Raw genomic sequence first — 288,358 nt, 5'->3', positions numbered from 1 at the left:
TCGTCTCTTGCCGGACTGCTCCGGTGGGTGGAGATGGGGGGGGGGGGGGGTAATAACGAAACACAAGGGGTTAATAATTATATCACATGGGTTAATAATTATGTCACATGGGTTAATTAACTAATCTAGGCAGAAGGCCGCCAGGGGGACACTCACGTATCGACACATTTACACACGTGAGTGCCCGGGCTCTCCTACGTCAAACTTTCGTTAAGCGAACGTTTAATTTATACGTAATATTGTTTATATTCTGTGTGTGTTTTATCAACGTGGTCAGCTGTAATGTCGGTCTGTTTATAATGGGGCCGGGTTCTACCTTGGCTGCTGGTGGCTAGCCTGACTCGGGTGGGCCATGACTAGGGGCGCGTTCCGTTAGCGGGGTTGAATACTGGCGGTTGCAAGTCGGGCTTTAGGGTGGCCTTTGGTCGGACGACGTCAAACGCCCCCCCATCGAGAAGCCCGACCTTGCGCTGCCAGTGACCCCACCACGTGGGGGCGCCCCTAGCTTCGGCAGCAGCTCCATCCAGGTGGTGCTCGCGGTGACCGCAGCTGGTAGGTCCTGCGTACTGGGCACAGGTCGTCCCACGTCGAGCAGCCGGGTGTCGGTTCGTCGGGGTGGTCCGGCAGCTGGTAGGGCCTGCATTTTGGATCTGGATCGTCCCGCATCGAATGTCCGGGGTAGTCCGGCAGCTGGTAGGGCCTGCGCTCTGGACCTGGTTCGTCCCGCGTCGAATGTCCGGAGTGGTCGGGCAGCTGGTAGGGCCTGCACTCTAGACCTGGATTGTCCCGCGTCGAATGTCCGGGGTGGTCCGGCAGCTGGTAGGGCCTGCGCTCTGGACCTGGATCGTCCCGCGTTGGATGTCCGGGTGGTGGGACGTTGGTGGGGGCCTGTGGCACCTTCTCCCGTACATAGTCGTCCAGGTACCTGGGCGGTCAGCGGGTCCTCTGGGGAAGATTCCCTGGGGCGTCTCCTGGGCCCGGGGGCCCGTGGGGAGACATGGTGACGTTTGGCCGTAGATCGTCCGGGCCCGGGCGCGGCGTAGATTGGTATGGGCGCCTCTCCCACTCTGGGATGCCAGGCGGCATCGGGTCGGTGGCCTCGTCATCTGGTTCTGTCACTACGGGGGTATCTCGGGGGGCGTGTCCCCCTCAGGTGCTCCCTCGGTGTCAGGTGTGAGTGTTGCTTCCTCGTCGGGGGAGTTCTCCCCGGGTAGGTGGGCCAGCCGAAGATCGTCGCGGTGCACCTTTCTGTCCTGTCTTCCACTGGTTCGTACTAGGAAAGTGGTCCTCCCGAGTCGTCGGCGTACAGGGTGGGGACCGCTCCACCTTGGGGCGAGTCCAGTGCAGTAGTTGCGGGGCGTGTTGGAGAGGGGGTGCACGTGGAAAAACACCTGGTCGCCTACCCGCACCACGGGCAAGGGGTGCTCAGTCGTGGGTGTCATCTCCTGGGCGTATTGTCTCTGACGTTGCCGAGCCTCGCCGTGTTCGACGGTGCGTCGCTGGTCGCGGTGGGCTGCGTCTTCAGCCGGGTGGGGTGGTCCGTGTGTGGTCCATTCCCCCGGCAGTGGCAGGTTGTGCCCCTGCACCATCTCTGCCGGTGTGCGGCCTGTGGCGGCGTTGGTGTAATTTGCAATGTCGTCAATTTCGTAAGAGCCAACAGGTAACTGTATTTCATGAGCGGTCCCATCGCTTTTCAGGAAGCAGATCTTGCAATTGGGTCGTCGATATTCGGTATGGCATTATACGTTTGAAAATCTACGAGTCCGATACACCATTCTCCGTATAAATCCAGAGGCGGAAAATGAACTGCCCGTAGCTCAGATGCGTGACCTGTCAAGGTAACTGTTATTGACATGACTAATAATATATCATCACTGCACAACCTTTAAGTAGCAATGTTTTTTGTCAGCTAAATTTTTTAGTTAAAAAGCAAAGACACAAGTGTCCGCAGTTTGTTTGATTAGGCTTCTGTTCCATTTCGTAATTGTAAAAAAATGTAGTGGTTCGACCCAGGTACCGCCTAAGTTCTGGCGGAGGCCGTAAATTTCCAAAACTGTCGTAATACTCGGTCATTTTTCCAGACTTTAAGTACGCCACCTAGTGTGTGCCACAACCTGTCGATGTATCTAAATTAATGATGGCGCACTCATGTGTCTTTGGTTTGCTGGACAAAGTGTCTCGCATAAACGTGCCTCGGAAATTTGGTATTTTCAGTTTGCGTGCGTACTTTATTAAATCTACGTTAGTAAGCGGACGTTTCGGTAGAGAACTTAGGAATTTTTCATTCGTTTCTTTTTCATGCCTCGGCCTGATTTGTGAGGTTGCAAGTAGAGTCCTGCGCCGTTTTTTTTAAACCCATGGCAATGGCTTCCATGCTGGCATTATGTCGTTGTGCTTCTTTTAACTGCTTGCGCTTATTCTTCGAAGTGTTGACTGCCCGCACTATACCGCTCGTTGCACCGATGAGACCGCCGAGAGCACCCAATGCAGGCAAAAGCAAAGGAAGAAATCCTCCTATAATCTTCTTGTCGAGTGTCTGTAATTTTTGCTTGGCTTTTTGTATGCCTGCTCCAGTCTTGCGTTTGGTCTTGCGTGAGTTAGTCTTTGACTTGATGGAGCTGGTTCGACGAGCACCCAATCCTAATTTGGTCTTTGCCTTCATGATTTTAGATACGCCCCAGGCCACGATTTTCTCTCCTAGTCCTGCGTTCGACGATTCGCTTATTTCTTCAGCTTCCTGTGCCAATATCTCGTCGGCCCGGTGTCTGGATACCAGATCCTTGCTAAATGATTATGCAATATCGTGCTGCATGCACTTTTCGTCGAGAGAATTAATGCCCATGTCACCACGCGCTAACCTTTCCGCTAGTTTAGTGCCGGGGCCGCAGAATCAGTATCCGGGAATGTGTAGCTCGAATGGCAGATTGTTTATCAGCGAGTTTACGAGTCCTGCACCGCTGTGTTTTTTATTCTTACCTCTTCGAGTCATTGCATGCAACTGACCTAAAATCAATAAATACAATTGTTCTTATAGGATGTTCGTCAGTACAATGCAAGTCGTCAAGCAAGAAGTGTGTTTGCCCGTGCGCATTACGCAGGACGATGAAACTAGCGGTCGTGAATTACGACATGGATTACTGTTGCCTTCCACCGTACGATGTATAATGGCGGGTCCGTCCAACTGCGGAAAAACGTGCGTTCTATTGAGTTTACTGGAGGAACCAAATGGTCTTCGGTTCGAGAACTGTTACCTCTATGCCAAGTCGTTGCAACAGCCAAAGTACCAGTGACTAGCTACGGTTCTATGCTCGGTGGATGGTCTGGAGTATTTTACATTTAGCGATAATACTGATGTGGTGACTACCGACGAAGCAAAGCCTAATTCCGTGTTTGTTTTTGACGATGTCATGTGCGAGAAGCAAGGCATTATACAAGAGTACTTTTCCATGGGCAGACACAACAAGGTAGACTGCGTTTACCTGTTTCAGATGTACAGTCGTATTCCAAAACATCTCCTTAGATAATGCGAATGTTATAGTGCTTTTTCGCATGGACGAACTTAATTTACGACACGCCTACGACGACCACGTAAACACCGACATGACGTTTCAGAAATTCAAAGACATGTGCTCCTTGTGTTGGAAAGACGAGCACGGATTCCTAGTTATAGTCAAAGACTGGCCTCTATATAATGGCAGGTACAAACGAGGTTTCGACCAGTTTATCATCAAACATGAATCATAGCATTTCGAAATTTGGTCGTAGCAGTCGAGCCACGATGTTGAAATACGTAAATACATTTCGCTACTCGGCCAAGAAATAAAACGTGCAAAAGACGAAATAATAGAGTATCTCGTTGCCATCGATCAGCGTGTGGAAGCCTCGGATTCACGAATTCTCGACATGATCGAAGTATCGAATGCACAAAGACATGACAAATTGAGGACTTTACAAAGTAGTCTGAAAGCATCACTATCGCACTTGTCATCAAATTCAGATTTTGCCACACACAAGAAAGAAGTTTCTGCGAACGAATAAAAAAGTATAAAGGAGGTCTTGCAATAAGTTTTCATCCAGTACAATGTCGGACCTGGCCAGTGACCTTCATCGAGCTATACCGTCTGTTCGTTAAAAATATCTACTTGCTAGACGAACCAGACTTGCACGTGAGATGGAAAATGAAGAGATATTTAAGCCGATCACTAGTCGCCTCGACGAACTTAAAAATAAGGAAGAACCAGCCATCATTGTGAAGACAGAAGTTGAAGATGAAATAGCAACTGTAAAGAAGAGAAAGTATGAACCAGATCGAGAAGAAGAGTACTTAACGAGTACAGAGTCCATGCACAAGAAAAAAATACCGAAAAAGGGACATCAAGTTAATGCAATGGTCCGGCCATACCTAATATCGTTTACGAGCCGGAATAATGGCACGACCTACAGAGTGTACAGAAAACATAATAAGTGGTTCCTCGGTGCTAAAGAAATAGACTTTCTACCAGGAAATATCGTACACGTAGAAGAGTTCAAAATGTGCGGAACTCTGGGTCTGTACGAATTGCTGTTTCGCAGGGAGCCTAAAGGATATTCTCACAAAGACTTACAAGAGTACAAAAAACTGCTAGAGCTAACCAATGCACATTTTCGCGATAACAATTCAGATAGTGGTGTATATAAAGACGAAGATAATGAAAAAATCGACATTCTCGCAAAACTCTTCAGTGAACTAACAATACACGGTAAAAGTTTAAAAAAGCTAGAAAGTAGTCAGATATTTGACTATGTATATTGGGACGACCCCAATGAATTAGTTGATTGTCTTAGAATTTTACATGCTTCGCTTAGTGTAGGAAACTATTCGCACATCAACGAAATAGTCTCCATACTTGAAGAACTGAGGGAAGCCGGCTACATACAATGAGTCGAACCGGAATCGCTCGCGAACTTCATGCTCCTGCTAGACGAAAATACCTTCGTCGCAAAGTCGTAGTTCGTGGAATTGATGATTTATTCCAGGCGGACCTTGTTGAGATGATACCGTATTCCCGATTGAATAAAGGTTTCAAGTACATGTTGACAGTCATCGATGTTTATAGCAAGTTCGCTTGGGCGAGACCTGTCAAATCAAAGACTGCAACTGACGTAGCCAAGGCCATGAACAATATTTTGCGGGATGGACGTGTACTGTCGCACCTGCAAACGGACCTCGGGAAAGAATTCTACAATGCAACCTTCAAGGCTTTGTTGAAGAAGTATGGCATCAAACACTACTCTACATTTAGTAACGTCAAAGCCTCCGTTGTCGAAATGTTTAACAGAACTTTGCGTTCCAAGATGTGGCGGCAGTTCACGGCTAACGGAAATTACAAGTAGCTTGACATCTTGCCTAGACTAATAAGCGAGTATAATTCCACAGTGCATTCTACCACGAAAATGAAGCCAAAGGACGTAACGGACAATCGCCTGCTTCAAACAGTGTTTTCCAACATAAAGAAGAAAGATCCATAAAGGCGTAAAGCTAACATCGGTGACATTGTGCGAATCTCCAAGCAGAAAGGTATCTTCGAGAAAGGTTTCACTACGAACTGGAGTCCTGAACTTTTCCGTGTGACACATGTTCGTGAATCAGAGCCGAGGACCTACTACCTCGAAGATTTGGACCACAAAGCTATCCATGGCGGCTTCTATGCCGAAGAGATTCAGCCTACGTTGTATCCCGATACATACTTGGTGGAGAAGATTATAAAACGAAGAAACGGACGGTCCTATGTCAAGTGGTGGGGCTTTCACCTCGCTTTAATTCGTGGGTGGCTGATGCAGAAATCGAGGAATCCACAAAACTTTAGTAATTTGTCTGTTTTTTTGTACTTGTAGTAGTGTAGAATTTATGTAATTAAAGTTTTAAAAAGAACTTGCGGTGTTTTTTATTTTCTTAAACCTGTCACTTTTGTGGTATTTTTAAATTAAAGTTGTTTTGTATCGGTCAGGGATCGAACCAAGTTTTGAATCAATAATTTCCATAATGAGCGAATTTTTTGATGAATTTTGGAATTTTTCCCGAATTTCTAGCATTGAAATTACGGATTTTCAAGATGGCTGCCATAACGACAAGTGCAATGGTGGTTTTAAAGATTTTTATTATTTAATTCGATTATTTAATTTTTTTAATGATTTTTAAATTTTTTCCCGATTTTCTAAAATGAAAATTACGGATTTTCAAGATGGCGTACATGACGTCATACTACCTGATGATATATGTGCTATGAAAAAAAGTGGTGGGGGGACGTCAGTCGGCCTGCAGCCACTATTGAGGAAGGAGCCTGTCGCCATTTTTAATTTTTTTTATGTTCACCAGGTTCGTACCGAGGACTCCGAGCTCCGTGTCGTAAATGTATGTTTTTTTTTTTAAATTTTTATCAAAATTTTATTAATTGAACTTTATTATAAATGTTAAAATTTTTTTCATTAAAATCGGATAATAAAGTTAAAGATGGTGGGTGTAACGGAAATTGCAACGGTGATGACATAATTCAAAATGGTGGAAAACAAAATGGCGGAAAGTTCGAGAAAACAAAATGACGTCATCCAATATGGCGGATCCAAAATTGCCGCCAGGGTCAAGGTCAAAGTCAAAGGTCATGGTCATCCAAGATGGCCGCCATGACGTCACAATCCAAGATGGCTGACACCGACACCACAACCACATCCTGAATCCTGTGCCAGAAAATACATTTGTATACTACTTAAATTAAAAAAAAATTTTTTTATCAAATTTCTGTGCAATATGTCATTGTCAGCCATGACTGCCGCTTCATCTTTCCACTGATGGTTCTGTGGAACTTGCTGTACGAGATCAGGGTCGTCTGGTGGCTGCTCTTCTGCGGCATCCAATGCAATGTTGTGCAGAATAGCTACAGCCACAAGAGCAGCTTGTGCAACTGGCAAAGACAACCTCATCCCCAAACATAAAATGGGAAACCTTCGCTTCAAAACACTATATTGTCTTTCAAGAACATTATGTGTATGAATGTGTGCTTCATTGGACCTGTTTTCTGGAGGAGTTTCTGGATGAAGAAGAGGTGTCAACAAATAAACCCTATTTTCATAACCACTGTCTCCAAGCAGAATTCCACTGCGAAAATTTCCATTCTCAAACTGATGGCAGAGGTTTGAATTATGGAAAACTGTCTGATCATGTGTTGCACCTGGCCAACGAGCAACAATGTAGCAGATTTTCAGGTGGGCATCTGACACAGTCTGAACATTTAAGGAAACATACCCTTTCCTATTCCTGAAGTACTGAACATTTTAACCACCTGTAAAAAAATTAAATAGTAGTGCAATGAATATAAATCACATCCATTTATAAATATATTTTACTATATGCAAAATGTATTACAAAGTTTCATTATTCAAAAGTAGGACTACAGTCACACCAATACCTAATAAGCACCGAGAAGTATGATACTTTAATTTTCATGTGAAGGTATATGCAAAGAATGAAGAAGCAATATAGGTAATTTGATCACATAAATTAATACCAATTTATTAACTGCAGAATGTTACAAGAGAAAATCAAATCAAATAACATAACATATATCCTTGGCTCTGTATAATCTACTTTTAACCTGTACGCCAGCTGCATTTTAGTGACATTAAGAACTTATGCACTGAACAGATGAGCTATAATTCTACCAATTGCTGCCCCAAACATTGCTTTTTTAAAGCTGCGATTTTTGTTAAAAATGGCATTGTCCATATACATGATCATCAAACATTTTTTAACATGCAGTTATTGCCATACATATTTATTATTTACATAACATGCAAGTTTAATTAGAATTTCCTTTCTCTTTAAAACAATTCTAGTCAAATAAGGCTACAGCTGTAATTCACACTGTGACCATAGTTTCTGTTTACCAAGTGCAACAAAGGGGGGCAACAAAATGTGCAAAAACTAAAGCTCATGTATACGCAAACATCTGCCCTATTATAGTGGAACATGATTTTTAAAAAATACCCACCTGGGAACTGAAGTCTTACATGCGTGCAATCAATATCACCAATTACTTTTGGAAACTCGGCCATTTCGTAGAAATTTGTCTGAGCATTTCTTATTTCTTGCTCAGTCGATGGCATCCTAATATATGCAGGTCTCAATGAAGCAATTCCAAATGTCACTTGTTTAATTTATTATTCTACAAGCTGTTGCTTTACTGACACTTACAAAATCTCAAACACTGGAAAGCTTTGTTCCCAGGGCATAAAACCGCAGTGTCAGCAACAGTTTGTTCAGTGGCGAGACTGCATGATTTCTGGGGGAAATAAAAGCAACAAGATGACAAACTGTTGTTTACATGCAGGTTAGGACACTGGGGTAGGAATTTAAAAAAAAGCACTTTGAAAATCCAGACCAGCCAAAATAAAGCACATTCTGAATGTAATTTACAAAATAAAAGCAGGAATATTTTATTGAAGCTATGTTGACAGTGTTAACATTATGCACATGTATGGTCCGATATAACCTATAATCCTATCAGTTTCATTCAATTTTACAGAGTATATAGCATAAGCATACATTTGTAATGTAAAAATAAATGCATTTTTTTTGGTAAAAGCAATCACCTGTCTGTTCGCGATCTAATCAGTGGTTCAAGCTCTTCCAACAAGTGCAGAACTGTATTTTTATTTAGCCTGAATCTCGCTGAAAACTCTTTATTGTTCCTTTGGTTCAAATTGTCTGGTCTTTCTCTAACAATACGTGGACATCTTGCTAAAGCATTGATTACTTCAATGATCTCTTCATCTTCGTCATCGTCTCCAAAAATCTCACCAACATTACATATTGACGACATCTCCTGCTTCGGCCATTTCGATAAACGAGGGAAGAAAATTGCAGTCCGTGCACCACGTTTTGGCAAATTAACACAATTCAACACATTGCAATAAACGCGCCACGATGTGGTGCATAGATAACATAGTTATCTGCTGGGTAGCGATTTACCCAGAGCTTCAACCTCCCGGTAAAATCGACAATTATTTATCTTCCGGGTACGCCTACTCATAGGAGCTAAGATGCATTTTGTCATTTGCCAAGGAGATAAATTTTACCCGGACCTTGCCAAGGGATGGTAAGACCGGCCCTTAGTAATGTTTCAGATACATAAATGTTACTAACAGTTCTGTGTGAGAAGTTGCAATTTTGAAAACTATTTAGGTTTGATAAACTATCGGGATAAATCACCATCGCTATAAATCAAATTAAATTCAATTTTAAATCTTTATCATCATACTTATTAATAATTATTCTCATGAATTGTGAACACACATTGGAAAAACCTCTTCTTGATGTAGCGTTTGCCAGTTACACAAACAAAAAATCCTTGTTCATTATTTATTTAATAGGGGAGACCCTTGTACCTTGGGCAGGATATTTTTGAACAATAATAAGAAGTGTATTTTTTATTTTAAAATCATATTTTCGTCACTATACAAAGTACATTGGGTACCCCACACGAAATATTTATTTGACAATGATAGCTGTATATTTGAACAAAAAATTGGTTGTTTTAAAATGTTTTTGCATGTTACCCAAGATACAACATGAATGTGTACTTTAGATCAATATCACATGTACCTTGGGCCACATCTTAGCTTCATAACAAAAACAATATTTTATGTTAAATATACTTTTGTACCAATTAAAACATGCATAAATAAGATTATTAATAAATAAAAGAAATTGATTTAAGTCTTGACACATTTCTGCATCTTGCGATCATATTAAAAAAAAACATTTAAACACTTTGTTTTTGCCCAAACTGAACACAACAATTTCTAAAACTATGAATGTTTTGTAAGAGTTTATATACACTGAATCCAGTTAACGAAATCGGAAATGTAAGTCCTTCTCGTCTGTTAATCACTGGATGTGGAAGTACAACAACAATATCACTGGTTGCTACTTCACACACATCTAGTTCTTGAGGCCAAACAAACGTGGAAGTGTTTTTTACCCTTCTAGTGAATTTGACGGTATGGCGGTCATCTTCGACACCTATAATTATATCAACATAATGCTTCAGGGTCTTTTTTGTTGAAAATTTAACAAGCACCCATTTGTCCTTGTGGATTGGTGCGTTATCCTCTAGAAATGTATTTTCCTTCAAGGATTCTTCCTAATTTGGTACTGCTGGATGAAGTTGCCAATGCTTGTGTCACTTTCTTCACTGGATAAAAGAGAAGCATAGTCGTCATCAGAACTTGACACAGGAAGTGGTTTGGTTTTTCTTTTCATTGTAGTAGAGTTGCAATGATGTCGCAAAGTTGGTGCAGATGATGTTACGGGTCCTCGTTTCAACCCTATCTTAGGTCTATTAACCTTTTTCATACTCGCAACTTCAATTTTTTTTTTCTCTGGGGAATCAGTCAAAACTCTGGCTCTTCCTGGCTTACGACCAACGGTACTAGACTTCCTTGGCTCAGCTTTAGGATATGGACATAATTTTTGTAGGAGAGATTCAGATAATTTTATTGAGTGCAGACTTAAGTTTTCATCTGATCTTAATTTGTTGTATGCATGATCGTTCAATAGTGCTACTGAGGGCGTAATTGCAGGAACACATTTTGTCTTTTCGGATAACAACTTTTGATCACTTGAATATGGCCGAATCTCATCGTTCATTGTTGAAGTCGTTGGATGCTGTGTTTGTACTGTAGGGCTACTTAAATCAGACTGCTGCTCACATATATTTAGTTGTAGTTGTGTATCTGATGTGTTTGTATGTGCTTTCATCTTCATATTTTTGTTTTGTACCACAAGCTTTTCATTTTGAGATGAGACCGACAAATTTAGAGTAGGACTATCTGATGACTGCGCCAGTTTGCTTACGGTAGGCCCTCTGAAAGAATGCTCCTGTGGATTTGTCAAATTATTTTCAAAAGTAGCCGAGTCTAATTCAGAAGTAGAAGGCAAGACAGGAACTGATGTTGAGGGTGGTGTCTTGTCAACATGTGTCTCACTCTGTGTCTTTGATGGATCTGGTCTGTCTGTTGCATATGAACTCAGATATTCATCATCTCGGAAAATGTCTGAATTTACAGGCCACAATTCAGAAACTCTAAATCCAGACTTAATTTTGGATGGTGTAAATGCTTTGGGATATGCTTCTCCTAACATCTGGGCAATTTCAGATATCGATATTGGTTTCCCTGGATTATTCAACATCCAGTTGTTGCAAGACTGATTGTAATATTTCTTCAGAGGCCCAAAAACACAACTATCGAGAGGCTGTAGCTTGTGGCTGGTGTGTGGAAGAAATGTCAACATTATTATACCATTTTCATTGGCTTTATTAATAGCCTGGATAGTTACGTGACTTTCTTGATTATCTAAGATCAGAAGAACTGGTTTTTCTTTGCTTGGCTTGCTGTGCTGTATAAAATGCTCCAGAAATTCTAAGAATATTTGTCTATTTGACCAACCACTAGGATGAGCTGTACCACAAGTAGGGTAAGGTTGCCTTATTCCGTGATAAATTTTACTACAGTTCAGTGAACTTACTGAGAGACTTTTTAAATGTACCAATTTTTAAAGTGAAACTTACTATATTATCAATAAGTTCAGTGTACTTTCACTCGTTTCTGAGTACACATTGCAACAGAATAAATTTTCAAATCAATAATAGCATAGGCTCCTTATTCCGTGACAAGTGCCTTTATTCCGTGATAGTGGTATCCTAATGCAGTGATACTCTCTAATAGACAAAAATAACCAAACATTTATGTTGCTTTTGCAATTATATCATTAGTAATGTATTAACAACCAAAAATGGAAATTTTTTACAAAGGAAATGATAGTTATAAACATTTTATGTCTTCAGTAGACCTTTTCACAACTTTTCCCTGGAGGCTAATTATTCTTAACACTGAGAACACATGTAAACATCGTCATCAAATTCATCATCAATACCATCGCACTCATAGTGGTACCATTGCAGACAAAAACAGCACTGAATCCACTTAGAACCTGTGTTGTTTTTTTACATCGTATTCATAACTATGTCCACAGATAAAACACTATGAATTATCGTCACTGTCAACAGATAGCATTGTGGATTTATTTTTGGGGCACTAATTCTTCTTGCGAAGGCTTCTTCTGGCAACTTTACTACATGATGGACTGGTGGCATGGCTGTGTGATGGACCAGCATCAGATTTCAATGTTGGTGAAACTGTGTGAACTTTGGCAGACTGCGATTTCCTGGAAGGTGTGCGCAAACTTGGTGTCTCGTAGGTTGGGAAGGTCAATAGAGACTCATCTGAAACAAGCTGTCCTACTTCTTCACCACAATTTCTGTTGGAAACAATAGCAGGAGCTGTTGCCTCAGGAGCAATGGTGTCTCTGTTAAATGGGAATACCCCGGTTTTACGGAAACCAGGTTGGATAATTTGTGGCGTAAAACTCTTTTCGTATGATGGATTCAATAGAGAATGGAAGTCATACAGACTGGGAGATTTACCTGGATTTCTTCGCATACATTTATCGAGTTCATCCCTCCATGCTGCTTTTAAGGAACCAAAGACAGCGACATCCAATGGTTGCAGTAAATGTGTAGTGTGGGACGGAAATGTGAGTATGATTATCTGATTCTCTTCAGCCACTAGGATAACCTCTGGTGATATGTGTGATGCATGAGAGTCCATGAGTAAAAGGACCGGTCTAGGTGGAGGCACAGATAAGATGAAGACTTTCAACCATTGCAGGAAGAGCTCGCTGGTGATCCAGCCTTTGGGAGAAACTGCAATTGTAGCATCAATATGAGCACCATCTTTTAATGCAGGAATGTTCTGGACACCTTTGAATATGACCATAAATGGACCACTTTTACCTGCTGCACTAGCACAACACAAAATTGTGGTAGTTGTGCCTCTCTCAGCATAGACACGTCTGTAAATATATTTCTTTCCAACACTAGTTACGCATTTGAGCCAGAAATTACAAACATGAGTCCAGTTTCATCACAGTTCCAAATTCTGTGAGGGGAATCTAAAAGGTCATGTTCAAGCAGCAATTTTTCTAAACAGCTATAAAACTCCTGTAGTAAAACAGGATTGGCACATGATACACGATACCGGGACAAGTTTTCAGGTCGCCTGAGAGTTAAATTGAATCTTTCACGAAACCCTCGGTACCATTTTTTCCCTGCAGCTCCTTTCTCTACATTAAATCTATCTGCTGACCTATATTTTTTGTCTAGGTCGTATGCTAGTTTCCTGACTTGTAGAACAGTCAATCCAAATCCTAGTTCCTGCATCTGTATCACATATTTGACAAGTTTGCATTCTATGTCAAGTCCAAGTGCAATGGGTCTACCAACTTTCGCAACTTCGAAATTAATATCACCAACTTCATTAAAATGTTCACTAGCTCTCAACACATTTTCTTTCAACGTTGACCAGGCACTTTAAAATGTTTGGCCACCTTGTAGACTGTCCACTCTTCATGAAGAACAGTTACTTTCCTTACAGCTTGTTCCATGGCTTGTTTGTCGTAGTGCTTATTAGGGCTTCTTCCACCGGAACAAGTTTTATTTTTCTCTTTGCCCATTTTCAATGGAACCACTGAAATAAACAAATCAACCAACAAACAAACGTTATCTACTAATTTAAATAAGTAAAAAAATCAAACACTCATTTTGATGTCCCTAAACATACCTTCAACTTACAGTTCCAAGCCTATTTAATTTGTGAATATCCTATGAAAATATTTTTTATCTTAATAGGGATCAGCTACACATGGTCAAGAATAAAATACAGCCTTTATTAAGAAGTTTTCAACAAAAATATTAATACACGAACCCTTGATGTTGGTTGCTGCCATCAAGTGAAGTGCACACAAAACGAAAAAAAAAAACGTGAAACGGGAAAGCACATACACTATTTTAGACCAGCTCATTTGTAAAAACTGACTGACATAAAATACACTCTAACATTGCAGAAAAAAGCAGTGTAAGAATAATGTAAATACCAATGGACTTACCTTATTAAATAAACCGATAACTCAGCTGGTGTGCGAAAGATGAAAAAAACAACTGTAAAACACTCACTCTCAAAACAACTGTGCACTGTCTGAGCAAAAAACCGCGCGAACGCAGTGCCATCGCATATCTTCCATCGCTATCTGTTGCTTGTTCACGGAACTATGTGCTACTACCCACTCGACCCAGAGTAGGAAAACAAAAATTATCACGGAGTTAGGGATATCACGGAATAAGGCAACTTTGCCCTATTTGGTGGTGAACAATTCAACATGTGATTTTTATAATGAACTCGTGAGAAGACTAAAACCGGAGGTACAGAGTTACCAAGAGCATTGATACAGTCTATCAATGTGACATTAGTGCCTCTCTCACATGATGTGATGCCACCAACCTGTTTACTACCTTTTGAAGAGACTACTTTTGGAGGAGCATGGTAAGTTGATATCCCACTTTCATCTACATTGTAAATTAACTCAGGTGTAAACTCATATATTTTTTTAAAACAGTGTTGTATTTTTCAAAAAATTATGCAACCAAAGGTGCACTAAAAGCTGTTGATCCAGCAATGGTTGTAGCTTGGGGCCGCCTCAAAGATAATACATAACTTTTTCTTTTCATGAAGTCTATGTACCACTGTTCACCAGCTCGTCCATTTATATTCCATATTTGCAAACTGAAAGGCTAGTTCCGTCACTTCTTTCCTAGACAGACCATAGTGAAGCTGGCTTGCTGTTATCATATAATTAGTGAGTGCCTTCTCTTCTAAATTAAAAACAGTCCATACTGCACAATTATTTATATACTTAAATTCTACGTTACCACTATCATGATGACCTTTGAAGTGTCTTTGTAGTGTGGTGCGTGATTCACCAGCTCTTACAGGCATCCCATTTTCTTGTACAGCTTTAACTGCAGCAGCAAGATTTTCCTCCGAAATTCTTGGTCGCTTACGCCCTTCCTTTCTTCTTGGCATCTGTATTAAAATCAATTACAAACTATTTAGTTTTTTTTTATTTTAAAGCAAATTTCGCTACAAAATTGTAACCTTTTTGTAAACAATATTATAGGCCAATTTGTATGAATATATATAGTTTTACCTTGGGACATAGTACTTGTACCTAGGACCATGGCCCACGGTACAAGAGTTCGCCATGTTTACTATTACCGAACGACTCTCCTAATGTGTTTTACAAAGACACCAGAGGATATAGATAAAAAAATCAGAAATATTTATATTACATTCTACAAATATTAAGTAGTAATAATTCTTCTTACTTTTGAAGCTGCCTTCGTCCAGGTTCTCGTGTTCGAGACCGGGCGTGGTTCCTAGCGGGAAAACTGGCTCTTAATAAAAATGTGTCCGGGAGGGCGCCAGGCCAGCTCTGTGTCTAACCAAAAGTTGGGTCGTTGGGTGCGAACGCCCCTGCATGGCCCGTTAGGACCGTCGGTGGTGGTTGCGGTTGGAGGTATCCCTGGCTATTAACACGTTACAGGCCCTGTGCAGCATAACACGCTGATTCCTGGCTGGGTTAGGGAGACTCACACAATAACACACACGGATTCGGTTTTGTACTGTCGGTAACACGTCGCGCACGGAGTGTGCGGAGTGGACGTTTAATTGGTTCGAATAGTTACACTTGCAGTTTACATTTACACGATGCACATTGAATTACCCTACGAAATTACATTAAATTGACACTGGGCGCTCTGACGCGCCGTCACTAATCATAAACCCTCACGCCAGTCGAGGTTAATGGGGAGGTCGATTGGAGGCGGCCAATCCCGAAAATTGCATAAGCAGCGGTACCCGGGTCCACCTGTGTGGACCGCGTCTCGCAGTTAAATTAGTTACACGTCCTATGCGTCGTTGTTTCCGGTGCCTGTGCACTCGACGATTATCAAAAGTCATTGGTGGCGGGAGTCGGCCCGTGCTGTATGCTTAAACTGCCCCACGTAATACTTCATGCGGGGAGTTTATATTTAAGCGGCTGAGTTAGGCCCTACACCGTAAACAGGACTGGGTACGCACTGGGTCGTTGGGTGCGAACGAAAAGGATTTGAATTAATGATTATAGTTACCAGTAGTGAATTTCAGTGGAGACAAAGGATGATGACTCCCCGTGGGACGCACGTCCGCCCCGGTCCGCGAGTCGCTCGGTACTGGTGTTTGCCCTTGGCGCGAAGGGAGGCCTTAGCGTTCTCTCGCACCAAAGTTTAAAAAGTTCCGTTATTCGGAAATTATTTAATAACAACAGATTGAAAGTGGCTCTAAATTCGTACATTAAATAATAAAGATTAACCTAATTTGCAGATACTCTCTAAGAATTAGATTTAACAAGTTTACATAAATTAAGTTTAAATAATATGAGTCACACCAGAGACTGTTCGTTACTTGTTGACTGCTACAGTGGCAAGTTATACACAAAAAATGGGGAGGCCATAATTACATTACACAATACTCTAACTTATTTAGTCTGAAGGCCGCAAAGGGGAACACTCACAAATGTATTAAAGTAAATTCACACGTGAGTGACCCGGGCACTCCTGCGTCGCACTTTCCTTAGGCGGGTTTTTAAATAAAAAGTGGCATTATTATTAAATTGCGTCTGATTTCTAATGAATTGGGGTCTAGGTGGCTGATTAATTAAGACATGGCCCTTCATTCTACCTGGTCCTCAGGGGCTCGCCTGACTCGGGTGGGCCATTGCTAGGGGTGTGTTCCATTAGCGGGGTCGGATACTGGCAGTTGCAGGTCGGGCTTTGGGGTGGCCTTCGGCCGGACGACGTCAAAGCAATACATAAAATACTGCAAAAGACAAAATTTACTTTTAGCAACAAAAATCTAGAAGTGTGCCCACAAAACAAATGCATGTATGTATTTGGCCTTACAATGCTCAGAACATCATACCAACCTAAATGGAATACAAATATTTCTCCATATGAAATTTACCTGCTTTGTGAGGGCACTTATATATGATGGCCCGAGGTACAAAGTGGCCCTAGGTTCAAGGGTCTGCCCTACTTTTTCTAGATATAAATATTATTTAAATAAAGGATTATAAAATTCTTTTTCATTACATATAACATGTCTATTTCTTCTAGATGTAACTATTATCAACTACACCAACTAAAAAAAAGCTTGTACATTATTACGTACTTGTCTACTTAAGTAGCAAATTTACAGCAATATTATGTTGTTCACTAGAACTTGGCTTTGTTATTGTTGATGATGTTTTCTTGCGAGATTTTTTGATAGAAAATATCTTCCTTTGATGTTCAAATCTTGCGGTTTTTGATGCTGGAGCTGACTGGTGTCGTAATGTTGACTTCATTTTACGAGCCTGAATTGTTGGTAGTATCGGATTAAGCTGATTGTCTATTATTTCAAAATCTTCATCAGATTCTGCTTTTTCTAGAGTGTGCATAATTTTTTTTAGCATTATACCTCTTTTCTCCTCTTTATTTAGATGCTTCTCGGTTGATTTTTTTCAATTCTTTGATGATAACATCCTGATTATCCATTCGTTGAGGTTCTACAATTACAAGGTCATTGAGATGGTTATCAGTTGCATCATTAAGCATTTGTTTTACTGCTGTCATCATATTGAATTTTACTTTAATAGCCAGGTGGATGTTCTTGCACATATTGAATTTTATACTAGAATCAGGACAAGAACAACAAAATGAATGAATGCATGCGTTACATTCAATGCATTTGAGGTCACAATGACAGTTTAGTTCCACCTTCATCACATCATAGATGTCGCTGCTGTTTTGGGATGGTTCCTTCCATACTCCCTGTTCGCATATAACATTATCCGAGGGAAGTGTTAGTAAAGTGCAGTGTCTTTGCCGAATTACTGAGAGTTTTGACGTAACTTTTCCTTTGCATATAGTAATTAATATTTTAAAAAGTTTGTCTCTTACGAAGCGCATTATGGTGTGGATTGCAATGTCAAGCCTTTCCGGTTTCTTTCCCTTCAAATACATGTGCTTGATAATCCCATGCATTCTTTCTATGTGCATGTTCGTGTTTAAACCAGCGTGAAGGCGATAGTAGTAGGCCCAGCTTTCAACACCTGACTTATACTCATGTTCAAAGTAGCTACACTCCAAAATTTTCCATACCTGGGTCTTCCTTTAGCTGTTTTATTGCTTCTTTCAGCATTTTTTAAAATGCTCTTTCATCCCTCTCTTCCATTAGCATTATCAGAATTTTGTAGGCTTCGGTCTGCTTTTCGTATCCTTTAATCTTTGACAGATTTTTCCTCCACGCTCTGTCCACGTGCCAAGTACAAAATAAGTGAAAATTTGGGGTGGGCATTATTTTTATCCATGCATTGTAAAATGTTGGTGCCATCTCTGACATGATCACTTTGCAATTAATTGATTGTCCTAAACACTCTCGAATTGTAGTAACAAATATTTCCATCACTTGAACATCTACCCTACTCTAAAACATCGAAGCACAGGGAAAGCCCTCACAAAGATTGTCCAACACAAGCAAAGTAGACAGTTCAAATCCATAAGGATTTAGGTCATGTGTCCCATCCATACATATGCAGTTGGTGCCAAACTTTTTCAGGATGTCTTTCTGTGCATCATTCATAATGATGAGTATAAAATCTTCAGATTGAAATTGAGGATATGTTTTCAGTGTTACAGATTGAGGTTTGTAGAACTGCATAACACCACCTGTTTCTTACATTTCACTGATCCAAGATTCCACACTTACGCAATCATTACTGTGTCTTATAGCTTCCGCTTTTGGATTATAATCATGTGCTATATTGTGCAGGTCTTTCCGCGTAAGAAGTTCAGCGCGTTGCACCTCATCATTACAGACTGAAACACGAATAGAATCCAGAATGTCATCAAATGGGATTTTCAGTGCGACTTTAGCAGCAATATCACCCCTCTCCCCTCTAGACAGTCTTAAACGACCCAGTTCTCCCTGATGATCTGCATGAGCTTTGCAGAATGAAACTTTCACTCTTCCTGATGTGTTATATGTTACATCCATTTTCGCAGGACAGTGCCCATTTAATTTATTTGTTCCTAATATTTTACAGAGCCGCATTGCTTTGCTTCGTGATTTGAAAAAGCCATCGCGGTGACACCTGTATTACACTCTGGTTTCTTCACTTATTTTTCTATTATATTTGTTCTTACAAACATATTCACACAATTGTTCGTTTTCAATTCCTTTTTTCCACTTGCGAAATTCATTTTCATTAGGAAACTCGATTTCTTCATTTCTAAGTGCAATGTATGTTCGGCTATGTAATGTTGTAAAATATCTGTAGTTCCGTGAAATGGGGTGAATAGAAACACTTTTAGGCATTAACACTCTCATACCAATAACTGGATGTGTTACTTATATTTTAAATGCTCTAAAACCTGGGTCTTGGTCTACGCTATACTTTCTATGTAAATTAAGTAAATTAAAACACATTTTTACTGATTTTATTTCCAAAAAATATAAAATTTTCTATTCACCTGCCATTGGGGTGAATTGAAACGAATGGATTTTTCTTGTTTTCCTGTTAAGAGGTGAATGGAAACAGTCTTAAACACACTTTTACATAATTTCACATATTGTTACTTTTAAAAAAATACATAGGTGTTACAATATATCAACATAGAAATGCTATATGAACAGTTTTAAATGCTCTTATTTACTCGTTTGGATAAAATTTCCAACTTCGTTACAGTAATCAAATATTTATGAGCTTAATAATCAAACATCAACGTCAAACTTTTTTAAACCTCTCCTATAATCTTCAGGTGGATTAAGTTTTCCTATCACTTGACAGTAGTCGAATTCTGTGATGTCAGGAACATCTGGCTGTCCATAAATAAACCCTTGGAATTCCCTTGAATTTCGGTGACGATAAAACTCGCCAACGAATTTCATGTTTCTTGAAGACCTAATTCTTTTTACTTCTCCTATAAAAGGTTTGGTATTTCCAGTTGATGTTCCAGCCTTACTTGTATGCACAGAAAAATTTACAATAAGCCAGTCCCCTTTCTTTTATGTCTTCTTCTTTAACCTGAAAAGGGTATGATGATGCAGTAACGTTTGACACTTCTCTGTCAAATAGATCTGATGTACGGGTAGACAATGGCCTTGTGTGGGTTCTGCCGACTGTCACCTCATTACTCAAGTCGCCTGATAACTCTGCGTCAGACGGGATGGCTGAGCTTGCATTGGCCAGACTTTCATCATCTGAAGATTTGGAGGAACTGGACTCTTGCGCAAGAACACTTTTCCCAGGAATAACATGAACTTTTGTTCTTTTTTTCATTGAAGGTGCACTAGCCTCATCATACCTCATGCTTTTTAGAAGTTCAACAAAAGTTTGGTCCATCACTGAACAATTATTTCGCTCCCTGGGAGTATCAAGAGGTGCCGGAAGCATCTCTAGCACTGGATGCCTATCCAAAGGCACAATCCCGCATTTTCTGAAGCCTGCTCTGACATTATTTGCCCCATTTTCAGATATGCTCTCCATCACTTGTTTCAGAAGCCGAGGGAATCTGTCTTTTGGTAAAGAGGTCTCATTTATGCCTGGCCCACTATTCCATTGATGGAGGATTTGACGCCATTTTATCTTCAACGGGCGAAAAAAAGCAACTTCCAGTGGCTGTGTGAGGTGGGTTGAGTTGGCAGGAAGAAAGATCAAATGGATGTCATTTTCGGAACACAGTTTTATAACCTCTGCTGTCAAGTGTGAGGCTAGATTATCCCCTATCAAAATCCTCTTCCCGGTTTGCTTCTTTAAGTAAGGGATTGCCACTGTAACAACCCAATCCTCAAAACAGAAACTGTCGAACCATCCAGATTTTGTGTGGTTATACCTGTTATTCTTGGGCCCATTTTCAGTTCATGAGTTGTACATGTGCAGTGCCTTGTAAACCACGTAAGGAGGCAATATTGCGCCATCTGCTGCCGCACTAAACATCACAGATATTGAAGCTTTTGGTGTGTGTATATTATAGGATATTTCGTGCCCCGTCTGGCAATGATCTTCTTCCTGCCAGGGTCATCACACAAATTAGTTTCGTCAAAGTTGACAATGTTTTCAGGAGGCACACCCTGCAACTCTACCTCCAATCTGTCGAAATAATCGATTGTTTCCACAGAGACAGTAGCTCGATTCCTTTTGATGTTTTGGCACATCCTGTTAGATAAATGTTGTTTGTGGCGATTCAAAAACGAATAAACAAGTTCTTTACCTGGTAGGTTGTTCTTGAATCTCGCCAGTTGTTTCCCCTTTCGGTCTGAAAACTTTCACTATTATTCTTAGTGTAAACGTGTCGACAGGATAACCCCAGTCAGCACATATTATCAGTCTGTCTAGAAGCACATGTTCTTCGCTTGCAGATAAACATGTCTGTCCTTGAGTTTTTAAGCTGTCTCCTTTCTTCAAGTGACTATATATCACAGAATAACTTATGTCGTACTTTGCTGCAACTTGTCTTAATGAAATTATTCCATTTTTAACATCCGCGACTGCTCTCTTTAATGTTTTTGTACTATGTTTTATAAGACTTTTTGCCATTTGGTTTGTAGACTCTTGGCATCTTGATCACCTGATACAATCAAACACCATACCATCGTTAAATCTGTATGTATGGTTGGCTTTTTGATGAAAAAGTTTTTTTTTTTTTTTTTTTTTTTTAACCAAGTAACACATATTTGAAATATTGTAAGATGATAACCAAAGTAAAAATGAAAAAAATTAACAGTTGGGGTGAATAGAAACAATTTTTATTTTTGTTTCTATTCACCCCACGACCACAACATATCTAACCTCAAAATGAAAAGCTGTAATTATGTGAAAAGTATTTCTTAGGATGAAAATTCCAACTGGACATAATAAAAACAATAAGTAGTCAAAGAACTTACTTGTAGAAAGAGCACAATCCAGTATGTAATGCAACTCACACATACAAAGTTCATAACTGCACAATTAATAAAGGAAAATGGCTTCTCTCAAAAATCGATTAGCTGATCAAAAAAACAATTGTACCACCCTAAAAAAATGTAAATTCCCTTATGATGGATATCAGTAACCTCTAGAATTAAAAAATTGCAGGTAAGGTACACCAGGGCAAGTGGAACCTAAAATTTCATAAGTGTGTATTCAATCTACCTTTGTGCAAATAATTAGTAACAGAATTACTTTCAAATTTTTATACAACATACTTATGGTATTTTTAAGAAGGGGTTCAATTTCCAAATAAATTACTTTGACAGTTTTTTCTCAGGATTTTTTTTTTCTTTTTATATACCATTGGGTTCCACTTGCCCCGAGCATCGGGGCAAGTGGAACCCATTGCTTTAGTTTGCATTAAAATCACATTAGAATGAAATGGGGTAAGTGTACACAAAAATAAATTCTTGTGTCGAATAACCAAATAGAACAGGTATTTTTATTTCAACTTTTTTTCATAATAAAACATGATAAATGAGAACAGTTTTAAATAGGCAATGAACAGAAAAAACAACTAAAATAAACAGCATCATTAAAAAGTCAAACTTAACCAATTCTGTATGAATCAAAGGAAATTGCAAATGTAAATTTTCCACGTTTGTTGAATGAAGGTGGTGGTAAATACTGGAAAATTTGGTCTCTTCGAATTATGCTTCTATCCTCTACATTAGGCCAATGGAAGGTTGAGGATGATGCAATTCTTTTCGCAAATTTTGCTTCTATACATGTTGCAACTTCTGTCAGCTGGCCTACATACATTTTCATTGACTTGTCATTTATGTTTAACAATAATCCAATCACCAGTTTTTGCTTCTGATTTATCTTTGGTCAACACCTCTACAAAATTCTGTTCTTCTTCCATCTCCTGACATTCTTCATCTAAATCTGACTCGTCTGAATCTGGGTTATTTCTCACATATTCAATATGCTCCTCTTCACTGCTGTCTTCAACTGCAGCAGTTTTCTTCTTTACAGTTGCAGATTTTCTTTTATTTTTTTGTTCTGAAGATTCTTTAAGTTTTGCCACAGCTTCATCTGAGGTTATAACTACAGCACCTTCGCAAACCTTTTTACGTTTATTGTTTAACTTCTGTGTTTGCTTCACATGTTCTAGCAGCAGTTCTTCAAATGAAACTTCTCTCGCTGGAGTTAATGTCTGGGAGGCATTAGCTTCGCCTGGCACTGAATATCCAGGAATGGATGATACTGTTTGTGGAGTAGCCACATTGTTTATACAGGATGTGGTAGATCTAGGAACTGTTGTGATTGATAGAGGAGCAGAATCAATGATGTTGGATCTCGAAGATCCAGGAACTGCATCTAACAGAGTAACTGAACCAGCGATGGTGGCCCTAGAAGATCCAGGATCTGCAGCATCTGACAGAGGAGCTGAACCAACAATGTTGGCCCTTGAAGATCCAGGAACTGCAGCAACTAACAGAGGAGCTGAACCAACAATGGTGGCCCTCGAATATCCAGGAACTACTGGGAGTGGTGGCTGACCATTTTCTCTTCCTTCAGCTTCACACCATCTTCTGTGCTGTTGAGGCTCAAACCTTTCCTTGGAAATTACACTGTCATTGAATGGAAATATTCCAGCTTTCTCAAAACCTTTTGCAATAATTGTTGGATCCAAATTCTTCCAAATTTTAGATAGGGTAGACGAAAAAACCGACTTTGGTAATTTATAGCCGTAATTTTTTCTTTGCCATTTTGTTATTTCTTCATCTCAGCGTACTTTCAGCGATATAAAATCGCTGAGGTCCATAGGCTGGAGAACATGTGTTGTATGTGCTGGCAATTTCAAAATGATGATTCCCTCCTCTCTTGCTTTCTCTACGAGTGAGACACTAACATGTGAATTGTGTCCATCATAGATCAAAACAATTGGCCTTGATGGGGGAACATTTCTGAGAAAACAATTTGTAAAATAATTTAGGAATGTGACACTGTCCATTCACCCATTCTTTGAGGCAGCATAAGTCATGTTAGGGAACTCATCTTTTTCTGGGATCCAAGAGTCCCAAACATATTTGCCTTTGAACACGACAAGTGGCGGCAATTTCTCCCCGACAGCGTTTGCTCCTAACAATACAGGGATGTTATCTCTGCCAGATCCACTTGTGGCTCCATGAGCTGCACATCCCTTTTCCCCAACAACCTTTGTTTTACTCGGGTCTAAGCTAAAACTAGTTTCGTCAAGGTTGTATATTTGACAAGGGGGAACATTGTCAGTAACTTCTCTCAAAAGCTGGAAATAAGCAGCTATTATAAACGGGTCTATGCTTCTCTTACGAGCCACTTCAACACTTTGTGGCTTTTTGATGCTAAAGTTAAATGTCTTCTTAAACCTAGCAAAATAGTCATCTCCAGGAATGCCATTTTTGAATGGTGTTGAAATGTTATTTTCCTTGACATATTTTCCAATAGTCTGCAAGACTTCCTTCCTAGAGAGACCAAAGCCCCATTTTCCCATGGTTTTTAAACCATCTGCTATCGCCTTCTCTTTTTCAAATGGAAGTGATGTTGGCCTACCAAGTGATTTACTTTTAATCCCTCTCTGGCATTTTACATGCTTATATAAGGTTTCTTTGGGGATGTGGTATAGTTTGGAAGCTCTATATAGAGTCAATTCACCTTTCCTTACCAAGCTCACTGCTTTTCTGAGTTGCTCCTTAGAATAGGCTGGAGGGCCCGTCTTTCGTATATAAACACGAACCATACCTGTAAGAAACATAAATTTTCGTACAAGTTGTAGTTAAATTTTGTAGGGTCTCATGCATGATAAAATATGTTAAGAAATACATTTTATAATGTGACTAATTAAGATGAGAATGTTATGTTCTAAGTTAATATTACTAATTATTTCATTAATGTGGAATCTACAGGGTAAGTGGAACCTACATAGGTTCCACTTACCCCAGAAGAGAAAAAAAATTAGGATAATGCGACTACACTCATTTCCAATAAAATTATTAAAATACAGTTTCCACAATTTAACTACAGATACTACTATTATTTTAGATTAACTTACCTCAAATATTGGTGTCAACATTCATTACTGCTTGTTATTACCATTTATATCCATAGATAAATGTAGGTCGCTACACAAGTGTAAACAACACATAAGCAATAAAAATCATCTTGCCATTTTACAACCGATGCTAGTGCTCCAATTTATATTAAACTATTACAATGATGTCCCTCGGCCTATGGTCCCTAATTTCCTGCCTGCGAAATTGTCCTGTTTTGCCCATGTAGCTCTCGTCGGTGAGGAAGTGAGTTCAGGCCAACGTGGTCGGGACCGGAAAATACGGGACCTGGAGGGAATTTCACGTGAGTAGGAGGAACAGTAGGTAGTTCAAAGATAATGCGATGATGTCCGTTTTCACGAGCCCCGTTTTATTTCCGTATAGCAATCCTACCGCAGCCTGGCCGGCACGTTGCGGAACGGGTGTCCTCCCTGCCGTGACCCGGACTCCCGCAAATAAGTCTCGTCCTTAAGATGCGACCCGAAACGAACAGAGAAAGTAGCCGCGTGGCTAAACATACCGGTCACGAAAGTTCCGTATATATACACAGCGCGTACGTGGCCCGTCACGTGAGCGGACAGGGTCCAGTAATTACTCGTTTCAGCTGGTCGAAAGGCAATTACACGGCCTATGACGTATGCAGCTACAGTCCCGAAAAGATCCGTAAAACTGAGAAAAATCCAGCGGTGTAACGAATGCGGATAATAGCAGCTCGGCTGCCGAGACAGTCGCGTGACGTTATCACTGACTGCGAACTCCGAATGCAGAAACGCGTCTCCTGAGCGGAGCGGAGCGGAGCGCACGTCTGCTTGCTCTCGCGTCTGGTTCGCCACTGCCCTCCCCCGCCCGCTAGCGGGCCGAGGCCTGCGGGCCGTGATGGAGGGGAGGGGAAATCGGCCGGCGTGGGATCAGCCCGCCTCGCGGTGCACCAGGCTGCAGTTACATGGCTGACATAACACTAGCATAAACACGTAATTATTAAGAAAAGACATGACCAGTAATTAATTAATAAATTAAAACACCAATTGATAAATGAATAACAGATTAATGATAGGCGAAGTATTTGTACAATATTTACACACTCGTGGAGGCTCGTGGTCACTTAAAGAAAAAAGGCATAAAACATAATTATATACAACATCCTGACGTCCGCTGATGTGCCAGGGCGCACGCGGGTGCGTCCCTACTCATAGCACTTCACAATCGGTGCACAGGGGGGGAAACATATCTCCCTTAGGCCCACGTCGGCGGACAGGTACGGACTCTGCATCTAGGATGGTACGACGACTGTCGTCAACATATTGATAGTTACAAACATAAAATGCTAGGTAGTGCTTTAATGTAAACATATTAAGTTATTTTATTGCGTATGGGTTACACATACCCCAAATTTACACTTACCCCAAATTTACACTTACCCCAAATTTACACTTTCCCCGGTGTACCTTATGTTTAATAGTAGAATTTGTAATGATTTGTTTTGTTACATTTAAAGATTTATTTCTATTCCCCTCGCTGTTTCTATTCACCACATTTTACGGTTTTAAATTTATTTTCCCCACAGAGAGAACACTGAACCACGAATGCCACGTCGGCGGTCGTCTCTCGGGGCGTGCGCATATTTCTCGCGGGCTGTTGGCTGGGAGTTCCCTGCGCCCTATTGGGTAACCGAAGGCTGGCAGTGCGTGCGGGATTTGTGTGCGTACGGGAGGCGGCCTAGCAGCGCCATCTGCTACCGACCGCGTCCCGCGGGTGGCGGATACGGGAGCCCAGCTCGAGAGTTGCAATCTCGCTGGGGTGGCTGTGAATAACCAATAACAGTCCGCGGACCAATGGCCGGCCTGTGGAGTCGTTATTACGGCTGTCAGGGAGAAAAGTAGCCTAAATGTAGCTCGGCACGCGGCAGAAAGCAGCTTCGTCGGCGAAGGCACCTCAGGGGAGCTCGATGTGCCTTAGTAGCGAAGTGTAGACGAACTGCGGGCTGGAACTTGCGGAGCTGTGGCCTGCCGCGCGCGCAACGGAACTGACCAGCATCGGAATTCTGAAGGAAGAGATGGCGGCACCTTCAAGTTGGGGCCCTGTTGGAGCCAGTGGTAGCCTGGGCGGCGCGACCTTCAACCGACCCGGGAATTTGGGGGGCAAGAGAGTCCGACTCGCAAGATACTTCATTCGCCTGAACGACTTACCCCCACAATGGCTTGAAAGGTCGTTGACTGTTGACTGGAAGAAGGAAAATGAAGATGGCGCAATGTCAGGCTGCCTTTCGCTCCGAGAGCCCGCAGTTCGAGTCGGTTTACTGGCTCGTCTGCCCACTTCTGTTTTAACTGTGGCTGCCTGGGCAGCTGTGGCTGGGCTGACGCGTGAAGTCGCCCGCCCCTGGGGGCGCATGCACCCCTGGTTAATAATAACCCAGGAGCTCCCAACTTTAAATGCGGGCCGCAAGGCCCAAGCACCCAACTCCAGCATGGTTGATTTTTTCAGCCCCTCCAACTCTTCTTACCTGGACCCTTCTTCCCTCTTGTCCAGTAGTTACCTGCTTGCTTAATGCATGTTATTTGATCCCCGCATGAACCGGCCCAGGGTTTTCCCTGTGTCTATGCAGGTTTTACCTGGGTCACATTAGCTAGCTTTTAAGCTAGGCGACCAATGGGGCGTCAGTCATGGCGCCAATCGCAGCAATGGCTGGCCAGTAAACCCCAATTAGCACACGATGCACGCGCCCTTGTCCCGCATGGTTTAAAACCCGCATGGTAGAGTGTATATGCTTCGGCCTGAGACACACTTAGGTCCTCCCCTAACCTGAACCCTCCCCTACAACTTAGAATTAACTTAGGCTAGGAAAAAAAATCACGAATGCCACATTGTTTTGTGTCGATCGGTGTTGAGTGTTAATGTGTCTCACTAGCGCAGACTTTGTTGTAGTTTCTGCACTGCAAACATCACAAGTTACTTTAAAATTGTCGTGTTTTGTTTGTGTGTGGCGTTTTAGGCTTCGATAAAACTTAAAAGTCTTGCTACACAAATTACAGCTGTACTCGTCCATGTTTATAGTGGTAGGTATATTTATATTAGAACTCGCTCCTAACTTTATTATATTGTTTCGTACCACTGCCTAATTAAAACAGAAACATTCTCTGAAATTGCGATTGTCATCGTTTCAGAGATAGATCAACTAACTATGTAACATATTTTTTTACATGCTTTTGATTCCTTAATTAAAAATGATGTATAACTCTAGAAAATTAACATCCTTGTTGTGAATAAGTTTTTCTTAATTACACGAAAATAAACAGGTAGGCTATAAAAGTGTAAAATAAAGATTAAAATCTCTTAAATTTTTTTAGTATGATCTAACTGAACAGAAGTTAGATAAAACTGGAAAAAAAAAAAAAAAAGACATTTAAAAACGCATTTATTTCCGAGTTAGCTTTTTTTTGCAGGGCAAGATCGTAATAAGCACAAACATGGGAGTACAAAAGAATAACATACTTCTTAAAACGTATTTTTTACCACTCTAACTTTCTGTCGCGCGCGGTAGCAACAGGCGAAAACACGAGACTGAAATGTATGAGAGGCATATTTGCCACACAATATTCTTTTGCCAGTGCGGCACCACAATCGTAGTGGAGTATCTGCCACATTAATACTCTTTTGTACCCCTTTTGTGCTCCCGAGACACAAGTCCTACATATATGCGCGGATTTAGGCCGATATTATGACCTCCGGCTAAATCCTCAAGTTAGCTAGCCTCCAGGTAAGGCTAGCCTCCGGTTAACGAACGAGGGATGTATTATGACCCATATTTAGCCTGTGGTTGGCTAACCGGAACCTGACGAAGCGTGTGGTGTAATAATGGTTGTGTTGGTAATGAAATTAAACAGAATTTGGTAACTTTTGTTGCAAGACAGTTATTTTTTCTGGTAGAATGTTAGTCATCTGTTTGTTTGTATTGTGATTCGCAATGTTTACAGCTGCAGTAAAGAAATATGCCGCGAACTTTATCTTGCAACAGATATAATTAAATTAACCAAAAACTACTATGACGTCAAACCTGCTTTGTATTAAACCATAAAATTACAATTTACGATTCAAAACCGTGTGTTTTCAACTCTACTCTTGTATTGAAACACATGATTTTGTTAGGTTATATATTAAGCCAAAACTAACGAAGTAATTCTATACCAACAAATAAATAGGGATGACATTTTTGCTAGAGAACACATTTCTTTCATAAATTTATTTCATAATCAAATAATATAGACCCCGTTTCGGGAAAATACTTGTCGATTTTCATTTCACTGGTGTAGGTTTCATTCACTGGTGTAGGTTTCATTTTTGTACTAATAGTTTCGTATCACGTATCCAAATTAATCCGATCCTGATGGAATTAGTTTGTGGTATAGGATGCTTGCTGTTTTAATTTAGTAGGTCGAGAGATCCTAGATATATTCACTGGGGAAATAATTATGATTGTAAAATGTATACGAAAGAAATATATTTTTACAAGACCTGACATAATTTGTTTGCATCGTGATATGTTAGGTATTCTGTGTTATGTACAGGATTTTTCAACATTCTAAATTAAAACAGCAAGTATAATGTAAAACAAGACCAACATATAAAGGGTCATGCCGATAGGATCAAGGGATAAACTTGGATACGGTAAACAGAATAATTCCAGTGCTGTTTTCGTTTTGCACTTGCGTGGCAGGTAGATAATAAGTACCTAATGGTTTGTAAGATAGGGAAGGGATAATTGGGTAACATTTATTTTCACATTCAATTGTATTCATTGAATTAGAACCACGTCTGAAGTCGTATGAAGTGCATTTCATTCCCGGCAAATGTCCACTGTATTACGAATAAAAATTCACAGATACAACTTCCACGAAAACACGCATTTTATAGGTAATAATAACCCTCGTTTTGCAATTTTAAAATTCACTTATTTACACATATTCTAAAGCAGGAACATTTAAGTTTATGTACATAGCATACGTTTATGTACTTCGTGATCAATTAATGTTAAATAATAATACACGACTCGACGAGAATAGAAAAGCGTGACTACACTTTCATGCCATGTAATTTTTAATAAAACATTGACGAATACGGCGAAGCATTTTACATTTAGTAATAAATTATTCCATCGCATCCTGCAAAAATTCAATAGAATTCCTCAAATAGTCATCATCACTATCAACAACTAACCTCGCCTGATACATCGCCATTTTATTTTCTGTTGCTTAGCCTCCGGTTAAGCAGCTAGCGGTTGGTTCATCCACCCGCTAGGTTAGCCGGAATCATAGATAAAGGATAGTTTAGATGGATATCTCTTTCACATTAATCATTGACAGTATACAGCGCTCCTGGTGGCTGGACCTCGTACTAAATTCAAAATGGCGGCGATGGCGGGAGATTTGAACTAAGACAAGGCGGGAAATTCAAATGTGACCTATACCACTTCGGAATGGACTATTTTTACAACTTTTGTTGGAGTTAATTATTGAAACTATAAACAGTAGGCAATATTACTGAACTGTTCTGGCAGTTACTGACTAGTGGAACAATTGTATAGGACAATTTTTAAATTTTATAAAATTCAAAATGGTAATTATTCATAACCTACTGCATATATGTCAAAACATAATTCTTTTAAAAAAGCTATAAAATAGAATTGCATATTAAATAGTTAAATTTTAATTATCAATTCACTTATTTTGACCACTGATAGGTTAGCCATAAATTGAAAATAATATATGTTACACTATCCTTAAAAAGGCTGTAAAGTACTCTAAAATCAAGCTCTGCCGAATACTTATCTTCAGCTCGGCTGGAAATATTCTAATCTTTAAGCCCGAAACTTCGAGCTACTCATCACCATTTCTTCAATTTGACCGGCATGCAGTGCAATGTTGTGTTATTAATCACCAAGTAAACAATGAAACAAATTAGAGTAAAAATAGAAATATATTCAGATTAAATAATCCTACCAAAAAAGAGGAAAATGAATGCTGATGATGTAAATATGTACATCAAGCTGGCTGCGAAACTTTTTTCCCATTATTGTTATTCTGGGACAATTGCTGTTCCTTGTATTTATTAATGATCTTCGTTATAGTCTTGGACCTGGAACTAGCCCTATCCTTTTTTGCTGATGATACTAGTATCTTATTTAAAATGAATTCTTATAATCAGTTATTGTAAAATAGAGAAAGAACATTCTTACAACTTAAAAGAGTACATGGTTCGTACCCTCTTGTAAAATCAAAAATTAAGGACTTTTTAAGGACCCCATTACCACTATCAAGAGCTAGAAAACCACTTTTATATTAAAAAAATATATATTTAAGAGAAGACAAATTGATAGTTAGCAAACAATTTTTGTTGGTTAGTTCAATTTTTAAAGATAAGCCCATAGTACCCAAAATTATCTTTGGAACACATATCTAACCCAAGGATAGTGTCTATCTAAAGCCCTCTAACATTTTCTTATTTATAATTAATATGACACCAAAACACAAATTTCTGTTTAAACGTGAAATGCCAATTATGAAAAAACAATATAAAAATAATTTTACATAACAACCTAATCACATGGGCCGAAATTTGCAAATTGTAAATGTATTGTACGTTGCCAAAAAGGAAACAAAAGAATATTAAAATACGTTTTTGGATTATTTGTAAAAAAGTATTTATTAAGTAGTTTTTAAGGATTATTAGTGACATTTAAGGATTTTTAAGGGCCCTTATGCAATTAAGGACAAAATTAAGGACTTTTTAAGGATATTAAGGAGGCGTACGAACCCTGGAGTAGTTTGCTATAAATAAATTGACTTTGAATTATGGTAAAACAAATTATTTAGAGTTTTTATTAGGAAATAATAATAAGCAGATAAATGAACACATTGCAGTAAATGATGGTAATTATGCGAATGTTAAGAATATAAGACTAACTAAATTTCTTGGCTTATCTTTAGATACAACGTTAAATAAATAAAAAAAATAGTATGCCAGCTTATTGGTGTTTGTTGCATGCCCATGATGATTTTTTTCACCTCCAATGCATGAATACAACCAAGCTGAAATGGAAAAATTAGAGTTGATTTTTTAGTGTGGTTTGGCTGAAAAGTCTCTCTGAATTGGTACCCTTATTCCTTATTCATAAATCAATATAGATTAGCACATGAGATAAATCGCTGTAATGAAACAACATTAACGTAACTTGATTCAAACATTTTAATTACGAACCATACACACCAAGTCACAGTCAAAATTGTGAATGAAATAAAAAAAATCATATTTATAATTAATAGAAACAGGTGCACACATTTGAAAAATATAACCAGTTTTCCCAGGTGTTATCAGTGTCTACAAATCAATTTACTTTTCTTCTTACAACATTTGTACAATTTTTCCCTGAACCAGCTAGAAATTCCCTGAATTTTCCTTGTTTTACATGTTGGTGTACACCCTGTGAAAAAGGTACTGTCATTCTGGGTCATGTTTTATATGACACCATTTACAATCACAGAGATAATTTAAATCCTTTACTTACAGAAATTTTCTGCATAATACATTACAGATTACCTACAACTTAAGACTACCATGACAATATTTCTCAAAACTTTTGTGTTACAAAAATATAAATGTTGAAACATTGTAAACATGTGTTTCAAACAACTTTTACATGTGAGATTGAGGTATCGTTAGAAACACACACACACGTATATATAAATTAGTGTAATATAACATATACATGAGCACACAGAAAAATTTTTTCTGAATGCAGCAGTCTTCTTGTGACAATCAGAACTTTGCTAAAACAACTCTTCCTACACATTCTACAATATACAGCTAAAAATACTGAACATATTTAGACAAAATCATATCAATATAAAAAATGAAAATTAATGTACAAAATCTTGTTATCGGAAGGCAAGTTGGGGAACTTCTAGTACTAGTTCACCAACTAATCAGAAGTGTCTCTTGACACTTGACACTTGTGTCACTTGACACAAGCAGACAAAGTAGCATTTTGTAAGAAGTGACATACTAAGTTAGCTAAGTAGCGTAACATCCCTACTCAAATTACTTCATTTGTGATCAGATTTCTAAATGCTTGCACACAAAAAGTGAACAGAAATAATTGCTGGCAAGTGTACCATAACAACCAGGCTAAGAAGCTATGATACAGTATTCTGATAATGTGACATAACTTACACGAATCTAACTTGTTGCTTAATACAGCCACCTGTAATAGTCTGGATTCCATGAAATGTTCATGAAATGCAATATGATAAGAGCTATCCAGGTTGTCCCAGCCACGTGCGTGACCAGAATACCCAATCAGACTGTCATCAAACACATGCAAAGAATTTGTTCTCTGAATGCAAAAAAAATCAATATTTAACAACTTTAGTTGAACTTATATTGTAAAACATGCTAACCTTGTAACTTTTCTTCCATGTTCAATAGTATTGCATTGTGACCTCATATGTTTGTTTTTAGTTGTAATTTGTGTAGTATATAATTTATGTATAAGAACCCACTGTTAAAAAAACGAATTTTGTAAAGATCATTGACAATGTACAAGGCAAAACACAAACAATCGTCTAATTCTTCTCGAAAAGCTTGAATATACCTAGGTTACTGTTGTTTCAACATAACAAATTTGAAGTCTAAACAAAAAAATTACTTCAATTTGCTTCATTGCTAGCAAATGAATAATTCAAATATTAATACCACAGCAAACTCACAAGAACTATAAAACTTAATTTAGAATAGTACAAGAAATTCCCTAAAATTAAATCTGATAGGTTGAAGCACTGCACACATGTAACACATTCAGGGTCTCATTTCATTATTTTACTGCATTTAAAGGCTGCATTAATATAAATTCCTCATTCACTTAAATATTTTACATCAGTCCCATGAGAAACAACATTAATGTAAGAATACAGCTACCGATGTCAGAAATTCTACAACCTAATAGTACATGATCAGCACCTTCAGTTAACGGACATGTATGTACATTATATACATTTCAGTAACAAGAATTATGTAACCAATCAATGTAGAAAATATATGTGTATGTTATTTAAATACTAGCTGATCTAGCCACCCATTGCTGTGACTCAGTACTTATAATAGATTAAATTAATTTTGTAATTATCTTTCTGATACAATAATAATAATGTTTACTAATAAAGATGAAAACAGTTTCACAGTTACCAGGGCAACCTAACTGAACAACTGTTACCATGTAAGGTTATGTCTTGATATGCGAAAAATAAAAATCCCAGAACTCGATCACATCGCCACCTACGGGATACAACTGCGAATATAAATCATTCTCAATACAGTAAAACCTCTATCTATCATTTTTCAGGGGACCAGCAAAAAAATTCAGTAGATGCGGACATTCAATAGATGTGGACTTCACTCTTAGATTTTGAAAAAATTGCTTAACCTCAAAATTAGTACCCAAAATATCTCAGTTACTTGTCATTAAGGTCAGCTTCCGGCCTTGTCCGTGCAAAGACTACGTAAGGCGGCAGCACCATGTAACGGACTATGTTTTCAACAATAAAAGCCTTCTGCAATAAACCCTGAACTCTATTCTTCGTAATCAGCAACCTTTACGTGGTAATTCCACCCAGTCTATCCCTAGCCACTTGGCCGCGAACCCCCTGAGATGCATCACATGCAACATTGGAGTAGCTTATGCAAGGAGGGATAGGTCTAGGGACCACAATAGGATATAAATAATATATACATAGGATCTAAATAATAACAGAGCCTGAGTCATGCAGCTGATTACATTCCCATCTACCCACTGCTCAGCTCATTCAGGTTATCTCTACCTCATCCCGACTTAAAAATTCACTACCGGTATTTCATACCAAAGCGCAGCAGCAAACGTCCAGGGCAGGTGGTGAAGCCCAACAGCAAACGTCCAGGGCCAGGTGGTAATGCCCAGTGGCAAATGTCCAGGGCCAGGTGGTGAAGCCCAGCAGCAAACATCCAGGGCCAGGTGGTAAAGCCCAGCAGCAAACGTCCAGGGCCAGGTGGTAAAGCCCAGCAGCAAACGTCCAGGGCTTGGTGGTAAAGGCCAGCGGCAAACGTCCAGGGGCAGGTGGTAATGCCCAGTGGCAAATGTCCAGGGCCAGGTGGTGAAGCCCAGCAGCAAACATCCAGGGCCAGGTGGTAAAGCCCAGCAGCAAACGTCCAGGGCCAGGTGGTAAAGCCCAGCAGCAAACGTCCAGGGCTTGGTGGTAAAGGCCAGCGGCAAACGTCCAGGGGCAGGTGGTAATGCCCAGTGGCAAATGTCCAGGGCCAGGTGGTGAAGCCCAGCAGCAAACATCCAGGGCCAGGTGGTAAAGCCCAGCAGCAAACGTCCAGGGCCAGGTGGTAAAGCCCAGCAGCAAACGTCCAGGGCTTGGTGGTAAAGCCCAGCGGCAAACGTCCAGGGGCAGGTGTGGCAAAATCTCCAGCAGGGTGGTGAAGCAGAATAATGGTAGTACCATGGTAGAAATATCCAATGTCAACATTTGCGTAAGATCATTTCTTGTAATACAATTTGTACTCCGAATGACAGAAGCGGTAATAATTTCCTGAATATGTTGAGTTCAATCTTTTACTTTTTCTTGAATTTCAGAAATCTCCTGTGCGCCTTTTCCTGGATAATGTCACCTTTCAGGGGTTTTTGTATACCAGACAGTATATGATTCACTCTCTTGCACCAAAAATTTATTGTTATTCTGCAAATTATATTTACAAATGCTTCCTTGAATTCTGCATTATGCTTTTCACATGATGATATTTCTTCTGGAATGTCTTTAAGTAAGATATTTTTGATGAATTTTCCAAATCCTCTATAGTGACAAATTTCTGGAAGTATTGAAAATACCTTCATGACAGACTTCTCAAAAAATTCTGAAATGATTGATGAAGGATATTGCAGTGATTGTTTCTCAGTTGAATATTCACGTGAAATTATTAATGCATGTTCTGGCATGATTTCTACAGCACAAAGACTTTTGCGGCATTTGTGACATTGGAATTTACTCTTCATTTTCTTCACAACAAATCCGGCAACATACATCACTACCGTTTTGTCATAAGGCTGTAAACCTTCCTGCAAAGCCTCTTCTTGAATTGGAATGAAATCACTCTGCATACTTGTTTCCACATCCTGCATCACAAAGCTTTTCAGTGTGTCAAGTGCACCAACACAATCATCCTCTTCACAATTAGAAGAAACTGAATGTGCAGAGTTAAAGTTGTTGATCAACAGTGACTTGAATGAATTAGCAAATGCAGTACAACTTGGGTTTACATTCCTAATTCCATGAGCTCTGATTGAACCAAAAAAGTTTTCAATTGGATCTTGGTTAAAACATTTAGTTGGTAAATGTTTCAGATTTTTGCTAGTGCATAATTTTTTCCACAATTCTATCAAACCCTCTAAGGTAGCGATGAAGTTCTTGATGGAATGAACGTTACATGGTTTGTTCTCTTTATCGTAGAACTTCATGGTCCTTAACACTCGCAAACATTTCCTCCACAGACGAAGATGATGAGACTTTTTTGTCATAGCTGTTCTATAGATCTTGCCACTTTTATTCGTCAATGAAACGCCATTCAGACTGTCAAACAGTTCGTCAAAAAAAAGCAGTAGATCTGCTGTCTGTGTTGCTTCGGGATCAACACCAGGCATTCCTGGAACAGCTGTAAATGTACAATCTGTGTAAGATTCGTGGTAACAAAAAAATGCACACACACATATAAGTACTATAACAACAATTTTTTATTTGACATCAATTCCTAAAGTTCAAATGCATACCTTAAATGTTCATCCCTCTTAATAAAATATGGATTTTGAAATGTAGTTGACAAATAACTAACCAAACTAAAGCTGTGTATAATTATTGAAAATATGTTCATTAAAAATGTAAGCACAAACAAATATTGTAAACATAAATGAATGTATTGAGCTATGTTTACAGCATAAAGTTGCTAAACTGCCCTAATTTGTGTATAAACTGACATAACTGCTTCCCCATGAATGTTTCTGTTTATTTTCATGATTTAACAACACCCTAAAATTTTCAACCCATTTAATATTAGAATAGGCAATGCTAGTGAATTCACAGCATCCATTGTACATTTACCTGCATATCAAGTCTGCATGTAAGAAATGTCCATATGTCTTAAATTTTTTCCCAGTCACTTGAAAACTGACAGATAGATGTTCCAAGGTACATATTTATTTTAAAGAAATGAAATGGAACCAAAAATAATTCCATAAGTTAAAGAATTCTATTCTAATATTATTTCCATTTTTGGCCTTGGCAAGGACCATTCATGCATATTTCCCTTTTCCCCCATGTTTACAAGGCTGACAGCCACCCCATATTGTAAATATGGAGAATATTGACCATACTCACGTCTTTCTGCAATGTATCTCATGGCAGTTGAAACTGAGTGACTGAAAACTTGAGCACATGTGCTCACTTTCATTTTTCTCAGTTTGTCCTTGTTGACATGTTGCTCTGTTAGCTTCGGGCACGCACGGAGTCGGCTGGGTCGACTTGAATCAACATTATATAGCTGCTCAACATGTTTCCAACTAGCTACTTTTTTTATTCCGTCTTCAATGAACATCAGGCAGTATTTGAGAAGATTGTTTCGGATTCCTTTGAGCAAGTGTGGGGGGTCAAACAAAGGAATGATTTCTTCTCCATCAACAAAGAAACCTACAGAACGACATTCTTCCCCTTTTTTAATGAAGGATTCTCTTGTAGAATTCTTCAAGGAATTAATAGCAGCCATGTTAGTTGCCCCCTGATCGCAAACTTTTGCAACAACTTCTAGACCTGCTTTATGCAGTTGCCTTATCACCTCTTTTATGTTAAATACAAGTTCAGGAGTACTAACAGTCCCTTTGGAGTACATGTAAGACACTGGTTGCTTCCACTTCTTTGTGATCCCTCGGACCATGAAGACTAGCGCATGGTCTGCAAATTGGGGTTCCCTTCTGCGACCATAGTCTTCAAATCCTACAATAGTGTCAGAGGCCTCATTCCAGCGAATGCCAGGTTCTATTGCCATTTCGTCGAACATGAGAACACACATTCTCTCTGAAGGTTTCAGCTTATGGACTGAACTTTTCAACTGAGAAAAGACTGAATCATTTATGCCAGGCTGAAAAGGCAATCTTTTCAGAATGTTTAGTAATACTCTTCTTGATGGTAAATGAAACAACTTCCGCCACAATCTATAACCTCGTCTACTGTTCTTGTACAATGCAAGTGCCAAGATTTTATCCTCTAGTGTAAATCTTCTTCCTTTGGGTTTAGAACCACTGTTCTGCAACTGAGAGATTATGAATTGCCTGGCAATAGGGTTAATATTCACTTCATCAAACAGATTGGTACTTGTTAAATCTTGCATTCTCTGTAAGGACTTCTTGAAATCTAACTTTTTCTTCGAATGATACCGGGCCAATCTTTTTAGTTTCTGTGCAGTGAAATATAATGTCTTTGCCTTGGGTGTCAACTCAGCAGAAGTACGAGAACCCACTGCTTTTAATAAAGGAAAAAGGCATTTTCTTTTCTTTCTGCTGATGTCCACTGAAGGTGTGCTTCTGAAACCTATTAGGTAAAAGAATTGCGGAATTACATTTCAAACTGACATTCAGAAAATCATCCTTTATATATGTATTAAGAATAAGGGCTTGGCAACATGCCTTTTCAAATCACACACATTACATGAAAAAAATTAGTTACACTAAATAAAGGATAATGAAGGATCTGTGGCCAGTAAGTAAGGAATAGCCTAATGTTGAATAATAAAAAGGTACTTTGAGATTAACGCCACCGCAGCCGCTAAACCAGACGTTTACAATGTAAACAAGCATGCTGTGACTGACCTAACCTAACATAACCCTTCAATTTTTTTTTTAATTTTAATTTTTTACTGTTAACGGGGTTTTGATTTAACATTAAATATTAAACATTTCAAACAGATCTATTTTCCGAGACAAAGGGTTAGGTTTGTTTTGGTCAGTCACTATATTGCTGATTTATGATGCCATTTCTGAATACTAAGAAAATGTGAATTTGGGATTTGCCAAAAACAGAACAAAACACAATTTTATATTTGCAGGACAGAAATATTTTACCGAAAAATCAGAAATGTGAACGTAAACAATAACCAACATGGCCGCCGCCGCAACTACTGTAACCAACGGCTACGGTGGCGTTAATCACAAAGTACCAATAAAAATTATAGTTCTTCAGGCTATTTGAAGCTAAAACCAATCTACAGAGAATATAACACCTAAGTCTACAATATCAACTTCAATCATACCTGTAGCAGGTTGTGTGCCGACAGTATTTTCCTCAGCTTGCTCAGGAAGCAATGAACAATCCATGCTTGAAGATGCTTGTCTTTCACAAATCTCTTCGTTGGTAACTGTAAATTTACATTGTTTTATTATGAGTGGTGAAAATACAGACACATAGGAAAATATAAACATAAAATAAAACATTCCCAATGATTTGCTCATCACTGCCCTGCTTCAACACATTGAACTATAATTAAAGGACAAAATTTGGAATGTAGCTTACTTTGAGTATGTATTTCAGTTCTAGTCAGAAATAAATACAGAAGTAGTAAAATATGTAGTTTGATGTATCAATGCTGCAAGGTTACTTCTATTCCACTATAACGTGCCATGCTTAAGGACAGTTTTCGTTGTAGCACAATGTTAAGTGCAGTTACCATAGCTACTGTTACTTTGTTCTTAACTGTTTTTGCATACTCTACAGCCTTGTAGCATGCACTGTATGATACATTTATTTGATAGTTAAGAACATTATCTGGGGTCAAAAACAAAATTAATTCACTCACCACTGTTTCAGTACATATCCTTAACTATGTACAATATGCTATAACTGGTTATATGAATGGCAAAAACTCAGTCAAATGTTGAAAGTGAATAATTTCATCATGGTAACAATCTTGGGTAAGGTTCCCAGATTTTGGCATTTCTCTTTTGAGAAAATTGTGTGTAAAAGATTTGTAGAGGTCTTGTTTTTCCAGGAAAGTGTGAGGTATTAAAGGCCAAAGCAATGGAACTGTCAGGCATCTTTCTCAGAAGAGAAATGTCAAAACCTGGAAACTTTTCATGAGATAGACTAAAACTACCCCCCCCCCCCCCCCAACCCCTGTGTCTTTAACACAAAATGAGTAGGGAGAGACAAAAGAGAGGGAGAACCTTGCCACCGGGTGAAAGCCCAATTGCAAGTGAATCAATTATTATTATTATTATTATTATCTTAAATCATACCTGTAGCAGGTTGTGTGCCCACAGTATTTTCCTCAGCTTGCTCAGGAAGCGATGAACAATCCATGCTTGAAGATGCTTGTCTTTCACAAATCTCTTCGTTGGTAACTGTAAATTTACATGGCTTTATTATCAGTGATGAAAATACATAAAAATAAAACATAAATTGAAACCCCGTTAACAGTTAAAAATTTAAATTAAAAAAATTGAAGGGTTATGTTAGGTTAGGTCAGTCACAACATACTTGTTTAAATTGGAAACTTATGGTTTAGCGGCTCAGGTGGCGTTAATCCCAAAGTACCGATTAGCCTAACCCACCTCTTCTCAATCCCTCAACCCTACTAACCATTGTCAAAATATCCTTAACCATGTCCTTCCCCAACTTATTTCACTCCTTTATTGCTCTTGATATATAAGTACAAATAGTGAAAAGTGAAGTCCTCTTAAGATATGGTCTTAGAAATAACCTAAGCCTAGCTACTGTTTTTGACTACCTGACATTCTTAATACTATTTTAAATTCTTACCTGGCAAAAGCAGTGTTGGAATTGAATTGGCGTTAAGCCTCTTTGTTCCTGGACTGAAGCAATCATCACGAAAATGGCAATTACAAATTCGGTATACTTTGTATATATGCTCGTTGGTTATTTGGGCAAATCTTGGTGCTGCAATAACACGTTTCCAAACTTCAAACCTTTCTACATCGGAAACACGTGGAAATCTGTGGCGACTTTCAGTCCTATTTTCGCATCCCGGCACACAGCAATTCTTGGTATACATACTTGTACACGTCAAGGGAAAAGTCACTCGATAAGAAATAATTACATGATCACCAAACCAAGCAACAACCACTGTTAAAATCCATACAAATGACCACTACGTTGAAGCTGAACACAATTCATAACGTCTGCCAAACACTAGTAAGGTTATTTTTTTCAAAAGTGTAAACAACGACACTACCGCTCAAGGTCGTGTGGCTGTACCTCGAACTATTTCTACCGTGAGCAGCTTAGCCATAAGAGATAACCAGCCGTGGCCGGAACTTTAACTGGAGGGTTGACGTTAACAGGGAGTCATAAAACCGAAATAAGAGCTAGCCTGCGGTTAAATTTTAGCCGGAACTTTAGCCCGAGGTCATAAAACCGGCCCTTAGGCATGTAGATATCGGGAAAAAATATCGATATATATTATATCGATATTTTTAGTATTATCGAAGTAATATTTTGATATATCGCAAAAATATATAGATATTTAGATATATCGAGTATTTCGAAAATAATTTAATATTTATTTTTAAGCTTACAACCGCAAAAAAGAAATTAGACGACATTGATTTATTGCATTTTGCTATATAAGGTTGAAGAATATAACTTTGTATACATTTTTAAATGTAATATGTGATGGAAATCTTTTGTCTTGTGCAATCTCAGACACATTGTGAAAAAATAGTTTCTAATTGTGTTCACAGATGTAATAACAATGCTACAAGACGAAAGTATCAATAACTTTAAACCAACCAAAATAAATTCAATCTCGTATTAGATATAAAAAAAATTAACAAACCCAATAATGTTTGGTACAAATTATCGATATAAATGTGGATTTAGATGGAATGTTGAACTTAAAAATTTATTCATATGAAAATTAGTTGACGTTCCTCGGCTTCTGGTCCCTATTTCCCTGTTTGCTTGTAATGTCCGTTATGCCCGTGCTGCTCTCGTCGGAGAGGTGTGGCTCCAGGCCGACGTGGCCGGGACCTGGAAATGCGGGACCTGGAGGGATGGTGAGGTAGAGTGACAGGTAGATCGAAAGGACCACTCGCTGTTAATCGGTTCACGAGCTCCTTTATTGCGTTCAGAGAGCTTGCCGCGGCCTGGCGGATCCGTCGCGGGTTGCGCGCCTCTTCCACGATGACCCGGACTCCCGGTGACCGTCTCGTACGGCCCACTCGTCCCGACGCGTACTGGCTTTTATCCACGTAACAAAGTTCCTGATAGACAACTGTGTTGTAATGGCACGTGACGCGTGCGCGGTCCCTACGTACTGACTCGTAACGTCGGCGATGGTTCGGCAAAGGGTAACTACGCCCCACACTAAGACACGTGATGCGTGCGCGGTTCTTACGTACTGACTCGTAACGTCTGCGGAAGTCCTGCGACGCGTAACGAAGCTTACGCGTCCCGTAATGCGTGTTGCGCGTCGTAACTTACGTACTCGCAACTCAGGCACCCACTCGCGTGGGCGGCTCGTCGCGGGCAAAACGGCTGCTGCGAAAGATGCTCGTCCTATGGCTGAGTCGCCGGACCGTGAGCTCGACACCCGTCTCGCGATCAGCGCGGAGCGGAGCGCACGTCCGCCGCTGCTCGAGTCCTGAGTTCAACTACTGCTCTCCCCCGCCCGTCCGCGGGGCGTCGCGCGCGGGCGGCGGGGGAGTGGAGGGGAAATCGGCCGGCGTGGGAGAGCGCCACCCCTCGCGACGCGGATGAGCGCCAGGCCGCGCTTACATACAGACACTGCGATACGTTTACAAGAATTACACAATAGTTGCCGATAGTTAATACATACATAACAGTTACACTATTTACACACTTAAACGAAGTCACTGTCATTGAGAAAGAAATATATACACATAGAAATATTTACATAATAACACTGGCGTGCTAGGGCGCACGCGGGTGCGTCCCTAGCCGATGCACACACTGGGGTTCACTGGGGGGGAAAAAGGGAGGACGTTGACGAGGCATAACGGCCTGAAGCAGCCGAGGAGACACTTGGGTCGACGTCAAATGCCCCCCCTCCGACGAGGCCATTATGTCCATCAACGCCTCAAATTTATTCAAATGGACATGAAGCACCGGGCCGTGGCACTGGAGAACTGACCTGCTGAGTCCGGGACCCTCGTGACAGATGGAAGGGGCGTGGCACCTTTCGCGGCGCCCGCAGCAACAGGCGGCGGCGTCGCGTCAAAGGTGGCCCACGTGACAGTCCGAAGGGCCGTGGCACCTTTCGCGTCGCCCGCAGCAACAGGCGGCGGCGTCGCGTCAAAGGTTGCCCACGTGACAGTCCGAGGGGGCGTGGCACCTTTCGCGTCGCGCACGGCAGCAAACGGCGGCGTCGCGTCCAAGGTGGCCCGCATGACAGTCCGAGGGGGCGTGGCACCTTTCGCGTCGCGCGCGGCAGTAGGCGGCGGCGTCGCGCGCGGCAGTAGGCGGAGGCGTCGCGTCCAAGGTGTCCCACGTGACATTCCGAGGGGGCGTGGCACATTTCGCGTCGCGCACTGCAGCAGTCGGCGGCGTCGCGTCCAAGGTGGCCCACGTGACAGTGGTCGCGGCACGCCCTCGTGCCTGCTGACGGGTTGTGACACGCCCTCTTGCTTGCAGGGCGGTTGTGTCAGCACAGCCGGTTCGCACCGCGTAGGTCCCTCGGGAGCCCCTACGGCAGTTGGGGGCGGCGGCGTCAGGGGCGGCGTGTCTGAGTCGGCCTGCCGTATCCACCCGGACGTCGCGTGCCAGTCGTACCACAGGGGCTGGACGGGCGCGGCTTCCTCCGTCTTCAGCGATGTCCTGCTCGGCGTCTCCACCCCATAGGGCGGGGGCTGTGTTGGAGGCGGCGTCGGCGGCGGTGTCGTGGGCAGCGTCGGCGGCGGCGTCGTGGGCAGCGTCGGCGGCGGCGTCGGTTGCAGTGGCACTGGAAGTATCGCCGACTCCTGCAGCGTGATGGCGCCCGCCCAGTGTGACCACTCGACCTTCGCGGTCTAGACACTTGCGGCACCAGCCACACCCAGTTTCGCTCGGCACTGGTCACACGTAAAGCAGGACATCCATTCCTCTTCTCGCGCGACCAGTTGTGAACACTCCATGTGCCACAGATTCCCGCACGTCCCGCAGATCCGCCCATCCGATGTCCCGCCGAGGCACGAGTCCGCACCGCACATTGTCCTACCATACGCCCGGTACTCAAAACAAAAGCCGCACTCGTAATCTGCGAAGTGCTCCCAGCTCTCGTCGGGCTCTGGGAAGTCGGCTTCCGCCCATGTCTCGTACGCTTCCTGGAAGTCGTCCATGCTTATCGTAAGTCTCGCTGCTCGGTAATTCAGTCTGTGTCTTCCCGCGGCGTTATCTTGCACCGAAGATCCCTGCTGCGTCGCGATCTCAGGTACGTGCCGCTCCCACGACACGTTATCTGTCGCGCCACCGATCCTTGTCGCGTCGCCCGCCGTCTCCGGTTCACACCGCTCCCACGTCGCGTTATCTTACGCCGAACGTCTCGAGTTCGCGTCGCATTCACGCCGCGGTATCTCTCGTCGAGACGTCTCGTGTTCGCGCCGTTCCCGCGCTGCGTTATCTCCCGCCGGCGCGCCGTCTCGAGTTCGCGCCGCTCCCACGCCGCGCGGTCGCACCTGCTTCCGTCCTGTCCTGCATCTGCGCACTTGCGTGCGCTTGCGTGCTTACGGCCACACTAGTTGGGCGCTAAATGACGTCCCTCGGCTTCTGGTCCCTATTTCCCTGTTTGCTTGTAATGTTCGTTATGCCCGTGCTGCTCTCGTCGGAGAGGTGTGGGTCCAGGCCGACGTGGCCGGGACCTGGAAATGCGGGACCCGGAGGGATGGTGAGGTAGAGTGACAGGTAGATCGAAAGGACCACTCGCTGTTAATCGGTTCACGAGCTCCTTTATTGCGTTCAGAGAGCTTGCCGCGGCCTGGCGGATCCGTCGCGGGTTGCGCGCCTCTTCCACGATGACCCGGACTCCCCTGAACCGTCTCGTACGGCCCACTCGTCCCGACGCGTACTGGCTTTTATCCACGTAACAAAGTTCCTGATAGACAACTGTGTTGTAATGGCACGTGACGTGTGCGCGGTCCCTACGTACTGACTCGTAACGTCGGCGATGGTTCGGCAAAGGGTAACTACGCCCCACACTAAGACACGTGATGCGTGCGCGGTTCTTACGTACTGACTCGTAACGTCTGCGGAAGTCCTGCGACGCGTAACGAAGCCTACGCGTCCCGTAATGCGTGATGCGCGTCGTAACTTACGTACTCGCAACTCAGGCACCCACTCGCGTGGGCGGCTCGTCGCGGGCAGCACGGCTGCTGCGAAAGATGCTCGTCCTACGGCTGAGTCGCCGGACCGTGAGCTCGACACCCGTCTCGCGATCAGCGCGGAGCGGAGCGCACGTCCGCCGCTGCTCGAGTCCTGAGTTCAACTACTGCTCTCCCCCGCCCGTCCGCGGGCCGTCGCGCGCGGGCGGCGGGGGAGTGGAGAGGAAATCGGCCGGCGTGGGAGAGCGCCACCCCTCGCGACGCGGATGAGCGCCAGGCCGCGCTTACATACAGACACTGCGATACGTTTACAAGAATTACACAATAGTTGCCGATAGTTAATACATACATAACAGTTACACTATTTACACACTTAAACGAAGTCACTGTCATTGAGAAAGAAATATATACACATAGAAATATTTACATAATAACACTGGCGTGCTAGGGCGCACGCGGGTGCGTCCCTAGCCGATGCACACACTGGGGTTCACTGGGGGGGAAAAAGGGAGGACGTTGACGAGGCATAACGGCCTGAAGCAGCCGAGGAGACACTTGGGTCGACGTCAAATGCCCCCCCTCCGACGAGGCCATTATGTCCATCAACGCCTCAAATTTATTCAAATGGACATGAAGCACCGGGCCGTGGCACTGGAGAACTGACCTGCTGAGTCCGGGACCCTCGTGACAGATGGAAGGGGCGTGGCACCTTTCGCGGCGCCCGCAGCAACAGGCGGCGGCGTCGCGTCAAAGGTGGCCCACGTGACAGTCCGAAGGGCCGTGGCACCTTTCGCGTCGCCCGCAGCAACAGGCGGCGGCGTCGCGTCAAAGGTTGCCCACGTGACAGTCCGAGGGGGCGTGGCACCTTTCGCGTCGCGCACGGCAGCAAACGGCGGCGTCGCGTCCAAGGTGGCCCGCATGACAGTCCGAGGGGGCGTGGCACCTTTCGCGTCGCGCGCGGCAGTAGGCGGCGGCGTCGCGTCCAAGGTGTCCCACGTGACATTCCGAGGGGGCGTGGCACATTTCGCGTCGCGCACTGCAGCAGTCGGCGGCGTCGCGTCCAAGGTGGCCCACGTGACAGTGGTCGCGGCACGCCCTCGTGCCTGCTGACGGGTTGTGACACGCCCTCTTGCTTGCAGGGCGGTTGTGTCAGCACAGCCGGTTCGCACCGCGTAGGTCCCTCGGGAGCCCCTACGGCAGTTGGGGGCGGCGGCGTCAGGGGCGGCGTGTCTGAGTCGGCCTGCCGTATCCACCCGGACGTCGCGTGCCAGTCGTACCACAGGGGCTGGACGGGCGCGGCTTCCTCCGTCTTCAGCGATGTCCTGCTCGGCGTCTCCACCCCATAGGGCGGGGGCTGTGTTGGAGGCGGCGTCGGCGGCGGTGTCGTGGGCAGCGTCGGCGGCGGCGTCGTGGGCAGCGTCGGCGGCGGCGTCGGTTGCAGTGGCACTGGAAGTATCGCCGACTCCTGCAGCGTGATGGCGCCCGCCCAGTGTGACCACTCGACCTTCGCGGTCTAGACACTTGCGGCACCAGCCACACCCAGTTTCGCTCGGCACTGGTCACACGTAAAGCAGGACATCCATTCCTCTTCTCGCGCGACCAGTTGTGAACACTCCATGTGCCACAGATTCCCGCACGTCCCGCAGATCCGCCCATCCGATGTCCCGCCGAGGCACGAGTCCGCACCGCACATTGTCCTACCATACGCCCGGTACTCAAAACAAAAGCCGCACTCGTAATCTGCGAAGTGCTCCCAGCTCTCGTCGGGCTCTGGGAAGTCGGCTTCCGCCCATGTCTCGTACGCTTCCTGGAAGTCGTCCATGCTTATCGTAAGTCTCGCTGCTCGGTAATTCAGTCCGTGTCTTCCCGCGGCGTTATCTTGCACCGAAGATCCCTGCTGCGTCGCGATCTCAGGTACGTGCCGCTCCCACGACACGTTATCTGTCGCGCCACCGATCCTTGTCGCGTCGCCCGCCGTCTCCGGTTCACACCGCTCCCACGTCGCGTTATCTTACGCCGAACGTCTCGAGTTCGCGTCGCATTCACGCCGCGGTATCTCTCGCCGAGACGTCTCGTGTTCGCGCCGTTCCCGCGCTGCGTTATCTCCCGCCGGCGCGCCGTCTCGAGTTCGCGCCGCTCCCACGCCGCGCGGTCGCACCTGCTTCCGTCCTGTCCTGCATCTGCGCACTTGCGTGCGCTTGCGTGCTTACGGCCACACTAGTTGGGCGCTAAATGACGTCCCTCGGCTTCTGGTCCCTATTTCCCTGTTTGCTTGTAATGTTCGTTATGCCCGTGCTGCTCTCGTCGGAGAGGTGTGGGTCCAGGCCGACGTGGCCGGGACCTGGAAATGCGGGACCCGGAGGGATGGTGAGGTAGAGTGACAGGTAGATCGAAAGGACCACTCGCTGTTAATCGGTTCACGAGCTCCTTTATTGCGTTCAGAGAGCTTGCCGCGGCCTGGCGGATCCGTCGCGGGTTGCGCGCCTCTTCCACGATGACCCGGACTCCCCTGAACCGTCTCGTACGGCCCACTCGTCCCGACGCGTACTGGCTTTTATCCACGTAACAAAGTTCCTGATAGACAACTGTGTTGTAATGGCACGTGACGTGTGCGCGGTCCCTACGTACTGACTCGTAACGTCGGCGATGGTTCGGCAAAGGGTAACTACGCCCCACACTAAGACACGTGATGCGTGCGCGGTTCTTACGTACTGACTCGTAACGTCTGCGGAAGTCCTGCGACGCGTAACGAAGCCTACGCGTCCCGTAATGCGTGATGCGCGTCGTAACTTACGTACTCGCAACTCAGGCACCCACTCGCGTGGGCGGCTCGTCGCGGGCAGCACGGCTGCTGCGAAAGATGCTCGTCCTACGGCTGAGTCGCCGGACCGTGAGCTCGACACCCGTCTCGCGATCAGCGCGGAGCGGAGCGCACGTCCGCCGCTGCTCGAGTCCTGAGTTCAACTACTGCTCTCCCCCGCCCGTCCGCGGGCCGTCGCGCGCGGGCGGCGGGGGAGTGGAGAGGAAATCGGCCGGCATGGGAGAGCGCCACCCCTCGCGACGCGGATGAGCGCCAGGCCGCGCTTACATACAGACACTGCGATACGTTTACAAGAATTACACAATAGTTGCCGATAGTTAATACATACATAACAGTTACACTATTTACACACTTAAACGAAGTCACTGTCATTGAGAAAGAAATATATACACATAGAAATATTTACATAATAACACTGGCGTGCTAGGGCGCACGCGGGTGCGTCCCTAGCCGATGCACACACTGGGGTTCACTGGGGGGGAAAAAGGGAGGACGTTGACGAGGCATAACGGCCTGAAGCAGCCGAGGAGACACTTGGGTCGACGTCAAATGCCCCCCCTCCGACGAGGCCATTATGTCCATCAACGCCTCAAATTTATTCAAATGGACATGAAGCACCGGGCCGTGGCACTGGAGAACTGACCTGCTGAGTCCGGGACCCTCGTGACAGATGGAAGGGGCGTGGCACCTTTCGCGGCGCCCGCAGCAACAGGCGGCGGCGTCGCGTCAAAGGTGGCCCACGTGACAGTCCGAAGGGCCGTGGCACCTTTCGCGTCGCCCGCAGCAACAGGCGGCGGCGTCGCGTCAAAGGTTGCCCACGTGACAGTCCGAGGGGGCGTGGCACCTTTCGCGTCGCGCACGGCAGCAAACGGCGGCGTCGCGTCCAAGGTGGCCCGCATGACAGTCCGAGGGGGCGTGGCACCTTTCGCGTCGCGCGCGGCAGTAGGCGGCGGCGTCGCGTCCAAGGTGTCCCACGTGACATTCCGAGGGGGCGTGGCACATTTCGCGTCGCGCACTGCAGCAGTCGGCGGCGTCGCGTCCAAGGTGGCCCACGTGACAGTGGTCGCGGCACGCCCTCGTGCCTGCTGACGGGTTGTGACACGCCCTCTTGCTTGCAGGGCGGTTGTGTCAGCACAGCCGGTTCGCACCGCGTAGGTCCCTCGGGAGCCCCTACGGCAGTTGGGGGCGGCGGCGTCAGGGGCGGCGTGTCTGAGTCGGCCTGCCGTATCCACCCGGACGTCGCGTGCCAGTCGTACCACAGGGGCTGGACGGGCGCGGCTTCCTCCGTCTTCAGCGATGTCCTGCTCGGCGTCTCCACCCCATAGGGCGGGGGCTGTGTTGGAGGCGGCGTCGGCGGCGGTGTCGTGGGCAGCGTCGGCGGCGGCGTCGTGGGCAGCGTCGGCGGCGGCGTCGGTTGCAGTGGCACTGGAAGTATCGCCGACTCCTGCAGCGTGATGGCGCCCGCCCAGTGTGACCACTCGACCTTCGCGGTCTAGACACTTGCGGCACCAGCCACACCCAGTTTCGCTCGGCACTGGTCACACGTAAAGCAGGACATCCATTCCTCTTCTCGCGCGACCAGTTGTGAACACTCCATGTGCCACAGATTCCCGCACGTCCCGCAGATCCGCCCATCCGATGTCCCGCCGAGGCACGAGTCCGCACCGCACATTGTCCTACCATACGCCCGGTACTCAAAACAAAAGCCGCACTCGTAATCTGCGAAGTGCTCCCAGCTCTCGTCGGGCTCTGGGAAGTCGGCTTCCGCCCATGTCTCGTACGCTTCCTGGAAGTCGTCCATGCTTATCGTAAGTCTCGCTGCTCGGTAATTCAGTCCGTGTCTTCCCGCGGCGTTATCTTGCACCGAAGATCCCTGCTGCGTCGCGATCTCAGGTACGTGCCGCTCCCACGACACGTTATCTGTCGCGCCACCGATCCTTGTCGCGTCGCCCGCCGTCTCCGGTTCACACCGCTCCCACGTCGCGTTATCTTACGCCGAACGTCTCGAGTTCGCGTCGCATTCACGCCGCGGTATCTCTCGCCGAGACGTCTCGTGTTCGCGCCGTTCCCGCGCTGCGTTATCTCCCGCCGGCGCGCCGTCTCGAGTTCGCGCCGCTCCCACGCCGCGCGGTCGCACCTGCTTCCGTCCTGTCCTGCATCTGCGCACTTGCGTGCGCTTGCGTGCTTACGGCCACACTAGTTGGGCGCTAAATGACGTCCCTCGGCTTCTGGTCCCTATTTCCCTGTTTGCTTGTAATGTCCGTTATGCCCGTGCTGCTCTCGTCGGAGAGGTGTGGGTCCAGGCCGACGTGGCCGGGACCTGGAAATGCGGGACCCGGAGGGATGGTGAGGTAGAGTGACAGGTAGATCGAAAGGACCACTCGCTGTTAATCGGTTCACGAGCTCCTTTATTGCGTTCAGAGAGCTTGCCGCGGCCTGGCGGATCCGTCGCGGGTTGCGCGCCTCTTCCACGATGACCCGGACTCCCCTGAACCGTCTCGTACGGCCCACTCGTCCCGACGCGTACTGGCTTTTATCCACGTAACAAAGTTCCTGATAGACAACTGTGTTGTAATGGCACGTGACGTGTGCGCGGTCCCTACGTACTGACTCGTAACGTCGGCGATGGTTCGGCAAAGGGTAACTACGCCCCACACTAAGACACGTGATGCGTGCGCGGTTCTTACGTACTGACTCGTAACGTCTGCGGAAGTCCTGCGACGCGTAACGAAGCCTACGCGTCCCGTAATGCGTGATGCGCGTCGTAACTTACGTACTCGCAACTCAGGCACCCACTCGCGTGGGCGGCTCGTCGCGGGCAGCACGGCTGCTGCGAAAGATGCTCGTCCTACGGCTGAGTCGCCGGACCGTGAGCTCGACACCCGTCTCGCGATCAGCGCGGAGCGGAGCGCACGTCCGCCGCTGCTCGAGTCCTGAGTTCAACTACTGCTCTCCCCCGCCCGTCCGCGGGCCGTCGCGCGCGGGCGGCGGGGGAGTGGAGAGGAAATCGGCCGGCGTGGGAGAGCGCCACCCCTCGCGACGCGGATGAGCGCCAGGCCGCGCTTACATACAGACACTGCGATACGTTTACAAGAATTACACAATAGTTGCCGATAGTTAATACATACATAACAGTTACACTATTTACACACTTAAACGAAGTCACTGTCATTGAGAAAGAAATATATACACATAGAAATATTTACATAATAACACTGGCGTGCTAGGTCGCACGCGGGTGCGTCCCTAGCCGATGCACACACTGGGGTTCACTGGGGGGGAAAAAGGGAGGACGTTGACGAGGCATAACGGCCTGAAGGAGCCGAGGAGACACTTGGGTCGACGTCATAGTTAATCGAGAATTTTTGTGTGTCTAAATTTTTGACGTGACATCTAATAAATCAATGAACGCCTGCTGCACGCATAAAAAAGTGTCCCGTTTCCCGTTTCGCTGTGTCCCGTTACGCTCATTTTATATAGCTCTTTGCTAACCTGAACCTCCTAGCACTGCGAACGAGTCCGTGGCGTAATTCTGTTTTCATGCATTTAATATAACATTTTCATTGCTCTTTGTTAACCCGTTCCTCCTAGCATTGCTGCAGAGTCCATGGCGCAAATATATTATTTTTGACTGCATCTTGGTGTTGGGAAAGCCATTTTCCTTCACATAATTCTTGAAACACTCCCATTCGTTTCCTACTTTTCCTATCATCGTCCTATCGTTAACAGAATAACACAGATTGGAAGAAGTTAAATAGCAAACATGTATAAAAGCTATAGTTAAAATAATCTCTTCTTTAAAGTAATAAACATATTTGAATTAATAAGTGCAAAAAAAAGTAAATTTATCAATTAAATTGTAGATTTCATTTCACTCCTTCTTTGTATCCATACAAAATTGTGATAATTAAATAAAAATTATTCAATTTTATTCATAACAGTATGTAATCATTTCATCAATGTTTTGTTATGATGTTGTCACGTTAAAATATCGTCCATAAACCGACTTTACAGACAACCAATTTTTTTTTGTTTTGGCATCGTTACTTTTCTTGTGCAGTGGAACGAATGCGTGCTGGTGCTTATTTTTTAAATGTGTTGCTAGGTGTGTTGTGTTTCCACTCGTTCTGTAGGTTTTCCCACACAAATTACACTATACACTTTTAGAGTCTATCTTCTTGAAAAACTTCCAAACGGTAGATGCAGTTAACGACATTTTATTGGCTGTATTCATTATTTATGAAAATATCGAATGAAAATATCACAGAAAAATATCGATATTGATATATATCTTTGATTATATATATCGACGATATATATTAATATATCGTATGAAAAAATCTGTATTTCGATATATCGATATTTTTCCAACAACCCTACGCGGATTGGCATCATTGTTCTGTGATTGGCATCATGTCGGTTGTGAAGGGCGTTGCTGATTCTTTCTTTGCTTTCCCGAAGGACTTCCTATTTGGCGCGTCCACAGCCTCGTATCAGATTGAAGGCGCCTGGAATGTGAATGGTAAGGAACAGGGTTGCCAACCGTCCTGTATTGTACGGGATTTCCCGTATTCTGTGACTAAAAGAATTATCCCGTACGTAGGCTGGACGGGATGTAATATTTCCCGTATCTTGTTTAAAGTTCAATTCACACACCTGCATAAAATTGAAAAAGTATTAACCCGCCTGCGCCGCACCACCTGTTATATGTATTGCGACATTGCGCGGCTCGTTTACTTCGCAGATCACTGGCAACCAAATAGTTCATGTTGACGCCGACAGGTGGCATCACTCGTCCGCGCGTAGTCTGTTTGTTTATGTTGATACTGAGTTGATTTTAAAACGAATAAAGTTGAATAAATCGGGTAAAGTTGAGTTAAAGAAATGTGCGAATCGCCACCGCGAAAAAAGAAACTGCTGTGCGTTTATTTAGTTAGATGGGAACATAACTATAAGTGGCTAACATGTAGTTACAAAGCCAAATGTGTACTTTGCAAAAGAGAGTTTTCAATAGCATACGACGGCGAAAACGATGTAACACAGCATTATTTAACATTGTTACATAGAAACACGGTTCAACAAGCAAATGCGAGTGAAAAAACTAAGATAAATAGTTATTTCGTAAAACAGGGCACTAGTGATGAAAATTCTGTTGTAGCATCTGAACTAGCTCTATGTTATCACAATACGAAGCATGGTTTAAGTTATAACAGTTTTGATTGTAATACAAATTGATACGGCATGTTTTTGGCAGTGATTCAGAAATAGCGCGGAAATTATCGTGTGGAAGAACAAAAGCCGAAGCATTTGTCATGAATGTTATGGCTCCTAAAAGTGTTTAATGATTTCGTAAAAATTCTGAAATCTCCGGAAAAGTGTGAACAGTTATTTTCGATTGCTACAGTGCATCGAACAAGGAAATAGAAAAATGTTTCCGGTTTGTGTACGTTATTTTGATGCCTGCGAGGGAATTCAGTGGAAGGTAAGCAATTTACCGTTAATATTAATTTTATCAATCTACTTTTTATGTAGGCCTAGTCCTAGCCTTCATTAACTCATTTAAGGGGTCGCGGCGTCGGGATCTCCGGATTTTTGCAAGTGAGAATCGTGCCTGTAAGATGCCGTTGGGTGTGTTTTCTCTGGGTACTCCCGTTTCCTCCACCCATTATTCCAGCTCCATATCCACATCGGCTCTTAAGATATCTTAAGATTCTTGTTAAAAAGCCTTAAAACACTCTTCACTCAACTCATTTTCCTTTTTGTAGGTTTTGGATTTCATAGAAGATTCTGACGAGTCAAAATACACAAAAATCTGAATGATTGTATTCAGTGATTTGAGCTCTCGTCCAACAAAATGGTATCATACTCTGCATATAATGCTAATGTGAACTTTGGAAAAAATAAAAGTGTATAAGGTAAGTGCACCGGTAGTCGTCATGCTAAGAAAAATTTTACAAAAAAAATTTGCCTACCTAACCTTGTTGGTGTAATACAGCTAGTTATGTGTTTGACTTTAACCTCAAACTTTCTTAAACAATAATATTAAACACTTTTAGATAAAAACCAATTATTATAGAAGATCTCTAATTTTAAAAAAAGTGTTATTTTGTGCCAGTAGTCGGCATGCCAATTTTCGTCTTTCCCAGTGCTCGTCATATCTTTGTGGCAGTAGTCGTCATTCGTGGTATCAGCACTTATGGATAGCAATAATGGATTTGTAATTATATTACAAACCATTTTAGTTCTAAATTTTATTTCAAATGATTATTCAAACTATTAAAGTTATTTTTACGAATTTTTTTATATTATACTAATATAAAATATGTAAACAATTAATTAAAATTATAAAACAATCAACTTACCCATATATTAATACCGTCACAATAAATAAAGCTGCAACAAAGATACATTGTGCCAACTCTTGCATAGGTCATTGTCAAATATAAACATGCCAATATTAATAAAACTAATACATAACACATGTGAAACACTAGAAAAATGACGAGAAAAACATTAAACACACCAAACATTTTTACGATAAATAAACATTTATGATAACTGATAATTTGCTGGTGCGCGGGGATAAGTCAGATGTTGGAAAAAAATGTTTTTTTTTATGGTATGGAATAAAGGAGAACAAGCTCTACAACATGGTTCAAATGGGTTAAGTCTAGCACCCTTGTGTGTTATTCTATGGCACTGAACTTTTGGAGTTACATCACAAACTGACAGTTTTCGTGCGTGAAAAAGGGGACAAGTAATTTACAATGACATTTTGACATATCCCCTTCTTCCAGCGCACCCGCGAATTTATGCTTATATTTATTAAAAAATTCACAATGAGTAGTAAATAACATTTAAACAATTATCTATTCTGCTTAAAAAAAATACAATTATGCATGGAAATTAATTCAACATAGTTACTCTTCTACAATAAGTAACTATAAGTTTTCTGAACTTTAATTTTCATTAACATCAACATGTCCATTAAAATTGTAGTTGACCCTGGAACCTTGCTGGCTCATAAATGGAGGTGGTAGAATACCATTTATTTGTGACCTATTTACATAAGAAACATCGTTTTCTTTCGCCACAAACACCTTTTTACCATCATCCTGAGCTCGCATGCCCATTACTTTAACTTCTTCCCCTTCAGTGTCTTGGACAATGCAGATGAATCTGTATTTCGTAGCACCCCTTTTTCCACCCATAAATGTCACAAGTACAAACGATCCAGGTCGCAAATTTTCATCAGTCGCCTCTTCCAACTCCACACTATCTTCTTCATACTGCTCAACCCATTCATCTGAATATTCCACGACTCTTGCTCTGAACTTTAATATGTTCGACTCGCGAGATTTTACATTCTTGCACTTGTTATGAATTTCTATTTTATAAGTGATGACTACTGGTGCGATGACGACTTCCGGTACACTTACCTTACCTATAAAGTTTCAAACTGAAAATAGTACGATAGTTAAAGCGAAATGCAATGCCCATGTGATTCATAATTGTTGTAAACATGTTCTTGCTATTGATGTAGAAAATGTTATCATAAAAACTTATGGTCATTTCTCATGTTCTGCTAAGAAAAGGGCAGAGCTTATGGGTCATTCTCAAAATAATGTATACTTTTCACCAAGTGAATATTATAAATATAATAGGTATTGTGAAACCACTATAAAACCCTATATTAAAAATGTTCAAGAGACTTACCTGATTAACTCCAGAGCAGTGTTAGAGATAAGTTTCTTTGTGTTTAATGATATATTGGGAGTATAAATATTTCCTTGTCCACGGAGGTGACAGGTTTGGACCATGGAGGTGATTATGATCTGGTTTAGAGTACTTTTATTAATATAAATGAATAAAAAACAGAAATGTTTTAACAATATTATACTTTTTAATCTATGTAATTGCACATTAATAACAAAATTGTAGAAAAAAAAGAAGAAAGGAAAAGTTACTGCAAATTGAAATTGTGCAGATCATCAAAAATGTATTGCAACCTATTATTGAGAACAGGTGGATTAAGTTTACACACAATGTCTTCTACGTTAACATCATAGTTTCTTTCTGATGAGAATACAAATATATTGTTTGATGAACTGCATTTCCTCATGAACTTTATGTTAAATTCATCACAACTAATATTTTTTTTTCAATAAAGCCAATAAAATGCTTAGTGGATTTTTTTCCTGAAAATTTTATAATCACATGGGCCATTCTCCCATAAGTGTAAATTTTAGCTGTATAAAATTTTGATTTATAAAAGTCGTTTTTTATGCTGGTTTTGATTATATATTAACTCGTTATATATTACAAAATAGGAACCAGCACTTGTACGCAAACTTTAAAGTTAAATTAATTTTTAACAGCAGTTTGAATACAATAAAAAAATTATAAGATGTCACTACTGTCCCTTCAAGTAGGCCTCATAAATATAACTGTAAATAGTTATTTGCTGCTACATATATAGTATTGTGTCTTAATATATTAATATATAATTTAATTAGAAATAGATAAGTTATACAGGATAGGTGCAGAGATTAATATTTAAAAAAATAGCCATTCGAAAGTAATAACAAAAACTTGATAAATTTATGTTTATTATTATTATTATTATTACTTATTAACCTGCAATTGGGCTTTCACCCGGTGGCAAGAACTCCCACTCATTCCCCTCTCCCCCCCCCCCTCCATCAGCTTTCTCCTCAGCTCCCTCCCATCCCTGACCTCCACCATTTCCTCCCCCAGCCCATTCCACTCCCTCCCCGTCCTCACCAGGAAGGTGTTCCGCCCTCTCTCTGTCCGCCTCCACACCCTCTGGAGCTTACATCTGTGGTCTCTTCGTCCTCTGTACTCCCCTCTATGTACTTTGCTTCCCAATTGCCCCCATCCCCCTTCCCCCTTCAGCACCTTGAACATCCTGACCAACCTTTCCACTCTTCTTCTCCTCTGTAACGTTTCCCACCCCAACTCCTTAATCATTTCCGTTGGGCTATGCAGTTTCCCATCCTGCCCCTCCCTCCTTCTCCACATTCCCATCACCCACCTAGCCGCTCTGCGCTGCACCCCTTCCAGCTCCTTCACCTCAGTCACCAGGTAGGGGTCCCAGACCGCCGCCGCATACTCCAACATTGGCCTGACCAATGTGGAGTATGCCTTTTCCTTTTTCCTCCTCCCAGCTCCCTGCAGGGTCCTACCAAGCAACCCCAGCGCCTGCCTTCCCCTCCTGACCACCCCCTCTATGTGCTCCGCCCATCCTAGGTCATTTTTCAGTGTCACCCCCAGGTACTTATATCCTGCTGCCTCTCTTATCTCCTGCCCCTTCCAGTAATATACATTTCGTGTGACTTTCCTCCTCTTTGTAAATCTGACAACTTTTGTCTTACCAACATTCAAGGACATTCCATTTTTCTCCGTCCATTGCTCCAACCTTATCAAGTCCTCTGCTAAACATCCCCCTTCCCCCACAACCTCATACACTACACAGTCATCTGCAAATAGCCTCCATCTGGCTTTCATGTCCTCCCCCAGATCGTTTATCATAATTGTGAACAACAGAGGCCCCAGCACACTCCCCTGTGGCACCCCCGACGTCACTTCCCCCTCCTCGGAGCTTTCCTCACCCACTCTCACTCTTTGTCTTCTATTCCTCAGGAAATCACCCACCCAGTTTACCACCCTTCCATCCCTCACCAGCAACTCAACCTTTTCCATTAACCTCCTATGGGGGACCTTATCAAACGCCTTTTCAAAATCTATAAAGATTGCATCTATCTGCTTCCCCCCGTCCACCGCTTCCACCAGGTCTTCCAACAGCCCAGCCATCTGGGTCTCGCATGAGAACCCCATCCTGAATCCATGCTGCCTGTTATCCACCCACCCCAGATCTTCCATTTCCCCCTTTACGTACCTTCCTACCAACCTCTGCATCACTTTTCCTACACAGGACGTCAAACTGACCGGCCTGTAACTTCCTGGCTCCGCCTTATCATTTCCCCCCTTGTAGATGGGAACTACCACTGCCTCCTTCCATTCCATTGGTAGTTTCCCCTCCTCCAGAGACTGCTTGAAAACCTCCAACAGGTACTTCCCAATCTCCCTATCACCCAACTTCAAATGACTATTCCCTATACCATCTGGCCCAGCTGCCTTTCTCCCTTTCAACCTCCTGATCACCTTAATTACATCTGTCAGTCGCAGCTCTAAGGCCTTCCTGCCCATTAAACTGTCATCCTCTTTACCCTCCCATGCCTCCCCCTTTGTAAATACTGCCAGATATTGCTCCTGCAGTAAGTCTGCCTTTTCCCTGTCCTCTGTATATTCCTGCCCCCCTCCTCCTCTGAGAACCCCTATTCCCTCCTCACCCTTCACTCTTCTTATGTATCTGTAGAGCTCCGTCCCATTTACCGTCCCCCCTTCCCCCATCAGCTGTTCCATGTAAGCATCCCTTGCTTCCCGCGATTTCCTCCCTAGTTCCTTCCCAAGCGCCTTCATTTCCGCCTCTATCTCCTCTCCCCCAAGCTTCCTTGCCCTCGCATGCAGCCTCCTACATTTCCTTTTCAACACTTTCAACTCCCTTCCATAGTAGGGAGGGTCACCTCCTTGGCCTACCCTCCTCTGAGGTACAAAACGTGTAGCCATCTGCAGCAGAATATTTCTTAAGGCAGCCCATCTACCTTCGAGGTCCTCTATATCTACCCATCTACTGTATTCCCCCTTCAGGAATGCCTCTGCCCCCACTCTATCAGCCTTACCCCAACAGTTTACCACGTTTCCCCTCCTTACCCTTTTCTCCCTCCAGCCCACGTCTAACTCCACTACTGGGATCCTGTGGTCACTGATGCCCTCCATTACCACACTTCCCCTGACCGCCTCCATTGGTCTCAGAAGTACCACATCCAACAGGTTCCCGTCATCCTGCTCTCCTCTCCTGGCACCTTTTCTGGTGCTTTCAGTCACCACCTGCTCCAGTCCTCTGTTTGCCAGTTGAGATGCCCATCTCTGTTCCCTTGACCCCATCCCCTCCGGCCCCTTTTCCCATGCCACCCCTGGCATGTTCAGATCCCCCGCCACTATCACCCACTTGCCTTCCCCTAGCATGTCCAACCTGTCCTGCACCTCCCGTATGGCTTCATCCCCTTGCCCTGGTGGCCGGTACACCGCAATCAGCCGTACATTTTTCTCTCCTACCTGGAACTGCATCTCCAATAACTCCGCTCTCCCCCCAACCCATACAACCCTACCACAGAGTCCCTCTCGCATGCACACCATTACCCCTCCTCCATTCCTGTTTCTGTCCCTTCTAAATATTTCAAAGTGTGCTCTCTTCAGTTCCCCATCTCTAATTTCCTCGTCCAACCATGTCTCCACCGCTACAATGATATCTGCCCCATAGGCTTCCACCCTGCCCCAGAACTCCTCCACCTTCTTATATATACTTCTACAGTTTATAACTGCGACTTTTACATATTGGCATTTTCCCCCTTGCGCCTCTGTCCCTTCCGCCCTGATACGAGTGCCCCTTCCCCTTAGAACCCCGATTTCCAGCACTCTTGCAGCCCTATCCAACTCCACCCCCCTCTTTCCTCCTTCCTCGCTCCCCGTCCAACCAATCTGAGTTTTGTTGACTTTAGCTGTCACCTCCTCCCTAGCATTGCTATCAGCACTATATTCACAATCACCCCCCTTCTCTCCACCTTCCTCACTATCTAGTTGCTATCTTCTTCCCTGCTGCTCAAACCTTGCCCTTTCCAAATGGCCAGAAGTCTCCCTTCCTAGCAGGTCTCCTAGCATCCATTTTCCCCTCTCTGTTAGGTGAACCTGATCCCTGCCCACACAGTCCTGCCCCACCCATTTCCTGCTATCTACCAACATGGCTCCCAAGTCCCTACACACCCTCTCATACACCTCGCTGACCGCCGCAGCCTTGACATAGTTTATACCCCTCCTTACTAGTACCCCACTGACCACAACTCTGGCTACAGGGAACTTCTCCTTCACCTTGCCCACTAGCCCCCTCATATCCTCCTCTACTTCCCTCCCCACCACTCTACCAGCCACATCATTTCCCCCTACATGAACAACCACCACCTTAACTTTACTGCTTCCTTTCATGCAGCCTACCCTCTCCCCCAAGTTCCTAATCTTTGCACCCCCAAACGCAGCTTTATATATACTTCCTTTCCCCACCCCCTGCAATTCTACCCCCTTCACAATAGAGCTGCCCAGGAAAATCACTTCGGGCTCCTGTCTAACTATTGTACCCCTTTTCGTATCCCTGCCCTCTTCATGCCTGTTCACATCTACGTTGCTTGTACCCACAGCCTTACTGCCGGCCTCCTCCCGCACCCTCCTTGCTACCCCTTCATTCTGCAACCTGACACCTGTTTCCTGAACTTCCCCAGTACATGCCTCTGCATATGTGGCCTTAACAGCTTGAGTCCTTACTTTCTCCCTCCCTTCCAGCTCCTCCACCCTCCTGCGCAGCGTATCTACCTCCACATCTGCCTCCTTTCTCATCTGCCTTTCCTTCTCAACTTCCTCCTTTGTCCTCTTCAGCTCGCACTCCAGCCTTTCGACCCTTACTAACACACTTCTCAACCCCTCCTCCCTTTTTACTTCTTCCTCTACCCTCTCTAATCTATGTTTTATTTCCATCTCCTTCCTGTACAACACCTCACCTAATCCTTCTTCCAAATCGACTTCCCTCCTTGTCCCACTCAGACCCTCAACAATCTTTCCTCCCAGAATATCACCAATGAAATTGAGTGCCCAGTCCTTACCCACATCTACATTCCCTCCTTCCCTCTGAGTTCCTGACACCCCACCTACCAGCTCCTGGCTACCACTGCTCCTTGCCATTGCCACTACACTTCCTGAACCCTTGTTATCCTTGTCACAATCCTTACACATCCACTCCTGCCCCAGACTACCCAGCTCCCCCTCCTCTAGTCCTGCACACTCCGTATGGACCCAGCCTTCGCATTTGTCACACCGTACACCACTCTCTCCATCTTTCCACACCTTTTTACAACCCACACATTTAAGCTTCGACTTACATTTCACCCTACCCATTTTGTCACAATTCACTATTCTACACTAACCTATTACCCAAATAACTTAAATAATATATAATCCTACTGTAATAACCAACAGATAATCCTACACCTTAGATCTTATTTCTACTCTAATTAAACGGCCACGTGGCGACCGCAAATCAACACAACACTACTACCTCCTTATGCAAAAGATTAAACACTAAAACCCTTAATTCTTATCTACATTGATACAAAATATATAATGTTACGCTGCTATCTTAGTATACTCCCTTCTCAACTCCTTTGTACTCCTATAATTCCACCATTTCCGCAGAGCTCAATTCCACATCACATTACTTGCCCGCAATCTTGCTTAATTTATCAAGGTCCAAAAACAAAGCAAAGTAGCACTTATGCTGTTCAATAAAACACAATAAGCTACTGGTTATCCCAGTATTAAAAAAATTGTGTGCAGTTAAAATGTACAATATTACGCTCCTGTACAATAAGAATCAACTTATGAATGAGCTAAAACATGTTGCAATTTTCTGTCTATTTCATCACTTGCGATTGTAAAATGTCTTGAAGACACAGGGCACGGTGCAGCTTCAATCAAACACAAGATTTCATCTTCAGGCACTACATGACTGTCTGGTTTGGTAGGCCAATAAAACCGCTTTCCAGCTCGGGACATGAAAGTGATCGTCACCATGTTGCCATCAACATCTTCAACTAAGCCTGTAAAACCCAATCAACTTTTGTAGAATTATTTATGTTTGACTAATAAAACTTATTATTTCTTACGTAGCTGAACTTACCTGGATACCACTGTTCATCATAAATAACTGCAACCCATTTTCCAACAAGTGATGTTTTACTGTCATTTCTTTTAGATTTATTTACAAGTGTTGATCCATTGCAGTCATTGTCTAAATGCAGAAAATTGAGGAAAATAACTCAATACAGATACATAGATTATGTGATGCAAATCAAGTAAATTGTGTACTGTGTCTCTCATTTAAACTACAGAACAACAAACTCAATAAGAGAACTGTTTAATAGTAACCAGGAAGTTGTCAAAAACAAATGTAATATGAACAGAACATAACTACTTACATGGAGAATAACATTACATATAATGCTTTGTAAAAGGATACTTGCAACCAAAGAGTGATGAAGTAAATCTACAGATGAGGGATTTAAGCTAAAATGTTTGCATTCTTTGTTGGTAGCGCACATGAAACAACTCAAGTATCGTATCTGTAGCTTTGAAGGATCATTTTTATTCCATGTAACTTGGTGTAGTTTCATTGTATTAGGTACTGGAATACAAGAACTACTCATTTTTATTTCATCAACATTTGTTATATCTGTTTCTTCTACTTCAAAAAGTTTGGTATTAAGATTTGCAATTTGATAATGTTTGTAACAATCTTTTAGTATCTTCCATATGCTACGGCCTGATCTGCTGTGTTCTTTAAAACTCCCCCTATTCCATCTGTTGGACCCTTTCCTTGTCCACTTTCAGTAAAGTTCCATGTAACATTTTCTAGTTGGAATTTGCGTGCAAAATAAGTCAGAAGAAAAAAATTAGTTCTGTTCCTATATTGAGTTGTTGGCCCATCACTTTGAAAGTGTACTGTGTTGACATCTGGAAACTCATCTTGAACAACCTGTAGTATCCTATGCACATGGGCCCATACGGCACAGGCATCATGCCTCAAACACTCGGATATTGTACAAAAAGACATCACAGAATAACCATCTTGGTTTTGTGTAACTACATTACTGGTTTCTTTAACTTCCTTGTGAAAGTAAATTACACCTGTGTGTAGTGTAACCTGATCTTTAGAGGCTCCAAAATGTGCACTCTGAAATTCTTCATTACACTTGCAAACGTAATTTTCCGAAAAATCAATGACAACAAGAATTTCATTTGCATTAAGTGATGTTTTAAGCTTCTTAAGTGTAGAAAATTGATGCCACCAATTGAATGTGTGCTTTAGAAAACTTGCTAAGTTTTCTTAAGCTTTTGCAATGAGCTGTTGGATGTCACAAACAATTTTTTCTTTCTTTCTTAATTTAACGTTGATAGTTTTCCCATTTTTGTCAATTCGTTCTTCGGTTTTTGGAGTCCATTGTCAGTAGAATGTCTGTTCCGACAGTTTGCTTTCTACTGTTTCTATGGGCTAAGCCTTATTTTCACAACGACTGCATTCTCGGTACATACATTCTTTGGAAAGTTTACTACAACAAACAAAGTTACTCACGTCACTGACATTTTTGACTTTCAGCAGTTTATGATAGTGTAGCTTATCTATCAAAAATTGGTAGTTTGCATGTTTTGTGCATAAACAAGTATCCCTGTCGGACACTTGAGGATGAGCAACCCAAAACGGTTTCAGTTTACAGAAGGTTGCATATGATATGCTAATGTTGTTTGGTTTAGTTTCATTAAATTTCCTATGTAAATTCTTCAATGAATCTAGAAGAACTCTTTTTTCTTTTTGGTTTTGTTCTTTGTGACAAACTCTTTTTTACCAGGTGTTGACATCTTCCTCATAAAATCTACAAACCATATCTTTTGTTTGTAGCGACATTGCATTTTGTTTTTCTTTTCTTTTGACAGGTTGTCTTCCTATATGAAGTCTCTGTCGAACACTGAGAAATCCTGTTTCGTGTAAATGTCTTTTTTTTTTTTTTTATAATTTTACCAGAAACAATATTTGTGAGGTGTCGCTTATCTTTCTCTGTAGAATGGTTTGCAGTGTTGGATAGCTCAGACATAAGTACTTCACCAAAAGCAGTTTTTTTTTTAATGTCTTTCTGGGTGCCTGATTTTAGCATTTTCTTCTCTTTAGAATTTGGTGATGGAGAACCCATTGGGTCATTCCATTGTTACGGGTGTGACAAAATTGGTAGATTCTGCAATTCAAAACAGTATGTCCAGAAAAATTTTAAGTAAGCATAATTTTTTAAAGTGGATGTACTCTTCTCTAAATGATTAGTTCACAAACCAAAAGCTTAAAATATATCTAAACTCTTTATTAAGGTACCGTGGTGCTAAAATTAAAATTTTTACGGGTGTGACAAAAAAATACCTCTCTTTATGAACAACGGTGTTCTAACTAAACCGTGGTGCTCCTAGTTGTGGTAGCCACTGTAATAAATCTCCTTGCTCTGTATTATATGGTATTCAACTCTCTCTAATTATTGGTATGTGTTCTAATGGGGTTCTTGGCGCCTACCCTCATCGCAGTAAATACCAGGAACACTGCTACTGGATGTTCTGCCCAGACTGATAGTCCAGCTAGCATGTCACTGCCCTGTGTTACTGTACAGAGAGTAATTATAAAAAGGAAATTTAGTAGTGTTGTGTGAATAGTGGAAAATTTGCATAGAAATGAAATAATAATAATAATTGAAAAACATGATTTTAATGGTTTCTGGAATATGGGTGTGAAGTTACGTTTAACATGTGATTAAGCGAGAACAACCAAGGTGTCAAACCTAGGTGTCGGTAATTAGATGCGAATGACGTCACTGGAACACATTGAATATCATGCCGGGTCTAGCTATACGTTGTCGGAGGCTTGAGGCTCTCTTCACAGGACCTCCAGGTGGTCTGCTGCTACACTGGAACACTGGATGCTGTAAGCTGTAATTGACGAACTACAGAAGGTCTGAGGTAGCCGGGTATCTGGCTGAAGACTCGACTTCCCTCTCGTCCTAGAAAGTCTGGTTTAATCTGGATCGGTCTCACCAATCGTCGTGGCCGATCACAGCTGGCGCTGCCCTCAGTTGTCTGGAACCACTACGGGACGAAAACGGGACCGACGCGGAAGTTGGCACTCGAAGTCGCCGATACTCCCTTTCTAGGACTTACCTAGTCCAGATACAATTCTCTCAACTCGTAGAGCAGAGAATTATAAGTAGGACACGATCGCGGATGACGCGAATCTTCTATTTCTCGGGCGGCAACCAAGGCTTTGGTTCGCCCCAGCCCGAGAAAGTCTTCCCGCTGCAAGATGGCGATGGTGTCTCCTCTCTTCCTTCTTATAACTATTTACTTTCAGTCCCTAGCAACCAAGGAGCTACCAATATCAGCAAACAGAATAAGCTGCATAGTGAAATAAAAACTTGGATGTTAGCGTGTAAGAGTATCGAACTAAGACCAAATGAATAAAGTTTCCAAAGAATAATTCTTAGAAGACCCTGAAGTTGAAAGTGTGTTGTCTATGGCAATAAGATGTGTTATATCTGTTATACCTTGGTTGTCCTCTTTACAATAAAACAATTAAATACATAATATTCGCTCATGAAATATACAATTAATGTTACAATAATAATAAAATAACTGTAAAAAGTTGTACTGGTTACAGTGTTTTTGACTGGAAATGTCTGTTAATAAAATTTTGGAAAAAATAATTTAAATTCTTAAAAAATAACTTAAGTGTATTCTGATGATTAAAATTATGTGAAAATGAATTTTAAACAAGCACAACTATTTTTTATAATTTTTAAAAAATTTTCTACATGTTGCGGGTGTGACGTTACGGGTGTGACAAAATATTTTAATGATGATAGATTTGTAAAATCAATTCTTAAAAATTATTTATTTATTTAAAATCAAAAAAAAAACCTACTTTAACCATCCTTTAAACTTCATTTTGACTAAAAAGAAATTATTTAAATGTAAACTGTCCACGGTTATTGACAAGTTTGGGAGGTTCACATTTATTCACAATAACAGAAATGTCCTCGGTTGAAATGTCATTTTCTTTTGGCCAGATCCACATCTTCCCACTTGGATGCATGTATTTTAAAACTACTTGGTTAGTTTCAATGTCAATACTAAGCACTTCAGCAAAATAGTCTTTCTGGCTAGTGGTTTTTGTCCCAAGATCCATTACATTAAGTTGCACAAATACAAAGTCGCCAACTTCAATACTGTCTGTGCCCTCTATGCTGACTGATGCAGATGGGCCTGGTTGTGGAGCATCACTAACTTCACACTCATTATATGCATTTTTCAAGTTTACAACCAAACTGTTTTCACCATAAGATGTTATAGCAACTCTAACAACGCCTTCAGTCACAGGCTGAAAGCTGTGAAGTTTTTGGAGCCTTGGAACCGGATCAACATTAACCCATCTTGAGGACACAGTTTCATACATTGAAATAATCTCAATGGCAGATGTGAAGAGGATTGTTATCCCCTTTAAGGCATTCCTAGCACAGTCAAAAAAGTCTTCTGCACACTGTACAACACACTGACGTGACTTGACTAAACGCCAAACTGTACGTTTCACTGTCCCTCCTACACCGTCTACAGACCCTTTGCCTTGAGATGTAGCAAAGAAGTTCCAAGTGCAATCAATACCAAAATCTTGCTGAAAATATGTCAAAGACAGAATTATGTAACGGTTCTTAAATTGAGCTGCACTTCCATCCGAAAATATATGAACCCGTGCAAGGCTGGGAAATTCTTCTTTCAAGACAGTGATCAATTTATTTAAGAAAACCCAGACACTGTATTTGTTGTGGTTCAAGTCATCACTGACTATTACAAAACAACGTCTGCAGACACCAACCCAAGCAACTGCAGTGAAAAGTGATACTTGTTGTTTGTGCCAATGTGCACTTCGAATTTCATCTTGAAACCCTGCTGTATAGTTTTCTGCGAAGTCTATTTGAAGAACAGCAGTATTTGTTGTAACTTTTAATTTTGTAGCTTCGAAATGCTGTGCTTGCTTTCTTTTAATGTAACAGTGCAGTTTAAATTGTGGAAATTGATTCTGAATTTCTTGTATGCAGTTGTGTATTTTTCCTGTATACTCTATGAGGTTGACATCTTTCCATTGTTGCCACTTGACATCTATGTCCATGTTGTCTTTATCAATGAGCCCAATTATAGGAAAGTGTCTACACTGGTCACAAAAATTAGCCATGCAAGGGTAATTGTCTTCATTACATACTGCAGTAACTAGAAGATCATCCATTTGACAAGGGAACGTAACAGCTTTGCTCACAGCATCAATTAATAACTGCATATTGGAATGGTATTTGCAGCCACACACATTATGTGGTGTTTCTGCTACTGGCAGAACATATGGGGGTCGCAAGGAGTAAAATTTGGACTTCTTGATTTCTAGATTTGGATATTCAGAAATAAACAGCTCGTACGTCTCTCTTATTGTTGTAATCATAATTCTCTTTTGAAAATATTCTTTTTACCTGTTTGAAGATTTTTAATGATTACAACATCCTTTCGACCCGGTTTTTGACAACTAACATCATCTCTTACATAAAACTCCAGTACTTTTTCTTCTGTTTCTTTGTGTAAATGTTTTCCTGTTTTAGAAATATTAGCAACTTTTTTAGCTACCTCAGGTAGTACCTCTAACAAAAGTTTCTTAACCACTGCACTTTTCTTCCTTGGACTAGACGGAAGGTGCTTTCTTACTTTATTAACAGCTCTTCCAAAAGAACGGATACAAGAATATGACTCTTTATCAGGTGTCAGTCCTGTTGAAATTGTTGCTGCTCCTCTCTTCTTTATTTTCTCTGTGTGTTTTCTTTGTCTGTCTGCATCGTTCAGCCTTTTACATTTTAATGCTTTTTTGCTTATCTGACACATTTCTCTTGCTTTGTCGCGTCTTTTTCTGTCTCTTTCCCTTTCCTTCTCCAAATGTTTTTCATGTTCTTCTTTATTCTGGTGTAACTTTTGCCGATACTTTTTTACCCTCTCAGTAGAAGACATCTAGTCGTACTGTATAGGCTATAACAAAGGAGAAAATAAGCTGTCTTAGTAACATTTTCCAGTATTGACAATCAGTCATTATCTTATAGTATATTACTGTACATGATCACTGCCATAAGCACTTTAAACTTACCAGATCATTATTAAATAGTAATAAATAATTTAAATGTAATAACATATTAATTTAATGGAAAAAATTAGCAAGGTTATGTTAATTATAGGTTAAGTTAGCACTACCAATGTATAGATGAGTATACATGTATCAAGAAAATTATGAACTTATGGGTAGGTACTCTAAGAGTATTAAGAAACACCCAAAAAAATTCTAAGAAATGTGCAAAGTGTATCTAAACCAAACATGTCTGATATGCTATGTACACATTGATTATTAATGTATTGTCACACCCGTAACAGTATTTTCAGCTCTTATTAGCAGTATTACTAAAAAAAATTGTGATTGAAATTTGTAGGTTATATGACTGAGCTAGTGCATATAAATTTTCAGTTCCCTATTACTTTTAGTTTCATTTGTTTCAAACTTTAAGTACTAAACAGTGTTACGGGTGTGACGTGGTACAAGTAACTTTTTAAATGTGAATAAAATGTATATATTTACCTGCAATCAACTTTTATATACTGTGGAAATATTCTTCTAGGCCTGGAGAAACCATTCCAATTGCCACCTATCAGCTGTTTGTTAAGAGTGAAATTTTCAGTGTAACCAACTGCTGGGTTATTGTCAGAGTAACACATTCAGTTAACTGTCAAAACTTTGTAAATAGACCATTGCCATCAGTTTACAAATTTAGCATTACATTTTACTTTTCACATAATCTTTGGAATACTGTTATTGAATTTATATAGAATTTAAATTTAAAAAAAAAGAAAAAAAAAATATTCTATTTAGGGTCATTTCACATGGAATGACCCCATTGTATTATTTTGTACCTTGATTCTTTGAAGTCGTTTCTGTAGTTTCTCTGCCTTCCTCTTGTATTTATCAACATTTCTCACTTCTTTTAAGAGCTCGATACACTGCACTTCTATTCTTCCTTACTTTTTTCCTACCCAATTGCCTTCTCTTGTTGGGAATTGTTCTGTCTTGAATTGGTGGTGGTGTTGGTGACATAGTCTCTAGAAAAGCTACCACTTCATGATGAGCTTTCTTAGTTTGTCTGCTTTTTCTTTGCCTTTCTCTCCAGTCTTTCCTCCTTTGTCTCTTCTCTCTAGGCGATAAATCTGTGATTAACTTTATTTTGCCTTTCTGCTTTCTTGTCTGGTAAATTTCTCTCTCTCTTTGTCTAAATCTTTCTCTTGCCTCAGGATCCTGTTTCATTCTTTCCCTTTGCTTTTTTTTTCTCCCGTTCTTTCAAACATTTTTCTTCTGTTGTTATCTTCTTACTTTTTTTTGCAGATGATATCTTGTTGCATAACACTTTTGTACTATGGCACAATGGCACATCAGAAGTAGGCCTAATATCATTGTTTATGGTATCTGATTGCACTTTTGCTTTCCCTTTTTTTACTTGCTGATTAGATGTGATCCCCTAACTTGTTGAAGGTGCATTATAGTCAAAAAGATCCATGTCACCTTTGAAAACCAGTTTCACATGTATTTAGATGTCAAATTTCCATTTGCAATTAAACCATTTTATTTATTTCCTAAAAAAAAATAATAATTCTAACATACATAGTTACATAAAAATACTAATTAACATATATGCAGAAGTCACTACTGTCCTGTTGTTGCTTTAAAGGGACAGTAGTGACTGGGACAGTAGTGACAATATTATTAAAATGGCCACTTTTAAATAGGTTAGAATTTACTAGGAAAGACACTAAGACCTTTGGTAAACAGAAAACAAATCTGTTTCATGCAACTAAAATATTTGTTTACCAATTAACACTAATACATAAATAAACATTAGGGACAGTAGTGACAATACTAAACATACTCTTACCTTTTAATACATTTTAAAGATAATAAAATTGCTGTGAAACATAACAACCATGAATTGTGTTTCTTGCAACAAACAATATGGCTTTCTGCACTTGAAACTGCTGTGGTCTAGGCTAATGAAGCATCCCTGGTGAGTATTTGAGGAACTATTTACATAGGGACAGTAGTGACTATACAAACAAGGGACAGCAGTTCAATAAACCCAAATAAATTACAAAAAATTTTTTCTAGTAAGTGGACATTATTGTATTATCTTTTACAATTTATTAATTTTAGAAAAAAAATAGTTTTCTGTATTATTTTATAAATTACACTTGTAACAGGACTTAACATTCATTATTTTGGGTTGGAGACAAGGGATAGTAGTGACTTTTGGGCTCTTAAAATTTTCCTATAGCCAAGGTTATTTACTCTGACTTTAAAATGTCATAAAAATAAGAAAAACACACACAACAAAATAATTTAAGAACATAACCATTCATGCTTAACTAATATGAACAATATAAAATTCCAGGGACTGAAAATTTACACTTATGGGAGAATGGCCCACATACTCATCTTCTTGAAATGGTTCATTAAGGTTAGCACTTCCTAAACTATCTTCAGAATAAACCTCCGAATATCTAAGTCTTGGCTTTTTCTAAACTTCACTGCTGACTGTAGAAACTGTACCCAAGTTAAGAAAATCATTAATTTTTAAGTAAGTTATAATTAATATATGTATCAATCATGATTAGGTAGGTAGGGGAGACTGGGGAGGGTTGATACAGTTTTTAGAAATTAATTTTTATATTTTTAATAACTCAATTTTAATGCTTTATATATATGTAAACTGGGTTATAAACTTTAAGCAACTGAGACTCTGTAACTTAGAGACCTAAAAAAATATTTTTAATGTTATTTTATTGATTATTATGGAGGGTGTAATTTGTATCAAACCTCCCCATGCTAGGGAGACTTGAGACAGCCTTGGGGAGCATTGATACACATGTTGGTCTGAGGGTTAATACAGGCCTAAGTTATTGTTAACATTTTATTCATAATACTTATATATATATAATTAAACAAGCTATAACAATTTTACAGTAAAATTACTCAAATTTTTAATTTTAAAATTGTGTTTGACATATTTGTTCAACCACCACTTGAGAGAAGGTATCAATAAGAATATATCAACCTGAAAAAAATTCTTTTTAATCTACACAGTGCTACTCAACAATAATTCCATGAATCCCTTCATTAAACTCAAAGCACGTTACCCTGTCATTTTTCATATGAAACTGTGGTGCCATTAATCGTTTTTCCACCTGATCTTCATCAATCACGCTTACATCTTTCCTTTCTGGCCACTTAAACTTACTGTCCTGAATGTGCCGTGCAAATCTCACTTTCTAACTCACCATTAGACACTTTTTCTTCAACACAACCTACAAACCTGCGAACAGACTTTTTCTGGTGATAAGTAACTAAAATCCAATCTCCTTTATCAATAGGGTGCACAAAATCATCCCCATTAGATGACTCAATTTCAACATCCTAAAATGAACTGTTCAATTGAAGTATTTCTTCATCATACGCATCATCAATACAACAAACTTTCTCCTTTGTAGAATGCTGAACTGGCTTTATTTGTCTACTAAACAAGTTAGATCTCGGTTTTTTAATTTGGGCTGTGACTTTGCTTGTGCGTCTTATGAATTCCTTTTCCAATTTGTTTTTGATTGGTGTGTAAGTTAGTATAAAAGATCTTTTTGGTTTTCTGCCTCCTTTCCTTCCACATTTTCTTGGTCCAGCTTTTGGATAGGGGGCAATTTGTTCTGGGGATACAATAGTTTGTGATTTTTCAGCTGTAACTTCAACTAGCATGTCAGTAGTGAAATTAGGCCTACTTATGTTTAAAGATCCGTTATTCGAAGTTCCTGGTTGAAACTCTACATATCCAGAACTACCTCCTTGAAAGATTGACTGTTTGGGTGCAGGTTCTTTAACAGGCAAGGTAGGATTAGGTCTGTCAGTTACTGAAGCTCTTAGAAAATCATCATCAGTGAATATGTTTTTATCAAATGGATGTATTCCAGTCACTCTGAAACTTGAAACAATATTTTGAGGAGTGAAAGCCTGAGGAAATGCTTTTCCGATAACTTTACCTACATTATAAACAGTCATAGGTGTACCTGGATGATGGATCATCCACTGCTGTGCCGCTTTATTGTAAGCATTTTGGAAAGGAAAATAAACAGAGACATCTAGAGGTTGCAGTTTATGGCTACAGTGGGGAGGAAACGTTAGTAGAATAATTCCATTGTGTTTAGCAAGCTCTAGCGATTCTAAAGAAATGTGGAACTCGTGGTTATCCATGAACAATAAAACTTTATGCTTTAAGGAAAATTTAGCATGCTTGATGAAATGGTTTAAAAACTGCACAAAGTTTTCTTTAGTCATCCACCCAGAATGTTTTTAATGCCCAACGCCCACCGTACCTGGAGGTGCACCGACGTACATGAATTCTTTTATGTTTACTCTCGGAAAAACCAAGAATGGTGGTATAAAGTTGCCTATTGCATTTATTGAATTACATACTGTAACCAAAGTGCCTCGTTCTTGGGATGTTGCTTGACCCACCTGTTTGACTCCACGTTCAGCAATTACCTTAGTAGGTTTGTGGGTAGTAGTAACACCAGTTTCATCTATGTTCCATATGTCTTGAGGACCAACATTTTCTCTTAGAAGAATCTTTTCCAAATTTTTGTTGAATTCTTCCACTGTTCTATTAAAGGCAGAGGATCTTGCAATGCTTGTAGCTTCTGGTAACCGTACAGATAATTCTCGATTTCGTTTCATGAAACCACGAAACCAGTCATAACCTGCTATTTTGTTCTGATCCCATTTCTTAGGGTAAGTTTTCTTGTTCCTAACTGCATATTCAAATGCAAGTATGCGACAATTAACTGTACCAAGCCCATGATGAAGTTGCGATGCCTTTTTCAAATAACTGGCTAGCAGTGTTTCCTCTTCTTTTGTGAACACTTGAGAGACACTGTAGTTAGGTTCATAAACTGTTGAAGTATTACAATTTCATCTTATACTTTCTCACATATCTATGAAGTGTCATTTTATCAATGTCAAACTTAAGTGCAGTTTTTCTTAAGCATATGCCATCTTCAACTACTTCCTTAACAGCAGCTTTCATGACATCATGGGGTACTTTTTTTCGTTGTTTTGCTTGCGGTTTTGGTTTATAAAACATCAGCATCTGGAACAAAAAGTTACAGGAGTATAAGCAAAACAGAGCTGTTTGTTAAGTACTAGCTACCCATTATTTTTAAAAGGCCTACTATAGTTGATTATGTGATTAACTATGAAAGCATGCATTACATATTTTTAAACAAATATGTCAGTGAGGTGGCTATCATAATCTGAACTATATACCTGTTATTTACCGATGGGTTAACACAAAACCTTTAAAAGTAAGATTGAAATCACTGAAATCCCTCAACAATTAAGATTTGCATCTAGAAAATTGTCATAATAGCCTAGGCCTACTATATGCATAATAATAAACGTCATGCACGTATCATGTCTCCCCAACCATAGTGTATCAAGTGTCCCCATACTACATTCAATTAAAAAAGTTAACATTTATATTATAAATTTTAATTTAAGAGCACTTTACATTTTAGGTTAGCTTTGTTAAGAGGAATGGAAAGGTACAATATTTTGGGAATCCTGGAATCGAAGATCAAGGATAAAATCTGAACTACTCATCATATTTCTTTGCGGTTTTTTTTGCCAACTAGATAATTTAATTACAGAGGGTTGTGTGTACAGTAGTGGCCACAAAAAAATTAAATAACTTTAAAAAATTAAAATAAAAAAATTAAAAAAAAAATTAAATAACTTTATGCAGAAATAAAGGGTATTAGCCACAAAATTAAAAATTATACCAAAATGTAATTTTTATATTGTGTAATATAATATTATCCAGAACTCTATTATAACCAAAGTGAAAAAACACTTTATCGCTGAATTTTAAAGGAATTTTAACCAATTAAAACTGCCATGCAACATTTAGGTAAGGAAGGACACGCTTCTTGAGCAATTACGTAAAATTCTGTATTATAGAGCTCTAGATAATATTGTATTACACCATTCAAAAATTATATTTTGGTATAATTTATAATTTTGTGGCTAATACCCCTTATTTCTGCATAAAGTTATTTAATTTTTTTTCTAAAAAACTATGCATTATTGTGGCCACTGCTGTACACACAACCCTCTGTAATTAAATTATCTAGTTGGCAAAACAAACCGCAAAGAAATATGATGAGTAGTTCAGATTTTATCCTTGATATTCGATTCCAGCATTCCCAAGATATTTTACCTTTCCATTCCCCTTAATAACTGAAACTTGTGAAGTACAAAAAATATTTATGCTACATAAATTGTTGAAAAAGTAATAATAGTTTATAGAAATAATGTTTTACTTACACTGAATGCTGAAAAACAGTTATTTTTTGATTCTTCCTAGAATATTTGCTGCTTGGCCTGTATCACAAACAATATGGAGGAACCTGTAACAAAGAACTAAAAAAAAGACTAAAATGCAGGAAAACCAACACAGTAAAAATTAAACCACTTGTATCAAGTCTCCCTACGTATCAACCCTCCCCGGTCTCCCCTACTTCATTTATTATTTCAGTACCACTAAGTTAAATTTTATTAAATAATTTAGAGTGTGTATGACAAAATAATAATGTATATACCTATTATCTTTTAGAGTGAAGTTTTAAATTGACTGAGCATGGTAGTCTCATGGTTAGCGAGTTTCCCTTGCATCCGGGAAAGTTGGGGTTATATCCCTGACTGATACATTTATAGGGGTGGTGTTTCCTAAATGATTTTCCCTCCATCCACCCAAGCAAAAAGCTGGTGCAGTTCCTCTTATGCTACCTATCTACTTCTTCTTTCTATTTCTAGTTCTTCAACTTGTAAACCTTCATCGTCCACTTCCATTTCTTCTATGTCAGTAGGCCTATTCCGTGTGAACATACTATTACTTATATTTCCCAATGAAGAGGTGTTTCGATTTTCATCATTGTTCATCACCACACACTTGAAGCTTTAATTTTTTCCAGTAGGAGCCTCCATTTCACCATATTCCTTTTCGGTTTGTTTCACTTGTGACATGACATCTTTTGCTAATGCCACAATTACATCAGCTCTCCGTTGATATACCTGAAAGCATGGAGGTAGGAATAATATGGAGATGCCATGCCATGACATCATTGAAGGAATTTTTTGCTACTTTTTTGGGTAAATATGTAGTTTAGCGGTATTTGCGAAAAAAAAATTTTAAAAATCCGAAAATACTTTTATTATATGCTCTTTAACTTCCTCTTTTCATTAAGAAGAAAGATAAGAAATTCCAAATACTTTAGGAGATATCGCCGTTCTTATTTTGCATTACAAGACTGCAATCATTTGACTGCCGCAATTTTTTTATTTTGCTGTGTGTTCGTGAATGCATAATTAATTAAAATGGTCGATTATGTCAGGTCAGTTACGTTATAAATACTTTCAAACTAAGCGGACATTAAAAATAATTTGAATTAATTTTAATGGTTGTTTAGTTTTAAAGTATTTATAATGTAACTGACCTGACCAAACAAACCTGAACAAAGGTTGAACAGTAGGAACTCACGTAATTTTTTTTTTACTTATTACTTGCGCAACAATTTCCAAATAACAAATAAAACATTGAAATTTAAAACGTTAAAAACTCACCTAAGTTAGATACGGGTACAATTCCTTTGCCATTAGTAGAAAATGATGTAGTCGTTCACCTACGTCGCAAAAAAAAAAATTCATACTCGTAAACAAGAAACAATGGTGAATGCCGCATGAATGTGTAATGAGCTTAACTCCCCTTCCATTTTGCACAATATCTTTTATTTCACATCATCTTACATTTCCTATTCACTCGCCATTTTCCCGCCATGCCACACACCACTACCAACACTCCCACTCTCAACTTCCCTACCTACAATCTCTCTAACAACCTTCCATTCCTACATGCAACACATTTTCCCTTCTTTAATGAATGATGTTCTAACTATAATTGGTTACAAGAAAGTATTACAGCACCTCCTGCTATAAACTATATTTGAGTTCCTTCACAAATTAAGTCTCTCTTTCCTTTTCACTTCCCTACCACATTTGGTCCTCACTGTCGTCTTACTTGGTTTACATGCTTGCATCTCTGTGTTTGGCCAACCCTTCCACTCTTCTTCCTCGTCTTCTTCTTGCCCTGCTATACTACCTTCTTCATCCCCATCTGTGCTGTGTTCTTCCTGTTCTGCACACCGTTTTTTGTCCTGGTTTGGCATCTTTTCCTGTTCCTGCTCTGCACACCATTCCTCTTCTTGTCTCTGGATACTCTGCCGTGCCCGCTGATGGTTATTCTCCTGCCCAAATATCTGAACATCTTCTGTGGAGTTGGATAGGTATAAACTTGACCCATTTTTTTGTCCTGACTCATTTTCTGCCATGTTATTTCTCTTTTTCTCCTCTTGGCCTGCCTTCCCAACGACTTTTAAATAATGTTTATTTCTTCGGATTACCCTCTCACTTGAAGAGATAAGGTAGGATCTTGGGGTATCTGCTTCTGATACTATCACTCCATAACGTCGCAAATCTGCTATCCAAACTTTATCGTGTATTTTCATCGGAGGACGCATACATACTCGATGGTGTCTGTCAAAATTGGTCTTTTGACAGCCTTTCACTTCTTGATGCATGGTAGCAAACTCCTGCCTATCCACTGTAAATGGTTGCAAGTACTTTTGTGACACTGGTAAGGTGTGTCTAAGCGATCTACCCATCAGGAGTTGAGCCGGGCTGTATTTGAACCCTGACAGTGGTGCATTTCGATAAGACAGCAATCCTAAGTATGGGTCTTCTGATCGATTGATTATGTTTTTAACAATCTTGACTGCAGACTCCACTTGTCCATTGCTCTGTGCATGTTTAGGGCTACTTGTTATATGTGTAAAGCCATACAACTTAGCAAAATCCCTGAATTCTTGAGAGCTATACTGTGTTCCATTATCCCATCTCAGTTCTTTGGGGATTGCTTGTTGAGAGAAAGCAGCTTTACATCTTGATATTACTGTGGAAGATGAAATGTTAGGCATTTCATATATTTCTGGATATCTTTTATAATAATCTATCATAATAAGGTACGTTTTCCCCTTTCATTCTGCTAAATCTGTACCAACAACTTCCCATGGTCCTTGGGGTAACGGAGAAGGCATAAGAGGGTCCGGTCTATTTGGTTTTTCCTTTATGCATGTTTCACAGCTGGAAGTAAATTGTTTAATGTCGTTTGTAATGCCCGGCCACCAAACCGTCGCTCTAGCTCTTTCAATGCATTTCTTGGTGCCTAGTTGTCCTAAGTGAATTCTCGTCAAAATCCCCTTCCTTAGCGATGTAGGTATCACTAGAGTAGTTCCCTTCATTAGTAAACCTCTGATGATAGATAGCTCTTCTCGTACTGTCCAAAATGCTCGGCATGAAACTGGTACTTGTGTAGGTTTCTGAGGCCATCCGTCTTGCACAAGTTGTTTTAGCTCCTTGCATGTTGTATCTGAACCTTGTGCCAGCAACACCTCTTGAATCCTTGTGTCCGAAGCTGGGAAGCACACCATGAACTGAGATTCAAATTCTTCTATTTCCCCGATACTTAGGTCGTCCTTGTCTTCGGAACTGCCAACAGGGGACCGCGATAGAGAATCGGGAGTGTAAAAATGCTTCCCCGCCACATGTTGTATAGAAAAAGAATATCTCATTAGCCTCATTCTGTATCTCTGGAGCCTAGGTGGTTATTCGTCAACATTCTTCTTGCCGAAGATGGACACCAGTGGTTGATGGTCAGTCATAAGAAGTATGTTCTTGCCGAGTATGTACATCTGGAATCTCTCACAAGCCCATGTAAGCGCTAGTGCCTCCTTTTCAATTTGTGCGTGTTTCTTTTCTATAGAGGATAGAGACCGTGATGCATAGACTACTGGTTTCCAGTTACAGTTGTCACCATGTTGTTCCAGAACTGCCCCCAGGCCAAATGAAGATGCATCTGCAGCTACACGAACCTGCTTATTAGGATTGTAATGCAAAAGCACTGGGGGACTGCACAAGAGTTTTTTTATATCCTGAAAAGACATTTCTTGTTGTTGTCCCCAGGAGAAAACATTATCATCTTTTAATAGTTGACGCAGGGGCTCTGTGATGGAAGCCAGGTTAGGTGCAAACTTACCGACATAATTTGTCATGCCCAACAATCTTCTCACCTCCTTAGTGGATTGAGGACGTTACATCCCTTGAATTGCTTCAATTTTAGTTGAATTGGCCTTCATTCCCTTGTCAGACACAATGTGGCCCAGGAACTTAACCCTGCTTGTTACAAACACACATTTGTCATTCAATGTAATCCCAGCTGCTTCTATTTTCTTTAAGACTCTGTCCAGGTTTTCATAATGTTCCTGCTCATTTGATCCATAGACCAAGACATCATCCATGTGACATACTTGTCAAGCAGATTCTCAAAATCTGACACCATTTTCCTTTTAGTACTGATAACCTCTTTTTTTACAGTTTTCTGGCACTGGCAAATTTTAACTTTTGTGACAACTTCTACTTTTTTGGTGACCCACTGATAATATGTTACTTCTTCATCATCAAATGCATTCCACTATACATTATAGTCTTTGCAGGTAGAACATGTTTTCTCCAAACATTTTTCCTCCAGTTTTTCTTCACATGTAATCCTTGCAAGAATTTCATTGGATGATTTTTCTGTAATCATCCGAAGAGTATTTAACTTTTTTACCATGAGTTCAAAGTTTACATGAAGTTTACACCTAGGCAAGTTTGTCTGCTCGTGCAATCTGGCGCTATAATCCAGAATGGACGTGAGCGACAAAACGTAGTGTAACTTACATGTTTCCGTTCTGGGTTGCTTGCTTGATACTTTTTATGAAGATTTTTTTAATGAATCGCAGAGCAGCCGCTTTTGCTTCTTCTATTTGTGTCTTGTAATTGTCTCTTTCTTGCAACTGCACATCCTGCTGTTTTCATCTCTTTCCAAGAAACTGGCAACATCATTTTCTGCTTGCTTCATTTTCTTTGCCTTATCATGCACTGCTAGTGTATTTTTCACTATCCTTTGAGAGGTCAGTGAACCAATACAGTGAAGGAATCTGTATTTCTTGATTATTTTTCCTGTAATCATTCTTACTAACATGTTTTTCTTGGCTACCGAGTGTATTTGTTTAAAAAATTTTTCGTAGTAGTTTACTTAACACAGAGCAAAACTCAACGGTTCTTCTAACTTTCGGACTCACTCTATGTCCTTTAAGTAATTTCCGTACTTCTTTCTTCGGTGTATCTTCCTTTGTAGTGTCTGCAAGTCTGTAATACTTTTTTCTATACTTACTTGCTTTTTTCTTCAATGCTTCATTTTCTTTTTTAAGTTTTGTCATTTGTTCTTTGAGTATTTTCATATTGTTTCTCATCCTTATTTTGCCAGCTTGTACCCTTGAAGAGGAAGGTACAAGCTCTAGTGTATGTGGTTTTTGTGGGATGTGATGTTTACATTCTGTAATCAAATCTGGTTCCATTATTTTTCTCTCTACATTTTTTGGCCCTTTCACGCCATTCCTTCCGCATCTTTCTTTTCTCCCTATCATTCATATCTGTAATTTTCTTTCTTGTAGCTCTTTTCCTTTCAGCATCTTTTTTCTTTAACTTACAATGTTTTCAGGGTCATTCTTTAACTTTTCTCTAGCACGTCGCATGCTTAGTTTCTTTGTCTCTCTTCGTTTATCTAGTTGCTTGTTTGATAGTTTCTTTTTTACAATTTTTCCCATTTTCAAAATTCACTGAAAATAAGAAAACAGTGTTTTTAAAGTTGCAGCAATAGGTAATGAATAATGCCTTATCAAACAAGGGGGAAATAATGCACTGAGTGACTTAGGCTTCTATTGTTTTTGTTAGTAAAATACAGTAAACTCCGCCAGCCTGTGGTCCGAGAATCTGAAATACTCAAAAATCAGGGTATTTCTGAAGTTGCTTGATTGATGTCTGGATTTTCTGATGAGAACAATGTGTATGCTTCATTAATTGTCATAAGCATGTGATGCTTCTGAAATGATTTGCGGATACCATACACAGGATTTTTAACAGATTTAACATCGCGTTTATCAGGAGCCTGTCACTTATGTAATTTCTCATGTAAAATTCATGTACTTTTTTTTTTGTGTCCGTACATATTTTGTTCCACGATTGTCTGGAAATGTTGGAACTTTGAAATAATTTTTTAGACAGGCTGGGAGCTTCATCTGATAATAATTTCTTTATCACTACACTCTTCTTTTGAGGACTGTTAGGAAATTTTCTCTTTACGCACGACACTGCTTTGCCAAATGACTGAGGGCACATATAAGACCCCAAATTTGAAGTAGAAGTAAGTAACAACTAATTTTTAATTTTTTTCTTTCTTTCCCGACATTTACGCTGTCTTTCAGCATCTTTGGCGCGCTTTTCTTTCAGCAATCTTTTGTTGACATTTACTGACTTTTTTTTCTCTGCGGTTTTTGTCACGAATTCTTTCTTTGTGCAAGTATTCTTCTTTCTTGTTCTTATCATGAGATAATCTTGCCCTCGAACTTCGCATCCAATCTTTTGATGTTTTACCCATCTGTAACAAATCAAATATAAATAGACCTATACAATGTGCTTTACTTTCATTTTAAAACATTTAATTAGTTAACGCTATTCCAAATGACAAATTCTTTATTTTGTAATTTGTACATTATTGACAGTCAAAGCACTTATAGCAATAAACTTCAGTGAATCTATAAAGTACAAAATTTTAAGCTTAATTTACAGTAAGCAAATGCTTCAAACTGAATGTATTAAATATATGCATTTTTTTTTAATGTTAAAGACCACATAGCACATATTTTTTTATTGTTACTTTGTCAATTCCTTGATATCTGCTACATGTGAAAAATTATATACAAAATAACAAAATACATTGTATACAGAATCAGGCAATTGGAAAAGGCCCAAACAGTATAACATCTATTGCCAAAAATTAATATACTTCGTGTTCTTTTTTTTTTAACTTTATATATATTTTTTTCTATATATACTTGACATGTATCATACCCCAGAAATGGGGTCAAAGAATATGAAATAAATAAATAAATAAAATAATATAGTTTGATATATATTACATACAAGGGAATAAACTGCTTGAATGGTAATATTTGTGTATTCGTCTCTGGAAGAAATTATCTCAATATATGCAGTAATCTCTGCGAAACAATTTCTACAAATGTCAGTTTAGTTTCTGTGTAAACTAAATTGCAAATGTGTTAAGAAGATAATTATCACAATGAAATGAAAATTTATTCTACATAAGAGAAATTTATTCACTGTCACATTTCTTCATCTGCTTTATAGCATCAGTCACCTAAAACAATTCTGTAACTTCAGCCTACGTATATTTGACAAGGTTCTTTCACTGAGAGCATCAGAGTTATTTTGACATTCATGCTACTGAAAAATAACATGTTGGGAGATCACACATTAAAATATTTCGAGAAACAATTGTTATTTTAAGGAGGTATCTTTTTACATTATAATGTACATCAATTGTTCTTAAACAACACTCAATGCAATCAGTTACAAATAAGATTGATAAAATACTTGCCAATATACGTGTGCCATCCACTGGAGTTGATGGAAAGCTAATGTTCATTTCTTCATATGCCTGCAACAAGAAAACTGGATTACAGTATATTGACCAAGGTTGATTTTTTCACGTGAAATTAGAGAGCGAAGTGATTGACAACTTAATGAAATAAGAATGACAATATTTACAAACACTACATATTGGTATGTTTATAATTTAATCCTTTCACATACATAACAATTTCTGCGAAATAATTCTTTAAAATTCATTTACGACAAAAAATATAACATTCATTTTGTGGTGAATATAGTTCTCACACTAACAACTGAAAACCTATTTAATCTTAAAAGCAGTAACAACATTATTCCAGCATTAACACTTTTCAGCAATTATCTTCAGCCAATCTCAGGTGTGATGCAAGCAAAATTGTATCCTGCGCAAAGCACGAACTTCAGGCATTGTGTTTATCAAACATTGCAAGTAGGTATCAAATAGGCAGTTTTACTTCTTGCCAAAAACAAAGACTTACAATGATATGTTTTCACACGAAAATAGATGGCAGCATGTTGTTTATTGCGAGCTGATGGTGACAAGCCATCGGCATCTAATGTATAATTCTAAAACAAGCTAATTGAAGAGTTTATAATTATTGTAATTTGGTTTTTTATCCTGTAAAGGTGGGCTTATTACACGTAATTTCTTTTTAATTAAAAATTCTGATTCACTCTGCTTTACACAGCATTAATAGTCCGGTCGATATACAAAGGTCCGCACGTTTTTTAGGGGACCTTTTTTTTATGATTGGAAATCTTTTTCGAAATGCCAAGGATGAAATTTAGCATGGGAGTCACCTTTGTAATTTTGGCATTTGGCCACCATTTTGAAAAACAGAAACTAGTGTATGCTATTTGAGCTTTTCAGGTTAATACACCACAGCCTGTGCATTTTTAAACATGACTTTTGTTTTACATATGGAAATGTCTTGAATGTAACATCACACATAGTTAATGTTCACTGTATATGAAAATCATCTCACTGATCTACTGAATCACTATACTCTTCATCTGTATCGCTGGTTTCCACTGATGAGTCATAAAGAATTCCACTGACTTGCTCCTTTTCATCTTCTAATTCATTACCACACTCCTCTGAAAGGGTTTCATTGGATTGAGGCAATTGGGTTCCAAATGGAAGTGCGGGTATGGTGTGTGTGACAGATCGCAATCCATCTTTGTGCCTTTCCCACCCGAAGTTAGTAGGGGGCAACTCCTTTAGAAGTCTCGCATTCATGTATTCATAAGCTTGCAAATGACTTCGGAGACAGTGTTGTCTAAATGAGTCCTCGTCTGGAGGCAACCTGGCAGAATCATAATGTCGTAACTGCCTCCATTTTTGTTCTCGTGCTTCACACAATCGTTGACTCACAGAGTCATTGTAGATAATCCTAATCGTTAACAACTCTAGATGAATGAACATTTCATGGGATAGTTCTTTGCCGACTCCTAGTTGTAGTACAGTCATTCAGGGTAACTTTGTACCACATTCTGTCTATAAACAGTTGTCTAACTTGTATTGTTTTGGTTTTCATATGGTAAAAGGTATAAAATGGAAGTAGTACTCCTAAATAATTGTTACATGTTGCTAAGAATGCACTTAGTTATTAATTATATAACAAAAATTTCAATTTTATCGTGGTGCAATGTTACACTGACAATCAGGGTAACTTTGAACCAGGGAACATTTTCCCATGAGAAATGCATTATTTTGTGGAAGTTAGAAGTCTGGTTAACTTTGCACCACTGGAAGAAACAAACAACATACACTAAAAATCTAGGCTACCAGTTTCCAACAATTTATATAATGTACTTTTAAAATTAGATGTTGATGTATTATAATGGGCAATGATGAGAAAGAGAAATAATAAAGTTTAAGTATTAAAGTATAATTTTTTGTACGAAAAAACACTGAAAAGTGATTAAAAAAAAACAATCTTCAAACTTTTCTACATAACACAGACCACATTGATAACATAAATACATAAATAATATTACCTGAATAAATTAACAAAAATGTTTTGATATAATACTAAATGTAGCATTCAATTTAACATTTGAAATGACTTTAACTAAGTGCTCTACTATAGAAGTATAACTAAAAAAAACATGTTTTCAGTTTAGTTTTTTGGTTAAAAAAAGCACTTTAGCACAAAGCAAGGGATCAGTAATTTGAAAAACTCCACAATTAGTTACTGGTATTATACACTGTGGGGACAATTTTTTAAAAAACATCAGTTTTTTCATACCACAAATCATCATTATTTTTAGGCCATTTCCAATTGGTGCCAGACTTATCCATGCATCAAACCATGCACAAATTGTTCTCTATTTTAATAATCTGCCCTGGATAAAGTACCCCCTCATAATGGACAACAACATAGTCTTCAACACTGTATGTGTTAGAAGGTAAACTCGCAACACTTCTGTATGAGAAATGTTTTCACCTACTGCCTGATGCTCAATTACTATTGTGGCAATAGAAGTTGATGGTTCATTAATCGCATATGCCAGTTGACTGGTGCTCTCCACTTCTGCTACTACATCACTGTGGTCCAACATTACTTCTTCCGTGCTTTCCTGCGCAGAAGTAACAGTAGCATTAGCTGGATTTCCGTCCGAAATTTCTAATGCACAAGAGTCATTTCTACTCTGCAAACGTCCTCCTTGTGTTCTAACTGAAGATGACTTTAATCTGCTTCCTTGAGTTCTTGCTCCACCTCTTCCTTTACCAGTCATTTTCTTTTTTTCCTCCATTTCTTTGTATGCATAGTAGGCTTCAACTTCCTCTACAGAAACACTCTTGCCAGCTGTCACTGGCAAGAAAAACTTTCTAGCTCTGTGAACAGCGCTTAAATCATTTGTTCTTACTGACTCAATGTATTTTCTGAACTCATTTCCAACATCTTCTCGTACTTCGTCAGTAGTTTGGGCATACATTGGAAGTTTCTGTAGAACTTTGTCTCTGTTTACCGGGTTTAGTCCTGAACACTCGAATCCTTTCCTCAAGTTACATCCTGTTTCTTGCCCCTTTTCAAGTGTAGCCTTCAATAGCTGGCAGAAGACTGCTTTTGGTAATGCCACCACTTTTTCCCACCTTTAGTTTCTCTCCAACTAGATAGAACTAGACGCCAGTACGTTTTAAGACTAGAGAAGTATGCTACGTCAAGTGGCTGCAGTAAGTGAGTGGAATTTGGTGGAAAAAACAATAGCGTGACATCATTATCTCCTGCAAGTTTGAGTGTGTAAATGGACAGATGAGCAGACATGTTATCACCAATAAGTATAATTTTTCCAGGTTTTGTCTTTGCGATAGGAAGGAAATGGTATTCAAACCAATCATCAAAAACTTTGTTGTCTATCCAACCTGATTTTGATGTGTTCAGACGTGTTCCTTCTGGTGCACCATACACCCAGTCAGACCATTTCTGAGTACCTTTCATTATGACATAAGGTGGAATGAAATTGCCATCAGCACTTCCACAAAATACAACAGTGTAGAAACTCTTCATAGAATTGTGTATTCTTTCTGGGTGACGTCAGCTTCTGCGAAACAGAAGTTTTTCTTCTGCTGGGGTTATCGTGGAAGCCAGTTTCATCATAATTGTAAATATTACATGCTGAAACTTCACTAACTTCACCTTCAAAATTGTTGAAGAATTCATTTAATGTCTCTTCATTCACTTGTGCCGGTCTTCTGCTGATATTTGTTTCGAGTCTCTGTTTCAGAGCAACTTTGTGTCGTTCCAAAAATGACTGACTCCAGTCCCAACCCGGCATATTCCACTTGAATTGTTGCACTTTTCTGTTTTGGGTATCCAGATAGCATTTTAAAACACACCAAACATCAAACAGAGATATTGGAATGCCTTCATCACTAAGGTACAGAATGTGTTTAATGAAAACAGTTCTTCCTCTTTTGAGAATATTGTTGGTCTTCCTACTTTCTTGTTGTGTTGTCCTGAAAGTTTATTCCTCAATGTGTTTCTTGGGATGTTGTACAACTTTGATGCTTCTCGCTGACTGATTTTGCCACATTTTATGTCACTGAGGATCCTCTCCAGTTCCTCTGTTGTGTAGCGACTCTTGGTTCCATATCGTTGTACTCCTGGGCTGACTGAACCACCAGGTTTCACTTTTGGCATTTTGGCCTACAACAAACAGAATTAACATTTATTAATGTTTCAAATGATTACATGGTAGCTTTTAAAAACTATGTAATCATTACATGATTACATAATAAACTGTTACAGTATTATAAAGATTTAAGTTAGCCCTAAACAAAGTTTTGTCTGCCAAAACAATTCCCAAAGTCTACAGAATGAAATTTTTTCTGAAACACTATATTCCACCCTTGTATATAATTAACTGAACATATGTAATTAAGTGAACAGGTTAATTTTTATGTAGGCTTAATAGCCTATGCCAGGTAAGTTATTTAACTCAAAACTTGGCAGTTTTTGTGTTTATTATCAGTGCAGTAACACAACTGTCTAACTTTGAGCCGGTTCAAAGTTACCCTAAATGTGTGGTTAAGAGGTTATGTGAATGTCTATTGTTAATTTCAATAACTTAAATTTTAAAAAAAAGTTAGATTCTTAGTGCACAATTATTAATCAACAATTTTGAGAATAAACATGCAAACAATAATAAATTACACTTACCTAATCTTTCTCATCAACTTGAAAACAGGACTCTAAAAGACACACCAAAACAATACCATAAATAACAAGTGACTGAAAAAATATTTAGACTCCAGTCTAACCAACTTAAATTTTAAATAATAGAACAAGAACCAAGCTTCAGTATACAACCACCAAAGAGAAATAATAGTAAATGTATAATTTGTGTTACACAAAGGGAATGAAATTTGAAGGGTGGTGCAAAGTTAACCCCAATGGTTCAAAGTTACCCTGAATGACTGTACTGTCTGTAGGTATGTCAGATTGATTGATTTGAGAATTTGTTTAATTGCTGTCACTTTGCCACAGCCAAAGAAACCTTCTACCGTGTCACAACCGGTAAATGTGTAGAGACCAAGAGCAGCACATGCTTCGTCTTTTTTAGAGAATAATGAGCGACAGATGTAGAATTCTGCAGGACTTCCCGATTTCCTTTTATATATGTACATATCCTGCTCGGTTATGTAACTGATGTATGAAGCAATAACCCATACGTCTGTGTCTTCGAAATCAAGTAATCACATAGACGTCTTCTGCACGAGTTTTCGTTTTCTTGCCAATAGGTTCATGTGGCGAAGCATTCAACAATGCATATCTTTTTCTTAATTTTGATGTACCAGGATCATCCATTTTTCATTTCTATGCTACTAACTCACTGCAAGAAAGAAAAGAAAATATATACAGACTATAGTACTAACATAACAATCACACGTAGGACATTTGAGACTTCCAATTAAAACTGTCATATAGTATATACTGGTTTCTTTTTTTACATTAATAGCACGTAAATGCTAAAATTAAACAAATGTCTACCATGCTAACTACATTATATAATGTAATGAATGGAATGGAATTATTAAAAAAAGCCCGACCTAAAAAAAAGGTTAGTTTGGTGAATATACCAAGAATTATCATATAAAAGACACTGGGTTTTGTTTTTTCAAAATGGCGGCCAAATGCCAAAATTTCAAAAATGGCTCCCATGCTTAAATTCCTCTTGGGCATACCAAAAATGGATTGTAATAATAAAAAAAGGTCCCCCTTTAAAAACGCACTGACTTCAATAATTTCTACTCGACTATAATGGAGTAGAAGGTACAGCCATCCACCTGTAGCATTTCATTTATCAATACAGTATAATACCCCAAGTATCTTAAAGAATTATTAAATAAGTAGGTAAAAAGATTTGGAAACTCTTAACACTGTGGCCCTCATTTAATAACTATCAAAAGTCAACAACAGAGGCGACACTAGGAGTAAACAAAGAAAATTTAGTGACTCCCTTCGAACACTTGGGAGAAAAAAGGATCGTTATTATAGATTAATTAAATAAAAACAACAGTTACATCTATAGACGTCCTTATTTTATTAATCATTGTTCTTTCTTTTTTTATAGATTAAATTTTTGTTTGTAACATCTGTTTTTCATGGATAAGTGATCTTACTTAAATTCCTCACAATTACACTTATTATATTATATTCTTTGAACTTATTTACTATCGGGCCGGCCCTGAATATTTAACAAAAATGACAATATTTAAAAACATGAATGAAATTAACATCGCTAACTTTACAGGTTGTACATATAGTCCTTGCATAACATTATATAAATTTCCTCTCCTCGAACTGCTTTAACTGTCCGCTGTCTTAACTGGGTTTCACTATTTTCTGTAACCACACCAAATTACTGTCCCATTTTTCTTGTGCATTCGCGTGGAACGCTATGAGCGCCGAACGAAGATTTCTATTAAATCTGTACGCGTTCGAGGGTTTCGGGTAGTATGGCAATGTCGTCACATGTTGTATACCATGCGAGAAACACATGTTCTTGAAAGTTCTGGATGTAAACTGTGTTCCATTGTCGGATACAATTATGTTCGGTAATCCTGAAGTTTTAAAAATGTGATTTTGTAATGCACACACAGTGGAATAAAATGGCGTCGGATACCTTGAATGGTTTTATAAATACCTAAATGGGCCCCGAGAGGTGAACTATGGTAATATGTGAAAATCATATCACGCAGATTTTGTGGAAGAACAATTTTAAGGTGCCTTGATTGTTGTGTACACTTTTGTAGGAGACCTTTAGCTAACTTATAAAATTTCAGAGCTGTACCAGCTTTAACTTGTTCAATTATTTTTGGCAAATAAGGGTTGGCTTGTTGATGTGTTTGTATGTCCTGAAAAGCTAAGGGGAAATTGGTTAGGAGTGCCTGACACAAAATCTGAGGTTCCTCCTGAGATATTGTTTCAGAGGGGTTCTCGAACATTCAAGAAAGTGTGTCAGCCACAATGTTTTGAGTACTGTGAATATGTTGAATATTAAATTTGAGAGAAGAAATTTTGGTGATCCACTTTCCAAGTTTTCCTAATTGTTTAGGGTGAGCTAACAGCCAGGCGAGTGCCTGATTATCAGTTTCCAATAGAAATTCCCTATGTTCCAGAAACTGTTGGAATTTATCGATACCAAACTCCAATTCATACACTGAAGATGTTTACCTTTCCTGAAAAGTTAATGTACGCGAGGCAAAGGCAATGGGTTGCCTGGCACCATCTATTTCCTGTGACAATACCGCCCCTATAGCAACACTTGAGGCGTCTGTTTGTAAAATAAAGGGTTTATTAAAATTTGCCATGTGCAGAACAGGTGGATTCGCTATGGCTTCCTTCAAGAAATGTAATGCCTTGTCTTGTTCAGGACCCCAAATATATTGTGTATTTTGCTTACGTAATGCATTCAAAGGTGCCGCATGCTCAGCAAAATTTGGTATGTATTTGGCATAAAAGTTAGCCATGCCAATAAAAGGAGCTATGCCATTTGCGTCTTTAGGTGGTTTGAATTCTCTGATCGCCTGTGTTCGTTATGGATCAATTGTGTGACCCTTGTGTGATACCAAATGTCGAAGAAAAGAAATTTTGGAAGCAGCAAATTTTACCTTTTTTGTATTTACAGTGAGGCCTGCCTTGCGTAGTCTTTCATGGACAAGTCAGATGCTGGATGTGTTCCTTAAAACGTGAATAAATTACTAGATCATCTAAATAATTGTAAACAAATTTAAATTTAAAATCTCCTACTACTTGTTCAAGAAGTCGTGTGAGTACTTGAGCACCTGTGGCCAAGCCAAAGGTACCACATTATACTGGTAAAGATTTCAAGGTACGCTAAATGCGGTAATAGGTTTTGAGTCTTGCGTGAGCTGGATCGGATGGTACGCCGAATTGAGATCGAACATACTGAAATACGTGGCCTTACTAAACCAATGAAAAGCCGAGTTCAAATCTGGGAGGGGTGTTTGCGGTATTTTAATCTGTTTGTTCAGTTTCCGATAATCAGTGGCGATACGTTGTTCCGTGCCCTTGGGCACTAGAAATGCAGGTGAACTGAAAGAATTAGAAGGTTCTATTACCTTATTAGGGGAGACAGGGGAGCATTGACCATGTTTCTTCATCATAATTTTTTTAATTTTTATTTCTTGATACAGAAATATCTAAACCATCACAAACAAAACATTGATTCAATCCCTTTGTAATGAATATGAATTAAAAGCTTAAATCTTTATATATAATCTTCAAGGTAGAATAAAAAAATAATAAACCTGCATGGTCAAGCCTCCCTATATATGGGAGGCTTGATCCATAGTGTGGGAGGTTTGACCCGGGTTGGTAACTACTTCAAACTAGGTTAAAAAATTAAATAAAACATGAGACATAAGGCATACGCAAACTTTATGTATTAGGCCTATACGTATATGAATATTCATAATCAGAAACACTTCTAATCTGCATTAGAAAACACAGAAAAATCAAACATTGTTTACCACCACTTGACAAAAGGGCAGGAAACTTGACAACTATGTTAATTACACTTATAATTTACATTATCAAACACAGAAAAATCAAAATCAAACGTAATTTTAAGAGCCACTCGCTCCGTACCACCACATGACAAAGGAGCAGGAAGCAATGTCACATTTGGATATAACTGATCGATCTTCTTTTTCTGGATAACTGAAATGTCTAGGGTCTTTTTTTTCGTAAGAATACAACTTCATATTCACCATTCTTTACCAGTTCAGCAGAAATCAAACCAGCAAAATGAGCTGTGGTTTTCTTTCCGGAAAACTTAACAAGGACGAAATCGCCAACACTAGGCCTAACACTAAGTTCTGTTTTCCATTCTAACTCTTCGAAACTCTCCAAATTGTTGTCTTCATCACTGTAGTCAGAATCCATCATTTCTAGCTCATCACTGTCACTTATTGTTGAAAACTTCAATTTCTTTTGCATGTGATTTCCCTTACTCTTTGCACTTTCCTTAACTTCTTTAGGCCTCTTTAATTTATTTTTTTCTAATTTCTGTTTTTGCTCTTCTTCAATCTGGTTTTTAACTGGCGTGTTAGTTAAAATTAGAGTCTTACTGGGTTTGGGACCCCTACCCTGTTTTCTAGGGCCTGCTTTAGGAAATGGTCTAACAACCTCTGGGCTAAAAACTTCTAAGCCTAGCTGTTTTACAAGATCCATACCTGTACTACATCCAGGTAATGGGGATGTGGTTGAAGCTGGTGGAATACAAGGTGGTTCTGTTATAACATCAGGCCTATGCTCAGCAGGCATAGTAATTGGAATGGTAGGGTCTGGACGGCCAGTTACATAGCTTCCCAGAAAATCATCATTGGTGAAGACATCCGAATTAAATGGATATATTCCTGTTTTAGAGAAGCCTTTAGTAATATTGTGAGGGGTTATAGCTTTTGGGAGAGCTTTCCCTACAATTTCAGGAATATCGTAAATGGTTATTGACTTACCAGGATTATTTACCATGAAATCGTCACATGCTTGATTGATGAAATGTTTGAAAGGCCCAAACACTCCTCGGTCGAGAGGCTGGAGCTTGTGGCTTGTGTGTGGTGGTATGGTTAGGAGTATGATTCCATTGTCCTTGCATTTCTGAATGCCTGCAGGTGTTATATGAGAATCATGATTATCGAGAATAGCAAGGACTGGCATTTCTTTGGTACACTTTACAAATTTAATGAAGTGATCCCAAAATAATTCAAAGTTCCCTCCAGTCATCCAACCACTCGGATAAGCTACTGCCTTCGACCCTGGTGGTGCGCCCTTGGTCATGGTGTCTTTGACTCGAACACGTGGGAAGACGAAAAATGGAGGCACTGAACAACCAATAGCTGATACAGCACAGCATACAGAAACAAGAGTACCCCTCTCGCCAGATGTAACTTTTGAAACTTCTTTCGTACCTTTTTCTGCAATCACTTTATCAGGTACATGTACTGTAGTAATGCCTGTTTCATCTATGTTAAAAATAGATTGGGGTTTGAATTTATGTTTTGTCATGACGTCCTTTAAGTTATTTTAAAATTCTCCCACAGTCGCTCTGTTGAAAGCTGTAGCTCTACTTAGGCTTGTTGATCTAGGTGTGCGCAAAGATAAACTTTGATGACGGTGCATGAAGCCTTTCTTAAAACACTCCAATTTTCAGGCATTTTTACGTTATTTGCCTTCCCAAATTCAAAAACAAAACCTTTGATTGTCTTCTGGCTCAATCCATAATGCAGTTTGGCTGCCATTTTCAAGTACATAGCCAATAGGTTCTCCAACTCATCACTGAACACTTGGCCACTATTATAATTTGGCACATATGAAACACTGGCCTTATTTTCGGCTGCTATGTACTTCTTAACATACCGCTCGAGTGTTTTCCTGTCTATGTTATAATCTTTAGCAGTAGGGGAGACCGGGGCTGGTTGTAACAGTTTTTGAATTTAATTTTTTTTGTGTTCATGTATAATACCAAAGAAAAATATTTACTGGGCAAATTATGAAAGAGGCCTTCTTCTTCTATCTCAGGTATTTTGGAAACAATCCTTCTGCTATTTGTTGCTGCACAAGGGGAAAACCGCTTAAGAGAAAAGTGTTACAACCAGCCCCGCTCTGGGGCTGGTTGTAACAGATCCTGGGGTTGGTTGTAACAGTATTTAAAAGTGTTTAAAAATTGAAATCCAGGAATTATTTACAATTTATTGCGAATCATACAGGAAATATTAAACATATACTTGTTTTCACATATTTGGCAGAACGAAAAAGTCTTACGAATGCATAGTAGGTACCTAATGCTTACTTGAATATTCCATCTGATTGACAGTTTTGACAAACATACTTTTTCGATTTTTTTCGCACAAGAAAAGTGTGACCACAATTGGCACTCCAAACAACGAACCCACTCCTCATCAGGCTTTTTTGAAGAAAATGTTTCTTAACACACTAAACAAAAACATTCACTGTCGTCCAATGATGAGCTGCTGTCACTTTGTAATGAATTTCATTGTTTTGGAGGAAGTTTTGGCTTAGCTTTAACACGTCTGCACATTTGTGGTAATTTCTTCTTTCCTTTCAGGAAGACCCGATTTCTTCGTTTCTCATATTCTTACTCCAGCGCATTCTTTTCCGGAGTGTCTGTCAAAATGGCACTTTTCCTTGTTTTTCTGTCACCATTTGTTTTCCTCGGTGCGGATTTTGGAAGTGGCTGGACTGCTTCCGGGGAAAACAATTCTGGCTCGAGTGAATTATTAGGACATGCTTGAGTTTGATAATCTGGAGATTCCCTTACCATATCATGTGAACAATTTGGTGCTACGTCTGGATTTGGTCTGTCCATCACAAACTAAGGAGCAAAATCTGTATCATTAAATATATGTCTGTTGTAAGGAAAAATTCCACATTTCTCAAATCCTTGTTGGATGTTTATCGGAGCTGTAACTAGCGGTAAATCTATTTTTAAGATCGATGGAATAGCATCGATTGTCATCGGCTTAACTGTTGCCTCTGGGGTTTTGTTGTTCCTTAACCATGCATCCATTGCTGTATTTATCTCTCTTTTGAGTGGTGAAAGGACACTTTGATCAAGTGGCTGAAGCCTATGAGTGCAATGAGGCGGGAACGATAACATAACTATGCCATTTTGTTTTGCAAAATCTAGACAGACGGGAGATATGTGTGACTGATAATTGTCTAAAAGTAGGAGGACTGGTGTCTCTAAGCTGGGACGAACACAAGCGACAAAATGCTTAAGAAAAATCAAAAACTCGGCTTCAGTTGTCCATCCAGACTTATTTGCAGCACCTATACACCCTGTTGGACCATCTCTGATGAAGTGATCGTAATACCTGACTCTAGGAAAGATGAACATGGGAAAAATAGAATTGCCTGCAGCATTCACTGCCACATTTAAGGTAACCAACTGTCCTCGTTCAGCTGATGTCATCGCTCCAAATTTCAGTTTCAGTGGGAAGCAAAATCGACACGTGTAGCTGTCAAGGTGATAACGAAATAGTATCTGTAGAGTGTAGGGCAACAAGTGCAGTAGGTTTTTTTTTAACTGTCAAAAGCTTAAGGGCGGGGCAGGTTGTAACAATTTATTTCTTTTCCTGCCCCAAATGACACTACTAGAGAATTCATACATTTTGACAAAGTAGTAATTATATAATTTAAATGCCAATAACATATATGCAGAGCCAGTGTTTAGAATATGTATGTACTCCAAAGAGAGTTTTTAAACAATGTAAACACAAACTACAATAATTATGAATATTAAACGGGAAATATTTACTCAACTTGTCGAAAAACAGTCTTTCTCTTCATGTTTCTAACGAGCGTGTCTGACCGGCGATATGTTGCCATTCACACTGAGAGCAACTATAGGCGCTCCTGTGACTAAATGGAGAAAACTCTCTAGTGACTGGTTGTGGAACTAACTGTCGTGTTACAACCTGCCCCTGTTACAACCAGCCCCGGTCTCCCCTACTTCGAACACTTTGACCACTCTCCACGACACAAAGCACGGCTCCTCGCATATGCTCTGATGTATGTTTTTTCCTCTTCTTTCCATTTTCTTTTGGTTTCCAGAAGAATGGCATTCTGAAACAATTCATAAAATAAAATACATTGTAGGCCTACAGAATCAATAACTCAAAGATTTTCACTAGCAAAATATAATCATGATGACACTCATCAGGAAATGTGTGATAAATTATTAAAGTTATTTTTAATTTAATTTAAATCAACCTTCAATAAACATAGGGCCATAAAAATGTAATATGGGAGGTATGACCATATGGTCAAACCTCCCTGTTGTGAGGTGGGCCAAGCCTCCCTGCAGGATCATTCCTACTTTGTCCTGTTCTGAGCTCTCTGGGTTTGAGGTTATGAGACACTTTTACATACTATTTTGAAGGTTATTTATTGCATAAACACCAGAGAATTTGACTTTAACTGTATTATTAATACTTAAAGAATTATTGTCTTACAAATATAATGTAAAACTTACATGGAAAGTGATGAATATCTTGAAATAACATTGAAATCCAAACAACAGCTCTTGCAACCTGCATACACAAACAAAAGAATAGTTTCCCTCCAAAAGTAAATAGTGAAGAAGAAGAATCAAGTCTAACCAGCTGCAGGGCGGGAAATTCAAGCATGGGTCAAGCCTCCCCTACGGTCAATGCTCCCCTGTCTCCCCTATCTAACATTTTCTGTATGTTTTCTCATAATTTCCATTTCAGGATCTAAAAGTTGATAAGGGTGACTTTTGACTGGTGTTGTATCAGTCAATTCAATTTGATATTCAATTAGGTTAGTTTGACCTAATTTCTTAGCTAGCACATCTGAAAATTCATTACACAAATTTTGAATAGCAACTTGTTTACTGGGCTCGAGATAATCCAGGGATAAAGAATTTCTCTCGTCAGTGTTGGTAGAAACATTAGTAACTTGTCCTGACCTTTAATTTCAGGTTCCACGAATGATATGACAAGATTTTTATTAAATTTAAATACAAAACTTCCTGCTTGTAGATCAATCAAAATACCTGTTTTAGCGATGAAGTCGGACCCTAGAATAAGCTGCGTGGCTAAGTTTTCTGCCACAAGAAAAGGGAAATTCCAAGTGAATAATTCTATCCTGATTTTCACTATAGCCACTTTGGATATACTAATTGGTTCGTCCGCTGCAGTAAAATAGCGTACATCCGTGACTTCTGTTTTCAGAACCTGCTTGTTCTTCTGTAATTCCCTAAACAAATCACCTGAAATAGAACTACGAGTAGCTCCTGTATCTATCAGACCAATAATTTTTTTTTGCCAAACATTGTTTTAGTGTATGGTAATACAGTTCGGACGTGACCAAAAATGTTGTGACACGTTTTCCTTTGCTAGTCAGACTAACACACGTTTTGCAAATTCTTGTGAATTCCTCAGAATTTTCTTTATTATTAATTTGCTGTGTTAAGATCTTCTGTTTGTGTTTTTTGTCTTTTTCTTTGTATTTCTTACTTTTATTTCTCGATTTCATGTGTTGTGCCTTTTTTGATTTTCATTTTGTTTTTGTGATTTGTTAGTATGCACATTATGAACAGAAAAATTCCTCTCGGATGAAGTTTTAGGTGGACCAGGTAGAAATTTGCCTGGCCAACGGCTTAAACGTTGTTTGCCTTGTTGAAACTTGGTTTATAATTTTTGTGTTTACATTGCTCAATGTAATGTCCTGTTTGCTTGCAATAATTACAGAAAGATGGTTATTGTTGTATGTTCTTGTTTGAACCATACTTATTATTTCTGTAGTAGTTTGTTTTCTGTTGTGGGTGGCTATTCTTTTGTTTCGTGTATGGAAAACTATTTGCAGTTTCTGCCTGAGAATCATGCTTATCCACGGACTTCGCTGACCTGTTTCTCTGAGTGTCTGCATATTCGTAACTCATGGCCTGTATACATAGTTGATCTAGTTCTACAAAACTCCTTTTTGTCAGGAATGCCCCCTTTCTGTCTGATTTTAAGTAAGTGCCTTATGAATTTGATTAATTTATCTGGGTCAAGACCACTTGTTTCTGGAAAACCAACAAGTAATCTCTCGACTGGATGGGCAATTTTCCCATAACAGCTATACTTAGCCGCCCTTGGCGTAACTGGTAATGTTGTTTCTTGTTGATTCTGCGTTGATGGCGGAGGTGGGGGTGAAGGATGTGCAATTTGCACGGTGGGGATGGTAGGAATTTAAATTTGAGGACCACATACATTTCAGTACTTTATGCCTCTCTTGCAACTTTTAAAACAAAAAAGGAAATACTGATAGGTATAAGAAATGTCTTATTGGGTGATTCCATTGTCACGTGTGGGACACTTGAACCCATTTTATATTTAAATTTTCCATTAAATAGTAAATGTATGTGAATAGTTTGTAGAACTCATGACGACATGAAAACACCACAATTAACTGTTTTTTTTTAAAGATATAGAACTTAATAATTGTGTCACAGGCAAAATAAAGATAAAAATATATATGTTGTTACGTGGGGTACATGCAGTTACTACCATTAAGTTAAACTTTCAACTTTAGAGGCAAATTTCAGCAAAAATAGCAGAGGAAGGCCAACTTTAATATTTTTATTATAATCTTCAAAGTATTATCTGTTCGATAAGTGTTAAAACATGTTAAATTTAAATCTTAAAGAGCAATGAATATTTTTTTAGTGTCACTTGTGGGACAGGAGTAGAGATGTAAAATACCCAGGTATATATAATTAAGGGTAAATACCTTGGGTACTTACCCAGGTAAATACCCAAATTTCATAAATACCTGGGTATTTTCATTAAATCAATGATAATTTTAATTTTGTCGAGTTCTAATAATTTCATAAAGTAATATGTTACATACACAATGTTAATGAAAGTATGTTGCAAACTTTAGCAGGTGATTCCTTATCAAAATCATGGAATAGTTATACGCCACCATTTTTTCCAAGCACAATTCTTACGGGGGAAAAGCAACAGTGTGAAATATTTAGAAAAACCAGACAACTAAATTTTTATTTTGGGGAATAGTGAATAGGGTAACCTGACCTGACTTATTATCATGAAGGGGAGAGTTTTATTTTAAGGTTTTTTCCCCCCCGAAGTTTGGATAACTCAACACACTAAAGATTTATCAAAATATTGTAATTTTACTCCACATCATTTTCCATACTTTTTCAATATTAACCATTTTAAATTTTTTAACTACAAATTTTCCCTAGAGAATAGTACTACGCAAAAAAAAATGGCGTAGTGTAACTCTAAGACTTGACTACCTTGTTTTTGGAAGAAGGAATCACCTTTCAAAGTATTTTCAAAATTTTCTAAGAATAGCTGAGAAATTAATTGCATGTTTATTTGTTCTTCACTCTTCATCTGTGCAAAATGGACTAAAAGTAAAAAATATTCCTCTACTAATATTTTTAATAATACTCTTCCAAGTTTAAGTTTGTCTTCATTCACTAACCACTTCACTATCACTTTCACTAGTAAGTTCCAGCTTGTCATCTTCCTGTGTGTCATCTTCCTCTGTGTCATCTTCATCTTCACTGTCAGTTTTGCTGTGGTTCTTGTATGGAGATACCTTATTTCTCTCTCTCTCTCTTTTTGTTTTCCTTCTGTCTCGTTAGTACTGTTTAGTAATTTCCAGTTATGAGATACATACGTTATCTTGGCAGCACGTAAGGTTGTTAACCTATTTCTTTTCTTGTCATGAATCCAGCTAAAGGTACTGAATGTTCGTTCTGTAGCAGCTGATGTGACAGGAGCCCCAAGGATTCTTATCGCTACATCAGCTAACATACAAGTTCCACGTAGGCTCCTCCACCATAATATTGGGCTCAATTCATTGTTACCCACACCATCCCAAATGAACTGGCACCTCCACAGTCCTCCTTTATCCCTGTAGTCAGCCAAATCTTGCTGAATCTTCATTGTATTCAAGGCCATGTGGTGACCAACTTCACAGATAAAACCCAAGGCATCAACCAATTCTGTTGGTTTCAATTCAATATCTTGTACTGCAGGATTCAAAAGATTTGCTGCTAGGTGAATTTCGCCAATACCAAATTTTTTCCGTTTTGAGAATTTTTCCAAAATGTTTCTCTCTTCAGCTTTTTGGAGTGGAGACAGGGGAACTGCTTCATTTAAGGTAGATTCTAACTCAGCAAATACAGTATATACTTTGTGTATCTGGGAGATGTTTGATTCCATTGGAGTTATCATGTGTACAATGGGTTTCAAGATGTTAGTGATCTTTTGAACCTGGATCCAGAACACACAGTCATCAAGCAGTCTTCTTTTAATGTCTGGAGCGAGTTCAGCCTCTTCACTAACTGCTAATTTCTGGAGAACTGACTTGTTGGCTAACAAACTCTGTAAACAAAATAAGCTGCTTCCCCACCTAGTTTTTGCAGGTAACTTTAACGAAATTCTTTCATGAGACTTTCTCTGAGATTGAATCTGATCAAACAATGAATGCAGTATGTGGCTATTCTTGATTGTCTTAACAATATCAATTACATAAGCCATAAAGTTTTTGACAGTTGCACATCCTAAAATGTCGGCGCAGAGAAGATGCAAAAGATGAGCAAGACATCCAAGTGGAACAATTGAAGGATATTTTTTCTTAACTATTTTCAGAGCAGCTCGCATGTTGGATGCATTGTCCGTTATAACCACAAAAAACTTTTCGTGTCCATGTTTTACAACAATATTTGTTACCTATTAGCTCTGCTAAGTAGGTTGAATTGTGCTTGTTTTCTTTTGTTAAAACAAAATCAACAAAGACTGGTTCTGGTTTACACACAACAAAGTTTATAACAGGTTCATTTCTTACGTTGCTCCATCCATCACACTGTAAATGTAAATTCTTAGCTTCTTGCAGCAAGCTTGTTATTTCAGCCTGCGTTTCAGCATACTTGATATCGTGAAGGTAGAATGTAGGATGGTCGTAGTTTCGTGAAGAATTCAATCCACAGGGGGTGCCCCACCATTGACAGTGGAGCGCCGCTTACAAATATAGCTTTTGCAAGGCTTTGGTTCAAACTTTCCTGCAACAAAATCATTTGACATATACTAAATTCACTTAAGTATAGTCTATATGCCACTGTAAAGTTTGAATATCGCCTATGATAGAGAAAAATTGTGGGATTAAATGTACAAAATTAATTACTGTAACATATTGCTAAACATAATTACAGATGTTGGGTTAAGTTATGGTTATTGTTGAAGTTTCTTAAATTAGTTAATTTTTGAAGTATCTAAAATGATGAATTACAATTTTGTAGTTAAGTTTAGTTGAGGTGTTCTCTGGAGAAACTTTATTTTTCAAACATCAGCCCAAACTTACTTAACTATACAATCATAGATATATTTTAGGGCATACTTATGTATGCTTCTATGTTCACCTTGTGTTTATTTCATGTTTTCTCCACATTTTCCTTTATTTAATGTGGCTTTATCTTTATCAAGTATAAAAATTGTTATCAATGGTGGCGTCAACATAGCCCTGTTTTACTATATCAGAATCAAGGATCTGTTAGAAGGTTGCTTGCATATATCATATATGCAATGCAGCAGGCTACTGTAGCCGTTTTTGCTGCTGCACCTAGATAGTTTCTCTCTGATACCCCTATATTCAAGAATATATCATAATGTGAACAGTGGGTACAAATATCATGCTTGTTTACAATTTTAAAATTATCATTCGGTGATTAATTTATAATTTCAAGTCTGTGTCATTTCTCACATTTTGTGTAGTAATCAGAACATATAATTGTTAAAACAGTCTTACTAAACTTAAATTTATTTATAGTTTAATTGTTGTAACAACCTAGGTTACTGCTTTTTCCTCCCTATTTAAATGATTTAATTAACAATTTAATATGTTTCTCATATTTAATATTTTCACATAATATTTAAATAATAACTTTTCATGCCTTTTAAGGATGATTTCTATAGTTGCTCCATGTTTATTAATGATAATTTAGTGTGTTTCATGCTTTTTTAACATTTTTGATAGTCATTTTGTTTAATTACTAAAAAGTCGTTTGACTAGAATTTTACCTAGTTAGGCCTACTCAGTTGAGTTCTCAGACGTTTTTATGTAGTATTTTATTATTCAATTTTAGTATTTATTCGCGAAATGCACTGCAACGTAAGATTCCATTGTTCTTTTTTTATAACATGGCCAGTCCTTTGTGTGTGAAGGCAGGATGTCGATGATGCAATCACCTTTCTATTTCACAACTGTCGCAATAGTCGACATACATATGTGGATAGCGTGTGTTTGCTGAGTGGGATTGCTTCTCAGGACTGTTGCCATGCGCCATGATTGGCCGAGATTTTTATTGTAAATTCTGTGATGGGCCGAGAGGTGAGGCATGAGGGAACGCATTTGCGCCGCCTAGCATAATTCAGTCTTCGTCTGGCACTGGTACCAATTGGTTGCGGTTGGTGCGGGCTCACAAATTATATAGAAAATGTGAGTTTGGATAATTCGGCGGATGTGCTCAGGGCGACACCGTAATTTTTTAACCTTCTTTTTTTGAACTTTCGGACTTTTCTAATGTTTAACTTGAAATTTTGACCACAAGCCATCGGTAAGCCCGCAACGAGACCTTTTGTCTTCGTTCCGAGGACGTAGTCCTTGGGTATTCGTACCATGAGTTTGTAGGGACCACGGGACATAATTTCAAACCATTTTAAATCAGTTTGTTTCTGGTACCTTTGCCTAAAGTGTTAATTCAGAGAAGTTTAAGAGGTTATGTGTGCAGTGTATGTAAAGTGACCGCATTTTCTTAAACTGTGAATAAAACTACGTTAACCTAAATCGTTTTTCCGAGAGACATTATTTCAACTACTTATCATCAACCACAACATTTTCCTTTAGAACTAAATTATTTTCAGTGACTGTATTTCTTCAAGATTATGATTGTGCACTCTGTACCAAATTTGTTGAGCTAGCCGAGGAGATCTAGAGTGTTACATTGTGATTGTGATCACTACAAAAACAAAAAAAAATTTCCTTCAGCAGCAACAAATTGTCTTGACAGGTTATTCCATAGAAAGAAGTCTTCAAAAAGAGTTAACAGCAAACATTTTATCGTGGCATAAATTCTTGAGAAACAGAAAGGAGCAAGGAAACAAAGTTGTAATGGTTAGTTTTACTTACATTTGATTGAGCATCCATGTGGTCCATAAATGATGATATGCCAAACCCTTCTCGTGAAAATGTGAATTTTGAAGTTTGTGCTAAGCATCTAGTATTACTTTCATCTGGTGACGAAAACGTAGAGTTTTTAATACTTAAACTTGATCCTGGTATTGACTCTGTCATTGACACATCATGGTTATGATCATGACTTTGCAATACTTTTTCACTGCTTTTTTTGGATATACACATCACTGTTCGAAAAGGTTTTATAATATTGCTGCAATAGAGAATTTTCTTCATATGTTCAGGACACTTGAAACACTTTTTTATATGATTTGTCATTTTATTAACATTAGAATGTTTGTATGTTTTACAACAGTATTTACATTCCACTCCTTTACTCTTCTCTTTATAAAAATTCTAAGTTGGCCCTTTCTTTTTCCCCATATTGAGAAACTATTTAACAATGAAAATTAAAATGAAAACATGGTAAATTGAACGCAAGAAGTAGTGAGGTTATGTTTAACTTCCTTCACTGCATCATGTAACTCAATGAACATCATGGCTGCTAATCTACAGTGGTTCAGTGTAGCCATATTTTAAAAACAAATGAAAACAAAAATTTCCCTTAAGAAAAAAAATTATGTTTTAGATTTATAATAACTAGCAAATTTTGTGAAAATTATAATCTAAAATATTGAAATACATGCTGCTATATTTCATTAAAAATTTGAGTGTATTTTTTCACTTTATTTATGATTACTAAATGGTTTTATAGATAAGCATAAAGTTACAGCAATAAAATAATGAATATGCCATATGGTAATACACTTAAAAAGTGATTTTACTTTAAAAACCTAGGTACTTACCCCTGCCTCTGGTAAATACCCATTTATAAATACCCTACCCACCGGACTCACCACACAAGACAGAAGTGTCACGTGTGGGACACTTTACAAACTTAAAAATAATAAACACATACCACCCTTTTTTAACTCTTCCGTTACCTTATATCATTGTTGTTTTCAATTTCAAGAACATCTTTTTATGTTATTCCATACACTTATAACTTATAATATACAATATATCATACTTGTAATAAAAAACAGTGAATTAAATATTGGACGAAAAACTATGTAATTATAATAAAAACATCTATCCCAATTAAACCGAAATAAATATATTAACAGTATAGCCTATTTAAACAGGCATAAGAAAAAAGTGGAAAATATTTAAAAACTTATAGTCTCCTAAATAAATATTATTGATTCACACATCACAGAACTTGTAAAAAAAATTGACTGTACCCAATGTCATACAGCCAGATCATTGCACTGTTGATCTAATCCTTCACCAAAGTCAGTAGACAGACCAAAGCAGTGAGTATCCGAAGAAAGATTTTGATTTCGACAAATGATTGCGCCACCTGGATTGACCTCAATCAAGTGGAATTTTGAAATTCCTGGGATAGGCAAAACATCTTCTCATGGGGTTTTGTCAGATATTTCTGAAGTTATGTGACTTTCTTCAATGTAGAAGATTTGTGTGCTTTTGACTACCTGAACAGCTAGAGAAGCAAAATCTTAAGAACATTGAACTATTACCCCATCAGCCTGTGTACGATAACATGGTTTTCGTCTAGATTTTATTTATTTATTATTATGAAATTAAATGTTAAAGAGATTATGCTATGAGTATTGTTATGTAAGAGTACATATTATATTGTAACAGAGGTCCTCGGTCTTTGTCATGATCTGCCAAATGTCACTCAAAATTAAAATACTAAAATAACATCTTAAGATTTCAAAAACATTGAGGGTGGGGGGTGGTAGCAGTAGAGCTGGTACAGGGATGTCTAACCTCCTTGGGACAGGGGGTGTAGGGTGTTGACTGAAAAAAAAGTATTATTCGTCCCACATTGTTTCAGGTTTATTTCTGGTAAACTAAGACCCACACATTACCACTAGAACTCCCAAGGCGGTCATTTTGACCTCTAGCGATTTTGTTTTTATTTTAATTTCTAAAGATTTCGCATCTGAGTGATGCGCTTTTATGACTTTTCCTAAATCATAGTTTTGTTCTAAAAATCCATAATTTATCAATAATTGGTTCACTTGCAACTAAGATATTTTATGTTATACCTCGAACTCCCACAGCGGTCATTTTGACCTTCCGAAAAAAAAATTCAAAAATAGCTGCTTTGAGTTATGCAATTGAATAAACCTTTTTCTCATCTTCTACATGAGTATATTATGTGCACATACACGTTATTTAACAATATTTTGCTAGAATAAATATTATTTAATGTGGGTTTATATAGGCCCACATAAATAATTTCCTTTATATTTTGTGTGTGCAGCTGTGTGCATATCAATTGTTTTCTTATCATCACGCATGTGCTCTACATTTGCGCATGTCGTAACAAAATAATGCCAAGTCCTTGACTTCTACCTATATCGTATTTCTTGTTCGGTAGAAGCTGGTTTTGTACTTTGGTATGGGTTGGTATGAATGCATTTCTTTTGTTCGCATTCTTACTCCCCTTCAGTGAAAATGTTGGCTGCCTTGTGCATGAGTCATCATTGTTGTTCACCACTGCAGAGTGAATCATCTCTGTAAAGAGAGAACACACATATCAGTAGTCTGGGTAACAGTATAGTTTCGCAATGAAGTAGGTCTTGGGTGTGAATTCCATTGGCGCTGTTGCTGTGTGTGTTTTACTGAACATTTATAATGAACCGACATAAACTCACACTAGAACAAGCTTTGCAGTATTTGCAAGACCTTCCTGAAGATCAATCTGAATGCAGTGACTTGCTTGAGAGTGATGAAGATTACATTCCGAATAATAGTGACTCAACTGGAAGTGAAGAAATCGATGAACCAGATGACCTTGTGTTTGAGAAAACTTCTATAGTCGCAGCTAATTCATCTAGATGTATCACTGGTAAGTAAAATAATTTTATTGAATAAAGTATAAAAATTTAGTTCCGTAACAAGTGTCTAAGTAATATTTTTTCTCAAGAGTATCCCGGTATAAATGGATGTTTAGGGCTGAGACTTCTGATCTCAAGGGTTTTTGATCTAGGCCTGTATGGTTAGACAAATATTTTTACTTACTAATATTTACTAATTTACTAATATTTGGACATTCTATTATAACATACTTTTTTTCTATATTATATTAAATATTCAATGAAACGTCTTAGGTTAGTTTTTTATGTGCACAAAACATATAGCAATAATATAAGATTTTTGTAATATACTCCACTCACTACCTATCTCAGCTATTACGATTCTGAGTTCCACGATATATTTGCTGCATCATAATTGTTATTGCATATGTGTATGAATGAAAGACTTTCTAAATAAAAAATAATTTTTTTCCAGGCACTACTCAAGGCACATCAGATGGCATTGCTGCATTATCTGCACCAGTTCCGTATTCAGCGAATGTGACAGGGCGTGCAGTACGGCAAGGAAGTAGGCGAGGCAGAGGACGAGGGCAAGGCAGAGGAGAAAAAGAACCAGAACCAAGTGGTAATGAAATGCAAGATCATTCTGGACCAATTCAAGCTCAAAGATCTGTCGCACATTGCACTAAAAAGCGCATTAGATGTGGACCTCAGCAATTTATTCCAGTTGTTGGTGTTACAATGATCAGTGCGAATGGAAAGCAATGGACTGTTGTGAATGCAGGTGATAGTGCTGTAGGCAGGGTGGGTTTGCAGAATGTGCTACGGGAAAGGCCAGGACTTTCGCCTACTGCAAAACGTAGTATTGATGAGGCAAACGTTACAAGTGCATTCAGACTTTTTATTGATGAAACTATACTGCAGAAAATAGTAAAATGCACTGAAACAGAGGCTCGGTACAGGCTGCAAGACGAAACATGGTGTTTAAGTTTGGAAGAGCTAGAAGCTTTTATTGGTCTATTGTACCTGCGCGGTGTGAGTGGAGCTAAAGGACTTCCACTCGCTAGTCTCTGGTCAGCCAAATGGAGTATTCGTTTTTATGGAGACACAATGTCACGCAATAGATTCCAGGAAATATTGAGATTTATTCGCTTTGACATAAAATCATCAAGACCAGAATGTTTGGAGCAGGACAAGTTTGCTCTTATATCGGATATTTGGAATCAATTTACCAGCAATTGCATTTCCAGCTACAAACCAGGTGCTGATATTACTGTTGATGAGCAACTTTTCCCAACCAAAGCCAAATGCCGTTTCACTCAATACATGTCTAATAAACCTGATAAATTTGGAATAAAATTTTGGCTGGCTGTTGATGTTGCGAGTAAATACATTCTAAATGGATTCCCTTACTTAGGCAAAGATGATAAACGGCCTGCTGACCAGTCTCTCTCTGAAAATGTAGTTCTTCGATTGGTTAGTCCTTATCTCGACACTGGCCGTAATATTACCATGGACAACTTCTTCACTTCAGTCGCTTTGGCAGAAAAATTGATGGCTAGGGGTACAAGTGTTGTTGGTACAGTGAACAGGGCTAGAAGAGACATTCCAGCAGAACTCAAGAATGCAAATCTTCCATTGCAGGATTCATTCATACTAAAGCAGAATGACTGCACTCTTACTGTGTACCAAGGAAAAGTAAACAAAAATGTACTTGTACTTAGTACCATGCATACATCTGTTTCTATTGGCATAGATAAGAAAAGACTTCCAGAAACTGTCAGTTATTACAATGCTACTAAATATGGGGTCGATATAGCAGATCAAATGGCTCGACAATACTTAACTAAAGCCGCATCCCGGCGCTGGCCACTCCAAGTATTTTACAACATACTTGATTTTGCTGGAAATAATTCATGGGTACTGTACAAAGAAGATACAGGTTCTAGTATCAGCCGAAGAGATTTCATCATGAAACTAGCAGAGCAACTTCGAGAGGGCCATGTGAGAAATCGAAGGGAAAACTTAGAGGACAACAATCTTGACACAGTTCCACATGAAAATCGTAAGCGCCGTCAATGCCAGATTTCCAAGTGCAATGGAAACAAGACTACCGAAGTTTGTACTGTATGTGCTAAATATGTTTGTGGCAAATGCACAGGGAAAGTCATCAAAAAAACTGTGTGCTTAGTATGTAATGTAAAAGTAAATGTATGAAAAATAGAAAGTTGAATTGTATACATTATATCAAATGTACAATTTTATGTGTTTTGAAGTATGCAAAAAAAGGAAGGGTCACATTCATTTTCAATTTTAAAAAATATGATAATTGTATTCTATTTTTAAATAATATTTTGAAATAAAATATTTTTGAAATATTACAAAATATATGTTACAAAAGTGTGTACGAATGTCTATATTATCTAAATAAAATCTTTTATAAATAAAATTTTATTTATTTTATCTCTCATAAAATGATCTTAAAGTAAATGTTATATTCTGTGTTAAAATCAATCCAAAAATATATATCATAAACAGTATTTTTAAAATTCGGTCAAATTGACCCTTCATGGGAGTTCTAGGGTGTAACAAACTCTGGGAGTCCTAGTGTTAATAAATAAATAAATAATGTAAATAATGTCAAGCTACTCTGTTCACAATAAACAAATAAATACTTCTGTGAAATAAATAAACAATTTTTCCTCTTCTTAGCACGAGTATTAATTTTTAAAATAACATGCTTAATCTCAACACACCTCGATCCATCCTTAGGCTAAAATTAACTAAAGAAATTTAACATTACTGGGTTCCAAGCTGCCTGCACTCCTGGAAAGAATCAAAAAGTTAAGTCATCCTAACACAATTTGAAATACGCCTACATACTTTAACCTAGGTGAAGGAGAATTACGAGTTCGCCATTACTTATAACACCTTCTCCGAACAGCAGCACGCAGCTACCAGCCAGGGGCTCCGACAGTCCTCAAACACCTCACCGAGAAGAACCACACCGGGCGCACCCAGGGTGGCCCCTTTATTAATTCCACCTCACATCGTCATCACGTCGATAACACTCCAAGCGAAAGCAAAAATCCCGGCCGCGATTTAGCAACACAACCGCCATGCCGCCATCCGACGCTAAAACAATTAAATTTGTTTTTATTGTGTTTATCATTATGCATTAGGAAACATCTATTTAAAAAAAAGTCAAAAGAGATATTTTGAAGTTAATATATTAAAAGTTTGTATTGATATTACCTTTTAAAACATATTAATTTGGAATTGGTAACTTGTTGACACTGGATGATTCATTTATGTAACTACCGTATATACTCGTGTATAGCGCGCCCTTTTTTCCCCTCAAGTAAAGGAAAAAAGTAAGGATGCGCGCTATACACGGGAAAAAAAAATTTTTTGGGGGGGGGGGGGGGGGAGGAGTGGAAGTCGTTAACTGCCGGGTGACGGGTGACGTTTCTGGCCAGCCCCCACACATACGCACAAGCAACAAGGCCTCTGTTTCACACACACACACACACACACACACACACACACACGCACACGCGCGCGCGCAAGCTCGCACATCATGGTCTCTTGTTTATTTTTAGACCTCCCCCCTTTACAGAAAGCCAGCTCAGAAGCTAGTAAAAAGAGAGAGAGAGAAAGAGAGAATGTTGTCACCAGTTCCCCCCCCCCCCCCCCCCCCCCCCCCCGGCAACTTCTTCGCTTCCTCCATTCCTCACCGGTGAGTCATCAAGTTCTCCGCGCCAGCTTAGCAACGTAGCGCGGCACGCCTCCCTCCCTTCCTTCCTTCCACGTACCAGTTGTGACGATATAGCGCTTCATTATCTTCCGTTTAGACAGCAGAGTTTATGTATTTTCCTGACGCATCACCACACATCAATTTAAATAATCAGGTACCACAAAATGTTAGTAAAATTTATTTATGGGGGAAAAAAAAATTTCAATTTTTTTTTTCTTTGGAATTAGTTGCAAAAATCGTGGTGCGCGCTATACACGAGGGCGCGCTATACACGAGTAAATACGGTATCTCGTGTGCATCTGTAAATAGATATAAAAAATCCATTTCAACAAAGCCTACGTAGATTTCAAAGTGGAAGTGATTTGAAGATTTTTACAAACTCCTGGAATATTTTTAAAACTTAATGTACATAACATCCTATTATAGATATTTTACCCAATATTAAAAAATTTCCGACTAAACATTTTCTTGCATTCCAGACAGCGAAACTATTTTAATGTTTTTTCTCAACTCTATGCATTCAGATTTTAATGTCTAAACGAATTTAATATTGTACCTACTAAGTAGTTTTGTAATTGTTTTCAACCTTCAAACACTACTTTTCATCCTTGCCACTAATACGTGGTCATACAAAAATATCCTTTGGACAAATGTTAAGGTAATATTAAAAAAATGTAATAAAAATAAAATTTGATTAAATTGATACTTATTAAGGTTAGGTATTGTTTTTTATAATCCCAACTTCGGTTTTTATTGTTCTTTTTATCAAAAATTATTTCAGCTTAACGTTTTAGGAAAAGTTACTAAAGTTTTATAAAAATATTTGTTAAAAAAGCAATAACATTTTTAGATTTCTATCGTTTTTATTCCCACCCCACGCAGTAATGGTTTGTAAGATAAAATTTACTTAGGAAAATATTTGCAACACTAATAATGTAAACAAAAACAAAAATTAATTCCATAGAGTACATGATACTGAGCTTTTAATTATTCTCATATTCCATACCAAAGTTCTCAAAATCCCTTGCAGCAATGGTTTGTATTATCAAGAATGTTCTCAGACAAAATGTTTTGTATGAATATTATAAGATTTAAGCACAGTTTGAACGGATTTTATGGTATGCCTAAGAAGGGAACTGTAATTTTTTTTTTAATTATACCACTCTTTTGTCAGTCCCTTGCAGCAATTGTTTGTGTATTCAAAAATTTTTCTACACATAAGTTTAAGATTAAAATTATTAAATTAATACAAAAATTGTACGGATCCGAAGTTGTGCCCTTACTATGATTTTTTTTCCTTCTCCAATTCTTGTTTTTTTAACCCCTTGCAATATTGGCTCGTCTCGTAAAAAATAATTTTAGACAAAAGTTTTAGATAAAAATATTAGTTTTACAAAAAATTTGAACTGATTTGATAGTGTTCTAAGGGAGTAATGGTTTTTTATAAATATCCCCTATTTATATAACCCCTTTAAAAACAGTTCGTCTAATCAAAAAAATGTTTTAGACTAAATTTTTAGATCAAAATTAAAAGATTAACAAAAAATTTGAACGGATTTGGTAGTGTTTCTACTAAGGGCGTTTTATGAATTATTTATGAATTATTTTTAATAATCCGCCTCTATTTTTTGACCCCTTTCAGAAAACGTTTGTCTAATCCAAAAATGTTTTAGACAAACGTTTTAGATAAAAATCATTACAATAATACAAAAATCGTATAGATCAGAAGTTGTGCCTACATTGGGAGCTATGACGTCTTAGTCCTGTGACAAAGGCGTCGATAGTCTCCCCTTCGTCTTGTACTCTATTGTTAAATTTATGTCGTTCGACACTTTGATTAGTCTTAGACAGAAAATATGATTCTAAGCATGCCAGAACAGAATCATATATTTACTGTTTTCTTCAGATACATCCATGGTGAAGAATAAATCCTGCCCTTCTTCACTGAGCAACGTGCAGCAATGTAGCTATTTTAATACCGTTGTCTTTACCATCACCACCTGTGGCTTTCATATATGTTAAAAATTTTTGCTTCCAGCGCTTCCAATTGTTAGCCAGATCTCCATCAAGGTGAAAGGTCCCTGTGGTTTCAATCCCTCCATTACACGTGCGTTTTAGGTTAACACTTAACACATCACAAAACTAAACTATTCTTCAATATCTATTACAGTCTGGTTACCAGAATGCGACTCAGATATTCCGCTTCGTACACATAGCAATAAACAGTCCGCAGCGCCATGTTATGATCTGGATTGTAGTGGATTATGTACTGGAAAACAATAACCACATGTCTCTTGGGATGGCCATATTGCCAACTGGTTTAATACCGTAAGTGCATAGATACATGCACTAAACACATAGATACATTACACGAGCCAGTTCGCAGGGCGAGCAGAGACTCGATTCAGGGCGTGATGTCGCCGCTTGGCTGCAGCAGACGGCAGGAGTGATGATGGCTCTCTAATGGTGATGAAGGGATCTGTGATGCATACACGCTGGTATAATTCGGGTTGCGTCCTCCGCGCAGCGTGTACACCCTTCCCTCTCGAGCGCTGTTGATCAACTGGCGAGCACTGTCACACAGTCGATTGTCACGCAGGCGACAATTGACTCTCCAGCAGTGGCTGGTATTCGTCGGGCTGCACTCCCCTTCAGAGAGGAGGTGTCGAGGTGGCATAACGGGCTATGCGAATCAGGAGAGCCCTTGGGCGACGTCAAGTTAAATGATGTACCATAGTGTCAACGTCTCTAGTATTGTATATGGCTGACAATTCATGGTCTCTGAGAGCGTTGAATAGTTTGAGGTGGTCACCAATCCTGTAGTTTATAGATGAGGAAGTTTTATTATCGTTATTTGGCACCACGTCAAATTTAATGTTGACCTTCAAAGTAGGATGAAATTATCTTCTTTAATTAGGGAATCTCGAGTTTTACTAACTGAACAGAGGTCAATATTAGTAAATCATAGGTCCAGTAGTTGGAGGGAAGGCTGGGTGTAATTAAACTTGGTTAAACCCCTTGAAGATATAAAGTTAATTTAAGAATGAGTTTTTGATTTTATACTTGAGTGAACTATATTTAGAGTATGCAATTGAGAACAGATGACACCTGGCACACTGAAATCACCGATTATTAGTAGATTATCTTGTGAAATCACAAACTTAACTTCAAGATCTTTGAAATAAGCTGTGTATGTTGAGGGAGATGTTTGAGGGGGAATATAGATTTTCCCAATGGTTAGAAATTTTTCAGTGGTGGTCAAATTCAAATTCATGTATAGGCATTACATTTTTGTATTTTTGTGTGTTTACTGCATTCAAAACTCCGCCAACTCTTTCCATCAAAGTTTGTGTGGGGTTTTTATCAGTTTTAAATATGAGGTAGTTATCACTAAAAAAAATGAGAGTTTATACTGTTATTGGTAAACCCTGTTTCGGAAAGACATATCAAGTCATTATCTCTGTGCAAAAGGTTATCAACAAAATTTAATGCCCTTGTTCTTAGACCCCTTATAATTTGATAGAGAAAAACAAACTGCCTTTTTATAAACTGCACAGAGATTTAACAGGATGCTCATCCAGGCACCAAGGAAGAAGTAGAAGAGAATGTGGATGCATTAATCCTGGTAGATATGTTGGGGACCTCAACTCTGGAAACATTGCTTTAGAGTTGCTGAGATGCAATTTCCCGTAGAAGGGACTTATCAGACAACCGCTTGGTCAGACAATATTATTAATTCTGTTGAAGTGTTATTTACTTGTATGGAAAAATTAAGCATGATAAGGCATCTAGTGTGTGGCAACAATGTTAATAGGCAATAGGAAATAAACTTCTAGCGCCTGCGGCATTGTCAACACACACTTCGTATGTGTACTGCATGTTGTATCTAACCCCCCTCCAACGCATTTGATTCTAAATTGGACTTTTAGTAAGGATCCCTAATGTTATTGATGATATAATATAGCCTATAGCCTTCCTCGGTAAATGTACTATCCAACACTGAAAGAATTTTTCAAATCGGACCAGTGGTTCCTGAGATGAGCGCGTTCAAACAAACAAACAAACAAACTCTTCAGCTTTATAATATTAGTATTGATGATTTTCACTTTGCAAATTAAATAACATCCTAGTCAGTAGTGGTCGTATAGACATGGAGGTCGACAGAGTGGGTGTCAGTTCTGAAGTTGAAGTCACTCTGGTTAGCAAAACAAACTGTAGCTGCTTAAAGGCTTATGCTAGGAGTTTGTTGATTAGTTGAAAAGAATGCACTAAAAATTCCATCTTGAAGATAGTATTGCTAAACAAAGATCTAAATAGATTAGGGGGGAGTGGGAAATCATTCTCATTTTGACTTCAATTGCCTGAAGTATATCTAGGGTGCCAGGGAAAAAGAGTATAAGTCAAAAATACACATTTTTCAGGAAACAAGTTTTATTGATTATTTTGTTTAAATTTATGACAATAGCATTACTAACTGTATTAATAGCATTGTTTATAGGCCACATGATTGTACCTGCAATATATATGTGTACAGTTACATATTCTAATAGAAATGTGACTTCTACTGTTTGGACCATGTTCAGAACACGACTTATACTACTTTTACCAACAATAATATGCACAATAAAAATACACGTGCCATGCCACAAGACATATTATTCATAGGAAACAACTGTTTTTTAGTAACAATAAATGTTCTACCCGATAAACATTTCATATATTATTCAACACACGTTAACATTTACTACTCCCCGGGAAATTCATCTATATCAGGATAATTGTCTTTCGCAGCATCATTGGTTTTTAGTTCTTTATAAAAGTTATGGAATACCGGTGGAATGAGTGGTAGTAATTCCAGTAGGTCCTTCTTCTTTGCTTTTGTGATTGCAAGAGGGCCATTGTAGCAATTTTTAGGCTTCAGATAAACACCTTCTTTCCCTCTATGAATGAAGCTTAATGCCTTAAATGGCTCATCTTCCTCAAGACTGTTCTTGTACAACACTGTCCCATATTCCTTTGTGAATCTAAACCATCTAACATTGTGCCAGTTGACTTGATTCCCTTCTGTGTCTTTCTTTCGAAGTTGCAAGGTATCTTTAAGCAAGCCTGCAAAATCCAAGAAGTCAGTATGTGACAGTTCTACAACTGTAAATTTATTTTTCTTGCCAACAGAACGTACTAGCTGATACCAGTCATGTGGATGTGTGACAGGAACTTGCATCTTCTTTTTTTGTTTTTCTATCATTCCATGATCAACATCACACTCCATGTGACTGTGGCCACTTACCAAGAATTTATGATCAACACTGTTCAAGTTCTTGTTTTCCTGCATGACAAATAGAAACATTGCAGCTACATGTGAATTTTTATTCTGTCCTCCGCATGTGTCAGAGTACAAAGTCACGTTTTTTACATTTGAAGGAAGTGATGCCAGTTCTTTGAAAACACATGTTGCTATCTGATTTCCACCACGAGCACCCTCTGCCTCATGCCACATATAGCATGCCACGCGTCCTGTACTTGTTTCATGCATAGTCAAGTTGTATGTCCATAGAGACCGTTTATAAAATGACACGTCCGGCTCCACAGTTCTCTTCCTTGTTGTTGCTGGTGTCTTTGAATCAACTAGGCTGACTACATAGGCTACTCTTTTGTTCCGATCTCCAAGTGCCCAGTATTCGTTAAAAATTTTCTCCCTGACTGTATGCTGTTCGTCTATAATTTTGTCAAGTTTTTCCTTACATTTCATGCGACACATGCGTATGGGTTTTGGAGTTCTAGCTGCAACTTCCTTACCTTTTGCTGTGGTGTACGTTCGCCCCGTGTTTCGTTTGGATTTCCTTTCTGCCCTGGCTTTTCGAGAATGTGCACCAGTCCATGGAGAAGCACTGGCACGCTCCTTTTCAGTGGCAACTGTATTTTTCTTTGTTAAAGGTATTGCAACATTTGTTAACATACACACATTTGTGCTTTCGTCTTCACTTGATTCACTTTCTTCTGGTTCATAGTCTTTATCAATGTCACTGTCATCGCCACTCATATTACTGTCACTATTCTCCTTAGTTATGTAATGTGGTACATCAGACATAGAACTAGCTGGTTTGTCATGGTTTTGTATGTTTTCTGATTCCCAACTTTCTTCATGGCCTGAAACACAAAAACAATTCACGCATTTATTGTATACTAAATATTATCCTCCACTCCATACCTTAAACACAAGAGCTACATTAATAAGTTACCTATTTCGTCAGTAGGCTCAGAAACATCTTGTTCATCAAGGTTATGTACTCTCTTTATTGGCAAAATTTCTTCAAGAACTGAAACACGATAATTATTCACGCAATTAATGTATTATAAATATAACCTTCCCCCACACCTCAGACACAACAGCAAGGTACATTAACAAATCACATGTTTAGCCAGTTGTCACAATAACATTGCGTAAACATTGCGTTCGTCTAAGTTATAAGCTCTGTTTTTGTCCGAATTTCTTTATTAACTGAAACACAATAACAATTCACACAATTAATGTATGTTAGATACTATCCTCCACGCGATATAAATTAGACACAACTACATTAATAAGTTACCTTTTTCGTCAGTAGAAACAGAAACGCCTGGTTCATCTAGGTTATGTGCTCTTTTTTTGGTCCGAATTTCTTCATTAACTAGAACACAAAACATATTCGTGTAGTTAATGTAGGTATGTTAGAAATTATCTCCCCCTCTCATCATGTAAGATACAACAGCATTAACTAGTTACCTGTTTTTTTTTTGCCTTCTGTTAATGACTTCTTGGCAAGTTTCAGTATCTTCATTGATCTTGTAGACATCTTCAATATTATTAACTGTACTTTTCAAATTGTCCTATGTCATTGCAATGAAATAAACAGTATAACAACAGAACATTATACAAGCCTGAAGTGTTGAGTAGATCTTACATATCCATAGAGTTTGAAGCTATGCATAGAGAGTGGAATAGTCCATTCATATTGCAATACATAGAAGTTAATTGGTGTGAGTTTTTAATAAGTTGGATAATCTGATGCCATATTGAGTTTTAAATCTTTCTACCACTGTTTTATTTTTAATTGTTTGTATGTTTTTTTCCAATATTATAAAGTTTACCTACTTAAAGCTAACAAAAAAAATTGTCCCAGTGAAAAAACATGTTTACATTAAATTCAGCTGTATAATTTGGCGATATTTCTGTTGTTTTTTTTAGTTTGGCAAAGATAGTATAAGTTGACTTGCACTCTTATTTTAGTTTGGCATAAATAGCATAAGTTGACTTGTACTACTATTTCACTTTGGCACGGATAGTATAAGTTGACTTATACTGTTTTTCTCAAACTGTATACACGTCAATTGACTTATACTCCTGAGATCAAAAGCAACACATTAGACGTTTTGCAGTGCTGACTTATACTACTTAGACCACATGTGCGGAACCTTCCTATGAGTAGCCTGCTGACTTATCTCATTTTCCCCAAAACGTGACTTAAATACTCTTTTTCCCTGGCACCCTAGATATAATACTATATGTACTTGTCCCTGGAAGTTACATCACAAGGGCTGCATAACTGGAAATGAAGTATATTCAAGTACACAAGTAAACAAATCTGTGTACTTCTCACGTACTAGGCCTACTTCCAGTTCAAAACACGTCACCATTTTGAAAAACAATTTGACGGTTTTATTTGATTTACAAAATTTAATAACTCTTAAAAACATAAACAATTTTTATTATAAATTTAATTAAAACATTATTTATACACTCTTACAAAGAAGTTTAAACAAATACATGCACATAAACAGCCTACCGTTGGTAACTACAAAACGTAGGTAAAATAATAAATTTAACTACCGTAAATTTGCGGGACAGCAATTTAGTGTTATTAATGACTATTTTCGGCTAAAAAATTTTTTCTCAATAAAAATTGTGCGAAAAAATAAAATGTAAACATCCCTTTTGGCTAGATAGTACCGTGTGAAGAGGCCAAACATTGAACCTGTCCAGATTCGTGAAGGGCAAGTGAAGTACGTAAGGTTGCAAGCTCATAACTACATATACTTGAATTCGGATCGGCCTAAATAAACATGTAAGTTGTAGTATTATAGTTTGGTTGCTCCGAGCCCAGGCTTCAGGCTGAGGATTGAGGATGGGGTCAATGACCTATTGTTCTGGCGTTACGGCGGAAATATTTGGTGTCAAAATTCCTAAAAAAAAATCATATTTCGAGGGAAAATTTCTCGTTTTAGTTATCAAAACTGTCAACGGTTTTAAAATTCCTAAAAGCGGCTTAAATTCCTTAGCGTCAAGCCGTTCTAAGCCGTCGAGGTCATGACCTTGACAATTAGGATGACATCACCGCAATTTTGAATTATCTCGTAACTGTTGCAATTATCGTGTGTATAAAAATTAAACTAAATGGTGATAGCGCACTCTAGCAAACGTAAACAAGATGACGAATGTGATGTCATAATCCAAGATGGTGGGCGTGACGTCATACTAGCTGGCTATATATATATATATATATACAGTGGACTCTCCCTATAACGATATCCAAGGGACCAGCGATTTTCATCGTTATAGAGAAAGATTGTTATACAGAGAGAAACCTATTTTTAAATCTTGGATGGAGTAGTGTGCTGAAATAAAACACCATATTAAACAGTATAAATACAATATACAGTACTATATTTACATTGTCCACAAACACACATATGTACATATGTAGTAGTAAATTACATATGTATGTATATGAAATGATACAATGATACAGTGTATACAATCATTAGTACATATGTAGTACTCTGTATTTAGAATGTCAAAATACGTACATACATAACACAACAAGACATACAGTTCATACAGTTTATTGGAAGAAGTCTTTTAGCGTCATTTGCCTTTTTTTAGTTTTCCACAGCAATGACCTCACTTTATCTTCTAAACGACCGACATCTTCCGTAGCCACAGGATCATCTTGGTGAGTAAAGAATCTTCTCAGTACTTTAGCAGCCTCCAATGCCTCTTTTGGAGTTGGGACCGGTTCTGGTTCAGGCTCCTCCTCTGGATCAATGTTTTCCTGATCACTATCTTCATCAACACGAACAGAATTCAGGATGTCTTCGTCTGTAACACCCGCTGCTGTAGCCACTTGCCCATCGATGTTTTCAAAATCCAGAAGCTCCTCTTCTGAAAATGTTGTATGAAGCTCCAGCTGCTGAACCCAAACGGCCAAAGGCAAGTCATCTTCATCATCTGCTGGCTCGGTATCTTTCAGCCATCCTGCATGCTTGAAGGAATGTCTTATGGTCTTATCCGTTACCTCTGCCCATGCCCTACTGACCATTTGTATGGCGTCTAGGATCGTAGGTTTGAAATTCCCATTAAACTCGACGAGTTCCATTAAAAGCCTGCGCCTATAATGACTTTTCAAACTTTTGATAACACTTTGGTCCATGGGCTGAAGGACACTTGTGGTGTTGGCAGGTAAGAAGCAGAGTTCTATGTTTTCGAGGTTTTCAATCATTGGATGTGCAGGGCAGTTGTCCACCAAAAGCAAGATTTTGTTACCCTTCAACTCAGAATCCCATTTTCTCAACTCCTCTTCAAAAATTTGAGACGTCATCCAAGCACTTTTGTTTGACTTGTAGGTTACAGGCAGACGCTTGATGTTTTTTAAACAACGCGGGTTTCTAGATTTGCCAATCACCAAAAGTTTTCTCTTTACCGATCCTGTCATATTGGCCGCTACCAAAACTGTAATTCTTTCTTTTGACAACTTTCCTCCAATACACTTTTCTGATTTGAATTTTAAAGTTTTGTTTGGTGTCAACTTGTAAAATAGACCCGTCTCATCAGCATTAAAAATGTTTTCGGCTGAATAACGAGCCTTAAGATCAGGCCATACCTTTTCTAGCCAGCCATCTGTAGTGTTCCTATCGACGTCACGAGCCTCCCCGTTGATCTGTCCATAATTAATGTTGTGGCGCTGCTTCCACTTGCTCAGCCAACCTTCAGAAGCCTTAAATTCAGGAATGCCAAGCTCTGTTGCATAAAACTCAGCTTTCATTTTTATCAAAGGTCCAGAGAGCGGTATGTTATTTATGCGTTGCTGTTGAAACCACTGCAGAATAGCACGATCTAAGTCTTCATACTGAGGTTTTCACATTTTCTTTTTATCCCCATGCACATCTGCGTCAAGCCACTTGCGCCTATCCTTCCAAATGGTAGCCACAGTCGATTGGGAAAGCCCCGTTCGCCGCACAACATCAGTTTGTTTTTCACCATTTTCAATTGCTTTAACTAATGACACTTTTTCATCCACGGTGAGCACTTTCCGCTTTCTTGGTAGCATAATGGTTAGAATAAAACTGATAAAACACTCATTAACTTACACGGTGCAGTAAGGTGTACAAAAACAGCTCCGATATGAACAGCCAGGCGTGACGTGGCTAACTGAGTAAACTGACTGAGCTGCTTGGCGCGCGCTCAATTTCCCCACCACTGAACTGCCACCCCCGTGCCGATTAGTGGACTCATCCACCCCCTCGCCCGCCACTGACCTCCCACCCCCGCGCCGACTAGTGGACTCGACCACCCCCTCGCCTAAACACTGGAAATAACCGGTTACGGGCATTGACCTTGAGTCCAACTGGCGATCGCTCGTCAAGTGGTACGACTGGAAATTTGGTTTTATCGTAATGTTTTACTGTATTTTGATTAGTGTTCTAAGTAAATACATCGTTATAGAGAGTGAACGATATCGTTATTTAGAGAGAAAAAATATGTTGTTCTTATGGTAGACCAAACGTTAATGTCAATATCAATCGTTATAGGGAGAATCGCTATATGGAGAGTTCACTGTGTGTATATATACATACACCAACACACCTTAGCATCAGTGGTGGGAAGTCATTCTGACGGCGGCTTACATGGAGGAAGGATCGATCACCATTTTTATTTTTATTTTTTGCACTCACTGGGTTCGAACCGAGGACTCCGAGCTTCATTTTGTAAGTGCGTTTTTAAATAATACCTTATTAAATTTTGATTAACTTTTTTATAAATTTTAAATCTTTTCTTATTAAAATCTGAAAATAAATACGGATTTTCAAGATGATGGTAGTGATCTCATAATCCAAGATGGCTAAGTGATATTATTTATTTTTATTTTTTATAAATTTTAAAAACAATGAATTTTTTGGACAATATTTACGGTTTTTCAAGATGGCGGTCGTAACAAAAATCGCAAAGATCTATAATTCAAGATGGCGGGCGTAACGAAAAGTGCAACGATGGCGTTATACACATCCAATATGGCGGGCATAACGAAACATGCAACATTTCTAGAATCCAATATGGTGGCCGTTACGATATTTGCAACGGTGTGTTTAAATATTTTTTATTTAAATTTTGCTAATTAAATTATTTTATGAATTTTTAAGTTTTTCCCGATTTTCTAGCATAAAAATTACGTATTTTCAAAATGGTAGGCGTAGTGATAATTGCAACAGTTACGACATAATTCACAATGGCGGTGATATAATCCTAATTTTCAAGGTAAAGACCTCGGTGGTTTAGAGCGGCTTGACGCTGATGAATTTAAGCCGCTTTTAGGAATTTACAAGCCGTTGACATTTTTGAGGACTAAAACGGGAAATTTTCCCTCAAACGGGAATTTTTTTTAACAGGAATTTTGAGTCATTTTTGAGGAATTTTGACACTAAAAATGGCCACCGTGATGTCAGAGCAATCGGTCTCATACGTTTATGCTCGTATGTATTCTTGATTAAAAAGTGAGAATGTATAATTTACAGGGCCCATAGCATAATTATGTGTACCAGTTGCCGAAAATGTAATGTAATAATACTTGTATATCTAAGAAAATTATAATATTTGTCATTAATTTGCAATGAATGTGTAATTATTTTTCTACAAAATTTGTCTAATACATTGCTATTTAATAAATAATTTGTCCTCCTAATGTTTTATTTTCATTTGTCCAAAGACATTTAATTATATACTAAGCTTACTGATTTTTACTGTTTCTCAATTTTTCTTTATTATGCAATTTTAAAATGTAAATTTGGCATGCAGCAATTACAATTTCTAAAACGTGAGTATAAGTTACTATAAAACTACGTCCATTACTTATATTTATTGTACTAGGATTCCTCGCTCCAAATCACTTAGACTCTGGTTGATTTTCGTGTATTACATCAGTGGTCGTAATTTATGCATACCTTTTTCCTAGATCTGAAGCGTGAAGCAGTGTTTTGCATGTGTTAACGTGTCGATTGTTTTGTTTAGCGGTTTGGGAAGGGGGGAGTTACTACTCTTCGCGTATCACTTTATCTAGCCACCTCTGAAATATTATTTTGTTACCTATGACGATTAGCCTACTCCCTTCATGTGTTCATTCAGACACTTCTGACTGGGTAGCGAAGGCGGTTTGTGGTAAAGGTCTGTGACCCTTTCAGAGTTAAATTTTAATTATAGAAAAATTACTATTAATTACAACATATGTTATTTCATGCCTGTCCGACCTGCAGTACATAAATACCTACAAGGAGAACTACCGGTGATGGTTGACGTCACCCGTAGGGATAGCATGAAGGCGCTCTCCATTTCGTCAGACGCGACAGCCAATATTTACTACACGATACCATATTTTGTAAATTTTAATTACGTATTTTAAAAGAAAAAATTATGACGAATGCCAGGGTCATTGAGCAACTAATGACATAGATTTCAAACATCATACATGATAAATAAAAATGAAGGGGTCATCGAAAGCCACAAGCTGCAGATCGGCTAAAAGCAAACCAAAAAATGCTTCAGCTCTATCCTCGTCTATACATACTTACACGCATAATTCATTCAAACAACTAAAATTAGTGCAATAAGCTGCAATATTTTTTTGGACATATATTCACCTACAAATATAAATTGATTGTAAAAAAGGTCATTTTTATATCGTCGTACAGAAAACTATAAATTTTAATCATATATCAAAAAATACCACTTTACAACATTAAGTCACGTAATTAGATGTTCTATCATATATCTGTGGCAAAATGTGTAAAGCAAGAAAACCTGTAAAAGCACAAACCCTTTTTCGTACAGTATATAACAAGACATTTTTTTATGGGAAGGAAAACTGCATTACTGGCCAACCTCACTGATTGTAGTGGTCAGCTGTGTACGAGAGTTCTTGTGTCATCTCAAGGATTAGCCTATTTAGTATAAGCATGTCAAACTATTCGAATATGTTATAATAAATAACTAAAAACTTGATCTTGCGTAATTTGCAGAAGAGACCAAATCTAACAGTTTCGCCACCAACTCGCCGCGGTAAAATGTACAATATATTTATCGTATAAATGAAGTGTTCTTTATATTCGTTTGCATATGTATGCACAAAGTTAGTATTTATTATAATTCTGCTGGGTTGCATACGGTTACTTACGGGTTTAGAACTGAAATGTACTGCAAATAGTAATATTTATCCTCTTACGTGCTGATGATCGAGCGGTCGAAGAAGTCTGGGGAGAATTGACAGAGAAAACCGAGCGGAAATCTTACCTCTCTCCGAGGCAGGCAGTTGGCTGGCTTCCCCCACCCCCCTTTCCAGCTCGTTGAAGAACATTTCACCCCGCTGGGCGATAAGGAATTCTAAGAAAAGCGCGTTCTTTCCTCCTACTCCTCCACCACCACCCCCCTCACCATTATATTGCTCATCCGTACAGCTACTGCTCTCTATCGAGAATTTTGGAACTACGTGTGTTGTGTTCTTTCTTTGCGCGCTCGGGAGAAACTCAGGATCTTAGCCTTAAGGAAATATTACAGAATTTTCCTGTTGCCCTTTCTGTGTTCTAACATTTTTTGTGAGAAAACCTGGTGTTATCACCAATGGCCGGTGGATGACAGGACATATGTAATGTATGGTATCACAGTTTTCTTTATTTCAAATAATAATATGTATCAACACAATGGAAGGAATTTGTCAAGGCAATATCACAGCACAGACAATCACAGTGAGCTGACAAAGACTTGTGAGTTCAAACAAAAACAGGAAGTACAGACAGACAAAAACTTTGAAGAAAACATTGAGAGACAGAGGTACCCAACTTTAATACTAAACATATAATACGGAAAACATACCGAAAATAAAGTGATGCACATGCAAACCCAGCAATGAAATTAAACAGATATTCTGACAGCACAGACAACGCAATAGGCCTCCCAAGACAAAACAGTTGCGACGTGTCAGGAACTGAAGTCTGTTCCCGTCATCAGGCCTAGCAGCATGAATTGAGAGCATGTAATTGGGTCTTATCCATTTTGAATTCATGTATGTAGCATTTGTCATAAAATCATTTTCAAGACATCATTCACTTACACGTTTGCGGCCTTAATGTTGTATTATTTCATGTTGTAGGTAAAGGTGAAAGTATTTGGGACCGGTTCACACATACGCATCCCAGCTGGATAAAAGATAGTGAGAATGCGGATGTTGCGGCGGATTCGTATCACTTGTACAAAGATGATATCCAAGCACTCACGGACATGAAGGTTTGTAGTTTTAATGTAATGATAAAATTAGTGTGTTGGCCTCACTGACCTTCTTTTGGAAGACTGTAATGTGCGAGTCAATGATAATAATGAATGAATTTGCCTTGAAAAATACAAAATCATACCTACCTACATGTTTCTGTATTGTCATTTATTGCTTTTCAACAACGTAATATGTTGATTCTCATTTTATATTTATATAATTTTTGAATGAGATTCTGCCAGGGTTTTTTTATTGCATGTGTAGCTAATGAACTAATTTTAGCTACCAGTAGTATATAGATGTAATTTCAAAAATATAATTTGTATGTGACCCTATAAAATATATTTTTTAATGGTATTTGATTAATTTACATTGTACAGGAACTGAAAAATATTTTCTAAGGATCATAGTCATCCTGCTACAGTAATAATTAAAAAAATTACTTCACAACATGAGGACTCACTATTTTGACTTACATGCTTAGTACACGTTATGATTCGCCATAGAGTATATATGAGTTTTGATGTAAACTACCAATTTCAATTTTTTTTCCTATAGCCCAGAAATATTTAAATACTTGATTAGAATTTTTTTTCTTAGTCAGGAATGTGTTCAAATATGAAACTGCTGTTCTTAAACATTGTCTGTGGAACAAGTGAAAGACATCCTATGTTTACGTGGAAATTAGTGTAGTTGACAAAAGCGACTTGTCAGAATTTAATTCCAGAATTTTAAGTTTAGCTGGAATAATCTGTAGTAATGTTTAACCGTGAGCTTTTAGTTTGGAATCTTGGTTGACACAAATTTCTTACATTTTTACCAGTGTTCATGCTTTAAATAATTTATGTGCATAATTATGTTACAAAGCCCAAATCCAGTCAAGGTGGGCCCTGGAGTTGGGCATTTGTGACTTCTTCCTGTGGGGTTGCCGCAAGGAAAAGGTTTTAAAACATTGTCCTCACACCTTGGAAGATCTGAAGATGCAAATTCAGGAGGAAATCACTATACTCCTCGAAATGTGCCAAAAAGTGGTTAAAGAGTTCTGAATTACCTTTATCCTACTTTGCTACTAATGGCCACAATCTTTTTGTTGTGATCTTCAGAACTTAGAGAAAAAATGGGGATGTATACAGATTCCAATTCGTTTCTTTTACTAGCCCTTCAAAACCGATAACACACCTTATGCCCCACTCTGTACTAGAAATTTAAGCATCACAATGTTTTGTAAGGATATTGTATGAAACACATGCATGAAACAGAACCGTAGTTTATTTTCAGGAAACACACAGACATTGCACAACGATGATTTGTCATATTGGGTCATAAGAATATTGATTAAGAATAACTGTGATATGAAGGATAATAATTTTTTAATATATAGATAAGGATAATGGTTCAGATATGTTAAGAATTGTTATTAATTACTTTGGTTAAATTTCATGGAAAGCCTTCAAATACTTATTTTCTTGAGATACTTAATTATTAATTTGTGGGTTAGCTCCAGTTCATAATAATTAATTTTGATATTTGATAATTAATTTCAGTAATTGTTTTGTTTAAAGCAGTGTAGACTATAATTTTACAGGACATAATTTTTAAACTAGAATTTCTAATACGGTATGAATTTCAACTTTGATTACAAAATTTTGAACATTGTATTTAAATTTTTTGGGTAATTTTAAATTCTTTTGGATATTGCTAGTGTAATATTTCGAGAATAGTCTGGAAGGTACAGAAGGAAGAGCGGACAGGCGCGACACACTGGCGCCAGAAAGTTATTTTTCACTTTGTAAATGCGTGTTTGGGATTTACGCGTCACATGGACGCACAGCTGTAGCGACAGTCGGGCAGGTTCTCTAGAGACTACCACTAGCCAGCCAATCAGGGCGAGCCCTGGCGTGGAGTGATGCACTCGTCCGAATTTCCTTATATGGTCATGTTTCTGAATTCTGTACTCTGATTGGTCAGTTGGCCCACGGGGTTGCGTCCCTTGTCTTCACCTTTACAAGGGAAGGTAGTCTCGTCGACCAGGTCACTTTTCGCTCGATCGTCGCCGAACTCGGTTACGTCGTCGGCAACTCACGCAATATTATGGAAAGTCACTAAGGGACAACTTTACGCCTAGGGGCTGGGACCAGGCCGCATTTTTTAAACCTAAATTTTTTATTTTCGGACAATTCAATTAGAAATTTTGGCCTTAGGCGTCGGCATCGGCCCGACTTTGCTTGATTCCGGTCTGTGATCGACAGTACCTTGAGTTATATAATTAACCAAGGGACATTACTAAAATATTTTTTTTGGCGAGTGACAAGACTCTTTGACCATCAACGGCAAGATGTATGATGCTGTGGTATGTATTTAGACCTTATCCTATCAAAATTCAAAGACATCGTAAAAATTTGTATAAGAAAAAACAAAAAAAACTGTGCAAGTAACAAAGCTTTCGAATTAAATTCATTTGTAAAATTGTGTACTGATGCCATGTAACGATGAGAAAAAACATTTTTTTTTTTAATTGGAAAGAAATAAACAAATTAATTTAATAAACTCTTTTATTTCCAAACTAAAATTATAACTTAAAAAAAAAAAAAAAACCGTTGAACGCAACCATTGTAATGAAAAATTCCCAAAGAACATTGTTTGTCTTTTGATACGTTTCTCTGTGTGCTTAGCCGGGCCACACATAGAACGTGAAAAGGTATACTCTTATAAGTTCTTACTTCATTTCAATTCTTCATTGTGAAGATTGCTAGCAAGCTGTCTTTGTATACTTTTCTTCCGATGTAACCTTTTTTTTTTTTAATCTGTTTGTGTAAGTCGATTTTGCGTTTCTTTCTTTTGAAAGCACATGCATGTTCTTTTTTGTTAACAGGTGGACTTTTATAGGTTCTCTATCGCTTGGTCGAGAATCCTCCCAAAAGGTGATACGAGTCTCATCAATAAAGATGGCATCAACTACTATAACAATCTAATTAATGAACTTCTGAAACACAAAATACAACCTATGGTATGAGATTAGCTTATTATTATATTATTTTGAGGTGATATTTTATGAAATGTTATGTAACTTGTTAAAAAGAGTTCAGTGTTTTTTGACAAGCTTTTAGCAAACAATACTATGATTTACCATGTATGAATATTCGAATCATTAATTACTCGTTCGTTTCTATACTGAATGCCATAATGGTGGCTAGTGCACGGTGCTTAGTTTTATGCCTTGACATATGTTCTATTGTACCTCGCAGCACAGCATTTGTAGTGGAACTGGTGTTATTCTAGGTAACTATGTACCACTGGGACTTGCCACAGCCTCTCCAAGAACTCGGCGGCTGGCCAAACCCTCTGTTGGTGGACTACTTTGAAGATTTTGCTCGGCTGTTGTACAAGAACTTCGGGGACCGGGTAAGGTTTTGTCATTACTTGTTGCTTGACTTCAGAACGCAGATTATAAAAAAAATTTCAGCAGATTTGTTATTAGCTGTGTCAACAGTAGATTTGTTGAGATTCTATTTGTAGACAAAAGCCAGAGCTCTGTATATTAGTTTTACAGTATGAAAGTTAAAGAAAGAAGTTGGAAAGGTGGTTTCAAGAACATGTGGGTTCCGTGTTTGATACCTCTGTTATCTCAATTATCTATCTCTCAAATACAACACCTATCTTCATTGTGAATTGCCATAAAATACAGTACAAACATTTCAGATGCATTTCTTTCTTTAGAGTAGAAAACAGAATGACGACAAAGCAGACAAACACAGAAGTTTTCATACAACAAAACAGTTGCAACATTTTGTAACTGTGATCTATTAACATCAGGCGTTTTCCTGACTTGGTTTATTTTTCAAAATTTTATACTGGTTCACTTGATGATCTATTGGCAACATAGCTGGTATCAACCTTTTCTCTGTGTTTTTATAACTTTATATTTTTTGTTTGTTAGTCTTAATTTTTTGAAGCAGCCAAATGTTAACTGTGGTACATGTGGTAAATCATCGAAACTTGCAATATTGATCTTTTCAAATAACTTTGATGATAATATTTTACCGTTTATAATTGTTTTCTAGGTTAATATTTATGTTTGCTTATGTTTTATGAACGTACTCTCTCAATTAATTACCGTTTCTAATATTTGTGTATTGTATTGCCTATTTGCTTTATTATGAAACAGCCATGTAACTGTAAATTTACCTAATTCTACCTAAATAATTACGTTTTTATGTGTTTTAAAATGGTTTTTAAGCTTTAAATATTTTGTTTATATGCGCAAATGCACTGTAACATATTTTTCCTTTGTAATTTTGTCTGTGGGATGATGCAATCTTGTTAGCCAGTTGCGTGGCAGTTAGAGTGAGAAAGAAAGGCGTGCGTCGACACAGTGACGCCGAGGTGATAAAACGATAATGATGCATCCGGTGTAAGGCAGAGACAGAGCAACTAGCGTGATAAAATATTTTGGGAGTCCCCGATTTTGATGTGGATTTGAAAAGAAACAGATCAAGGGAAGCCCCGGGTTATGTGTGTACAGGGTTTTTTCCATGTATTGTAATTTGTTCTGTGATTGGCTGGTGTTGGAGGGAGTGTTTGATACTGTACTGTGATTAGGGATGGGTAAATGTCCAAAATTTTATCTATGGAAATTTTCCTGGAAAATTTTCATGGAAACTTTCCAAAAACCGAAAAACATAGGAAACTTAAGGAAACTTTGATGTTGGTGTATAAATAACCATTTCAGAGATTTAGACATGTGACTGTCTCTACTGTATGAAGTTTTTATATTGTAAAATACAATATTCAAGGTTGCAGTATTAAGAGGACATTAAAATATCTTTCGTTAGCGATGTAGAAGCTGTTCTAAATTAATTTCCACATTTAGGTGGAATTATTCTTTTTACAAACATAGTTCACAAATTCATTGCAAGTAGGCCTAATCAGTTTTTAAATCTGAAAATTATTTAATCGGCTGCTTTCAACGTTACAAAAAGCTAATGTAGTGGAAGAAAAATTAAGGTAAAAATAATACTTAGTTGCAGATTTAACAGAAATGATTCCTTCTGAAAAAACAATTACATGGTCAATCACAGTTAAAATATTTGACTACATAGATTTAAAAATATTAACACTATATTATTACAATTTATCAACTGATTGGAAATAAAGACAAATAAGTTGTAACAAATAGAACACTAAAAAAAATTGATCAACAATTAGTTGCATGCATAATAAGAAATCATACATGTTACAGTTTTAACTGAATTGGAACAAACATGTCCTTATTTACATATTAACTCATATTGACATAGGCGTGCGCAGGACTTCAGTAGTGGTGGTGCCCGATAACACAACAGCCCTATCATTCACGGACCCCGAACCTAAAGCGGGATCCTCCCCCGGAAAAATTTGGATTTGAAGGCGCAAAATGGTGCTATTTAAGGTGTTACCGAACAAAAATATTAAATACACAGATGTAAAAATTTTAACATTTTTTATGACAAATTATGGCTTTGAACGTTATAATCGCCAGGAAAACTACTAAACTATTTACTGTTTTAAGCTTTGTTCAGCCATAAAGTAAATTGCACAAATTGTTTGCACGGAAGTCATGCTGGTGGCTTTGAAAAACTGTACTTGCATGTTTTCTGAAGACGCCAAATAAATGCTAGAAAAAACATTCTCAAATGTTAAGGTTTAAAATCAAAAATTCAAGGGAGTTTTTGTAACATACCTCAAATATCTAAAATATTAAAATAATAATAATACACAAATAAGAGTGGGCAAAAATTTTAACTTTTGGAATACAATAAAAAAAATTTGGTCGGCGACTGCATATAAGTCATCGAGTAAGCCTATCCGATTAGTATAATGTATTTTAAGTAGTAGTATATGTTTAGGTACAATATTGTTCAAAATTTCTTTTGAAAACAAGTTTACAAGTCCAGAACTAAAAATAAAAAACCTTAGGGAAATCTGCTGAACATAATACTCTGTATTACTAAATGGCCATTCGTCGATGAAACGGAACAATGTTTTTAAATTTATCAATTATGGCATTTGTGTTTGCACAAGCAGCCAGTTTTTACTCCACAAATGGAATCATCAGGTTTTTCAAGCGTTCCTGGCACATTGTAGACCTAAGCTTTTATTTTATGATAGTAAGCTTGAAAAAGTTCTTTCGCTTGTACAGCTAGTTACAGGCATTGTTGCAAATGTATTCATTACTGCACTGAAGCTTTTGTAGGTTGAACTGAAACTTTGACAGCCAATCAATCCAGTCAGAAACTGTTTTAGGTGGAAAGTCTGTCCATATCTCTCTTTGTCTTCAAAAGCTTCACTTCTGCTTCTAGTTCCGTAGCATTCACTCTGAACTGTTTTGAGAGAACTTCAAAGTAACTACTTTCACACTTGTAAGGACCCAAATTTAACCCCATTAGTTTTCCTGTGGCAGAGATCACTTTCTTGGTTTCTTGTGCAAACCTAGAGTTGATATCTTGAACTAGACTGTCCAAAACCGGATGAAATGTAAACAGTTTCAACTCATCCTTTTTGGTTTCTGCGTAGAAGGCAGTAGAAGAGCACAAACTGAAAATGCCTTCTAAGATGACTGAGACTTTTCTTTTTCGAACTGTAGGGATATGAACATCCAGTAAGTTACACATTTCCTTAGTTTTGGTGAAAATGTCCTCAAATTATTCTTCGTTGTTTCTCATTTCTACCAAGGCAAGGGCCAGGCTTTCAACATCTTCGACTGCTTGACAAAGGTCTATTTTAGGATTTTGCAGGGCTTTGCTCACTTTCACCACAAGCTGAAGGATTGGATGCATGATTTGCAAAGACGCGATGAAGTTGAAAGATTGCATTTGTAGCTAAATGCCTTTACCTTTAGCCCGGAGTTTTGAGTCGGAAGTAGATTCTGTACACTCTTCAATGGCTTTTACAATGTCAACCAAGTGAGCATGCGTTACAGACACAGCTTCTGAACGGCACGCCCAACGAGTATCTGAAAGGGATTTTAGAGTCTTGGTTTTGATAGTAGTTTCTTTTACAATATCCTTATAGATAGCACTAGTCTACAAAAAAAAATATTTTTTTTATGTAACATGAATACTTTTTACGTATTCCTATGTACTTTGACCTGCTGAATCCGAAAATGACACTGAAAAACATCTACCACGTCTGGTTTTTTTGTTATAGAGACACTGGCAATAGAGTGGTAAATATAGGAAAAATAACGCCACAGACTTATTATAAAAACAAAAATTTGTAATGTAATCGTACACAATAATTTTTTTCTCTTTCAAACAACTTAAACACATTATTTTACCTATGAACAGTTTGTTCATATTTTTTCATTTTTTTCTTTTATGTGGAGTGGCATCTTCCTTCTTCAAAAACCAACAGTAATCTCCGAGCATTGCAGGATCCCAGCGGCCTTGGTATCTCGTTTCAATAGTTGCTATATCCTGGTGGAATCTCTCACCTTGTTCATCACTTATAGCTCCAAGATTCTCCGGGAAAAAGTTGATATGCGAGTGAAGGAAGTGAATTTTAAGGGACATTCGGCAACCCATAGCTCTGTATGTTTTCAAAAGGTTAAGAACTAAACTCTTGTAGTTATTTTCTCTGTTGTTGCCAAGAAATCCTTTTACCACCTTCACAAATGCTTTCCAAGCTGCCAATTCTTTTTTGTTTAGCTTTTTTTCAAATTCAGCATCACGTATGACCTTCCTGATGTCATGGTCCAGTGAAAACACCTTCTTTTATTTTCGCTTCACTAAGTTTTGGGTAAAGTTCCGGCAAGTACTTAAAACCGGGTCTGTCTCTGTCCATGCCTTTTACAAAGTTCTTCATAAGACCCAACTTAATGTGCAGAGGAGGAAGTAGCACGTTTTTAGGGTCAACCAAAGGATCGTTGAACACATTTTGTTCCCCTGGAGTATAAGATTTTCTTGGCGGCCATGATTGTTTAACAAAGTGCTGTTTTTGGTCCCTGCTGTCCCATAAGCACAAAAAACAACAATACTTTGTAAAGCCACCCTGAAGTCCCATTAATATAGCTATCACTTTCAAGTCACCACAAATTTGCCACTTAAAATCTTCATACTTGATTGCCCTTAGAACTGCACCCAAGTTGTCGTAAGTCTCCTTCATTGAAACAGAGTAAGCAACTGGAATTGACGGCTTTTTATTTCCATTGTGGAGTAAAACAGCCTTGAGGCTAGACTTAGAGGAGTCAATAAAAAGTCGCCACTCTGTAGAAACATAAGTTAGTCCAAGTTCATTCATTAACCCTACAATGTCGAAACATACACACATAGGCCCCTCAATTTTGAAAAATACAGAGAAGTTAGCATTTCTCTATCTGAAGGGCGTTATGGTTGCGCCTTTTGCTAAAAGATTCCACTCTTGTAATCTTGAACCTAGTAGTTCAGACTGCTGCTTTGATAAGCCTAAGTCACGGGCCAAATCATTTAGTTCATTTTGCTTGATAAAGTGAGGCTCACTAGATGGAGGAACATATGTAGGGTCAATGGTATTTTCTAACAACTCTTCAGTTTCCGAATGTAAGTCTTCATTGTCATTTAGTTCTGGAATTACCAAATCTTCCCAGTTTAAAGGTGGAGTTGGAACGAGTAGGCCTTCACCGTGAGGAACAGGTTTAATGGCTGATGATACAGTCAATGTTCTTCTTCTTCGAATAACCTTCAGTATTAGTAAGGCAAAAGTAGCAGTCATTAAAGTGGTTAGTTGGTTCATGCCAAACCATAGGTACAGCAAATGGCATACTGCTTCGGTTACCCTTCATCCACTGAATAAGTGTTACGTGACAGCTCACACAACTACTATGTGGCGCCCATTGTTTATCTTGGTCTCCTATTTTGCATCCAAAATATAAAAAAATGCTTTTTTTACATCTTCATTCATATGCCTACCGTGAGATTTTAATACATAACATCCACAAATATAACAAAACTTATCTGGTGAATTTATACAAAGTCTTCGCTGCTTTGATGCCATTTTCGCACAAAACTTTAAATGAAAACACACATAACCTCACTTCACAGATGCAGCACTTCACTGACAGTGACAGAAGAAAAATAAATATGCTGCTGTACATTTTACCAAATACTGAAAATATATTAAAATTGAAGTTGTTTATTTTAAAAATTATGTAATCTAAAAAAAGTCTTGCAGTTTCATTTAAGCCAACACGTGTGGCGTTTGTAAGAAACATTAAATAAAATGTAAAAATACATGATTCTTGGAACAATTTATATAATACAATAATCTTATTATAAAAAAATGTTGGTTGTTTAACATAGTGGTTTGAACCACACCACAATTCACATTTTGAATCCTAGTTGCGCGCTCTACCACTACACTACCGAAGCTATTATAGTTCGGTCGAGATACAGTGTATTATCAAGAAAGTAAAGCCGGTTTTTCTAATGTATTTTAAAACTTCTGATTACTTTTTTTATAACTATTTTAGTTTAAATTATATATTTCACGGTAGTTTCACACTTTCACTATCATATAGTTTTATTTGACACACAAATACGTTTAGTATCTCCCCTAATGCATACGAAAGTGACTAAGGGTTTTAGTTACTGCACGTGGGTCCGTCATTTTGATGACTCTGGCACGTTCTATTACCGTTTTGTTTAAGACTTCTGTTATGAAAACTTTCATACCCGAAGGCAGACCCATTGAAAGGGTGCTGAAAAGTTACCCACACGAGAGTAGGCGCACTAACAGAAAAAAGGTATGAAAACTGCTAAGGAAATGGGTATTGTGTGGGGCTGGTCTAAGCGCACAAAACCAGCAAATGTGCGTCCAAAGTGTTTATCTACAAGAGGAACGCAATTTTCAAACAACAACCCTTACACCTTAAGTACTTTCAAGACAATGCACATTCAATAACAGCAATTTTTAAAAGCCTTCAAAACAGCTAAAACTGGCTTATTCAGCAGGCCGCTATCTCTCAAAATATACTAACCTTGCCTTGGACTTTCCACCCCATTTTACGCTAATGCAATTAAAAAATAAATATAAAGCACCACAGATTAAATATAGGAAAAATAACTTACTGTTTTCAGGCTGAACATCCGTACCCTCCGATCTGGAACTAGAATCCTTTTCGGGATCGAGCTTTTTAATTTTAATCATCCATTTATACATCATACAGACAGATACATACAGCAATTAATGAACCATAACAACTGTCAACTAGTGAAAATAAAATGATAATTAATTAATGAGTGATCCACGTAACAAACACAGGCTGTACTCGTGTACTCATGTACTCATTAGAACAGTAAACTGATGAGTAAACAGTACGAGTAAACACTACACAGTAGTGCTACCTGGCGACGGCGACTATTATTCCGTGCGCCTGCAGAGTGGAGTGAACAGTGGACACCGAGCGTGCATTCTATGTAATTCGAGGAGAACTAGGAGAAGTATTTACATTTCAGAAGTTTCGTAGCCGTGACCCATGTGTACAACACAAGTAATTGCACCTGGCTTGTTTCCGTGCATATAGTCGGTTCAATTGATAATTGATATACTGATAGTGTTATGAGCACATATCTGTAACTCGACACGATTGGAAAACATATTTTTTTGGAAATAATACGTTTTTTTTTTAAGTATGTATTATTTCTGCTTGTAAAAAACAAAATAACGTTAACCCTAATGGTGGTGCCAAGGCACCTGTAGCACCTACTGTGCGCACGCCTATGCATTTTGGGTCTTTGAAACCAATGAAATCATCATTGTCCTCATAACTGAAATCACTTTTTTCTTCCTCTTCTGTTTCATTGTTAGAACAAGATGCACTGTCTTCTTTTAAAACACACTGTGGTAGTTTTTTCTTCTGCTGTACTTTCTCACATTCGTCTTCCACAATGACAGTAATAGAATCTTTCCTTTCCAATTTTTCAATGTCCTCCAGGATGTGGTGACACAATTTCCAGTTGTGGGCAATGAATGATATTTTACCTGCTCTTTCAGTGGTCAAGCGGTTTCTTAGTTTTGTATGTATACTACCATGTGTACTGAAAAACCTCTCTGTAGCAGAGAGGTTACTTGCATACCTAAGATTCTGTTTGCAACTTTTGACAGCTGTGTATGACCACACAGACCTTCCCACCAAGTACAGGGTTCAATTTGACCTTTTTCAAGCGCCATCCAAAGAAATTCTTTGGCCCACATACCTTCTCTACTTCGGTACTGAGCTAACTATACCTTCTTCAATGTGTTCCATATCGGTTGAAATTTTGCATATATACGTACTCAACAGTTGTGACAGTGTTATCACCATACAGAGATCTCCACAAATCAGGAATGCCAGTTCCATCAACGAACAATCCAATTGCATGTATCATTGCAAAACATATATGCAACTCACCTGGTCGCACAATCCAACGGTTATGAAGATCAACTCGTGACATGATTAGTTGTTGAACTGGCTTATAAAGACCCAAGTCCAAAGTAAAGACTTGGAATTATTTCCACAGATGTGTTTAGTAACAAGTTCTAGTTGAGTAAGGAATGTTAATTGAACAGAATGATTAGTTGGGCTAGCTGGTATAATCGGTAGGACACACAATCTTGCAATTCTTGCTGGTTGTTCTAGTAATGCTGAATTGAAGCCTGACCAAGTAGGTATGGAATTTGTTTTCTTTACATCTGGCAACACAATCCCTGGACTATTGCTTTCAAGTGTTTCTTGTGATTCAATCTCTGATGTAGAATACATTGCATGTTCTGAATAGCATTTCAAACATTTACTTAACAGCCAAGCCATGTCAATTGAAACATATTGTGAGAGATCTGCTTTAGCAGAATGTACAACTTCCTTCGTAAATGTTTGGTTCAGTGGCTTAATGTTCTTTGGCCCTTTATATTCCACCAAACATGTCATATATCGAGGAAGAACTGTCAACGAGCGATTTATTACTGAATCTGAAACCACTATTGTTTTAGGCTGTTCTTCAGCTAAGCACTCTTGGTAGCAGACCATGACTGTTCCATGTAGAGTTCCTTTACCATCAGGGGTATCTTCGAGGAAGTCTATGTTATCTACTGCACAATACATAAATCTCCCTTTTACAAAGTCATGCGGAATATACACTCCGCCATTTTCTTCCATTCGGCGCATAACCTCTTCTGCTATTGAGGTCTCCAAGCGCAGAATTTTACTATATTCAATTGAGCAGCCTAAACTATGCATAAGTTGGACAAGGAATTTTCTACGAGTATTGGAGTGAACTGTTAAACCAACACCTAACTGAAGTGGATAATCACGAAGTTTTCTTGGAGATAGTGGTGATAGATTCTTTTTTCACTTGCCTTTTGCTCAGACATTCATAAATAAGGCTTTGTGAAAGTATTGATGCCTTATGAGCTACCTGTTCTGTGTCAATTTTGATGTTTTTGAATTCATTTCCTCCAGCAATACACCACTTAAAGAAAATTTCAAGTTCAACTGGAACAACTTGATCTTGATTGTCAATATCCACTGATCCATGGAAATGCCACTGGTTACTAGACATTTTCTTATCACACTTGCTGCCTCAAACAGAGTCTTCATTTGTCCAGAAAGGCTAGTAGCTTCTTCCGCTTTGGATAAAACAACATTTGCTGTAGATTTTAACAACATACGTTGTGGCTGATTTTTTTGGATGGGGTTAACGAATTGTAGGTCCATGTCCCATAACTCTTCTTCGATAAATGATTTCAGTGCTTTTCTCTTCATGATATCATTCTCCATTCCATTTTCTGCACATATTTTTTTGTATACATCTTCTGCTTCTGCAATAGAAACCACCTTCCCATCTTGTAACGCTTCTGAAAGTGAATGGATAAAGTCGATTTTACATGCACTGTCTATTACGCTAGCTGCAGTGTCCGTATTTTGATCTTGATGTTTTTTACATAAAACGTTTACAACATTCTTTGTATAACACTCTTTATGGTAGCAAATGTCATACGCATGTGCATCCTTTGGATCGATGCAACCTGATAATTTTACTTTCCAGGGTTTTCATTGTTGCTTTGATTCACTGCTTCATTCTGTTTCGTACCTGCGCTACTGGTTGCAATTGTGAATAATTCATGTTGCCTGGATTTAGCTTTGTCACAAAAGAAACATGTATTTTTCTCAACTTGTCCACCGCATGATCTTGTGTAAGGTGTTGTTTTATTACCTGTTGTGGTTTCATTTACATCTTCGATAGAATCTTGACTTTTTTTATATTTTGTTTCCAATCTTTCCAGCTGTCCTTTGTGAGTGCATCGTTTGTAACAGGATAGATTCCAACGACCGTTTCGTTCTCTCAATCGGTCTATGTTACTTAATAACTCTTCGGTATATTCAAATTCTGTGTCTCCATATTGACTCTATTTGACAAGGGCTTCAATAAGTTTTGTTGTAGATTTTGATTGTCACCAAGGTTTCATGTTGATTTTTTTGACACAGCAAACAAAGATTGTAGTCAACACTACATCGTTTTCTCTTTGTTGGTGGCATCTGAACTCGTAGCACTCCTTCCTGTTTTGCAGATCAGTTTTCCAGATATGAATTATCCTGAAACACAGAAATGAAATTATTTAAATCATAAATATCAGTGACAGTTATTTAAATTAGGGGTGTGCGGGAATAGGTTTTTGTACTGCGGGAAATTTTCGGGAAAAATAAATTATTCCCGCGGGAAACGGGACGGGATCGGGAAAATTAAAAAAAAAGCAAATTTTTAATTATAATATGAGAAGATGGCCATTTAAACGTTTCTTGCAAAGTTAGTTGTTTTTTTTTGCTGCTATTTCTTTTGTCTACTTCACTTGCCCTTTTTTCAGCGGCGACTTCATATTTTTTAGCATCCTCAAATTCTTTTACTATAGCCAGACGTGCTACCATGCTCGCATCTCAAAAAAATTTTCACACGAGACACACTTTGCCAGGGATTTACTGTCTGTCAGACGTTCAAGATACTTCCAAACACTTTTATGTTTACAAGTAACAAGCTAATCGGTTGCGACATCCTTTATTTGTAGGCTGCTAGTTTGTTTTAATATACAACGGCATCGAAAATAGGAACAGATACTTTGCACAAGCCTTAATAACGGAAAGTCAGCCGACAAAGCCCGCCAAACTAAACAGTAAACTATTTTTTTCTCCCAAAGCAAAATCATAGATGTTTAGATACTCGTGAGCAGTGGTGTAAAACTACGTGATTTCATATTTTTCAAAGTGCCAATACAGTTCTCTACATCGCCACTGCTATCAAGTAATGAGAACGGTTACACTTCGTTATGTAACGCAAGTCTAGTATTTCTTATATCTTTGGCGAAAAGGTTGGATTGCGCATGTGTTTTGTTTGTGTCTAAGGACACACAGTGGTTTTAGGTTAAGTATTCGATGGTGACGGCAATAACGTTATATAACTGACTATTCACGTATCTTGCAAATTTGTACCCTTGAAGAAATATATTTATGAATGCATACAATATTTAAGGTACTCCGTGTACGTTTTTTATATTCCAATTAGATATGTGTAAACGATTATCATAATTCACTGCACACCACAGCTGTCGCTACGATCGGCATACGTTTAAAAGATGTTTCGTGCTTAAATAGTACGGAAACCCTTCAAAAATGTACGAATCCATAATAAAATATTGTTGTAAAAACAGTTTGAATTGATAGAAAACATTTTCACATGATTAGTAAACATTTGTAAATTTTTAAACAATTTCCCGAAAAATTCGGGAGCAATAAAATTCCCGCCCGGCTTTCGGGAAGCCTATTTTCCCGACTTTTTTCCCAAAGCGTCGGGATCCCGCACACCCCTAATTTAAATTAATATTTCTGTTATACAGGATATATAAAACACATTTTTTTACACATTAGTTATACGTACAAATACTATCATGGAACAGAACATTTAAATCGCTCAAATTTTAGGTATCACTAGACAGTTATTTGAATTCTTGAATCATTCTGCTCGCGCGGGATATCGGAAACACAGATTTTCTACAACACATGAAAGACATGCATGGCATTTTGGTAATTTTCAATAGCTTTATTAGTTTAATCAAAAGTAGCGGTCAAACTACAGTTATTTTTGTAATAAATGCCAATGGCCCTTGAAAATATCTTTCCAATGAGCTATTAGAAAGTAAAATCACTTAAATAGCCACAAAGATATGCCCGTTTCTTTCATTTCAATGGTGGCCATCTTTGATGATGTCATAAATGTCGCTTGCAACATATCCGAGAATGTCACCATTGAAATTACTTAACTACATACTTTTACCGACTCAATAAGACCTCCGGTATGTTCCCTTCATTAATCTTGCCACGGGATGCACGATGCTCCCGGACTAAGTACGCTTTTCCTGCAAACTCACACCATTTTTTTTTCATTACCAAATACACTGTTAGATTTAAAAGAGTTTTGTGTTATTTGTGTAATAATATTTTAATTATGTTATGTATAATATCATAAACATCTCTATATTTTCATTTTCTTTAACATAATTTTTGTCCCTAATTCAATTTTTGCAAGAGGTTTTTTTCTATAAAACAGTTTTATTGTGAAGTTTGGTTATTTGTGGCATGGTTTGATACACTACTGCAACACCTTCCTATAAAATTCATAACATGCTACAATAATATACTTTGTGTGTGGCATGGCACACTGATTTGGACATATTGTAAGAAGACTTATAAAAGTGAATATCTTATGTAACCAGAATTTTAAAATTCTCAATTTTGAATTATTACTGCCTTAGACAAAAACAGAAAGTGCAGATTTATATAGACAAGTTGGTGTATTTTATAAAACAAAGTTAAATGTGTTAACGTTTGGTTAAAAAATTGATTTAAGACTGAAAGAGACTATTAGCTTTGTAATATTCACAGATTTCTCTGATTAAGTAGACATAGTCAAGGAAAATATGTTAATGCTCAAGATCATGGTTAAATGAATTTTTCTTTAGATATGTTTTTTGGTTCTGTGAACTCTGCCTTACCTCAGATTGCTCCAGCCATCGCACTGCAGAGCATGGCCCCTCGCAATGTTGGAACACATGCATGTGCCCATCAATGTCAAGCCTTGTGCAAGGTAAAAGCGAACCAGTAACACAACAATGGGAGATTAACTGGGAACATCTGGAGATAAAAACTAGGAACTTAACTAACACGGCCCCTACAACTCGAAACAAAACCGCAGCCCATGAACACCATGAAGCACGAAACTGGAATGCAGATGAACTACAAATTAGATGCAACCCCAAACCTCGCCTGCCATGTCATGGAGAGGACGGCGCACATGGAGCTGCCGACCTCAGCCTACCCCACCCCGACCCCTGATGAGCCGGCTAACACTACCAGAGCTTAGCGGAGCCCCACACGAGGACCCAGAGGCATACTTGCAGCAGTGTGAAACTCGACTGGCGCGCTGTGGGTTACCACAGGACGAGTGGGCGGACAGGACCAGAGAACAACTGCGTGGTACCGCCCGGAACTGGTGGAACCTGTGGGGAAGGTTCGACATCACGTGGCAAGAGTTCAAAGTGACTTTCAAGCGCCGGTTCAACACCAGAGCACCTATAGTACAGTGCGCATCACAGTTTTACGGCACCACACAAGAGATGGAGAACCGGTCGAGAACTTCATTGCGAGCAAACTGCAACTGTTCAGACGAATTTCACCGGATATTGATCCCATCCATGCACTACCCACAGTCACCATGTTACTACGGGATGAGTTGCAGCCCTTCCTATGAGTCAGCCACACACCGACAGTAGAGGACTACATCCAGCAGGCGGTAGCGACTGAACGCAACCTTCAAAAGATCTGGGGCTGACCACCACCGGAAGCACACAGGGGAGACCAGGGACCACCCAGCAGCTGGAGACAACCCGCCCTGCAAGCCCCGCTATCTTTCCAACCACGACACACCCGGGCAATTGACGAGGCACCACCACCACCGGTGGTGCAACGTGTGTCAGGGTTCCCACCACCAGGGACAGCATATTTCAACCGCCCCCCTCCCTGCCGAAGAGGTTGCCCTCAAGGGACACGCCACTGGCATAGTGAATGCCCGCGGACAACAGCCAACCCACAGGCTGGAACCACGCAACCACCGCAACAGCAACCACAACCACAACAATCACCTTTGGGATACGTTTTGCAGGGGAGGCGGGAGTAGAACCCCCCTTCCCCGCGCCAACAGGAAGTTACCAGCCACCGATATTGGGACAGATCGGTCGAACCATGGACAATGGAAGTGAACAACCGACCCACAACTGCCCTGGTTGACACGGGGGCGAGCCGGGTGTTCATTCACCCCTCCCTGGTGCCATTCGGAGCGCTACGCCCACACCGTGGCGAGCTGCACGTGGCCACCACCACCCACGCCGGCCAGATGATCGGATACGCGTATGTCAAGGTGAGCCTGCGGGACTTCGTTACTCATGTCACTGCCGTGGTTCTTCAGGAATTACACGAGCAGCTCGTGTTGGGACAACCGTGGTTGGCAGAGCACGAAGCAGTGCTGGAGATGGATGCCGCCCGCGTCCACGTTGGCATGACAGAACGACTCACAGTGTACGCCATGGGACAAGTGCCCACACCAACTGGCGAAGTATTGACTTCGACCTACCTCCGGCAAATGTTCCCCCAGAGTTCCAAGAACGGGTAAACAGGGCCCTTCGCGAGCGACGGGACGTGTTCGCCGTAGCCGACCCACTCAGGCGGACTACAGTGGCCAAGCACTCATTCCCTACCACCACAGACCACCTAGTGTACGACCCCCCATGCGGGTATGGTTTTCACGAACAGCGAGTAATCGGTGAACAAGTCACAGAAATGCTGCAGAATGGCATCATAGAGCCCTCGAATAGTCACTACAATGCCGGTATAGTACTAGCCTCGAAAAAGGATGGGTCCTTCCGGTTCTGCGCGGACTTCCGGCCGCTGAACGCGGTAACCATAAGTTCCTCACCCCCGCATATTAGTGATGAGGCGGCCGTAGCCAGCCAGGTAGGGCACGGGTGTTTAGCACCTTGGACCTTAAGTCCGGTTACTGGCAGGTGCCGATCAGATGGGAAGATAGGGAAAAGACAGCTTTCACCGTGCCTGATGGCGCTTCCAGTTCCCAGCGATGCCGTTTCGTCTGAAGTGCACCCCAGCATCTTCCAGGCCATGATGGACAGAGTCCTAGAAGGCTACATAGGGCAGTTTATGATAGCTTATCTCGACAATGTGATCATTTTTTCGGAAACGTGGGAGGACCACTGCGATCATCTGGCCCTAGTGATGGAGCGATTGGCCACCCACCATCTTATGGCGAACCCTGCTAGGTGCCACATGGGGGCTGGTGAGGTAGACTTTCTCGGTCACATTGTCAGCAAGAGTGGGAAACATCCCCAGTTAGGCCACTTGCAGAATGTCGCGAAAGCCGAAGCTCTCCGAACGCGTAAACAACTGCAAAGATTCATAGGCTTAATAACTGGCTGCGCAGCTGTATCCCGGACTTTTCTCAAATCATCTCCCCCCTCACAGACTTGCTCTCGCCTCTAGCACGCTACCGCTGGGGCCCTTTGGCGCAACGGGCATTCGATCAAGTTAAACTTGCATTCACCCAATGCCACTCGTTGACCCAGGTGGAACTCGAGCGCCCCCTTTTCTTACAAACAGATGCGAGTGCACTGGGAGTGGGTGCAGTGCTATTCCACGTGGACGCGCAAGGAGAGAGACAAGTGATCAACTACGCCAGCGCAAAATTCGGACCAGCCAAGAGACGATACCACAGTAATGAACAAGAGTGCCTAGCGGTAGTCTGGGCAGTAAAGAAGTACCGGTCCCACCTCGAAGGCAGACAATTCACCCTCCGAACAGACAATCGGTGTTTGACTTGGCTACATACCATGCAGGGACGAAAAGGCAAATTGATTCGCTGGGCATTGCTCCTCCAGTCATTCGACTTCAGAGTCGAGCACGTACCGGGTCAGAAAATCAATTGTGCTGTACCGTGAGCCGGATGCTCGAGACAAGACAATCGACACAGAGGAATGGGAGAACATCCTACCCCCCCCCCACCACCCAGGCATACGCGCCGGGCAAAGTGGACACGCCCCCGAACACGGCAGTCGACGTGGACCACCGCGTGCTCGAGGCACAACAGATGTCCCCCGACGCCGCGAGATGCCGAGGGGTGTGCGACGTGGCAGAAGCGGGATGGGAGACTGATGAACAAGCCACCTGGGGAAGCGACCGTCTGAAAGACCTATGTGCCCCCCAAGGCCCGCGAAACAGTGCTACGCTTCTATCATGACCACGACCTCGCGGAACACCCGGGTACCGATCAGACCCGTAAAGCAACTACCATTGGCCAGGGGCGGCCCGGGATGTCCGCGAGTACGTCCGGGAGTGTGAAACCTGCCAGCCGTGCAAAACCTGATGCGGAGACGGGTGTGCAACAGCAACAACCCCGCCAACCGCCAAACCCGTCCCAGACCATCACTCTCGACATCATGGGGCCGTACCCGCGTTCGCCACCGAGCATGCGCTTCCTATTGGTCGTAACAGACATTTTTAGCAGGTGGACGGAAGTGTACCCTTGTGGAAACGCGCGAGCGTCGACCATCATAGCCATCCAGTCAGGAAAAAACCTGGAATCATCACAGAATTTTGACTTTCAGCAAAAATCTTGAGTCAGGGAATTAAAATGAAATGGTGAGACAAAGACTCCTCTTGTCTCTATAACCCATTAACTTTCTCATGCTTATTGTCTTTTGGGTCAGTCTTTGCTGGTTGCAATACTTATGTAATGCATAGGATATTTGAGCAGAGATGTATTTTTTGGCACGTGAGGTTGGAATACATCTGTATTACCTTGGAGTGATCCTTATGTAACGTCATTTTGTACAATGTTTCCAAGACTTTTGTTAGTATGTGGACAGTTTTGTCATGGCTTGGAAGGATTCTGCTTCAATATTTTCAACAGATATTCACTTAATGTAATAACATTGGTGTAAAAAGGCATGAAAGTGATGATGATTACGAAAACTTGCCCACATTTTCACATCAATGATATTATGCTAAGGGAGGTGTCAAGTTAAAATTTGATAAATAGCCCTTCAATAAACTGACGTGCACAGAGCTGCAAATCTGCAGATCGCTGGGACTGTTGTACTGATGTATGGGGGATGGCCGATCCGCTGAACACGCATACGTGCTAAGTAAATCATTGTGTTATACCTGCTATTTAATTCTTCTATGGCGAAATTGTCAAAATATTTTATAGAGGAGTAGTTTTTCATTGAGGTTGATTCTGTCTCTCATACAAGTATGTTTTGAGAAGACACCATATTTAAAAGCTGCAAGTGTCTTACAGTATGCATAAGTAGTCGTGCCAGTCTTTTGGGTACACTTGCATCATCAAGTGTACACTCAACGAGGTCGCAAGGGGCTGATGACCATGAACTGACTGTACAGACTGTAGGTAGGTGGGAAGAAGCCAGAACAGTTTAGCCTGCCAGGCCAAACTGAAGTATATACAACAGTTGGAAGGAATACCATCGAAGCAACTTTCATGTGTGAAAGTATCGCCAGTGTTCAGGGCAATCACGTCTGGATAGATGAAAATACACATATTACGCATATTCCCAGTTAGCATTTAAGATTTAACATAAAATTGATTAATGGTAGTTTTCTTTAACAGTGCTTATTACCATAAATTTTGGAGACATGTATCCACTGTAGTTGAATTACTGAAGGGAAATGACATTGTCAGCCAAGTTTTTAAAGTTTAAGATCTATGTTATAAGAAACATTATTCTCCATTTCATTGATTAGCTGCAATAATTTTCTGATATTTCTCAAATGAAATTTAAAAAAATAGTCTACAGTTTAATTTTTAGGGGCTCATAATCCCCTTAATGATCTCTTAAGGAAGAAGGTGTGAATATGTTTTCGTTATATTTTCTCGAAGTGAATCACGTCCTGGGCTCTGTTGTTCGAAACACTCTACAACCACCCATGTTGTTCGATACTTAGTTGTGCACACACCTCGAAACATTTTTTACAATAAATTACATAGCATGAATTAAAAATACTTTCAAAAAATTTATAACTATAATTCTTATCTTTCTAATTAGTACTTCAACAATTTTATTCTACTATAATTTTCCAAACAGAAATTCTAATATAAAAAATTTTAAAGTAAAATCATTTTGATCTTATGAACCTACTTTACTGTTATTTTAAATATAATATAAAATTAGGCTGCTGAATAAAACTATAGCAACTATATCAAGGATTTCCTGCCTTACATGCCATGTTTGTTATTTCATTTTTCGTTTCCTATTTTCTTAACATATATTTATTTATCAGTGGTAACAGGAACACAAAATTGATGGCAACAATCAAGATCACTTGCATGACCTTTAACAGTTCTAAAATAACATTTAGTAAATATCCTGTGATAACATTGGTTACCCACCAACAAATGCAAGGGTGCTATCAGAATTAATTTACAGCAAAAACCTCTTATTTGACAGTAATGCCAAGAGAATGAACTAGCCAACTGGGTGCGTGGCACCGAGCCTTGAGTAACTGTAACTATGTTGATGATGATGAACATTATGTTGAGATGATAATATTATGAATATGATGATTGATGGATGATTCAGGGTTGGCTGATTTTAATCATGGTTTAAACCAATTGGTTTTTATAAAAAAAAATTCTTTTAAATAGTGTATTTTTAAATAGAATGTCTTAATATTTTTAATTGTAAGCTTTTATTACACTCTAATAACAACAAAAAATATTGTTTCTTGTGATTTACAGGAACAAAAAAAAATATACTAATCAAGATCTTATCTTTTGAATTGTCTGAAATAGGTAGTAAATTATATCCAGCTAAATACTCCTCTAAAATTAAATTATTTAGTGAATTGTAGTGAACGTTGGTTTAAAAAAATAGGAAATAAATTTAATTTTTAAAACAATTTCTATTTTGTGGGAAATTCCTGACTGTATGTAAATCCCTATTCAATGGAAAACACCCATTCTATGGATAAATCTTTTCCTGTTGGGAAATATCCTTTCTGTGGGTAAGTCCCAGTCAGATGTGCTGATTTGCTTGACTTCAGTTCTGTAATATTATAACTTTTCTGGTTCAACATGAGCAGCAGAAAGCGGGATTTTGTATGACTTTCATTTGTACATGCTGAGAACCAAAATAACTAAAGTAATAAAAAAAATTGGGTTTAAACAAAAAATAGGTTGTTTGGTTTTTGTTTTAAAGAAACCTGTTTTTTTTTTTGTTTTTTTTCAACAATGAAGATTGTGAGGATAATATGATGACGTTGAAGCTGCTGATGGATGTGGATGGGTGACGAGCTGCCGGCACAGGTGAAGTGGTGGGTGACGCTGAACGAGGGGGCAGAGGTGGCGGCCGGGTACAGCTCACCGCGACACTACGCCCCAGGGGTGGAGGCCCCGGGTGTGGGCGACTACCTGGCAGCCCACACACTGCTGCGTGCCCACGCCAGGGCGTACTGGCTCTACGACTCTCACTTCCGCCGCTGCCAGGGAGGTGCGGCAACACCCCACGCAAGACCGACACCATCCCTGCCAATCACGTTCTAAACATCTTTGTCATCGACACGACACACTATCAGATTACAAAGACAATCTATTTCTATCGCATTGCAGGAAAAGAGCTTCAGAATTTTGTTTTCTACAGATGGTTAGTCTGATGGATTGTTAGTATTTAATATTTATTTATTTATTTATTTATTTGTAATTGTAACATGCCAACCAACAGGAGAAAGCCTTTAATGGTTGGCACACAATTAGATACATATACACTCACAATAATAAACATAAATGAAAAACACAAAACAATACAATATAATACATATAAAAACAAAACACACATAACGAAAGACAATAAAACAAAAATCAAACTTTACAATTTAGACAAAACAGAACTAAAACACATATGATCATTAGGAACTAAGGAAAATAATTAAAGTCTTTATCAAATTTATTAAAATTGGTTATTAGCCTAAAGATAATATCATTATTTCTGTTAACTGTACATAAAGTGGAAGTTAAACGACTGTTAAAAGGAGGTACTCTTAAACCGGTGTTGTCAAGTATATATTTACAGTTTAATTTGTTAGTATAACATTTTTTAATAAAAATAAAGTCAAGTAATTCTCTTCGACTTGAGAGGAATATCAGATTGGGTAGAGGAAGTTGTTTTTGAATAATAATATTTATTAATTTATTCTGTATATTTTCAATTTTCATATTATCGCACATATTGATGTTGTTCCAAATTACTGAGCAGTATTCTAGTTTTGACCTAATTAATGCTGTGGTGAGGCCTTGTGGCTTGCACATTACACACTGTTTTACTTTTTGCAAGGAAAGTCCTTGGAAACTAAGTTACCAACAATTGTAAAACTGGAAGGCAGAGCTTTGTAATATTGCAAATTTGTGAGAGTTCTTAGGGAAAATTAATTAATAAACACACAAACTACAGGTTTATTTTAATCAATCGCCAGTATCAATGAAATTGTGGTTCAAATTATGCATAAAGAAATAAATATAAGATGGTGTTAAAAATTACAAATTTTGTGGAAAAAATGCAAAACATTGTGTTTAATTTGAAACTTTGTAAAAGTTTTCTAATAAATAATAAAAAGAATTAATACATTAAATAAGAGCTACTACACTCGAAACAATAGGAAAAAATGTTCTATTAATAATATTATTTCTATTTTAAACACAATCTTAGCCTACTAATTTAAAATAATATTTTAATGAAAACAAATAAATTTGACGTGGATGAACTCATGGGTGAAGCAATATAGATGTTGACAAAATATGTTTAATATGTGTGATACACTTCCACACATTAATAAACTCGAAGTTAAATTGCAGCTATTCACTATTTGAATCATTACAGAATCTGAAACTATTTATAATTTCTAAACCAGCAAAACTATTAGTTTTCATTATCTAGTTGTATCTGTGAATAGTTACAAGTGATAAAATATGCAAGTGTTAATTGGAAGAGCTTCCTCGCTATGTGGACTGTCAACACACTGAAAACAAATATTTTGACTGTGAAATTAATCTCAGTTCTTCAATTCTGTTGAAATTCCACAACATATTTCCAATTTAGAATGTAAGCTGCTTCTATTCACATCCATTTTAAGAGTCTGACGAATCTGTCCCACAAACAGCAAGTGAAGACCCAAAGGCAACCCTAACAACCTGAAGCGTGGCATGAAATTAACACATTGACTGCCATTTCAGACATATATAACTGACACCACTGCATTCCTGCAAGGCCATGCTAGACAAATATGACTGACAATCAATATTTAACAGCAGGATCTGTTTGGCATATATATTTGACACTAAATGGAACTTTACATTATAGGGTTAGTGTGTGGCCTCTTGAGAAACATTTAACTCAATCCTCATGGCTTCTCTATGTTGACTGAACAAAATAAAGGGAATTATAGGTGAGACAAAATCTGGAGTATGAAGTTTACAAAAAAAAACCTTTCATTATTTTGTTTAGTGTTTCTGCACAGAGATAGTGTGTACTACATAAATAATTAAAACATTACATTTTAAACTGTTTTACAGAATTTTTACATAATTTACATACTTATTTTTGGGCAGGAAAATGAGATTATTCCACATAGTATTATTTAGCTATGTTATTTACAAAAACATTTATTATGGTTACCATCTTGTAAAAAAACACACATTGAAACTGTAATAGGCCTATCAATAAAAAAAAATTACATTTATTTATTTTCTTTCGGAAAATGTCTTTGGCCTTTTGATCAGGAAACATGAGTGCGTGTCTTCTGCATGAACTGTACAAAAAATACATTTATCACTAGTAGCACAATCTAAAGTATCAAATACATTGCAGAAAGCACTTCAAAATGACTGTGTGACAACTATCTTTGGTGATGTTTACTAAAACATTCCAAACACATGAAAGGTTCATTTTGACAGTCACGACAAAATGTACTCGCTTGCCTAACCTTCTTTCTGGCAGCAACTCTTCCCTCAGTCTTCTTCAGATTCGCATAGTACAACATACACATCCACCTCAGTTTCTTGTTGTTCTGTGCCACCTTTGCTGAGAGAACATGCACATTATGGCAAGTTGGTTTTTCACGTCTTTCTGCCGATTTGGGTAAATCCAACAATCTTGCAGTGATTTCTTCTCTGAACCAAGTTATTTTTGCTTGCTTTTGTGTGGCAGTCTTGTAAACTACAAGAGCATTGACAAAGCAAATGCCAAGTAAGTACTCTATCCCTAGTTTCCTGTACCATTTTACACCCTTTCTTAGAGTAGTTGCATATAAACACATCTGATCAGAGATGTCAATACCAATTTTTCCCTTGTTATAATCACAAACAACCAGTGGCTTTGATGTACTTTTTCTAGCTCTCTTACTTGTTGATGGTGTTTTGAGGTCTCTGCACTCTACCATTGTTGGGGCGTGCTTTGTTGAAAGCAATCGCACATCACGTGTACTTCTCCATCACATTACCATGATGCCATTTTCATCTTCTTTTGCAGTAATGTCTCCTATCTCTAATTTTTTCAAAACAACATCTTTAGGAATGTTCTCTTTGTTTTGTCTCACTGTACCAACTACTTGAGTCTTTTTCTGCAAGAATGACAATGCCAGTTCGTAGCTAGTATAGAAGTTGTCTACAAACAATGTGCGCCCTTCATTCATTGTTACAATTCTTCACAAACTGTTCGAGCAAGTCCAACAGTCTTATCATAATACTCAGATTTCCCAGCATATATTTTGCTATGAAAGTAAAACACAGATTCAAATGCAACCATAATTAGACTTGCCATACGTCCCGGTTTCGCCGGGACAGTCCCGGATATACTGGGTTGTCCCGGTGTCCCGCCCGGTTGTTGAAATTGTCCCGGTTTAGATTCAGGGCACAGTTTCTTGGAAATAATTGAGCAAAATTATTAGATCAGAGAATGATTAATCTGCTCTTGTGTGATCAGTAACATTTTGGTAAGTAACACAGTAATACAAATTTACAGAAGTCGGCAGCAGAGAAGTCCGTTGGAGGCGAAGTGCCTGGAGTGATGAACGGGGTTTGAGTCCACAGTCCGCAGTTTGATGGTGTGCAAAGTTAACTTCGGACTTAGCTGCAATGAATTTTATGAATGAAAAAATTAAAGAGAAGAAGGACTTTTTGAGAAAGGTTCACTCAAGTGAAAAATACGAGTGGTACAACAAGTAGAAAACTGTTTTGTTTTGTAAAAATATCATGCTTGTGTTCCATTATGAATAAAATAACAAAGATTATCTATTCTATATTTTAAGTGTTTTTTACATTACTGTTTTCATAACCCCCCCCCCCCCCTTCCCCCCCCCCCCAAAACCGACATCCCTAAAACCTAAAGTAAAAAAGACAGAACTGTCCCGGTTGGTCCGTGAAAAAATATGGCAACCCTAACCATAATGGATCTTGGAGTATTATTCATACCTTTCAGGATGTCAGTTGCATTTGTCTGACATGGCCGTGTAATGAAGTCAGCACAAAATGAGGCCATGTCAGACATATGTGAATGACACATTTTATTATTTACTATTGCAAAAATATAAACGATAACAAGGTCAATTGTGCATATGATTGTTCTTTTTAGTAAAATTAAAATGTCCAAAGGATAAAACATGTTTGGCCCCGGGTTTTTCTATTACCGAAACTGCCATGGCAGTCAATGTGTTAAATCATTATATGGATTGTTTAGGGTTCTTTCGCCTCCTTTGTACCCTTAAAAAGAGTCCATAATTTGTCTTCTATGCATAAGGACAATTAGATTTCCTTAAGTGTTACCATATGCCCTGGAAAACTCCTTTATGAACAGTTTGATCATATTGTTCTATTTACAGAAAGACACATTGTGTTGATATTATATTTTTTGTTTTTGACTCCAGCAGCAAGTATGCACTGTGCTAGTGTGCTTAACACATGAACTAACACTTTTCATGCCCATATTTATTTTGTCAATTGATGGAACATATGATTTTTTTAGTTTCATTTTCAGACAATAATAATGTCAATCCTCAAGAAACGTGCAGGCACTAAGAAAGTATATCATATTAATTTATAATTAAATAAATTCCTAAAAATTTTTAACAGACTCATTCATATCTTTTTAAGTTATATTAATTTTAAAGTGTTTAAATCATGGGAATATTTATGGAATGCATTAGGATAGAAATCCAAAATTAATTTATGAAAACTCATCCATGATTCATAACAATATCTAATCATGTTCTCCACAGTTAACACTGCTTGGAATTGGGTTGTCATCAAAGTGGAAGTTTGACATGTTAATCATACTGCTCTAAATGCTTCATGGTAAATATGTAAAGATAATATAATTTACTGCTTGGATGTTGAATTATTAAAAACTTTTAGTTGAATTATTAAAAACTTTTATTAAAAATGAGAAAGAAATCTAACATTTGATAACAATAAATTCTTGCACACATGATTGAAATGCATATGCAATTGGTGTGGTATTTATTAGTATTATATTATGTCCAGTAGCATATCAGAATTTCATTTCGGGGAGGGATAAAACCTCTTTTCTCACTGTTTGCTTTTAAATTTTTTCCCTTTTTTGATAGGAAATATACAGTTTTTGGGATATGGGGTAATATATCCCCCTTCTCCTCTCCCTTGAATACACTTCTATAAATGTTGTAGGTATATTTAAACTGATAGCAGTAATGACTTTCCATTACGTTTGTTTCAGTGTAACAGGTAGGCTCATTTGGTCCATAATTTCCCTATATCACTCCAAGCAAATGCTGCTATGGTGCCTTACTAAAAGACATGGCCACTTCCTTTTCCAAAATCTATAATTTGTATCTTTATGTGTTATTGCTTTTAATTAGCTTGTCAACAAGATGTAGACCAAACTTAAAAAAGCAGTAATTAATTGGTAGGTAACTAAGCAAAAACTAAGATACTTGAAGATACTTTTAATCGATGTCAATAATATTGCTGAAAATGGTTCTAGGTAATGTTGGAATAACTCTCAACTCAGCGTGGGTAGAGCCGCTAGCAGACACAGAGGAAGATCACACTGCATCTGAGCGAGCCCTGCAGTTCATGGTGAGGACACACATTCAGCTTACTGTTTATCAAAATATGCTATGGCAGGTAGATAATTCAATTAGGCTATTGAGCAATCATGGTTGTACCAGAGCTAATGTGGACCAAACTTCAAGGAAACAAAGATCAACCTTTGCCATTAGGTGGTATATCCCACTGTATTCGCCTGCTTTGTACAAGCACCCTTGTTCGTTACATATTGTCATAGCAGCTTGTACCATTACGCATGCTCTTTTCTAATAGGTTGCACTCAACACAAATTCTGCACAACCTTTCCGTTGACAACCCTGACATCCCTCCTCCGGCGTGTTACAAACCCAGTGGCACCAACTTCCACCACCATCTACTATTTAAATCATACTGTGTTATCTTTTCATGCAAAAGACGTTTTCATCTTAAGATGTCCAACTATGTAGTCCTTCATTTTGTATGCAGACCACTTCAGCCACCCTGATATTCCCTACTTAGAAGCCATATTATCTGGATTCCCCTCCAGTCTCCTTACCCGCCTTTGTGGATTTACTGGCGGTGCTCTTAAACTACTGAGTGGCTCTCCAGGGCCAGTAGCCTAATTGCTAAACTGGTTGAGATATTTGACCATTTTGGTGTTTTTTCACTGCCAACACTCCTCGAAATTTTATGGCTGGTGGCTTTCTCTGACATGAACTGTTACACCTATCAGACCTTCCACCTCCCAATCAAAAATCAGGAGATTTTTTTAAGGATCATCTAATACTACTACCCCCCCCTTCCCTTCCCACCCCCTTCCCTTCCCCCCCCCCCCTTTCCCCGGTGCAATAATTTCTCTCACCTCGAGAAACTAACATATTTATAAATTACATTACACTTGTCTCACTCTTCAATACAATGAAAATTTTAAAACCATCACTATACACAAAAAATAATTAAAGTTTTGCGTTATAGACTTACCAATTATCTCTTCAAATTGTTGTTCCACACACATATTAGAACCATTTAATTTATGACGTAACTTAACAAATGGTAACAAAATAATTTGAGGTACGTAATTCACTGTTTGTTCAGTTTTTAAGCTCATTATCCTACAATATGGCCTAACTTTAGCATGAAAATTTAAAAGTTTGTAACACGAGCATATATTAAAAACTAAGTTACTGTCTACACTCAAAATAATCACAATGTATCCATATGACTTTACTTTTACTTCTCCAGTAGAGCTTCTTTCACTTTTGTTGTTGCAGATTTGGCCCTCTTCAATGTTTGTGAATTAAAACTGTGATCAAAACAAGATCCACGTTGTGATGATTTAATGGTCTGTAGTTTCCCTAAAGTTTCATCACTAAGGGATGGTCGAAACTGAGTTTTGGTTTTTGTGACCATACTGAACACTCGCATTCTGTGTTGCTATGGGGAATTATCAGTATACCCAACATTACTTTAGCAAGTTTGTCATATTTACGAATGCAATTTGCAGACACAATTTCACCAACCAAATACCATTTGGTATCAATCCTTTCCTCCTGCTCAATTTCTGGGGTAAGTTTTTGTAACTGAAATCTACAAAACTGAGACGGCAATATGTCCATTTCTCTAGGCAAATCATCAGCACTAACACCCAACAATTTTGGAAATCTTTCCACAGAAAATTTAACACTTGAGAAGGATGCTGTGCTGATTGAGATGTTTGCTACCTCGGCATGCATCAAAACATCACTTTTCAAAGGGAACTTGTGTATCATATAGTCACATGTTGTAGAATAAAACTTTCTAACAGAAGTGAAGAATACCTCCTTATCCTCATGCTTCAGAGAATCTACTACAGTGGTAGTAGCACTACCAATGACTATAACCGAGTCCTGTTTCTGATTTCCTTCACTGTGATAGTCAATTTCCAGCATGAAGGTGATCTGACAACTGATGGCTTGACAAATTTGGACATTAAATTTTGCAGCACGTCAAGTAAAATTGACCTCAATAAATGGATATGAGGTGTACTATGTTTGGAGTTTCAGATACTGGCAAAGTACTTGACACAAATAAGCAAAATGCCTTGTTTACATCAGATGACAAAAACATAAACAATCTTTCTTCACGTGATAGACTATTTGCAAAACTGACACCATGATTTGACTTCTTCTGATTACTTGAGTGTACACTTTGTGATTCAGAACTTCTCTTTTTCAGAACAGGATTAACCAATTTACTTTGACCACATTTTTTGCTTGAAACAGACCTGGAACCAGAACTTTGACCGTGGTCTTTGCTAGAAGCAGACCTGGAACCCCCATCCTTGCAAGTGAGAAAATAATTTTTGACGTTACAACTGCTAATAAATCGATGAACACCGGCTGCACGAACGAAAAAGGATGACTCATTGTCCCGTTACGCACATTGTCCTATTACGCTCATTGTACACTTGTGCCGCATCTATCTCTCTTCCACTCGATTGGAGCAACAATTATTGATTTGACTTTTTCGAGGAACATTAAACTTGAAACACTCCCATTCGTTTCCTACTTTTCCTATCATCGTCCTATCCTTAACAGAATAACCCAGATTGGAAGAAGTTAAAAAGAAAAAACGTTATAGTTAAAATAATCTCTTCGTTAAAGTAATAAATATATTTGAATTAATGAGTGCAAATAAAAGTAAATTCATCAATTCAATTTTCGATTTCATTTCACTCCTTCTTTGTATAAAATTTATAGTTAAAATAATCTGTTCGTTAAAGTAATAAACATATTGAATTAATGAGTGCAAATAAAAGTAAATTCATCAATTAAATTGTAGATTTCATTTCACTCCTTTCTATCCATACAAAATAGTGATAATTCAAAAAAAAATATTCAATTTTATTCATAAAAGTATGCAATCTTTTCATTAATGTTTTGTTATGATGTCACGTTAAACTATCGTCCGTAAACCGACTTTACAGACAACCAATTTTTTTTGGGCTGTTTGTGAGCTTCAGTTTCAGAATTGTGAACATATCTAAAGTACTTCCAGAAGACTTCTTAGAATTTACTTCAATCATGAACAGACGTCACTACAATAGGATACAACTTTGAGTCACTGTGATTACTACCGTCTGTAGCAATAGAAAATGTAGTATTTTTCAAAGCCACACAAGTTTTTTTCTTTTCCAAGTCACCAACTACATTAACAATTGACGCCATTTTTGTCCTGGCACAGCCATACTGCTTCGCTATACTGCTTTCCGGGAACATTTTCCTGAATAAAGGTTCCGCATGATCGGCACAATTAAAAGGTAGGTTATGTTCTGTAATAAATGTAGTGAATAGACATTCGGCACGAGTCACACTAAAAAAAAAAAGTCTAACTTACGGTTTGTCTGCACACATTCACTGTTATCTACGTGTTTTTTAGTACGCACGTGTTTAGAGACATCGCACTTCCCGCCATGAGAGACAGTGAAATCACACCTGCACACGGGACAAAACACATACGTAGCTCCTAACCTCAACTCGATTATCATTGGAGATTCCCATGAATAATCATTCTTGAATGTTGTGTGGTATTTCTTCGACATTATAACATTATATTCTTTTGACCACAAATAAATAATGTGTTATGAACGTTTACCATTTTACTACACGCACAAAAAGAAGGTGAGAACTACCAAAGTTGTAGACAAAAATGTTTCCCAAACCCCGAATTGTCGTTTATTTGAGAATATTACGGTACAGTAACAAACACAATTTTATTCTCGTTCAAAGTACATTAATATAGTACATAAAACTAGTGTTAATCAATATTTTTGACACGGTCATGCAGCACTGACATCGACAGCCGAGCAACGAACTACTATCGATAGTATAATTGTTCGATCACGAGTCTACCGACGTCAAAATCAGGAGAATGACGCATGAAATCGTGAAGGCGGGAGATCGCATACAAAATCGTGAGTCTCCCGCCTAAATCGGGAGAGGTGGAAGGTCTGGAACATGTGTTCTCATTCCTGCTAATGTTGATAACCTACCCTATTTTATCTTCAAGCCAAATATCATCACCTGTAGTGATAATAGGAGGTCCCTTAGAAAGCTGTTGATAAACTGGACGTCTGTTAGTTTTTCCACTTCTTGATAGATGGTTTTTCACAACAGCTGGGGTGGCTGGCTCACCCCATATTCACCGAGGAAGGAGACTACCCCTTGGTCATGAAGGAGAGAGTCGCACACAACAGTAAGGCGGAGGGCTACAGCCACTCGAGGCTGCCCACATTCACAGCAGACTGGATCACCGCTCTCCGAGGTACTAGTACTCCGGGAAACACCAGTGGTAGTGGCACATTAGAGATTGATGTTTGGTTCAGGATTCACATCCCACAACTTATAAATACACCAATCCCTCACTTCGTTCGTCTTTAGATTGCGCGAATTCATGTAGTGCAATGTTAATTTTACTGCCCCAGTCTTGAATAGCAAGTCTGTTAATTTCAGTTAGCACGAAATCGCCACACACAAAAAAAAAGTTGGGCATGACGCCACGAAGTCTGCTTCAACTCGGTAAACATCCTATGTGCCGTGGCATACAGTTAACCATATGAGGGGGGGAAGAGATGCACGCGCAGGTCTGACTAGGCTATCGGCTGTTGTAAAAAAACATCAGCTTTGCAAGTTAAGTTGCTGCTATGGAGTTTAAAGGACCAAACGTTTTTATGTCCACGTGTATGCCGCCGTGCCGTACTGTTGTCGCATGGCCACAGACCGGGCCGTGATGAACTCAGTCTAGCCAGTGGCAGGGAACTCACACAAACACAAGTAATGTCTGTCCATTCGTAATGGTATGTAGACGAGCACCTTAATTTGGTATCATATTGGAATTATGGCTTCCAAGTGAGAGAATAATACATCGTGTTTAAGTATTTGAAACAAAACTAGAAGTATTACGGCATGCAAAATATCATGAAGGACACACAATTTATGTTGGTCACATTTAGTTTTAAGCAAGTAACTGTGCGCACAATCATCCAAAATAAGGACTCTGTCAAACATTTATGTAGGTCTGATGCTGTTGATTGTACTAGCAGGAATATATTAGACATTAGATACCGGAACAGAAATGAACAGGTAATTTACATGGAAAAGATTGTTAAATGAATGATGAAATGAAAAAAAAATCACGGGTCTGACAGGATTGGTATGAACCAAGCAGTGATAAGCGAATTAGCACTTTAATTTTTGAATAATTAAAATGTAAATATCCGGACAGTAATAAAGGTTTCAGTGCCAGTAAAGGATGGTTTGGAAAGTTCGCAGGAAGGTACATGACATGAGTTGAAGGTCATGCCCCGACGGGCAAGTTAACAGATAACTATCTCCCGCTACGTAGTGTTGTATTTGTCATACAAAGTATTCAATGGTATGCTTGTAAAGATAAATGGTGTGACATATTTATCGTTGAATGTTATTCTACGCATTTATATTACGTAAAGAATATTTCCCTAAAAATTTTGGAAAACATTTAAGTAAATTGGTCTTGCTATTTATGGAGACCAATGCTTCCGAATACGTGATTTTGGATAACACCAACATTTTGACGTGACAACGTCTAATAAATCGATGGACGCTGGCTGCACGCACAAAAAATTGTCCCACTACGGATGTGTCCTGTTTACGCATGCATGGCATCTCTCTGGTATGTTGCGGACGGTACAGAGAACTCGGCCGGCACGTGGCGGCGTACTGCTCAGGTTTCACCCCGCCATGCTGCAGGGATAGGCGGGTCGCGTTGGTTGGATCACGAGGTTATTTTTTTGCACCGCGCCACGGGAGTATATTCGCAAGGAAATGGCGTTCTTACAAGTACGTATTATTTTAATTACTAGTGTAAATCAGTATATTTAAACAGTGTTGTATGAGTATTGTTTTAGCTGTGTAACTAAATATTTATTGCTGGTATGATACTTTTCACGCTTTAGTTTGATATTGGTAATTATTTGTCATGAGTTAATATTTGATCAACTAAATCACACACCGTATTATAGTTATGAGCCCACGAGCGTGTAAATATTTCGAGTCCAACAGAGAATATGCTAGTTAAAAGAAAATCAAACAAATATTGTGCGTGGAATATTATTTATTTATAACATCTGAAACAATTGTTTCCAATATAGCCTCGTGGCCGTGCAGTTAGCATCGCTGATTACCAATCCAAAGATTGGCGGATCAAATTCCGGTCGTTACAATACTTTCATTTTTGTACTTGTAAAAATAAATACGGCGCGCACGACACTACAAAAGTAATAAAATTATTTCAATTAATGAATGCAAATAAAAGTAAATATATCAATTAAATTGTAGATTTCATTTCACTCCTTCTTTGTATCCATACAAAATAGTGATAATTCAATAAAAATGATTCAATTTTATTAATAAAAGTATGCAGAGGTAGATTTTATCATACAAATGATAGAAAAATTTTAAAAAATTTCTTCCTCAAAGAACATAATATTTTTAATGCCTAAATGGTTTGGTTGCAAAAACCTATTACGACTCAGTCTCAGGCCGAATGTGACATTTCATTTTCTTCTGGATCAATCATTTCATCAATGTTTTGTTATGACGTCACGTTAAACTATCGTCCGTAAACCGACTTTACTGACAACCAATTTTTTAGGAATGCATTAGTCGTGCTAAGTGAGTGATTGGTGTATATACAGTCTAAAAAAAATTATGTTACTTTATGCTTTAAACTTACCGGTTAACACGGGATAAACTTAAAGCTCGGTCTTAGTTAAAATATTTTGGTATTTTTTGGAGAGGCTTCTGAGGGTTAAAATGAGAGAGAGGAATCTTGCTCAAAACATATAAAATGAAAGGTCGCTTCTCAGTTCTGGCACCTCAGTTGCAGTTAGGCTTTAACCTGGCGCTCACCTACTATATTTAATATAATCATTAAACTATACAACTAATATTCACCCCTAGAATAACTTAAATAGTTTTGTAAGTAATATTGAAATATTTACCCATAAAATAAATAATTTTGTCATGCATATTAAAATTATGGTTATATATGTAATGGTTTTCTGTTTTTACATAAAAATCTTACATGTGTCCACTTGATTCATGATTAAAACATTAAGACAAATGTAATTTACACTTAAAAATTACTGATACACACACAGAGCAGAACATTTTCTGACACACTGCAGTTACATTTGCAGAGCTGCCAACCATTACGGATTTTCCGTAATTATTACGGATTTTAACCCCGAATTACGGAATTACGGAACATCGCAAGTTTATTACGGAAACGAGGCTTTGTGCTGCATGGTAACGGAAAAATTTACGTTTCTGCTGTGCGTGTTTCGTGAACGCTGTTTGAATACTTCGCTTGGTTGCTCAAATAACGGAACTAGTTAGTGTGCGCATGTACGATGTACTGTCGAAATAAGTAAATTAATTCTCGTGTTCTCAAATAATAATAGGATGGCATTACGTCCGTTGTACGATACAACTAGTACATATCCTCGGACTTATCGTTTGAAGGCTACTTACATCACGATAATGTTTTTACGGTACTTTGGCTAACCTGTGTTGTATTAATTTATTTCTTGAAAGCCATTTTTTTCATCATAGTGTTTTTGTCCGGTTTTTGTCGTGTCTACAGACGTGAATTTTTTTTATTTTTTTTCGATAGTGTTGTGTTCTTCAGTGCCGGTTGTAGAAATGAAGCGTGTGACAGAATAATGTGCATCTGGGGGAAAAAACACGCAAGACTTCAGAACTTTCCACTTAAATATTCAAAAGAATGGCCATGATTGTCGTTTTCAAATGTTTGGAACGCCACGGTTTTGTAATGTATGCGCGTGTGACTTTTCGATTGCACATGGTGAAAGGGATGACTGTAGACGGCATATTGAATCAAAGAAACATGCAGAACATTTTAAAGCCGTGACTAGCAATAAATCTATATCTTCGTTTTTTCGCTACATCTGAAGAAACGAAAGTAACGAACGCAGTTATTGTTTACAAGTCCTTGTGTTTGTCTTGTTTGTTTACATGACATTTCTTATCGAACCAGGATAAAAGAAGCAAATAAAAAGACATTTGTTTTAAAGTTTAACTTTGAATACATTGAATTGAAGATTCAAAATATCCAGTAAAATTATTAATATTTCTTACATATTCAGATGATTGTATTGTTCAAATAGATTTTTTTATGTATTAATTTGCATTGTATTCATATTTTTCTTTTTCTTTTGCATATTATTGTCGTTGTTTTATCTTGTGAGTGTGTTATAATGCCCCAGGAAAAATTTATCGTGCATGATTTACGCGTACTTTTTTCATATACCTAATTGCCATTACTGATGGGTGTGATTTGAGGTTGGCAGCTCTGCATTTGTAAATGCCCTGCTACAATTGATTAAACTCAGGAAATAGAAAGCACAGAAAGTGGAATACAAATAATGCAATGGTACCTGCTACAATTGTGAATAACACACATACTAAAATAAAGATCACAATCTGCACTCAGAAATATCATAAAATCATACAATTCCTGATTTCACTGTGTGTGCACTGAGCAATTAGAACGATTATACCGCAGAACAATTATAATTATTATGAAAATGATTTAAAATTATGTTATTAACATTATCATAGGAGATATGTCATTATCTACCTTTCAGTTTTTTTATCTTTAGTATAGTCATAAAAACTTTTACCTGAATTTTAACGTACATTTAAAAATATTTTTGTGAATGAATTCACTTTTTTTTTTACTTTGGATACAGCAAGAAAATGAAAAATTAACAAAATGTTAAAATATTCATATTCATATATTCATAATAAAAAATATAAAGAATGTTTGTTGTTTTTGTTTGTCGTTTTACATTAAACCAGTTGTTATTAGTAAAACAAATTATCTCAAACAAAACTATGAAAATGCATAATGAAAATGTTTTATCGCCACTGATTACTTTATAAAACACACAACATCTAACAGGATAAAACAATGCAGGGTGTCCCACTTATAAACTCAATAAAATTTCCAGTACATGAAAAAAATTTCAAGTACATTTTTCACCGGGTAAAATTTTTCCGTCATTTCTCAGCAGATTTCTACAAAAATTTCTTGGGAACTACACAAACATGAATCTGTCTCAATAAGAGGCAAGTATAACAAATTAACAATATACAAGAATGTATTACAATTAGCTAACTTACCAAGTAGGTAGTTGAATATGATGTGGGCACTGCATCTCATCTCTTCGCATCACAATTAAAAGTCACAGAATAACAAGTGCCACAACTGTTTTCCAAGTTTATCATTCTTGAGATTAAAATACCATCTTTAGAAGCAATTCCATCTATAACAAATCCTAAATACACAAGAATATACAAGCAAAGTTATCTAAATAATAGTTGTGTTTTGTCAAAACAGTGACAGCATCACAATATTTAACTTTGTTTAGTCCAAGACTACCAAATTTCATTTTTTTAGTATATGTAATTTGGCTGCAATTTCAGCAAGTTTCCTTTCCTTTTTTTCATTTCAAGTTCACTGATTTCATCTTCCTTCCGCTCCTCTGTCACTTTCTCTTGTCGCTGTCTTTCAAGAGCTTCCTTGTATTTTCCACTAGCATTCCTCATAGAAAAAATAAGTGATTTTGTTATTTCAATACTGTCCATTCCACCCTTTGCAGTCACTGAATCATAAATCATTCGCTGTGGCCCAAGAGACTGTTCTTTTAAGTTTTCCACTAGACATTCTCGATTAACTGAAAAACCTCTTTCGAGATTTGAGTTTCCGTGAGACATAATAAGAATGAGCTGGACAAAATTCTTTAAGTTTTCGTACTCTAACTTGTGCCCAAGCACTTCCATCCAAAATTTATCCACACGCTTTTCGCTCCTAGCATAAGTTGTCATTTGATACTTGACACTTTCCTTAGTCTGCAAGTCTGTGTACTCATGCTGTATTTGATCTGCTACATTGCCTTGTATTACATTATTTGTAACAACTGTTTCAAGAGCCATTTTTAACCTCACAATACCCTCTTCTGATGCAAAAACATGGTGACTGAGACAAGAAACAGCTTTTGTAAAAGCATACTTCAAAGGTGATCTCTCCATACATTTCTGAATAAATTAAGAATGTCCTACAATCAATTTTGAAAACAAGGATATCTTTTTCTGATGTACCCTTGCATTTCTTAAGAGCCGACCTTGTTGCAAAACCAATATCAATGTCTTTTGCATACACGAGGTTTGCTTTATTCCCAACATCAGTTTTCTTAATGTCTGTGTTCATTACTTCAGATTTGACTATTTTTGCCATGGTATTTTGCACAAGAGCTGAAAGTGTTTCAAATAAAAACGGGGTCATCGGGCAGTCAGTTTGAAATTCCCTGAGAAAAGGCTCAAACTCCTTTGACAGAGATTGTAAGAATGTCAGTTTTGCTAGCAATATTATGTCCTTCAGGTTACTGACGACAGTTCTGAAACTACTGCACTTTGGTTCCTTAGGAGTACCTTCAACTGCTTTTACATAATTCGCAACATGAGGAAGAATCTGCAAAGCTCTTGTTACTATGCTGTCATTTTCTAGCCATCTAACACTGCAAAATTTCAGTGGAAAAACAGAACTCCCTGTAATCTGAATGTAGTCTCCTCGTCGGGCAGGGGAATATTTCCAAAGGTAATAAAGAGATTGAAGGAATTCGTTCAGACCCCACAAAGTGCCTTTAACACCAACTTTAAAAACATTATGCTAAGTGTGCAAACCACATGATCCAATGTCAAGCAACTTTGTCCCTCGACCTGAGATGAAGAAAGCTATGTGTTTAAAATTCTGTGAAGTTTAAAATTGACATTGGGTCCATCCATAGACAACTGCAGTATTTTTTTCAAAGGAAAGTTTTTCAATGCATCTTTAAGGCCCTGAAGAAGACAATCTGCTGTGGTATGTTTTAAAAAAATTGATGTCTAGTATCTTGAGAAAACTGTATTAGCATGAACGTCCCAGAACTGCACAGCCACATCCATTTGCTGACACTGAGCTACTGTGTTGAGTGATTCGTCAAAGCCTACAGTAATTTTGTTACAAGATTTTAGCAGACTTCCTAATTCATTTGTGAAGTACGGTGCTAGACCATAAACAACCGAGTATGCAATTTTAGTCGTGTGTAGTTGCATGATGTTGGCTATTTCGCATGTCGGGAACATTTTCTTAAACAGGGTACAGTTTATTCTGCTATACGCAGGGAAGAGTGGTTCAGTACTGTTGACAGACACCAATTCACTTCTGCCCTGGTTACACTGTCTTTTGTCAACATTCTTTTGATACCAACACCTTCATTTGCATGTGAAGTTCCCACAGCAAGCAAACGACCTGACAACTCACCAATCGACTTCTCTTGTCCCAAGCCATCTTCCTTACCACAACTTCCTTGATTTGATGAAACAGATACAACTGACGAAGCAGATGCAATTGATGAAGAATCAGTTAATAGAGATGCAGGTGAAAATGAATATTTTAGAGATGGTGTAGAGAGCTGAATTTTCATTCTTGAAATGTGTTCCTTCCCATTGTTATGCGAAACAATCTCACTCCTTCCCATAGAATCCACATCGAAATTTCTGGCACATAGTTTGCATTTAGCTTTGTACACATCATTAGCATCAGGCAATAGCCACGAGAACTCTTGCTCCCATTTAGAATTATACTTCATTTTGCCACGTTGCGCACGGAACATGACGCACATTTTATTATCAAAAATAAAACAAGTAAAAAAAATAATAACTGACCCTTATTACAACAAGTGAATATTCATACAATTTAAAACTAGAGAAATATCACTACATAAGCAACGAACGAAACTTCAAAACAAAGAGTCGCAATAACCGTGTTGACAGTTTTTCACGCAAAATGTTGCACGAAGGTAGGAAATGCTGGAATGTTAGAGGGAGGGAGGAGGGGTGACAGGATGGTCTGTGTTTCTGGGAGGGATGAGTCTTGAAGAATGTCCAGCAGGGGAGGGAGAGGTAAGCCATATGATGTCATGCTGCCGCTAGCCGGGCTGGACGAGTCACGCGCGCGCCTACTTACGTCGCAGAAGCTACCGCCGCCGCATTCATACACAGAATGCCCCATGTTTTTTTTTTTTTTTTTGCTTATCTAATAGAACCATTAGTAAGAAGGGTATTAAAGCCTGCACAAAATATATAATGCGTGTTAAAAAATAACATTTGCATAATCTTTTATTGTGATTTTTTCAAATCTTTTCCGATTATTTTTTTTATGTCAAAATTTCAGATTGTTTGACGGTTCCTGAGAATGTATTCGTAAAATCGATGCTTCGTAAAATCGGGGTTCTAGTGTATTTTAAAACACATGCGTTTGTCGGTTAAATTCAAATTCATGTAAATCATTAAAAACACTAAAGTCCCATATGTGATATATTATATTAATCCTTCCTACACCGCGCACACAACAGCTCGGCCGTGAAGGCGTACAAGACATATAGTACGTATGGTCCCATGTTAGCCGAGAACTGAGTGTATCCGAGCGAACACGGCAACCTAGCCACGCCATGGCCATGCTCAGAACGCACTCTGGCAAGGCAAGCCGACAGTTTTTGACGTTTTCGTTCATTGGATCTCGGTTCGCAGCGTGGCGTAATTCATGTTCTGCGCAAATTCGTATTACCTTTAATTTGAGTTTCAAATGCACCAACTTTTCTTGATCATTTTACCTTCCCTCATAAACTTACCTTTGTGTGAAATTCCAGTACAAAACAATGACTTTACCGTACATTCCCGTATTTAAAAAAATATCCCGTACTTTTCCCGTACTTCCCGTATTTTCCCGTACAGTGGACACCCTGCAATGATTACAACAGAAACTTTACCAGTCCCACATGATCACCTCAGATTTAATAAATGGAATTTTAATTAAATGATTTCATAAAATCTGAAAATTTAATCACTGACAACAAAAACTTCCAAATAGGATAAAAAAAAAATTTAAACCTTATTAATAAAATAAAATAAATAAAATAAATCTTTAAAAAAATCAGTGGACCTTGCATAATAAAACTTCATCATAGTTTAACTGACGCATCAGGAACATTGGTGGATACTGTTCCAGGATCAGCCGACTACTTCGCCCTCAACCACTACTCAACACTGCTGGCCACGCCTGGCGACGCGGGAGGCGTGCCATCCAAGGACCACGACGCAGGCGTGGTCATGAGTCAAGACCCATCATGGCCAGCATCCGCTTCCTCGTGGCTGAAGGTCAGTGCTGCATCAGTCAAGCTCACACTGGCAGCTATGTCTCATCAGCACTTATTCAATTAGGAAAATATTGTTTGAACTCAATTGCGTTGTGACATTCGACTACCCTTAACAAGCATTTTTCACAGGAAATTATTCAAAGACTCTGTTCTGTTAGTTCTTTTGTGTCTAGTGTTCATTGAGTATTCTGGTTACGACATTCTACTAACCCTTGTACAGTACTAAGCACTTACAGGGATGTCAAGTTTTGGTACTTAGTACTGACAAATACATATCATTGAAAGAGAAATATTGTAGCATTGCAGTGACGTCGGCCCAAAGGCCTCCTTAACTCTTACAGGCCTATATGTCATGACAATGCCTTCTCCTGCCGAGTGGTGCTTCGTGGAAGTGTTTCTACTCGCCGAGGGTGCAGTGTAGACTTGTGTTTTCTTTTGCAGGTACCTATTTTGTATTCTATTTCATTTTATATTTATTTGTTTTTATAGTTCATATTATTTTTTATTTATTTTATTCGTATTATTCATCGGGCGCCTAGGCCGTGGTTCTCCGCCTGTGGCCAATCCGCGCGTTCCGCGGGCTCGCGGAGGAGGGGAGTCAAGGTCGCGGCACGTGGGGGGGGGGGGGTCAGTCGCGCTCGGGAGATGCAGGGAGGTGGACGCGGGAGACGTCGCTCCACAGCTCGGGTGAGGCCGGTGTTGGCAACGCAGCATATAGTACGGATGGGACGCCCCTTGCAGTGTGCGGGGAAACTAAAGCGCGCGGAACCGGGCATCGCCCTTATTGAGATTGCCACAGGCGGGACCGCGGTAGCCCCATGTAAAGGGTGTGGTTTATCGTACATAAAACCCGGAAACTTCATGCGGACTTTTATTTCCTGAAGTCATCCTGGGAAGGCTAGATCCCTTAGGCCACGAGGCACGAACCCTAATCTACCGCCCCTGAGCAGCCGGAGACGCGCCACTAATAACAGGGACTAGCCGCGGCCTTGTCAGCAGTAAACAAGCCTTTTCTACTAATAAAATTGTTACTAAGAATGGGTTAGGTTGCCAGTATATTTTATTTTGAATTTATAATTATTTAATAATCATGTTTCTTCTGTCATCCTTTCAACTTTGTTTTGCTAGTTATATTTACCTAATATTATGTGTTGCATAATGGTTCTAGAACAAGGGACTGTGTCTGGGGTGATGTGTAGAAAGAGAGAGGCATAAGAGGCCTGTAAGTGCGAGTGAGAACGAAACAGTGATTCCCCAGTAAGAGAGAGACTGTAACGATATCTCGTCACTGCGTAGGAACTGGAGGAGAACTACTCTCCCACGGTGTTGGAGAGAGAAGGAGAAAGTGAATCCCCTGTTTATATGTGTGAAAATGGTTTTCAGTATATATGTTCTGTGTTCTGATTGGCTTGTAATTGTTAGTGTGAATGAAGAGTGTATGTGATTGGTCGGTGAGGGCGTGTGACTGCCCTTCCTGCGTGGAGGAACCAGTGCCATGATCTCGTCAGTCGTCTGTCGATCGCTGCACAATGAGGGCGCGTTCGGTGGCTTCTCGCCAAATATGTATGAGAATTGTGGAATAGAAAATTTGACGTTGGTGGTCAGAGCCATGCCAAGTTTTAAGTTAACGTAACATTTTTATTTTCATTCGGCCATTTAATTAGAAATTGTGACTATCTTTGTCGGCATTTTGGCTCGTGGCGACTATGTTTCGCCAGGTGCGGCCAGGTTTGGGGCCTCACTAGTTGTGTTCTTTAAGTAACATTTTACTGAAGGACTTAATCTACGTTTGTTATTTTTTCCTGCTTAATTTTCATTGCCCGAGCAAAAAGCAATTATTGACAATTGGATGGATGAGCTGAACGCGTGAGAAAAAAATATTGAAAGTGATTGGATTCAGTTGTTTCGTCTTTCGGACAGTAAAACAAAAAACCCTCAAATGAAAAAGAAAGAAAATCTTTTTATTTCATTAAGTGAAATGTAATAATATCAAAAAATATTTCCAAAATGCATTATTATAGGCTACAACACTGGTGAAAATCTGACATTTTAAATATTGGTGTTTCTGCATATTGAATAATGATTTATTTTTAAAGAAATATAATATATTAGTTTATTTTTGAGTTTGAATGATTCTATGTTGAACAAAATGTTCTATGTCTTATAAAGATTTCCTGATCACTTCTGGAACATTTTCAGATTTAGACATAAATTTTTTCAGTTTTTCTAAACTTGGAACAGCTTCCATTGCTGTCACAGGTACAGTCAGAATCATCACCTAATTCAGCTTTACATGCCAGTATATACATTTATATGCTGTAAAAAAAAGGGACGAGCTTGTAAAAAGAAAAGAATGCAGTCTCATCAGCATTGAAAATATTTTCATATGAGTAAGACTTAAAAATACTCCTCGGTTTTTCTTCCTTCCACTGGTTTGCTGCCTCTGAGTCTGCATCTTTGTCCTCCCCACACACAACCTACCGTGATATACCATGTCGTTCCCGGAATAGGTGCAACCACCCTGAACTGGCTTGGAAGTCTTTATGTCCATAAGCAATGCAAACTGTTTTGCTTTTGCTTGTAACATTGGGCCAGTTATTGGGACATTTTGTGATTGATGATATTTCAACCATTTGTTCAAAGAATCTTAAGACCTTGGTGATCTCCATAACAATGTCTTTTGCAACCAAACAACGTATCATAATAACATTTTTTTTCAATTTTTTCATGTTTATTAACAGTCGTACTTACTGTTGTCGCTGCAATGCCTTACGACTGCGCAACTTCAACTTTTATTCCCTTTGTCTAGTTCTCTGGGCATTTCCACATTTCCACATTTTCTTTAAGTGTAATTACTTTTGTTTCTTTGTCTATTCAGTTCACTCATTTTTGTAACACTAAGGCCTAGCACGCATGAGTGACTTTTGTCACCGTGACAAAAATATTTCTGTCACTGTCACGTCACTTCATCAAAGCGGAGTGCACTCATGAAGGATGACAGTCACAAAACCTTTTGGAAATCCAAGCGTCATTTGTCGACATGGATTTGGAAGAGACAGTCATAATTTGCGAAATAGTAAGATGGAAACGAAAATACCGTAAAAAATTATACTGGGTGCACCCTCTTTGGTGGGACAGGCTAATAAATGGAAAGTTTTACACTATGTTTCATAAACTTCGGCATCATCCAAAGAAATTTTTTCGGTATTTTCGAATGAGTGTTGGAAGTTTTAATGAATTACTGCGCCTTATTACACCTGCATTAACATGCAACAATACAAACATGAGATTGTCTGTCCCAGCTGAAGAAAGACTTGCTGTAACTTTAAGGTAAGTATACACAATAAATTAATTTAATTGATAAAATTTAATGTTTTATAATGTATTTGTTTATTTAAACGTATTATTACAATCACAAGTAGATGATAGGACACACGTACAATTTATACAATACTTACATAAGATATACCTATTGTAGTTATTGTTGAGAAATTTAAGAGTTAGATAAAGAATGTTCCTTGACGTCTCTCTTAAAGGAATGTACGGAAAATGAAACACATCACAAATATTTTCAATTATACAACAATAATTAAAGCACCTGTAATCAAACAGAAACAAACAAACATACTTCTAAGGATTGTCCGTTGTGATGTTGCAATCCTGGCAAATGTCGTATACTTCAGAATCTTCATTAGGAGTAAATTGTGAAACAAGATTGAATACTATTCGACGTAGCTGAGGCGGCTGAACAGTCGTCGGGAGATGGTACATGTGAATAATACACCGGGTTTTGGGGACTCGGCGGTGGTAGGGAGGCAAAATATGTGGGTGTTATATGGGAATATTGATGACTTGTAGATGGTATATGCACTTGAGAATGTTGAGAGAAGTATGAGGGTTGTATCATTCTGTGACAGTTTTGTTTTTGAACGTCCTGCTTTTAACAATGGAACCAAAGACATCGCAAAATGTTTTTCCTTCTCGTCATCGCTACATTCATTTTTAGATTTGCCCAATATTTCGATCAATTTGTTGTCATCAACTCGTTTTTTATTTTAAATGTCCAGAAGACGTTCTTCATAAGAGGTTTTATTTGTATTTTTCTTTCGGGTATGTTCGGTTCGTTGTGCTACATCTTCATCGGTATCTTCTGCACTGTCTTCTTTGCAATCACCTTCCTGTACAGAACCTGCGTTTCCTGAGGACTCGCGAGTCTCCATGCTTGGGAGAAGAAATAATAGTTGATCAAAATGTTTGTACTTTCTTCTCTTCTTATTGGCTTGACCCGACTTCGTAGATTTTTGCTCTCGTAGCTCTCGTGAGAAACAAGCTCTTATATTTTTCCACTTTCTTTGTACAAGTTTACCTGAAACAAAAGTATAATACAAATAATCCTTGATCGTAAATATCACTTAATAATAAATAGGTATTTACGTATACTACATTATTCATTTATGTGTGTGTTTGTGAGGATGTGTGTGTGTTAAATTATTATTGTGCCTCATTTGATCTTATAAAAGGGTTTTTTGTTTCAGATATCTTGCTACCGGTGCCAGCTTGTACAGCATATCATTTGAATATTTGTTGGGAACCCCAAAACAGTACGAGAAATTGTAAAGTCTACTTGTAGCACAATTTGGAATTTGCACCAACTATACATGCCAGAGAAGAATGAAGAAGATTGGCTGATTATCTCTAACCAGTTTTACCAACGGACACATTTTCCTATTGGGCGCGATAGACGGCAAACATATCAGAATGATTCAGCCGGCAAATACAGGTTCACACTGTTTTAATTACAAAAAGTATTTTTCCATAGTTCTAATGGCTTGGGTAGATGCAGATTATAAATTTGTATTTGTAGACGTCGGTGCGAATGGGGCAGCAAGTGACTCCAGTATATTTCAGAATTCAAACATGGGTAAAAGGTTGCAGCACAATCAATTAATTGAACCAAATGACTGTACTTTGCTGAATGATGAAAATGGAAAATCGTTGCCACACTGTTTGATAGCAGATGAGGCGTTTGGCTTGTCGAGACACGTTTTACAACCATATGGAAGAAAATCATTGAGTACCATGAAGAAAGTTTACAACTATCGGCACAAAAGGGCACGCCGTACGGTTGAGTGTACTTTCGGTATACTTAGCAATAAATGGCTAATTTTACACAGGCCTCTTGACGTCAGTCTCGATTTTGCTGATATTATAGTAAAATCGTCTTGCATTTTACACAACTTTGTACATTGCAAAGATGGCATTCGATTTATTGATACTGCTTACGAATGTCCATTACAGAGCATTTCAACAAATCCCACCGAGAGATCTATATCAGCAGCAAACATACGCAACTATTTTGCGTCTTACTTTACTTCGCCGCGAGGGGCTCTACCGTAGCAATATGATAACATTTAAAGTATAACAATATGTAGTAACCTCAGAGTACACATCAAGCTGTACACTTTGAACTATGTGCCATTTTAATACAAAACAATATAGACGTCAAAATTGTTTGGCAAATGTAAACCTAGTTCGCTCATTTAATTACGGTGCAAAAGACACTGACAGATGCGGGATTACTAATACAGTCAAACCTCATTATTACTAACCTGAAGGGTCCAAATTTTAGCACTTTGTAATAACGAGGGTTTGTATTAACCAAACTATTGGAAATCATGACAACAGGAGAAAAAAAAATTGATTTAACTTGTAATGCCTGTAATATTACCACAAAGAAAATACACTGTAATATAAGCTGGCTCCACTATACACATAACATTATTTAAAAACACTAAAAAAACATTTCAATGCAGTACCTACAGAAGAACCCATAATACAAACAAAAAGCTTCAAAAAAACTTACAAAATTACATAGCACTTTATAGATACAAACATTAACTGTTGAAATCTTAGCACTTTGTAATAACAGAGTTTGTATTAACCAAACTATTGGAAATCATCAAGACAGAAGAAAAAAAATTGATATAACTATAGTTACAACCAACAAGAAAATACTTGGTTTGTAATATATGCTGGCTTCACTACATACATAAAATTATTTAAAAACACTAAAAAACCAACTCAATGCAATACCTACAGAAGAACCCATATAAACAAAAACCTTAAAAAAAAATCTTGCATACAAAATTACATAGCACCTTAATAGATTCAAACATTATCTGTTTCAACCTTCCGTTTGAAAAAATTGTCAATTCTGGTTTGTGTTATTTTGTTTTTATAGGCATTGTTTACTGTAGAACAAAGTTTATCAAAGGCCAGAAGTGTTTCAGTGCCAACATCAATATTTGATAGCACATTTTCGAATGTTGCTAAAGCACTGTTGGCATCCTTCTTACTCCGTAGTGATGAACACACTTCATCATCTTCATTTTCTTCACTTCCAGTTTCGTCAACACTTGCCTGCACAGCACAAGACTGAGCCTTGTTGATACACATCAGTTCATCATCCACTGGTGCTGCACTTGTTGCCACATCGTCATCCACTCGCACAAAATCACTGAATGGTTCCTGAAACTGTAGATGTTCCTCAAGCTGGTCCCATTCTTCCACATTGCAATCTTCTACTTCTACTTCTGGAGCCTGAACTTCACTGGCACCAATACCAGCTTTCCTGAAGCAATTTGCAATGGTAAAAGGTGTAACTGCATCTCATGCCATAACAATATTTTTCATTGCATTCAAAACATTCCACTTGAAGTTTGCCTCCTTTTTCAACTCAATCTGACGAATCAAGTATGAAGTGAGACGAGTCCTGTAGTTTTTTTTTCACGTTCTGGATGATCCCCTGATCTAAAGGTTGCAGGAAACTTGTTGTGTTGGCTGGGAGGTACAGCAATCTCACATGCGACAGCTCAAGTCCTGCAGAAGAGTGAGCAGAACACCTGTCTAACAGCAGTAAAATTTTCTTGTTTTTGCAAGCCATGCGTCTTTCAAGTTTAATTAACCATTTCTGGAAAATTGGGATGGTTACCCAAGCAGCTGAGTTGGCTTCATAGTCACATGGGAGATTGCTTATATTCTTAAAACACCTTGGTTTTTGGAATTTTCCCACAACAAGGGGAGGAATTTTTGTTTTGCCGCTTTGGTTACAACACAACAAAGCAGTTACTTGTTCTTTGCTGTGTTTCCCTTCATGGCACTTTTCACCTTTTACAGCCAATGTCTTGTTTGGTAACAAGTTATAAAATATACCTGTCTCATCCATGTTAAATATGTCATCTTGATCGTACTGATCAAGTATTGGCTGAACAGACTGTAACCAATCCTTCACTTTGGTCGTATCAACAGCTGCAGACTCCCCACATACAGTTTTTCCAACAAGATTGTTGCAATCTTTAAATCTTTGTAGCCAACCACTGCTGAACTTAAAGTCCGAAATCCCTAACCTCAATGCTAGGTAATCTGCCTTTTTCTGTATCATTGGGCCAGAAATTGGCAAGTTTGCTGCACGCATTTCTTGATACCACTGTAACAAGGTAGCTTCCATTTCTTCGTGTTTTGGACCACGCAGTCTTTTTCTAGATAACTCGCAAGAACTCGTCAAAGCTAGTTCAATTTTTTCACGATTTTTTAGTATCGTCGACAAGGACAAGAGTGGAATATTGAATTCTTTAGCTATTTCAGTTTTTGTTTTTCCTCCACTGTCAACTTCTTTTATAATATTAAGCTTTACTTGCATACAGTACAGCGCTCGCCAAGATAAACGTGAACTCATAGCGCCCAACAAAGTGTAACAGACTTGTTTTTCAGCCGATTTTACTCAAATTTTCGACTTTCTCTGCTCAAATTTTTCACGGTTTCTCAAAAAACGGTCGTATAAACGGAATGGACGCATCAGAGGGGGGTCGCATCGGTGGGATTCTACTGTACGTACATGTAAACTAACCAGTAATAATAAACTGTCTTTTGACATATTTTCTTTAGAGGTGGCCTGTAGGGCGTGGGACTTATCATGAAGGTTGAAGTGGGTTTAAAGCAAAGCCGTCTAGCATTGTGAGTGACAGTATCCTGCCATTGTACGGCTGGTTTCTTAGCGAGTAGCGGTGTGGGAAGGGGGGGGGGGGGGTTGAAATGAACTTAAAATTTCGGAAAACATCTATTACGCCCCCCCGTCACGACCCCCCCTCTATTACGACACTATTCCTGGGAACCGTGAGGGGTTGTTTCAGAGAGGTTTGTATGTATTTATTAACTCTTTCAGAGCAGCATTTTTACTCGTGAAACTACCCTAAGTGCCTAATTACTTGAAAAAAAAAATTATTAAAAAGTTGAAAAAATTATTATTTTTATGTTTTAAATGAAAATTTCTGTTATTTTGTTTTACTTAAAAATTTACGATTGGTGAAAAATTTTAATAGTAATTTATAATTTAATACATTGACAGTTTTAAGAAATATATTAGGCTTAACAAGAAATTTTGTCACATGATAATTTGGGATGGGTGGGAAGGGTTTGAAGGGGGGGGGGGGGAAGGGGTGGCCGCCTGCATCCTGTTGTTTACTGTGTATTATCCTATTAAAAAACATTGACATAACATGTTAGGCTTTTGGAGTCTTTGCTGTGAGTATGCGGCCAGACGTTTTCCACATGGTCTGTACAATTTTCTTTCTCTTCACCGTCACGTTCGGAACAAAATTACAGTGCCGACATACCATGTTTCACCCTATAATCACAAAACTGTCACCTATAACACCCTGGTTGTGTGGATTATAGAGACACGTATTTATCTTTATCAGTATGCTGATAGTTCAAATCTATTTTAAACGACGTGACGACATTCTTCTACATAAAATACGTTAGTTATCGCTCCGAATTACTGTGTTCAAACGAGCTTTACGTGGCCAGATGTAGTGGAATAACTCCACATACATAACTCTAAAACATTAAGAAAATCCCGCGGAACTTTTGCCCCCACCCAACGAGAGAAACCTCAGTGATCCCGAAATGTTTCCTGGTTTCAATGATCCCGCTCAGCCTTTTTCGTAAATGACTGAATATTCGTTTTTTCGAAGTGTTAGTATTCGAAATTGAATCGAATACGAATAATAAACTATTCGTTTTGATATTTGAATATTTGAACAGGCCTACTCTGGACATAACTTCTCCAAAATTTTGTATTCGAAGAAGCCAGTTTGTTTCTGAAAAGTAATCTTTCAGTGATGGCTTTCGGCACATGCCCATCCCTATTTTCATAGCTACCATTGCCTCAATGTCCTCGGTTGTACAGTCTTTCCATTTAGCATATCTCGATCATGTGTTTTGTCCAAAAACTGTTGAGCATACAAATTTGATTCTTCAGCGACATAAGCAAACACAGATCTGGGCATAAATTGCGAAAATGCACTATATTGGCTACTAAAATTTACTGGATGCTTACAACAGACAAGTCAAATGAATCACCAGTACACAAATTCAAATGCACTGGAGTTTCTTTACTCACACGGAACCAGTTACTTCTATCTACAGACGCATCTCGTTTTCACTGTCAGAGATTGACTTATCAGAGTTTGACTTGTTGCACTCTACATCTACATCACTATCACTTTAACTGTTAAGTGTTTCGTCTTCTGATTCAGAATCGGCAGCTAAAAGTTTTAGTAATTTTTCGTAATCTTCTTGTTTTGATGGATCATAAAAATGCTTACGGTCTGCCATGATTTCTGCCATGAAAAAGTTTTTTTTTTTTTTACAAAAAATTGCAATGAAAAATATCTGTTTTGTCTAATACCAAAAAAAAAAAAATTCTGTGAAAATATTACTTTGAAATAATTTATAAATCATGTATCCTAACAAAATGGAATAAAAACAATTATTTTACGCAGGATAGTATTTCTTTTACTCTATCTCTCTTCAAAATGTTAACAAAAACCAAATAGAAACATATTTTTAATGCTTATAAAAATACATAAATAATATTTAGTTTATCATTTTGCCATCATTTTTGCTATAAAAATTGAATAATTTTGTAAGATAAAGATTATAAGCAGAAAAATATCACAGCAACAATTCAGTGACATCATCAGTATTATAACAAAAAAAAAATATTTTTTATCCACTGAACCTCCGGCACACTAACTCAAGTAGTTGACAATTTCCTCTACAGATCGCAGGCTATTACAGACGTAGAAAATAACCAAGCCGGGAATAAAATTGACTTCCGCAATGAATTGAGTGTTGCAAATCGACATTTGTCGATCACAGCACTTTAAACTAAGAGGATAGCAATCGACTACAGTGGATTGCAGCACTGAAAGAGTTAAGTAAAAAAAAAATTAAAATTAAGCAGGATTTAGGGTATTAGGATATTGTTGTTAAGTCTTTGTAGCTATACAAGGGAGTCTAGCTGTTCCAGAATGCTTCCCCTCTTTCAGCAGTATACTCCATAAATTCTTTTAAATTGTAAAATGGATTGCATACAAGTGTATTTTTTTTATGGAAGCTTTGTATTTGTCTATGTTGCTGATTTCCATTATTTTGTAAGGTAAGATATTAAAAAGTATTCTGCCAATGTGCTCTATTCCTATCTCAAATTGAGTAGTGATGTGTCGTATGGGTCTCAATTTATTGCAGCCATGAGTATTATGATTATAATGATGGACATCTTTGTTTCTTTTAAATTTGGTTTGGTGTCTATAGCAGAAAATTAATGTTCTGTATATGAATTCATTTGTAAATGTTAGTATTCCTAATTTCTTAATTTTTTTTCTGTAACTAGATACTTTTTTATCTTTAGTTATTATGCAAATGGCTTTTTTTTTTTTTTTGCAGTTTTTGTATATTTCCGTTTAGTTTGGCATTTCCCCAGATTTCAATATTGTATGACATGATTGTATGGAAATATGCATGATACACAGTTTTAATTGTTTTTAAATTGACTAATTCTACAAGATACCTCAAGACATAGCAGGCTGAATTTAATTTTTTCACAATATTATTTATGTGTTCCGTAAATTTTAATTGCTCATTAATATATACCCCTAAGAATTTTACTGAGTTAACCTGCAAGATATTCTTTCCATTGAATTTTATGTTAAATTTGTTTTCATTTACTTTGGTCCTATTTCTGAATTTAATATAATTAGTTTTAGAGACATTCAATACAAGTTTGTTGTATGAGAACCAATTTTTCATCCGTTCAATGGCTCCATTGGTTTTCTCCTGTACTGATTTTGAAGTTTCCCCAGTGATTATAACTGATGTATCATCTGCAAAAAGGATAAGCTAGCCCAGGAGATGCTGACTTAGACATCGTAAAAACAGGAATTGAACATCTCAATAAATTCAATGTAGTCATAGTTGTGGGATCGGACACAGATCTTCTGGTACTGCTTGTAGCTCTTGCGCCTGAAAATTGTTTCGAAAAGAAATCTGTTGCAAAAAGCCTTCCGTTGTTTATTATGACATACAAACACTAGAAAATATGCACAAGAGCATCAGAAAACTTCTTTTATTTGCATATGCAATTACAGGCTGTGACACCACCTCGTCATTTTTTGGTTTGGGAAAGACAAAATCTGTTGATGTGATCAAAGTTGTATCACAAGCCAAACTTCAAGCAGAGTTATTTTTGGAAAAAGATATATCTCGCGATGAATTACGCGAAAAGGGAGAGACATTCATACTTGAAATGTACAGGCTTAGGAGATATTCTAATCTGAATGAAGCTCGCTACTACAAATTTACATCCATGACAAGTAAATCTGCTTTAAAATCTAACTTTGATTTATCACAATTGCCCCCCACATCAGAAGCAGCTCACCAACATCTATTACGAGTTTACCTCCAGGTGCAATGGATGGGCAATAAACTTCCACCTACAGATTGGGGTTGGAGGCATGAATATGTAAAGGAAAATTGCAGGAAAAATAAAGTTTTAAAACCTGTTCCCAGTACCAAAGCCTTTGCCCCTGATTACCTTCTTTGTCTTGTTTCCTGCAGCTGTAATACTTCATGCGGTAACAATTGCAAATGCAGAAAATCCTGTCTAAGCTGTTCTGCTATGTGTGGAAACTGTAATCGATTATCATGCCTTAACTCTCCAAATTACGACGAAGAAATTGAACTTCCTTCAGACGACTAGTGTCATAGTAAAGTTTGTAAATGCCAATGACTGATGCAGAAGAAGGTCAACATGTATTGATTAAGGACAATTTGTTAAAATTAAGGTTCCTTATTTTTATATTAGAGGCGGGTGGGCAGTCCGTGATGCTGTCATCTAAACTACAATAGAATATTTAAAACTTTTTTAAATTGTTTAAAGTTATTCATAAATATAATATACATTATTGTTAACATAAAGTGCAAAAAAGAAAAATGTATGTTAGTTGTTTTATGAATTATTTTATATAAACATGAATACTGTTTAAAACTAAATATATTATTCCTCAAATAATTATGAAGGCTACGTGAACGGACTGCGAATACAAAAGGATGCACATAGTAGGTCGGTACATGCTAGCCATACGCATGAGCTCACTTACCCCCCCCCCCCCCCCTACCTTGCAGTAACCAATAAATTCCCCGATATTTTAAAGCTCAAAGTGTGTGCTGCAAAATTTACTTGGAAATATTTTGGGTATTTCTAATTGTTCGCATCACGCGAAATAATTGACTGTACAAACAACGATTGCAACGGATTGCGTTACGAAACGAAAAACAATGGTGAGCGGGCCCGATAGCCACACTTACCATCACGAAAGCACACGATGAACTGACTTCCTGACGGAAGTTCGACGCGCTGCCAACCTTGGAAGCGTTGCCAACTCTGGAACCATGGTGGCCAACTGTGAAGGGGTGGCGCTGCTACTTGTGCAGCGCGGGAATTCAAATGTTCGAATGTTCAGTCTCAAATTTGTTGCACACGTAAAGTCAGCAAAAATACTTAAATACCTATGTACACTATACACACTCCAAACATTCCGCCCACCTTGAAATGACCCATTTCAACACTACTCAAGAGGCAATGGGCACAACTTCACTACAGGGCGTTTTAGACTCCCAGAGGTGGTACGCACTGTAGCGACCCTAGGCACACCATCAGATCCAGGATGAAGATGCAGGACGCGTCCCAACTTCCATTGCAGGGGAGGTACTCTATCTTCCTTTATCAACACCAATTGGTTTGGTGTGATAGCTATCGTTTGATCTTGCCACTTCGAACGCTGCTGCAGTGTGTGCAGATATTCGCGGTGCCACCGGTGCCAAAAGTCCTGATGCAACCGCGATACTAGTTGCCAACGCTGCAGTCTGTTAAGTTGTACCTGTTCCAATTCGGGTTCAGGATGCGACACCAGCGGCTCCATGGTCAAGAAGTGTCCTGGGGTGAGAGCACGCAGATCATTGGGATCGGAACTTAATGGACAAAGTGGCCTAGAATTCAGTATGGCCTCCACTTGGACCACGACCGTGTAGAGCTCCTCAAAGCTGAGAATCTGTTCACCAATGACCCGATTTAAATGTGACTTGAACGCCTTAACTGCAGCCTCCCACAAGCCTCCGAAATGAGGAGCGGCTGGAGGGTTGAAGTGCCACCTCACTCCAAAAGGAGCCAAACAATCCACTATGGTCTGCTGATGCGATGAGGATGACAACATGCGTTGCAGTTCTGTCAGCTGGTTGTGGGCTCCAACAAAGTTCGTCCTGCAATCGCTATAGAGGTCAGAGGATCTCCCTCTGCGGGCGATGAAACGTTTGTATGCAGCAAGGAACACCTCAGTCGACAGGTCAGACGCCAACTCCACATGAACCGCCTTAGTGGTACAACATACAAATATACACAGATAGGCCTTCAACAGAGTGACCTTGCGCACACGAGCCAGTTTTATGAAAAAGGGGCCAGCGTAATCCACGCCGGCCTTCGAAAATGGTTTCACTTGCTGAACTCTCATGGCCGGGAGACTTCCCATGAGGGGTGTGAAAGTGGGTGGCTGTGCCTTGAAACACTTCAAGCAGCGGTGAACACAGCTGGTGATTGCCTGCTTATCTGAGAGAATCCAAAATTTCTCTCTAAGAATACTTTGAAGTGCTTGTATCCCGGGATGTTGATTGACGTTGTGATAGTGTTGTATAATCCTGCTCGTCAAGGGGTTTGATTTAGGAAGCAAGGCCGGGTGTTTGTGTTGAAACGGGAGCTTCGACTGGTCAAGCCTGCCACCCACCCTAAGAAACCCATCAGAGTCGAGGAAAGGATGAAGCTTCCGTATCTGTGGTGAGGTTCGCTTATTCTTTCTCAAAGAGGCCAGGTCATCTTTGAACACCATCGACTGAACTCGAAGTATCCAGAAATTTAAGGCAGTCTCCAACTCACGAGGACACGGGGTCCCTGATTCACGAGCACTTTGTGAGTGACGACAATTAGCAACAAAACGCAGAATATAGGCAGTCACTCTCAGTAACTTCATTAGACTGCTAAAACGTTCGACCAGTGAATCAATGTCTTCAGTATACAGAATAGTTGCCAATGCCAACGACTTCTTCTCCTGTTGGACCAAATCGGAAATGTCACTACACGAAGCACTTGCAGGCCATTCATCTGCAGGTAACGTCAACCATGCAGGGCCTGTCCACCAAAGGTGGTGGTCAAGTATCTGGGCAGGTAACAATCCACGTGAGCCACAGTCAGCAGGGTTGTGTTCTGAACGCACGTGCCTCCACCAACTTGAAGGGGTCAGGTCCTGAATCTCACTAACCCTATTTGCCACAAATGTTTTTAACTCATGAGATGAATAGTGGATCCACGCTAGGGCTACTTGTGAATCAGTCCAGGCAACAATGGAGGTGAATTCAAGTTCCATTCCATGCACATTTATCATGTGACGAAGCAACCGAGACAAGAGAAGAGCTCCACACAACTCCAACCGAGGTAGAGACTGGGCCTTGACAGGGGCTACTTTAGATTTGCCAGCGAGCAGGTGTACCGTGATTGTCCCATCAACATCAACCACACGAAGGTAGACACTTGCTGCATAACCCAATTCTGAACTGTCTGAAAATCCATGAAGTTGATAGGAACAGCCCTGTTTTCCCCTGACAAGGCGAGAGATGTTGAGTGCAGACAGAAGAGGGAGCTGGCTGTTGAACTTGTTCCAGCTGTCTAATATGTTTGGTGGTGGTTTTGCATCCCAGTCGAGATTTTGAACCCAAAGGACTTGAATGAGACATTTTGCAAACATGCTGATAGGTGTCAACCAACCGAGAGGATCGAAAATCCTTGCCACATTCGATAAAATTGTCCTTTTTGTCGCAGGGCAGGCGCTGGCTCGGACCTTGTATGAATATGTGTCGGAGGTGGGGTTCCACTGTAGTCCCAGTACCTTGATTACAGTGCAGCTGTCCTGATCCAAGGCTAACGGTTGGAGGGTTTCAATATCCTCAGCAGGAAGCCAATTCAGGAGTGTCGGATGGTTGCTCATGAATTTTCGGAGTTGAAATCCCCCTTTCGCTAAAAGCTTGATGAGCTCTTGCTGCATGGCCACTGCAGAGTCCACAGACGGCGCACCCGTAACAACATCGTCCACATAAACATCCGACAACAACACTCGAGAGGCAGTGGGAAATTGTTCTCTCTCATCTTCAGCCAGCTGCTTAAGAGTGCGGAGTGCCAAGAATGGGGCTGAAGTCACTCCATAGGTCACAGTTTTCAGCCTGTAGTCCTGGACTGGAGCTGCGTCACTAGAGCGCCACACAATACGTTGATAATCCTGATGATGACGATGGACATGGATCTGGCGATACATTTGTTTTACGTCTGCCGTGAAAACTACAACATGTAAACGAAAGCTCAATAGTAGATTAAAAATATCTTGCTGCAATTTTGGCCCTGTTAACAAAGTATCATTAAGCGACACACCTGTGGAACTCTTGGCTGATGCATCAAAAACAACGCGCACCTTTGTAGTGGAGCTGTCTGGTTTCACGACAGCGTGGTGAGGTATATAGAAGGCATGGGCACAGTCCATTTCTGTCTCAGCGACTCTTTCCATGTGGCCCATCGCGAGATAATCCTCCATAAACTCGGAATACTTCTGCTTGAGGGCAGGGTCCCCTTTGAGACGTCTTTCCAGGCGAAGCAAACGATTAATGGCTTGAGGTCTAGAGGACCCTAACTCTGGCTCAGGCTGACAAAACGGTAACGCAACGCTGTACCGGCCGGTCTCATGCCTTGTGTAAGACTTCACAAACAGCTCTTCACAGTGTACATCCTCGGGAGACTGATGCTTCACAAGGGGAAATTCTTCAATCTCCCAAAACCTTCTCATGACATCAGGTAATGGGGGATGAGAGGTCACCAGCGAAACACAAAGGGATGTCATGTTGGTTGAAGTCTGTTCAATTTCCACCTTCCCCATCAGGATCCAACCTAGTACAGAGTCTAGAGCCACTGGAGACCCATCAATCTTTCCACCTTTCATTAAATACGGAACCAGGTCAGCACCAATAAGTAGGTCGACTGGACCAGGAGTGTCAAAGGCAGGATCAGCAAGGTGCAAGTGTGCCACAGATTTACGAACCCTATCAGATAACTTTGTACCTGGCACGCTACTGGTTATACGAGGAAGCACAAAAACATCCAGCGCAAACTGAGACGCTAAGATGCCAACTGGTGTGATAACAACTGAAACATAGGATTTGGCCACATTGACAGGGGTGTTGGATAAGCCCTGTATGGGCAAATGCGCCCCCCTTTTTGTTAACCGCAGGTTCTGAACACACTTCTCTGAAATGAAGCTAGTTTGGCTAGCAGTGTCAAGCAGTGCCCGAACAACAAATGGTGTACCAGTGCGGTCGAGGATGTTTACCTAGTAAATAGTCACGTAGTACAATGACTCAACACATAACCTAAAACACCACCACGTGAGAAGTATGCCGGTAAATGCTACCTCGGTGACGCACGAGTAACTACAGCGGAGACAAGCTCAACGTTCAACGAAGCACAAAAGGTTAGAGAAAATTACATACCCAAGAAATTCGCCCTACACACAAAAACGTTCACCACGCGGCACACGACACGCCGAAACAACGAAAGCGAAGCCGGCACAAATATATCCGGCCCGGAGGACCAAAATGTTCGCATCACGCGAAATAATTGACTGTACAAACAACGATTGCAACGGATTGCGTTACGAGACGAAAAACAATGGTGAGCGGGCCCGATAGCCACACTTACCATCACGAAAGCACACGATGAACTGACTTCCTGACGGAAGTTCGACGCGCTGCCAACCTTGGAAGCGTTGCCAACTCTGGAACCATGGTGGCCAACTGTGAAGGGGTGGCGCTGCTACTTGTGCAGCGCGGGAATTCAAATGTTCGAATGTTCAGTCTCAAATTTGTTGCACACGTAAAGTCAGCAAAAATACTTAAATACCTATGTACACTATACACACTCCAAACACTAATACTTAAAAACATCCAGAATGAGAACTGTGCATTTTGACATTAAAAACCCATTTTTTTATGTTTGTGATTTTATAACGCCTTAACTATCAACATTAAAGAAAATATTGTCAGAAACAAAATTAAAGACCAGATTTTTGAGAACAAAATACGCTAGATATTTACTACTTTACCCAATTATTTACGTATTCACAAGCGATTCTGTAAAGGGGGTGGGGGGAAAGCACAAGGGGGAGAGGCGGGGACTTTTGAGGAAATACGTATCTTATAAGGGTCTAACATCTGACAAAAATTCAGCTTTCCCGAAATTAGTTGCGACAAAAAACCTTTATTTCCTGGGCTAGACCTTGGTCAATTTGTAGAGGTAAGTCATTTATATATTAAAAATAGTAATGGTCCTAAATTGCTGCCCTGTGGCACCCCATTTCTGACAATTGACCAATTTGAATATTTCTTACCAATTACATTTTTAATTTCTACCCACTGTTTCCTTTCCTTCAGATATGATTCCATTAATTTGTGTGCTGTGCCCCTTATGCCATAATGATATAGTTTATCTAGGAGAATTGCATGATTGACTAAGTCGAAAGCTTTGGATAAATCACAAAAAATTCCTAATGATATGGTATTATTAGCCAGTGCATTTAAGACTTTATTTAATAATTCATTAATGGCCGCTGTTGTTGTTTTATTTTTTTGGAAACCATATTGACTTCTACTTAATATGTTGTTATGGGTAAAAAAAGAAATAAGTCTTTTATATACAACCCGTTCAAATATATATTTTTTTTTTTAACATAGCACAAGTCTCAAGTTATTTTCTGTCAGTTTCCTCCTCCTATCGGTACGCACAAGATTGTAGCTACTGAAAAACCTTTCAGCATCTATGCTGTTGACTGGTAACCAAAGAGATTTGATAGCTGCACAGAAAAATTCTTCAAAGTTTGGTCGCATTGCCAACAAAATCTGAAGAACATCAACTTTGGCTCCTTCTTTAAGCTGTTTCACCAACTGCTCATGGAAATATAGGTAGTCTTCCATAAATTTCAAATCCACAGATTTGCATGCAGGCAGTATTGATCTGTTTGCATGAACAGATGCTTCATTAACCTGCACTACTTGTCCTGCAACAGCTGGGTTGAAGAGTTTGCCTGATGCCCTGTATAGATTGTTGGAGTCACATGGACCCATGTGCAGTACAAGCTTCATGTGCGCTTTTGTACAGGCATTTTTCAGGTTTTCAGTAATTTTTGCCTTCATCGCTGTGTTGTTGCAACGAGACAAAAATGCTGCAGTTTTTTCTGGGAAGAATCCTTTTGCTTGTCTCCCAGATGATATGACCACAAGGGTACTCAGAGCCTTCAAAAATAGTAATCAGAGGTTGACAGATTTCAGAAATGAATGTGATCTGTGTCTTTACCTGCATTTCCAGTTCTGGGGTTTGGATTGTTTCGCATACCAACAGACTACTTGCATTTTTATCTTCATACTGAGAAAGAAATTTTGTAAGAGGATCTAGGTATTTGTTAAGATAGACAACACTCTTAAACCACGAATTCCATCTTGTGATGACTGGTTTTGGAAACAACACAGGAGGTAATTCAGGGTATTCTGACATCAGAAAGATAATATACAAATTTTTTATCTTTCTGCCATGAAGAAAGGACATTTTCAGGTTAACAATAAGCCTCAAGTTCTGGCAGTTCTGTCATAAAGACATCTCCAATGAGACTAATCTTGTGGGCCCAACATTTAAAATGTATCAAATGGTCTCCAACAAGAACTTTCAGAGCAGAGAAGCAGGTATTCATATACCGAGCTGAATCTGACACCAGACCAACAATGTGCTCATATGAAATGCCATATTTCTGAACAGTATCTACTATAGCTTGACTCATGGGCGTACCCAGAAATTTTTTTCGGGGGGGGGGGGGGGGGGGGGGGTTTGGGGTTTCCCATAATTTGTTAAAAAAAAACTCACCTGCATATTTGTAGTTCCTGATTATGTAATAGTATTTTATCTGAACTGGTCACAATTATGATTAATAATACAGTCAATTAACTCAAGAACAAAAGGTTTTTTTTATCGTACGAAAACTGTTTTAGGTATATAAAGAGTTATTTTAAAATTTGGTTTCATTTACAATACACAATTTATGTATGATTTTAGCTTACCACTTTGCCTTGCTCTCAACCCTGATTTCATTCTTTTTTAGCTCTCTTAAATATATAACCAAGAGTTACTCTGTTTTCTTCATCTTGTCGGGCATGCTCCTTGCTAATTTGATTAAGTATGGGCTGTTGTTGCCCTTGTGCTACCTTCAGGAAGTTTTCCGCGAATTCACTGCATTTTTTGTGATAAGAAGTGTTTACATGTTCTGAATAACACTCCAGTGCATTTTTCCAATTTGTGTACGCTTTTGTCACAAGGGATCCGAGTTGCTGGTGACTTCCTTTCCCTGCTGCTTCTTGGGCGAACAAAACACAATGTCGACAAAGGGCTCCTTGTAAGTGCTGCGTGTATGTCAACCAAGGAAACTTAGAAAACCATGAGATTTGAAAACGCAAATTTCTTTTTGTTTGCACAGGGAAGCAGTAGTCTTTAGGAGGAGTCCATGGACACTTCAAGAGATTTTCTTTCGATAAATCCTCCAAATTGTTTCTTCCGATGAAATGTCCAATGTCCCACTGACTGTTGCATATGTTTAACGTGTTCTGACCCGAATTTGAACCTGAATCAGTAGGGCTTTTGACATTTTCAATTTGCATCTGTGTATTTGATTCTGCAGTTTCTTTACCCCCACCCTCATCATTTAGTGTTTTGATTTTTTTTTACAACGAAGGTAGTAAGTGATGACTGTTTTTGACTGGAACGTTTCATTTTCTGTAATAAAAAATATACACCACATATTAAAGAAAAATTTAACCTTTCTTTCAGTGCCTTTTTAGCCTTTTAGTTATGTTTCCTTTCATTTTCTGAGTTTGCATAAATTATTATTGTCTTAAGACATATGTTTATTGCCAACCATTGTGCCACCTCACTCAATTTAGGATATAGAAAATTCTGCATTTCAAATTAAAACTTAAACATTTTAGTAATGATAAATGAAAGAATAGCATCTAACAGATGGACAAAATAGCAAAGGTATACGTTACAACTACAGTAGAATCCCGATTATCCGCGACTCGATCATCCGATTCGCGGATTAACCGCGATTTATGTCCATCAAGTCCAATTTTTTAGTTACATATAACCAATGATTAAAAATGTATGTAAATGTTAAAATACTTTGCAAAATGTATGTTGGTCAAAGTACTTTGACTCAGTTATGTTTATATACACAGAAAGTTTAAAAAAAAAAATACTAGTACATACATACGTATGTACATAATGTTTTTGTGTTCCATGTTACGTGAATAGATTATACACTGGTGCGCGATTCCACGTCCGCATGACCGGACTGTACACTCCCGCGCGCAGCACGGCGCCGTGCCACAGAGATTACCCGGCGCATGGAGACAGTCCATTCCATTAGTGTACGTTGTTGAAGCGTGAAGGTGGTGATAATTTTATGTATTGTAACAGTGATCTGCATTCCGACGGATTATACCGTTGTGTTGTGCGGAAGTGTTGACCGCAACATTTCATAATGTCATCAAATGAACAGAAAAGAAAGCGAGTGGTACTGTCCATCGACAGCAAAACAAAAATTATAGAAAGATTTCAGAGTGGAGAAACGATTGCAAACTTGCGACTGAGTTTAATGTCGGTAACACAACAGTGCGCAACATCATAAAAAATCGTGAAAAAATCCTTCAGTTTGCTTCACAGGCTGACACTTCAAGTGGATTAAATAAACGCAAGACGATGAACGAATCCACATTTAGCAGCTTGTTCGAATGGTTTCAACAGAAAATGTCGGAGGGTGTAGCTTTAAGTGGCGTAATTTTATCACAGCAGACGTAATTTTTTTTAAAAAAACTAGGTTTGACAGAAGAACCATTTTCCTGTTATATTACTTCTCCGTTATTTTATTAGCACCGACTGTACTGAAGTGTGTGTGTTGCAACTAGTGCTTGGCACGCAAGATAAATTCAGCCTATCACTTGCTGATGCGGCGCAGTGATACGACGGTGTTTGTTTATTTCAAAACTCAGCTAAGAGTGAACGGAGAATAGATATAACGACCCTTCACGGTTCCCGAGATTAGGGTCGTTATAAAGAGGTGGTCGTTATAAGATTTCCGACCCATCTGCAACACTAAGTCTAGGCCGTTTTTGCACTAATTCCACGTTCAGCAAGCTAAAAATAAAAAATCTAACATTTTAAATTCATATAAATAATGGGGGATAAAAACACCGTGAATTATACGAGACAGAGACACCGTTTCAAAACCATCAAATCAAGTCTCAATGCACTGGTATGAAAAATCTTATTTCGAAAAGAATTTTGAAGGCAGTCGTTCTGTAAAACAATAACCAGCCAGATGGTGTTACTGACAACAGAGCAATGAACTAAGTGTGGCAGCGTCGCTTACGCGCGATGAAAAGAATGTGTGACCTTGGCAGCTATCAGCTGTCTTGGGCCCTCGGACTGGCAGGCGGCTAGCCACACACCTCGGTGCAACAACGACTCGCGTGCCCACGTCTCCGCACACGAAAGACTTAAAAACCACTGCTGCCCAACACTAAGCAGTCCGCCTCTATGTTAACAACGCACACGCACACAAAGCATGTGTATATATGTAATCTCCGAATGTCCACAGATGGCTGTCTGTGGGCTAATGACCTTTGAGGCAAGCATGACTCGGCTAACCGCGATTTTCGATTATCCGACTCACTCGTCCCCTTCATTAACACGGATAATCGGGGTTCTACTGTATAACATTAACATGTGAAATTGAATATAATTTTCAAACCAAATAAAATGACACCTATGTTTGTAACTTATAAAAAACAAAGAATGAAAAACTAGCTATTTCGTGTATTCTTAAATTTTTTAAATGAAATCTTTGCATTTTGCAACAGTATACAGTTAAACTTAAATAAAAAGAACACAAACATACCCAAATTTGGCTAGTTTGTTAAAGTAAATTTCTTTATATTGAAATTTTTTAAAGTCTACAAAAAAGACACACATGCATTAACTGATAAGACACAGTCTGAGAAACATGAAATAGCTACACAAAAGTTACATACTTTAAAAATTAAATTTTATTTAAGAAGTTTGCAGCACGGCTTCATTATTACAAACTCCAAAGGACCAAAACTAGAACTTTTCTGTGTATTGAAGGTCTTTATAAAAAAATAAAAATTATAAAATTCCTTAATAAATCCCATTGACTTATTTTTAAAACAACCAAATGGTTTGTTCTTAATAGTGAAGTATTCTTTGTACTGAAGTTTTCTATATTGATGCTTTACTGTATATTGTTCTCTTATATATTGGAAAGTTAAATCTCAAAAATCAAACAATCACAACCAAAAAACGCAGCAAAGAGAAATGAAATAGGTACGTAAACCAATCGAATCACATCCAATGCAGTAACGTTCCATCCTAAATCTTTTTATAGCAAATATTAGCTGGTGCCATAAGTGAATACATTTTAATAATAATTGTTTTTGGTTACATACGGTTAAATACAGAAATAATTTTGAAATAGTTTTTATAATGACCATGTAACCACTAACCAGAAAGTCTACACTCTAAAACATTATTATACAATTAAAATATTTTAAGTATGAACCGACATTGCCCCCAGTTTATGAAGGAAGTATGCTGAAAGACTATTTATTTTCACTAAACACCACAACTGAAAAATTCACAAGTTACTCACAATAATATTAAATATTGTATTAAATGACATGCAAACCTCGTGGGAGTAGACCCTCTTTGGCATCAATTCGTTTACGTTAACACTACACAACACAGAAACAACGCCATCCGCCAACCTGTGGCCAAGCAGTATGCACAAATCTCAATACTTAACGCTACCTACCCAGTGAGGGAGGAACTATAAACTACATATTAGATAAGGAGGAGTCGAGGAATATTGATTCTCTCGACGTGTTCTGTACACATGATGTCTCGATCTATCAAAACTAAAAATAGATGTAGTAAATCATGCATACAACCGATTTTATTTCCATTTTTGTTTGCGACATGCCTGAAAAAAATGAACATATTTCGGGGGGGGTTCAACCCCCAAAACCCCCCCCTTGGGTACGCCCATGGTTGACTACATGTTGTCCCTGTAGCTGTATCAAGAAAAGAGCAACTGGCAAGAGCAACCTTTTGTTTTGCTGTACTGCTTACAGTTCTAAACAATACTGCAAAAACACATCGTCCTTGAATGTCAATCGTTTCATCAGCAACTATTACAATGTCTTCTCCTTCAAATTCTTAAAGTCTCTCTCTCTCTCATCTTCGCCACACTTCTCTACATAAACTCGTCTCAACTTGTCGCCCGCTGGCAAGTCACCAGATCCCTTAACATATTTTGACAAGTATTCACACACTGCTGGATTATCTAATGTATGTAGTGGTATGTTTGCCTGAAGGAATGTCTTCACAGTATCCATGACAAATTCTGATTTTTCCTGCTTGGCTTTCTTTGCATTTTCATTTATTTCAAACAATCTGTTTGCCGCTTGCTGGACTGAGAGTCACTTTCAACAGATTTTTTTTTTTTGCTTTTATGCCCACCTCACTGACAGTGCTTGTCCAAGTCTTCTCCCATTCCAACCTTATATAATATATCCCACAAATTAAAATTCCCTATTCACTTACATAAAATTTTTCTTCTTTGTAGTCTCTCGCGCGGTCTTTAATAGTTATTTTGGGTCGCCCCATATCTAGAGAAAATTATACCTACTTCCGCCGACGCACAAAAAAAAATGCAACAAAATTAACACAATGCACCGACTAGACAAATGTCACAACATTTGTACACACAAAACTATGGTGATCTGATTTGAAAGCAGCCAAAACAGTTGTGTGCGCAGCAAAATTAAAAATGCATGTGATAATAACGCCTCGAAACGGACAGTGTTAGCGCGCCGACCGTAAGCTGAGGCTCGCGCACGTACATGTAGTTCAAACTTCCAACGCCAGATCAACGCGGCAGCACTTCAGATGTGCTGCAATCTGTTGTCGTTATTCGAACTACATCTAAGTAGGAAGTCGATTAGTCGAATCACAGCTTTTGTTCGCGGCGAGCGGCGAGCTTGTGCCATGCCGTTTTTATTGTGTTGTAATTTCTTGTTAGTAAACAACCCTCGGAAGCAAAAAATAGCAAAATCGAAAGATGTTTCGTCTTGATTACAGCTGATTAGATAATTTTGCAAGCTAAATAGTGGTGAAACAAATAATATTGATATATTGTGTTCGCACTATGTTAGCGGGCATGGACGGGATTTTTTTTTACTAAACATTCGACAGTAAATGCGAATGCACGACCAAAATTATACGACTATGTTTTCCGAACCCTGAATAACGTACGTATTTGCCGTTAAAACATTAATGGTATACTTAATTTGTTAAGTCTTATTCTGAACATAATATTTTGTGCTGAAGTGAATATTCTCAAAGGTAGTTATTTGTTGTGTAGGGCCAATCGGCACTTCTTTTAATGATCTTCCAAGTTTTGTAAATCATTGCATATATTTCGCAAAAACCCGGAAATTTCGCATTTATCGCAATTTCGATTTTAACGTACCATTACTAATAGGCCTATAGTTTTCTGGATTTGTTGGGTTACCTTTTTTATACAGAGCTAGCTAATTTTAAACAATCAGGTACCATTCCTTCTACCAGTGCTTCATTAAAGATAGCTGTAATTGGTTTCGCAATTAGGTGTTTGGACATTTTTATTATTTTGTTTGATAAATCATAAATATCTGTGGTGTGTGTATTTTTTAGATTACTAATAATGTTTATAATTTCTTGTTCTGTGGCTGGAAATAGAAAAATAGTTTTTGGATTTGGCTGGAACTTGGTTTGTAAATGTTCTATAGCTTTAGTTATTGGTTCATTGTTTTTTGAATTTAAATTCTCACTGATATTAGTGAAGTAGGTGTTAAATGCTGAAGCAATTTTTTCACCTTCTGTAAGTTTGGTTCCTTCAACCTCTAGTTTTTTAATGCAATCACTTTTAACATCTGACTTGCCTGATTCTTTCTTTATAATACCCCATGTGGTTTTTATTTTTTCCTGGCTTAGGTGAACTACTTTTTCTAATTGAATCTTTTTAGCTTGATGTAATACCTTCTGTAAATGTTTTTGTAATTTTTGTAATATTCAAGGAAGGAAGTGCTTGCTTCTTACTTATTTGGTGGAGTATTTTTTAATATTTGCTGGAAGTTTGTACACCTTTGGTAATCCATTTATTATTCTTGTTCAGGTTATGGTTGGATAAATCTCGTGCGGTAATAAATGAGACTTAACTTTCAGTAATTTATTGTTAGTGTTCATAAAATGGATAAGAAAAACTGAAAGCAATTTCTCTTACAACGAAACTGGAAATTCTACACGCAGTAGATCAGGGAAGTAAAATAGCAGAAATAGCTAATAGACTTGGCATTCCAAATTCAACGCTGTCAATAATTATTTCCCAACGGAAAGATTTGGGAAGAAATGCAGGTCATGGTGCAGACAGAAAACGGCAAACTACTTTAAAAAATGAAAATTTGAAGAAAATGTTTGATTTTATAATGGAATGTAGGTCAAAGAACATAACAATATCTGTGTCTGTTATTCAAGAAAAAGCCAAATACGAGGCCTAAAGAATGGGTATTTACAATTTTCAGGCTTCAAATGGCTGGTTGCAGAGATTTAAAAGTAGGTGGAATTTAAGTACTCTGAAGACAGCAGGTGAGGAGGGCTCAGTTGATCCATCTGTGTTAGAGTCATGGCAGCCTAGGCTACAAACACTAAGAGCAGGATATTCTCCTTGTGATGTTTTCAATGCTGATGAAGCAGGCATTTTCTTCAACCTCCTTCCTGACAAAACACTTGCCCTCAAAGGAGAAACTTGCCATGGAGGAAAGTCTAATAAAGAGAGGTTTATGGTATTGCTTTGTGCCAATTCAGATGGTACAGAGAAATTGACACCACTTGTGATTGGAAAATTTTGCAAACCTTGTTGCTTCAAAAACATTAAGCACCTACCGTGAAACTACAAACACAACTCAAAAGCATGGATGACATCTTCCTTGTTTAGGGAGTGGTTATTTTCTTTGGATGCTCGTATGGGAGCAAAAACCAGATAAATTCTGCTGTTTCTTGACTGTTGTACAGCTCACAAGATGGATGACGTACAAATGAGAAGTATCAAAGTTGTATTTTTCCCACCAAATTGTACGAGCAAACTCCAACCATTGGATCAATGAGTCATCTCTCAGCTGAAGCGAACGTACAGACGTCAGCTTGTGCAATATTTGCTACGGAACATGGAAAACGGCATAACGTCAAACATGAAGTGGAATATACTTCAGGCTATGCAGCGCCTGTGCTATGCGTGGCACAACATTGACGCTACAGCCATTGCCAACTGTTTTCAGCGCTTCAAATTTAAATCATTTGCGAGCTCTTGAATGTGTGGTTACCAAGGAACTTAATAACCATTCAAAGCAGTCATCCATTACTGACTTTTTTACAGTGAGACAGTAATAGGTATTACTGAAGCAAAGATTTCTTAAATTTTAATTTATTGTGATCTTTAGTGTACAGCGTCTATTCTTTTCCATTATTACGTAATCTACAATATACTTATGTACTGTAATCAAATCGGATTGGTTTGCTTAATCTTCATTTGCTCTGCTCGAGGACTCTGTAGCATGTACTAAATAGTAGGTAAGTACTTTGTGTATACTGTATCTATATACTGAGTACCTACTATTACTTATGTGTTTTTTGAAATAATGATGGCTACAGAAAAAATCATTTGTTCGTTGGTTTTGAATTCACCTCATTACAAAGAAATCTCGCTATAACAAACACACATAATATCAGTCCCTTCAAGTTTGTTATACCGAGGTTTTACTGTATTTGTGTGTAGAACCCACTCCACGGGACTGATCAGTTAATGGTGTCTCGCGCACTGTCCGCGGGACACGTGGTTAAAGAGACAGCCGCAGAATCAGGTCACAAGAGTTTACAGTACATTGTTTTGTATTACGTGAAGGTGACGCGGCTGTGTTGCATCCCGACAAACGATTGTGATTAAAGTCTATTTGACCAAACAGTTTTAATTATTTGTGGTGTTTTCATCTGGAAACACTAATTAGGCATCAATGTCTTAATCTGAGTAGGGGAGTGCTGTAATAATAGTTATAATAGGTCACAAACTATCGCAGCCTTGAACTCAGTGTACCACACAGGGTAAATGACCCACAACATCTCTCGTTAGCTCTGGAGACTACCCTGGCGCTCGAAATCCACATCCGCCACACTGAGTTCACCCCGAGGTTTTGGACACAGGACCGCGGGTGATGGCAAACAGAAATACTCAAGAAAAAAAATTGGCAAGTTTTTGTGCATTTGAGAAATGTACCAACGTAACTGATGTAAATAAATGTTACTAATAATAAGTTGCAATATCAAAGAATGTTACATTAATTTTTCCAATGCATTTAGTTCAGACATTTTAGTACAAAATCCACATTCCAAAAACATTTTTGTTAATTTGAGTTAGTTTTGTCAAATTGCTGATTGATTTCATATTTTTAGTTCCATTTCAGTGCTAAATCATGCATTAACTTAGATTTTTTGGTGCTTTATGTCGTATTGACATTCTTTGCAGTGCTATTTTTGTTTTATTGCAATTCACCATAAATAATCTTGTCTCTATAAATGAGACTCGCCAGTAACAAGTTAAATAAGCTATCTCTAATCGTGAGGCATGTAAAAGGAAAGTTTGAAACCCATTTAAAGCAAGTCATGTGGTGAAATGATGGCCAAGATTTGGAATGTAGCTGCTAGAGGATGCTATGTTTGTAACTGTTTGCTGGTAGCTTCAATGCTTCCTCAGACTTCATAAGTAGACATGACACATTGCGTTGAATATAGCTGGTGTGATGCAAGCAAGAGCATCAAGAGACAATTCAGTTATTAATGGCTAAGAAATGCCAGCTACAGAAGACTTGAGGGGAATGGTTGCAGAGCTTACTGTGGTAAGAATACTTATTTACGTGCGTTAGAAGTTGTACGTCTTTTTGATGTAGATACACTAAACTATTTTGAAAGTAATAGTTAGCAGAAATCCTCAAAATGGTTTCATAACTTTTGTAACAGAAAATATATTTTGCAGTACATTGGATGTACATTTATATATACTTATAAGCTGAAGTACCTGGTATTTCCTGGGCTTTATGCAAAGTAAAGAACCATCTTTTTTTTTTACGGATAGTAATTAGAATACAAAATTTAATGTTTTACTTCAGACATGTAAACTACTGGTGAATGGAGAATAGGTGTAGTTTTTTTTTTTTTTTTATCAAATGTAGACAGTAATTTTTCTCAAGTGTGCAAAATTTCATCAAGATGTAACAAAATTATTTTTTAAGAAGTGGGAATGAAGAATGGGGTGGTTTTTCAAAATCATATGTAAATTGTGATTGTCCTTAATTTTTGAGTGTAACATCTTAACTCTTGTTATACGTAATTTGGTGGGAGTAATGTTGTGAATGCGATGTAAATGTGTGAGAGGAAGTAGGGAGAAGCGCGTGGTGCGGCCTACAGTTGGTGCTTGTGCTGCAGCGTGTCAGCGAGCACAAGCATTTCCACTGCGTTTGAAAAGAAAGAGAGGAAGGGCGAAAAATAAAGAAGAGACAGCTGTTTACCGTTTGTTCCACTAACAGTATACTCTTGAACAGCACGATTTATTGACATGTGGCTTTTCTAATGCCTTATGTTACAAATTACTATTATATACTTTATATTATTCATCAAGGCTACCATGTTTGGAAAAATTGGTCATATGTATTACATAGCTTTATTAGTTCGGACTTTTCCGAGTCACACAAAAAACTGTTTTAAGTTGAAAATAATTAAAGTTTTTATAGGTGTCTATAAACTTATGTGAGAACCACACATTCTTAAGTACATAGAGATTGCTTTAGGCCTAGCAAGTTGATTGCCCAAATATATTACTAAATCATGGCTTGATGAGGTGACTGAGCATATCAGTACACTGTGAAGTCACTAGGGATGAAAAACCTCCTATGTAAGAATTAGGAAGTTGTAAAAACTGTTATTTTAAACAAATTCTTTGCAAGGAAAATTTTGATTTGGCTTTAGTTGGTAGTTGGCAATTTACCACAACTGATGCAGGAACTGTTTATACGTTGAGATTTACTTACAGTGAAAGGTCTTTAATGCGTAATTAAATAAAATTATAATATTTATAGATTTTGGACATTTAAAGGTTAGAATGTTTCAACGCCATAGTTAATATTTTTCATTTATTGTAGATTATTTTATTTTTGACCCTTGAAACCTAGATTTGGATTCGAGGGCTATATTAAATGTACTCTCTGGGATTCAAATTTGAGAAAATTGGGATTTGATCCATCATTATTAATAATTTGTGGAACTGTAGAAATTAGTTGAAGGCATCTGTGTACAATGCACGCCTGGCTTCCTATAGGTGGTGCCGTGGGGAATGCGGAAGCTGCTCAACTGGATCGCGAAGGAGTACGGTAACCCTAAGCTCATCATCACGGAGAACGGCTTCTCTGACCAAGGCCAGCTGGACGACGTAGGCCGCATCAACTACCACAAAGTACTGGATTTAATCCATTCCAGAAACACAATGCATGCTTGCACACCAGGGGTGGATTCAAAGAGTTAAAGGGAGATTCACCCGTCCTCCCAAAAATATAACTATTTTCTTCAATTTATTAATAGTTACAAAAACTAAAACCAAAGTAGCATAAAATCTTATTTACAAAAGTTTAAAAACACATTCTTATATGAGAATGAAGTAAGGTATATTACTTTACAAAGTATTTATTTGCTGTGTGATATACCAGCACCCACCCCACCTCTCCCCAGAGCTGCTGTTGGATCCGCGCCTGTACACACGGAACTGGGCTGTTCTCATCCTACCTGCAGAGAGAACAGGCTAGACCAGGATGGGCGCACAGTTGTGTTGCACATTAAAAACATAACGGACCCAGGGCTCTTCATTGATTCCTCAAATAAATGTTCTGAACTTTTAGCAAATTAATTAGTAATAATTATAATTTACAATTACTGTACATAAAAAAAAACATGTATAAATAACATATTACTCAATAGAGTATGTTTAACATAAGTACATATAACCTATTTAGCAAGTAAGAATGTATAGTCTTAGAAGTTACCATGTTTTATCACATAATTGTCCCACATTTTATACTAAAATCAAGTTTGAAAAATAGGGGTGCGACGTTTATGCGAGAAAATTTTTTTTTTGTTGGGTTAAGTTATTCATAAAGACAAAACCCATTCATGAAAAGTACTTTTATTTAAAAAGTTGAGTATACAAAAGCACGCCAAACAATTTTAATTAATAAGTCATGCAAAAAAAACATTTCTTCAACTTTAACTACGAAAACAAAATCTGTGACCCGAATGCGAGCCTGAACTAACACATAACTATCGTCGTAGTACACATTTACCACGAAAGAGTGCGGGCCATCATATGTAGTTAACTCGGCACTTGACAGAGAGTGCGCGTTGCATGCAATCGGCGAGATATCAATATCAATATTTGAATACATGTGCACGCTCTATACGGGAAGCAACATAACCAAACATGAATGATGCCAACTAGCGTTGGCTACATTTTTATAAGACTGTGTCCCTGGAGCACAAAAGGGGTGCAAGCGCTAGCGCAAATAGTATTGCTGTGGCAGATACTCCACTACGATTGTGGTGCCACACTGACAAAAGAATATCGTGCGGCAGACATGCCTCATACATTTCAGTCTTGTGTTTTCGCCTGTTGCTATCACATGCATCAGAAAGTTAGAGAGGTAAAAAAATACGTTTTAAACAGTATTTTATTCTTTTGTGCTCCCGAGATATAAGACGTTCCTCTCATACATTTGAGTCCTGTTTTTGTGCTTGTTACGATTTTGCCCTGCAAAATGGGCTAACTGAAAGAAATTCATTTTTAAATGTGTTTTTCTTTTGTTTTAAGTTTTATGTAACATATGTTTTGTTAGATCATCCTACATTTTATTTTAAGAGATTTTAATTTTACTTTTAGACTTTTCTAACCAACCTGTTTATTTCCGTGTGATTAATAAAAACTTATTGTTTGGCTAGTCACAAGGTTGTTAATTTTCTAGTTTTATGCATTATTATTAGGGATGGGAAAACCGATTCCCAATTTCATAGATACCTACCGATTCTACTTAAATAATCGAGAATCGAGAATCTATGATAAAATTTGATTCCCGCATGTAGCAAAAAAAATCACTTCACAACATTGCAAATCTGTGATACAATTATTTAACGACTCTGAGTGGGGTTATGACTGACTAGACGCATATATAACAGTCATATTTCCCCAAATAAACAATATCTAAAACTTGGGTCGATGTTATACACAAGTCAAAGTACAAAAATTATTTATAAAATAATTATCACTGCGTATAGAAGGGGCTTGTTCTTTTCGCGAAATCGATTAAACGACGATAAACGCGAAATCACCGTAAAATACAGTTTTTACGCGAAATCGCCACAACATAGCGTTTTTCCACGAAATTTAGTTTTAAAACGCGAAATCGCAATGTTTTTACGGGAAATATAAATACTGTGTAAAAGACTTGTCCTGGTAAACAAACACCGCAATATGGCCGTCACTGAACATTAATCATAAATACACTAAAGCAAACAAAAGCTTACACACGCTCACGTTATAATGTTAAACCCAAAAATATACTCTAAAAATACGCAAAACTATGGCGTTTATTTTCCTTTCCGGCATAATGTTAGGATAGATAAAACAAACAGGCGAAGTTTTAAAGTCCACGCACACCGCTCGGGGCACTGACGTCAGCTTGGAACAGCGACATCGGATAAATACAAAAGCAAGCAGATGATTGGGCGAACGGTGTTTGGAACAGCCTTACGTGAGTGGCCATACCACGTCAGCCGGGGGCGCTGGCATATAGTTGGAACAGCGTCGTAGTATCAAGCAGATTATCGGGCGAACCATTCTACTTCGTCACCCAGTCGTACGGGGCAGCACAAGCATTTTAAATCGCGCCAAAAAGCGGAAAAATGTAAACAAACATTCATTTTCGAATGGTGTGACGATGATGATTAGTTGGTCAGTGTTTTATAGATTTTGTTGGGTCGTTACTACAACGCCGAAATAACAACGAATGAATTTGTATTTCTTAAATGTAACTTAACACCGAAATACCACAATCAAGTACAACACTTTCATTTGCTAGTTGTCTAGTTGTTGCTTAATTTTGTTACTGTTTCATTTCACAAATTTTTTAGTTAATTTGTACCCTTCTCTAAGTTAGGCAAGTTGTATGAACGAAAATAATTTATACTGCTCAAGGAAAGCTTAAAAATTTTTTTTATATTTTATTCCGTATTACAAAACAAGTTTTAGATTAGTTTGACCCCTTTGACATGAGCCATTAACTTCTAATGATGTAAACATTTATATGAGTTAATGTTAATAACTTAGTTGTGTACTCAAATTTGATAAATATGAATTTATGATGTATGCTACATCATATATGTATTGAAAGCTGAAAAAAAAAATGTTGCAAATAGAATTTTAATTATTTAATATTAAGTTAACTAGGTGAGTATCGAGTATCAAGAATCGAAGGATTTTTTAAGGAATCGATAATCGGGTATCGGAATCGAAAATTTTTGAATCGTCCCATCCCTAATTATTATAAATTGAGGAATCAAAAGCATATAAAAGAATGTTAGTTGATCTGTCACTGAAACAATGCCTATCGCAATTTCAGAAAGTATTTCTGTTTTAATTAGACTGTGGTACGAAACTTTATTATAAAGTTAGAAGTGAGTTCTGATATAAATATACCACTGTATGTAACCATGGACAAGTACAGCTGTAATTTGTGTAGTAAGGCTATCGAAGCCTGAAACGTCACACACGAACAAAAAACAACAATTTTAAAGTATCTTGTGATGTTTGCAGTGCAGAAACTACAACAAAGTCTGCGCTAGTGAGCGATATGAACCTGCTGAACCGATCGACACAAAACAATGTGGCATTTGTGATTCGGTGTTCTCTCTGTGGGGAAAATAAATTTAAAACAACAATATTTTACATTACATAGCCGAACATGACATTAGTAATGAGGAAATCGAGTTCCCTAATGAAAATGAATTTCGCAAGTGGAAGAAAGGAATTGAAAACGAACAACTCTGTGAATTTGTTTGTAAGAACAAATACAGTAAAACTCGCTTAAGATGTTCCCGCGTAACACGTTTTCCCATTTATTAAGTTCAAAAAATTATTCCCTTCATCACTTCCATATATCCCTATGTTAATTTTTCCCTTTCATAACGTTTGTGTTTATATATGCTTCCCGCATATAACGTTCCGCATTTGTAGAAAAAATATAAAATAATAACATTAACTTTAAGCATTTGAACAATTTTTTATGTATGTATTATTTACGTATTTATTTACAAACAATGAGTTAATTTGAGCAGCTTAAGACCGTCAAAGCTTAAGACCGTCAAAACCTGCCCCACACGCCACACGCTTTTACAAGTGTATTTTGCGACCAATCATCTGCTTGAATGAGCCGCTGTTCCATCTACACACCATTTTCTAACACGTGACTAAAGCCGGAGTTACAATGGCCCGTCGCCTCCATCCGTCCGTCATCCGTCCGTCAATCACGTGACCTGCAGCAAATAAGAGAGCTTGAAAATCCATCAAATGCTTGGCAAACTTATACTTTTGACGGACGAACGGATGAAATTATATCTATGGTTGGTCGCGCCAGTCAATTGTTATCCGAATACAAGTCAGTGGAGTTTGTTTTTGTTAGTTCAACTGTTCACAGTTGGGTTAACATTATATGCATTGCGGCTTGAAAAACTTGTTGAATTGTAATAACTTCTAATTTTTCTGAAGATTTGCTGATCCATTATGTACGGGAACACGAGTTTCTGTACGATTTTCAAATGTAAACAGGATCACCAAAAATATTTAGCTTATATGGACATTTCCTATGACGTTAGACCATTAAAGTTCGCATTTGTTGGCTGCACTGATTTCGAAAAATGTTTTGACGGACGGACGAGGTACCTTGTTCTGAATCGCTTGCCTAGATTCGTGGTGTTGACGGATGAAAATGTGACGGACAGAGGCGACAGGCTATTGTATCTCCGGCTTAATATACAGCAAACCACATTACCAGTATTACCACCAGCCATTATTCGTTGATCTTTCAACGTCTAGTTATTTTGCAAGCAGTGCACGCACTTTATATCATGCTCAGTAACAGTACTAATTGATAACCTGCAATAAAGGGGTTTTAGGTTAAGTGTGATTTTAGGCGAACTTTTAGTTGTAATTTTGTGGTTATTAATCATAATAAACGTTTAGTGTTGTGAAAAACAGTGCGTAATGGCATTTTCAAATAGTGGAGGACCTATTAAACGAAAGGCATTATCTGTTGAAGAAAAGCTGAAAATTATATCGGAAGTTGATGCGAATCCTTCGACACCAAGAGTGAGTATGGCAAATAAACTCGGGATGCTGCCGTCTACATTGAACGGAATTATGATGAAACGGGATGAACTTTAGGCTGCTAGTGTTTCATTAAAATGCAAGAAAGTGAAGGTTGGTAAATACGAAGAAGTTGAAAGTTTACTCTTGACTTGGTTTAAGGATCAGAGGGCACTTGGAATCCCGACAAACGGCCCAATTTTGAGAGAAAAAGCTGTACAAATCGCACATTACCTTGGTGTTGATTTTCAACCTTCAAATGGCTGGCTCGACAGATTCAAAAACAGAGTGGGAATAGTCTACAGACCTGTCAGTATGGAGTCTGCAAGTGTGTGACGATACTGTCGAGACTTGGATTCATACAAAGTTGCCTGCAATTTTAAAGGACTTTGAACCAAAAAATGTTTTTAATGTTGATGAATGTGGGCTGTTTTTCAACATGCTCCTAGACGAAACCTTTGTTTTAAAAGGTGAAACATGCCACGGAGGTAAACAAAGTAAGGAAATGGTTACTGTGTTGTTGGGTGCAAACATGGATGGAACTGAAAAGTTGCTGCTGCTGGTTGTTGGAAAATCAAAGAAACCACGGTGTTTTAACAACGTTAAAAAATTACTTTGCAAGTATGCTAATAACAAGTCTGCATGGATGACGGGCAGCATATTTGAAGATTATAAGAGTACTGGATGCAAAGATGGGGTGTAGAAATCGGAAGAATCTACTCTTCATGGATCATTGCCCTTCTCATCCGAAGGAAATACTGAACCTTAAAAACATCCAGATTGAATTTTTCCCACCAAATTCAACATCTAGGCTGCAACCCATGGATCAAGGCGTTATTAAAATTTTGAAACAGCATTTTCGCAAACGTCTTGTGTTGCGACTAATAACACACATGAAAAGTACCAAAACCAGTGGCTATAAAATAAACATCCTGGACGCCATGCATTTTCTTGCCGCTTCGTGGGAAATGCTGGAATCGGCCACCATTAAAAATTGTTTCAAAAAAGCAAATGATATTTTCCCTGGAGAATCAGTTGAGAATAGCGAACCAACTGCAGATGCAAATTGGAAAAGTCTTCAAGAACAGCTTAATTTTTCATGCACTTTTGACGACTACGTCTCGGTTGACAATTCAGTTCTACCATGCGAGCCGCAAACCATTGAAGAGCTATGTGAACAGCTCAAGGGTTTAGCTGAAGATGTGATCAGCGATGAGAGTGATTCCACTCCTGTGCCAACATACTCTGAAGCGCTTGACCACTTGGACAAACTGAAGTTATATATATGTTCCTAATAGTGTGAGCAAGAGTTTGTGGGAGCCTTACAATTTTGTAATGCGTCAGTCGGAAAATGTGTTAAAATAATCAAAGCATTAATTTTTTTGCTAGTGTTTTAATAAGTTTTTTATTGTCCTTATTACATTTAATTCAGTTTATTGATGTAATTGTATAGTTTTCCAAGTACGTTGATGATAATAGGCGAGTCTAATTTTATAGTTAATACAGTGTGTTATTTGAGTAAATTTGGTTTTTATATAGAGACTGAATTTTAACCAATGTATTTCCCCTGTAAGAAGTTTTCCCTGTTAAGAAGTTTTTAGCATCCAGTCCCTTGAAAAACATCTTAACAGAATTTTATTGTATAATAGAAAAACAAGTGAAGAAACCAGAATGATATACAGGTGTCATCCCGATGGCTTTATTAAAGCAATGTGGCACTGTACAATATTAGGGACAAATAAAATAAATTGGCACTGTCTTGTGAATTTGGATGTAACATATAACACATCAGGAAGAGTGAAATTTCATTCTGTAGGTCATCAGGGAGAACTTGGTCATTTAAGACTGTCTAGAGGGGAGTGGAATGATATTGCTCCTAAAGTCACACTGAAAATCCCATTTCGTGACATTCTGGATTCTATTCATTATTCAGTCTAATGATGATGATCAACATACTGAACTTCTTACACGTAAAGACCTGCACAATATAGCATATTATTAGAAACTATAAGACACAGTAATGATTGTATAAGTGTGGAATCCTGGATCAGTGAAATGCAGGAAACAGGTGGTGTTATACAGTTCTACAAACCTCAGTCTGTAACACTGGAAACACATCCTCAGTTTTAATCAAGATTTTATACTTATCATTATGAATGATGCACAGAAAGATATCCTAAAAAACTTTTGCACCAACTGCATATGTATGGATGGGACACATGACCTATCTTTATGGATTTGAACTTACTACTTTACTTGTGTTGGACAATCTTTGTGAGGGCTTTCCATGTGCTTTGATGTTTTGGAGTAGGGTAGATGTTCAAGTGACGGAATAATTTGTTACTACAATTTGAGAGTCTGTAGGACAATCAATTCATTGCAAAGTGTTCATTTCAGATATGGCGCCAACATTTTACAATGCATGGATAAAAATAATTCCTACCCCAAATTTTCACTTATTTTGTACATGGCATGTGGACAGAGCGTGGAGGAAAATTCTCTCAAAGATTAAAGGGCAGGAAAAGCAGACAGAAGCCTACAAAATTCCGAAAACGCTAATGGAAGAGAGGGATAAAAGAGCATTTTCAAAAATGCTGGAAGAAGCAATAAAACGGCTAAAGGAAGATCCAGATATGGAAAAATTTGGACTGTTCTTTGAACATGAGTATAAGTCACGTGTGAAAGCTGAGCCTATTGCTGTCGCCTTCATGCTGGTTTAAACATGAACATGCACATAGAAAGAATGCATGGGATCATCAAGCTCATATATTTGAAGGGGAAGAAACCGAAGAGGCTTGACATTGCAATCCACACCATAATGCGCTTCGTAAAATACAAACTTTTTGAAAGATAATTATGTACTTCATACAGAGGAAAAGTTACGTCAAAACTCTCAGTAATTCGGCAAAGACACTGCACTTCACTAACACTGCCCTCGGATAATGTTATGTACAAACAGGGAGTGTGGAAAATATCATCCCAAAACAGCAGCAAAATCTATGATATAATGCAGGTGGAACTAAACTGCCATTGTGATCTCAAATGCATTGAATGTAACACATCGCTTAATGATGCAACTGATAACCATCTCAATGACCTTGTAATTGTAGAACCTCAATGAGTGGATAATCAGGATGTTATCATCAAAGAATTGAAAAAATCAACCGAGAAGCATCTAAATAAAGAGGAGAGGAGAGATCAAATGCTGAAAACATTTATGCACATTCTAGAAAAAGCAGAATCTGAAGAGAATTTTGAAATAATAGACAATTAGCTTAATCTGATACTACCAACAATATTCAGGCTCGTAAAATAAAGTCAACATTACGACACCAGTCAGCTCCAGCATCAAAAACCGCAAAATTAGAACCTCAAATGAAGCTATTTTCTATAGCAAGAAAACATCAACAATAGCAAGGCCAAGTTCTAGTGAACAACAAAATATTGCTGTCAATTTGCTACTTAAGTAGAAGAGTACCTAATATTGTACAAGATTTTTTTTTGTAGTTGATAATAGTTACATATAGAAGAAATAGACAAGTAATATGTAATTTAAAAGAATTTTGTGTTTCTTTATGTAAATAATATTTATATATAAAAAAAAGAAAGAAGGGGGGGGGGGGATTTTTTTCAATGTGTGTACACAATTCATGAGAATAATTAGGTGTAAAATTTTTGTTTTATAAAATGTTATGAAAATTGCTGCAGTATGATAACACCTAAAAAAAACTTCAATCATGTTGCTGCCAGCCCCCAGTTCTTCCAATTTTCGTTCTGGTAAGCATGATGATAAAGGTTTAACAATGTAATGCAACTTATAAATCTAATGGCTGAAATAAATATTTTTATCATTCATAACTATCTAGTCGAATACTGAACATACTGTATGATAACAACTTAATTCTCGTTGGCCCATCAAAGTGCGAAACAATTTTCTTTTCAAAAATAAAGAAATTATGTAGACATAAATTAAATATACACAAGGCCAACAGTAATTTTTCCCACGATAATCTCTATAAATGTGCATTATTGATAGGCCTGTGCGAAGCTTCGCAAATGTGAATCGATTCGAATCATAATTTAATATTCGCTTCAATTCGAATACATTTTAAATATTCGCATGTTTAGAATAATTCGTAGCCGAACCACTACGTACCGACTAATAGCGTGCGCGAGTCAACAATCGATCCTTACTTTGTAACAATCGATATTGCTTCTTGACACAATCGTTTCTTCGTTCCTTTGAACGGTAAATAACAGAACACTTGCTCGCACTTGCTTTTGTTTTTGAGAACGTGGGAGAGGTCTGCGCTTGTTAAGTTTTTAAAAACCACGAAAAGATACTGGTAATAGCGGACCGGAGATTATGTCTGATTTAAACTCAGAAAATACGCCCAAAAGAAGAAAGAGTGAAGTATGGCATTATTTCACGAAAGGGAATGACGACGTTGCGAAGTGCATCTCCTGTAATGTGAAACTAAAAACGCTACGAGGTAAATTACTTTGCGATGCTAAATTTGTTTGAAATAAAAATTGTGCTACCTGTCCAAACCTAAAGTTTATTAATTCAAACTTGACGGAAATATACAGTTTTAATTACTGTAACCTAAATGTCCCGTTTTAGTTACTCCAACCTATTGTAAACAATGTCTGGAGAAATTGAAACGCGTGTACATAGGATATAATTCGCCGAGGTGGACTGGAGTTACAAACCAATGCCTTTATACAATTATTTCAAAAGGAGAAATAATGTATGGGAAATTTATTGACTTACAATTTGAATGGATTTAGAGGTTAGGAAAAGGGACGTGTAGGCCTGTATTTAAATAAAACAAGCTGAGTCTTTATGGGGAAGCTGGGTGAAGGTTTGAGACTCGATGGACTATCCAGACTAGGCTGTTAATGGTGAAGTGCATTTTTAAATCAATATTGGAATAACATTACAACATTCTTTGTTTTAATTTCAATTTGAGTATTATTTTATATGCTTAGTGAAAATGGCAGCGAATTATACAAGTCCATATTTATTCTTAACGTCTTAAAGTTTAACTATCTACCATGTTAACTACCATGTTATCTACCATATTAACAAAATATATAGAAAATAATTTCTCTATATATTATTTATTTTTTAATACACACACCACACATATAAGTACCTTTATGTTGTGGTTCGGTTCCAGGTACAACCACTACATTGCAAAATCACTTGCAGGCTAAACATGCAGCATTATACCATCGCATGATGCAAGATAAGAAAGAGACCTCAACATTAAAACCAAATCCCGAACAAGCTACTAAAACAAGCTTGCAGCAGCCGACCATTTCACAAGTATTAATGAAATACACAAAAATGCCACCAAGTGACCCCAGAGCTCAGTCCATTACGAAACAAATTACAAAAATGTTGGCAACAGAGTTGTTGCCATACGATTTCGTAGAAGGTCAAGGTTTCAAAGAACTGATGGCCAACCGGCACGTAGCACCAACTTACCAAGTACCTTCTCGGACCACATTTTCCGAACACTATGTCCCGGCCCTCTATGAAGAAACTAAACAGGCACTTCAGTCAATGCTTGTAGCAGACCTTCCATCACTGTCAGCCATATCATTAACATCAGATGGCTGGACTTCTCGTTCCAATGACAGTTACATCAGTCTGACGTGCCACTACCTCAGGCCCGATTTTTCCCTGGTTTCATTTGCCATGAGCAATATTGTAGTTCAGGAATCTCACACAAGTGTCAACATTGCTACAGCAATTAAATCAGTTTTATGTGACTGGGGTATTTCTGTTGAAAATGCCACTACACCCATTTTTTGCATCACTGACAATGCTGCAAACTATAAATTAGCATGTTCTTCACTATTTCATGAAAATGCCCGAAATTGTTTTGCCCATTCGCTTCAATTAGCCATTGAAGATGCAAAGAAAGAATGTGCAGGTACACAAACACTCCTTTCCAAAGCAAGAGCTATTGTTGGTCATTACCGACACAGTAGTTCTGCAAGGAAACGACTGCACAAACTTCAAGAACAGATGAACATACAAAAACTGGAGGTTATCCAAAATGTGGACACTGTTGGAATTCTGAGTTTGCTATGCTGAAGCGGCTGATTCAGATAAGACCTGCTATAGTGGCCGAAGATGCAAATTCAAACAGTACAGAAATGCTCTCTGTGTCAGAGTGGAAGCAAGCAGAAGGTATTGTTGAGATTTTAAAACCACTTTCAGAGGCCACTGATGAAATGAGTGGGGAAAAATATGCTACATCATCAATGGTAATCCCAATTTTGCACTGCTTGTTGGCTAACCTTGAGCTGCATATTCGCCAGAAGAAAGATGGAGTAACATTTGCAAGAGCGTTAATAAAATTTTTGAAATCCAGATTCCAAAATTTTATTATGGAGTCAGTGAATCGCATTTCAATGTTAATAGATCCAAAGTTCAAGGGTGTGTTAATTTCTGATACAGAAGCACAGGCTACACTGATTTCTGCACTCAGACTATTGCCAAAAGAAAATAAGTTACCTCAAGATGTACCTACATCCTCTCAGAGTCCAGCATCAAGTTTGTGGTGTGTCCTAGATTCTATTCCTAATCAAGTCGACATGGATGAATCGGAGGAAGTGAGAAGATACCTCAAAGAACCACGTCTTAACAGAGGTGATGATTCCCTTCACTGGTGGAAAATTGAAGGCAGAAACACATATCCTCACCTAGCACAGATTGCTGTTAAATACCTGGGTATTCCTGCAACTCAGGTATCGTCAGAGAGACTTTTTTCTTCTGCAGGAAATGTGGTCAGCAGCCATAGGGAAAGTCTCTTGCCCGAACATGTGGAACAGCTAGTATTTTTACATGCTAATTTGAAGCATAAGAAAACTGTGTAATGTCCTTTAAAAATATACTCGTGTGTATTTTGGCAATGTAAAACTAGTATTAGCAGAGTAATGTATGGCTATAATTTTTAATATGTAATGTATTTTTTTTTAATTGTTAAATTGCAACTGCAAGGATACAAGTTAATTTATTATTGTCCCATTTGAGTGTTATTTATTTATGCTACTTAAATTTTATTCCTAATATACAAAAAGTAATGAGGTTAGGTACATGTGTTTCACTATAAATAATTGCAGTGAGAAATTAGTATGTTGAAATTTTCAGTTGTATTGTTTAGTTTGGAAGTGAAAAATTTTTTTAGAGGATTATGTTGGCTTCTTATATTATTCTTATACTCAATGTTGCTTAAGAATCTGTAATTTCTATTCAGTAATTTTTATAAGCAAAATCAATACAGGATTGCCTTTACTTTCAGTAGCAATATGTGGATTTGTGAATAGTCAGTATATTGAATCTATTACTATTTTTAATAAAATTACCTACCAATATGCAACTTGCATTTTGTTTTCACTTGTTTAACTACATATGTGCAGTTAAAAAATTTTTAAAGTAACAAAATTCAGTATTTAAAATTACAACAGAAAAAAATATTTACTATTCGATTTGGCTTCGCACGAATAGTAAGTACATATTCGCTTCGCACTTCGCTTCGCATTGAAAAACTGGTATTCGCACAGGCCTAATTATTGAAGATATTATTGTGAGTGTTCATAAAAGCTAGCTCTAAAATGAATTTGTAATTGCCATATACATAATTTCAAAAGCCTCTTCTGCAAATATTATCACGTCTGCAAAGGGTAAAGTTAGAGTTTAATTGTTAACTCTATTCGTTCGTCATTCTAAAGCTAAAGTTTGAAAGTCCAGCACCACGTGCTCTGCGCGAAGCGGTTAGAAAGAGAGCAAGAGAGAGACAGAGGGAGAAAGCTAATCCCGACATTTGCCGAGTTTACATGAATTCGCACGAAAAATGCACCACTTTTTTTCTCCCGAGACAGAAGTTTTTTAAGCGGTACACCGCGGTGACGCAGACAAACAGATAAAGGTTATAACGTTTAAAAACGTTTTTAAAAGAAAATTTATACATCAGACAACTTCGTATTTCCATTAAATAAATAAATAAGTGGTAACGTCCGAATAAATATTAGATTTCTACTTTAAAATAGGTTAAATACGGAAAAAATACCTACGCAAAGCGCTGGGAATATAATAGCGGGACCAAAAACATCATGCGACATTTACGCGAGAGGTTTTTATATCCAAATTTTGACACCCTAAAATATCGGTGCGACGATTATGTACATGCGATGATTATGCGATAAAGCAGGGTACTATTTTTTTCAACATTACAAAACATCTCTTATCTTAATGCACTAAAACGTCATATGTAAAATGACTCCTTAATTTTAGTACCAAGAAAAAGTCTTTTGCTGTACTAATTTCTATTAGACAATCCTAACAAGAAAAAATCACTATAAATAATCAAATTTAGTGGCCTGTGAAAACCATAAACAATTTATAAGAAAAGGTGCTTGGATTTTTACCCTGAGAAATATTTGAAAGCCATCAAATAGTTCAATCCCTTACAAATTGGGCATATTTTTCAATTATTCCTGTAGTTATGGCTTACAATATGTTAACTTTTTCTGGTTTTTCAGAGACTTTTGAATTGATGGTGTCATCATTACGAAACTTGTTCTTCAATATTATGATTCTCGCAATGTGCCATGTAAAAGTGAAATTTTTTTTATCTTGCTGGTCCAAGGAGTATGCTTTGTTCTTTTAAGTTTAGTGTTTATTTTTGCAGAGTTACCTGAGTGAGGTGCTGAAAGCAATTTACATTGACAAGTGCAACATTATAGGTTACACTGCCTGGAGCCTTCTCGACAATTTTGAATGGACACGCGGTTACACGTAAGTACATATGAAATATTAGTCTATTCTTAAAAACATTATATTCATTGTTCGTTTATCCTAGAATCTTAGTAGGAATTTTTCATAGCTAACAAAATAACATTGTTGACATATTATATTTAAAAAAATATATCTTGTAACTACGGTACGTAGTTTAATTAAAGCATTGCAGAGTATGGTGCCGTGTGATGTTCATGATAGAAGTGCGGGCAATAAAATCAAGGTGGAATACGACGATAAATGCTTCAAGTGTAGGAGAATAGTAAGAAATGGCATCTTGTGCGACTCGTGTGACCACTGGTTTCATTTTCAATGTGGTAATATTATGCTATCTCACAGGGTTGTCTAAGGTGGCGGATACTGAGTTTGGGCGCCACCACGTGATTTGTGGGCACGTGGACCCGGCGAGACTCCTTTCTCGGGCCATGATGTCACCCAAGTGCGACGAGACACACAACTCTAATAATGCCTAGTTGGCCCCTAACACCCGCTCTCAGCGGCGGGCACGCTGGTACACTCGTGTAATGCCCTAATCTTTACCTAGGTGGGCTCTAGGCGTCCCACACGCCAGGCGACTACACCGGGGCACACGTGACCGAAATAATATACACTCGAGATTCACACCTGATATTTATTAAACATTCCTCATCACTACATTGTTCATACCAAGTGGATAAAAAGCCAACAGCAAACAATCGGTTTAGGAGGTGGGCCACGTCACCACGTGGCCTGACCAAACAAATGAAACGAAGTTAAATTTAAAATGCTCGAGGAGCTTAAATTCTTCTTGAAACAGTCTACCACCCGGAGTAGGCCTCGAAAACAGAGAGAAAGCGATTTAGAATAATATATGCAAAATGGATGCTAACGGATCAGATATTACCAAACAATGATGTAGACGAGGTGCGGGAGCGTCCCACTCCGGGCGGCGGAAGAACAAAACTGCCTGGTCAACAGGGTGTCATGGCTTCTTCCAACACTCGAGTTCCCGTTAGCTTGTTAACTTATAATTAATCTAATTACTGACATAGTTTACCCTTTTAAAAATTAGTAATAATTAAACAACAATTTCTGAGACTTTCATCTGATTTCATAACAGTATACTTAATTAATTTTTGTCTAAAGATTATTCGTCAGTAGTGTGGCGCTGCACCGTCCTTCCTGTGACTTAAGACTAAACACTGGGCGAAATATAAAAACACACAATACATAGCCCTTTATTTTAGGGCTGTTCCGATACCTCAATTTCCGATACTCCGATAACACCACTGATTCCGATACCACTGCCGATACCAAAACCGATACTCTCAATTTCTATTTGTTTTCTTACAAAGAGTTAAAATTTTAAGTAAAATGTATGTTAAATTGTAATATGCTAGACATTTTTTAATAAATTGTGTTTATTTTATTTACATATTAACAAATTCTGATTTTGCCCCTGAAAAGTAACTGTATTTAGGAGTGCTTGAGATTACACTTCAGAAAAATCAACTGATTCACATGATCTGGCAGCAGAGATGATCTGTGGTCAGTTACAATCAACCCTGCTTGAGAAAATATTTGCTCTGAATAAACTGATCCTGCAAGAACTCCAGTACTCTGCACATGAATGCTTGAGTGAGCAGAGTGGTGTGCTCAGGTAACGATCAATCTCTTTTTCTGACGACAGTGGTGCATCAAAATATGAGTTTCCGGCTCCTTTGCTGATAAGCTGCTTCGTAATCTTTTTTTTTTTTTTTTTTTTTAAACCTACAGTAAAATTACTGGCACAAACACGAGACAAACAAAATTTAACATCCTTTTTTTTTTTCAATAATGTTCTTAAATTTTAATATGTCATAAATAATTACACAATAATTACATTACCATCACGGTAAATATACATCTCAGTTGTTACGGTAACTAGTGCAAATGTGGTAGCTATCAACGACATATATATATCATAGACCCTGCTTCATCTATGCGCTCCACACAACCACCTTGAGGTCAACATTAAACAGCTGATTGTGAGCTACTCGGGTTTGTTATTGTTTGCAGCGTAATGGCAATTTGTGATACGAAACATGGTTCCGAATTAATTAGAATACATATGCATGTATTTGCTGTAAGATATGGTGATAATTAAATGACTTGCACGTCAATAAAGGTCCTTCAAATATTCCTGAGGTTTATTTATATAATTTTACTGATGTACTGTGTATTTTGGAGGATAATGCAAAGTGTTAGTGTTCGTCCTTCTCACAGCATAATTTTTTTCGAATGTGTTTTTTTTTTTTTTTAATTACTTTAACACTATTATATTGCATGTTTTGTTCAATTATAGAATAATTAGAAACTTGAAAACCTAAAATGTTCTCAGTGTTGGCATAATTAAGTTTTAAAATTACAATCATTTTACAATAGCGTCTCGTTCGGCATGTTGAGCTGTGATGAAATATACAAAAAAGTTGCTAAAATTAAAGAATATTAATTAACTAATTGTACTATTATCAAATGTCTCTAAAAAATTTTGTTAGGTTATAGTATGACACTGAGATCTGGGCTGTATAGGTACTCAATCTAAAACCATATATTGCACGGAAAATGTTTTGTGAATGTTCAAAGCATTTCTCAGTAGCATTAACTATTTAGTGTTAGTGTTACGAAATGCATGACTTCGGGGTTTCACATAATTAAAATTACCACTGCATCCCTTGATGCATTACTTTCATTAACAAAAATGATTCTGAATATGCACCAAATAAATACTTACGCACACAGGTTTACTGATTTTTAAACAGCACTAACTTGGTGCACACACTCCTCTCTCCTGGTGCAGGTATTCTGAATATTGTTTTCCTGTGTGATACAATCTAATTTTCATGTATCTGGTAAGTATGGACTTTAAAAGTTGTATCTTATGGTTATGTAAGGGTTACTGATACAGTATATGTTCATCTAGCACAGGGAACAGAGATAGATCGAGGCCTCTCATTATTTTACACAAAACAGTGTTCAAACAAACTTTATGCAAAGCCTAATTTGAGAGCTCAATCCTACAATACTTTTCAGCCAAACGGCATAACTTTACATCTTCAGCAGGTCTCGCCAATCCACCATTATTCTTCCTGTTCAGAAGCTTTAAACTCGTTTCCTCTGCAACTAGTGGACTACAACAATTGTCAAAATTAATCTCTTTCTTCAACTTCCTGACAGCAAAGCCAGCAATGTACCCCACTACATCATCTACATATTCACTCAGTCTGGTAGAACTCGCTGGTGTATTGTAGCTGTGGTCATGTTCAACACTTTCCACAGAAACAGGAACACTACAGTGTATGTTGAGGAAGGGATCACTAATATTCCTTTTCCCACTGCTTGCATTCAAAATAGTGGTAGAATCAATATCTTGGCAGTTGGAAGATGTGGTGGTGATGTTATTTGTATGTGCACTAGCAGGCGCTTGAAAGCTGCTTGAAACTGTTTCGCAGTTGGATTGTTGTTATGGCCCCCATGACTCCTTACTGCACTGAAAAATAATTCCAGATGGTCCTGGCTTACTTTGTATGTTAACAGAAATTTCATCAAGTCTGTTTTGACCACATAATCATACAAACCCAATAAACTTTCAATACATAAGAGGAATCCAATGAAACCTGTCTTTCTGTTGCTCAAATGCATTGGTTTCCCACCTGATGATCACATAATGTCAATATGTAATTCTTTGCGACAACCAAGAATTCCTTCACTTTGTCAATGTTTTGTTTAGAGAGAGGTTCTTTGTAACCCTTTGCCAGCAAGTTTCGACTGTTCAAAATATCAAATAAATTATTGAAAACTTCTATAAATCTGAAGGTAGACTCAGATCCTTCAAATTCAACCAACTGTAAATCTTGGCTACAGAACTTTAAAGCATCAGTAAAACACTGGCTGAATGTTTGTGCATCTAACTTCACTTTCATCTTTTCGCTAGACCAATTTATGTGGCGTTTTCCCAATTTTGTTGCCGCATGTAAACCTTGAGTTCTTTGAAGTTTTTCTAATTCCTCAATAAACCTCCATAGAATAATTCCATTCTCATCCACTAAACTACCCTTGCTGGCCAAACAGTTCCTGACAAGTTTCAACATGTGACATGGGACAAGAAACAGGTATATAGGCTTACCTGTATGAGGATCTGTGATCCAAGTTTTCATATCAGGTACTAAAAACTTGGCTCCAAGATGTTCAGCCATAAGTAAATTTGATGCAGCACCATCAAATGTCAATGATGCTACAACTATGCCACAATCAAAAAGAATCTTTAAGCATTGTCTTGCAAGATTTGCATGTTCCATACCATTTTATTTTATTTATTTTTATTTATTTATTTATTTCATATCCTTTGACCACATTTCTGGGTTATGATACATGTCAAGTACATATAGAATATATATATATATATATATATATAGTTATTAATTACAACATATGAAACTACTGAAAGTATAATTAAAAGTGAAACAGAACATATAACACATAATTAGTATGCAATAAAGATAGTAATAACATAAATTACAATTGGGTTTGAAATTACCCTATAAAAACTTTACTATTATTTTTTATTTTTATAAAGTCTTCAACATCTTTGAAGGAATAGAAAAACAGTTTTTCTGCTATTTTTTTTAACTCTATTGCAATTTTTTTTATTATTTATATTTTTAAAATGCTGAAGTAGACTAGTATACAAGCAGACCAGGAATCAAGAAATACCCTACTGGGATATTCCAGCTACCATTTAGAGCAACAGTCATGAACACCAATGCTTCCCTTGCTTCAGGTAGGGAATCAACATCCAACCCTGTACCGAAGTCAGTATATCCAATGAAACTCTGACGACCAAATTCTATATGTTTACGTATGGCCATTTCATCTAACATCAAAGAACATAATGTAGGTTTACCACAAGTAACATTTTCTGCTGTCTTCAGTTTCAATGCTGTACAAGCCTCAGTACTGAAGCCTGGCTTTCCATCGACAGTTGAATACCACTTCTGAAGTGTAACAGGATGTGGCAAAAACTTCATGAACATCTTCCTAACATAATTGTACACCTTAGGAGAGTAGAAATTTAGTGTCAGAGCAAACGTCTTAAGCTCTGGAGAATAGGCTTCTCTGGTTGGCCCCTTCTTCCATCGCTGGATGAGTTCCGCAACAGCAGGTGGCAAAGATTTCTGAAACCAATGATCTTAATTGTGTTATAGTCAGTGTTGTTAAAAGTACTCGAAAAAAAGTAATTGGGCTCAATTACAATTACTGTGGTGACAATGTAAATAATTACAAGTAAAAATTACTTTACATAGAAGTAATCAGTAAAATTACAATTACAATTACTTTCCGCTACCAATTTAAAACTGACTTACGATTCAATTTTTGTACACACTGTTACATTAATATACATACATATCTATGTGTTTTGTTAAAAAAATGATTTCATGTAATGATTAAATGAATAATATTTGAGGACAAACTTACTTGAATAACATCAAAAGACTTCATTCAAGTAGCTACCTGTAATAAAAGTAACACTCTTTAAATTTTGGAATTGACCTTACAAAACAATTACAATCGTGGAAATACAGTAGCTAATGTCAGTAAATGTTGTAAAAAAAAAATGTTAATACATATCATTAATAAATTCATTATCTAGTTTGCTTACCGTGCATACGATCGTAGCACCACAAGCGTAAAATTATAAACTTTACTAATACAAAAATGTATGTTCTTGTTCTTAATTGTATTCATTATACGTTCCGAGAATAAAAGTAACGGCAAGTAAATATAAAGTATCGATTACCTTAATGTATTGATTACAATTAATGTTATGTATTCCGATTACAAGTACGAATTACATTTTTTAAATGTAACTCATTACAAGTATAAATTACTTGAAAAGTAATCGTTACAAGTAGGGATGAGGCCACCAAATCCAATATCCGCCGAATCCTAGGGATTCGAAGCTTCGGCAGGTCCGATATAGGATTCGTCAAAGGATTTGGTTTTTTACTATTTACGGAAAAAAAATACAGTAAAACTCGCTTACGAGGGCCCGCATGGTAGGTTTTTCCATATAAAGCGTTTAAATTGCCTGAGGTCTCATCATTTACGCCATTAAATGTGTGATATAAAGTCCGTTAAAAATTTTCCTGAAACTTCCTGTCTCAAATAGTAATGGCGCACGTAACTATGAAGAAAAGACAAATGAACAACAACATACGAAGAAATATGGATGATGTACCATAACTACAGTACAAACCCAATAGTTATTATAAGATAATTACCATAAAAAGAACAAGATTCTTTGTAGAATACCATAATTACTACAGAAGCATGATAGCTACCATATTTGCACTATAGTTACCGTAACAACCGAGATGTATATTTACCGTGATAGTAATGTATTATTTATTTATGACATATTAAATTAAAGAACATTGTTGAAAAAAAAAGGATGTTAAACTTTGATATGTACGGTTGGCACATGTTGCTAAGAAGTAATGCGATCTGAAAGAATGCACATGCAGTGTTACTACGAAAAGTGAAAATGGTACTCGTGGATTTTTAGGTTATGGCAGTCTCTTTCGTTTTTCAGTAATATCGGCCGAAAATTAACAAGCGTACTGTATCGGAAGTCGGCAGAAATGCCGATTCAACTAAATATTGGCAAAATCGGCTTCTTCAGTACAGCTATACATTTGATGACATGAGTAATCATATTTCAGACTTCAGGATAGTGAAAAAGACTTTAATTTCCATGTAGGTTTATTGTGTGTATGTTTTTTTGCAAGTGTAAATTGAATTAAGTAAAATGCTTTTATTTTTATTACTTTCAATTGATTAAACTTTAATGGCCAGTTACAGATATTTATGACACTAATTTTGAGGTTAAGCAATTTTACTAAAGCATTCCAGCCACACAGGTTGCCAGCAAGAGATGCTTCTCTTCTGCTGGAAACACAATCTCCAATCGTAGAGCTAATTTAACTCCTGAACGTGCAGAACAAATTATTTTTCTGCATGATAGATTTATGAACAGAATTTAATACTCTATGACAGTCTCTCTCAGAATTATTGTGCTGAAAAGTGGAAATGTTGAAACAATGTGAATGTACTTTTTAAACGACATGATTTTTGGTGCTAAGTTTGTTGAAGCTCAGTAAGGACTCCTGAAAAATTGACAAGGATGAAATTTTTCCAAAGATATGTTACGTTTACACAAACATATACTTGGTTATGTTAGTTGGATGATATCAGTTACTAATGAACCAATGGAAACAGGTAAGATTCAATGGAAAAACATGTTTTTTTTTTCTAGCAGTGCAAAATGTAAACACACTCTGTATATAGTTACCCAAAATTAATAAGCCCACTTCATTTTAATACTTTATTCAAAAATTATACTAAGTTTAAGATAAAAATAATTTCCCAAAAGTGTAACTGTACCACAAAAGCTCGAGCTCGGCTCGAAGTAAAATTCTTAGGCTCGCAGACCACTAGGGTACACATCCCAATAATTGACCACACAAGAGAATTTTTTTGCATCACATTTTCTGGGAAAGAAAATAAAACACCTAGGTAATTGCTTGTGTGCTTGAAAAATACTTTATTTATTTCTGCATTTACTGAAATATTTACAATAAACAAAAGTCCTGGGTATAAGTTCCCTCCATCTCTTTAAATATTACGTGTCGTTTTTGCCCAGTGGTTGACCAGGCATGTCTAGAGAATGACCATTTCCCACCCAGTAATTGACCATTTTAGTTTTCATTGCAATTTTATGGCCTTATATAATCAAAACTGTAATGTAACAAGTACATAAATACACTTACATAATATGACAACAAAATATAATAAAAAAAACTTTAAAGTAACTTAGATCTCCCTACAATATATATTTTTCATACATAAATACAGAAAATTAGTAATTGCCCTGTGAATTACAAAAAAAAATACATGATCTTAGTAAAAAACTATTTAGATTGACTCTCACACTTTGCACAGTGTTGTGTGAAGGTTCATTAAAATATTTGAACAGTTACAAACAGGAAGAACATGAGTGTTTTAATGTTGATTTTACACTCATGCTTACACACCACTTAACAAAGGTTGGCAATTGGCTTTGAAAATTTATACTTAATACGATCACCCACTGTTATAATTTGAGGCATTTCAAGTTTTTTTAGAATCTGTTTTTTTTCTACAACACTGACATCTTTTTCATTTACTTTGAATACTGTCCCAATCTCATCACATGAATTCAAAGCCATAACCTCGATTTCCCCACAAAGAGTGTTTTGAACAATACATACATATTTATGAGAAACTTTTTTCCCTGGAAAAGACACCAAAACAAAGTCTCCCTTACTGTAGTCTTTTAAGTCAACAGTCATTGGAAGTAGTTCTCGTCTTGCAGCAGTAGGCCTTATGTATTCCATCTCTTCTTCGGTGTTAGTCTCGTTGTATTCACTTTCCCCACTTTCAACCCATTCCTCTGCGTCAGTTTCAGAACTACTGTCCTTGCAAACTTTAGATTTCTTCTTTTTTGTTGCATTTTTGGGTTTTGCCTTCAATTCTTGTTTTTGTTTTCGTAACATTTCCCTTTTCTTTTTCTTTTCTTCTTGTTCATCTTTTAGCTTTTCTTTCTCTTGCCAATATGACAACCACTTCTGAGATGTTGCTGCATGTGGCAGCCTCTCTCTTTTTATTCGTTTTGTAGATTTTTGATGGGATTCAGTAGGCCATAAGACATGGTCCAGAAAACTGGGGCTCACTGAATGGTCACTAATAACACAATGGCATTTTGGAGTTGTACGTTGCTCATTTTGACTGGGCTCGGATGTGTCCAAGTTCTCATTTGGCTGGTCTAGAAATGTGTTGCAGTTTGTGAAAGCCTCGGTTTCTCCAATATTTTCCAATCGAGAATCTTTGGAAGTCGTAGGTTGGACATCAAGAGACACATCTCTGAAGCTGGAGTTTTCAGAATTTATGCAATCTTCTGACCCAACACATCTCAACCGCAATTTCTTCCATACATCAAATAGCTCTTTGGCAGAATCTTCTCCAGTCCAGCCAGTAGAAAAACTCTTTCTGAATTCTTCTGCTCTTTCAGGTTTCATAACCGACTCAAAGTACAGTAAATGTTCAATTTTAAACTCTGTAGGTTTTAGGATGGTATTCCCTTCACTTCCGACAACTCTTGTTTCATGTGTCATACATTTTTGATAGTCAATAGCATTGGCATCAAAAGGAAAAATACCACATTTTCGGAAGCCATTTTTTACAGTTTCTTCTGTAACTTGGCTAACAGCAGTTTCTAATAAAGAGCCAAACATAGCTCTTGTCAGTGCCCTGTTATTGTTGTTTTTCTTCCAATTATACACAACATGTTTCCAGTTATTTTTAAGTGACCTAAAAACCGACACATCTGCTGGTTGCAAAATGTGTGTAGCATTTGGCAACAATGCAAAGAGTAAAATCCCATTATCTTTACAAAATTTTGACACATTATAAGTCAAGTGTGATCGGTGACCATCAAATAGGAAATTTTATATTTTTCCTTTTGAGGAAAGGAAGAAATGTATTACACACATAACCATAAAATGTTTGACCAGTCATCCACCCTGACTTTGATCTTCCAGCTACCCACTCTGGATTCAGACCCCGCACTACTTCAGCAGGAATGCGTTCATATGGATATATTATCATTGGGGGCAAAATACTGCCATTTGCACTAAGGGTCATCAAAACCGTTAAGCATTCTTTGTCGGGGCCACTTTTCACTTCATACATGTCCTTCATTCCTTTAGGCCCAAGTACCAGACCAGTTTTCGGATTGGTCAAGAAACCAGACTCATCCCAATTATAAATTCTTTCTGGCATTTGTAGTATATCCAACACATTTTCGTTCATCAAGTATTCATACAACTCATTATGCCATTGTCTAATACTCTGTTCTGTCACATGTGCTCTTCCTAAATTTATGCTTTCTGCATGACGTTGACAAATATCAGGATGTCTCTTTAAGAATAGGTTGAACCATTTCTCACCAGGTACTTGGTTTTTAAAGGTTCGTTGTCTGCTATCATTTGCTATAATTTCCTCAACGGTTTCTATTAGTGCTCTTTTGTTTAAATAAATACCCTTCTTAGCATTTTCCATTATCCATCTACATAAAATATTTCCCTCTTGTGGTGTCAAAATTGTAGGAGGCCCCATTCTCCTAGCAACAGGAACTTTGTCTTTCATTTTGTTTATTAAAGTAGAGTGAGGTACATTGTACTTTCTTTCAGCTTCCCTTATTTTGCCACCATCCCTTACAAACTGAAGAGCTTCCCTTAAGTCATCTTCAGAGTACTTAAAGAAAGATTTTTTTACCTGTTTTGCAGCCATTTTCAGTGACAGTCATTGGAACGCCAACTGGAAAAAAAAAAAATTTTTTCAGTATTTGTGATTTGTAAGCACAGTTATTTAAAATGCTGGAATGAACATCCATCCTAATCGCTAATACTGAAATAGATGATTGATTATTATGGATTATGATGTAGGTAAAGAACACATCCTGGACATGCAGCCTAGAAAATAAATTTCATAGCCTTTTATACTATATATTTATTTATATACTAATAGGCCTACACACTAATGAATTTTATATTTAACAACATCGGTAAAAGCAAAATTTTTTTTAAATTTATTTTTTAATGTAAATGAAAATATTAAGTATATAGCCATTAGTTGACCAGTAAACAGCCAATAATTGACCACATGGTCAATCATTAGAATGAAAAGAATTTCTGGTGTTATTTTTTGTTGGTAAGATCAAGTATGAAATATTATGGAGCTATGAACTTTAAATAATCAAATATTGGTGAAGGACCAAAAAACCTAGTAATTGACCAAAATGGTCAATCAGTGGTCAACTGTACTTTTATTGTAACCACTAATTGACCAGTTAGGTTTTTAGGTTAAGGTCACTACAAATGGTTTTGACACAAACATTATATGATTCTTTGTACATTTTTCTTCATTACTCAATAAAAACATACATAAATACATCAATTATAAAATAAGATGGTAATGGATAAATGTTACTGGTGCATCCTTACCTGGCTTATTGCATGAGGGCTCTTATAAGTGAGCATGTGCTGTAAGGAAATTCAAGATGGCTCTGCAGACACGCATCTTTTTCCTGTCAAGTTATTTTGTTTCCTGTTCATTTATTGGTAGCATAGAAACATCTGGAACCAGTCAGAATTGTTCTGTCTTCATTTACATATCTAATATTTTAATTTAAAACTGGAAATGGTCAACCACTGGTGGGTGGTCAACTATTAGCACATCTACCTTAGTTATTTATAGAAAAAATCCTAACCGCTAATCTGTACTAAAACTGAAATTTCTCAAGAAAATTTTTTTGTCTTTATTTAGGTACACTTATACCAGAAATGTACCAAACTACATGTGATAAAGTCAAGGGACTTTTAGTGCAAGCAGAATACATCTCACTTACATTAAATATTTGGACATCATCTGTTAAAAGATTCAGGTTTGGGTTCGAGATTCTGCAATTCCAGTCAAGGATTTGAGTTAGGATTCGGATTCTAGGAAATCAGGATTGGCCCCATCCCTAGTTACAAGTAATCCGATTACTTGTAATTCGTTACTTAACAACACTGGTTATAGTGCAACAGTTTTTACCTTTAAAATTTCGTAAAAAGTAACTGGTTTAAGTTATTGCTGTTTCAGCATCTGCAAATAATATACTAACTTGCATAATTTATAACAGCTTAAATGTATACTAGGAATTTTCTGTCAAAGCTGGTCTTTCAATAAAGGACGCAACTATCAGACGCATTACAAATTTTCATTTCTCCTAACACAAATATATTGTTTGAAATTTTGCATAATGTACTTGATAATTTTCTCAATAACTTAGACCACTAAATTTATAAACATGTGAATAATCATATACAGTTCTGACCATAAGTATAGTTTAGATCCTGGTCATTCAAACCCTTACATATCTCTTTAACCAAGTTTCAGAGAGAACTTATTGTTTTATAATTACTTAAAATTTAATTATGATATAATATTTTAAACAAAAGGAAAGCTGAGGGAATAAATCTAATAGTGACAATGTGTCCAGGTGATGGTGACTGCATATGGTCCAACGCTAATAGGTATTACAAACAATGAATGTGTTAATGAGCTGAGCCATTTGAAGTGGCATTACCTGTAGTGTATCTGCAGCAACATCACCTATCAGTTTCTTGTCCTGCAGATGCGAAATAACTGCCTGAAGGCTCACTATTTTTGCAGTGGCTCGCTTACACCGCTGACGAAGGAGTTTCAGTTTCTTACGGTATTTTAATCTTATTTCCTTTGCAGCATCAAGGCACTTCTTACTTCTGCTGGGAAGTCAGGTTCTTCTCATTGAAGTCACCTAGATATGCCAATCTTAACTTTTTTCCAACTGTATGAATATCCCTGTAAAAAAAAAATTATGGTTGTAATTATTATTTTGCTAACCTATGAACATATTATGTAGGTACCAGGCTTGTAGAGATTATGTGCACATGCAATTTGAAAAACAGAGTGTTTGGCTATACGTGCTTAACAGCACAATCAAAACTACAATATATTTCATCAAGGGCATCGCCAGCCGATGGCCTGGGGGGGGGGGGGGGGGGGGAGTTGTGGGAAAAATATGTATTTTTTTGCATTTGGCTACAATTTTTGAATCTCTAGGGTTCTAGAGGAGTGGGGGGCAACTGCCCCCCGACCCCCCCCCCCCCCCCTGGTGACGCCCTTGGATTACAAACATCTGTTTCCTTAAAGTAGAAAATGTTTTAGGACGCTCAGATAACTTGGCTCAAATAATTGACTTGCCAGTGAAAAGTATAGACTCGAAACAAGAAAAAGAAACACGTAAATATATAGGTAACTAAAAAATTTACCGAATTTCAAATCAATACCTTCATACAGGCATTGGCATGCAATAACTGGGGGAAAGTGTTTGAAGGTGAGGATGTAAATATAAAATGTAACCCAGTTCTTGATATTTTCCTGAAGAACTTTGAAAATTCATTCCAAGTTAAAATACAAAGTAGTTCAAGAGCAACCTAACCTAACCCAACCTCTACTTTTTGGCCAAAAGCTGCACTGATTGTATATTTAAGTTTCCAGCTAATAGTTAACTGTCTTTAAACATAGTCTTAAACCTTAAAATTTAAACAAATTTAAATAAATATAAAATTTAAAGAATATTTCTGAATCACATACTTGGTAGTGGATTGCTGCGAGGTGGTGGCGTTTTCATGCGGCTGGGACATAATTTGGGTTCTCTCGGTAGGTGCTTTCCTCTTGGCATTTTTAGTCTGTAAATGTGCCGGAAAGTCAAAAACAGTTGGAACATTTGGTTTCAGCTTTCTTCCGTTACCAAAAGCTTCCTTGTCAAAACAATCTTGGAGAAGTGTTTAGAACAAATTCTGGAATGCTTGGATGGCACAAAACTTTCCCGCCTCAGAGATAGAGTCCACTTCTTCCTCAATTCGTCATATCCAGGAAAACCAAAACGTCAAAGTAGTATAATTATTTCAGAACAATTTTTACATAAAATCCCAAAATACATTTACCTGTGAAACGACACCAATGTTCCTTTTATAGATTTTTCATTACAACCGTAGGCAACACATTTCTGAACCATTTTCACAGGCAGCTGCACATAGCTTCAGTGTATCCTAATAGCAACACAACGGAAAACGGCCCACAATCAGCTGTTGGTGGCGGGAGGACATGTTGGCCTCAACTTTCAGAAGACATGCTGGGTCTATGATATATATACGTCGTTGGTAGCTATCATGCTTCTGTAGTATTTATGGTATCTACAAATAATCTTTAGTTCTTTTTATGGTAATTATCTTAAAATAACTATTGGGTTTGTACTGTTGTTATAGTACATCATCCATATTTCTTCGTAAGTTGTTGAGACACAAACTTTCAGAAAAAAATTAAACGGGACTTTATATCATACATTTAATGGCGTAAATGATGAGACCCCGGGTAATTTAAACGCTTTATACGGAAAAACCTACCATGCGGGACCTCGTAAGCGAGTTTTACTGTATTTTTTCCCGTAAATAGTAAAACACCGTCACAATGCTTTCCGGCCAAATAACCTGCTGCTGTTGAAGCTAGAAATTTTCAAGCCGAGCTCGAGCTCGATTTTCGAGTACTCGCAGACCTCTATAATGAATACACTAACCCCCAAGTCGAGAGTATCTTGGTAGGACACCCTGAAAACTGGTACGTCTTTCTAAACACCCTTGAGAAATGGCGACATCAAAGAGTATATAAAGGATAAGAGTTGTAACTCAATGTTATTACGAGCGAACCTTATCGAGCTCATTTGTTTGCCGAACATACCCGAAGTACGGACCCCAATTGTGCCAACTGCTAAACACACAAAATAAAGAAAATTTGATTTGTCAGGTTGGTGTGAACAAAAATATTGTTGGCTGGAATTTTGAAATTTTTTTTTTTGGTTACTCTCATAGTATATAAACTATTATAGAATTTTTCTTTTAAATAAATTACTCATAAATAGTCCAAAATGATCAGAACACACAAGAATTCATCCAGACATTATTGCCTAATTAAATTTCATAACCACACTGTATTTAAGAAACTGAATTTTTTAAAACCCACCATTTCTTTGATTTAACTTCGGTTTAAGTTGCACTTTGAGAAATAAATTTAACTACTTCATGAGACACATCAAATCTCTTGTTAAAATAATAGTGGATAATATTAGTCTCCAATGTCCAGTATAATCCTTAAGTACAAGTGAATAGTTTTTAATACTCTATACAACATACAAAATAACGTAAGTATATTATCAGAATTGAGGATTGCATTTGCCAATTTAAAAAAATTCATTGTTAATATTTAAGTTCCAAGCATTTTCAAGTACATGCAAAATCCAAGATGTGTGTTAACAAGTCTGTACAATCTCAAGTCAACTAATGAGAATCCAGTAACTAAAAATGTTGTACACCTACAAAAGTGCCATTGTCTGCTACCTCAGTTACACCTAGTCAGCATTAGTCACAAATAATATAAATCTCCATTAAACATTAGCCTATGTTGGAAGGAATTGATACTTTCATGGTAGTGTCTCATATGCATGACAACACACCTGACTCATTAAAACACAGAAAAATCAAGAGATTAACACAACATATAAAAAGGCTACTATCAAAACCCCATGATGTGACCAAAGATACCTAAGGTGAAAGTGTACATAGCATTACAATAGTTAAATATTTACCATAAATTATAGTGGAGAATGCTTTTTTTTGCTTTGGTATGCATTTATGGAACATTATAAAATATAAAAAATGTAAAGAGATGTGTTATGAGAGAACAATATTTTGTAAAAATTAAAACCAAAATGTGTGGGAAAAAAAACTTTATTTTCATTCAACATTATTGAATTCATGTTTGCAAATCCCAGTAAAATTTGCAAAACCAAAAAACACAAAAACCACCTTAGATCAAAAAGTAAATAACTTAAAATTATTACTTGAGAAACAATTTTACATGGTTAGGTATAGAAAAGGTATTGAGTTATAAAGCATTGGACATATCCATTAAAAATGAATATTAATTTATATGCACTTTGAAGCAATCTGAACATTTGAAATATGAAACTCATGTAACATAACTATGATCATACAGCGAAGGGTTTATCTAAACCTCAAATAAGTTAACAATTAATATATTTACAGCAATAATTTTAAAAAAAAATTAGTTTCTTTTATAAGATACACCAAAGTTAATGGCAACCCTTAATAGAAAATATCAAAAATTTAACTATCAACTCAAAGCACATTATCAGGCCATCTTTCATTGCTTACGGCTCAGTCTCACACACTGTGTTGAATTTCTATAATTTCCTTGTCATTACTATTATGTAAGGACTATTATTGAAATTTCAAAATTCCTCTCACTAATATTTAAAAACAGAGATTCACCAAGTTTATTGTAACGAGTGTTAAAAGTAGGGATGGGAAAACCGATTCCTAATTTCATCGATACCTACCAATTCTACTTTAATAATCGAGAATCGGTGATAAAAGTCGATTCCCGCATGTAGCAAAAAAAATCATTTCACAACATTGAAATCTGTCAGGTACAATTATTTAATGACTCATTGAGTGGGGTTATGACTGACTTGACGCATATATAACACAGTCATATTTCCCCAAATAAACAATATCTAAAACGTGGGTCGATGTTATACACAAGTCAAAGTACAAAAATTATTTATAAAAAAATTATCACTGCGTATTAGTAGGGGTCTGTTCTTTTCGCGATCGCGATTAAACAACGATAAACGCGCAATCACCGTAAAATACAGTTTTTACGCGAAATTGCCACAACACAACGTTTTTACACGAAATTTAGTATTTAAACGCGAAATCGCAGTGTTTTTACACGAAATTTAAATACTGGGTAAAAGACTTGTCTCGTCACTGGTAAACAAACACCGCAACATGGCGGCCACTGAACATTTATCATAAATGCACTAAAGCGAACAAAAGCTTACACACGCTCACGTTATAATGTTAAACCCAAAAATATACTGTAATAATACCCAAAACTACGGCGTTTATTTTCCTTTCCGGCATAATGTTTGGATAGATAAGACAAACAGGCGAAGTTTTAAAGCCTACGCACACCGCTCGGAGCACTGACGTCAGCTTGGAACAGCGACACCGGATAAATACAAAAGCAAGCAGATGATTGGGCTAACGGTGGCGAACGTGTTTGGAACGGCCTTACGTGAGTGGTCATACCACGTCAGCCGGGGGCGCTGGCATATAGTTAGAACAGCGTCGTAGTATCAAGCAGATTATTGGGCGAACCAGGTACCAGGCTCTGGAAACTCTTAAAGGGGACCTTAGGAACTATCTTAACTTCGTCACCCAGCCGTACGGGGCAGCACAAGCATTTTAAATTGCGCCAAAAAGCGGAAAAATGTATACAAACATTCATTTACGAATGGTGTGACGATGATGATTAGTTGGTCAACAGTATTTTATAGATTTTGTTGGGTCGTTACCACAACGCCGAAATACCATAACGCCGAATGTCAAAATTGACCACAACGCCGAAATAACAACGAATGAATTTGTGTGTGTTTCTTAAACATAACTTAACGCCGAAATACCACAATCAAGTATAACACTTTCATTTGCTAGTTCTCTAGTTGTTGCTTAATTTTGTTACTGTTTCATTTCACAAATTTTTTATTTAATTTGTACCCTTCTCTAAGTTAGGCAAGTTGTATGAACGAAAATAATTTATACTGCTCAAGGAAAGCTTAAAATATTTTTTTATAGTTTATTCTGTATTACAAAACTAATTTTAGATTAGTTTGACCCCTTTGACATATGAGCCATTAACTTCTAATGATGTAAACATTTATATGAGTTAATGTTAATAACTTAGTTGTGTACTCAAATTTGATAAGTATGAATTTATGATGTATGCTACATCATATATGTATTGAAAGCTGAAAAAAAATGTTGCGAATAGAATTTGAATTATTTAATATTAAGTTAACTAGGTGAGTATCGAGAATCGAAGGATTTTTTAAGGAATCGCTAATTGGGTATCGGAATCGAAAATTTTGGAATCGTCCCATCCCTAGTTAAAAGTCACAGAAGTGATAATGGTAACTAAGGTGTTTTTCACAGCAATTATATTACAATAAATTTGAAAAAATTAGTGAAATAACAATAAATGCTAGAAAGCTAAAGTGTTAAATGTCAGAAATAGCCTTTAAATAACAGAAAAGGCTAAGAAAATGTAGAAATTCTACATGATGTGTTGAACCATGTTTGTTTTTATTCACACCAAATTTCCTGTCTTGTTAATTTTTTGAAACTGCAGTTTGATTCAGTCTATGCTTGCTTCAAACAGTAACTGCTATAGGTAGATTTTTCTGGAGGGGGTATCGTACAAAGAATAAGTGGTTCTTTAAATGAGATGAAATAAGTGAAGGATAAGCCTTAGAATATTTAAAAATGTATGGTCTGAAATAGTTTCATACTTTAAATTAAAGAAAAGTTTACCACATGAATTTTAAGTAAACATAAATCCACCCTACAAAATTAGTTAAAAACGTAAGGCCCGTAATTAACTTGAAATATATTGATAAAACACTATTGGAAGTACATAATAGCAGTCCTTTTAAAGTGACTCTCATACCAGCAAAATTTGTACTGTTTTCTAAATATGCTTGCAACTGTAGGCAGAGCCAAAAAAAAATTTGAACATTTTATTTTCATTTCTTTAATAACTTAACATATTTTGTAATGTTGAGTAAATTATAACTTGGATTCCAATCTTTCTGCAGCTTTACTATTATCATGTAGCATTTCATCTTGTCCCTTCATGTATCTTCTATTGCAGCATTAAGATAAAAATGACAGACGGCATTTCCATGAATGCTTAATTATTTCCCAATACTGTTTAAAAAAGTATTTCATAATGTTATAAAATATCTAAGATGTCTGTGACAATACCAGATTACATTTCAATTTCTTAGCCAAAAACTGCAATTTTGTTAGCTGTCACACAAAATGACCATAACAGATTTTAAAGTTACAATTTAAGCTAAAGTGCACTGAAAAATACATAATCACATGTTATTTATTTTATATTTACACTACAGTTGTATGAACATACAATCTAACAAACACAAAGGAACTTCAGTCATAAGCAACAAGGAAATTCTAACTACTTATGTATAATCATATAGTAACACTGGTGATACAATCTGGTGCAATAAAGAAAGTTTCTTTCCAAGAAATTACTAAACACAAACAAATATAAAAATGAAAACATGTCCTAGCAGAACATTATAATTGGCAGATAGTTTTCTTGCTGATTTATACATATAACAAGACTGTATCCGATTCTAATGCTTAATAAAATCATGCTGCAATTAAAATATATCTGTTATTTACAATGTGCCGCAACACAGTCAAGCTAGTGTGTTTTAAACATTGGAGTCGATATATTACATTATCCCACATAGACCACAACAAATAGTGAAGTATTAAATCCTCCATGAGTGCCCATCAATGCTCCATACATTTAGTACATCAGGCTTTGTGCCTTTTAGTGTCTATTTTAATACCAAGTATTGCAAACTTTTTTTGCAATTATGTACAAACAATTATTAATTCCAGTTAGGCACACACATATACATTTCATGAGAGTAAAGGAAATTGGACCTACGTGCGCTACACAGAAGAGTCCGGGTCTTTCCAATGCTGTCTGAGCAATAATGTCTACAAAAAAAATATATTATGATATGCTGGTGACAAAATTATGCTAAAAATAGGTCTGAATACCATCTGCATGAAAGAGAAAAAATTAAATGGGTAATTGTAAACCAAAATTTTTTTTTATTATTTCAATTTTAGTACATCTTTATTTTATTTGTTTCAACAGTGATGTTATGTTACCACTGATCTTCTGTTCCTTTTCAAATAAAATGACAGTTTGTTATTGAATGTTTGAACTGCAATTCCAAAATGCTCCAAAATACTATGACCATCTCTAGTTATAACATGTAAAAAATTTTGCAGGAACTAGAACAGACACCATAATATAGAAATAAGCCACTAATATATCATTATCTTATAGTCACGCTCACATGTCGAAAGTAAGCCCACAATATAAATTTAGTGGTTATGTTAAAAGGTACTAAATCACATAAGTTAGCTTAAGGCATAACATTTTGTGTGAAAGCAAGATGTTAACACTTTTATGATTGACTAGCTGAAGTACCCGGTGTTGCCCGGGCTGAAGCACCCTTGGGAGCTGAATTTATAAAAACCTCAACCTTAGTTAATGACTGTGTAATATAAGGATCATCACTACCGAGTTACAAGTCTTCAGGATATATAGGTACTTTATAAAAAAAAATTTAACGCCAATGTAATAGTCATAAAACATAATGCTTAAATTTGTGAACTTTTTCATTTTTAACGCTCCCACAACAGGGTGTCTACTGGTCTTCCTTTCCAAAAATCAGTGACTTTTGGTGACTTTTGGAGCCCACTTTCTGTCATTTTTGGTGACTTTTTTTTACTAAAAATTGTATTAAATTAAAACGGATATTGAATATAGGTCTAGTTTACTTATCAACGGTTAAGCTTATTGTTAAATAAATGGGATCACATGCAGTTTAAAATGCTAAACTTGACCTTAAAAAAGTTTTACTTTAAGCAGCTTTGGAGGGTAATGAAAAATAAATCCAAATAATCGATAATGACTTAATTTACAAATAAATAAATAGGCGAAACTAACAGGTATTTGAAATATAGTCTGTCATTTATAAACATATTTTGTTCCTAAGTTTTTTCAAATCCCTGTCTATTTCTAAGAGTTCTTCTTTCTTTTCTTCCAGCACTTTTTTTTTTTTCAATTCTAAGAGCGTAATTTCATGTGCTGCTCTTTTCCTTGCATTCACAGATTCATCCTCTTTAATCTTCTTCTTCATCAGGTCATCTCTTCTTTTTGATGCAGCATTTCTGAAGTTTAAAATCATCTGTTTAGATATAGTATGAGAAAAAGTTTCAATTCCACCTGTAACATAAAAAATTTGAGATTTAAAATTATTGATAAAGAAATATTTAAGTCTAACTTACATTCAGAAAGCATTTCTTTTTAAACCCACCTGGAAGAGAAGACACATGGTCATGAACAAGTCTTTGGGCAACCAAAGATTTCTCTTGAAGATTTTCCACTAAGAACTCCTTATTGAAAGAAAAACTTCTCTCAACTGCTGCATTACCATGAAAGCAAATCAAAAAACGCTGAATGAAAGAAACAAACAGGTTATGGGCATTCTCCATTGCCGAGCTTAGCAGTTGAAACAAAAACTTATCTAGGCTATCCTTTTTCCAGTTAAAGAACTTTGTTGCTTTCAGAACTTCAGGAAGTGCACAAAACTTAGCATATTTTCTTAACACAACATCCCCATCTGCTGGTGACAGGTGATTGAGAGAAATAAGTTCTTCAATGGCAATCTTGGCCCTCGAGGTTCTGACATCTTTGACAATCACTGAAGGAGATAAGCAAGTGGACCCAAGCACAATTCGCTTCCTTAAAGGGCTTTTCTCTTCAAGCTTGGAAAACAACTGTAACAAAAACTGTTTGCAATCTGCTTTAAATCTAAGAGAGTGTAGTTCTTTTACTTTCTTTAGGCAAAATGTTGCTCCAAAACCAATTTCAATAGAATCTGGCATTCTTAGGTCAGTCTCATTTTTGACATTCAAATGTTTTAACTGGGATGCACTAACAACCTTTTCCATTGCAGATTTTGTAAACACTCTACTCGCAATGTTCTTCATCAACTGGAAAACTTCTTGATAAAGAAAAGGCAGTAGGGGATCGTTTCTCTGAAAACATGTCAAAAATTCTTCCAGCTCTTCAGATATCATGGCAGAGAAATGTAGCTTAGCTTCTAGTACTGGGTCTTCCAACAAGGCCTTCTTTACCACATGAAAGTTCTGGGAGTTTGGAGGATTCTTTTCAATCTCTTTGTCTGTGATGAGTTTTCAGTCCATCGTATGGCACAGAACTTTTTCGGGAACATTCTGGAGCCAGTGATCTGTTGATAAACTGCACGACGAGATGGGTAGTTCTTGAAAAGACTGTAAAGTGCTCTAAGAAACTCATTAAGTTGCCAACCAACTTTTGCATGAGCTGTTTTGTATGCACCATTTACAATGTGCAATGAACAGGTGCCTAAGTCCAAGATTTCTTTTTCGCTGTCAAGAGTACATCTCATGTAACTTTTCAGGTCGGAAATCAGTTTCAAATTAACATTGGGTCCATCAGTTGCAATTTGCACCAAGCCTCCTAGAGACAGGTCAGCTTCTCCAATGCATACAATAAGATTATTGAGCAAATCTGCAGCTTTTGAATGCTCCAGGAAAGCAGATGTCAGATATTTTGTACAAACACAACTGTTTTCTGCATCCCAATACTTTACAACAATGTCCATTTGCCCCTTTTGGCAAACATCGTTTAAACTTTCGTCAATTGACAAAGCATAAAATGGGCTTTTCTGAACACTATGTGACACACATTTCGCAAAATGGGGTCCAAGTCCATATGTTATGCTGTATGCAATTTTATCCTTATGCATTTTCATTTTAGAGGCTAGAGAGCTATCTGGGAACATAATGGGAAACAGCTTCACTGCTAATTCTCCCGAGCGGGATGAAGCATGTGTGAAAACACAGTGAGTTGCCCACACAATCTCTGCTTTTGTCACACTGTCATTAACTAGGAAAGTTGACAGCCTTGATGGTTCAGCAGTATGTTCTTGGCTAGAAGCAGACGTGCTAGGCTTAGGTTCTGGCAAAGATGGACTGGGTGTATTAGCCTGAGGAACACTCATGGAAGGCCCGTCAGTATCCATGGGTATAGCTCTGAAGGAAGACAGAGTTTTTTGTTTTCCAGATTTCAGGCAACTGGAAAATTCACTATGCTTCTTGCCTTTCTCGTGGCTTTTTATTGCATTCACACCAGAGTGGGACACATCAATTTGTTTTTTACAAAGAGAACAAAAACCAAAAAATTTATCTTTGCCTTTTCTCAGCCAAGTTCTCCATCCTTCTTCTTCCAACCACATCTCTTGGAAGTGGCACTTACCCGGCATCTTGTAAAAAAACTGTTACACAAACACTTCATTCATTAAAAAAAAACTGTCAACATAGTGAACCGTGGGGCAGTCTACAACTATTGAGCCTTGTGGGCGGTTAAAACAGATTGGCCTACATGAAAATATACACACTTAACCAACTCACTGTAATTTTAATAAAAAATAAATTACTGATTGTTAATTAGTGAGAATGGGGCCCATTTCTACTTCTTTCACAAAGAAATATCATTACAAAAAACGCCGGCCGTTTACTAATTGTAAATAATGCGTCATAAAACGTAGCGGCCACGAAATCAAAAAAAAATAAACTTAACCTCCCCAAACTGTTGTACGCCGGCATATTATTAATTATAAATTATGTTTGGCTGAAACATAATAAACTATAACTGCAAGGACACCAAAAAATACCGTCCGCGAATAATCCAAACAAACGCAGTTGTTTCATGTGAGAGCAAAGCATATAACATATTGCCAACATTGATCGAAGCGTAGGTGAAAGTGAGAACCAGTCTAGCAGTTACAGCGTCATTATTTAAAAAAAAAAAACATATTCCTACATACAAAACCTTACATCCTCACTGAATAAAAAAAAGGGCGGAAACGATATATCTGTTCCTTAAATAAATAATTAACAACGCAACAGCTTTCGAAGTGTGCTTGTCAGCCCTGGGCATCCCACGATACTCGCACGTGGTACAAACACGATTATTATCCTACACTTAATGTTTGGGTTTGCTCTTGTTGGTAAGATATATGGTCCCATTGTACTAGTACGTACACAATAGTTCTCGTACGTTTGTTACATCATGTAATCGATCGGTATTCTTTTCTCCTCGCTTGCACTTGACAAAGAAAAAACACTACGGACGGCGCAGTGAGATAGATAGCGAGAAAGATGGATATTTCAGCCGTTATCTCTATCGAAGGGAGGGCAAGTAAACAGGTGTTCCAGAGGTTTTTGCGAGTTACATCACATTTATGTTCTCCACAAAAAAAAATCGGTGCCCTCTTTCCAAACTTCGTGACTTTTCGGTGACTTCCGTGACCCTACCCCAAATTCCATGACTTTTCCATGACTTCCGTGACCAGTAGACACCCTGCACAATCCCTTTCGGGAGCTGTGATTCATCAGTTTCGCCAGATAATCATTCTTTTAAAGAATCCACAGTCTCTTCCAACGTGGGAATGGCTACCTTTCCCCCACAGCAACACATTGCAATGCTGCCAAATACCTACAGATGAAATTTTGTTTATCCCATTAAGTTTTTTATTGGTCACACATGTTTCAGTTCTCTCTGGACCCAATTCCGAATTCCACACAGATGAAAACGAGGTCAGAACCAAGTTTTCACATAAATTGATAACAGTCGTTAAGCCATGTCATTTACCGGGATAAAATAACATAACTAGATAAAAGACTGTAATGTAATGTAATTGACTGAAGTAAAAGGTTTCCTATGTGTCGACCTGTAGCAAGTCTGGCAACTTCATATCCTTCTCCTTAGCGAAACCCATTCACTTAGCAAAGCTCATGCAGGGCCAAGAGCACAATTTTTCCTCAAAATAGTTTATTTAGTGACCACAAATGAAAAAAATAGTGACTTATTTAGTGACTTTCACTTGTACTCACAGACATTTATATTACAACACAAAAACAAAATTAGTACATGTTATTTCAAAGTATGCACCAATTATGAACATACTGGCCCTAAATTTTAAAATAATTACAAATAGCAAAATAAAACCAAATTTACGTTGGCATAAAAGATGTACCCAAATATTGAACATTTGAAAAATTTACGACAAATATGTGATGTACAGGGCTGTATTAAGTTCATGGAGAAATACAATTTTGTTAAGACATTTCACACTTTCACTTTGTTCACACAGTAAAATATGTACAATAGGTAGGGCTGCGAAAGTTCATCACTTAAATTAAACATTTGTAAGGAGCTTGATTGTTTTCTTGTGGAGTTCATTTTGTAAACTAGACACTCTCTTTGAAAGCAGTTGTTCTTCATTTTTGACTAACTGTGCTCCTTCATACATCACCTGTGCCAGGTTTACTTCCTGAACATCAACAGGAGTCTAAGACAAAGCTTTTATTAGCCTATTATTGGCCTCTTCGTGCATTTTTTCCCAAGTATCCTTTTTCTGTTTATGAAATTTGTTGGCTTCATCCAGTTTGTTCTTCAATTCTTCAACATTTAGCTTCATTCTTTTCACTTCTTTTCTGGATTCTTCTTCTGCTTCTCTTTTCTTCTCCTCAAGGTAAAGCTTGTAGCAGAATTAATAAGTTGCTTGGTGATGCGAACATTCACAGGATTATTTCCATACACTCTAAGACCATCAATGGTGTTTAACCTGGCATTGAGAGTTCTTTCACTCATTGATGCTCGATGTTCAGTCAGATTCTTTAAAGAAAGGGAAAACCCCCTTTCAACATCAGCACTGCCATGAGAAATTCTTAGACTCATTTTCACAACTTTCTGCACAGTAGGATACTTTTCAGCACCGACAGCATTCTTCAACTGAAAGATACTTCTCCAAAAATGGTTGATTCTCTGCCCTGGACTGAAGTTCGTAATTTCTCTTTCACTTTTCAACAATCTCCATTCATCTAAAAGGAGGTCAACATTAATCTCCCCTGGTAAAACTCTTGCTATTTCTGCTATGGACTGCAAACTCTTTGACTTTAAAACCTGCTCAGGCTGGAAACAGCTGAAGTGTTTCAACATTTTGTGGAACTTACCGACCAAATAATTTCTAGCTGTTGCATAGTTTTTCTGTACACTGAATTTAAACTCCAATCTGTCTCTTTCATTTACGCTACTAAGTGTTTCCTCCACAGTGTGTCCACACTGGATGTCAGTAGCATTTTGAAGATTTTCTTTATCAAACACATTGTTTGAAATATCTTTCCCACTAGCAAGTTCTCCCTTGCACACACGACCCATCAACTTGCTTACCAATATGTCCAATTGAGTTTGCAGTGCATGTATTAAGGGTTCTTCTTTTTGGAAAATTGTGCAGAAGGTGCCAAAGATTTCTGAGCTAGATATAACAAACAGAATTTCAGCTCTCATTGTGCTTTTCTTTAAAAAGCTGCAAATTTTCTTGCACTGTGCTGAATTAAATGATGCATTTGTTTTTTGCAAGGGAAGAAACTTGGTAAAGTAGTCTAGCAAAGCTGGCCACTGTTCAAGGAGACGACTTGCTGCTTCTCTGAGTGTAACTCATCTGGTTTGAGAGTGTTTAATGAATGCATGCTCTGGAACCTTAACTTTTTTTCTAAGACTTCACATAATCTTCTATTCGTGATGGCCAACCATGAAAGAAATAATACACAGATATTACCAACTCGGAAACATCTGTTCCAAAAACTTATAATCCTTTCAAGAACGCATTATGAACATGATGAAGATTGCACGTTCCTACATCAAGGAGACTTTTTCCTCTTGCTGCAATAACTTCTTCATTTAGCAATGTGAAAACCTTCTGATTCACTTTAGGACCATCACTGCCAACAGTCACAACATTCTTAAGACTCAATGATCCTTTATTAAGCACTGAAAGAATTGATGTGGCTAAAACATCAGCAGAAGCCTTTCCTATAAATATTGTCTCTAGATGATGAATTACTACTTCATTACGAATGTCAGGCCAATATCTAATATTTATCTGCAGTTCCTTCTTACCTTTCCTGTTGGTAGTTTCATCATATTGAATAGAAAAATAAGTTTTCTTTGCCTCTTGTAGCATGCCATCTTTGAAGTATGGGCCAAGTGCTTCGGAAATAAAATATGAGAACTTTTTTGGGGGAAAGGGAGAAACCTTGTGGCACTAACGCTGGAAACATAGCAGAGAATACCTCACCAATATCTTGACATGATTGGGCAGACAAATTTTTAGCCACTACTGTCATCGCCCAAATTATTTCTGCTTTAGTGGCAGTTTCTATGGGGTTACAAAATCGTAGAATGTTATTTTGACAAACTGTGGAACACTCCAATGATGAAGAGACTTGTGCTGGCTCCACTTGTGATGAATTACATTCGTTTAGTGGTGCATGACTGCTAGATGATGGCAATCCCAAGGGTGTTAAAGCTCGTGATGGGTCCCAGGTGTTTTCCTCTGACTTACCGTCTTTAACTCCAGAAGTAACACATAGTCGTTCACAAACAAAACTATTTTTCCTGTCAAAAACCAGACGACACTGTGAGGCATTTAGTTTTAATTTTACGTTGTTAATATGCTTCTTTCCTGTGTAGTGTTGTGTGACAGACTGAAACCCTTTGCCAACATTAACAGAAACACAGCATACAATACAATAAAGTTCATCATCTTTAATCCCTTTTTGTGCCCATTTGGAAATCTTGTGCCCTATAGTATCATTTTTTTCCAACCACTCTGCTCGAAAATGACACTTCCCCATTTTCAATCAATTTGTACCAAAACTATCACCATGTAAAATTAATTAAAACAAAATAAAACAAAAACAAACACCATAGCGATTTTGCCATTAAATATTTTAGTAAGTTTTGTTAATGTGGTCATTGCAAATAGAAAATTTAAATTATTATAATAAACAATAGTGAAAATGCAAAAAATGCCACAAACTGTTAGAAAAGTTACAGAAACACGTATCTCAATTCTGTTTCACACCGAACATAACCACGACATTGTAACGAAGTTACAGCACATTATGCACTAATATGTTATATGTCACCGTAATCCCGCACGTTTTCATCTAAATGTAGTACCTAACAAGTGGTTTTGCGCTCGCCTGTCAACACGAACACTTTCGTAGTACACGAATTGAATCACAAAAATACACCTTACTATCGTTTATTGTGTTGTTATTTACAACCGAAAACCCGAAAGCAGAAGCCGAGACAAGTGACATATGCTATCGATTATAGAAGCAATACGATCACAATACGATAATAGAATCGCTGTTACACTGGCGACTGGCCGCGCTGCTGCACAGCAAAGTGACGCCGGCATGCAGAACGGTAATATGGCTGGCATTTTTAATGCACAGTGCGTAGCGATCATTACGGCATTTCTGGTAGTACGAAAAACTACGTTTACATGTTGTAAAATGGAGCGAGAAAAGGTAGTCAATGTAAAAGTGAAGAAAATAGTGACTTTTAATAATAATAAAAAAAGGACCTTAGTGACTTTGCAAAAAAAAAAAGTAACTTTGAGTGACTCGCTCCGAGCCCTGCTCATGGCGTCTAGCGAAGTAACGGCGCTGATAAAAGTTAGGTCTAGAACTTCATCAATATACATCTTTGCACTCTTTATTCAGCCCAGGCATCGCTGGGTAGTACAGCTAGTCTACAATAACGTATATCCTTCACATTATAGCCCGACCAACCACATGCAAAGAAGCGCCAAGAAAGTTGTTCCCAATAAGTCTATATTTAATGCCGTTTTGCACACGTTACTGTAAGCATGTACTTCAAACAACCTTTTTGTGTGGGCTCTATGTATTAAATGACATTCATATAAGATCTAGGTCCTCAATGTACTTACGGCTTGTTTAAACGAAATCATAATGCAATTGACAATGTATTAAGAACATATAAATACCACAATATAAAATTTAGCATTTCCTTCTCTAAAGCATATATGCATATATGCATATATATATTATATATATGCTTGAGAAAAGAAAATGCTAAATATATATATATAAAATATGCAATAAGCATTGGAATACTAAGGGTCAACTATTTCCTGTGGTTGTAGTGTGACAGCCATTTTCCTTTTAACTTTCAATTTAAAAAAAATAGTAATAAATGATATAATGGTTATACTGGACCCCAAAAATTCTTGGCTCCGGCCTTGGTCTAATGTAAAGGCTACTCTGAGGGGACAGGCAATTTAGAAGCACACACCTTCTTAGATGCAGAGTGTAGTTTTTCATTAAAATGTTTCACATGTTTCAAAATGAGCATCTTAACAAAACTGTCAATCAGTACTTCCTGTAAAGTATGGTCCTGACATGTAAGCCATGAGAAATCTACCGATTCAACACACTTTCATGAAGTCTTTGAGATCCCTTCTTTGAAAATGGTAAAACTATAAGCTAGAAAATTTGGTCTTGCGCTGCAAAAATGCATTAATGCATTGAGGACTTGGGTAGGTCAGATGAGAGACAGAAGTTGAGAACTCTCTATTTCTGATATGAATATGGTCTGAACTAAGTTCATCTTCAGAGGTTGTTATTAGAGAAGCACACAATTTACAATTCTGTTTCAGCAGCACTTGCTTCACCAGGTAGCCACATACAAATGCAGGGGGTTGCCTTCGAAGCTTTTGCAATTGCCTTTCCGCCACAGGTACGTCTCTTCCGTTGGGAAAATATTGATGGTATCCTCAGCAGCATTTATTTTTGAATTGCACTGAAACTTTTCTACGTGGGTGCAATGAAGGAAAGCATGTAAAGAACTGAGTTCTCCATTGTCATCTTCACAGTTTTTTCCCCTTGAGACTGCAGATGTCAGATTGTTCAGCACTGATGTTTTAAGAGCTGTTTTAAACTGCTCACATGTAGGGGAAACATTTTCTCCACACATCAGTCTTATTGTGGCAAAAAGGTTCGTCCTACCTTGGGAACCAAAATCTTCAACTCCTTCAATACATCCTTTGCTATGCTTGTACACAAAGGAACTCTGAATAGAAATTTCATCAAACAGCCGAACACATTTCCTGTCATTACTGCTAAAAGATTTTGCAACCTTACCAAGGTGATCAATAAGGATATTATTTATGCCTGGTTCAATAGGAATCTTTCCCAACAAATTATGAAGACTCGACTCCGAGGGTAAAGTCAAGAGTTGCCGCAAAAATCTGTACATTTTGGGGCTTCTTTTGTAGGCTGCAAGAGCAAAGGTCTTCATTTTTGAAGGCCACCTTCTACCTTTTGGTTTTCACTTCGAGAGCTTTAATTCAGCATCTAAGATGAGGCAACCAACAGGAGAGACCAAAACTTCCACATGGTTGACATTTTTCTGACTATGTATAAACTTCTTTAATGCAGAAATGTCATTACTCATATGTCTCACCTTTCTTGCTAACAATAAAGCCTTCTTTTTATAGTGTTTGGCACTTTTAAAAAGAATTCTTTTTTTTGGAGTCATTTTGCTAATTTCCAATATAAATCATATTTTAGCCAAATTTCTTAATATATGATTTTTTTTCAGCTAATTTAGTATAAAATGTAATTCATTTGTAAAGATATCCTTTCTAACATACTACATTTTTTTGACTGTCTACAAAATTGTATCTTATCACACTTAGAAAAAACAACCTTGTCTTGTGACCTGAAATGTCCTAAATAATTAAAAAATATCAGTTCCTCCCCAACTATCCAGTTGATTATGTATTTTTCTATAAAGTTAACTAATAACGAAATGTTTGCTAAAATGTTGAATTGCAAGTTTTTAAATAAAATTATAACAATTGTTGTTATTGTTATTATTATTATTATTATTATTATTATTATTATTATTATTGTTGTTGTTGTTGCTGCAATTGGGTACAGAAGTACCCGGTGGCAAGCATTCCCCCTACTTTCCCCGCACTCTTTTACTGAACTGATCCACACTCCCAACCGACACACACTCCTCCTCCAGCCTATTCCATTCTCCTATAGTTCAGTAATGTAACTAATATTTGAAGACTAAACATTTTCATGTTACATCTTAAATTAATATATTTCTGTTATCGCAAATCATCCTAAAATACTGCTCCCATTTATGAAGTCATGCAATAAATATTTAAAACTGTTGCATGAGAATTACCTAAAATCAAAATTTTAAATTTTTAGTTTTAATAAAACATAACAAAAAAAAAAGATATGTCACTTAAAACTAATTTATCAGAAAAACACCTATTTACATCTAAAAAAAAAAAAACTATATAACAAATTACTAAATCTTACAACGCCTGATTATTTAATTCTGAAGTCAAACTAGTCCATACTTATTCAAAATAAACCTAATTAACTGTTCACAAAAATTAATTTAAAAGATTATGGTGTTACACTCCAAAAACCGCCGGACTAGCTCAGATATTTTACGTTTTGGTCTTCGAAGTGTAACTCACAAGGTACACTTGCATATTCGGATACTGAAAAAGTGAGGTTATGTTTCACTCAGGAAAATAGTTACGGGCGATTGTTGAATTTAAATTATGTCTCTCGTACACAAAATGTTTTTCACTGATTATTTATTTATACCTTACTAATTCACGAGACATTTGCCGCCATCTTGCGACAATATTTACAAGTTGAAACGGTATTTTACTTACTCACAAACAAGCTTCATTAATTTGAGTCACACGCTGACTGGCCGAAAATTGAATATTAAAACAGTTTGTAGTTAAGTCCCGCAGTTGCACTCAACTTTAGGTACAATGCCGAAGGACAATGTCCTCAGCAACAGTGACGAACTTTGGTAAGTCCTGTTTTGGGCGATTACCGACGACTGTAGTCACCAAATATTAATTGTGTCCGAAAAAACGAAAATAAGGTTGATTATAAAACCGGTGATGCCCGGACCACAGCCGCGAAATTTACTCAAATATTCATAGTTAAGTTGTGAGCCACCTACTCAACTAACTACCTCCTCAGTCGCTGTTCAGTAGATGACAAAAGAACCAAAACGATACACTGGTCTCAGGAGAGACCAAGGATTGCACCATGACGTAACTTTCGGCCAATCACAGCACAGTATCCAGCACTCCCTCCAACACCAGCCAATCACAGAACAAATTACAACACATGAAAAAACCCTGTACACACATAACTCGGGACTTCCCTTGATCTGTCTCTTTTCAATTTCACATCAAAATCGGGGACTCCCATTCTCGTTCTCTCTCCCACACCGTGAGACAGTAGTTATCACTCAGTTCCCACACAGTGGGGAATCCCAGCTTTTATCTCTGTTGGCGGGGAAGCACTGTTTCTTTCTCACTCACACTTACATGTCTCTTATGCCTCTCTCTTTTACACATCACACCAGACACAGTCCCTTGTTCTAGAATTATGCAACACGTTAATTAAAATTAAGAACAGCAATCATAATACAAATTACTTGACAAAATTCAACTTATTGAGAAAAACCTGAAAAAGTAGGCCCAAACAGGCAAAAATCTAGTACAACGGCTCATTTGTGAATAATTACATAAAAAATAGTAATGATTAAAAATGTCTAATAAAATACAAAATACCTTCTTAAAACACATAGCAAGCGAAAATATCAACCCTAAAATATACAACAAACGGTAAAATATCATTAGAAAGATTTTTTTTTTTTTTTTTAAATATTTACATGCATAAAAATAGTTTAAAATTAATAATATTCAGCTAGGAGGGCAGGGGTCTTGCAACGTTACAATGGTAACTCAATGTCTGTAATAATGTTTCATATTGTAAACATATTAACTCCTATTTAGTCCATTGTGTGGTGTAAGAGTAACATATTTAACCTGTTCAGCAAATCCACGCATAATTTACAATATACAAATAAATATGTTATTTTTTACACATTCATATTTTCTTTAATGTATGGATAATGCTTCTTTTTTCTCCATGAAACACATTTTCTAACTAAATAAAAAGATTACCACTTTTGCAGCAATAATTACTGGAAAATAAATATCCAAGTAAAACCAACAACCAATATTATTTCAAATATCAAGCTATTTACACAACTATAACATCACCAGTGTCATATGGATAAGAAATTTCTCTCAGTCCTTTTGAATTGCAAAGCTACGAAATTCATGAAATATAAAATAATGATTTAAAAAAATCAAAGAAGCACAAAAACTTTATTACCATGATAAATCTAATCATGAAAGTGGTAAAAACAATTACTTATTAGTGTTCTAATTAGCAAGATACACGAACAAATTCTTAAGACAATAATTACCAGAGCATGACGTTTGTAACGTAAACTTAGACGTTGTCGGTATCTCATCCTGTATCCTAGCAACTTGTCTGGAAACAGTTGCAATTACATCAGTATCTTTACCTGCATAAACATATAAGAAATTTGTATTAGTTTACACATACATAATTACAAACCTTGATTTACACACCAAGATCCAAGGCTGGGCTCAGTTCTTATGCAATACTTACCAGAGCCTGGCGTTTGTGGCTGAAAGTTAGACGTTGTCGGTAGCTCATCCTGTTTCCTAGAAACTGGACTGGAAACAGCAGCGGTGACATTAGTTCCTTTACCTGTATGAATAAGTTATAAGTAGGATGATTTTAACTTCATTTATATATATTTTATAAAATACAAGTACTTTGCATGATTTGTAGACCCAGAAAGAAGATTTATAGTTTTAAGAAATTTAATTTGTTTTTAAAAAATACAGTGTTAAATGTATTACAGTACTTCTGACAAGTTGATTATTATGTCTTTGTATACAAGGTTATCGGTGTCTGTCATTCAATGACAAAATCTGGGTAGTCGAGATGAGAAACCAACATAAGTATGGTACGAGACCATTGTAGCATTTTTCTGGAGTTCATTAAAACAATAAAAATGAAATATAGAAGGCCAGACTGGTATTTAAACCACAGTCCTCTGGAATGAAAAGGAAATGTGTTACCAATGTGCTATATTGGTCAGTTCCTTACAATAAATGAAAGGAGACTTCTTGTGTGTATCACATTGAAAATAATTTTACATTATTCAGCAATTGTGAGAAATTTAACAATAATTCTTAATGCATAACAGAAAATATTGTCTTAGAGAAAATGTTTATTTTTACCACAAGCCCCAGATGATAGTAAAGTGCTTGTCTCCAAGGAAAAGGAGAACTGACGAATTACTGTATGGAACTTCTTTCGAATCAATGTAGGTTCCTTAGAAACAGCTGCAAACAAATAAATATCCAAAAGTTAATCTTAGCATATATACAAGAATAAATAAAATAATTACTTACAGCAAAATTCTTTAACAAAATTGGGTAATTTTTCTGTATCACATATCAATTTTATCCCTCAATTCTGATTTGATGATGCCTGTAAATATTGAACCAGAGATACATGATGCTTGCTGTTATCATTAAGTATGTCGAAAGATCTTTAACAAAACAAAAATATACCATGTATCCAACTTACCATCATTAGGCTATTCACTGTTATTCCACACAATTTGATTATGTGCAGGATCTTTCAAAGTACTAAATTAAAAAAGCAAGCACCATGTAACACAGATAAACTAAATGTACAGGATCATAACCTCAGCACCATGGGATTAACTTGGAGATGTTAAACAAAACTTTTACCCAACTTTCTCAATATTATTGTTGCATTCTTAATAAACTATAACACATAAATTATAAAAACACATAACTTGACAGTTTGAAACTTTTAATAAGTGTTATTAAATTGAAACAAATAACCATATTAGCAATTTTTAATTTACACAAACATTTTATGTTTACATAACCAATTTATGGGTTATATAAGTGGCAATTTTAACTATCAGAAAAATAAATACCTTTAAAAACCTTCAATTGCTCTTCGTTGAGAATTCTGAAAATTGAAGGTACAGCTTTGGGAATGAGTCTGTTCCTGAATTTGCTTACAAACTGACTTTTTTCAAAATGTAGTTCACACATGAAGCGTTTTCCACTTATTTTGTTTACTGGAAGTTTTAAAAGGGTAGCGTTGCCACTTCTCTGTATCCATGTAAAACACCTAGGAGTAAAATCGTATCACATGTTTAACTACTGTGGCAAAACACAAATTCATATATATAAACATAGATATTTAAAAAATAAACCCAAAATATAAGTATTGTTATAGGGTAGGTACTTTTGAAAGTAGAAGGTTTTAAAAATAAATTAAATAATGAATGGTTAAAACGGTTAGGTAAGTTACTTTAATAAATGGTAGAACTTCACTGAAATATTTAAAATGTCAAAATAAAAAGACTGTGCAGAAGTTATCTCTATCCGTTGGCTCTAGAAAGAAAACTGACACAATTGTTGAAGTTGAGGAATCTAAATAAATTATAATTGGTAATGTTTAATGCAAATAAGCGATAGTTGTTTATTTTTTTAAGAAATTTCACTTCAAAAACTTACATGCTTATCGAGGAAACTCGTTCAAGAGTATTTGTCTTACAACATGCTTAAACTGCTAATTTCACATGTATTACATCCTTCAAATAATTCAAACTGTAATCGCTCATAAATTAACTATTATAAACACCTAATTTCTAAGATTATTATAATTAATTTTCCTCTGGTTGTATTTACAAGTGAACATCACCTTACCTATTTCGTTGACATGGAAATTTAAACATGTGTATTCTCGTAGAATTTTCTTCTGAAATTAAATTATCCCATATTGATTGACATCCAGTCGCAGAGCAATATATTATTTTACGCATTTTAAACACAATACTTATACTACAAAAAATGTGTAAGGCATGTTTCATTACTCATTGTTACGGCAAATATCCTACCATTTAAAAAAAAAAAAAAAAATTTCAACTTCGCTTCCACCATCATGATAAAATTATTTATTAAATTACATTAAATTACAATAATTAAACAAGTTGTACACGTTTTAATTAATATTACACCATTTGCATACTTTCTGTAGTACATTTTTATTAAAATAATATTCCTTTTTTTATATTACAACGTTTGCAGCATGTCAGACCGAATCCTCGGAATTATTCTGTAAGGAATTCGTTGCCCTATTCGAGTTGGAGGTAGGGATGGACATTTAAAATATACATCGATGTTTTTTCCGATGTAATGCATCGATCATTTGCATCAATGTTAATACGATGTATTGAGAAATACATACATCGATGTTTCTAAAACATTGATTGTTTTCTCAATGACATTTTTAGGCCTTAAAGAAAACTAGGTAAGTACAAGGAAAAATATGTATTAAAATTCACAATCACACAGCCAACACAGCTTTATTTTCTTTACATATTCCAATATTTTTTTTCAATGCTATGTAAAAACAAAAGTTTACTTAATATTTTTTTCCTTTAATCAGTTTCTTTGCTCAGTCAAAACTAGCCCTGCCTGTGAAAGGAGTCTTTCTGAAGGGACAGATGTGCCAACAATTGTTAAATACTTAAAAGCTATTTTGTACAGCTTTGAGAATTGTATTTTATAATCCCTCCAGATTTCTAACGGATTTTCTTTCAGTCTTCCAACAGGAACTCTGAGATAAAATGAAAGTTCGTCAGACAAAACATCTTCAGATTTGTTAATTTTCCAGTTATGATGCACTAACTTATGGTGATCACTCCATAATGAAAAGGTCTGTTCATTTTTATCGGACTTGTGAGAATCGGATTCAGTTTCTTCACTGCTTTGCAAATTCTTTTTCATTAAATCTTTAATTTTCGAAACAGCAATCGTACAAGCTATCGCATCAATGAAGTGCATCTTTTTAAACCGTTGATCTAAAATACTTGCGATAGCAAGAGCAGTCACATGTTCTATTGGACCCATTCTTTTATTTATTTCATTAATAGCAAGTTTCTGCACTCTTTCGCTACGGGATATTCTATAACGGCTGAAGTTATTTTAGAGAGCATGCAGCGAACTAAGGGAATAATTTTCTACTTGTGCAGTATTTATCACCCGAAATTTCTTTTGTAGCCGCCTCCAAGGGTCGCAGTACCACGATGACAGATGATACAGTAGATATTTCTGATGCACTGAGCATTGAAGGTGCTCTAGGGTCGCGGAAGAGAATATCATTTATGACACTACGGAGTTATAAAAATATTTGTAACATGTAATATGTACTGTTCCAACGAGTGTCCACACTTTGTATTAATTTTGTCCCAGCAGGAGACTCCGCAGTCGCAGCAGTAGCTTTACGCAACTCATCACTAGCAATACAACTCTGTTTGAACCAAGTTACTTTTTTTTTTTTACTTTAGAAACAATGTTTCTCCATTCAGTACATATTATTGTGCTCTCAGCCACCAAATTCAAAGTATGGGCGAAACATGGGATGTGTTTCCTTCTACCGAACGCTAAGAAGACCGCCTTAACTATATTCGCTGCGTTGCCAGTAACAACAGCTGTCACATTCTCTTGATCTATTTTCCAGTCTTGGCAAGCCTTTAACATAATTTCAGAAAGATAATCTGATGTATGTCTTTCATCCAATTCGTACACGCCTTATAACGGTTCATTATATACAAAAATAAACAGATGTTCAACGCCGATTGTAATTTTGTTGTTTTTATTTTTTCAATTAGAATGCACACACGAATCCAAACACTTCCAAAAGAGGTTGCTCACTCATTCCACATACATCTGCCCGTCAAAAAATGCTCGTAGTTCGCGTGATGAGAATTAACGAAAAAATAGCGTCCTTCAGTAATGTTTTGCTGCAAATACACGAAGTCAGTGCGGCCTCAAACGTGGCCGCACCCAGCGAAAATGAACTTCGCCCCGAGCCAAATGCCGACGAAGGTGGCCGCAATTTCTAAATAATGTCTGAAAGAAATATAAAAAAAAATTAGGTTAACTTAATACTCGGCATGGCTCTGACCACCAACGTTAAATGATCTATTAGCAAAATACTTCATAATTTGGCGAGAAGCCACCGAACGCGACCTACTGGTGCAGCAATCGGTAGACGACTGACGAAGTATTGCTACCTTCTCCTCCACGCAGGGAGGATAAGTCACATGACCTCACCGACCAATCACACACACTTCATTCACACTTACAGATACAAGCCAATCACAGAACAAATTACAATACATAAAAAAAACCTGTACCCACATAACTCGGGGCTTCCCTTGATCTGTCTCTTTTCAATTTCACATCAAAATCGGGGACTCCCATTCTCGTTCTCTCTCCCACACCGTGAGACAACAGTTATCACTCAGTTCCCACGCAGTGGGGGAATTCCCATCTTTATCTATCTCTGAGGGGAATTACTGTTTCTTTCTCACTTACACTTACATGTCTCTTATGCCTCTCTTTCTAACCATCACACCAGACACAGTTCCTTGTTCTAGAATTATGCAACACGTTAATTAAAATTAAGAACAGCAATCATAATACAAATTACTTGACAAAATTCCACTTATTTAGAAAAAACCTGAAAAAGTAGGCCAAAATAGGCAAAAATCGGCAAAAATCTAATACAACGGCTCATTTGTGAATAATTACATAAAAAATAGTAATGATTAAAAATGTCTGTTAAAATACAAAATAAATTCTTAAAACCCTCAGCAAGTTAAAATAATATATATCAATATCCCTAACATCTGATTATACTGTTCCACAACATATACATCACTCAAAAAACATTGACTTATTAATACTTACATATACAGAAAGAAGTTTAAAAGAAAAACATTTAGCTATGAGGGCAGGGTCTTGCAACGTTACAGCCTAAAGTGACCGAATATAGTTCAATGTCTATTCCGAAATGCGCTGTGATGCCCAAAAAACTTTTCATGTTTAAGATATCCAACCAAATATCCGTTGTTAAGGTTATGTCTTCCATAGAGGACAGCATTTTTTAAATTGTTTCTGAAATTGCTTCATATTTTTCGTCCAGCCAGCATCTTAGAGTTGTTCAACTCGGGAGTTTATATTGAGGAGCAACTGTTTTCATTAGAGTTCTGGAGCCTTCGTTTTCAATAATTGAGAAAGGCTGATGGTCTTTGCAAATCATGAATAATAAACAGTTGTTCAGTTTCCTTATCTTCGCTCCAGATTCGGAGTAAGAGGAAATATCTTTAAAGGCGGCCTGTATTGTTTTTTGGCGTTTTAAAGGGATGACGTTTTCGTCTAAGTCCGAATCAATAGTTCCTTTAACGGCTTACAGGAACTTTAACTGCCACTGCCACTTGTAGAAGGAATTGATTTAGATTTGAAGTACACCATCATCAATTTTATTATTAGGCGTATCCTTGGCATTTGGAGGATTCGATATTTCTTCTTCTGTTTTATTAACTGAATTAAATGTATTTTGTTTCGGCTGAATTTAGAGATAAGCAGCCTTATGAACATTACGAATATGCCCAATTAAGTTTGTCGTATTTCCGGCAGACTTGATATCCTTTTGATATAGTTTGCATTTCGATTTCTTATCATCAATTTTATTAAAGAACTGCCAAACTGAACTTTTTTTCGATGTAAATTCAAATGACATAGTGGTGATATTAGGAGGAAGTAACGATGTCAACAAGAACGAGAGTATAAAGGCAATAAATGATCTCAAATCATGTCTAGCAAAATTAACACACACATATGTAGTAGTTGTTAAATTCCCGACAAGGTATGCAAACATTTTCAAAATGTTAGTGTATGCGACATAAGTGAACTAGACAGAAGTTTGCACACTACCCATGGCCAACACCTAAATTCGAAAGGAAAAGATGAGTTAGCCAACAGAATTTGCACTATCGAGAAGTCATTAAAAAAAAAAACACAGACATTCATTCACTTCCCTTCACTGTAAATGCTAAAATCACTCAGGGAAACAGTTAGGTAGGCATATGACTCACTGTGGTGCAGGATATCACTCAAAGCCAATCATAGAGAAAATAGTTATCGAACATCAATTAATACAACATTTTATGAACATAGGCCTAGTTCCAGCTCCAGTTCCATCAAGTCATCAGTGCAAACTACTAATTTAAGTCAACATATGCCTCCGCAACCACTAGATCACTATGCAATACTTCGTCAGAAGAAACAGCAGCACCAAGAGCACATGCATTTTCAATATGCACCAGTCGGATTTCAGCTAAATCCAACTAATAACAATTTAAATAGATACTTAATGAATACCAATTCTTTTAATGTGATGCATTTAAATGTTCAGTCTCTAAGAAATAAGGTTCCAGAAATAGTCATTAAGGCCTCATGTAATTTGCCTCACTGAAAATTGGTTAACTGCTATTGAATGTAAAATGAATTGGATATCAGGTTATAAAATTGTAAGTGCCTTTTGTCGAACAGGACTAGGATATGGAGGGAGTTGTATACTTGTTCAAAAGGATTTAATAATGATCTCTACTGAGAATGGTGTTTTGAAAAACCTAAGTGATGAAGGGGTTTTTGAATGCTCAGCCATTGAAATTACCTTTAATATGTCACCAATTACCTTGAAACCAGCGATCTTAAAAATAAGCCCTCACGACGCTAGTTTCATACAAGGCAAGCAACTGTGTAACCCTGCATGTTCTGAAAGAAAATCAAAATATTTCTTAACAATTTCTTAACATGATCGTTTATTTTACACTTGTGTGGTTTTTATCTCTTCAGCACATTCAATGACATTTTCACATTCACTACAGGAACTTGGTTACATATTTTTACACAAAAAAGAAATAACAAAGTTACATGTTTATACAAAAGTCACAACTCGCGTGCAACCTAATACTGCTCTGTAAATTTAATTTCAATAAGACGTTACTAAATACGTTTGCTGTCTCTTTAGGTTCAAGGTTACGCAGACAGCGTGTATGTCGCAGACAACCACGTACACCACACAGAATTAGCTACTTTCTCGAACAACAAGTGCACCTGTTTAACCTTACAATTAATTTTAAAAATGTGTCAGTCATGCAACGTGCTTAACAACTTCATGATGCGCTTAACCCGAACGGTATTCATTCGTGAGCATGCTTGTGCAGTTTGCCAAATATGGTCCGTCCACAAACCCGCTAGCTCAGATTACGGCAGAAATAATGTCTTACAATATAATCACAAATTCATTATATCATATTAACTCTACTAAACACATCATTAAGTCAATTTCAAAGGGTGAGCCGAAACAAAGTGACTAGATAGAAAAATTATAAGTATTCCTAACGACCATTACTTACGCTGAGTGCTGCCCACGCACCCGCCTGTACTAGGGACCAGGTTGATCTACAACATATCAATTCAAATGTACGCCGAAGAAGATCGAGTTAACAAAATTTGCGTCTTTATATAGCCTCGACATGACGTCGGCGCATGCGCAGCGTGGACAGATACAACTCAGGAGGGGTAAGGAAGGAAAAATCGGACCTAGAGGAGGGGAAATCAGCAGTCCCGCGGCGGGCACTTCAAAACCCAAGTCATTACGTCGGGCTGCCGGCTCAATCTGTATTTCACTATACAGAGCACCAAAATGTAACTTAGTTATTTTTTAATAAACTAGAATTAATATTGACACAAATTTATAAAACTAGTATGAACAAAAAAAATACTACTTTGTGGGGACCTAAACATAGACTTTAGTGTAAACAGCAGAGCAAAACAGCAGTTATAAAATTTATTTAGTTCATTCAATTTAGAAAATAAGATATGAGGTTATGCACGATGTACAAATAATTCCAACTCTGCTATTGATTATGTTACTGTAATTAACACTGATCCAGGAATAACTGATCATTGTGTACAAGTTATTAAAATTGAGCTGAAAAAAAAACTACATAGCTGATGATTTAAAAATACAAACTATTAGAATATACAATGAATAAAATTATTGTCACTTCAATTCGAGACTTGCTGCTGAAAAATGGCTTGAAATAAATTAAATGAAGAATGTAAATAATAATTTTAACACATTCATAAATCAATTTATGCTTTACTTTGAAGAATCATATCCTAAAATTACTAAAAAAATATTAAGAGAAACTTGCAGTCTTCACATATTAAACCTGGCTGGATTAGCCTAGGCATTATTAGTTCTAGTAAAAAATTAAAAATATTACATAGTTTTAGTAAAAAAAACAAATGATAAGACTTTTATAAACTATTACAATACCGTACCTATAACAAAATATACCGTAAAGTGGTAAAAACAGCTAAATACCAATTTACTAATAAAAAAATAAGGGATTGCTTAAATAGACCAAGGGAGGTATGGCACATTATTAATAATAACTTAATAACATAGGAAATGAGGCTCTACAGGCTGAATCAAGAATAGAACTAAATATAGGTGGTACATTAATCACCTCCCAAAAAGAAGTAAATGCCTTCAATTCTCACTATGTAAATATAAGTGATAAAATAAACCCTAAAACATATCCAATTTGGGTAAAAACTAAAATCACTTTAATGATACACATCATAAATTAAATTTTATACTCTATCCTGTTACTGAAAATGTATTTATTTATTTATTTATTTATGTTGTAACATGCCCACCAACAGCCGAGGGCTTTAGCGGTGGGCACGACATATATATACAAGGACAACATATAAACAATACAAACAAACAAATAAAGTTTAAAATATACCTATTAAGGATAAACATCAAAATATAAAACACATAAAAGAAATTCAAAACATAGACATTATAATAAAATTACTAATTGCCGACATTGTAATAAATTTGATAAGAAAATAACACGTATTATAGGCTTACGTAAAAATAATTACATTAGCTACACTTTTACAGATTAAGATTATCAATTTTATTGAAATTAGAAATGAGTCTAAATATCATTCTTTCAATGGTATGTACATAGGGTAGATGTTAAACGGCTGTTAAATTGGGGAATTCTAATGCCAGTATTATAAAGAATGAACCTACAAATTAATTTGGAACAGTAACAGTTTTTAATAAATACATAATCCAGATAGATACTGCGTTCAGAAAGAGAATCTATTGTAAGCTGAGAGAAGTTTTTAAGTTTAATTATTTTATAAAATTTATTCTGAATGGATTCTAATTTATTGCTATCAGAAACATTAATTGAATTCCAAATAACTTAACAATATTCTAACTTAGACCTAACAAGTGATAATAAATAAAGACAAAGAAGAGAGTCACTGTTTGTAGCATAGAAAGTAATATACATGTATTTGATTAATGCTAATGTTCTATTGGAACTAGTAACTAAGTAATTTACATGCAAGTGAAAATATAATTTTGAGTCAAGTAGTATACCTAAATCTTTTATAGTAGAAGTGATTGGGATTATTTTATTAAGAACATAATCGTATTTTACAGGATGATATTTCCTTGTGAAGGAGATAATTTTTGTTTGACTTGTGTTAAGAGTTACTAAATTTAATAAGCACCAATTATTAATTTCATGTATATCAATTTCAAGTAACATGCAATCATTGATAGAGTTAATACTTCTGAAAATTGTAAAACCATCGGCAAACAATACACCACTCGAATGTTTAGGTACAAATGTATTATTATCTATGAAAATATTGAAAAGTAATGGAGAGAGAGTACCACCCTGCGGGACCCCAGATGGAACTTTAAAATATGTAGCAGAACTGTTGTTGATGGAAACAAAAAAGCATCTATTATGAAATAGCTAAAGCAATAATAAAGTTAAAAAATAAAAAAACTCTAGATATACATGGGTTATCTAACTTGGTTATTAAGTCTTGTTACAAACATATACTTAAACCATTAAAATTAATTATTAATCAAGCATTTAAAGAAGGAATTTTTCCAGACAGTCTAAAGAAAGCCAAGGTTATACCAATTTATAAGAAGGGGGACAGAACTAAATTAGAAAATTATCGACCAATTAGTCTGCTACCTATTTTTTCTAAAATACTGGGTCCAGCAAAAAGATCTTCCATATTTCAAAAGGCAGATACAAACAAACGAAGAAAGATACAGAAAAAATACTTTTAATTGTGAACAACAAATACTATGCCATTTCAAATAACTTGGTTTTAAACATTATGTCAGATAAATGGCATCCTCCATTGTTGACACATTGACGAAGCCTTTCCAGGAAGTTGTCCATAGTTCGTAGTGTCATTTCCGGTGGAATGGCAGCCACTTCCTGGGTGATTGCCTCCTTAAGTGCTTGCAGGGTTGTGGGACGATGTTTATAAACTTACGCCTTTAAATGTCCCCAAAGAATAAAGTCACAAGGTGATAAATCAGACGATCTCGGGGGCCAGGCGATGTCTCCTCACGAAGAGAGAAGACATTCAGGAAACAACTCTCTCAAAATTGAGCTGTGGCGCCATCTTGTTGGAACCAGACTTCTCCCTCTGCATGGTCTCTAAGAAACTGGTTTAACTTAGGTTGGAGGTGTCGCGTGACACTCTCTAATCGGGGTGTCCCCTGCTCCAATTGTGGCTGCCTATGGGGGTTGCTAGTGGTGCTATCTATGCCGGGTCAATGGAGATTCCTTGGTGGGGTAGGGGGGAATGGCCGTATGAGTTCAGGGGGGTAGCCCCACCTAGGCAGGCCTTGTAGATGGGCGTCAGAGCCGCCGAGCGATATGGTGGAGGGGCGGCTCTTCTCCAACGTTATCCCTTTAGGGGGAGGGGATGGACTCGGGTTGACCCGGGTGGGGGCCGGGAAGAAGACCTCCGTCTGGCGGGGACCAACGGTCTTCTATCGGCGGGCTGCTGCTGCTCGGTCCCGAGCCTTCGTGTATACCCACGGGGCGGGGACTGATGAATCTCCCTCCACGGGTATTGGCCGTGGGTTGGAGGGGGGTAAGGCACTGCCGTTCGGTAAAGGCCTCGGGGTCTGCTTAGCCCCCTGCCCTCGATAGAAATACGACATGGGTTGCTGGTTGCTTACCCACAGAGAGTCTGGTGGCTCCGGTGATCGCTGAAGTGGCCGCTCTTCCCTGGGTCGAGGGCAGTCTGGCGAGCTGGTCGGCTGGCAGGCGGTGGGTGTCTTGGTGGGCTCTCCCTCTCCCGAATGAAAAGCTCGGTATGCTCGTAGCACAAACTTTATTCGCTAGCTCTGGGAGTCGCAGCCTCTCCCCTACAGGCTACATATACTGACACTGTATTATTAGCTACGGCCTGTAACTAGGCAGGTCCTGGCTCGAACGATAACACTCACACCTCGGCGAATTCCTCTCCCTATCTGCTCTCGGTCCTCACGTAGACGGGTTCGAGTCCCGGAGTCCTCTTGTAGTGGTGGCACGGTGAGAGAGAGACCTCGGCGGCCGTGGTGCCACTGGGACACCAACTGCCTTCCTGGGCCAAGGGCTGGCCCTTTTATACCCATCCTGAGGGCCTGGGCGTGACGTCGGAGGGCGAGGGATTCCGGGAATTGCCGGCCGCTTCCCGGAATTCCAGGCAGCAGTAGTGCCGTGCGCAAAATGCTGGCCTGGAGGGAGAGGGGTAGGCGGGGTGGCGGCCGGTCGGGGTGGAGGAGGGTGCGGAGGGAAGAGGCTGCGCGCGCACTCGGCCGGCCTGGTGGGAGAGGGGGTAGGCGGGAGGTAGCGGCTGGTCGGGGGGTGTCGGCCAGCTCCGCCGGCGCTCGGCCTGGTTGCTCCGGGCAACCAGAGACGCGGGAGTCGTCGCCCTGGCAACGGGCGACGCGAGCGTGGCCGGGCGGTGACAGCCGTGATGGCCATCTGGCGCGGCCCGCACACGTGTTTAGGAAGGAAGGGGCTGACGGCTTCGAGATTACAGACGTGCGCGGCACGTCGCACGTCAAACCCCCCCCACCTTGAAAAGGCGGCAGCCACTTTCCACGTGTGCAGGCCGGATCCTCCTGGTGGTCCCTCCTTCCTTCTTGCTGTCGGGTTGATGCCATCCTTCCTGCTTCGTCTTCTTGGAGTTGGGGATAGGGTGAGGCAGAGATTGGCCCTCAGGTTGGGTTGGTGCTAGTGGATGAGGTGTGACACAATCCCTCCTTCTGGAATGATGATCGGGTGGAGACTTTTTATGTTTAAGTGCTCCAAAAGACAAGGGGGCTCAAGGCTTGGAGCTTGACGTACAATATCCAATACTTATGACTAGATGAGATGCGACCCTACTTAAGCTATGGAACCAGAGCCCTGGCAGCACCATTAATTGTACTTTGAATGTCTTTTTGGTGCTGCAAAAATGTCGTGCCCTACCAAAGTTTGCAATCTTTAATGCTGGGTTGGTTCCGCCCTATTTGTATATACATTTACTTGGTCTACTCGTTCCTTCGTCGTGGTTAGGTTATCCCTAATGCACTTTTGGGTCATTCTCATCCTATATACATGTTCCTAGGGGAGGCTGCTAAGTATTGACAAGTGAACAGACATGGTACCCTTATTTACATTCACATTTTAGGGGAGCCTCTTGCTTGGCTCTTACGTTATATACATGAAAATATCAACACAATGTCCATAGGTGAGAGTCTTTCAAACGCTTGTTTGCTTGAGGCCTACTCTAGTCAGTTTTCCTGTTCCCGCACACAGGGCTGGCGTGACTCGCTTAACCTAAGTAGGTAGCTTGTCGAAGCTCCTAAGGTGGTGAGGGTCACGGCCTCACCCCTCTTGCAAAATGGCCATTCGCGCACTCTCACTTTGGCATCTGGTCTTGCTTGGGGTGATCTACCCGGTAGCGACCGGGTCGGTCCTCCACGCTGGCTCGGCAGGACCTCCAGGGCTGCCCTCGTTTTGGAGGCGGCGGCTGGGTGCTGGTGGGCCGGCGCCATGCTGGCACGATGGCACGTACTCCAGGGGCTGGATCTGCCTCCTGGTTAGGCAGGCTGCTACTGCGGCTCGCCCTTGGGAGCTGGTCCTGGGGTTGTACTGGCCCCTCTGGGAAGGGTGCTGTGATGTCCTGGCTGCCAGCCGTCCTGGCGGATGGAGTCGACTGCTCCACCGCCTTCCCCTCGGCTGCTGTGCTGGACGGGGTTGGGAGATCCTTAGCCGCCTGGTCGGCCTGGGAAGGGATCTCCGCGGGTTCCAGTGTTTTCGACTGCCCTTGCTGGACCTTGGGTGACGGGCAGGTCGAGTCTGCTGGGTTGCATGGCATTAGGGGGGCCGTATTTGGCCTGTGGGTGGTGACCTCGGGGTGGGGGTCTGGGATGGGGTCATCCAGGAGATCCACCTGGAACTCCTGATATTTGACCTGGCTTTGGTGCTGAACTTGGTTTTTCTGCTCTGCCGGGTATCTGGCCTCGAAACCTCTGAAGACGTCTTGTTCATCGTTGTCGATGTGGGCTACCGGACTTTGGTGTCCGTCCAAAATGATTGCCTTTTTTATTTGTTTTAGGGGTATCTTCCTGAGTTTCCCCTTGCCATCTACCACCCACCCTGTATTGTTATGTAGGCGGTGGAGGGTTGTGGGACCTTCCCACTTGGGTGCGAAGGATGCGCATACCTGTCTGCTTTTGTTGCTTATGGGGTGACTCCGTACCCATACTTGGTCCCCCTCTCTTATTCGAGGTTTTCCTTCTTCCGGCTTCTGGTATTTTTGTCGGATGTATCTTTCTTGGTTCCTATGCGCTTGCTCCTGTCTCTCCTGGGAAGTGCCTTCTGGAGGTTCCCCTGCTGGTGGTTGCTCCGTCCACCTCCATTCCCCGGGGCGCTTCAGATTTTTTCCGAGAAGCAGCTTGCTTGGGGACATTCCAGTGGCTTCGTTTTGCCGCCTTCTTAGTGTAAAGAGGATGGTTGGGAGGTGCTTGTCCCATGTGGAGTGATCATTGTTGATCCGGAGTCGAATTCCCTTCTTTATCTCCTGGTTTCTGCGCTCTGTGGGGTTTGCTTGTGGGTGATAGGTAGGGGTGGTCCATTTCTCCACATCCCATTTCCTGCAGGCCTTTTCCCACATTCTCCCCGTGAATTGGGCCCCGTTATCTGTGAGAACCCTCCTCGGGTATCCCCATCTTGAGAAGACCTCATCTTCCATTACCGCGATAATGTGTTTTGCCTCAGCCCTGGCTAGGGGGAAACCTTCGACCCATCTTGAGAACAGGTCAGTTATCACGAGTATATATTGCTTGCCCCGTTTGGTCCGTGGGTAGGGACCCATTAGGTCCAGGGCTATGGTGTCCCAGGCCACCCTAGGATGCCTAGGGTACATTGGTGCTTTCTGGGGTGGGTGTGCCTTTGCTTGAGTGCAGATAGTGCACTGGTTCACGTGCTCCCTGACCTGCCTCGTGATCCCATGCCACCAATACCGTTCGGCTATAGCGTCTACTGTTCCTTGGATCCCTGGATGCCCTGCCTGGTCGTGATCGTGCATCTGGTATATTAGGGATTCCCGGTATGATGGGGGGACCCATAGTTTCCAGTTTTTGCGTTGTGGGGAGGTGCGAGTCCAGATTGCCCCATCTTTTTCCTGGTAATGTTCCGGGTACTGGGCAAGCAGGTTCCTCACACCCGGGTCATTCTGTTGGCTTCTGAGAAACTGGTCCCTTTCATTTCCGCCCGTGATTGTCTGGAGACGTAGTTCGGTCCCTCCTTTCTGCAGTGGCTTCTGACTTGGGGGAAATATTCTCTCCGACTCCTCTTCTGCTTGGTCTTCCCGGTGAGAGGTGATAGGGAATCTCGACAGTGCGTCCGGGAGCTCATTGTGCTTGCCTGGGCAGTGTTCGACTTCGAAGTCGAATTCCCCTAGTAGTATGGCCCATCTAGCGAGCTTTGCCTTGCTGTCTTTCAGTCGGTGAAGCCATGTGAGGGCCTGATTATCTGTTCGAAGGGTGAAGGGTGGATCTTCCAGGTAATATCTGTATCGCTTGATAGCCCAAACGATAGCCAGGCACTCTAGTTCATTGCTATGATACCTGGTCTCGGCATCATTGAGGGTTGTGGAGGCATACCCTATTATTAGCCTCTGCCCTGCACCTCCCTGCTGATACAGTACAGCCCCGAGTCCCTTGAGGCTGGCATCAGTTTGTAGTATCATTCGTTGGCCTGCTGTGGGTCGGTGCAGAGTGGGTAAATTTACAAACAAACTCTTGGTTGCTTGGAAGGCTTGTTCCCTTTCAGTGGTCCACTCCCACTTTTGTCCCTTTCGGAGGAGCGTGAGTAGGGGGCTTGTGACTTCTGCCATGTTTGGCACGTAGTCCCTCAGCCATCCACAGGTGCCCATGAAGCTTTTCAATTGCTTCGGGTTCCTTGGGGCCTGTGCTTCTTGGATTGCTCTGATTTTTTCTGGTTGGGGCTGGTTCCCCTCCGAGGTGACGACATGTCCCAGGTAGTTGATCTGTGACATCCCGAATTCACACTTTTCCATTCGACATGTTAAGTTGTGCATCTCTAACCGTTCTAAAACTTGTTTGAGATGTCCCAGGTGTTCTTCCCAGGTCCGGGAAAACACAATGATGTCATCCATGTATGCTACACAAAATGTTGCTACTTCTCCAGCCAGCACTTCAGTTGCCATTAGGTGTTGGAACGTGCAGGGGGCGTTCTTCAGCCCGAATGGCATTACTCGGAACTGCAGACTCTCCCCGTTCGGGGTTGTGAAAGCCGTGTATTTCCGATGTTCAGCCGCGACGGGTATCAGTACCCTGATCTGAGATCGAGCGTAGAGAAGATGCAGGCATCTCCCAACTCTCTGAGGGTGTGGCCGATATCCACCACTGGGGGCGCGGCGCTGTACGTCAATTTGTTCAGAGGGCGGTAGTCCACGCAGAACCTCAGTTCTCCGTTGTGTTTAGGTGCCAACACAATGCGTGCGTTGTAAGGAGAATTTGCTGGCTCCACAATTCTCTGTTGCTTCATCTCTCTTATTTGTTGGCCGATGATCTTTCTTTTTTCCAAAGATGGCTTCCCTGGTCGTTCATATATGGGTTGCTCGGAGCTCAAATGAATCTCATGGGCTGTGGTCTTAGTCTGACGAAGAGGTCCGTTTTCGGAGAAGACCCCTTGGTGTAGGTTGAGGGTTCGCAGTAGTTGCTCAGCTTGGGGAGGCTCCAGCTGATGCTTCACGTCCCTAATCGGAATTTCTCCTGGGTCTTGGGCTGGATTTTGTCCTAGCCAATGCTCCGTGGTTCTGCCCTTGCTGCCAAAGTGTGCTCTCCTTGTGGTATAGTCTAGGATGCATCTTTGCTCTTGTAGCCAGGGCTGGCCGAGGATGACCCCCTCCTCAATTTGATTGGTTACTATGAAGAGTGTGGGGTGTACTCCTGCCCTCGTTTTTAGGGGCAGCTGGATGTCCCCTTCTACCAGAATCTCTTTAGTTGGGTCTGCCAGCAGTACTTTGGCCGTAGCTGGCTGGACACAGTGTCTTTGCTCTAACGGTACTTGGCAAGAGTGGATGAAATTTGCCGTTGCAGCTGAGTCGAGGAGAGCTATTATCTCTTGGTCCCCTATTGCTACTACGATTCTAGGCATTGGTTGAGTGACATCATCATTCCCCGTACACCGAAGGGTGGAGACCGTTACTGTCCTGTCGGGTTGGCTGGTCCCCTGGTCCTTCCCGCTTGCTCGTTTCCCTGGTGGGGAGTGGGGGCCAATTGCCCTTTCGCCTTCTCTTGCGAGTTAGTGTCGTTTTTCCGGGTTGGACAGTCTTTGTTCAGGTGGAAACCCGGGCAAAACCAACATCGGGGCAGCCTGTACTGGGCAGGCTGCTCAGAGGGCCTTGCCAGGCCTGGGCCTTTCTGGGTGGGGCCTGTGCTCATGGGTATTGGCCTGGGATTTTCAATGGTCTGTTTGCTAGGCCTGTCTCTTTCTAGTGCCCTTGCCCTGTCCACCAATTCTTCGATATTTGTAGCTAGGGGGGCTCGTAGGAACGAGCGGATGTTTGGTTGTAAAAGCTCTATGATACACGGGATGCCTGCTTCTGGGGGATGCTCCGGGTGTAGGCGCCTGTATATCTGCATCTTCTTCCGGATAAATATTTCCGCTTCCTCTTGTGGGGCCTGTTCTTTGCTATAGAACTGGCGGTTTAGGTCTGCCATCAGCTCCGTCCCTGCATATTTAGAGGTGAGCCGGGTCCTCAATTCCTCCCAACTTGTTACAAAATCTCCGTACGTGCCCCACCACTGGGCCGCATTTCCTTTCAGTTGGCGGCGGCCATACTGGAGCCAGTGCCGACGGGGGATTCCTACCTCTTCCAACTGGTTTTCACATTGTTCCAGGAAGTCTCTGGGGTTCTCGTGGGACAGTCCGTTAAATTCGGGTAGCATTAGGCTTCCTATTCCATTATTGGGTAACTGGGAGTTGGGCCGCGTAACTAGAGGTCGTTGCGCTCTGCAGTCTAGGCATCTGTATTCTAGCCCCGCAATGTTAATTACTTCCTCCCTCCATCCTAGACACACCATATGGTAGGTTTGCGAGCAATTCTCGCAGGTGACTCGTGTGTTCCCTGTCCCATCGCAAGTGGGTAGTGCACATTTTCTTGCCTGCAATCGGCAGTCCGCACATCTGTACTCCATCCCTTCCCATTCTCGGGCTTCATCTGTCCACCCAAGGCATCTGCCGTGAAATTGCCTGATGCAGGTGTTGCATTCAAGGTAATATTCCCCTTCTCCATTACAGCTGGGTGCAGGGCACTTTTGTAATGCCTCCAAGGTCTGTGGTGGATTTGAACCACGTTCTTGGGGGCTAGGTGCGGCCATGATTGCTTCGAGTATTGTTTTCTGGGCGCCACTGAGTTTTGGTCAGTCTCAGAACTGTCTTTGAAGCTATTTGGTTATCTCAGGGGGCAGCGGTGGGTGGCCGTCTACTGGCGCATCCAAAAAAGTCGGCCCCACGTTGGGCGCCACTAATTGTCGCGTGACACTCTCTAATCGGGGTGTCCCCTGCTCCAATTGTGGCTGCCTATGGGGGTTGCTAGTGGTGCTATCTATGCCGGGTCAATGGAGATTCCTTTGTGGGGTAGGGGGGAATGGCCGTATGAGTTCAGGGGGGTAACCCCACCTAGGCAGGCCTTGTAGATGGGCGTCAGAGCCGCCGAGCGATATGGTGGAGGGGCGGCTCTTCTCCAACGTTATCCCTTTAGGGGGAGGGGATGGACTCGGGTTGACCCGGGTGTGGGCCGGGAAGAAGACCTCCGTCTGGCGGGGACCAACGGTCTTCTGTCGGCGGGCTGCTGCTGCTCGGTCCCGAGCCTTCGTGTATACCCACGGGGCGGGGACTGATGAATCTCCCTCCACGGGTATTGGCCGTGGGTTGGAGGGGGGTAAGGCACTGCCGTTCGGTAAAGGCCTCGGGGTCTGCTTAGCCCCCTGCCCTCGATAGAAATACGACATGGGTTGCTGGTTGCTTACCCACAGAGAGTCTGGCGGCTCCGGTGATCGCTGAAGTGGCCGCTCTTCCCTGGGTCGAGGGCAGTCTGGCGAGCTGGTCGGCTGGCAGGCGGTGGGTGTCTTGGTGGGCTCTCCCTCTCCCGAATGAAAAGCTCGGTATGCTCGTAGCACAAACTTTATTCGCTAGCTCTGGGAGTCGCAGCCTCTCCCCTACAGGCTACATATACTGACACTGTATTACTAGCTACGGCCTTTAACTAGGCAGGTCCTGGCTCGAACGATAACACTCACACCTCGACGAATTCCTCTCCCTATCTGCTCTCGGTCCTCACGTAGACGGGTTCGAGTCCCGGTAGAGGAAATTTTTTTTATTTACAGTACCTGACAAGTGAAGGTGGGCCTCATCATATGAAATCAACACAGCGCCAGGGGGAATGTTCACACAGCTCTAAGAGTTTCAAAATCTCTCTCACTTAATTCTTGGGAAACCATCATTTTGTATGGGTGCATGTGAAGATCTCTGTGCAGGATTCTTCTTACACTCCGATCAGACAATCCTAGGGCAGCTGCCTGTTTAAGTGCTGAACGCTTTGGAGATTGCTGGATGGATGCTCTCACACGTGCCACATTTTCCGGTGTTGTAACAGTCCGAGGTCGATTTTCTTTTCAGTGCAGAACCTGTTGCTCTAAAGTTTGATACCCAAACGTGAATAGTTTTTCTATCCAGAACAGAATCATGTCGGCCAAGTTCGAACCGAATGTGAAATGCTCGCTGAGTATTAATCACAGAACTTCAGTTACGAATAAACTCCTCCACAACAAACGCACAATGTTCGCCACGCTACGCCATTGCACCTACTGACAATGGCACGTTCGATCGATATCCCCTCCATCGACATATCCCTACCACAACGCACGCAGCGCCCTCTCCAAATACGGGAGGTCTTTTTGCGGGACCCTGTATTTGAAAGTTTACTGCATAAAAGATTTACTACATTCCTAGAAATACATAAATTAATTTGTAAAGAACAGAGTGGTTTTCAGAAGAAGAAATCAACAATGACAGCAGTTTTTCAACTTACAAAAACAGTCATTGAATCACTTCGATAAAGGAAAATTAACATTTGCGTTTTTTTGTGACTTGTCCAAGGCATTCGATCTGGTTGATCATGATAGATTATTAGAAAAACTTCATAATCTAGGAATAAATGGTTCAGCATATAAATTATTCCAATCCTATCTCAGTAACAGAACACAGAGGGTTGAAATAGAGATTAATAATACTAAATTTATTTCAAATTGGGATGTAGTAAAGACAGGAGTACCACAAGGGAGCATTTTAGGCCCTTTGCTTTTCCTTAATATATATTAATGAATTACCCAAACATATTAAGAACAGCACAGTAGCCCTGTTCACAGATGACACAAGTCTATTAGTTGGAGGAAGTAGTTGTGAGTTGCGTAGACAAAAAATAGTTACAAATCTAACTACCTTGGAAAATTGGTTCCATAATAATAAACTGAAACTGAATATAGAAAAAAACACAATTTCTACAATTTAAAAAAAACATAAAGGAAGAACCTCAAATTCTAACAAGTTATAACAATATTGACATAGAAGATACAACTGTTGTAAAATTCTTAAGACTATATATAGACAAAAGACTGTCATGGTCAGAACATATAAATAAACTTGAAAATAAACTTTCTTCAATCTGCTATTTGTTAAGGGCACTTAAAAAATTGTTGGATTTGAACACAATGAAAAAAGTGTATTATGCTTATTTCCATTCTATAATGAAATATGGCCTTGAATTTTGGGGTAGCTCCAAATATATAAATAGAATATTTTTATAACAAAAAAAGGCTTTACGCATAATAACTGGTGTAAGAAATAGAACCTTTTGCAAGCCTCTTTTTGTAACTCTAAAGATAAATACTGTTTACACAGTATATGCTATCCAGGTATTAAAACTTGTACATCAGAACATTGAATGTTGTACTAAAAATAAAAATTATCACGATTACAATTCAAGAAATGCAGAAAAACTTAGAATAATGTAACATTCAAGTACTTTATTTAGTAGAAGCACGTTTTATATAGGTTTACAAATGTATACTAGATTACCTAAGCATGTAACTGCTGAAGTAAATTTTGGAATATATAACAAAAAAATTCATAATATGTTTGAAAATAAATGCTTTTATAGCATACAAGAAATATACGATTACTTTTTAAGCTTGTAATTTTTTTTATATAAAAATAATGTTTGAATTATGGTCTTGTGTGTTTCAAGTAAAGCCTGAAACAATGTATCCTTTATGGTAAAAAAGAGCTTTTAAGATTAACTGATTGATTTTATTTATTTATTTATTTATTTATTTATTTATTTATTTATAAATTGTGACATGCACACCAACACTCTGAGGAGAGATTACAGGGGTGTGCATGATACAAAAAAACACACACAATACACAAGAGACACCACAGACAAAGGACACAAAACAAAACAAACAAAAAAAAATAATAAACAAAAAATATTAATAAATTCAAAAATACAGAAAATTAGTGGATTAAGAATACACAGTTAATTGAATTGGCTGCAAGTGCTACTAAAATAATATACTAATTGGCTAAGCTTGTTACTATTGGGTCTAAACTATTATAATTTCTTATTAATCTAAAAATAATATCATTTTTTCTCTTGATTGTACAGAAAGTAGACGTAAGTCGACTATGATACTGGGGGACTCTTAAACCAGTATTATCTAAGATGTATTTACAATTGATTTTAGAAGAATAACAATTGGAAATAAAAAGATGGTCAAGAAGGGCACGCCGATCAAAAAGTGATGTTAATTTAGGAGGGGGAAATGATTTTTGAGTAATAAGTTTAATACATTTGTTTTGAATATTTTCAATTTTATCAATATCAGATGAATTAATGTTGTTCCATATTACTGAACAATATTCTAGTTTTGACCTAATAAGTGCTAAGAAAAGAGAAATAATGGAATCTGAATTAGTGGCATGGTAAGTAATATATTTAATTAGGGCAAGTGTTCTTCGAGAACTAGAAATTAAAAAATCTACATGTTGATGAAAAAATAATTTAGAATCAAGAATAATTCCAAGATCTTTTAAAGCAGTCGTTTTTGGAATTAAATTCTCTAATTTGTACTCATAGTTTATAGGAAAATATTTCCTGGTAAAGGAAATAATTTTTGTTTTATCATGATTAAGACGGACAAGATTTGATTTGCACCAAAGATTAACTGCCTTGATGTCGGATTGCAATAAAATGCAATCATTGATTGAGATGATTTTTCTACAGACTTTAAGATTATCTGCAAACAGAAGACCAGTAGAGTGGGACAAGACATGTGTGATATCATCGATATATAGATTAAAAAGTAAAGGAGATAAAGTACCGCCCTGAGGAACACCAGAACAGGTATTGTGAAGAGTTGAAGTACAGTTGTTAATAGAGACAAAGAAACTTCTGTTACTGAGGTAACTCGAAAACCAATTAACAAAGTTGTCAGATAACCAAAATTGGATAGTTTAACAAGTAGAAGTGGATGACTAACAGAATGGAAAGCTTTGGCTAGATCAAAGTAACAGGCATCAACCTGGCCCCTGTTAGTGACTTCATAGTAGATAGGATTGAGGAAGGTAATTAAATTTGTAGCAGTAGACATTCCAATTCTAAAGCCATGTTGATTTACAGAGAGAGTATTTTTTTAAGGGAAAGTTGATAATTTTGAATATAATTTTTTCAAAGATTTTATTAAAGCCATTTAATAGAGATATAGGTCAATAGTTTGATACCTTTAATTTAGAACCACTTTTGTGAATCGGGATAACTGTGGCAATTTTCCATACATCAGAAAATACTTGAGTTTTTAAACTCATGTTAAATAAGTGAGTTAAAAGAGGAACTAAAAGATGAGAACAGCCTTTCAATATGAAATTTGGTATCCCGTCGGGACCCATTGACATAGATGTTTTTAAAGTCTTGATGCCCCAAAGTACTAGACTTTCAGATATTATAGGAACAGAAATTGTGTCATGTGATACAGATGAACAGGAAACATTGTTTGTGTGAGTAGGTGGCACATAAACACTAGAAAAATAATCCGCAAGCGTATTAGAAAGTATTTTAGGATCATTGGAAACACTACCATTAACTTCAAGAGATAGATGATCATAATATCCATGTTTCATTATTTTTACAAAGTGCCAGAATTTCTTCGGGTTATTCTTGATATTATTATTAATTGCTCTTAACCAATTGATTTTATCACGTTTGATTAAGTGCTTGGCCTGTTTATGACATGTATATTGAATTGTGTTAGTTTTATCTACTTTTTTTATATCATATATGAATTTCTACCTATGTATATGATATTGTCTATAAGTCATGTATATATTGTATATGTTTTAAGTGTTATTTACTTATTGTAATGTATATCAAACTGACAAGCCCTATATTCTGTGAACATACTGTTCGAAAATTGAATCTATTGGGTGCAAATAAAATAAATAAAAAAATAAAAGTATAGAGCCGAACTAGTCAATGACAAATTTAAATAATATTTTGTTACCTTGGATTCATGTACTAGATAGAAATTTTTGGAGTCATACCTAAGTTCATCTTCATCACTCATTGTGATAATAATAATAATTGACAAGTGCATAGTTTGTATCTACACATCAGTTACACAAAACTGTGAAATTTTTATTAATGTATCAGTTTTTATTATGCACAAAACAACAAGAAAAAATTTCAGTGGTCACCAAATACAACATTATTAGCAGAGACAAGATTTTATGTTTTTATTTTTATGCCAAATTCATTTTAAAACAAGATATTTTGGTATTATATTTTTTTATTTTTCATGAACTATTTTTATTCATAAAGATAGCACAATTTTCAAGAAATACAACAATTACTTGTTCAACGATACTTACTTCATCAAAACAGTGTCATGTTGAGTGATACGTGATACAATTTTACAATATAATAATTTGTAATAAGCAACATGGGAACAATAAAAATAAAATAGCTAGTATATGTGAGTTTGTAACATGTTTTAATGTCTTAATGTAAAAATTAGTTACTAAAAACAGTTTTAATATCAAAAAAATAATTTTTTTCCCAATCTATTTAGAGCATACATTTTGGGGTTAACTCCATATTTTACATTATATACTGTACAGAATGCTTTGCTGAAAATTAAAAGTGTTAATGTAACTAATATAGAACAATTTTCTGTCTGTAGGGAGAAGTTCGGGCTTTATCACGTCGACTTCAGCAAACCCAGCCGACCCCGCACTGCGAAGAGCTCGTCAAAGGTTTACGCAGAGATTATTCGTACTCGGAAGATACCTCAGGGTGACGAGCAGTGATCACAGTGCAACCAGAGAACCATATCAAAACTGCAAAATTTAATCAATATGCTAGCAAAAATGTTAGCCATCTCCGTAATTGCTACAGAATATATTTTTTTTTTTAACCATATGAGGGACATTGAAACCAAAACATTGATCCAGTAGGCAACTGGTCCAATTTTTGTGATGATGTGTTAACCAGTTTTCAGTTGTTTTGTGATAGCTTGTATTTTAACTATGAATAAAAATATATTTATATTAAACAAAGGTTAGTACTGACTTAACACAAATATGAAAAGAAACAATGTGAAGTTTCAACTAAAATAATATTATTGAATATATATAATGTATAGAAGTCGCGAGCCCAGGTTAAATTTTCTGTCCGGTTTCTTAGAAGAATTGTTGTAGTTCCAAGCTCCGCCGCTGCGATCGCTTTCATCGCTGGGTATCGGCCGTATACGCCCCTGGTGGTATTTGGCAGAACTAGGTTAACCAGCCCAGTCGTGACATCATCCTTCACCCCCCCCCCCCCCTCTTCGAAAATCCCAGACCAACGATTCAAATTACCCGGCAGGTCTTATCAGCATCGTTAGGCGACCTTGAAGAGGAGCTTCCCTTACCGTCATTTGAGAATGATGAAATCCCAAAAGAAGCTAGCCACGGAAATCACTGAATGATGGGATTCTGTACCCGAGTGAAGTGAAAATTAGCTATTAAAACTTTGTATTGGGTCAATAGTCAGTGTTCCGTTCAAAATATGGTTTTATTTTAAAAGTAAAATACTTATTTAAACTATATTTCGCGTTTCTACAAATTTACTTTTAGATATTGGCAAGGAAAATCAACATACCTTAAACAACCTTCTCTTATTCAACGTTATCTATTAAGTAGTAAAAGGTAGATATTATTTTTAAAAATAAAAAAAAATGGAACCCACTAAATCAGTATTGGCAAGATATATATAAATTCAATATTAAAATACGCATATTAAAATTTTTTGTATTTAACTTTTTTCGGTAATAAAAATTCAGGATGATTTTGGTTTAATTGGTTTACGTATATTGCTATATTTTCTAAATCACATAGAAAAGGGAAAATAGTACATCAGTGAAAATTCAAAAATTTAGTTTAAGTAATACTAGCCATACCAAAAAATCAATATTCGAGATAAGAAATTTGGTAACTACTCTACATTTCAAATAAAAATGCATTGGTTTCATGAATACTGAAATGTATGCGTAATAAGGCATATTATGTTATTATCCTAAGCATGACTATAACTAAAAAAATTACAGTAATTTAAAACGATGACAGTCTTAACATACAATAAGTGTGCGAGTCTTGGTTTATTTTTTAATTGGCTTCTTCGTCAGATGGAAAAGAGTTAATATTTCATCAAGGAAAAATATATTCTCAAAGTCACTAAACCGGGAGATAGAAAATAAGGTAGGTACTTAATTTTAAATAAAAGTTAAAATAGACTTACGCTAAACCAATTAAAAATAAATCGTAAAAATATTTTTATTTATTAAATATGTTCTATACTTGACAGTTCTTTGTGTATAATTCTTCAAAAATCTTTGGAATTTAATACATACTTTTCTTAAAATGGTAGAATATCAGCAATACCCGGAAATTACGTGAGCAAAGCCACGGGTTATTAGATAGGTACACTTTTATTATAAAATAAAAACAATTATACATTTGTAGTTCACTAATGTGATATTTTGTTTATTGCTTCACAACATTCATTTGCCAGTCTCAAATTTGATCGTACCACTTGTCAGAAATGTCACCAAAAATGAGAGATAGATTTTTTTTTTGACGAATTTCAATTACGAGGAAACCTTTCGCAAGACTTTTTTCTTCGCAGTAGTCACTGGGACACCATTAATTTAATTTAAATCCACTAAGATAATAAAATTGTATGTATAATGATATGTTTTTGTATATTTATATAACTTCCCAACCAATTTTTAATGATTTTCATGTAAATAAAAACTTGTAAAGCAATTTAATTAACTGTGTCATAATACTTCTTATTAGATGGAAATACAAACTTTTCATCCGTAATATACGATGATAAAAAATATTTATTATTGCAAAATAATATTCACTGTTCAAATGCAAATTTAAATAGATTATTCATACATGTTTCCTTATAATTAATGGTTTAACATAATAATTTTTAGTATAAAATCATTTTTCTCTTGTGTTAAAATGGGTTGCTAAAATGAGGAATTATAAATATATCACTTACTAAGTCCGTGCACAGATTTACACAAAACAGCAATGTAGATAATCTTTTTTGGTAGTTTCTAATTTTGTGCCCCGAATAACATGAATTTGGTTGAATTCATACCAAAGTGAATTTTTTGAACAACTTAAATTGATGTCATAAATAAATATTTATTTTATATTAAAAATCCACAAACTGTTTTTAAAATATAATATTTATCACGCCAGATGGAATAATAAACAAAAAATAGCTCTTATATGTTGTCTGTGTTTAAAGAATTGTATTATATTTAATGGAAATAATATTTACCTTTAGGTTATTAAAATAAAATATTTTTGTATTCAAAATACTTGCGCATCGTTTTTACGAGCATAACTTGTGTATCTAACCTCAATGCTATAACAAATACTCTTATTTTATTTGGAGATCCGGGAAATGTGCGTTATTTATAAGCAACTTAACATAGTAAATCGTTAACTTTTCAGATCTATGTTGGCAAAATTGATTTTTTTTTTTTTTTTTTTTGGTCATTCGTTACTGGGAATATTCACCATATAACGTTTAAGATTATTTATTTTCAATTACGAAACAACCAAAACATTATGTAAAAATGCTTCATCTTATGTTAAAAAAATTATAAACTGCATAGCCACAAAGTATGACATCATACCATTAGTTTCAGTTACTAATAACAACACGTGCACGTGTTTGAACAGTCATCGCAGCCATAGTTGTTTCATAGCTACCAAAATCATTCAACGTTGTCAGGAATTATTCCAAATTATGTTTTGCCATTTTACTCAATGCGCCACTCCGTTAACACAACATTTTATAAATTCTGAACTATGAATGTTAGTTTTTTTTGTTTTTTTTTTTAAGTTATTACGTTTAAAAAATTTCTGTAGTTTTCTTATTATTAAAATTAATTTTTGATGTTGGCATCTTTTAACCTCACTTTTTTTTTCGGTGGTCGTACTCCTCCAATTCAGTTGCGCCCGCCCGTATCTTAAGCGCTCGGATTTCAACTACAGGCACCGCCTCTCGATAGAGTGAGACAGAGAATTACGCGCACGACCTTGAAAAAAGTGACGCTACAGCGCTCTGGCGTGGAAGCTGGTAACTACGAGTACCCTCTTGTGGAAAGAAGAGCTGTCTAGCGGCGGAGCTAACAACTACCACAGTTTTGGATCCGAAAATTGGAATAATAAATCCTATCCCCTCGCGACTTCTATAAGTTATATATATTCAATGATAATACTGATGCCGTCTCCTTGGTTCAGTGTCGGATGGAGAAAACACCTACATATAAACACAGACCTTCACACTCAGATTTGTACTTCTGGCCTGGCCTAATTATAGTAAAAACCACTGAATGCACTTTGAGGTATTCCTCATGAAAAAAAAAAAATTATGATGATACCAGGCCCAGTTCTACAACTATAAACACCCTTTTAAGTAACTATTTTTTATTCCAAAAAAAAATTTTTATTCCAGATTATGTGTCTGTTTTAAGGTATGCCCATAAAATGTTTCAAAAACTATCATTGCTAAAATTACCCAAATAATTAATTATTTTTTTTAATTAAAGCTTTTTTAGAATAAATATTTCAAAAATAAGGCTACAGAAGTTATTTATGATATGCCCACCAGCAGTCGGGGACTTAGACGGTGGGCTTCACGCATGCCTACAGAGGACAATGAGGGCACTGCCTCCCGGCAGGCACCACTGCAGGGACCACTACATACAAAACAAACACTATGATAACAAACATAATATTAAAAAGAAAACAGGGAACAAGCATATAATCACAATTACAATTAATAATTCCAGTAATAAGGGGGGAAAAAATTAACATTAAATATAAATTTACAATGCATTAAATATGTGGATAGTAGAAGAGTATAATAAGAACTGATTACTAGGCAACTAGTTATGAAAAGGTAAGAGACTAATATGAATACTGAACTGAAGACTAATGGATTATTACAGACTAAAATTTAACTAATTACAATTTATAAAAAAAAAATTAAAAATCATTTTTAGTGAAATTAGTAAATAATCTATGTACAATATCAATTTTGTTATCAAATGGATATATTAAAGAGTTAAGTTAACTTTTAAATTTGGAAGCTCTGAGCCCTGTATTTTCAAGAAAATAATTACAATTAATCTTAGAACTATAATAATTACAAACAAAATTATAAATCTAGAACGGTTCGAGATTCGGAAAGAAAAATTTAAAACAGATTGAACATTGTATTTTTGTCTTATAAATTTAAGAAATTTGTTTTGAATGTTTTCTATTTTTAGGGATCGTTCATTAATCACGTGAGGCTCGAAAAGGGGGGGGGGGGGGGGGGTCGGGAAAAGTCACGAATATCACAAGGGGGGAGGGGGGGAGTGTAGAGAGATATCACGTGTATTTATTTTTTCACGCAATTTCTACTAAACCGAAAAGCGACACGTGACCTTGACTCGCCGTAGCCAGGCAACAATATCCCCGCCCGCCGCAACATGAACCACCCGGCTCGGCTTGCCAGTCGCCAGTAAGACTGTGATTTTAGCGCTGAATACATGCGTAAATCACATATAAGCCTTTCCTTTATTATTTTTATGCCAGTGAGAATAAACCAGCAACCTTAATGTGTGTCTGGACATTTTTATCACTGTGCTTAATTTTCCAGAATTAAATTAGATTATACCTATATTTAAAGATAATATTCAGAAATTTTTTAAAAAATATTTCATACCAAAAAAATACACGTGATTTATTTGGGGGGGAGGGGGGGGGTTATTCTAAAACCTCACCACAAATCACTAGAGGGGAGGGGGGGTTTAAAAATTTGCTAAAAAAACATCACGTGATTAATGGACGACCCCTTACACTGTCAGAATAACTGAATCATAATCTAATTTAGAACAAATTAATGCTATATAAAGTGAATTAATGGAGTCAACATTGGTAACATAAATGTGATGTATTTTATAAGTGATAGGGTTCTAAGTGAACAGGAAATTAGAGAGTTAACATAAAGATGAAAATACAATCTAGCATCTAATTTTATACCAAGATCTTTAATGAAAGACTTATTGGATATTTCATTGTTATCTAACTTATAACCACAACAATATGGCAATTTGTTGTAAAGGTTATAATTGAGGTTTTATCTTTGTTTAGACCTGCCAAGTTATGATAAAACCATTTAACTATTTCAATAATGCCAGACTGTAAAGAGTAACAATCATTTAAGGATGTAATTTTTATAAATATTTTCAAATCATCAGCAAATAGAAGACCAGTGGAATGTTAAAGTACTTGTATTATATCATTAATGAATACATAAATAACAGAGGGGACAATTTACCACCTTGAGGTATCCAGCATGAGCTATGTGCAAAGCTGAATTGCAGTTAAGAGATACAAAAAAATGTCTGTTTTTGAAGTAACTAGAGAACCATTGTATGTAAGAATTACAAAGACCAAAATTAGATAGCTTTTGAAGTGATAATGCATGGTTAACAGTGTCCAAAGCTTCAATGAGATCAAAATAACAGGCATCAACCTGACCTCTATTAAATACTTCCGTATAAATTGAATTAATAAATAAAGTAAAGTAGTAGTAGTTGTTGTTATACAGATTCTAAAACCATGTTGATTTAAATATAGCCTATTTTGTAAAGAATTTACTTTTTTGAACACAATTTTTTTAAAAAATTTTGCGAATTCATTAAGTTAAGATATGGATCTATAGTTAGATTATAAGTTTACTTCCTTTCTTATGTACGGGGATAACCTTAGCTATTTTCCATTTGGTAGGAAAAACATAGGGACAAGTAAAAGATGTCGCACCGCAGACCTCCCTGGCTAGCTCAAAATTGGTCTGAAGTGGACATTCTTAAACACTAGCATAGATCATTTAGATGCTGAAAAATAATGTTAGTTCCAAATAAATTTTAATGTCAACAATTCATTTACTAAAATAATGTCTCTTGGACACAGATTATTATTAACTGTTTTTATTAGCATTTTACGAATATTCACAAGTCATCACAGTGGCCATCTTGCGACCACAAGTACATGTAGAATTTACAAAGATGCACATAACCTCTTCACTGATTTCTGAACAAACACATTTACTGTTCGCAGGTACAGAAGGATGAATATTTAAAGATAGTTCGTAGTTAAATCCCATGGTTGCACACGAACTCACTGTACAGCCGAAGAACTACGTCCTCGGAACAAAGACAAAACAATTTGTGTTTGCCTCGTTATGGGTTTAACACCGACGACTGCAGTCAACAAATTCTAAACACAGTGTCCAAAAATGTTTATCAGACGGGGGCACCTGAACTGCAGCTGCAAAATTTGCTTCTACTACATAGTTGATAGTTTTATTATTATTATTATTATTTTGTGAGCCACTGCCTGACAAGCGACCTACTTGGTACCACGTCCAGCCAAAGATTAAATTACTACACAGCCGCATCTACCCAATCGTAGCACAGTCCTTACAAAACCATAGCAGGATACAATTTCTGACCCCTCGTAGCGGGGAAGCCTAAGTTCCACAAAGAGTTGAGGACCTACCCGAACACGCCCGAAGACTTCACCTTCGGCCAACTTCGGGACTTTGTTTTTATATTCATAACAGCACGGCCATGTTGGTGGATATCAAAAACACTTAATAATAATAATAATAATAATAATAGTGAGGTTAAGTGTTTAATTCATAGAAAGAAAGTGTATATTTATTAATCATCTTAAGATTATTATTCATTGTTATATCACAAGTATTTGTTATATTCAGGATCTTTCAACGCACTAAATTAAAACAGCAAGCATCATGTACCTCAGGATAAAGTGAAAAACTTGGATACGCGATACTTAACTTCAACTAGCTTTCAGATTTGCGTTTAAATTAAGTGATATTTATCATAATTTAGTTTAGTTTTTCTCTCTACAGGTTTTAAAGTGTAGCCTAGGTTCACGTAATTTTTTCGTATCATGTGTCCAAATTTATCCCTTGGTTTTGTGGTACAAGATGCTTGCTTGTACCAGGTGCTGTTTTAATTTGTTACGTCGAAAGAGTATGGACATAACAAATGCTAGAACATCACAAGACAAACAAATTATCTCAGGTGTTGTGAAATAATTTCTTTTGTAACTGTTAATTGTAATATCACAAGTTAGTTATGCCCATGTTCTTTCAATGTACCAAATCAAAACAATGTTTACAAGATCATGCCATCTGGATCAAGGGATGAATTTGAATACGTTATACAGAACTTTTACCAATTTCACTTTCGGGACCAGTACATATCACAATATCATTATCACATTAATGACATCATTAACATGGCATGTTTATGTCTACCATATCTGCATTATTATGTGACTAGCATGATTATATGGGGGTTTTAATTGAGGAGTATTCTAATGCTTGTTTTGCAAAAAATATGTTTGTGTATTAAACTAGCTTTCTGGTAACGTATTTTATGCTATGGCCATGCTTATTCTAGATTTAGAACATACTACAGTATATATTTTACCTGTGGTATATTCTACACTTAAGTACAAGCCCTACCTGTACTAGTATAGAAGATATATTACATTTAATTGTTATTTCTCAAGATATATACTATCTGGTGTAAAAGAAGCATATGAATCTCCTCCATCCAAAAGGTTTTTTTTTTCCAGTTTTTGTACTTTAAGAACGTACAGGTATGTGTGAATGCACAGGTATTATAATGTAAGCTTTAAACTTTGATTGTTAATCTGTAGGAATTTAAAAAGTCTGTTTTCAGGGTAAATTCAGGGCTATGTCTAGTGTCAAAAAAAAGGTTTTTGTGTATTTTATTTTTTTAGTTTGTGGAAAAGCCACAACGTTAAAATGCACAAAGTAATTGTATTGTTTTGCGGCTTTTAAATGAATAAAGAAAAAATTCCAAAAACTTTTTTTCTCATCCTGACATGCATCAAAATATTTCCCAAAAGGATGTTGAGGTACTTTAAGTAGTTTATCATTTTTAAAACTGCACAAGATTTTATTAAGTTTGTTTTAATCAACAAAGGTAAGAGTAAAAATTATAACTTTTTTTTTACTTCCTGATATGTTTTTGAGTCATTACCCAAGAGAGCAATACTTGCAGCAAGAAACTAAAACTTCACTCCATATGTGACAAAATCTGATTATGAGGCCCTTGTTTTTATTGAAGCAAGCTTTTTGCAAGCACAGCAGGGACTCGCACATGGCGGAGCTTGCGATATCGCAATCACGAATGTTAAAAATGCAATGTTAACTATTGTTACCACTTGTATTTATAAGCAGTAGTAGTTTTTTTTTAATTAATGTGTGTAGGTGCTAATTTTGCCATAGCATTAAAACACTAATCACTCTTTGTGATGTTTACAATATTTCCAATTTTTATGTAACTGAATGTTTGACAAATATTAAAAACAAAAAAAATAGCGAAAGCTGTGAATACATGAAGAACAGTATACATTTAAATAAGATACCAAAACTATTGAGCTTATCAAATTATACATATACTTACCAAATGAAATGTGTTGACCATATGGTGTGCCGTGTGCATTATGTTGCCATGAATATTATTTTTCTGCTATATAGTTTATGTTAAATAGGTAATATGTATTACTTTATTGCTCTATAGTGTCTGTTATAGACTTTGTCTCCAGATTGCCATTTATATGACTTATTCTCTACATTCTTAGTACCTACTTATAATTGTTTCTGTTTGTTGCAGCCATGTAAGGAAATTAGAAAATGAGCTGAAACATTAAACTCCTTGGACACAGCATTGAAAGGAAGAATTATTTTCTTTTTAATGCTGGCATGTGAAGACAATAGAACATTTTCTTGTAGATTAAATTCTTTGGACATTCAATGAAAATGAATTATTTTGTGAATTTTTGTTATAACTGTGCTTTTTTTATTTTACTTAGAATTTTATTTCATTGCCATTTAGTTGATAGAAACTATGAAAGTGAAATAAAAAATTTTTTTATGGAGAAATAAAGAGTATTTTTTACAACATTATATTTCATGACTGTCTATATCTTCAAAACTTACCAATTCATATGGAAAAAATAATGCTGTCATTTGATGGAAAGAAAAGTGTAAAGATTTTTTTCTGAACGTTCATAATAAATAATTTTAACTTTTAACATGTCAGTTATCTTTAAAACACATTGTAGCTATTAGTACAAGAAAGAAAGTGCAAGATTTTATGCCTTTAAAATACAGTAAGTCCTCGGTTTACGTCGGGGTTACATTCCTGAAAACCGCGACGTAAATAGAAACGATGCAAAATGAGCCATGTTTTATGCCACCGGCCGACCACGGCCCAAGGTCGGCCGGAAGCGCTGGCATACAGACGTGACAACGGGCAATTTTATCAGCAAATGACAACCCACAGCGTGGGAAACAAGTCCAACTAGTACTTCTCAGCTTTATAGAATGGTTATTTAACCAGCTGCTTTATTACCTTTATTGATTGAAATATAAAAACAGATATATAGTACATACTGTACGTAAGAGCAGGAAGCGTCCCTCATGATGTATGATAAGATAAGGCGGTGAACGTGTAGCTTACGCTACATAGCATAAATTAACTACCGAAGGAAACAAAAAATTATAAACGAATTATATACGGTGTTTTGGTTAAAATAAAGATTTACGGTTATTGTGAATCGGCGACAACTTAAATTGAAACATGAGTACTCAAACATTAGCGACGTTAATCCGAAACGACGTAAATCGGTACGACGTAAATAGAGGACTTACTGTATTAGTGTTTAAATATTCAATGTATCTTTGTTTTTTTTTCATTCCACAGCACATAAATTAATTTCTTTATAAAAGTGTACACATAAATTTAAATGTAACATGTAACCTTTTATGTGGTATCGCTTTCAAGATACATTCACCCAGTGTGTAGGTACATATCAATTAAACCAACGAACAATTAGTAAAGCTACATGGATAGCATTTTTTGTACAGGAATGTTACGGATAAAATAATACAATGGAAAGAGATTACTGTTGACCCAAAAAAAGTTTAATATTTATGTTTATTTTCATAAAAAAAAAAAATATTTTTTAGTGACAATGTAGGCTGCAAATGTCACATACATTACTGAATTTATATACTCAGCATTACCAACACAGAGCTTACACAGTAATATTTCCTCTTTACATTATACCATCAGATGACACTCCAAAGTCTAAAAACATGCTGTTGTTTTAAACAACCTCAGTAACTTTATGGGCAATTACTTTTATGGTGAGAAACAGAATGTAGTAATTTGTGCATAAAAGTAATTGTTTATTATTTTGGCCAACATAATTTGTGTAAGCCTGGTTGAATAAATTCAGTATGCCAGTATATTACATGCAGTGGTTAGTTGAAGTGTAGTACATTCTGATAAATACTAATGAAAGTGTTAGATGCAATATTCTTTGTATCCATTAAGAGTTTTGTTTGTGACGGTATGAAACATACACTTCAACATAATACAATTCACTTAATAGTCATGGAGTATATCTGCACAGTATGAACCTCACAAATATAATGAAACCAGTTTTTAGTGAATGACCACAATATTAACACAGCATTTTCACACACATGTCTTGAAATATTGTGATAAATATTTTATAGACTTTCTCACCTCTAAATCTTTTTTCTCTCGTTACCCACACATCCCTGGGTCATCTTTGCGGCTTCCGGGCTTATTCCAACCGCCTTAGATTTAACCCTGCCACGTGACCACGCCGCAGGGTCGACAATTACGGAACTGGCTGACTCCAGAGGTAAGCGTTTTAATTTAATGTAGCCATGCATATGTCTGCTTGCCCCAACAAAAACATTAAAGCACTTGTAGATTCACGGCTCGCAGAGCCTGTTCGAGTCGTAATTCAAAAACTTGTGAGTATGGCCGACTCCATGAAAATCCCCAATAAGACTGCTGTTAGATGTAACGTAAGCACGTAACGCAGCAATCAGAAACTTTTGTCAGGGTAAAGTATAAGGTATAAAACATAGTGCATGCCAATAAATGTGAGAACAAATTGACAGTGATTTCCAGTGCCCCCTTACCTAAGTTAGGCATCAGCCAACCATGCTGCCTGAGGAGTGTGATACAACTTCTCCAGTTAGTAATTCAACCACCGCCACGATCCCAGTGAACAAAGCGGGGGCCGACGACCCACCCAACAGCTGCATAAGTTAGCCTGGCACCCTCCCGGAAAGAAAATAAAATTTTTAGACTGTAAATATATAAAGCTGATTTTGAATTATCCATGAAAAACAATTTAAACATGCAATAGATACAAAAATAAATATCATCCTGAAACATGTTGAATTAAGTTAAGTTCTGTTACATAGTTGAACAGTGACGAGATTCTGCAAGATAGGAATAGTCTCTGTCCTAAAGCATGGGCGGTGGGCCTTCACTAATCAAAATTCCCATTATGCTAACATGCCATTTCGAACAAAGCAAACACAAATTATCCTTTAAAAAATGCGTGAAAGCCTATGCAAACGTATATTCACAAACAAATAGGTAAAAAAAAAAAGTCTAGGGGCTTATTCACTATTAAGTAAACAAATTGTCAGAACACCTTACAAAACACTAAACAATGTAAATTATGATTATAAAATATATAGCAAATAGAGGACTACGTACTTCTTAAAAGGAATAAAAAGATATTTTTAAAATGATATCAGAAAAACTAACCAATGCACTGAAACTAGTGAAATATCATAATAAATCATAACTTAAACCATTTAATAAGCGAGGAGAGCATCCTTTTAAGATGAAGTTAGGAACTCCATCAGGGCCTCTAGACAGAGTGGATTTTAGTGACATAATACCCCAAAGGACAATACTCTCAGAGATAGGGAAAAAAGGGATTGAATCAGCATTAATATTTATTTATATATATTATATTTATATAATATTTATAATATATATTATATTTAAATAATCAGTATTAGTATTTAATGTATGATTATTGTGACTATTCTTAGATGAGACATAAACACAAGAAAAATATTTAGCAAAAGAATTAGAAATTATTGAAGGATCTTGAGAGACATCACCAATAATTTGTAAAGATAGTTCTTTTTGGTAGCCATCTTTCATAACTTTAACATAATGTCAAAAAAATTTAGGACTATGTTTAACAAAATTGTTTATTATGTTTCATGGGGTTCTTGATGCTGTTTCGATAGAATGAATATAGAGTATAATATTGCATGTTAGTATTTATTTTGTGTAGTTTGTGAAAATGTTTTTATTATTATGTTAGGGCACTTTCTAGTTCTTTAAAAAACCATTGAGGATATTTAGAGAGCTTTTGTATACATGGGAATAAAAGTAATGAGTTTCTCACAAAAACACTATGTTAAATTGTCAACTAATTCATTCACCTCTATGGTCTTAAAAGGACTAGTCAAGGTCTTTGAGTTATACAGTTAAAGAAAATCACCCTTTTTGTAGTCTCTTTTGCAGGCTGAGCTCTTAGATTTTGTAGAATAAATCTTAAAGGTAATTATATTAAGTGCAGGATGAGGTAAATCTTCTTTGACTAACTGATTAACTGATTTAGTAACATAACATTCAAGAAAATTTGAAAAATAGAGATCTAAGTTTAATAATGATTGCATTTTTTATTTTATATAAGAATGAGATATGTTTAAAGTATGTTTGTTGAGCCAGTCAACACCAGGCACATTAAAATCACCAAGTAATAAAATTCATCTTATGAGTTGCTGAAGATATCTGCCAACATTTCAAAGTAGGTGGTATAAGTGGTTGGATTTGTTAGAAGGGGGATGTATATATTACCAAAAATTAGAGATTTGGAAGGTGAGTTTTTAATTTTGATCCAAGATGCAAATATTTGTTTACTAATTGTAATTAGCACACCACCACCTCTCATTTCTAAAAGGTAAGGACTGTGCCTCGGTCATAACTGTAAATAAAATAGTGAGAGTTGATACTATTATTATTTAACCAAGTTTTGGTAAGACAGATAATTATTGGGTGTAAATTAAATTTTACCTGAAATTCATAGTGGATTTAGTTCTGAGACGTCGTACATTTTGATAATATATGTCCTACTCAAATGCACTGGAAATTAGACACACAAGAAATTACGGCATTCATTCTGGCACCGTGGTAATCAATCAGATTGTAGTTTTAGAAGTAGAGGGCGACTGGTTGGGCTTTCCTTTGCCGGTTCAGCACTAGATGAATTAAATGAATTATTGGCACTTTGCTCGGGATGCAGTTTACCATAGAAAGGATTAATAAGCATCCATTTGGCCAAAAAAAGTGTTATTAATTCTGTTGAAAATCATTTTCCAAAACTGAAATATGAACTGAAGCATATGTGTTATATTCAGTATGAAGTTGGCTACTTGTACTTAAAAGAGAGAGAGTTCATTATTGATATAATCGACAACCTTCTGTTCTTGGACCTACAGGTCAAAACGAGCAAAAAATATAGTGCTTTAGTTTTTTTATAGACTGGTTTCATGATATTTTTCGAAGTAGAAATGTTTTAAATACCTACATGTATCTAGATTTTTTTCCAGTCATTTGGATAAGATTTAGTATCAGTGCAGTTTTTAGGCTTACGTGACTGTTGAACCCGTAAAGCCTTGCTCGTAGATAAGCTGCTTGTTTAGAGTAGGTACTGTTGATGGCGTCGCCCGCACAATTCCTGCTGCGTCTAAAAAAGGCCACTGATCGATCCTTTGTCACCTGACGTGTGGCCAGGAGAATCTTGCAATTTAACTTTCCTACTGCCTGATGGTTGTTTAAGCACTTGACTAAAAGTTTTTTGGTGTCATTTTTCTTGCAGAGGCCCTGTTTTAGTTGATTTAGTTTACATTTTATTTCAAATGTTTCCGTGCTGGAATCCATTAACAGTGTTTTGAGAATCAAATTTTCACTGTTGAGTTCATCAACTTTCACGCACAAGATTTGAACAAAATTAACTAGTTCATCTAATTCCATGCCCTTAATTATTCCCGGTTCTCTAGACAATGTCTTTTTCGGAGACAGTTTAAATCCATTCATGGAGCCGTCTTGAGTTAATTCCAGAGTAATTTTATTATTATTGGGCGAAATAAACTCGTAAAATCGGGCTTTTTGACAATCAATGAATTAATGAAGACAGATGACTAATAAAGATAAAACAAACATGCGACTTAATCATGGATACCGAAAATTATGAGGAGTGCTCGCACACACGGCAGCTACTCACCAACTAATGGCGGCTACTTTTTGTATGAGTTACTAAATTGTGAAACCACAGAAAAGATCTTCTAGTTGAGTGATCAAGACACAATAAGTCAAGCAAATAGTTTTTAGTTATGAATACATGCCTGACACTGTGACAAAATGTACATGTTTGCACAGTACACAGATTGACATGAACACATTTAACAGAAATCAATATGAAGGAAAGAATGGTTCACAAGAGTACAGATCGTACAAAACAGTTCAAAACATTTGACAAGCAGTCCTCAACAACACTGTTTTAAAATAAAGAAATCCATAACTACTACATTCGAGAAAATTAAATACTTAGAAGATTCCAAGGATTTTTCTGACAGCAAAATACAATAATAACAAAATTTAACACAATTGTTTGGGGACATAACTAACACCCACGTTATCAGCTGTACGAGTTTTACCCAGAAGAAAACCAGTTAGTTCTTTTAAAATAAATTAGAATTATTTTTATTTATTTATTTAAATTTGTTACATGCCCACAAACAGTCTTGAGACTTTAGAGGTGGGCACGACACAAAACAAGTAAAGCAAACACTATCACAATAAATAGAGACAGCACAGGATATTCACAAAACATGAAAACAGAAAAGACATAAATACCTAAAGGACAAGCTAACATGACACATTACTTAGCGAAATATTAATTACATAATTATATAACCTCAGTGAATACATTTACTATACACAAAATATACAGAAAAATGGATAATACAAAATATAACATGTGACTAGAGGACAAGTTAAGAGAATAAATTTTTAAGTTTAGACGATTATTATTGTGATTACTAATTAATCGGTATATGATGTCATTAAAGTTATGTAGAGTACAATATGTTTGGTATAAGTGAGAATTAAATTGTGGTATTTTTAACCCAGTGGTTTCCAGGAGATAAGTACAGTTAATTTTAGCGTTAAAACAATTTTCAACAAACAGAGAATCTAAATATACTCTACGTGCACCAAGAGGAGTTAATGCAGGTGTAGGAAGGTTTTTTAAGTTTATTAAATTAATTCATTTTGTTTGTATACTTTCTAGTTTATTTGCATCGGCCGACTTGATGTCATTCCAGATTACTGAACAATATTCTAATTTGGACCTTATTAATGCAAAATACAGGGAGAGAATTGAGTCGGAATTAGTAGCATAAAAAGTAATAAATTTGATCATAGCAAGGGTTTTGCGGGAAGACATGTATAAATAGTTTACATGATTATGGAAAAATAATTTAGAATCTAGAATAACACCAAGATCCTTTATTGTTGAACATTTCGTGATTACAGAGTCTGCTAAGTATTAATACATATCTGTAAAACAGCACACAATGCAGGTGTAACTTTCAATACAAATTTTCTTCAGGCCTCTTCAATTCAGATTTTATGGATATAAATGGTTTTATGAGATTTATTTTTAGCATCATATTTAGTTATGTATTTAATTTTCACTTATGTTTGTCAAACAGTTGAGAAAGTAGAACACAGCACACACTCATTCATAAGAAGCACCCTCCTGGTGATTAGTCTCACTCAAAATATAACAAAGAAAAGGAAACTTATGACCCTGGGGATAATATTTGGCCACAAATATAAAGAATTAAGACTCTGCAACCCTGGGTAGATAATACGCAGCGACCAACCAGATGCACACCGACATCCCACCCCTTACCCCTGGGCCCGTGGTTTATTTTACATTGGAGAGAAAAAGAAACAAACTCAAGTTTAATAAAAAAAATCCATAAATGTTCCATGATATACCTACTTGCTACTGTTTGATTTTTACCCTTTCAGCATAAGTTTTACATTTATACAACCCAGCTGTAAAAACAGATGGAAATAATTACGGCCAGCAACTTATCCTCTAAGCAAACAACTGTACCTACAAACCTGAGATATAGCTATGTTTACCTTTCACTCCCAACTATATACCTCTTCTGAGAGAGGTACTTACTTGCACAGCAACATTTCAGACATCTTACTTAGGCTTGTTAAAAATTAAGCTGCAGTTCCACTGTATATGCATAGACAAGTACGATTCTACCAAGTAAACATAACTATCAAAATTGTTTTGTTGATTTAAGCTGTATATACTTAAAGCAAGATTATTCATATCGTTTTTAAATAGTTATGTTTATATGGTGCTGTATACTTGTACAAATTTTCAGAGAAATCCAAAATTCTTGGCACAGTTGTTTCAAAATTTGCACTTCAGCCAGTTTTCAAAGCCTTTTAAAAATATGATTATTTATAGTATAAATAATAATTGTGTAGCATCATTGCCGTGTAGCGCCAAATATTTTTTTTTCAGGCATTTGTTTTACTACATTTCGAACTTTGTTTTAATTTTTATGAATGTAAGTAGGATAGATAAACATATATTTTTAAAATTGTTGTATTTATGTATTATTTAACCGTATTTACCCACGTATGTGTTGCACATTTTATGCTGATTTTTAGTTTTAAAACATCTGGTGTGACGCTTATGAAAGTTTCTCACTTTGTGTTAAAAAAATGAAATTTACATAGGTACGTATTCAACCACACATTTAATAACTAACCTATGTTGGTTTTTAATAAATATAACTTCACAAGTAAGTATAATTTGTTTAATTGTAAAATATCTATGTTATCTAACTGCTAAGTTAGCAGCGCAGTTATTGTGTCTGCCACCTGCCTGGTTGGAACTGGCAAGGCGGGAGGGGGGGGGGGGAGAGAGAATCTAAAAATAAACCAGCCAGAGAAAGAACAAGTGAGCATGTTTGTGAGCATGTGGCAGTGTTGGTGGTTCTCCCTCCATCTCATTGTAAATGTCCCGTGAACTAGCACCCTGCACAATTAACGTGTCCAAACTGTGCCTAAACATGAGATTTCCCACGCTTTCAACTGAACATTCCGTGACAAAACTGCAGCCACCATTGGCGTTTATAAATTCACATTTATATTGCAGGTTTTTATAGAAGGAACTGACAAAGAGTAGCTTGCCACTCTTCTCTCTCTCTCCAGAAAAGGGTATAGGTAAAGAAATAAAATAAAATAGACGTAAATGAAAGGGAAGCAGGGTAGTAAAAAATAGGTCTTCTCATTTGTCTTTTTGTTGGGAAGTGCGTAAATTGTAGAGGTAAATAAATGGTGAGAAGGGGGGGGGGGGGGGGAGAGAGAATGAGAAGTGGGCTGTCTCACACCATCACACAGCAAACAGACAAGAAGAACCAAAGGTCAACACCAGTGCTGTATTTCTTACGCACTGATAAGCTGAGACTCAGAACAAAAAGACTTGACTTGTATCCGTAGAACTCTAGTGAAGACAAGATATATGGTGCCACCACTTATTTGAGGGCGACTCTTGCAGTGAAAATGTTGGATTTTTTGGGTCAAATTCAAAGGTTATACCTCGCAAGGGCGACCCTTTTGCAGGTACATACGGTATTATCTATTTCACATATAGTATGTGTTGGGCACCGACCAAAAACTTTATTTACTCACCTGGTGACGAGAGCCCTGTGGTGATGTGGCAACTCGAAGCACTGCTTTGTGGTTTGGTGGCCGGAATCAGCTGTGCGCTGCTGTTATGGTGGAGCAGCTTGAGAATTAGCGTGTGCAATGAGAGGCACGCCTGGGTGTCGACTGGTTATTCCGATGTGGATTTGTCGTTGTGGCAATGCACACTGAGTTTGGGTCTGATTTGTGACCTGAACTGGATGGAACTGGATGCTGGATGCATCAAGTAGGTGGTAAGGCCTGTGGGTACAACTTGGAAGGTACTCCTCACTGGATGAGAGCGAAGGTTTCAATAAGTGCTACGCCCCGCATGACTATGGTTGCTTTATTTAACCAGCGCTTAGTTAGATGACACCTCTCGGATGTGTACGACATGGAATCAGAGGCGGATTAAGGGGGGGGGGGGGGGGCTTCTGGGCTGAAGCCCCCCCCAAAATCAGAAGCAGAAGTGTTTCAATTTCCGGTTTTTGATGAGTTACTGTTTTTATTCATAACTGGCGAACTGTGCGTGGTTCTTCCTTTATGTAAATAACAATGCTCGACTCGGTTATTATTACCAACATCGACACCGAGCCAAGGATGCCTTATCTGTGGCTTATATGTAAGAGCTATATTAAAAATGCTAAGTTTTACGCTTTTCCTTTCTCTAGTCACACTCCCGCTGTGGTTTAGCAATTTATCAACACAGCAGCAGAGTGCAGCAATGATTATGTCCGCGCACTTATTATTTCCTAGCATCCAGTAACTTTTACCATTGTCAAGTTGGGCTGCAACCCTGCAGGGCAATCCTCGCGATATTTGCCAGGGGAGTGTGCTCGCTCAATTACCCAGAGTCTAGTGACATATTACGTTGTCAAGTTAAGCTGCAACCCTGCAGGGCAACCCTGGCATTGCTCGCGCACTTCTAATTACCCAGCATCTTTCTGGTGACAATTTATGTTGTCAAGTTCAGCTGCAACCCTGAATCAATGACGAGGGTATTTTGACTCATCCTACCTGTGTAAACCATACAGTATTGTGTAATAGTTTACGACGAGGTTTGCAAAACAAACGTAGTATCATTTATAAATACAACTGTATTCGTGTTTTGTGTTTAACGATGTCCAAACGAAAACAGACAGATTTATTATCTTTTGTCAAAAAGAAAAGTACTAATGCTTCTCTTGAAACAGTAGGTTTTAATAAAAGTAATGGTGTAGCTGCAGCAGTTAACGATGTCGGACAAGAACAAGAACCTTCTACAGCCGTATCAACATCGGTGGATCGAAGTTCTCCAAGTCCTAAACCTAGCACGTCCAACGAGTTTGCATCAAATTCAGGTACACACATTTTCTATACAGATTCACATGATATTGCCAACTATGTGTGCCAAAGTCAAACCATTTCCTTTGAAGAACTATACACTGAATCATATGTTTTCCCACTAAGTGTTGAGTCAGGCCAAAATAGGAAATTCAATTTGAAATGGTTGCATGATTATCCTTGGTTGTCCTATAGTAAAAAAGATGAAGGTGTATACTGCCGAGCGTGTGTTCTTTTTGGCCTGCAAGAAGCAGGGGTAAAAAGAAAATCACCTTTAGGGAAGCTGGTGAAGAAACCTCTTTGCAAATACAAACATGCACTTGAGAGTTTTAAGGAGCACAGTAATAATGAATACCACAGAACAGCTCTCTTCAAAGGTACTGAATTTGTTAAAAAACATGAAAACCCTGCCCAAAAAATTGATGTGTTGTTAGACTCTGAAGCCAAGAAGAGAGTGGCAGAAAACAGACGACGGATTATTCCGATTGTAAAAACAATAATTCTATGTGGCAGAGAAAATATTGCGCTTCGTGGACATCGTGATGATGGAGACATGGACTTGGAAGAAGGAAAAAAGAGAGAAGGTATATTCAGAGCAATGTTACAATTCCGTGTGGATGCAGGAGACGAAAATTTGGAATCTCACTTAAAAACAGCCCCAAAGAATGCAACATTCATTAGTAAAACCATCCAAAATGTCTTAATCAATTGTTGTGGTCAGGTAATTGTTGAGAGTATTGTTGACGAAATAAAGAAGTCCAAATACTTTTCTTTGATTGCTGATGAAACACGAGACAGTAGCTCGGTAGAACAGCTTACTATATGCATACGGTATCTTGATACTGAGTCATGTACGATTAAGGAGATGTTTGTTGGATTTGTTGAAGCCCATGACATGACAGGTGAAGAGTTAACTAAACTCATAGTAGAAAAACTACAGACGCTAGGCCTGGATCTCAGTTGGTTGAGAGGACAGGCATATGATGGAGGGTCCAACATGTCAGGTAGATTCAAAGGGGTTCAGGCTCGTATCAAAGAATTGAATCCTTTGGCTTTATATGTACACTGTGCGTCACACCAGTTAAATTTGGCATTGTCGCATTCTTGTTCCGAACCAAGTATAAGAAATGCTACTGGTATAATAGCAGATGTAATTAATTTTGTTAAGGATTCGCCCCAAAGAGTGCAAAAGCTTGGGAAAATCTACATTGAACAACATCCAAACGAGAAAAAGCACAAATTACTATCTTTGTGTGGAACACGATTTATCGAGCGACGCGATGCAGTGACACGCTTCTTGAGATGTTTGATTCAATTGTAGCCTTTTTGACTTTGACAGAAGAAGAAAAACCTTCAACCAAATCAGCAGGACTCTTATTTGCTATTCTACGATTTGACTTTATTTTAACATTACACATCCTAGGAACATATCTTGATATAACAGCAACTTTGTCTCGTGACCTTCAGAGCCCAGATGTTGATCTTCAGTTGTGCTATGCCATGGCAAACACAACCATTAAAATACTACAGCGATATCGTACAGAGAGTTCATTCTACAGTTGCATTTACAAAAAGACAGTAAATGTAGCAATGCAACACGAAGTTCAAGAGAGATTACCCCATATTGTGAAGAGGCAAGTTCACAGATCCAATATACAGGAATCTAACCCAGAAGAATACTACAGGAAAAATGTCTTCATTCCATTTCTTGACAACCTGATTAGTGAATTATCAACAAGATTTTCCCCAACACATGCAGACTTGCTTAAGTTGTTTAGCCTTGTTCCAAAATTTTTAGCACAAACTGAGGAAGACGAATTGATCAGCATTGCTCTAAAATACTGTGAGGACCCAAGTGAAATCAAGCTCAAGAATGAGGTGGCTATGTGGCGTGAGCATTGGAAAGCAAAAAAGGGACAAGCTTTCAGTGCTATTGATGCATATTGCGATCCATCTACAAGATTTTACCCAAGCATAAAACAACTTCTTCACCTGCTTTGTGTTTTGCCAGTGACATCTTGCAGTGGAGAAAGGAGTTTCTCTACTATGAAACTTACTAAGTCATACCTTAGATTGACAATGCGCGAAGACCGACTGAATGGCCTCGCTCTTATGAACATTCATAAACATAACATTAAGCTCGAAGTTTCAGCTGTAATCGATATGTTTGCCCGATTGCAACCAAGGAGGCTGCAATTTTTGTACTGTGATGAATAATTTTTTCATGATAAGTATTGTACACAAGTGAACTTTTCTAAATTCTGTCTAACAATGTTTTTAAAAAATGTTTTATTATTATTATTTACCTGTTTGTATATGCCACTGACATATATGCATATCAAGTATATCTTTAGTTACGCTGATTTTCCGTGTCATGATGTGAAAAATCTTTAAGAAACAAGCAGAATAATGGTAGCATAATTAAAAATTTTTAAAACAATTTTAATCATAATTATTTAATACCCGTTTTCCCAGAAAAATTATTACTTTTTCTGCCAGTGATATATTCTACATTGGAGCATGAAAAATGCCCAAATAGCACCATTTTGCACTTTGGAATCCTAATTTTCCCTGGGGAGGACCCCCGGACCCCCCCCCCCCCCCCCTTAATTTTCAGAATGGGTGAGAAGCAAAATTCTGATCAAGCCCCCCCCCCAATCCTAGCTTCTAGATCCGCCCTTGCATGGAATGACAACACCTGAATTAAAAGTAACTCATCTGGAAGAGTTTTAAGGTGTCTGCTAAATAACAGGTTAGTGTAACACACTGATAAGGATGATAAGAGACACCTTTTACTTCAAATCTTTAGAGTAGGTAGTTGCATTATAAAAGTTATGTTTAATTTTTTACAGGGTCACTTTATTTATGTAAATAAGTGCTGTAAAACGAAATTGAGTATGTATTTTTGTATATCATTATATTTCAGGTTTTCATTTCATTACAGGTAATTTACAGTTAGTTTATAAGCAATCAGAAACAGTCATGTTTGTAATGATGAAGTTAATACTCTACTATTTAACTTAAATAGTAATTTTTCACAGGAGTTAGCTCGTACCGACAAAGTAGTTGCTAAAGTTTATGAATATCATACTCTGTAAACATCTGTTTCCAAACGTAATTACTCCGTTAATCTTGCTATTGCAAGAAATTTTTGCATTTTATTTACATGCAGTGGCAATAGGTTAGCTTGCTAAATATTTTCCAGATTGTTCTTACTTAGTGTGTGGTATGCAGGATGTGCTGTTAAAACACATATTCAAGAACTCAAGTTGTATTCTATGTAATTTTCTACAGGCAGTTTGAGTTATAATATTTTCCTAATTGGTAAATTATGTGTTACGTGAGAGTACTAAGTGAGAAGCAATTGCAGTTATGACTACAAACTGTATACTTAATGGTTGACTTTTCTAAATATAATACAGATCCATAAATTCAAGCCTGTGATGGATGGTCTGTGTTCAAAAGTTTGGGACACTTAGAAAAATTAATTATGATACAGAAGATTTAATTTCTTAGTAAGACTTTATTGAAAAATCATAGATCATCATAATTCATAACTGTTAAAATTAAAAATTAAAAAAAATAAAAAATTAGCAATAAACTACAACTATCACTGAATAATACTGTGCTAAATACTATTTTACCATTCAGCAAAATGTAGTACTTACACTTAAAGGCATTAATTGCATGTAAAAAAAAATAG

At 37.9% G+C, this 288,358-nt stretch overlaps 1 protein-coding gene across 2 annotated transcripts; it reads left to right on the top strand.

The window, feature by feature from the left end:
• Positions 1 to 52,685: 52,685 nt before the first annotated feature.
• LOC134531122 (myrosinase 1-like) lies at positions 52,686 to 266,041 on the top strand. 2 transcript variants are annotated; one of them, XR_010074940.1, is made up of 12 exons: positions 52,686 to 52,812; positions 122,693 to 122,826; positions 125,682 to 125,816; positions 126,089 to 126,211; positions 145,234 to 145,417; positions 150,935 to 151,029; positions 155,133 to 155,280; positions 164,128 to 164,276; positions 194,338 to 194,472; positions 208,131 to 208,237; positions 263,235 to 263,354; positions 265,186 to 265,274. XR_010074940.1 is itself a non-coding variant. In XM_063366692.1 (11 exons), the coding sequence occupies exons 1-11, from the start codon at positions 52,704 to 52,706 to the stop codon at positions 265,310 to 265,312; spliced, it is 1,446 nt and encodes a 481-aa protein (XP_063222762.1). In that variant the 5' UTR covers positions 52,686 to 52,703; the 3' UTR covers positions 265,313 to 266,041. The 2 variants fall into 2 exon arrangements, 1 of the variants encoding a protein (XP_063222762.1); XM_063366692.1 differs by lacking the exon at positions 263,235 to 263,354 and having other exon boundaries at positions 265,186 to 266,041.
• Positions 266,042 to 288,358: the final 22,317 nt, after the last annotated feature.

The sequence above is a fragment of the Bacillus rossius genome, chromosome 3 (genome assembly GCF_032445375.1).
Source record: "Bacillus rossius redtenbacheri isolate Brsri chromosome 3, Brsri_v3, whole genome shotgun sequence".
NCBI lineage: Eukaryota > Metazoa > Arthropoda > Insecta > Phasmatodea > Bacillidae > Bacillus > Bacillus rossius.
The sequence above is the reverse complement of the archived record's forward strand: the minus strand, read 5'-3'. Positions and strand labels throughout refer to the sequence as shown.

Coding starts and splice junctions, on each gene's coding strand:
- LOC134531122 (XM_063366692.1), top strand. CDS start 52,704: ATGTCGGTTGTGAAGGGCGTTGCTGATTCTTTCTTTGCTTTCCCGAAG. Junction 122,827..125,681: donor AAGCACTCACGGACATGAAG/GTTTGTAGTTTT, acceptor TTTTGTTAACAG/GTGGACTTTTATAGGTTCTC. Junction 126,212..145,233: donor ACAAGAACTTCGGGGACCGG/GTAAGGTTTTGT, acceptor CTGCCGGCACAG/GTGAAGTGGTGGGTGACGCT.